The sequence below is a fragment of the Pelobates fuscus genome, chromosome 3, assembly GCF_036172605.1.
Source record: "Pelobates fuscus isolate aPelFus1 chromosome 3, aPelFus1.pri, whole genome shotgun sequence".
NCBI classification, from domain to species: Eukaryota; Metazoa; Chordata; class Amphibia; order Anura; family Pelobatidae; genus Pelobates; species Pelobates fuscus.
The window spans coordinates 63,491,091-63,779,448 of NC_086319.1; the positions used below are offsets into that span (position 1 = coordinate 63,491,091).

A 288,358-nucleotide genomic window follows, 5' to 3' on the forward strand; every position below is an offset into this window, starting at 1 on the left:
AGCTCACTACAAAAAAAATGTTATGAACTGATATTATTGTACTTAGCACAAGAATAAAATAAAAATGCCATGAAATTCTTAGAACAATTACAAACGAGTGTGTGTATTGCATGAGCCAATTAATATGTGCAATCCAAAACTGATCTTTTTAATTTTAACATGCCGTTAATTTTTCTTCAATTATTCAAACACACAGTTCTCCCGCTCTCTGCATTCGAAGTTCCTCGCTCTGTCCTCTCTCTTCCTTTCTCTTTTATCCTAACCCCTGTTTCTTGCAGCTATTTTCACCAGTACTCCCTATTCTTTTCTAATTCCTCCAGTCTGCCCCTCCACCCATATTTCTTCCATTCTGCGTCCTGTCTTGTCTTTTCCATTTTACTCTAGCTAATCTCAACAGACTCTGTGAAATGAGAAGTAAAAAGAGGAACAGAACATTTAAGAGCCTGACGATTTCAGAGTAGGCATTTTTGATAATGAAATTATATGCCGTCAACATATCTCATACTATTATGAAATTTTAGGAATGGCAATTGTCTCTCGATCAGGTAGCTGTTTAACATAGAGTGGGTCTTTATCAAGGCTATCATCACTATCAGACTGAATAGGGTGTTAATATTTAGTTATAGAGTGGAGACCATCTAGAGGATGTGTTTTTTATGACTTTGAGTTGATTGGTATGCCACAGCTATGGTTTGCAGACAAATGGGGCACAGTGCAAATCTACACACCACTCACCTCATATAGAGAAGAGACATGTTCTAAGTAGCCTGGCAATGAGGGCTGAGGCCGGGACCACCTGGATCTTGTCTAGCTTTGCATGCTCTATTCTATGATCTCTTGATTAATATCAAGATGACCTCCACTGGATAATCAGTTTCCTGAAACCGCTTATATTTACAACTACATTTACAGGTGCCCAGCTACGCAGATATTTTGACTTTTGAGAAGATTCTAAACAATTAATAGATCACTAACGTTTATAGCACCTTACAATTGTAGCCACTCACCAAATTATCCTTCCTTATAAATAATCGTAGTAGACCACTGTAACGAATGCTGGTATTTCTATACCTGTTCGTTCATATCCTCACAAACTGCTAGGTACTCAGTGATTATAGCCCGTTGTTCAGAGCGCTGATTTGTACGTTCCCAAGAATCAAAGTACAAAATGCAAGCAAATCCAGCGGTTCGTGAATCAGATACCAATACATCAGCCTAGACTAGATGAAGGGTACAACAGGAATCATTTATTCTGGCCAGATGGCCTGCTTTAATACACATCAGGGATACAGTCAAACATGTCCATAACACTCCCACAACACGCCCATGAATTTCTGAGTCAGAATGACTAAGCATAAAACATAAAAATACCCCAAAACATCATAAAAATATATACTAACCCCACAAAAATTACATCCTTAAATAGCCTGATCTGAGCGCCCAAGTTCTCCAAATAGCACTCAGATCCATGCAATTTCGGGGAAACGCCACTGTGTTAAAGTTCTGACCGGCACATTTGGTCCTATGCCCAAAACAGGTCAACTTTCGGGTGCTCCTGCGGCTGTAATACTGGGTACTCCAGCTGGCTCTTAAGTAGCGTTTGTTCCCCTTATTCTCAGTCACCTTCCCTCCAAAAAGCGCTCTTCTGCTGGCGGATTTCGAAATGTGTTTCAAAACCGCAAACAAAGTTGTCTTGGAACCTCAAGGTTACATCATACCGAAAACTGTTCCATAAGATTTGCAGCTAAGTCCCGCTGCGTTGACCGGGAACCCACAAAGTCCTCATGCTGAAATTAGTTCCATAGCGGTCATGGCTAAGTACCGCTGGGACTATTCGTGGGTTTGGTTCATGCAAACGGCCGCCACAGAGCCAGCTTTTGGTTTCATTCACATGAAGGGAAAGTGCCAAACCAGGGGCACCCAGGGCAAGCTAATGATGGCAGTTGGGGAGATTTAACTCCCGCGCAGAGTCTCTGTATATGGCCCATAGTCTATGGGCATGAGGCTAGCTAGCAGGCTCCTCCAGGGGCGTGTGGCAAACATCAAGGGTAAGGAGCGTTTGTCACAACCACCTTACCATCTCCTTAATTCCTTAGTTGCTTAGAACCCAAACAGTATAGTCTATAACTCCCATTAATAATAAACCATCATCTGTATTTTAATCACTTCAATCCCCATTATCTCATCTAGCAATTGACTACAATTTTCTCATCCGATAAATATCAGCATGTCAATGGCTGCCAAATGAATGATTTGACCCAATCACAGTGACATCCTTCCAATTTTTCAAGAGAATTTAGAGCATTATTTGTTCAGTGAAACCATTAGTATACCTGTTATTAAGTAATAAACAATTGTCTCAAAACTTAGTAAATCACAGAACAAACTTTTTAACTAATTAACTAATTTTCACCACAAAAATTAGAAAATGGTTTTGCTCATTAGTGGAACAAGCACCACAAACTCCTCCCCTGAGTTGATGGCAGCTGTAATTAATGTCACTAAACTTACTCAAAAAAATTGATCAGTTTAAGCAAAAAAGTATAAATAAGTACTTCTCCAGTAATGTAATTTAGCCAAATACATAATACAATATATACACCTGTCTATTGCACTAAAAAATAACACCCTTAAATGAACATACAAACATAAATGTCTCTGTCACCTATTGTTGCTGCAACCCCTGTCGATAACATTCAAACTGTCAGTTAGCTGCTAAATCTCCATTTTATTTGTTGTTAATCATACAGTCCTGGCACATTGCTCTAGAGAACATTAAAGTGTTACTTGTATAATTAGAATATCACTAAAGGAGTAGGAGAACAAACCTGTATTCCTAAATGTTTAGTGCCCCTGTCCCTGGTTTTACAGATCCCCTCCTTTTCCAATAAAGTTTAACAAAATAAAGATTTTTACTCACATTTTTCCAGCGTCAAGGTTCAATTGGCATGTCTCACCTCATCACCATGCGCAATGTTAAAGAGGAGGCATGTCCTTCCTTCTCCGGCATTGGTCAAATTCAATGCTTCTCATACAGGAGCATTGGAGACCAGATGCACATTGAATCTGAATATTCACATTGAATCAGGAAGACATCCACTAGAGGTGGATTTGACCCTGCAATTTCAGAAAATCTGTAATATTTTACATTGCAGACTTAAAGGAACAGGACAACTGCACCCAGACAACTCGTTAAGATTAAGTTGCCTGGGTAACTATGGTGGTCTTTTAATGTAAACTAGATATTTTTTTGTTTTCTCACTTTGGTGGCATTACCAGGAGAAAAGGAGATCCATATATTTTGGATTGTGATCTCTTTGAAAACACTTGCACAATACTGATGGAAGCTGAGAGTTCAGAGTGTTAGCTGAGTGCTCACGTATTGGCACACCTATTGCCCTTATCACTTAGGTCCACCTTGTGTAAAGAAATGAAAGCAATTTAAATTAAAATAAAACAAATTACTCAGTTTTTCTCCAGCACTGAGTCTCACTCAGCGTTCCTGTGTCCTCCTCCTCAGGTTGCGTCATTGTTGAGGCATACCTCCAGAATGATGGGTCAATCCAATGCTCCTCGTAGAGTCCATTCACTCCTCCCCCTTCTTGACTGTAAAAATAAAATGATCCATTTAAACTTCCTGTTCTGTTGAAAGCAGAGTGTGCGCTTATGTTTTCAGCTACTTTATATTCATTATATCAGTGACTAGTGACTTCTAGCAGAGAAATGTGTTCCTCTACAGGTTGGTAATCATAACTAAAGTATAAATGAGGGTGAGTACAACTTTTTGGATTTTATATTGCTAAAATACAAGAAAACATTTATATGATAAGTGGTAAGAGGTACACGTTTTGACTGACAAACATTTTAACAAATTGTTGCAGTGCTAGGTTGAAAGCCAATGTAGTGCCATGTAGTGCAGTGGGGTGTCCTGTTCCTCTAATCATTATTATGACCAGCCCCATGCCAAAAAAGTTCCTCAAACCCTGTAGTTTTCAGTGAATTCTGTTACATATGTTTGATGTTTTGTAAGAAAACAGTTTCACTTTACTTTATTTGTGAACTATAAATTCAATAAATCATGAAAACCAACTGGGAGGCTGTGGAGAGGACCAAATCATATTCCCATTAATCGGGATATTTGGACTTATTTCCAATGTATTGTTTGATTTTTATTATGACTTTTATATTGTAATTATTCTTCTTGAGGTTTTTTTTTTTTCTTAAGCACTACTTTCAGAGAATGACGGAAGATGTATAACTTCAGTAAGGCATCTTCATTACAATCCATTTATTATGCCTTTATGAACTCAACAACTGACTTGCTTTCAAGAAGACTGCGTTCTCACTCATCCAAAGGAGCTTGGAATGTGACAAGGAAAAGGGAGGAGAAGTAAATCAAAGCGGGAGCAATTCTCCAGATGCAACATATTTTTCTTTTCTCATTTTTCCACAAAGATTCTTTGGACATTTTTGACATTTTAATCCCTTCTGTGAAAACCTTCGCAAAATTACCTTATGAGAATGTCGTTTGTTGCAGTGTACATGATATGCAAACACATGTATTCACATCATTGTCATAAGTTAGTGAAATTGTGTGATTTATTATGAATATTTTAATCGCTGTGTTGTTATTGGTAAAATGTTAACATCCTATATAATGATAGAAGGACAAAAAGAGAGACAGAGAAGATAGTACTGTCTTTCCCCAAAAATAAGACTTGGTCTTTTATTAATTTTTCCTCTGAAATATGCACTAGGGCTTATTTTCAGGGGACCTCTTATTTCGGGGACAAACGGTAGCAAGCTTGTGCTAGAAAGCAGAACTTCATTCGGGGGAATTCCCCCGAACATAGACCAGTTCACTAGGGCATTGAATCCTGCAAATCTATGTTTGGGGAAACTTTCCTGAAAATAGATTAGCTTACTCGCAAATAGAATCACACCAATCTATGTTTGGGGAATATCTATGTTCTGGGAAAATAGATTAGCAAACTAGCGACTAGGGCTTATTTTCAGGGTAGGGCTTGGTCTGCTTGGTGCTGTCTCTCGCGAACTTCAGCCAAACTGTGAATAGGATTCAGGCAGCCAGCCAATGAGGTGTAAGCCGCGCAACTTCACTTCCTCCCACTGAGCCAGTTCCCAGAAGCAGAGCTATAGGTAGCCATAGGCTATTGGATCATGCCTTGCTGTACATAATTAAAATGGTACTGCCACTTGGAAATTATTACACATTTTTAACTTATTCTGGTATCTATGTATCCCAACGTGTGGATGTCATGGAAATACGTTTTTTTGTTTGTTTGTTTGTTTGTTTGTTTGTTTGTTTGTTTGTTTATAATGGCACTTTTTTTCTTATTCCTACACATGAGTCAGCGTGGAGCCATTTATTCTGCTGGCAGAGCTTCCCAGTTACCAGCGGAGAAACAGTTTCTGTGGAAAAAAAATGCCTTATGTATTGGCACACCTATTGCCCTTATCACTTAGGTCACCCTTGTGTTCACTGGTATTATTATTATTATTTATAAAGCGCCAACAAATGCAGCGCTGTACAATAGGTGGACCAACATACAAGTAGTTGCAACAAGACAAGTTAGACTACAGGAACAGAAGGTGCCCCGAAGAGACCTGCTGAAACAAACTTACATTCTATCATGAGTCCTTAAGGGAAGGACATCCATGATGGAATAAGTCAGCCATGCATCCTTAAAGGGTTAATCAGTGGGTTCATCCTCAGACCATTAGGCATTTACATCTATGCTTGGAAAAAACCTTAATGTAGATGTGATGGGCTTGATTTTGGCAACTGGAGAATATGAAGGAAAGCTCTCAGAAGCATCCAGTACTGTCCCTCACTAGATAAATGAATAATGCATGTTATCTAGTTTTACATAGTAACATTAAAAAAAAGCGTGAATATTACCTCTATCAGATATTGTTAGACAGAAACCGATCACTGTTTTCAGTAAAAACTGTAACCACACGGACCTTCTATCCAAATCTATTTGTATAACAGTACACCAGTTTTGCAGTTGGAGCTTTCATTACTTGTACTGCGTCAAGTTATATGATACTATCTAATGATTTCTTACAAATCACCTCCCACTCATACAGTTCTCTCACACACTACCAAACAGCCTACACCTCACATAGAGTACTACAAACAAACTACATACACATATTTAACATCACAGACAGCCCTCACACATACATAACACAACAGGCAGTCAAAAAAAAAAAAAAGAAATAGTACAGCCCACTCAAATTGCACACATTTAACATCCCAGGCACAAACCATGATCACTTTATATATTTAAGACCACCGACAGCCACACACATATAAATGCTAAACACATGTACATAACATTACAGGCAGCCCAGAAACACACACTAAACAACAAACAACCCAAACAGACAGTTCCACAAACATTCCAAACTCATATGCCATGCCAGAAACCGCTCCTCACAATACTGACATCCCACACAAGTACATAACATGAATAATACATACAACCCACAGATATACACAACACCGGACATAGCCCACAAATACACGCAGACAACCTCACAAAAGCACATGCAGAATTCATCAACATACGTAAATGTTACGGCTTCTGCACAATGTTAAAGCTTCTGCACTGTGCTACCAAAAGTCTGCCTACCCCAAAACTATAAGATGCACTGCCTGTATGTGCTTATTTATTTGGCAAAATTAATCCCATATTGCAAGAGAGCATTCACAGGCATGGATCTGCCGCAAGGAATGCTTTTACAGATAGATGAAACATTTTGCCAAACATTAAATTGATTATTCTCTCATTCAGTGTTAAACTGCTCAAAATGGTTTATCGCTGAATGGGACAGTGCCAGAGTACTCCAGGCTCCAGGCACTATCACCAATTCCATGAGATGACATGGTTAGAGTGCCTACAGTGTATTTAATAATCAAAAAATTATATCAGGAAGTATTACTTTACTCAGAGGGTAGTGGATGCATGGAATAGCCTTCCAGCTGAAGTGGTAGAGAATAAAACAATGAGGGAGTTTAAGCATGTGTGGGATAGGCATAAGGTTATCCTAGATATAAGATAATGAGAGTATTTAGAAAATTGGGCAAACTCGATGGTTCTTATCTGCCGTCACATTCTATGTAATTTATTTTTTTATTTTTCCATACATTGTCATCAATAAAATTGTTATTTTTGGCCTGCAGTTTATTTCTACCTTTAATCTACAGTATTCATGTACATTACTTTGTATATGTCACCATTATACATATCCCAGCAGGCCAACAATATAGAGTTTGATGAGTTATCCAAATCGGGGTTGCGAATATTTGCAGAGGTAGATCCACTTTGAATTCCTCACAATTCTCTCTTTAGTTACAAATCCTGCTGCTACTTTGTCTACTTCAATTTGCCCCTGAATTTGGCAAAATTCACACAAAAGTCACACAAAATTATATTATGGGAAGTCCTTGCTAACGCAGGCCTCAAATTACTTAATTTGAATCAGAAATGTTTTCATTCCAAATGCTATTTGTAAAATAGCTCATTGTTAGGGGAGCCAAATTGAAATGGGGGGCAGAAAGATTTAAAATATAAAATGGTTTATGTGCTTGTTTGTATATCTTGCATGATATTCTGGGTGTGCTATGGACATTCAGTCTTGGAGAAGAGCTGCTTGACAGACAGACAGAAAGATATTCTAAACTATACTGATAATTAAAATCTACAAATCATGAAGCAATTAAAAAAATAAAACAATGTGCGAATTTTGCAAACAAACATAAGCAGCATTGTCACTGTTTTGAAGTGCTTTTTAAAACCAGCCATGGACTCGGTGTGATGCTGCGTTGATTGATATTTGCCCATTTTGCACTTAGCATCAAACTGACATATATCTATGTGTGTGTTTATATATATATATATATATATATATATATATATATAAATAAATATAGACAAGGTAAATTATTTATTTATTTATATAAATAAATATATATATGAATTTATACATGCATGTTACATATCTACTAACGTCTGTATGTATCAATCTATATGTACAGACATAGAAAAACAGGCATGTTTGTGTATGTGTGTCACTCATTTAAAATTCTTGCTCTCACAAAATATAAAAAAAAAACACGTCTGAAAAAAGCTCACACAATTGAGCATAATTATTGACGACAGGGTAATGACGGAATTTAAATTTCCATGTACACTATCAAATTCTTTCAAATGTACATATTACACATACACACATGCAAACACATACGCACACACACTTACGACTTCACACAAATATTTGTTCTTTAGCACTATTAGTTCTTGAAAGCATAGAACTTCTATTTCACAGAGTTTTGTACTGATGTTTTTTATGCATTTTCTGTACGTTAAATGAATCCTTTGCAAAGTACGTTGCCTTTCAGCATGAACTGTTCCAATATGTTAGTGCTTCTCTTGTGTGCTGTTCCTTTTCCTGGCTACCACTGTTCTTTCTTTTTACAGTGCAAGGAAATTCCATGTGACATAAATTGCTCTCTGCATGTAGTTAGGGAAGAGAGGTTATTTTCTGCGTAATTCCTCTGGACAGTGCTTTATAATCAAACAGAAAATTAAACACAGCAACTGCAACATTTAAAGAAAGTTCTTTCAGAGGGAATACCTGAACACCGTATGGAAAATAATACCATATCATAAAAACTACAAATGTGGTGAAAGCTGTACTTAGACCCTCGACAGCACGAATAGAACACGAGTAAAAGAACGTGTGCTTTTGTCTGTGTTTGTTAGTGTGTATGTGTGTAGCATATAATAAAACATCACAAGGGTTTATAATCATATCCACATATTATGGTAATCACTCATGATACTGTGCAGAGTTGCCCTTCAAAATGTTTTTTCCTTCAACAAATGTCTACCTCTAACAGAGTATTTCATCATATGCTATTTCTTCCCAAAGTAAAACAAACCATCTATATTTTCTAAATTATCTGTTGCCAATATTTTTACTGTGATTTTTTTCCCCCTGTAATTCGCTGGATTTAAAATAAATAATAAAATAATAAAATAATATTGATTATATTTTGGAAATTACAGTTTGCAGATATTTTCTTCTATTTTTCCTCAATAGGAAGGACTGACTTTAAAGTAAATAAGGGTGTGTGTGTGTGTGTGTGTGTGTGTGTGTGTGTGTCATCTCAAAAGGTATGTGCTACTACTTACTGCACTTTAGATTTACATTTAAATGTATCTTCTCATTCTAGAAATTAAATATAAAAAATTACAAATATGAATAGATTTTTTTAGCAATTTGGCATTCTGAAAAAATATTAGTAACTGGGATAGTAAATAAATATTCCAAAAGTATAATTGTTATTTAACTGAAACACATTAGTACTTTTGCAATTTTGAGTGTTTTATAAAATTGTGCTCTTCTCTTTTGTTTAGGTTTGTGAACGCTTTTATTAGAAGTAATTGAGTATCTATATACAAATACCACGTATGACCTTTCTGGACGAATGCAAACACCGCATCTGAGTGATACAGATAAAAACAAATGTCCAAAATAAAGATTGACCAATATGAATATCATAATCACAGACGCTTCTACAGGTGGACTTTGGGAATGAAGCCCCAGATGTTGGACTCTTTGATGCCTAATCTCTATAAATGCCTAATGCCTAAATGCCTAATCTCTATAAATTATGTGGGGAGCTGGAGAATGCAAGTGGATTTCTTCCTTTTTAATTTTACATCAGGCGACTGCTTCTCAAAGTACAATGCTTTGAGTACAATGGTCTGTCAGCCTACTTAGGGGACATGGGTGACTGCCGAGAATGAGTGCTGTTTAACAAAACTTTGCTGCACACCCCTCTATTAGGTAGGCTGCATGGTGGGATCACTTGGGAAACCTGGCAGTGCTACATATGCATGTTTCTTACATTGAGATATCAGACACCATCAGCAGCACACTATCCATGGGTAGAGATGAGGGAACATAATATAGAGAGACCTGAAAATATATGGTGACATATCCCCACCTCTCTGCAAGTGCAGGGATTATCAAGTTTTTCTTTGGTTTCAAGCCCAGATGTTTCTAGAACCAAGCAACACCTTTGATCATAATGAAAATGTTGAATACATTAGAAAATGTATGCTTTCAACTGATTATGTGAACTATTATGAAAGAATAGAATTGGAATGTGGTAACAAAAAAAATAAATAATTAACTCAATAGCAAATTTGATATTAAATTTGATTTCAATACATTTATTTCTTACAAAGGAATTATTTTACAGGGTTTATAAACACAATAATAATGACTTGTCCATTATGAACAGAATCTGAACACTGATATTGTACATAACTTTAAATAGAATGTTTTAGTATCTTATTATAAAAAAATAGCTTATTTTACATAGCCCAGGAAATGTTGGCTGCGTGCTCTTTGGCTTTCATTCGAAGAACTGCAATGCTAGATGACCTTCTCTCAAATTCTGGTTTGGCCTCAAAAGAATGTCCATTTGTTGACCCTGATAATATAGATTCAGTAAAGAAATTGTTAAGAGGCATGTGGCTAAACTGATTTTGGTGATTTGTAAAGCCACTATATGAAGAGTCGCTCCGGGAGGAATGGGAGTAAGGAGTCATACAAGAGGAAGGTTCTCGTGGAAGCATACAAGATGTGACCACAGATCCACCAGCAGGATTTCCTGTCCACAAATTATTCTGAATCTGTAATAGAAACACACCAAAATGTTTGAGAACAGTATCAGAGCTGTATTTCTATCCAGTAATGGACTACACATTCAGATATTTAATTACAGAAATACCACAGTCCACTAGACATACTTAATTATAAGGATTAGTGAACCCAAGTACATTCCAATAAATAAATTAAGGTCTTCAAAAAAAATCAGTAGACATATCAGACTACATTAGGTTAAAACTGTGAGGCTTATTTCTCCATATATGTATTCAAATGTTATCATACATTTATTAAGCACAATATTATATAACAATATGACGTGTTCTCTTATAATCATTGATACATTGGCAATAATATAGGAACACATTGAAACACCGATCTTTTAAGTCAGCTTAGAATATAAGAGCAAGTTCTAGAACCACCCCTTAAAAGTAAAGTTGTTACTAATTATTATTAGTATTAATAATAATAATGTTATTTAATAAATTCATGCCTCCTTAGTGCATCTACTGGTTCATACTTGTTCTACGGGTACAGCCATCTTTAGACTTCTTCAGTCAGAAGCACTATTTATAAGATGCATATTTTGAATGACTGAAACCATCCCAGAGGAAATGTCTTGTGAACACACACACACACATTATTGATTACTTGCAACGTTTTTATTTGGATATTTTGTGATACAGACCAAAAAGTAGTTAAAGAAGAATGCCACCATCGAACAAGGGTAAGTGACGAGATGTACCAACAAGAGAGAGAAAGAGAGAGAGATACGATGACAGGTTTGTAGCTTCTATAGAAAAAAATTATTAATGTTTAAATTGTGTTGTGGGGAAATCTGTAGTTTTTAAAACAAGGTAAGTGAAGTTTTGTTATAAAATCAAATGTTGAAAAAATAGTTATAGTATATTTTTACACTATAGTTTTAAATGCATCGCTTTACAGTACGTCATGGAGCTTCAATCTGCCAATTACCTAATTTGGATAGCAATGACAGCAGTGATTGTTCATAACAAAAACAAGAAAACATTCAATGCTTTCAACATCAGCTCTTTGAAGCATAATAAAAGTTCTCTCTAGAAAAAAGGGGGAGATGAAGCGAAGTCACTCAAAGAGTCAATGAAATGAAAACAGATGTACTGGCTAGAAAAGGTTATTTCAAGCAATCCTTTACCACTGTGGGCCAAGGTTCACCAAAAAATGTCCCCAAAGGTATTATACTATCTTACATCGCGCAGTTTATTTATTCAAGAGTCAACAAAGCTTAGGAACCTACAGTAAAATGCTTTCGTATTGAAAGCATTCAGAGCTGCTATGCTTCAAGACTGGAAAATAAAGATTTGGTTTTATTGTAATGGTACAGATACACTTAGGCCTTTTTTCTCACAGAAGAAAATGATTGAAGGAAAAATAAACGGAAATATAAGCGGAGGCCAAGAAAAACAAAATTCAAAGAAAAGAGACAGTGGAAACTGAAATCATTGCACATTCTTCCAAGATTGCTTTTTTTTTTTACATCATTGTGATATACATATATATTGCTTAATGCTTTATAATTACTACCCACGCAATATCGTATTATTATAAGGTATTTTCTTATTTAAACTGTGTCAAGATATTTCACAGAGCTGTGCAAACTGATACAATTCATCGTTTTAAATTCATAAAAAAAAACAGGTATTACTTTACTGAACAGAAACATCAAAAATGGCAGGACTTTCAAATGGTTACTGCTGACTCTCTCTTACCGGTTCGCAAGTAAAATACCAGTTACGTCGAAACACTATAGTATATGTTTTCAAATATTTATATTTCTTTTCATGTTTGGTCATAAAATATTTATAAAAGAAAATTGCTGCATGCTCGGCCATGTAGGTTGCTTTATTAAAAATAAAACACATAGACGTACGGCTTTGAAAACCTTCTTTCTGTTAAAGGATTGCTAGGAGTTAGTTTATCTAAGCAGCAGCCAACAGCAGAAGATCACATAATATGTTGTTTGGGGATTATAGTTAATTCTTGAATAATATTCTACTGTTTTTGGAAATAAAATTGTATGTATAACTTTTCGAGGAACACTCTCAAGGACTGTTACTATCACAGTCTAACCCAATTCATGTCATTATCACAATAGGATTGCAGAACCTAAGTCAAAATTAATAGTTCTATTTGTTTACCATTATCTGTACGTCTGCGCAATGTTACGCAAAATAAGTAAGACAGGCCAACAGAATATTGTCTGTAAACACAGGATTGTTAGGCAAAATATATGTCACTGGCCTTTAGCAGTTAAATTAAATTAAATGCACAAGGGGACATAGATCAGTTTAGTTTAATACATTTTTTTTAAATACTTTGGCACTGTAAGGAAAGAGAGAATTGCAGGCATTTCGAAAAAGAGTACTGTATAATCAGTAAAAAAAGAAAAATAGACAGCAAGTAAACATTATATGTTCTACAGTATTTGTTTAACAAATAAATATAAAAATAACTGACTTATAGTTATTTATTAAGGAATTGGCGCTGTGTTAACTTAACATTCCAAATTGTATAAAAAAAGACAACATTTTGATGTTTCATTCTGCTATGACACTATATCTTAATCTCCAATCCTTAAAATACCATAAAAATGGATCATATAGAATTTGTTTTAATAGGAAGATAGATCTAAGATAAAGCTTTTGATGCAACCAATGTATTTGTATTTTTTTCTACTATGATAGACTGCTGTGAGGTCTTAAACAAATTCCCTTTAATCTGAACAGATGTTTGTGTTGGGTACTAAGTGATATTAAAACAGCTACGAGTCTAGCAATAGTTATGATGGGATAAAACTGTCTATTCTCCCTTATACATAGAGATCATTGAGGCAGTCATAAATTAATATGTGGTTCACTAAAGCTATCCAAATTAAATATAAGTCTTAAGGAACTTGTGAAAGTTTCCCCAACTGATCACATTATTCTACGTTAGTAAAATGGTGCATGAAGATTAATATATATGTTTCCACTCTGAGTAAGCTGTGTCTGGTTTTCTGACATTTGACTCTGTCTATTGGCAAATCATACTCAAGAATGTCAATACGAATTTTAAAGTGGGCCTTTCTTATTTCTATTACATATACACTATGTTGATATTAAACTCATATATAAAGTAAGAAACATTTTTATATTAATAGAGAATTAAACATGAAAGCATATTTACTACAAAGTGATTTTGATTTGTGCAGACAGAGTTTGGCTGCACAAAAATACATATACGGAATACAGGAGAGTAAATACTATATATAGAGATATATAGTGTTATATATATATATATATATATATATATATATATATATATATATATATATATATATATATATATACTTATCACTGTTATTGTGTTCCTTATTTTTTTATTATACTGTTAAATGTAGCTGTTAAAAATTCAAATATTTTAAATAAAATACTTGTGATCATGTCTAAAACACAAAAACAACAAAAAGAAAGTGATTGTGATGGGTATTTGTAGAGTAATAAAGTCAACTGGTTTGTTCAGCAAAATCATTCTAATCAAGGTTTCTTCATAGCAAATCTATACCCACCGGGCATTGACCATGTCCCCTTAGGTTAAGTAGTGCAAACTGACCAAAAAAAAAATGCTTTTTTTCTAACAAGAACCACAAACTCAAGTCTGCAAAGTATAGTGTCCTTAAATTAAATATTTGAATATTTTCAAACTTAGCACTGTAACGAAATGTAAAATAAATCTATCTTTCAATGCTTACCTGAGGGTAACTGTCAGTTCTCGGTAAAACTGATATGTCATAGGTGGCAGCAAAATGGCTCTTGGCTTGTTGTATTTGTCCATAACGTTCTCTCTTTCTCCACTTAGCTCTGCGGTTTTGGAACCAAACCTACATGCGAAAAATTGGAATATTTCATCAAGTAAAAGCCTGATAAATAAAGAGGATTAACCACTAATGCATAATTCAATCGGTCTGTACTGTTTGCCCCAAGTCTCCAGTGCAATAAGTAAACATTCCTCGAGCAGAACCGGTCGCAAGACATTTCCAAAACATTTTTCAGTTAAATGTAGTGTCTGGCACTTTCACACATGCATCCATGATGATTTCACATGAATGGCACCTTGTCCAATAAAACTAGTTTGACTAGTTGGCTTAAGTGCTAGCCACAGGCTATATTAAGGAAAATATTCCTAATTCAGTTATATATTCACATTAGGGACTTTTTTTTTTATAAAAGTAGAAACCAAAATGGAATTAGAGAGTTGAAAAAAAAACTATATGAAATTTTTATTTTATCGCTCTCTTCTATGTCCTTACATTAGTTCAATTTGCAAAATGATTTCATTTTTATTGTTAAAAAAACAATAGTTAAAAAAACAAGAATTGCACTCAACTAAATATAGACTAATCCCATGAAAATCAAAAGAAATGTAGCATCGGTAAATAAATGAACCTGTTACCACACTTTTGTGTAGAACAATGGTATACTACAGGGCAGCCTTAGGCAATCCAGATGTGATGGACCTCATCTCCCATGATGATTTGCCAGCGTTTTGACTGTAAGAGCATTATGGGTAATGTAGTCCACACTGTCTCTAGTGTCAGAGGTTGCCTACCTCTTCTCTAGGTCTTACAATTTCAAGACTTAAGCTACTAGCCAGGCTTTAAAAGTTATTTGCCACTGCAAGTCTGGGGGGTCCAAGGCACATTGAGCAGGGCAATTTCTACTCTCCAGTGCTAATTTTTACTTGCCAATGGCTAGTGATGAGTAGAAATTTTAAGCCCTACAGTATTGTATATCACATTATGATCATAGCATTTTTATACAATACACGTAATCGACACAGCCCTTAGCCACAAAGGTTTGCACCATGTTTAAAAAACACATTGTCTCTCTCCCTCTCTCATATCATGCTGTAGACCAAAACGGAGGAAATAAACTGTCATGGCAGCAGAATTTGATACATCAGAACCCGTAATCCTTCCCTAACCTTGCTGGCTCACTTTAAAGGATTACTAGCCAAACCACAGGCTGTCAGGAGGAGGCAACATCAGATTTGCTATGTCTCTGTAGATATAAGCTATTTGTCAAAGACACCCACATGTGATCCCGCTCGGAACAATAGGAGTAATAAAGTAATACCAGCTTTTTCTTTGTTAAATCTGGTAATATTTTTTTAACTAAATTCAAAGCCAGAAGGAAAAAAAAAATGAACACATAAATTGCCCTTTTCCTTCACATTAAAATTGCACAGCCTTTACACAGCTGTTACCTGCCTTTCTTTGAATTGTTTAGTCTTACAGTCAATCTTATAGCAATGTCCCTGGGTTAAAACTATTTTGGTATTTTGAAGCAAGTTTCGCTTGAGCAGCAAAGGTGGGTCTACACGGTTAAAAGGATTGAGGAAAACTATGAACATATTGATAACAAATGGAATTTTTATTAGTAAAATGTGTTTGATTTCTGTATTTTTTAGAGCTGCATAAACCCTAGTACATTTTCTAATAAAAAAAAAAGTATTTAGGCTGTAAAACTAACACAACATGATATACATTGATACATGTTTTGCACGTTTACTAAGAGGCAGAAAAATTGTACAGTAAATACTTGTGTTAATTATTCAAATGTATTTATAAGGTTAAAACAAATTTCAAAGTACTCAATAAATTGAATAGATGGCAGATCAAAATGTAGGCTAAACAGACATAAATAAACCAATGCAGTAAATACAAATAATTCAGATACAGTGGTTCTTCAGTCTTCATTCACGGGTCAAAATAGTTCCCATGTCATTTTAAATGTTCATAATTAGAATGAACCGGCATATAATCCAATTGTTCCCAAGAGTTATTTACTGTATCAGCAGAGTTTTCCCATTGTAGGGAAGAGCCCTTTGATACAAGGCAGCTCCCTGTTGAGGTGTTTGATAAAAAAATATATATATTTTAATGCTAATTATATTATACCTGAAGAATGGGTCATTGAACCAATTTTGCAAATTAATAATAGGTCTCGAAGTTTCTTGACAAAAAAAATTAAGAATCGGTGATTTAAACACACAAGCCCAGGTTTTGTTTTGTTTTTTTTCTAAATGAGACCATCCAAGTTTTTTTTAGCTATAGTTTTTTTTCTACTAATAGATATATTATAAATTATACATTAAATTATCACTAGAACTTAACTCACAGCATATTTAATTTAGAATGGACCTATTGTGCAAAATACTATTTGCAATATAAAGGTGTTTTGTTTTTCTTTCTTTGTTTGTTTGTTTGGTTGGTTGGTTGGTTGTTTTTGGTTGTTTGTTTGGTTGTTTGTTTGGGTGTTTGTTTTTAAATACTGTGTTCTTCACAGTGGACAGTGTTGGATGCTTTCACCCTGACATGCTCTAATGAGCCTTCACAGAATCTTAGTAGAAATATATACATTTTATTCTAAAAGAAGGTTCTCTTGGATTTTGCAAACATTGCTTACTCTAGAGCTTTCTCTGTCCTTATGGGATCCAATACAGTTTCTGGATTTCTCTAATTTAAAAAACAAATAAACTTTGTACACCACTGAGCAATAACGTATTTCCCAATAAACACTGTGTCTCTTTAAATGTTGTTGATGGCAATATGGGTAGCACTAATTAAGAACATTGGGTTCTCATTTCTAATAAAGATAGTCAGGTGGCCTCAGCCCATACGTCATTGCACAACACCCATCTCGAAGGGCTGGACAAAAGTCGAAGTCTAAGAATACACAGTAAATGTCAACCAGAGTCTTACTCATTTCCATTGCATTCTTCTGCTCAAATATAATAAGATATTGTTAAAATTATGTTTCTGAGAATTTTGTTCAGTCCCATTTTAAATATTTCTGGCAATACACAAAGTAGAATGACGTGAAAAAAACTGACATTATTAATTAAATGTAAGCTAAAATTATATTAGAAAAAAAAAGAAAATGTTCAGCAGTTTGAAAACTTGCAAAAAAAGTTTTGAAACTAGATCATTTTATCTTTTATTTCTTTAGAATGTGTGCATTTAAAAGCAGCCGGGTATTTTCACTTGTTTATTTTATTTTTTTAATTATGCATTATCAAATATATGACCATAAGGGTTATTTATTAATGTGAGAATTCAAAGTGATTTTCAAATGTAAGTCAAAAGGAGACAAGCCGGAAGCAAAGATGACTTAGTGAATATTCAAAGTTTGGCTATTTTGACCTTAAGTTTAAAATTCACGTTGAATTCTCACTTTAGTGAGTAACCCTGCATATGTTCTGACTGCATAAAACTTCCCATCAGTCAATCAAAATAAAGGATCCATTTTTGTTGTCTTGCTTCCATCCTGACTCCCAATATGTGCTTACTTTAACCCCTTAAGGACCAAACTTCTGGAATAAAAGGGAATTATGACATGTCACACATGTCATGTGTCCCTAAGGATTACAATGAACATCAAGCAAGTCTCCTAGTACAGGTATTCCCATATGTATGTCATCTCGTCTTCTTGTTCTATTTCAAGTAAAATACATTTAAGAGTAATGAATTGCTCAACCTTCTGCATATGATGTATAAAACCCAGTTCTCAACGATCATAAACGTAAAGGGGCCTATTCACTAAGCAATGGATTAGGGTGAGTTGTAAAATGTTGGCTAAAATAGCCAATCTTCAATTATTGCTGAATTCCAAAGGTTTAAATAAAGATTTTTAAACAAAGGTTACTTTACTTAGAAGGTAGTGGATGCATGTAATAGCCTCCCAGCTAAAGTGGTAGCGGTTAACACAGTAAAGGAGTTTAAGCATGCGTGAGATAGGCATAAGGCTATCCTAGCTATACGATAGTGCCAGGGACTAATGAGAGTATTTAGAAAATTGGGCAGACTAGATGGTTCTTATATGTCATCACATTCTATGTTTATATGCTTCTATGTTTCCATGACTGTGCATAATATAATTAGAAATGTGATAGCAGGTACTGACTGTTAGTATAATAAAAACATGAGGACAAATACAAAACATAACAAGTAAACAAAAGCATGCGCAGATGGACACAACTAATGTCTTAACATGTTAATAATGTGGCATGGAAAATGAATTCATTTAACATTTACGGGGCTCTATAAAACTCTATAAAACTCCATGCAGTAAATATAGAATTTCATGTCCATAAGAGCCCTCGAGGGCCAGTTTGTAATAATAACCAGTAAGGTTTGTTTCTAGTACTTACAGGGTTACATTAGGTTAGGTAGGCCTCATTCTTCAAAATGTTCATACATTTATTGATTACCAGTGATGTATCCTTATGTTCGGTGGAATTTCTTCCATTTCTTTCATATATAAAGTATGATAATAATATTAAAGGAACACTACAAACACCATAACCACTATAGCGTGCTCAGGAGCACTAGGCACTGCTAACTACCTCTGCCATTTAGTAACAGAGACAGAACTCCTAAGCAGGAGTTTTCGTTAGCTCTCCTAAGACCAGCAAAGCAGGGCAAGCTCGTTGGCTGAGAGCACCAGCTGATTGTTGTCAGCCAATGAGATAAGCCATATGCCCCCAGGATTCAATTAGTACATAAGGTATCAAGATATCTTTTCTGATCTGGTGCAAGGTTGTTTGTTTTTTATTATTTAGATTTTGTGGTAGAGGTTAAAACACAATATTTGACATAGAAGATTTGAGAGGTAAGAGGTAACTTTTTTCATGGAGACATGTTTGTTTCATCATGCTGTAGGGCAATATATTCAATATGCTTCTCTATGTATAATAAGTACGTATAGTTCTAATGCTGCAGGAAAGGAATTATATAAGTACTGTAACCCATTTAAGAGACTGTGTTGATTAATTAATACATATACCGCAGAGTGGAAGGTAGTGTTTTGTGCACCTTTCAACATTTGTAAAAGTGGCTAGAGTTCCGGAAACTATATTGACCAAAACAACCCTAATTCTATCTTTCATTCAAATTTAATTCAAAAAAATTGAAAGCACCCATTTAAGAGACTTATTGTGGGAAAATGCATTATGTTATCACATATTTCAGTGCAATATGTAGAAGCAAATCCATAATGCATTGCTTCAAATATTGGCACATAATAAGTTAGTAACTAAATGCATTTCATAAGCACAGAATTGTAAAACGAAATCCAAATTCTAAAATGTAGAAATAAATATATAGCTGATCTGGAAAAAAAAAAATCCAACAGGTCGTGTTTGCTATGATAGTCTAAGTCTTCCCATTCGTACCTTTCTTCAATATACTGCAATTCAATGGTTAGTGCATAAACCGCAAAGTCTTACAGAGTTATATGCTCACCTCTAAATTCTATTGGATGCAATCCAAATTGCAAATTGTGGCCAATCTCTAACTATAAAGTATTTTTTGGATTGTTTTTCATTTTCCAACATTTGTTATATTTGCCTTCGTTTTGTAATTTGAATTTAATTCTCTACAGTTTGGACTCTTTTTGAATAAACCTTTTTTCATTTATAAAGCTCTCGAAGCCCCCAAACCTAAGAAAAAAGCTATCTTAGTAAACTAGGAGCTAACTTTCCCCGGTGTTTTAGGGCTATTTTTATAGGTATGATGTATTTACTTGCCATATCTATTAACGTGGAAGCATAGCTGTTTTAAGAGGTTGTAGAAAATAGCTCAATTAAGTTCAAAGTCTTAAACTGCTAACTATAATGAAAAATTCTCCCCTTAAGCTACACATAACTTAGCATGTTACCGTTCTAATTTCATGGGGGGAGAATTCCAGCACCAGCTATAAAAATTTTGATTTTTTTATATTATTTTATTTTATTTATTTTTTTCTTCTACAATGATAATTCCCAATGGGTCAGGCACTCGTTACAATCCTTTATCTTCAAACAGGTTGGTAAACAGATTTATTACTACCCTGAGACAATAAATACGACAATAGTGAAATATAGGCCTAAAGAAATAAAAGAAAGGAAAATATCAACTTGGAAAATTTATTCTTTATGTCTGTGGATGGAAAAAAAAAATATTTCCTGCAGTCTCCCCAGGGGATCCCTAAGAACATGTTAGGAGAATTTAGTAATGAGACTCTTTCACGGAGGGGGGGGGTTGACAATCTCCTTTAAATGGGTGCCAATTACCACACTGATGTGAAGCAGAAAAGAAATGAAGGAGATAAATTAAAGTCAGGTTTGCTGTTTTTGCATGCAATGGCGAGTGCTATTAATTCTAATGATATGTTGTGAGAGAATAGGGGCATTTCTGCAGGTTTATTGGCATGGTGCTTGCAATATCTCTCTCTACGCTATGTTCTGTACTGAAACCAGGCTTGCTTGTGCTGTATGTACAGCATTGCATGACATTAAATTTCCCTAGGTTTGCACAAAGACATTCTTTTCTGATGACTGAACAATTCCAGAATCTATAATATGAAAACACACTACATCATCAATCTAAAAGGAATAAAAAACACATTCCACATGTGGGATTCTCTGCTCTTAATCCAAAAAGCACTGTAAAGGTACCTTGCAGCATTAATTTGTGTACTTTTCTGCTTAATAAAAGTATCTGCCATTATTTATAACAAAGATAGGTAGATAAATGTATACGTACATAAATGTAGCCTGAAAAAGTGGAGATTCTATATATTAGATATAGTGTAGAATCAGATTGGCGGCTGGGGATTCTAGGAGTTATAGAATCCACACAGACACTCTGCCCTCTAACGATGCTATATATATATATATACATATATATATATATATATGTGTGTGTATTCCGTATTCATTTTAGAGCTACACCTATTGACTATCAGTTCTGAAATTGGATTTTATAAGAAAGTCATAATTATGATTTCATTGATTATGCATGTTTATGCTAAACAATAAATTTAATGTAACTGTACCCCAATACCGAGCCAACACAACAGCTCATGCACGCAATATGTTCTTTGATTTTCTGTATAAACTCATTTAGAATAGATGAAGAAATATAGATTATCAAATGTTAGTTCTTAATTCAGACAAAAAAATATATAGATATAGATATAATTTGAAAAATATATTCGATACAAATTCATATTTTTTGACAAAGAATTAGTGGGGGAAATGTTATTTGTTGATCTTACAATAAAATCAAAAGAAAAACGTCACTTGCACCTCTAGACTGTAAGCTCGTACGAGCAGGGCCCTCATCTACCTGTTGTTTCTTTATTATTGTATAATTTTCTCATTTATTGTTAAATTTCTACCTCTTTCATAATATTGTAAAGCGCTGCGGAATTAGTTGGCGCTATATAAATAACATAATAATAATAATAATAATAATAATTATCCCAAATCCCTGTGCACATTTAAATAACTTGAGATTTTTTTAGTATCACTCCAATGGCCATTCAAGGTAAGCTCACCTGCCACGTCAAGGCAAAAAATTTTTAGATAAGTCCTACACTTGCTGTCTCTAATGAGGGGTACTTTTTAAAACCCCTACACTCTTATTAACCCTTAATAGGGAACACATGGGGTGGGCGGCAGCATTGTAGAATGGCTGTGTGATAGAAAAGAAAATACAAACAGTGGTTTAGGAAAATAACTCCTCTCTGTCTCATTGGAGGTTTTACCTATTAGGTCCGGCTTCCTCAAACTCCGGCCCTCCAGATGTTGCTGAACTTCAACTCCCATGATTCTATGAATGAAACAGATAGGCTGAGAATCATGGGAGTTCTAGTTCAGCAACATCTGGAGAGCCGTTTGGGGAAGCCTGTATTAGGTGAAAACAGCAAGGTGAATTGTTAGTGTAGGACTCACCTAAGAGGATTTGTCTTTACTTAGCAAGTGAGCTTACACTTGAATGGCCATTGGAGTGATACAAAAAAAAAAAAAACTCCCGTTACTTAACTGTGCACAGGGAATTGGGCTAGTACAAGTAACTTCTTGTATGTATTAGGGCTGATGTGCACTATAGTCATTGCTGCAGCTCAGGAGTAGTGGGAGTTTGAGAGCAGGACTTAATTGTGTTTGTTTGTATTTGTTGATATTAACTGATCTTCACTGTTGTGCATAATGTATTTTTGCTAATGTAAAGCAGTATGGAACATGTTGTAACTATTACTGTTTAGTAAAAAAAAAAATATTTAGGAGATTACATTAGTTTCCTCTGGTTTCATGTGTAAAAATAGAACTTTATTTTAAGATGTATTTTGGAATAAAATGTTTTTTTATAGAGTCACATTATGTCCTCCCTGGTCTATTTTGTGTGCCAAAGGTATGAGAGCATCTTGAGTTTAATCCATTGTGTATTTCATTAATTAAACTGCATCCTCACAGACAGAGGGCAGAGTGTTAGCAGCTCCTGTAAATCTAACACACAGAACAGATTCTCCTACAGCCACAGGTGTCACTTTGGGAATCAACTCAGCTAAATTTAGCCACACTATGCAACTGCATTGGCTAGCTATCCTAAACCCACTGAAGTTCTTGCAATGCTTTTACCAGTAATCCCCAAGTGGCTAAGCATTATGGGAAATAGAGTTCACAAACATCTGGTGAGAATAGCCATCCTTGCATTATATTATATATATACAGAATTGCTTCATGTATTCTGCAGTAACCAAAGATATGTTTCCATTTCGCTTTTTATGTTTTGCTTTGTGCTTTGTACGTTGTGCTTTCTGTTTTACTTGTTGTTGTTTTTATTTTTTTTACATTTTTTTACGATGATTATGCTGAAGGCAAATTATAAATGAACTCTGACCATATGTTGCACCCTGTTGTCTTTGAAAATATAATATTAAACCCAGGAAAACATAAAGCCAGTTAAGTTCCCAAATCATGACTGTTTGTAGCTTTGTTTAGAGGAGTTTTCACGTTGTGAAGGTAGCTAAGGATTTTTTTTTAATAACTTTAGTTATCCTCTTATTTTAACTTCGGTCCCAAATTTATGTCAATGGGTTTATTTAAACTACAGAAATGAACGAGTTGTCAATTAATCGCATTGAAACCAAAATGTGAAATATATAAATTTTTTGTTATTCAAAAATATATATATATGAATAAAATTCTCGTCTATTGGATTTGAATAAAAATCTAGAAATTGTGTAGATAATATTTATGCTTATGTACTGAATGAGAAATGGTTAAATCGTATAGACAATGAGTCCAAGCTGGATTTAATTGTAGCCAATTGCTTTGAAATCGCCATAAAGTTCGCTTCCCATTTAAAAAAAAAAACAAAAAAAAAAAACCTTTATAATCAGTCAAAGTCTGACTGCTGTGGCTAATGCATCCAAGGTAAATAGAAACACTGAGATAAGCTGGTCACTGTATGAAATCTTGTCAAAGGTAAATATCTTTAATTAACATGACCATTTCATGAAGTCATATATTTAGTGCATCATTTGATTTATTGGAATTCTCTTATGGCATGGCTAAGTGACGTCCACTGGATTACTTTTTTTGGTCTTTTCTGTGAGTGGACAAATGCCATTTAAAATTACATTGTTGTATTTTGTTTTTGTTTTTGTTTTTATTAAGGACTGGAATTGGCAAAATATGGGTTTTAAACAATGAAGATGGTGTAAACCAGGGATGGGCAAAATAGATCCATAGCTATTGAACAAACCCAAGCTTTGTGTGGTTTGACTGCTTTAAGGCTGGCAGAGGATCATGGGAGTTCATTCTACAATAGTTTTGAACGCTCACCTGCACTCTGGCCTCAGTAAGTTCTGTCCTCAGGGCTAGCTGCTCTCTTACATACACATCTGGGTAATGGGTCTTCTGAAAGACTTTCTCCAGCTCTTCCAGCTGTAGGCTGGTGAAGGTTGTTCGGTGCCTTCTCTTCTTGCTGCTTGATACATTGCTGTCACATTTATCTCCAAGTTCATCCAGCTCTCCTTTATCCTGAATTCCTTTTACTGGAGACACTCTCAGGCTGCAACAGGTCTCCATGGGTCTGCTGAGCTCTGTGTGAAGAGACTGGCCTTCTACTTTAGTAACTCCATAATTCACTTTAAAATTAAAAAAAAAGGAACATAATTTATACAAGAAAAACTATATATATATATATATATATATATATATATATATATATATATATACACTATTATTATATAATATATTTCATACTAGGAATTTAATTAACAATTTGTTTGCGTTTATACATGAAAAGTATATATAAATAGTATTATTATTTACATTATATTATATATTATATATTATATTATATAGTATTCTACTAGGATCTTAATTAACCCTTTGCTTGCGTTCACTAGTAGCAACTATTTTTCTGTGTTGTAAAAACGCTATTGGAACGTTTAGCACAGTGATGCCGAACTGTCTGTGCTGTGATTTTAATTAAAAGGAGAAGGGGAGCACTAGGCACGTGTGACCTCGTGATCACACCTATTTGCTCACACGTTTCTCATATTGTCAGCAGCCCATACTGAAAGCGGTCTAAATGTGTTTTTAATATGTAAATCCGGTATTCCATTCACTTACTGCACAGCACACAAGCATGGGAACAGTTAAAGTACAGACATCCCTGAACTGAAAGTATAACTTTTTTAAGATCTCCAGAAAGATAATAAACAATGACCTGCCCTCACTGCTTGGCAGATTGTGCTTGCTCTGTGGTATCTGGACATGTTGATGTCTGTGTGTTCAGTGTTTCAGGAGGTAAGGGGGGAAATAACAAGCCAGTCACGGTTTATTCCTTGGCATGTCAGGCCAATGGTTAACTGATGGAGCATGTTACATAACTTGAAAGATCTCTTGTAGCCTCAGAGAAAATAATCAGCAGGCCAGCTAGTGGAACCTTCCACTGAATCTCATGCTCACTTCTGACAAGGTCCCTATCCAAAACCCTGCGGGAAATTTATAAAAAAAAAAAAAAAAAAAAAAAAGTGGCAAACAGAATGATACTTCAGGATTCTTAAAGTGGAGCAATCACCATGGCAACCAATACGGTATGCTTACTGATTGCGCTGGAATATTTCAGGTTTGGTTTTTCTATTTAGAACTTTATTCCATATTTATTGAAGACACCTAATACTGAATAAATAATTATTTATTATTTTTCTAAAAACCCACTCAAGCAAATTAAATGTGGACATCAATATTTAGCTGAATATATAACTGTATTTCTACCATAATCGTAATATATATTCATCTGATCTACATAAATTGTGTGGACTAATCTAATTTAGTGAAAGACTACTGATCAACCATTTAAATGTATTGTTGATGCAGATAGCATTGTGTTGGTGTTTTTTTATTAAACTGAGACTGATGTATTAGTAATTAATAAGACTTGACAAGTGACATGTCACATAGCACCTGCAACACATTATATTATGGTGTACCTGCTCTGGGCAATTTTAATGTTATTTGACAGGAAAAAAACAATTATCTAAAAAATATATTGGGTTATGGGACTTCCACTTATACAGATAAAACGTAAATTATTTAAAAACATAGGAAAACAATTTCAAGTCTATTTTATTTCTTTTAGAAATGTCAATTTAAGAAGCAAATCAGGTAGAGCACTTTAATGCTGTTAAATAAATTCAGAACGATGCATCACTGTGTGATATTATATAATACGTTCCACAAACTATGAAAATATTTTTATATAGTTATGACTATTTATTTATTCCCTGATTTCGTGTGATAGAAGTGAGTATATGCGTGTTAACATAATAATGGTTAATATGTATTACAATATTTATTTTGGGGACCTATGTTGTATTAATCAAAATAACGTTAAAGCGCCAACACATGCCGCCGTGGTGTGCGTTGAGAACAATTAATATACAAGTAAATGGCATTATATTGTTAATAAACAGTTAATTCATGTAGAACTTATAGGTGACACAAGCTTTGTTTAAACAACGTTGCAGTCTGGAGTACACACACCTATAACTGTATCTTGATAAAGTGTACTGTTTAACACCAAACTGCATTTTACATTCTATCACCTGTGACATACTGTAGTGATCATTGTGATATATTCATATATTAATCTCATTCTAAAAAGAAACCGCTTTAATTATTAAGGCGTCCAAATTCAAGTGAACCTTTTTTTTTTTTTTTTTTACATATAAACACACTTCTCTGTACCTACAAACGCATTATGTATGTTAAGACATTTATATTAAAGTGTACACAATTGGTATGTAAAATTATAAAGCAAGTTTTATATATTATAAAACAAGTTATATACATATTACAATTTTGTATAATATTTGTATTTTACATATCTCCACTCCACTATATATATATATAATTATATATTTTTATTTTTTTATTTTTTTTATATGTCGCCTAAAATATTGAACTTTCCCGTGGCTCTTTAGAAATACTAAAATAAGTGTCAAACATCCTAATCCTTGTTGTTAAATACTAGATATTAAATATAACTGGACTTCTGTTTTGCTGACATTTTGACTTGGCATCTCTCCTGTTTCAACACAAACATATTAATATATAAATATACTTCAGTAAGTCAGCTGGGCCTGATTCCAAAATATATCGAGATTAATCGTAATTTAAATACTGATTAATTGAAAGAACTCCAGATAGAATCACTGTACGTGTCCTCCTGGACATCTTAAACCAGAAGGACATGACGCTTTTAATATATAAATATTTTATATCAGGCAAAGTGTGAGTGATTTTAAACGCATTATTCTTGGGATTAGAAAACCAACAACAACTCTGGGGCAAAGTCCTAAAGTTGAAGCAATCACCATGGAAACCAATAGAATGTCCCTGTTTTTGCTCCAATTTTTCACTTTCCTGCAAAATTGTTCTTTGTACAATACAGACCCCAATGGTCTTCAAATTCTTCAAAATAATACTTTATAAATATTTATTTTGTTATTATTATGTATGGAATTGCAGGAACATATGTCATTTTATAGTGCTCGAATCTGTCTGTCTGTCTGTCTATCTATCTGTCGATACAAAACCACAAACGCCTTTTTCTGAAATGTTTGTTTATGTTTATTGTTTGTTTATGTTTCTATACAAAATGATAGTGTTTATGTTAATAATACTCCAGTTATATATAATAAGTGTTCCTGCACTTCTGAATGTTTTACACGTTTTTTGCCTATGTTTTACACATTTTACCACCTATATTGTACAATTTATTTGCATGTTGTAAATAATTAAGAGTTTGCATTATTTATCAAAGTAAGATTAATGTAACAATCAAAGTAAGATTAATGTAACAATCACCGCTATGTAGGAATCAATTGATATTTTTTTTTATTAATCTTATTTGACTGTGGATACATTCATCTCAGTGATAGCATATCTAATATATTTTATATGTTGTATTAAATAGTTATTTTGTCAACTTGGTTAATTCACAAAATACTGATTTGCAGTATCTGCAAAAATGTAGACAGAAAGTTCTGATTTGGAAACACACTGCATTTTAGATGTAGTTCATTGTTAATTGGATGTTAAAATCATTACAATTCTTGTCAAATTGGGGAAAAACACTACAATTCGCTGTTGAGCTAATAAACCCCACTCAGAAGGCAGGTTTGAATGCATTCAAGGGGTTAAATGAAACATATTCAATGTTAAGGTTAGTAGAATGCAAACACTGAGCTGTCTAACCAGATTGACAGAATTTAACCCTTTGGCTGCCAGAGATCAGTTTTTTTGCCTGACTCACTGGATACAAAGTTTCTTTCTGAAGCAGAGATACAGTGAGATTCTTACCATTGCTGTCTTGGCAGGGAGACGATCTCTCCATTCTCACATGATCATTCCTCTGGATGGCATTGAAGGCCTGGATGCATTTGTTTGCTGGGGTTTTGCTGTAAAACGACTCATTGTCCAGAGTTTCCATAACATGCTCCAAATTGCCCCCTGCTCCCATGTAAAAGCCGCTGTTTTTGTTGGACTGGCTCTTCAGGGCAAACTTTTCGCTCAGAAAATCCATAATCATCTGAGCCTGTTTATTATCTCCTCTTCCGACAGAAGTAACTCTGGGGTCTGTCCTGGGAGCTTTGAATGCAGGTCTGTCCTGGGAGCTTTGAATGCAGGTCTGTCCTGGGAGCTTTGTTTGGGGTCTGTCCTTGGAGCTTTGTTTGGGGTCTGTCCTGGGAGCTTTGTCTCGGGGTCTGTCCTGGGAGCTTTGATTAAGGTCTGTCCTGGGAGCTTTGTTTGGGGTCTGTCCTGGGAGCTTTGAATGCAGGTCTGTCCTTGGAGCTTTGTTTGGGGTCTGTCCTGGGAGCTTTGTCTAGGGGTCTGTCCTGGGAGCTTTGATTAAGGTCTGTCCTGGGAGTTTTGTTTGGGGTCTGTCCTGGGAGCTTTGAATGCAGTTCTGTCTTGGGAGCTTTGTCTGGGGTCTGTCCTTGGAGGGAACTTTGATTGGGGTCTGCCCTGGGAGGGAGCTTTGATTGGGGTCTGTCCTGGGAGGGAGCTTTGATTGGGGTCTGTCCTGAGAGGGAGCCTCGACTGGGGTCTGTCCTGGGAGGGAGCTTTGATTGGGGTCTGTCCTGGGAGCTTTGTCTTGGGGTCTGTTCTTGCAGCTGTGAGAAGCAGAGTCTGAGAGCTGTTGGAGTGGTAAGCCTATTAATTTGGACTTGTCTATAAGGGGGGCTAGAGGGTGGTTTTAAACTGTAGGACTCAGCAGGACCCCCTGAAGCAGCCTCCCATTACTAATGAATAAGGAAGCAGACAGCTCAGATAACTCCTCCCTATACCCCCCTAATCTCAATCCAAACAAGGGGATGATTCAAGGCAGATTTCCCCAAGCAGGCAGATCTTCTTTCAGGAAAAAAAAAGCAGAAAAAAAAAAGCTATTCTACAGAGAGGAAACCTTCCTTATTACCCAAGTCACTCCTATTTTCCAGATTGTCATTTAAACTCTAGAAGCATTTTAGTTAGCAGAATGGATTGCACATATCTCATATTCTTGTAAGGTCAAGGTCAACTGGACAGCAATGTTCATCTGAATTATTTGTGACAAATCTTTCTACTTTTTGTTCTTTATTTTCACTTTTCTTTTACATTTTAGCTTTAGCAGTGCATCGAGTTACAAATATCTAGAACACACGTGTTCTTTACAAAAAGCAATCAGTAGTATTTATTGTCAGAGATCACAGATAATGAATAGGGCAGGTATGACATTATTGTGTGAGATATATAAAAATATTTAAATGATGCCTTGGATAATTACAGATATGTTTTAATTTATTTAAGAAAGCAAAGCAATAATTATTTTTTTTTTTATTTTTTTTTTTATCTGTGTTTCTTAAATAATTATATCAGACATCAAATCTTCTGACCTGATTGTTGCCATTTTTAAAGAAGTTTTTATTGCATATCATAGCATTTCTGTATTTTAACACTTACTGGTGACAGATCACAGGTACCATATATACAGCATGTTAAGGAAGATCTGGAGAACTAGAACGGACAGAGGTGGTAAGAGTTTTATCGCATGGATCATTCTATTTATATCAATCATTATATGTTTTGTTTTTTTCACGAATCCAATGCAGATCCTTAATGATGTAGTATTGCAGTATCTTCTAACGCATCTTTTATCGACTTGACAGAATGTTGGTAACATTCTACCAGTACAATAAAAACAAGATTAAAGAGATATTAAATAATCTGCTATTTAGTTAAATACTTTACGTTCAAAGTATATTTGATGCGGTATAGATGGCCGCAAATATATATATATATATATATATTAAAAAAATATTTCTCAAGGTGGTATACAGTGTATAGGTTTAAAGTATTTTATTACCATTTATGCGCGTGAATATGGAAATAAATGTAGACTAGATAAATGTCAAGGTATGTCCGGTATATATAAGGGATTCTGCAGCCAGAATAGATAGATCGATCGATCGATAGATAGATAGCTAGCACAAAGATGTCCCGTTATGTAATTATTGATTAATTTAATGTTTTAAATTTAGGAGAAATTTTGTATAGTGTGACCGAAACGTTGATGAAACAGTAAAGCTAATCGTATTCATTTGACTGAGCATTTTGAGCGCTACATATAAAACTCAAAGTATTTGTATTTAAGTGTATAGTGGAAACGTTAGCATCTTGAGATCGGTGGTGAATTACTTGCACAGATAATATTAAGTGCTTTATTAGAGGACTGAGCGATCTGGATTATTGGGTCTGAGGACTTGACCCATCATTTATCATCTTTAACATTTACTAAGTAAGTTAGTCTTATTACTTAGAAAGTCCCAAATACTTTAATAACCAGATTTTACAGCTGCAGGGATATGCATAAGGAAGTGATGAAGCTTGTTCTTGATACATATGTTGATTTAACATTTGTGTATCAGCAGTGGGGTATTAAATAGAAACCATTTACTATGACATTACTAAAATAAGGAATTTATTATGACGTTCCTCGATTAAATAAATTACTAGAATAATGTATTATGACATTACCCTTTACCTAATTTATTGTCTTCATGATGGGACTATTGCACTACAGAGGATATTATGGTTAAAACGTAAGTCCCTGCTACTTAATTCTCAGCAGAATATTATATGACAATTGATCAAATAAGTTGGTATTTGAAATAAATCATAAAAGTTATTTAATGATTAATCAATACTTTATCGAAATAGTGACAATATTTCATCATACCTTTCTCACTAGTTATTCTGTATTAAATCCTGTATTACATTGCTATTTATGGCCTGAGCCTATAGACAGGAACCTACTAACCCCCAAACTGTACCTACCTAGTCCTGTGTGCTGCTTACTAATATATTCAGAGCTAGTCTTAAAGGGGCCATTAATACAGTCAAAATCATCTCCATAAATTAACTAATATTGCAATTTACTAAATTGTCAATTCAATTTGAATTTCAAAGTCAATTTCAAATTTAAGGTCAGAGTAGCCGAATTAAAAGCATAGCTGCTATTTGGCCTTCAATGTGAAATTCCCAGTGAATTCTCACCTTAGTGAATATCCCTGTAAATATATTCAAGTTCGCAATGGGTTGTGGACAAGATGCTAATATAGGAGACAATGTACTAAGAAACAAGGTGCTAATTTAGGAGATCGGGTTCATTCATCTTATATACAGGAAATAGGAATATTCGAACGAAACATACTACAGATTCGGATGGTTCTTAATTTTGGCTTTAGAATTAGCTTGCTATATTAGCAGAACGGCAATCATTTTCTCATTATTCCTGGCTGACTTCAAATAGAACACAGGACGCTACATAGCTGTGCAATCACCATGGAAACCAATCAAATGTGCCCGTTGTTTGTTCTACTCTGAAATCATTTCTCCAGAATTCTAAATAATGACATGAAGGTGTGTTGGCTGTATGATAGTTAGTAGATCTGTTAACTCTCCAGTACTAGGTCCATTCATTGCTCCCTCACTCTGCTACTGTTGCCTTGTACGATCACTGAAAGCAATTCATCTGTCATCCTATAGCCTTATTTAGATTGTGCAGCTCCCCACTGCTAGTGTATTTGCAACCTGTTTTTCAATAGCAATTTATCTTCATTTTCTATTGACCAGAACTGAGCTGGCTAATTACATGGTGTCAGTGTGCTTTAGGAAACAAGACAGACATGTACTGCTTTACTTTCACACGTTGTGTCAGCCTTCTAGAACACTAGCAGGGTTATTTACAAAAGGGAGCATTTTAACTGAATCTCAAATGTAAGACCAGAGCAGCCGAGCTGCAGCATAGCTGATTTAAATCATGTTTCCGATTTGACTGCTTTGACCTTAACCCATTGAATTATCACTTTAACGATTAACCCTATAAATGTGATCTCCGTTGTTTACATTTTCTGGAAGTGTTTTCCAATTCATAATATAAAGGCTGTGGGATTTATTCACTAAACAGTGAGATGTACTGTTTCTTTTTTTTTTTTTATTAATTCATTAATTTATTTAGTTATTTATTCACCCCCCAAATCATCTGCTTTTGTGTAAATGTGGTGTTTTGATTTCTAATATCTCTACCTGTGATTAATTAAGCGTGTACCATTAGGTAGTGTACAACTTGTGTACTGCAACAAAGAGACAGCGTGCTTGTTACTGTGTTAATCAGCGTGTGTTGCTTTAAGGACCAGGGATCTCTATTTATGTTGGCTTACACCTTCACATAGTACAGTCTGTGTGCATACTCCTCCCAAAAACATCATAAATATTACTTGTAATGTGTTCAAAATTAGATTTCTGTTATTCTGTAAAGTTTGAAAATATATATATATAGTGTGTGCATATACATCTCACTTAAATAAGAATTTAACTGTATTATTTAACTTAAAAAAAAGTCCTATTACTGCTGGTGAATAGATGAATATAACTTTGCTGTATTTTCTGTGCAGTCCCTATACCTATATATATATTATATTTCTGTATTGTGTTGGTTTGCTAGTTTGTTACGTCACCCGCTTAAGAAATCTCTATTTAAATGAGGGTGGAGTTGAGTTGAGGGTTTATTTACTAAACAGTGCATTAAGGTGAGGTGAACACCATATTGTTAAACGACAGGCCAAAAAGGCCGTATTGTGGAATTTCTCAAGTTTAGGATTTTATGTGTGTTTTTGTTTAACTTGAGTAGCTTACACAACTAACACGCTTATTCACTAGTAAATTGCAAATTAAGGGCTGAACAAGCTGTTAGAACCGTAGCTAACGTGGAGAATTATTAACAATAATTCACATTTTATTGAATAACTCTGCTTAGGATTGTGATTTAGAAGGGAATTGAGAAGAAATTACAGAATTGATCATTGGATAATTTTCGAACACGGCTAATTGTGTAATTTGGTTAACATTTTACACAACCCTAGTGAACTCTCCAGAAATTCTATTTGGGTAAATAACCTGAGACCCACAAAGGCATAATTCGAAGTGAATTTCAGGCACAAGTAGCCGAAACAGAACACAGTTGAGTTAGATAATTTTTCCAATTCGCATATTTTGACCTTAAATTTAAAATTCAATTTCAATTACCACTTTGGTGAATAAACTTGGAAACCACTCACTGTTTGCTTAATAAATCCCAAAATGTATCACAGCCTTTGAGAACACTTGGTGATTTGTATCTGATTGTTGAAATGTGTCTGTCTACATGCATTATACTTTACTGTTTAATTACCTATGTATTGAAGTAAAGCACTAGAATATTGATGTACAAATCCAGTGAGTGCTTTGTTTATATCTAGAGAGAGACACAATTGTTTTCCAGTTATATGCAGAAATTGGGTTCATTTTACTCAAAGTGATTATTCTACTTAATGTGTAAGTTATTTTACTATTCTGAAATACTTGAAGGAAATGGACCTTAAAGGGACAGATATATGGACCTTAAATGGACAGATATATGGACCTTAAATGGACAGATATGTGGACCTTGAATGGTCAGATAAATGGACCTTAAATGGACAGATAAATGGACCTTAAATGGACAGATAAATTGACCTTAAATGGACAGATATGTGGACCTTAAATGGACAGATATATGGACCTTAAATGGACAGATAAATGGACCTTAAATGGACAGATATATGGACCTTAAATGGGCAGATATGTGGACCTTGAATGGTCAGATAAATGGACCTTAAATGGACAGATAAATGGACCTTAAATGGACAGATATATGGACCTTAAATGGACAGATATATGGACCTTAAATGGACAGATATGTGGACCTTGAATATTCAGATAAATGGACCTTAAATGGACAGATAAATGGACCTTAAATGGACAGATATGTGGACCTTGAATATTCAGATAAATGGACCTTAAATGGACAGATAAATGGACCTTTAAGACTTCCACGGCTATACAAGCAAGCAATATTGTTTATGTAAAATATTCCGTAGCGATTCAGTCTCGAAACTACAACATTTGTGGAGATTATGTATGAATAGCTAAGTTGTGCAAAGCAATTACCATGGAAACCAGACTGAATACATTTTAGAACGTCATCGTTCTATGTTGCTGATTCACAATCAGAGAGCTGGTATTCAATATACCCAATATTTTAATATATCTAATTTGCACGTTATTAGATAGTGTTCTTAATAACAACGATCTCTCAGCAGTTCGTTTACCATTAATATATGTGTAAGCAAACTAGTCTTTCAAAAAGTTTAAATAGTCTTATAAAAAAATTAGACATACTTAAAATCTTTTTAATTCTTTTTTCCAATTCTTATAAATATATATTTTACTTAAGTAGCTCAGTCGTTCTGTGATAACGAAATACTATCATGGGATATTGGCTTAACAGCAAAATTCTATTTGGAGTATTTAAGAGAGAACAAAATGGGGAAAAAAAAATCTTTAAAAATTAACCTTAATTTCACAAGTCAGTAGATAACTCATCACAATTGGCTGTTGAATAAACTCCTCAGCTATAAAGTTTGAGCAACGAGTCCTGATCTAATCAGAGTGCAGCGTTAGACAATAAACACTTCAGCTGTTACAGAGTTGAAAAATCATTTCAAAGTGGAACATTATTTACTAAATCGGTATTTACAGTGACACATAGTTTCAAAACATTCAATGTATTTCAGGACAAAAAAAATATTCCTACAGACGTGATTCACCGATCACTATTACATGTTGAAATCTAGTTACATTATTATCATATGAAATGTAACACCTGAAGAATCACCTAAAGGGCAATTTGAGTGAAGTATCTATCTATTCTTTATTTACAGAGCAACACTTTTCTAAAATGCCCAGCACAAAGCCCTCATTGTACAGGGCACTCTACCTACCTATAGAATATGTGTACATGGCACATTGTATAATATTAGAATAAATTATGTTTATTATAGTATATGATGTCTCAGCAAAAATGTACCTTATTATTATTAAATAATCAGAATAAACATTAAAGAAAATAAATAAATGGGTTAATAGCAATCATTATAAATTGCAGAATAGCCACATATTCGTTTATTTTCAAACATATACCGAAACAAAAAATGAAGTTTGGAAAAAAAAAAAAAAAACGTTTTTCATTTCAGCCAAATTTGATAGTTTTTCAAACTTAGAGTCAATTCACTAAACAGCGAGTTGCGAGGAACTGAACATTTTTTACTTAAGGTGATTCAAACAACCGAGATGGCAAAAAAACCAACAACTAATAATTCGATGATCTATGATTTTTAAAATACTTTTTGGCTGTATTTTGAATGCAAGTTCTCATATAAACCCCATATATTGCATCATTTATTTTGTTTTAACACAGGTATCAAAGCTGGATTCATATAAAGATTTGGTCGGTTAATTAGGAGCACCTTTAATTTGATTCACAGAGAGATTTTACTAAACTCTAACATTTAGAGAGAGAAAAAAAAAACAACAGATCTTCAAAATTGCACACAAATATCGCTATTTACTAAGAAATAACTCGGCAAATACAAGTCTCCTGACACAGTATTCTTTCTGTGTTACATGCTGATTCTAAATAAATGTATAACTATTTTCCAAGTCAATGATGCCCGCTAGCCTATAGAGATCTGAATTCCCTAAAGTAAAGCATTATTTAATTCAATGATAGCTATAATCTGAGCAAAATATAACATGCTTGTGGATAGGCTTTCCAAGTGTCTCTAGGCATTAGCAATAAAACGTATATCTAAGTACAGAAGCACTCATTTTCTGGTTAGTTAACCACCAGATGTGTTCATTAATATGTGATTTACTGTGTTCAAACCTACCGTGAATTGCAGACTGGTAAAATACAAGGACAACTCAGACTGTACCCAATATACAGCAGCTGATAGATTGCAAGCTCCCTGGGCTAGAACTTGCATCTTCTGCAACAGACGTGCTGGCCTCTATGTTTCATAAGAAAATAAGAGTCCACAGAATGCCATCAGATAACGTACTACTTCCAAAAATAGGCAAATGAGATGAATGATTCAAGAAAGACTGACTACATACTATAGATAAAAAGTGTAATAGGGGTGACCTGAAAAGTTGTAAGATATATTTTTGTTTCTAGTGCATAACAAGCCGCTGGGCATCATGGGCTATTTACTTCTGAGACATCTGGAGTGCCTGATCTAGTCATTATTAAACTCATACTATGGAGATAATCTGTATTAATATAGATGGATGGTTACTCTACACAGCAATGTATCCACTCCTTCCTTTACAAGAGACATCACAAGTTACATTATGTTTATTGTATCTACATTATGTTTATTATAATGTCCGCAGGAGTAAAGTACTGTATAGTAAATTAAATGATTGGATCCTATGATGCTATAAACAGTGCAACCTATCCACTGACATCATCTGTATGGGTGCCACTTTCTATAGGTGCCACCATGTCACATACTCTGTGCTAAATTGAAAACAGCATAAAATTATGTGGAGAAAAAACAGAAAGCCAATCTTGATCCAGGTCCCACACAAATACAAATTCGCAATAGAAAAGAGAAACACCCAGCACTCAGCAATTCGTGATATTATGGTGTTTTTTATGCAGTCATCAACGTGCAACGTTTCGACACCAAAAGTGTCTTTCTATATAGGTGTACACAAGAAAACACATCCAATCACAATACGGTGTAACAAATTGCATGCAATCTAGGAATTAGAAGTGCAAAAATTATGTCTTAAAGTGATTAGCATAACTTGTGCATCTAAGACATAAGAAAATAAACTAATATATCTATTACATATAGATACACTGTATCATTCATTTCATACACTGTAGTGAACCAATGTCTTATATGCAGTATGATGAACATGTATCTTTTCATGTAATATACAACATGCAACATTACTGTTATAAAGTGATAAACACTCACAACTGTAAATCTAATTACACTGTAACCATCCTCAAACACATAGCATAACAATATTATAATGGAAGATACAGTTTATTGCCAATCGCATACAATACAATATACATGTATATTATTATCATGTAAATACAACATATTCTATGCTTAGTGTAAATTTATAATTTTCAAAATCTTTATTACTTTTCTTAGTATAACAAACCATAATTTGCCTAACTAGTTTGTAAAGCCACCATTTTGTAAACATTAGTGCATATGAATTATTAGCCTGCACAGGCCTTACTCACTAATCAAAAGTACATTACATTTTTTAATGTTTCTATTTAATGCACCTATTATTATTGTTTTATAATGTATCTTTAAGAGACATACATTTTATTTTATATTTTTTTAATTTATTTTTTTAAAATAATTTTTATTTTATATGTTTTTATACTTTAATTTTTTGCTTAGATTTTATGAATAATATTAAACTCTTTAGTTTTACAAATACAGTTTGTTTCCCACATTTATTATTAAAGGGACAGTTTAGGCACCATAAGAACATCATCTAAATTTAGTTGTTATGGTGCTCTATGGTGCCAGGACGCCCTGAGGCACACTCTTACCTCAGGGAGTTTAACTGTTCTCGAATGTTTTAACCCCAAAGTTAAAATCTCCAGTGCTGATCTCAACTCCCCCCAGGCAGAGCATCCGACTTCTTGAATCTCAGTGTCAGGAAGTGTGGAGTGCCATTGGACAGAGACGCCGCTGATTGGCCGAGAGTGGTCAGCTGGCACTATCAGTCAATCAGTAAGTACCCATTCACAAAACTGTCTTGAAAAGAAACGTACCTTTTTCAAGACAGTTTTGTGACTGGGGAGTCACTGATTGGCTGAGAGCCAACAGCATTCTGTGCTTCCTGAAACTATTATTTCATAAATCGGAGCATGGGGGGAGTTGAGATCGGTCCTGGAGGTTCACTTTGGGGTTAAACCATTCAAAAAATGGTTTAACCCCTTCAGGTAAGAGTGCACCCGAGGGCCTCCTGGCACCATAACGCTTCATTTATATGAAGTTGTTATGGTGCCCGGAGTGCCCCTTTAACTCATAGTTCTAATTATTTCTAATTATTCATGTATGATTCATATTTAGTTGATGATCCAATCATTTATAATTTCTATTAATTGCATAGATTTCTTAAGTAAAAGAAAAATGAAAACAAAACAGAACTAGGTGAAACCATACAGAGCGAGCCTCAACCAAATGAAAACAAACAAAATATATAATGAATATTTTCTAGTTCTTCCTTAAAATTGTTCAATTAAAGTAGATGTAAAAAGGGGTCAGAGGACACAGCAAATCGCTTCCTTGCAAATCAAAATCCGAAGAGACTATAAAAAAAACAAAATATTAAAACATGTTACCATACAGTCTAATTTTCATACAAACTCTATATAAAAGGGGAAAAATCCCTTTCTCTACTAAGCCCCTGGGGCCACAAATTATCTAGTTCCCAGATTCTTAAAATTTACTTACATTTTAGAAGGTTCTCATGGTCACCCCCCACGTCACAACTTCACAGTCAATTGCTTGTATTTTTAATTGTGAGACTGAATGTCTTGCCTCTATAAAGTGAATAGGAATAGGTAACTCTATCTTACCTGTTGTAATTGTAGACTTATGCTGGATAAAAGTCTTCTTTAGTTTTTTGGTTGTCTCAGCAATGGTTTTGTCATTCCACATGGACATTTTAACATTGTAGACAACAAAAGTGGAGTGACACGAAAATAGATGTTTAATAGAATATCTAATGCTGGTCAGAGCATGCACAAAAGTATCCCCTTTAATTATTGCAGCGCACACACTGCAGTTTAAATTAATAATTAAATTAATTAAATTACCACGTTTCGGCCTATCAAAGAAAACATGTCACTTCACATTTGGAGAGACAGTCTCGGCTTTAAAAAGACAATCTCTCCGACACCACGTAGACGAACATCCAAATGGTCACTAGGGTAACGACCTCACACAAACACTGTTATTGAAACGCTTTTTTCTTTTGATGTTAGACATTAATTGCAACTGTCCACTAACTAGTAACCAACTGGGATGCAACTAACCCAATAACAATGGAGACATGCGTGTCTCACAAGCTGCTTAAATGTTCACGGAACCTGCGAGTCCCATTGTTTTATGCTTCATTGACACAGACCTGCGTGTTGTATACTTTACCGTTCTATGTTATGCTTGACTAAAAAAAAAAAAAAATGTAAAAAAATGTGTGACGGGAGAACCTCTTGACGAAATAAACAGATATATATATAAAAAAAAAAAGGCAATCTCTCAGAGATCTTCCTCTTGAACACCATCAGTGGCATCTCCCTAGAGGCAGTAACTTGGGGATGAGAGTCTCTAACAATGTGCCAATGTTTTATCAACATATCGCTAATACAGAAACAATGTGTACAAAAATTAGATATGAAAGCCAATCTTTCACTATCTCTAGTTTGTTATACTCTTGGTTGCAACAATGTTTGTTGTAGGATGATTTGGACACCTAGTTTCTCCGTGTAATAAATCAATCATATAACCCATATTCATGAATTTTTGAAATATGTCATCCAATCGCCCATCCACACTGTCCTCTTCAGACACTTTGCACCTGAATCTTAATGATTGGCTCCTAGATAATGCAATCTGTAGATCTCAAATACAAGTCTAACATCCTTAACACAATCGTGTCAAGGAATGGCAATTTAATGTAATCAAATGTTATGATAAACTTGATGGTGTCCGAATTTGTATTCAGATCGTTGAAAAACTCTTCCAGGAGCTCAGAAGGACCCACAACTGAAACACGTCGTCAATATATCTATACCACTGCCTCACATACATGATTTATGATAAAGTATATAAATAACTATATTGTATGAAATGAATGAAACACCATCTATATTCAATATATATTTTAGTTTATTTTCTTATGTTGGTAGATATACTCATCTCTTGAAGACATGTTTATTAACATTGTTTTTGCACTTATGTCGAATTGCTTGATTGCATGCAATTTGTTGCACAGTATTGTGATTGGATCATATTCTTGTGTACACCTATATAATACTTTGGTATGACAAACCTTATTTATGGCTTGACAAAGACACCTTTACTGTTTTAAAAGTTGACATTTGATGACTGAATAAAAGCACCATCTTTTGGATCAACAGCAAAAAACAAATGTGAGGAAGGCTGAACTTGATGGACACGTCTCTTTTCATCCTATGTAACTATGTAATCATTATATCAAGAATTGTCGGTTGCTGGGGTGTTCCTCTTTTCATAAAAGGTTACCCTCATGATTCATTGTTTCTTGTAGAAATATTGCCAATCAATGTGTTGTGCATTCATTGTCAAAATATGGTGAACTGATGTTATGAGTGTAGAGGATTTATAGATTGGGTACCCAATAGAGGTGGTCTTTAATAAAGACCAGTGGAGTGTTTGTCTGTCTGTTTTGGTGAGTGTCAATTCCCATTTATCCATATTTTTATGTGTCTGGGAAGTAATGGTTGAAATCTTGCAGGTGTCTGGAAAATACCTGAAATGATATAGCAATTAAGGCATGTCTGCTTTCATGACTGGTCTCTGAGGTCCAGTAATATTTAATGCTGGACCATATTGTGACGAGACCAATCTCGCCACATTGCATTGGAGGAGCCTGGTTGCCCGCCTGTTGCCTTTGGACTATGGCCCCATGCTAAAAAGCCTTCTTTTCCCCTGCAGAAAAGGCTTGTTCGTGCCTTTCTGCCCGGCGGTCGGTAGATTCAATCTACCGACCTAACGCACAAATGACTGGACAACCTGGGAGCTCGAGTGTGTCGGCAATTTACCTTCCAGAAGCTGCAGTTAACCGCAGCTTAATTGACGAATACGGGGGGGCCTTTGTTCGTTTGCCGATCATGTGGCGGCGGCCATTTTAAAGTCCCGAACGGCCAGCGGTGTTCAGTGCCCAAACTATGGAACTGGAAACGGACACTTATTTGAGCGAACACCGTTGAGCCGCCTTGCTTCTACGGTCGGTCATTTAACTGGATGCCTGTTCATTCGGTAGTTTAAACCGTATGAACAGCATTTCCCCAGATAGGCAACCCGTGGAGTCTATTTGTATGGAGAACAGACTTTGTGAACACTTTAACTCCACGGCGATTGGACTGTGTGCATAGGATCTGAGCGCTATTCGGTACTTTTGTGCGCTCAGATCCCAGCTATCTGGGGATGGGTTACATGTATATATTTTATGTGACAAATTTAATATTATGTATTTTATTGTATTTTAGTGTTTTACTGTAACAATGTGGTTAATGGAGTTTTGCCTCTGTCCTTGGAGATAATTGGATTACTTCCCAATTATCTCCAGGATAGAGGGGAGGGATTGTAATGTACTGTGGGAGTGTTTTAACCCTGTATGCCTGTGATTGGTTATTTTACCATTTGTGTCCCAGTCTTCCATCTGGTCCCCTAGGGGAGTGTCCACCAGGTGGAAGACCTGCATAAATACTGGGCGGGTAGCCCTCAATAAACCAGACCACTGCTTGACCCTCAACACGGAGCTCTGTCTCGTCTTTGGGGGGATTTACTGTATGCTGTTAGAGACTGATTGCCAGGAGTGTAAGCCGCTTGGGTGCTTTTCCTGTTCGTCTGCTAGCAGCTATTTGTGAGGTTCCAGTTCGGGAGTTTGGAGTGCTATTTTGTATTCAGTTCGGGAGGTTGGAGCATTCCCTTGTATCCAGTTCGGTAGTTTGGTGTTCTACAGTAGCTGTGCCTGTGTCTCTGGAAGGGAAGATCTACTAAACGGCTGTTAACCCCCGTTATGCCCGGGGTGTTTTACACATATCACAGAGCCTGCCAGAGAGACCTTGACAAATGGTACCACACTTACCATATATATTGTAAGTTTAGTGAAGAGTCATTCACGAAAAGTTTGGAAGTTATTTTAGATGCTATATTTAGTACATTATGTACACAAACACAATATGTAATGTTTGGTCTCAAATCAATTGTCTGTATTAACCTAGATGATCTAGTAGGTGGCCTAGTTACAAAATGATCAGAAGCATCTGTGTACTATAGTACAGCATTGTAAATTTTCAGCCAGGTTTTGAAATAGAATAAGTGCCGCTCATAAAACTGGAAAATCTGCACCTCCTGTCTCTCCTCAGAGAACTGGCCTAGAACCTGAGATGAGCAGAGAGACATATTTAAAGAACATTTGTAATCCATTTTGAGAGCTAAGTAGAAAATGTAGTAGATTTCTATTTTACTTATCAAAAACTCTCTTGGGACATGGGTCACGTTAGCTATGCTTTCTGGCTGTTGATTGACAGGAGCTAGAGGAGTTATATCTCAGCAAAAAAAGCTAAATATCTCACATGTGACTTATGTTTATATTAGGTCCTTGCACTGTAGCCCCTGAAGCAAGCTTAAGAGTTTATAATGCTTAAAATAGTCATATAAAAATGAATACCTTACATACAGTTTTAAAGTGCAGTCTAAGCACCCTAAGCACTATACTCATTCCTTAAACTAATCAACCACTTATGTTGACCTAGTGGCTACATTGAGGGGAAAAAAGTATTTGATCCCCTGCTGATTTTGAACGTTTGCCCACTGACAAAGAAAGGAGGAAGAATGCTGCCCACTGGATTTTCTTTTTTTTTTTGTTATTCTGTCTCTCACTGTTAAAATACACCTACCATTAAAATTATAGACTGATCATTTCTTTGTAAGTTGGCAAACGTTCAAAATCAGCAGGGAATCAGATACTTTTCCCCTCACTGTATACACTTACACAATAATCGATTTAGATGATTAGATGGAAGGATGAGTTGATTGATTAGATTAAGTCTGGAAGAACCTCCAAATTAATTTAAAATTTCACCACAGCAATTCTGCAAGACAAAGTACTATGTACCTCCAACAGAGTTAGTTTATTAATATAAAATAAGCAACACATGACAATCCAAATGACTTCATAACTGCTTGTAGGAAATACCATTGTTTGTTTATCTGTTTTGGTCATATCATACCCTATTACTCCATATTTTTATAACATGTTTGACAGGAGGTATCATACTTCATGAGTCTTGACTTAAATATTATTCCGTATTTATGTAATTTACATGATTTACAGAAGACAGATGTCTGTAATAATTTGTGTTTGTGGTTGGAAACAAATATAGAAACCAGAAAGGGATAGGGGGCATACAAGAAGGATGCCATGTTGTAATGTATTTAAACTAATGCTTGTATTTAAAATAATAGTATATGAAAATATAAAACACAATATAAAATGGAACAAAGTGCCTATACATATGTAAACTTTGTTCTTTCACCTCTGCCGTGAATTGTAGTTTAATTGAGGGATTTGAATAAAATACCACTGCCACTGGGATCATCATTCTTTTCATGTCTGTTGTGGCGCGAAATTTGTTCAAAGAAATTGGATAATATTGTCCACTGTACATTTGTCAGGGTGGATCCATTGGATTGCTCAGGAAGCTGGAACTGGAAGGACATCAATGGAACCGGACATTGACATTTTCTAGTTCTGATTATTTTCTTATGACTTAAGTGAGTGCTCTTGAAAGACACAAAAGAGCATGTATAGAACAAGTGCCAACTGATGTAAATAGCAGATTAAACAGGTAACAAATACACCACCAAGGGATGACTGACAATTGCAAAGATTCAATAATACAACAAAAAAAAAATAAGGTCAGTTGCTACGCACTATAAAGGGATATTTACGAAATGCATCTTCAGAGTCAAAGATCCAATTCAATGTTCATGTGAACACAAAGTGTTCAAAAAGGATGTATAGGGCGTTATTGTATAGGAAACAAAACACATAGAATACACTCACAAGCATAGAAACAGGGGGACCATAAGTGGGAAAAAGTGCACTCTTTACACTCACAAGCATGGCTCAATGTTCACCTTTGAGGGGCGTAAGGTTTTTTACCCCTCTTTCTGTTTCTGTCTACCCTGCAAATGTTCTCTGTTTCTCTATGATGGACGTTTAACACGGAAAACAAAAATACTTATTTCCCTTGTATTTTGGATATGTGGCTTATATATTTTTTTACTAATGTAATGGTTGTTCTTGGCTTACCTGGTATATTTGTTATATTTCTGGTGATCCTTATGATATTACACTGGGATATTATGGTTTTGTCTACATTTTGGTTTTGTATTGTACTACTCAAAACTCATCAATCAAGATTGTATGGGGAAAAAAATTACACTCACAATAAATAGAGCTATACCAGGGTCTACCTTGAACTGATTGTTTACGGTTTAGCACAACTGCCCATATATTATTTTGTTGTAAGTGCTATCAAACAATTCAGTTGCATCCATCTCAATCATAAGACACCAGTGAAAAACTATCATTTTAATACACTGCACCAGTAATGGTGAACCTTGATACACAATATTTATTTACATATTTAACAACTCTCATCCAAAGCGTTTTACAATTTATGCAAAAGTAAAAATAACCCGATTTGTTTGGGTACCACATTTATTCTGATGTTCAGGCATGCTAATGAAAGTGAGAGACCAGAGGGTAAGAGAGAAGCTGCATTGTGGTTGTTTGTGTATGGCGGTAAGGTTTTGAGCATGCCAGACATCATGATGTTTAAGATGTGGTAATGTTTCCATGGAGACTGGAGTGTTAATTTGAGCCATACATGGTGTGCTTTTTCCAGGACAAAAATATAATTAAAGTTTAAATTTTCCTCTAGTTTCAAACTTATAGTTTACTTATCTACTTCTGGATCTATCACGTTTCCCTATGTAAACAGGGAATAAATATGCAATGTGTTAGCCAACTCTTTGGTTCTAGGTACCTTATCAGAGCATAGCTGCAGATTCCTATTAAATTGCCATCTAAAATACAAGAATGTTTAATTTTTTTTGCTGCTTGATACTGAAGTATTGGTATTAGCACCAGAGATATAAATGCTAGACCATGAAATAAAATCCATTAAAATTATTTGTTTTAGTTTGAGTTGGATTTTATTTGACATTTTCCTTAGATTTTCTCTTACTGAGGCAAAAAAAAAATGTTCTGTTCAGACTGGTTGTCAGATTGTTCGCATTGTGATCTGGCAAAGAGGAATAGAATATTATGACAGTTTTGTAAACATAGCTACAGCTGGGCCATCTTGGGGTATATAAACTCACAAAGAATATATGAATTGTGCATGTATGTCTCAGAAAGTGCATTCTTTAGCTGATTATTTTTATATGCTGAAATAGAGCTGGAATGCCAAATTTATTTATTTTGTACTTGGGCAGTGGAGTGTCCCTTTATCCCCATAAGGACTGCAGACATACTAGGTACGTCCGACAAAAATGGTCCTTAAGGACCGCAGACGTACCTAGCTTCCGGCTGCTCTAAGGGTATTGCAGCGATGCCTCAATGTCAAGGCATCTTGCAATACTTCTCCTGACTGCCGGGCCGCTGGGTGATCGCTCCCCAGGAGCGATCACTTCCGGGTTGCCCCAAGTGGCGCCCATCATTGTAGCAGAGCATCGGAAGCCATCGGGCAGGCTTCCGATGCTCTGCCTGTGTGCTGAGTGCCTCGAGGGGTCGAGGCACTCAGTGAAGACTTAAAAACATACAAAAATACACCCTGGGTTTGCACCTTCTTCAGGGACAGAGGAAGTGGCTGAAACCTCACAGAAATTAAGAACTTGGAAAATCAGACAGTACGTTAAACAAAATTACAGTATTATATAAAAATACACTTCTTTTTTTCTTACAAAGTCATAATTTTACCTGTTCACACACAATGAGTACTTCTAAGTATGCCAACAAGATTAACCCCGTAAGGACCGCAGACATACTAGATTCGTCTGACAAAAAACGATCCTTAAGGACTGCGGATGTACCTAGAATGTCCGCGGCAAATATAACCGCTGGAAGCAATCGTGATAGTTTCCAGCCGCTCTAAGGATATTGTAGCGATGCCGCGATGTCGAGGCGTCCTGCAATACCTCTCCTGACTGCCGGGCCGTCGAGTGATTGCTCCCCAGAAGCGATCACTTCCGGGTTGCTCCACGTGGCGCCCGGCAGTGTAGCAGAGGCTTCCGAAGCTCTGCCTTTGTGCTGAGTGCCTCGAGGGGTCAAGGCACTCAGTGAAGACTTAAATAACATAAATAAAATCAATAAAAACAAAAACAAATAAAACACATTTATTAATCTCTGGTTACGTTTACTGTTCCTGAGTTTTTTACTTTTACTGCGCCAGACAATTTTTATCAAAGCCTGTTCAACCTATGCATGAGGGCATGAGTGTACTCAGGAGGCCTTGCAGAAAACAACCTGGAGTGTTTTCCTGCAATAACCAACAACAGGCTCCCCTAAATCACACACAAATATGTGTGTAAAAATGAAAATGGAAATATTAGCACCACACATTTTCTTCAATTGTTTTGGCTAAAACGGTTGCGTCAAAGGCATCAAAACACTCCTTATACAATACCTTGGGGTGTCAACTTTTCAAATATATGCACGTCCATGGCAAGACAATAAATTGGGATATGTAAAAAGGCACCCAAAAAGATTATAGGCAAAGAAGATATGTCAAATTTGAAAAACACGTCAGAAGTTTGGCATTGCACCCCCCTAAAAACCCAACAAACCTATGGATAGGTGGTATCACTGTACTCAGGAGATGTTGCTGAACACATATTGGGGTGTTCTTTGTCAGTAACACATAACAGGAGCTGATAATCAATGCCTAAAGTACAATGTTTTATCAAATTTATTTTGGGGGGATGAGAGGGGACCCCTCTTCTTATAGATGTGCTGCCTACACTCTCTTCATATTATATTTCCTGTGGCGTGTTAGCGCTGACACTTATCCTGACTTTTCTTTACCTAAAATACAATGTGTGTGAAAAATAACACAAAAAAATGACTACCCAAAAGTTTGACAAAGAATGATGGTAGAATTAGTGCATGGAAAGTGTTAAAATACCACCAATTGAAATATCCTGGTTTGATGGGGGTAAATTACATTGGCCAGCTTCAAAAATGTCCCAAATAGGACATGGGTGCATGAGGACCACGTGAAAATTCCATGTTGGAAAACTGGAATGCGCACCCTCCAAATAAGGTCTTTTACCCCACAGAGAATCAGACACACCTATACATTGGTGGTATCACTGTACTCAGGAGATGTTGCTGAACACATATTGGGGTGTTGTTTGGCAGTGACCCTTAAAGTTCTCAATACATGTATTCTTAAATTGCTATGTGTGTAAAAAAAATCACCAATTATAATTTTTTTTTTTTTTGGCAGATTGGTGGTAAAATGGTTGCATGAAAAGAGTTTAAATACCCCAAATTTAGTACCTTAGATTGTCTTCTTTTAAAAGGTACCGTATTTTTCGCTCCATAAGACACACTTTTTTCCCCCTCAAAAGTGAGGGGAAATGTCTGTGCGTCTTATGGAGCGAATATGAAGCTTTACTTACCTGTCTTGTAGCGTTTCTCAGCAGCACAGGGCGCACCGCGGTACTGGAACTTGAATTTCATGTTCCGGTTTCCGGCGGGACTGAAAGGAAGTGCGCACTCAGCTCAGTGTGCGCACTTCCTTTCAGTCCCGCCGGAAACCGGAACATGAAATTAAAGTTCCAGTACCGCGGTGCGCCCTGTGCTGCCGAGAAATGCTACAAGACAGGTAAGTAATTATGGGACAAGGGGAGGGGGACAGTATGGGAGAGGAGAATATGGGAGAGAAGAGAAGACTATGGGGAGGGGAGGGGAGGGAGGATGAAGACTATGGGGAGGGGAGATGAAGACTATGGGGAGGGGAGGGGAGATGAAGACTATGGGGAGGGGAGGGAGGATGAAGACTATGGGGAGGGGAGGGGGGATGAAGACTATGGGAGGGGGGAGAAGACTATGGGGGGGGGGAGAAGACTATGGGAGGGGGGGAGGGGAGAAGACTATGGGAGGGGGGGACACTATGGGACAGGGGAGAAAAAAAATATTCTGAACAAACTGTCCCATAGTAAGAAACACTATGGGACAGTTTGTTCAGAATATATTGTTTTCTGGGTTTCTTCCTCTAAAAACTAGGTGCGTCTTATGGTGAGGTGCGTCTTATGGAGCGAAAAATACGGTATATACATGTGAAGGGTTATTCAGGGATTCCTGACAGATATTAGTGTTACAATGTAACTTTCATTAATTTTGAAAAACAAATGGTTTGGAAATAGCAAAGTGCCACTTGTACTTATTGCCCTATAACTTGCAAAAAAAAAAAAAGCATAAGAAAATGTTAACATTGGGTATTTCTAAACTCAGGACAAAATTTAGAAACTATTTAGCATGGGTGTTTTTTGGTGGTTGTAGATGCGTAACAGATTTTGGGGGTCAAAGTTAGAAAAAGTGTGTTATTTTAATTGTTTCATCATATTTGAAAATTGTTTTTATAGTAAATTATATGATATGATGAAAATAATGGTATCTTTAGAAAGACCATTTAATGGCGAGAAAAACTGTATATATTATGTGTGGGTACAGTAAATGAGTAAGAGGAAAATTACAGCCAAACAAAAACACTGCAGAAATGTAAAAACAGCCCTGGTCCTTAACGGTAAGAACATTGAAAAACGGTCTGGTCACTAAGGGGTTAAAGGAACACATCAATACCTAAATACAAAAAAAGATAAATCACTGTTTAGTAGATATACCTACAATTTAAACAAGTATGTTTAAAACATAACCTCCTGCCCCTGAAAGTCCTCCCTTCTTCCCCAGTCCAGACTTTCTGTGGCTGTCCAATGCAGCTCAATGAAAAGTCTCTGCAACGCCTCTTGTGTTTAGCTAATCAACCAGGAAGCAATAGAACAGATTGTGTGATTGACAGTTGTGAGGGGGTAACAAGATTAAATTATAAAAGTGTAAATTTACATTGCATTCTGCACCTTTTGTAAAATGAAAAAAAAAAACACTAGTCACGCATAAGACATTTCAAGCTAAAGTTAAATGCCACAGAAAGGCTTTATTTATACTAATGCTGGTCTCTTTTTTTCAACTCTCCTGTATTCCTAACCCAGACCCAGTCACATAAACAAAATAAATGCTTAAACCAATACAATTTGGATATCCATGCTCTATAAAAGAAAACATATATACATAGTGCACACAATTTACAGAGGATTCCCCTTTAATTGTATTAAAGACACGGAGGCTCCTATTATGCATATCTCTTTCTTTATTACTCTCAACAGCAAAGAAATAGAGATAAATAAATAACTGAAATGAAGAAAAAAATACAGTGCTCAAGCAACCAATCACATAACACAGGAAGTGACTATAATATGCTTGAAGCACCCACAATCCCCCTCTTTCTTTGCTGCTCTCAGACCAGTTAAGTACACATTTTCTGCTCTGTGCTTAGTATTGATTTGTGTTATACTGATTTCTTGTGTTTATTCTTTGTTTGCTCCTGATTTTAGCCCTTGGGCTTATTGGGAGCCTACTGCTTTTAATTTGAATTCGTTCTCCTACTGTTCGTTTTGTTTTACTTTGGTCCCCTGTGGTGTGCTCCTCTGGGGGCTGTTATTGCCGCGCACGGCAGTACCGCCGCCCGCCCTTTCACTCTGCTGCATGCCGCGGGTGGCCGTGGGGAACCCCCTGCACCCGACCCTCTTCGGGCACACGCCGGTGAGCCTCCGCTTAGCTCGGCGGCGGCTCCCGAGTGTGTGAAGGTCGGGCCGCGCTGCTACCGTGCGCGCACGCCCCTTCCCCCACTCTCTCCGGCTGTCTCACCTCACTGCCTCGTGCGGTGGCCATCTTCCTCGTCCCGATCTCACTCCGCTGGCGGGTTACATCAACCACCTGGGAGGCACGAAATCGCGCATGCTAGCTCTCATGGCGAAAGATTTCTGGCGGTTCTGCCTTCACAACAACATTTCCGTGCAGGCGGAACATATACCGGGACTAGACAACTCAACGGCCGATTGGAACTCATGCTACTTGAAAGACTCTGGAGATTGGCACTTACACGCTGCGGCCTTCCATGGATTGGATCTAATTTGGGGCCCATTTGAAATGGACCTTTTCGCGTCCCGTCTCAACACGCAAGTGTCCAAGTTCTTCTGTTGGAGACCGGATCCGGCAGCGGTGGCGATGGATGCGTTCCTTCAGGAATGGCCGAATGCTCGACTTTATGCCTTTCTCCCGTTCAAACTGATAGCTCGCACGCTGTCGAAACTGGCTCGACGCGGCTGCTCGTTGGTGTTGATCGCGCCACTGTGGCAGTCTCGACCTTGGTTCCCTCGGTTACTGGAATTGACCGCAGATTACCCACGACTGATACCAATTTTCCCGAATCTCCTGAGGGATCCGGATGGCAACTCGCACGAGTTAGTGGACCGCGGCCTTCTATGTCTGATGGCATGGCCCCTTTCAGGGGACCCTGGACTATCGCGGGAGTTCCGCAATCAACTCTCGACCTCCTCGACAATGCATGGGCACCAGGTACTCGAGTGGCATACCGATCCGCCTGGCGAATCTGGTCTAGTTGGTGCGTGGGACGGTCAGTGGATCCCGTATCTGCCCCTTTGCATATGATCATGGAATTCCTTATTGGGATGTTTGAATCTGGGAAGGCTTATCGCACCATTAATTTATGCCGATCCACTATATCGGCTGGGCATCAAGGTTTGGATGGTTCGCCTGTTGGGCGTCACCCCTTCGTATGCCGGCTACTCAAAGGGATTCGTCTCGCTAGACCACCCTGGGCGAGATTCACTGCCTTTAGGAACGTGAATGTGGTTCTACGATTTTTGTCATCTTGGTATCCAAATCAAGATCTGACACTGAAACAGCTGTCGGCTAAGGTGGTTTGATTTCTTGTAAGAGGGTGTCGGATGTTCGAGCACTTGACTGGAATGCCATTGCGTGTACCCTGGAAGGCATCTCCTTTAACATAACCAGAAGGACGAAGTCGGCTTCAAAAGTGTTCGTCTACCCTAGATTCCAGGATAATCCTGCTCTCTGTCCAGTTGAATGCCTTCAGGCCTATCTGGAGGTTACTCGACCGTTACGATCCCCGGATTTATGCCCCTTGTTCATTTCGAGCCCCAGACCTTCCGGGGTCTACCCTTACGTTGGCAAGATGGGTACGGGAGTTGTTGACTCTGGCCGGGATCGATATGTCCAGATTAACCCTTCATTCAGTCCGTGGAGCTATGGCCTCCAAGGCTTCGGCTATGGGCTGCCGCTTGGAAGATATTCTACGTGCAGCGGATTGGTCACGGGAATCGACTTTTCGTGATTTCTACTTCAAGCCGATTGACCATTTTGCATCTCAAGTGGTTTCTAAGCTTTGAACTTGTATAATAGGAGCCTCCGTGTCTTTAATAAAATTCCCAGATTTTACTATTAATATGACGTAAAGTCATGATTTTATTAAAGACACTGAGGCGAGTATATCTTCCCACCCACCCACCTGGTTGTGGTTGGAAATTGGTTGGTATGGTGGGTAAGTATGGTAAGTTATCTATTGGAAGTTTTGGTTCTAATGTTTCAGTATCTGACATTATATGTATTGGTGAAATACGTTTATGCTACCGCTTGATATATTAACATATTTTGGGTGTGAGGAGTTGGGCTTGACTTAGTGATTTAATTGATTGTCGGTATGCACATACAGTTTGGAGCCCAGATATTACCATATTTTTTCTATGTCTCCTTTAGCCTGAATTTCTCGTGATTTCCATGTTGGAGATGCTGTTGGCTACGTTAGCTGAAGTTGAATTTTTCTACGTTTTGGTCTTCGTTATCCGCAAGAAAGAGGGGGATTGTGGGTGCTTCAAGAATATTATAGTCACTTCCTGTGTTATGTGATTGGTTGCTTGAGCACTGTATTTTTTTGTTCATTTCAGTTATTTATTTATCTCTATTTCTTTGCTGCTGAGAGTAATAAAGAAAGAGATATGCATAATAGGAGCCTCCGTGTCTTTAATAATATCATGACTTTACGTCATGTTAATAGTAAAATCTAGGAATTATCACTCACATGTACCAGAGATTTTTCTGCTCATCTCTGGGATTTTCAGCTTTGTTATGAGAGGGATTCTTACCCCACCTGACCTCTGGCTCTTTCCCAGTAAAGTGCAGTAATACAAAAAGGAAGGAGACCGAGGGGGCAATAAAAAAGGAAAGGTGTTGTGGGGGCTATACAAAAAGAAAGAGGGGATCTTCTTCCTTTTTGTATTGCTGCTGAATAATGGGAAAGAACTGGAAATGGACACATAGGTTACAGACACTACAACCGAGTGTGAATGTAGGCTTTAATTTAACATGCTTTCTATAGTTCATGGGGTGTGCCACTGTATGTCTACCACACCTCTCCCTTTTAATCTATTTTCTCCCCTCCTTTTTAATATTTTTTCATTTTATTTATTTTTTGCTTCTATTTTTCATTTTATATTGTGTCTTTTTTTATTTTTACTCTAATGTAATTTTTAACATAGCATAGTACTTTATTATTTATTTTGGCTTTACGATCCTATTATTTGTTATATCTTAATATATTTTAGAAAAATTATATTCTTAGCTGCAATAAGAAATTTTTCAAAGACATCTATCAGTATAAGGAAAGCTGGGAATAGTATTGTTAAGTAAAATTGTATATTAGGGTTAGAAGTAATAGGTAAATTCGTGGACTTACAAAGAATGGAATCAACCTAGAGTAATTTTGTTTCTGAACAATTTATTAATACATGCTGCTTAGTTTTCCCAAGCACTGCTTGTTTTATAATATAATGAGAGACAAGCATGAAAAATGCTTATTCAATAAGTAAAAACATATTTTACAACTCTGTTCATTAGGAGGAATCTACACAAAACTTGAAAAATTGAATCCGAATGGTACACGTAATGCGTTCGAGGGTCTGACATCTATTTAAATGGTTTTCTTCTTTTTTCCACTTCCCCATCCACCGCTGAGCTGTGTTGGGATGTCGCGAAATGAAATACGTTCCTTTTTCTGGGGTCCTGAAATAGTTTTCTGTGGTGTAAATTGGTCTCTCCCTAAACAACCATAAAAAGAACACCTATTTAGCAAATACATTACAATTCTATAAAAGCTGTAAATAGCTAAGAAGAGATTAAAAGGGAAGGTATACAGAAAAACATATTCTTTTATTAAGCACATAAATACAAATTGTGTTGGGTTGTAAACAAAAATAGAAAACAAGCAAACCCCCCCTCCCCCCCCCCCCCCTGCAAAAAAACCAAAACAGACATTCAACCTGAGTTTTTATTTCAGTTTGATGCCCGCTGATTTTATACAGCTCTCCTAGGTTACTGGCTTACAAATTGTTTGTATGAATATATAAATTTCAATCAATACTGCAACAGATTCAGACAGTAAATAAAACACTCTATAAATGATTAGCTCTGTAAAACGTCAGAGTTCAAATAACAAGTAAAGTTACCAGAATAATTTGGGAAACATTGGATGGATGCTATGTTAATAACGTAAATTGGAATCTTTGTAAGATTCCACAGAACAAACGGTCTTCAGGCAGGCAGAGTATATTCGTAAACCCAAAAAAGAGAATCCTAGGTCAAAGGAATGCAGGAAATCAGGACACCAAATAGGGATATATACAAAGCACTTGAACAATTGGGAGTTATGTTTGAATACACCAGGGCAATTGGTTTACATTTGGAAAGTTGGCCAGAAACACACATGGTCCTCCAGTAATGTTGGCCAACTAACTCCAAGAACTCCACTGTATCATTTTCAAGTGTTTTATTATAATAACGAATAGACCCCAGCCCCCAAAAACAGTGCTTAAAATCTTGATTGCTAGGAATAATCCTTGATTTTTCCATTTGCCCTTCTTCTACCAAAGTAAGGAAGGAACATTATTCAGCATTCGATGATCTTGGGAAAGTATCCTACATTGGATTCAATTTTGAAGAGGTTAATGTCAAATACAGTAATTTTTCCAATTGAATGCTGTCCCACAGAGGGTCACAAACATTTAAAATTCCAAAAGCAGTATAGGCCAATGCACCATTAATTGAACTCTTAATAATCTTAATACATATTTTCTCAATTCTTTAATGATCCATAAATGAATCCATTGTTTACCCAACAATGCTGAAGAGAGTCTTGATCTGTTCTGATTGAAGGTATTTCCAGATTTCACAGAAACGAGTTCCAAATCTTCGGTTTCTTTCTTTGCAGTATTAGCCTGAGAGTAAACAGAATATACAAAATTAGGGCATTTGCATAAAGTTCCAGGTTTATGGCACAGGTTTCCCTCTCCATCACTCTTCAAATTCCTTGGACTAAACATTCAAAATGTGTTAATTTAAAATATCGTATAGCCAGTTCTTATATGGTGTCATAGTGTCACAGAAGGATCTATAGACTCTTTGCAACTAATCATTATTGGGGATATTGTGCAGAACATTAAAGTGTGTAGTATGGAGAGGCATATGGTTCTGTATAGGACAGCAAGCGTTAATAATATCACATGAATACTATCTTAGAAGTATAAAAATGAAATCTAGAACCCACTAGCTATACAGGGGGTGCTACTCATGAGTCGTTTTCTTTGACCCATACTGGATTCCACCAGTTGCTTATTTTAAAGGAAAACTATGAGGGAAAAATTACCCCTTCACCGCATTTGTTAATGCATTGCAAAAACAATGAAGAAAATAAAAGTTAAAAAATAAATAGTTGCCTGCAGACAAAGATGCACTGTAAAAAAACAAGTATTTAATTCTGGTCCACAGGGTCTATTCTAATCCAGAAGTGGTTAATGGGTTAAGTAGTTTATCTCCCAAGTGCAGTTATTCATCATATAAGATGAGCACAATTTATCTGTAAAATTATAGCAGCTACACTGCGGTTGCTATCTATTTATATATGGTTCCTTTCACTGTTTAGAGCATTGGTATGCAACATTCTGCATTCTAAATGTTGTGGACTACATCTCCCCTGATGCTCTGCCGGCATTGGGGGAGATGCAGTCCACAAAATATGGAGTGCCATAGGTTTCCTACCCCTGTGGTAGAGTATCACTAGAGGGATGAGAGAAAGAGCCCAAATCAAGGTGTGTGTGGTGCATGTACATTACATGTACAGCTTGGACAAAATTGGTCATTTGAGATCATGAGCTTAGTTGCCTGATTAGCAGCCAAGGGGAGTGGAGATAAAGACTCCAGAACCATATTCTAGCAATAATATATTACATTTATAACTAACAGTGTCATCTAGTGGCCATTTGTTTTTATGATATATTTAATGAATGGCTGCATGGCTGTCTGAGTCTCATGGGAAATATAGTCAGCAAAAAGTGCCATGCTAAAAGTAAGACTTTACTATTTAAACAATTTAGTTTACTTTCTACATGCAGATTATCTGACATGTCGAATCTGGCTGGGGAACAGTGCTGCCTGGATGGAGAGATCAGTCGCCAGGGGAGAGAGTTAGTAAAGGTAGGACTCAAAGCATAGACTGAGGTTGTCGGACACATTGCATATTGTACAGCCCACACTGCCACTGATATACTGTGAAATTAGCATTTTTTCACACTCTTCCCCCTCTGTGATCATACAGCTACATCCATTTATCCTTTGACTTTTCACACACAATGTTTCAGTGGCAGTAGGGATGTACAGTGTGAAAAGTGAATAGACCGTGTCTGACAGCTCTCCCACAGCTTACACATTGCTGCAGTGTATTCAACCTACTCCACAGAGCAGCAGAAGCAACAGGCTTAAACAATGCAGCAGGCATGGAGTCAAAATGGAGGTTGCAAGGGGAGGTGGAGTTCTGCCAACTCCACCCCTTGGTGCTATCAGCCAATGACAGCGCCGTAAGCAAGCCTGACTTGCAGGGCAGCATTCACGCTGCCCGAAAAGGAGACACTTGGAAGAACAGGTGGTTGTCAGACAGCCAATGAGGGCGATTTGTTTGGGAAATGACAGTAAATTTGGTCATGCTTTTTTTGTACTTTTGTTATCAGCACTAGAGAGGCATACTAAGGGGGGAGGGAAACTGTATAACTAATTAGGACATAAACAACCAGTCTGATCAAACAGATAAATTTCAAAGGTGTAAAATAAAAGGTGGAAAATAAATGAATAATATATATATATATATATATATATATTTTAATTGCAACTAAAACTGGTGGGGTGCTGCCCTTTTTGCCAAGCCTCCGCTGCTGCAAACATTGCTTAATTGCATACCTCACATTATTAATGTAAAAGTGTTGATTTACTAATTGCATTGCCAATAGTTACATTGTATAATGTTCAATAGGTACACAATCACTGAAAAACAGTGGAATCTGCAACAACATTCTAATGGTTTCCATGGCAATTGCATCCTTTGCCACACTTTTCTATAGCTTACACTTTTTTTAATATTCATTGAACAGATAGAAACAAATGGGAGCCTGATTAGCTGGTGAATGCTCAAGACTGGTAAAAGTATTAATAATATATGTCACTACTTGGGACACAAAAGAAAAGTCTATATAAAAGCACAACTTTAATAAATTCACTTCTGTGGCAAAAAGTGTTTTTTTCTAGGGTATTTATATCCCAGTAAGAGTGCTTCAACCACGTGTCATTAAAATGGGATGTTGGTTTGCCTTACTCGGTTGCTTGTGATCCCAGTGTGAATGCATGCTGGGACCACATGCACCTTTCACGCTTGAGAGAGTAAAGCAAGGTTGTGGATTGTTTCAGTGGCACACCACCGTGTCTTCTGAAACTGACCATTATGCAGGAGGGCACAATGATTTTAAACAAGTTTTTAACTAACAGGACAAACGCTGTAATAGCACATTATTATTATTGGTATATTTATATAGCGCCAACGTATCCTGCAGCACTTTACAATGTTATAAAAGGGGAAATTTAACAATAAATTAGAGTACAGTTTGTGATATTACCCAATGGTTAGCAGCAGAAACTGAACTATACCACATGTACTCAATGAGAAATTTAGTTTTCTTTAAATTATCTTACATTGATAGACTAACAATGCATTTAAAATACTGTGAGACTACACTACATCCGCTCTTACTCTAAAAAAAATAGAAATCACTCCAAAATTTGAATGGTTAATAATAAACAAAACCAATTATATGTTGTAAATACAGGAATGTTTATAGTAATATAGTGTTTACGGACTGAGAAGTTATTATTTGTATACCACTGGATGATTGTATTAGTAAAATTGATCCCCCGTTTATTTTTATGTTATTTTCTGTATTAACTATTATTAATATGATTATTGTACCCTATGATATAAACGTATATATAATTTTTTGAAAATTTTAAATAATATTTGAAATAAAAAAAAAAATTATACAAGCATTAAAAAAATAAATAAAATAAAAAACAACTACTACATGTAGCATTTTTATACTTTTTTTGTATGTTGTTACATGGTAATCCATTTCCTACATATTAACTGATAAAGTTACACAAACAAAAAAATAAAAATGGAGCAAAAGAAATCAGTTTATAACATGATCTTTTTTAAGACACCGACATTAAAATTTTCTTTTTTTTTCTTTTAAGACAAAAACAGGCTTTGCCCAAACGCTAAGTAAAAGTTAAGCAATTTTACTGATTCCAACATAATGTACATGTGGCTTTGCTGTAGGATTTTTTTGAGTTATTATTTTAACTTAATCAGCTAAAAAAAACATTAATATCCTAAACTTTTATTGTGCAAGGTTTAAAAATGTTTAATAAGGTAAAATAAGTTAATCACAAAATCAAGTACAACAATATTACAACAATTTAAGCTTAATCAGCATGTAACCGGTTTCCAAAAGGGATTTATTTTGGCATTTTATATTTAATTGCACATATAAATATTTAGTTTTATTAGAATGTCAACCAATGACAAGCTATCACAACACCACATCATACTTGGCTTATTAAGTTAAATTAAATAGGCATCATCTTGTTAACCTTAATGTGCTCAAATTCATTGTATGTTTTTCATAGGAAATAGCCTAGGGAAAAATCCATAATATACTTATGACTAAAATACACAGTTTTATTTAGGCGACTGGATTATGATAACACCAGATATACATATTACAGGATTATAGCGAAAGGAAAATATATTTCAAAATTATCTATAATCTATATGCATGCATACACACATTAGATAGGTAGATAGATATTCATAATAATTCTCATACTGGACAAAGATATGGCTTTTTTTTTTTTTGCAAAGGATCTGTGCATGGATAGTTCTACTACTGTGGAGCACATAATATGTTGGTTTAACGGATGCGGATGTTGCAACGTGTGACAACATATATCCTTGCAAATTGAATATCTGTGACCTGTGCTGCATGAAGCTAAATTCTTAGAGGTCTGTGTTTTCAATGACTCCACTGCCACAATTGACAACTGGCATGTTTTATTAATGTCATTCTCTGTGGTTACTTGTTAAGACCCCTAGGTACATGATATATATATATATATATATATATATATATATATATATATAAATACAAATACACATACACACACACACTCATCGAAGTTTGGCAGGCTGATCAGCTCTAGATACTGCCTGAAGAGTACTAGGATTGTATACCACTAGCTAATGTACAACCAGGTGCATTGGTAGCTGCAGCCTGACCTGAGCTTGAGCCCCGAGTGGGCTCTTGAAAAGCTCCAAGCCTCATTTCAGCTGATATAAATGTGTGTAGTGCATGAAATCATTATAGTTCCAGAATGGCACAAAGCTGCAGGTGCTTTGATGATTTAATGCTCAACATACTGAAGGACAGTTTGCGCTTGGAGACTGTGGAGAGTACGCCCTGACTGGTCACAGGGAGCACCGGGCAAATGCCTGGTTGTCTGTGGAATGGTGGGCAAGAAAGTTCTGATGCAATCTGTCAGAGATGGTCTGTGGGTTACACTTTTCTCTTTCTGCAAATAGCAGGGATATATTAAATCATTCAGGGCCAGCAGTTCACTGCCTCTTCTCCTATTCAGCATATGTGTAATTCAGGTAGAGGCTTGCATTAAAAGGCTGTGGGCCAGCAACATTTAAACAAATGCAGTGTGTGGCACATGGTACAGGCCCTAGTCACTCCTCATTATGGTTGTGATGTAACAGGACATCAGGACCGCATGTGAGCGTGATGCTATATTAAACAAAAAAAAAACGTTAATTATTTAAACTACTTTACCTGCAGTATAGCTACTAAGATTTGTGATGAAGTGCTATGGCCTACGAAAACAGGTCAGTGTCACCAGAACTGAGGGGTTGTTAACGGTCTTTCCTAGTGAAAAGGAAAAGTCCACTAGTAAATCAACATATATGGCATCTGTCAATATGCCTGTGTGTGTCTATCTCTGAAAGGGAGTATGTGTCTAAATTTATGACTGAGTGTGCATATGTGTGTGTTTACCTGTGATTCTGGATAGAGGAATGGCTGTGAAAATGTCTTGTGTGTCTGTGAGTGCATATGTGTATCTGTGTCACAGAAAGTGTGTGTATGTATGAGTGACTTTGAATGTATGTCTGTGTGACTGCATGTCTGTGAGTTTATGTCTACATATATGACATATGTGTTTATCTGTGCGTGTGTTTGTATATGTATATGTGTGTATCTGTCACTGCTTTTACACATGTACCTGTTTGTGTGTGTATCTTTGAAGGCTTCTTTGTATGCATGTATCCATAGCTCTCTCTATGTATAATGTATATGTTTGTACAGTGGCATATGAAGTGATTAGTTTTGTATGTGTGTATCTATGTGTGTGTTTTATGTCTGTGTTTATCACAATTGTATCATCATGTATCATGAGTATATGTATGTTTTCTATAAGGTTGCACTTGTGTGTGTATTTGTGCATAAGTGTTGCTGTGTGACAATCTCACATTGTGCACTGAGTAGAGGTAGTTCTCAAACATTGTGTTGGGTTCGAGCACCAGGTATTTTCCAAACCTAGCATTTCCGCGGTGTACAACCCACACAGTGCTGAGAGCTAGCAACAGCACAAATTCTCCTGCCGTAACAGTATTTTGCATTCTAACACACTATACTTTATTCAATTAAAAGAAAAATTGTAGGGGCGGGGCTTACCAAGCAGTCTGACCAGACGCCATTTCTCTAAGCTCCCAAAAAACAAAACATAATCCAGCGGATATCAACCGAACCGAGCCCAATCCAATTACCAAAATAGCACAACCGGTGCCAGAAGACGGCACGACGGAAATATAAAACTGGGGCCTACCACACGTTGCAAGACCTCGGGAGTTTCCTGGGAGGCATCGCAACTACCAGCGCTGCGACACCCCACAGCCTAGCCTCACCTGCTTCGCCGACTTACACTCCGAGCATGGGCAGGCGCTGCCAGAAACCGCACACCCCAGCGGAGGGCAGAGATATAGGAGCTATGCTCCAGCGGCCGGCGCAACCTAGGCCCATCCCCGTCGAACATCCAGACACGGGGCAGAATCAACCGCTCCAATACCAGGAGCCCGAGAGCCCGCAACACTCACCAACACCCGTGACTGAGTCCTCCGATGCCGCCGACGACGCTGCACCGACCACCAAAAAGGATGACAATAGAAAGCGTTTAACGCCTCCCAAACCCTGCACCTCACCGAATCATCACAGGAAGAGATGTCATCCTACGCTGCAGTTCCCTACCTGACAAGATGCAGATACTGACAGGGCTGAAAGGTAAAACGCCACTCACCTTTGAAAACTCGACCCTGACCTTCTACCAGGATTTGTCAAGGTCCACACTGCTGTACCGCAAAACATATACCCCAGTTACGACACTGCTGCGAAACGCGGGACTGAGCTACCGTTGGGGAGGGAATGGTTCACTAGCGGCTACAAAAGACGGGACTATATATACTTTGCCATCAATGTCAGAAGCGGCAACCTTCCTGGAAACGCTGGGACTGTCTGACACAGCAGCCGCACAAGTAGAGCGGAGGTGGGATCCGGCTTCCATAACACCTTTCGTACCTAGAATGTCGACCCAGCAAGAATCGGCCACACCAGAATGAGGATCACAGATTGGACTCTTGTTACCCCTATTATTGCACCTCACTACACCTTATCCGCTAACCCCACATGCAACATACGCCTACCAACCCGGGCTCCGTAAGACTCCGGTTCAGCACGAACATGCCGTTTAGACGGCAGAATAGAGACCACAGTAAATGGTAAATTATCCCCCCCCCCCCGCGGCCCCCTTGGTCAGGAGCCGAAAGCCTGCATGCATAGGTTGACACAACACATAAGTTGGGCCTTATCCTCGCCCCCTATGCCAATACCCCCACGACTCATTGTAAACACGTTACAAATGTACCCCTGTAACACTCAAATTCCGGGGAGGAAACTGATCAGGTGTCCTAATCACAATACTCATCGAGCACACAACCCACACCTGCTCACTCCGCCCCCGGAAGGTAACTGTGCTTTAACTCTCTCACACAGTTCCCAGCCTAGGAACTCAGAAGCCTACACAACCACCTATCACACCTAGGCAGACTGAAAACCACCGTACAATAGTACACCTGATACAGCATGTTTTATTGAAAAATTTGTGCTTTTGTTGATATGCCACATCCATATGTATCCAATGTTCTTGCTGCGGCTATTGTGGCTAAGCAAGATGTTTATTAAGATTTGCACACAGAAATAAAGAATTTATAAAAGAAAAATTGTGTAAAACTTCAGCATACAACCCATTTGCTAGTGACCCAGGGGGAAATTGCCCCCTCCCAACTCTTACTCTCTTGCCCTCTCTTGTACACAACACATTCAATTTTAAAGTCAGAGTTTCTGCTAGATGTCAACATGTTACAAGCTACCTTTTCACGAACTGCGATTGGTGAGAACATTTTTATTGATGGCTGTCTCATACAGACTGGAAATGGTGTCGCATACATATCTCTCACCTTGCAAGTCTACTGCTTTCACACACTTCCACATTGCTGTTCTTGTTGTGTATATATAATACAGGTATTAACATAGTAAATGACTATATGCTGATTTATAAATAGTTATAGTCCTATTGTACTTCATAACAACCAAGAAGCAGTTACTAATTTAATTGCGCTCCCTCCCCTCTTTGCATGAAAAAAGTAGTAGTTAAAATAACCAAATGTTCCAAAGTAAATGGGCTGTCAACGTTTCTGCCAATAACCATTATCCACAGTGATCTAATAACTATTTTTTTCCAGTGAGATATGAAACGCTAACATTGCATTTTTTTCTCCTTATTTCACATTTATTTTTGAACTTCAAAAAACAGATATTAAAGAACTACGGGTGACAATTTAGAAAAGTGGTGCAAATGAAAACAGTGCCAGAGTAATGAAAGAGGGGAAATCACCATGGATACCAGTAGACTCACTAGAAACACTCCATTGGTCTCTTTGTAGATTTCTCAACTTTCGCCAGTTTAAAAAAAAAAAAAAAAAAAAACGCCCTTGCTGCCCCTCTTTTCCTTCTACAATAAATGTTGCCATGGAAACTATGGATATTTTTACCATCTATACCATTTTTTTGCTGATGTGAAAACTGGTTCTATAAATTCCCAGATCTGTGCATATTCACAGATTATGATGTGGTTTAAACTTTATTGGTAATTCGCTAAGAGCACTATGAAAAAGAGCTATAGGCAAGTTTTAGGTCACCTGGTCATTTAACTACATAACGATACTACTAACTTTATTATTCTATATAACGTTGTATATGCAAATTTTAAATATGAAAAAATAATAGTCATATAGTATACCCAGGGTTTAAATATGAAAATCCTAACCATACATAACATGTAAGCATTGTTAAATGTTAACTGACATTTAAAAAAAAAAAGAATAATTAGTAAAAATAAAAATTAAAATAAACTTGACATGCTACTTTATGTTTTGTAACTTATATGGTGACCAAGATGGAAACTAAACTAATGACATTAAAGCTGGTTTATTTGAATATCAAAACATTTAGTTTCCATTTTCCATATATAACAACCAATAATACATACCCAACCATGGCTAAAAAGCATGCAAATTGCACATTGGAGTTCCAGTACTTGATATAAACCGTGTGACCTTGAGTACTTAGAGTTTCATAGCTCACTATATGAAACACCTTGATACAATTACTGCCGTATTATTTATGGTTTGGCATATATTATCTGTTACATCGCAGCTGCCAGTTTTGTGGTGTGCTAAACACATGGCCACTTATTGTATCTTTAGACAGATCAATATGTAAATTTATGCAGAATCTTTGGCAGTTGAGATAAAAATCAGATAATAGTCCTTAAGGGCAAACAGGGAATAATATCTTACCACAAGTTGAACACGTCCACCGTTCAAAACGTCGTGATTCAATTCAGGCAAGAAACGCTTACTGCAATGAAAAGGGATTCAATGTAAGCTTGTTTAACTCACACATGCTAAAGAGAGTAAACAAAACAGAAATTCTTCTTTATTCTGAGCTACAGTTATGTTGCATGCATTTAGATAAAATTAGACTATTGATTATGTTTATAATGACACAATTAAATTTTTTGAGAATAATTAAAACAGAGTTTTACATCTACTTTACTTTACAAATGAATACATTTCAATTTACTTGGATCAACTCTAAATGCCAGAGAGTTACGACACATAAAAATATTAGTGCTGGTACCCACACCACGTGGCATCAACTTCTACATTTTCCTCAATTAGGAAATCCAATTGTGCCAACAAATGAAATGTTAGTTCCAATTGTTGGATATTCAGGAATCCAGCTGTTTTTTTTTAGATATGTGTTATTATTATTTTAATTAATTATACAGCACCAACAAATTCCACATCACTGTACAATGGGTGAATTAACAGACAAGTATTTGCAACAAGGCAAGTTGGACGCACCAGAAGAGAAGGTGTTGATGGTCCTGCTCAAACGAGCAATGCTACTGACGAATGTACAGAACCATCTAGCATCATGCATAGGACATTTTAGAACATTTAGGATAATGAAAATTCAATACAAGCATCGCCATATGTCGAAAAAGGTCAGATTCTATTGCACATAGGTTTTATTAGCAATATTATTATATGCTTTTTTCCCCAATTGTTCTCTAAATTTTGGAGTTTACAACTTTATCACAACAGCATGTTGGCATAATATTAAATATAGCAATGATGTGTCTTATAATATGTATTTGTGTGCCTTGGATAGATGGGCAACTGACTCAAACATAATCAAATATAACTTTAAAGGCAGAGGCATATTTTTTATATGACACAGTGTGCTTGTATTTATGAGATTTTTAGACCAAAAAAAAAAAAAACAATAAGAGTAATACACAGCTTTCATGTTATATATCAGATTGAATTGACTGCTTGAAATAGATCTAATCTGATATCAAAGTAATTGGTGATTTGTATCCAAATTTATGGTAATTTAATATCCAAAATGTTTCAGTTCTTCTAAAATAATATTTAAGAATTGTAACATTATTTTATGCATCTTCTTACTGTTTTGTGATTCTAGAATTTGTGGCCTCAAAATCTCCACATTGTGTGTGAAGCCACTGGTATGTCAGCTCCCGGCTTCTTGCTAAGGTTTCTGCTGAGATGTCACGTAAATGGTTGGACTCTTCTACACCTGAAAAGAAACACTTCATGAAATGTCACGTTTTACTACATGTAAAAAAATACACAAAAATACTAAAATAAAAATCTCTACCAAAACAATCTGAAAGTTTATTTTGGTAACTAATCATGCACCATCAATACATTTTTCTTGAAATTGATATTAGTTGTAAATAAGTATACTATATTTGAATTCGGACATGGTGTCTTTATATTATTTATAACAATATAGGATACACCAGAGCTAAAATATTTAATGAAAAAGTGACTGCAATATTTTGATTCTTAATTATGTAATGCCTATCAAATTCAGTGAAGGGTGAAATGTCAATACCGATTTAAAATAAACACCATGAGATAAAATTCTTGAGAGTTGCTATGTCTATTCTAGGGTGAATGTGAATTTTGAAGGTGAGAGGACTTATAATTTCATTATGTTATGTTGTATATTGAAAGGGTGACTTAATAATTTGTGTTTTAATGAAGCAGAAGAGTTTGAAGAAGAGAGAATGTGGATAATATATTGAGGTGGTTGGAAGAAAACAAAAAAGAATACACAGAAAGATGGATTATGAAAATAGAGAGAATCAAAAAGAAAATTGTAAAAAGTTAAACCAAGCCAGAGAAGGTAAACATGTGGCATCAGTTTACCGTAAAATTTGAAATCAGTCTCCAGCTTTGGAGTATGCAATAAGAAACAGTCAGATATTAGATGTACAAGAAGGATTGCAATACAAAAAATAGGGAAAAAAGATATGCAATGAGCTGGGTAACATAAAATTAACAGATTGAACACACACAAAGTCTAAAAGATAACAGGAACACAAAGAGAAGAAACCTGAGAACGGTCATTGATGGTTAGTCGTTCCTATGAAAAAAATTATTACCCTACAACATATTACCCATACTAGGGCACAGTATTTCAACTACTAGAGAACCCTAAATGTTACTTGCCACTGTAAGCCTGGAGGGTCCATGGTACACTCAATATGGGTTAATTTCTACTTGACAAGCCTGAATTTTCACTTGCCAATGGCTAGTGGGCAGGTGAAATTTTTTAGCCCTGACCTATACTGTATCATGCCTACCAACTGTCTCAATTTCGGTCGAACTGTCCCAATTTTCAGGTCCTGTTCCGCCATTCCACCTTAGTGCCCTGGTTCTCCGAAACGCTTGCTAGAACCCTGCAGGGCGCACTGAAACAGTACTCTCTGCAGGGTCTGCCCTCAATGGGCCATCTAAAATGATTGGCAGATAGCTTGGTGTGTATTTACACTAGGCTGATCTACTAGTAATGTGGGTGGACACGCCCCCTACATGGGAGGGTCCGCCCCTTTCAGGCAGAGCCACTGACGTGCGCCCTTTACTCCTTCCCTCCCCCGATTCTTATCCTGCCGATGTTTGTAGGTAACCACCTCAATATGTTATATATGCATTCTTCTATAATTTAATACATTAGGTAGGATTATTTGAATTTTTTTTTTTTTTTACATTTTCAAAATATCTATCCAATTACAGTCTCAATCATGGAACATTAATATGCATTGCCAGTAAATATAAAGTAATATATTATTCTGATTATAATATTCTAATTCAAGAACACACATTCTGATAGTAAAAAATGAAAAATGATTATACCAATGGCACATACATAGTTACATAGTTACATAGTTAGATAGCTGAAAAGAGACTTGCGTCCATCAAGTTCAGCCTTCCTCACACCTGTTTTTTGCTGTTGATCCAAAAGAAAAGAAAAAAAAAAAAAAAAAAAAAAAAAAGAAAAAAACCCAGTTTGAAGCACAATTTTGCAACAAGCTAGGACAAAAAATTCCTTCTTGACCCCAGAATGGCAGTCAGATTTATCCTTGAATCAAGCAGTTATTACCCTACATTGAAAGATTATATCCTTGAATATTCTGTCTTTGCAAGTATGCATCTAGTAGCTGTTTGAACATCTGTATGGACTCTGATAAAACCACTTCTTCAGGCAGAGAATTCCACATCCTGATTGTTCTTACAGTAAAAAAACCTTTCCTTTGCCTTAGACGAAATCTTCTTTCTTCCAGTCTAAACGCATGGCCTCGTGTCCTATGTAAAGTCCGGTTTGTGAATAGATTTCCACACAATGGTTTGTATTGGCCCCGAATATATTTGTATAATGTTATCATATCCCCTCTCAGGCGACGTTTTTCTAAACTAAATAGGTTTAAATTTGTTAACCTTTCTTCATAGCTGATATGTTCCATTCCTTTTATTAATTTTGTAGCCCGCCTCTGCACTTTTTCTAGTGCCATGATATCCTTCTTTAGAACAGGTGCCCAAAATTGCACAGCATATTCAATATGTGGTCTTACCAGTGATTTATAGAGAGGCAAAATGATATTCTCGTCCCGAGAATGAATGCCCTTTTTCATGCATGACAATACCTTACTGGCCTTGGCCACTGCTGATTGACATTGCACATTGTTGCATAGTTTGTTGTCTATAACAATTCCCAAGTCCTTTTCGTGTGTTGTTATCCCTAATTCGCTTCCATTAAGGGTATACGTTGCTTGTGTATATGTATAAGCATGTCATTTACTGTGCTTTATATCTTTATTGAAATAGTGTGCAATAAACAATTACTTATGTGAAATACTTTAATGGCTAAGGAATTTGGGATACTGATTCTAGTGTAAAGATTAATACAAAACTATGTGTTGAGAAAAATTTTGAGGATAATCACTGAAATGTATTTCAGACAATTCTTTACTGTGCAAATGTTTTACAATGTGTGTGTGTAGTTGTATTAATAAAGATCAATACGAATACAATTACAATTACATTGTTTAAATTAAAGATATATTGCACTTCATGTTCAACAAAAGGAAAAAAGAGTTTACACTGCAAATATCATGGGTTTATAGCCATCTCTAGAAAGGAGGGGAGAGCCTAGAAAGGAAGTAGTCTCTGTGCCACATCTGATTCAGACTTCTGTAGTGTGCTCTGGTATAGACCTCATGTAGATTCATGATAAAAGAGCTTTTATATGAAGTTACAAAGTGCCAAATTTCTTCATTAAGATAATCTGCAGAATTCTACAAACCAAGAAAACAAATACAGCTCATGAGAATTCTGCCCTAACATAAAAGAAGATTATTTATTTAGAGACTTCCGCTTCGGATGGTGATGGTTCAGATTTATGGAATGGGGGAGAGTAGACCAATGATTAGATCATAACAATGAGCAAGTTAATGTTATCTCCTTAAAGGGACACTATAGTCACCAGAACAACTACAGCTGAATGTAGTTGTTCTGGTGATCAGACTCATTACCTTCAGTTATTTCAGTGAAAAGGCAGTGTTTACATTCCCCCTAGGGACACCTCCAAGTGGCCACTCCTGAGATGGCCACTGGAGGTGCTTCCTGGGGCAGTGCTGCACCCTAGACAGCAATGCCGTTCAGCGTCTTCACACTCTGCATGGGGATGCTGAGCATTTCTCATAGAGATGCATTTATTCAATGCATCTCTATGAGGAGGTACCGATTGGCAAAAATGGCATTTGGCCCCGCCCCCATCCCAACTCCTTGCCAATTTCAGCCAATCCAATGCTTTCCAAATGATCCCGGTGCACACACATCCAGTGGCAAAATACCCTATCTTATGGCATTGACAATTAATGGGGAAAAAACAGGGATATTCACTAAAGCGTGAATTTAAATGGAATTCATTACATTTCAGCTGTAAAGTTGAAAAAAGCCGAACTGAAAACATACAGAGACGTTTTGATGTAGAGTTGAGTATGAGGAAGAGAAACTATACAAAGTTAAAGATTCGGTTCTGAGTTTCAGATATATAGGTTTGCTTGGAAAAGTCTTCTTAATGGGAAGAAGAAATGTCATTATTAAAGTACAGAGTCTTAGACATTTTGATGAGTGCAGGACCTGAAAAGGTTACTAAGTAACAAAGGTAGAGATGTAAGAGGCAGGAGAGTCGTGGAAGACTTTGTAAGATGCTTAAATTGTCTTCTTGATGTGATGGGAAGTCGATGAATGGTTTTGCAAACGAAAACTGGAAAAGATTAACAAAGTCTGAGGAAGATGAGCAGCATTTTGTATAACTGAAATTCAACTCTACATAGCAAAATGCAGAAGTGCCTAAGTGGCTGTTTGGCTGTTTCTTGCTTGATGTATTGTCAACATTACCAACCAAAGGCTCAACATATAAGTTGCTACATGCTGATGCCAGTTACACCCTTTAACAAACCCTTTTGTAGGCCACTAGTTGCTTTCACCAACATGTTGAGTTAATAGGAGTATTCTGAGAATAAAAATCATAAGGCACTTTCTGATAAAGCAAAATAATAATATACAGTATATTTTTCGTTTTTATAAAAAAAATCATTACAAAAAAAAACTGTATTTGTAGTCCTTTATCAACTAAAATAACATGTCTCATTTGGGAGGGATCCTTTCTAACAATGCTTAGTGTGAAATCTAAAACTACCCTCTTAAAAATATATTACTAGTCATAAAACCTTGAAATGCTTTAAAATGTATTTTGAAACTTAAAATACATTGTACCTTGCTATATGGATTACAGATGTTGCAATATGTTCATATTTTAAACTATAAACAATGAAGCCACATTGAAATATTTTATATATCCCACACATATACATAGCGATATACTCACACGCAAACACACACACACTTATTTTTTTTTACAAAAATACACACACCTATTAAATAACACTTGTGAATGTACATTTGCTGCTTGTGTCTGTCACTTCAATGAAAACTCACAAACATGTATATTTCATTTGTCATTTTTAAGCTGCATTACATAAAACAATCCAGCAGCCATACCGTCTATCCATTTCTGAATTAAAACATTAGTAATTGAGGAAAGACTGAGAAGTGGAATAGTTAAATGCCAGGAAAAGAAACCCACAAAGGAAAAAGTCGTTTTTTGCATTAATTTCAGTATACAAATGCTAGAGATTTGAATCAAGTTATTTGAAAGGTTCAGTCGGAAAAACAAACTCCTGTATGATAGGGAAACCGCTTCCCAAGACTTGTAAATGCATTTGTCCTGTGGGCAAATAGTAACTAAAAACCAGCTGCCATGACAAAATCTTTAATCCTGTGCAAAAAAATAAGCTATTGTTTACTGATCAGTTGGCTGATAAACAAAGAGAGAGATATTCATCTTGCCTGTGCTAGAACCCAATGCCAATCGCGCAGATCACTCCTCAGAATCATAGGGAATTGGAGAGTGCACATTTGTGTAAATACACACAAAATAAGTTCTCATTTGGGTGCATTGCTATTTCTAGAAATATTAATCTCCTGTTCTATCAAGAGTCTAATTCACTGAAATCTAGTGGCTTGTTCAGTACAGTGTGCAGTGAAGTTACGCCTAAGAAATAAATTATATATATCTGTGTTTTAGTCATCTAGAATACATGGTCCTATTATTAACTTTCTGACTAATAACATTCATTGAGTTAAGTAAGCGTACCACACAAATGACTGAGACTTCAACAGGCGTAACATACCATCCAAATGCATACCCTTGGCTTGTTTGTGTGATAGCATGGCAAAGAATAGTCTGCGTAAGAAGTGTGGCAAATTGGCCTGAGCGATGTTTTCAGACAGGCCTCCTATTTTCAGGTGTTTCCACTGTCTTTTATCTTCGAAAGCTGATATTTGGTGTTCCGGATGGGCAGAAGTTGAGGTCAAGTGACAAACCTGTTTCTTCAGGTCAGCTATTTGAGCACTGTGGATAACTACCATTTCCTTCACTCCGGTAAGCAGTCTGGTTGTAAACCCTCTAACGTCCTCCCTCACTTGCCATCAGCCAATATACTATGGCAGAAAGCCAGCAAGAGGCTTGGTATTATAGTGGCAGTCACCGGAGAGGACCCTTGCTTGTCTGCCCCATAAGACTCGGGTAGGTTTGTACTTTTTGGTTGTTAAAGGGACACTATAGTAACCTGAACTACTTTAGCTTAATGAAGCAGTTTTGGTGTATAGAACATGCCCCATGCAGCCTCACTGCTCAATCCTCTGCCATTTAGGAGTTATATCCCTTTGTTTATGAACCCTAGTCACACCTCCCTGCATGTGACTTGCACAGCCTTCCATAAACACTTCCTGTAAAGAGAGCCCTATTTAGGCTTTCTTTATTGCAAGTTCTGTTTAATTAAGATTTTCTTATCCCCTGCTATGTTAATAGCTTGCTAGACCCTGCAAGAGCCTCCTGTATGTGATTAAAGTTCAATTTAGAGATTGAGATACAATTATTTAAGGTAAATTACATCTGTTTGAAAGTGAAACCAATCATAGCCAGGGGAGGTGTGGCTAGGGCTGCATAAACAGAAACAAAGTGATCTAACTCCTAAATGACAGTGAATTGAGCAGTGAAATTGCAGGGGAATGATCTATACACTAAAACTGCTTTATTTAGCTAAAGTAATTTAGGTGACTATAGTGTTCCTTTAATTTATCATAACTGCTCTTTGCAGTGACCAGACTTTGAATATAAATCATTTGGTTAGACAGCGCTCTGCAGTCATGTGTCTTTTCAGGTTGATAGCTAGCTCTACCCCCCAGGAGTTTCACTTTTAGTACAAAGTCATGACATCATGCACAGCTGTATTTTTGGAGCAAAGGACAACATTATTTGTAGATTAATGACACATTACTGTGTGTATTATTGCTATGGAACTCTATTATACACCCAGACACACTGTTTACATTGAAAATAGGTACATTAGGAAAAAGAGACAGAGGGATTTGGGCCAAAATAGGGCTGTCCCTTCTAAATAGGGACACTTGCATGCAGGTCCAACAAGGTCTGAAGTGGAATTCCATTGAAATAAAACTACCATCTTATCTACATTTCATCATCAACAAGTAAGTCGTTCAAGAAAAAGCTACACACTTTAAATATGTCAGACATTTAACAACATCAGAACTTCAATATTTTGGATCTCTGTCCTTCAAATATTTAGAAATGTAAACCCAATGATGTTATAGCGGACAATATCCCATTATGTTATGGACAAGCTCTGTTCATTCAGTGTATTTAATTCACTCTAATTGTAATACAGAATCCCCCTTAAGACAATTATAATTTCTCATGTTTCTTACAATTACAATCACATGGTACATGTAACTACCAAATGTATATATACACACATGTATTTAAAAAAGTATACGTTTGTAGAACGTGTGTTGTATCAGGCCTTTATGGGGTTTTTTGGCTCACTTTTGGAGCATATTTCCATGAACAGAATGGGGATTCCAATGCTTAGGGTTAATACATCATTTTATTTTAGAATTTGTTTTTATGGTCAGGGTAGACACCCCATATCCTAATAATAACTGGACCTGGCAAACAGAGCAGGGACAAAGATTTGTATTTTAATATCAGTGTCTTGGTTGAGGACAGGAAGAAATGGAAATTTTTTTATGAGCTTAAAGATCTGATGAAGTGCTTGTAAGCATGGATGTCCATTGTGGCATCCTCTTCCCACTTTGTATAACTGACTACGGTATTGTATTGTGTGGTTGGTTACACCTTGGTACAGTTATCCTGTTGCATGGGGTTATCAGATATAATTATATATATATATATATTCTTGTTTATTTAATGTTTAGTGATATTATAGACACCTGAGCCTGCCAGTGCAGGCTGGGAATTGTAAATGCTACATTATCTGATAAAAGGCAGTGTTTACATTAGTGCTTATGACCACCTCTATAGGCTGTGTGAAGCAGCACAACGATCTACTGTGCATGTGCACTAAACCCCCAAGGTTCCCTATGTGGAAGCATTGGATTGACTGAGATCATCAAGATTGATGACCTCAGACCAGGAGATAGGTTGACATCATGGAGACTGACACGGAGGGAGATATAAGGGGAGTAAAAATTGATTCTTATTTTTTTTTGTTTCTTTTTATTGCTCACGTGGGGTGTCTGATAATCTAAATAGTGACTAGAACACTAAATTGTTAGGAATGCAAGTTTGTGTTCCTAACTCTATAGTGCTACTTTAAAGATAAATATTTATCTCTCTATATAGATTTACTTAAATGTTTTGAAAATATTTAATACATTAGAGATAAAACAGGGTTTCTTCCAGCGTATTGTGTCTCTTTAATGTAAAGAAACCAAAAACGTGGTTTTGCTATATTAATAAATGATGTAGTCATTTAAATGGAATGAATGTGCATTTTGACTCGAACAAATGAAAGTTGCTGAATTTGTCTATTCTAAATCCAGCTGCAGTTCAACTTTCTTGAAATCCGTGTTTAAAAAAATAAATAAAAAAATAAATAAATAGATTTTCTTAATTTTTACCAATGCTACAGTGAGATTTCTCACAGGATCTAAAACTATATATATTTCACAATATATGAATAATAATAATATTACTATATAATTATTAATATTAACAAATTATAATAAGTATTTAGTATTACGTCTTTAGTAAGTAATTTAAGGCTTTAAAAGCAATAATAATGGTAAGTGTCTCCTTGATGTCACATATACAACTGTTCTCTAACAATATTTTAATTGGGGTCATAATAGCTCCCAGGATAGAATTTATTCAGAAAGAGCTAGATCAGGCATAGGCAACCTTCGGCTCTGCAGATGTTTTGGACTACACCTCCCATGATGCTTTGCCAGCATTATTTGTGTAAGAGCATTATGGGGGATGTAGTCCACAACATCTGGAGAGCCGAAGGTTGCCTATCCCTGAGCTAGATGGATGGAATGACAAATGTTCTAAACCTACACAAGACAGCTAAAAGAATTAAAGAAAATGAATATTCAGTCATTTGTATCTATCTATACATATTCATATGCAAAAAAACACTATAGAATTTGGAGAGAAAAATAAACGGTCAACACTTAGATATTCAATCATCACGGATTTATTCAAATGTTAAAATTAAGATTGCAGTTCAAAACCTGGACATTTGAATTATTTTCTTTTTTTCTGCTCAATCCAAACAATGGAAGAAATAATTATGGAGAAATAACCTTTATAGGTAAATATTTTTTTTAAATTAAATTTAATATTTCAAAACAAAATAATGAATCACTAAGTTCACTTTACACATGTTATCCTAATTTGGGTCTGTTTAGAAAGTATACAAAGAATAGATTAATTAAAACAAAAAAATAAAAGATCCATAAACAATGCATTTTTATTTAAAGGAATATACACCACATGCAAAGTCTGTTGACAATACCTATAGAGGTTAAGTAACAATTTTAGTTAAGAAGCAGGAGTTACGCCTATTATCTGAATCTCTCAAGGGTATCATAATCTGAGGTCACAATCGAGGCAACAGAAGCAATGTCACAATATCACAGAATGGGCCAATTCAGTGCTCCCCTGGACAGACAGAAAGGTCAGGTCTTATGGCATATAATTGTATTAAAAAGAAGAATTCAGTGTACACTTTTAGAAATGTCATCTGAACAAATAAGACAAGGTCATTTGCAGGTTAAATCAAATCAACCTTTTCCTTGTAAACTTGCCCAGCTATCAGTTAAATCTTTCCATATACATTTAATATTGCACAGTGAACCACAAATTAGACTATAATTTAGCATATACCAGTCATTTAGTTTAGAATGGTAGGTTGTTTTTTGTAGCTATGTTGATGCTATTATTTTATAAATACATTGTAGAAAGCATTGCATCAACTAAGAAGGGCAGGAGAGTAAACAAAATTAAATGCATGACAATTATTATATTGTCAATTACAATTTCTAATCTCAAACTTAATTATTTACATCACACAATTAAAGTATTCGTTTTCAATTTATATAAAAAAAAATAATCATTACAATTTATAGAGTAGAAAAAAAAAGATCAAATACAGAAAAACAAAGGCAGTGCTTTCAGATGCAAATAGTGCACACAACTGTGCTATTAATGTTGATGGACAAAACAAAAGTACAGACATTTCAGTTTGCCCCTTTACCAATGCATACTATCCTTCTCCTTGCGAAAGACAATACATATTGATAAAGTGGGATCATGAAAAATGTGTGTACTTTTGTTTTGACTTTTATTAGTTTTGTGCACTATTTGCATCTGGTAGCATTGTCCCAATTTTTCTATATTTCATCCAGATATAACGTTTTTCTTTGAGAATTGATGTGTGTGAATTGCTATCTATACAGAGTTATAGGTTTTTTAATCATTGTTTGGGTATTGCAGTAACTTGTTCACTTTTTTTGCATGTTGTATAAAAGAAACCTAAAATTATAAAAAAAATATAAAATAATTATTATGGTCTATAAATCTATATAGGCTCAAATTCACTGCATTTTTAATATTGTCTTACATAGGTCTCAATTGAAGATTTTTTTGCATACTTTGTGAAAAGCTTAACCAAAAATATTAAATCAATATGATAAAAAAATAAAAATAAACCATTTATACAAAAAAATATTTTATATAAAATACAAAAAAGAAAACAAGGAATATGCATTTTTATCTCGCTTTCTATTTTACCCAAGAATGCAAAATAAATATTGGTATGAAATAGTTTTGTGCATGACCTTTATTTTCTATATTGCATTAGATAACATCATTTCTACAAAATATAAAAATAGGCATTCAGGTAAAAACACCATCACAAATTACATTTCAAGATTAAGGATAATGGAAAACATATGCACATTTTAAAGCTTATCAAAATTTAATACATCATTAAGAGGTGCATAAATATTTACATTAAAGGCATCTTTTGTATTTGTCTGCCAAATAGCCACATGACATCTGCTTAGAAGAGGAGGAGGAGAATAGCAGGTAAACAGGAAAAGAGTTGATGTACATGCACACACCTTGTATTAGAGCAAGAAGAAAATAAAAGACAAAACAAACAGCGGAGGAGCCAAACTAAAAGCTTAGCAGGGCCTCTGAAATATATTTCTAAAAGGACGCCATGTGTTATGTTCTAGTACTGTTAATGCCACAGAAACAAATGCCTACAGAAACTCGTGTATCAAACAAGTTAAAATTGACCCATAGGAAAGAGCCTTCATCGGAGGCCTGTCTCTGACGAAGGTGCGTGTAAACTGCACCGAAACACGCGTCAGGCTCTTTCCTATGGGTCAATTTTAACTTACACACAGGCACTTCACTGAACGGTGTGATACACGTTTTTGTTATGATTTACGTTTTTCCTTTCAATTTTTTTTTCTTCTATGCCTATTTAGTAAGTTTAACAGGGAGAGAGGATTTCTTTACTTTACTTTATCTGTCCTACTTTTGATTATTAGTGCTGCTGATCCTCTAGAGTCTAGACAGTAACCTTTCTCCCTTTAGCATTTTTACCAGTGCTCAGGAATTAAGGAGAAATCTACTAACACCCTATGCATTAAAAGGCCAGGACTAATTAAGCCTATATGCATATTGCAGATTTAGGTGTTTAGCACTTCATCTCCTCACTTACTTAGGCATGGGAGTTTGTTATAATTTACAATTTGTTCTTCTATGCCTATCTAGTAAGTCTCACAAGGAGAGAGTCTTTCTTTATTTTATTTTACTTTATCCGTCTGTCTACTTTTGACTAGAGCTGCCAATCTTTTAGACAGTGACCTTTCTCCCTTTGGCACTTTTTCTGGTGCTTAGGTACTAAGTGGAGATTCACTAACACCCTATGCATTAAAGGGCCAGGACTAATAAAGCCTATATGAATATTGCAGACTTAGGTGTTTAGTAACTTAATCTCCTCACTTACTTAGGCATGGGAGTAGCCTTATAAGGCTAGTTCGGTATTTATTACTTTTGGGAGTCAGTTTATTTTTGTGTTGATACTTTGTTACTTCAGATATTTAGTGGTCTCCCACTGGTTACATTGTTCCATACACTGGATGCTTTGGTGCCTGCGTCTTTATCTCCAGTTAGCATTATATTCAGTTTGTGAATTTTTGCTTCTTTGTTTCTGTTGCTAGTATCTAGGGTTAAGCCCTTGGGCATTGCTGGAGTGCCCTCCTGGTGCATGGGATCAGTGTGGAGGTGGTGTTTATTCCCTTTTACACCCATCTTTACATGGATCCCATTTCTTTCTATTTTTACTGTTAATGCCTACCCTTAGTCACTATAGTCAACCAGACCACTTCAGCTCAATGAAGTGGTCTGGGTGCCAGGTCCCTCAGGTTTAAACCCTTCAGATGTAAACATAGCAGTTTCATAGAAACTGCTATGTTTACATTGCAGGGTTAATCCAGCCTCTAGTGGCTGTCTTCCTGACAACCGCTAGAGGCGCTTTCCTGACGCTCAATGCGAAAATCGCATTGAGCACGCAGAACGTCCATAGGAAAGCATTGAGAAATGCTTTCCTATGGGCGTTTTTAATGCGCGCGCAGCTCTTGCCACGCATGCGCATTCAGCGCCACTCGGGAGCCGACGTCTGAGGGGAAGGAGAGGTCACCAGCGCCGAGGTAGTCCAGCGCTGGATAAAGGTAAGTGGCCCTGAGTAAGAGGGGGGACCTAAGGATTATATAGTGTCAGAAAAACTAGTTTGTTTTCCTAACACTATAGTGATCCTTTAAGATAAATACCTAGAGTTTCGAAGGGAAACTCAGGACCCCAAAAGCATTACAGTTTGCTGAAATGCGTTACATTTGAAGAGTGTGTCCTCTTTATCATTGTAAAAAAAGTGCAGATTTCAATAGAAATTGTCACTTATGAATTAATCTTAATACATCCTCTGGCAACCGTCAGACAAACAATCCGGTTACTTCCTGGTAGTTTAGCTCAGTGGAGCTAAACTCAAGAGGCAAGTAAATGTCAAGATCACTTGCCTCGCAATGACTTCTCATATAGCTGCATTGGTAACTCTGTGATTGGTCAGCAACATAATGTCTGGGCATGGGAAGAAGAGGGTGGGGTGAGGGAGTGGGAACAAAACATATATGGGAAACGACTGTATATTCTAAAAAGAGAACATAAAACAAGAATAGTTATATACAGTTTAAAGTGATATAAATGCGCTGGAGATGTAAAACATGCTCATAGGGTGCCTCCCCCGATGGTGATGGGGGCTATTAACCCACGTCTCGGTCCAAGTGTGTTGCTTAAAAGCAGGACTCCAGATGGAAGGTAAAATAATTGCGGCTTTATTATAAATAAAAGGTGAACAATCACCTTAAAATATTGAGTTTTTGGACGAAACGCGTAGGACAGTACCTTGTACTTTGTTTTTTATTATATTGGTGATTGTTCACCTTTTATTTATAATAATGCTGCAATTATTTTACCATCCATCTGGAGTCCTGCTTTCAAGCAACACACTCGGACCAAGATGTGGGTTAATTGCCCCCCCATCAGTATAAGGGGAGGCACCCTTTGAGCGTGTTTTACATCTCCATCCTGTGAGTGCTTTGATTAACAGCGCATTTACATCAATCTAAACTGTATCAAACTATTCTTGTTTTATGCTCTCTTTTTAGAATATACAGCCATTTCCCATATATGTTTTGTTGTTTCTATTCTGTACATGAATCTCAACTAGTAAAGTATTTGTGGGATTGTGGATGACACGGCATGGTTTAAAAAACAAGAATAGCAAAAAAATGTCCACTGTTTTCAAAGCCATACAGTTTCCAACTAACAAATGCTCTTTCACAGTCACCTCTACTTCTAGAGATTTAAAGTTTCCCATGTGGACATCTCTCTATATGCATTCATGCAGAACTAATTAATCCTATTACTGAGCAAGGTTCCATGATCTTGTTCTCTTTGTGTATTCCAGCATGGTACACTTGTAAGCCCTATGGCAAGGTAATTTTCACTCAATTATGTCTTACCACCATATTGTTACTAAATGGATCACAGAGTTTCCACGCGCAGTCAATATTACTAGAAAAGTAACTGAACAAAGTATGGCCTTTATAATGGCATGTTCTACTGGTCATATATAAAAAGAATTTCCTGTACTGGCCATTCTCACAGATTATTAGGTCTAACAGAGAGCAGAATAAGAGAAAAGTTAGAGTCAGTGAGTTATATTATCAGTCCTTACAGTGACAGAAAAATCTCAAAAGAAGCAGAGAAAAGAACAAAGAACAAAGAGCTGGGCAAGTTTCGGCTGATTCACCGTTTGTCCTACCCATTCGGGGGTTCGGTGAATAGTGACATCGATGATGAGCTGTGTAGGGTGTCGAACGCGTCATTTGACGCGGCGGTTCGGATGGCAGGTCCAGGGGCTCTGATAGCAAAAGCGGATATAACTTTTTGGTTGCTTCTAGTCCACCCGGACTGCCATCATCTGTTGGGTTGTTTCTTCCAGGGCAGTTATTCCGTGGACCTATGTTTGCCCATGGGTTGTTCTATTTCCTGCTTCTATTAAGAATGTTTTCGTACATTTCTGGAATGGGTGGTGCGGGAAGAGGCAGTGTGCAACTCGCTTTTGCATTATTTGGATGACTTCTTGTCTGTTGGTCCGGCTGGTTCGAATGTCGTTCACACCCTTCTCCGACCTGGAAGCGGTCTCTCGGTTCTTCAGGGTCCTGCTTGCCCCTGATAAGACGGTGGGTTCCTCTACCTGTCTGAGCTTCTTGGGCATTGAGCTTGATTCGGTTGCTGGGAAATGGTGGATAAGGTTTTGGAACTGCGCGGCTTGGTCTTTGCTGCCATGTCTATCAGGAAGATTCAGTTGCGACACCTGCAGTCGCTCCTGGGTAAGCTGCAATTTGCATGCTGGATTATTCCTATGGGAAGGGTGTTTAATTGGTGATTCGCAGCGGCGACCGCTGGGGTGGATCGCCGCCATCATTATGTGCATATCACTTGTCCATTGCGCAATGTCTTGGTGGTTTGGTCCGTCTTAATGGTCGTTCATACTGGCAGGTGCCTGAGGTGTCCAATTCCAAGCTCCATCTGTTCACAGATGCCGCAGGTGCGTTGGGTTTTGGGGTCGTCTTTGGGGCCCATTAGTGTGCTGAAGCTTGGACTTCGGCGGTGTTGACCTGGAGCTTTTTCCTATCGTGGTGGCAGTGGAGATCTGGGGTGATCTCCTCAAGGATCGCAGGGTGGTCTTCCACTGTAAAAATATGGGGGCAGTGCACGCCATCAACAATTTGTCTGCTTCCTTTCCTCTGGTGGTTCGGCTGCTGCGGCACCTGTGGGGCCTTGGGCTGACCGAATCAGGTGTTGGATTCGGGGTTCGGTCTCGGAGGCTACTTGGCAGCGTTATGGCAAGGCATGGAGCGAATAGGTGGAATTCGAGAGGCAGCTCGGGGGTTTCCGGTCCGATGCTGAGTGGAGTGTGCAGGGTTTGTTACAGCTAATTTGTTTCTGGGAGGCCTCAGGCTGCTCCACCTCGGCGGTGTCTGGGAAGTTGTCTGGACAGAGCTTTTGGTTTAAGCTCACCAAGGTTTTAGACATCACTGGGTAGGTGAGCTTGTGAGTCCTTCCAAATCGGTTATTTGGGGATGTCTTTGGAGAAGCGGATGCAATGAGATTTTTGAATAGGAAGTCCAAGATGGACGTTCTTGGACAAGGGACGTGGGTCACGTTACGTAGCATCCCTAGCTCTAAGGTCTGTCCTTTGGCTTGTCTTCATGCCTTTTTGGAGGTTCACCCAGCGGGCGGGGGTCCTTAGCTGGTTCACAGGGATGCCAGTTTCCTCCCAGGTTTTTCTGCATGGCTTTGGAGGTTTTGGGGCTGCCTAGTGCAGAGTTTGGGGGGCACTCCTTTAGGATAGGGGCTGCCACAGAAGCATCTCACCTGGAGTTGGCAGGGGAAGTTATCCAGAGGCTTGGGAGATGGGAATCTGGGAGGTTACCCCGATGTTCGTAAACTGGGCTGATTCCATTTCCCCATTTGTCGTTATAGATGCCAGAAAGCGAGTATGGGTCATCGGCCATTCATATATTCATTGGGCGCAACAGAGGGCTGCAGTTTGTCCCGAGGGACTACTACTGAGCCTGTTGCCAGCGGTGGCAGAAGTCTGTTGGTTCGGTACCCGGGAGATGCGGTGGGTGCACCTGTTGCCTCAATTGGTCCGTTTCTCCAGCCTGTTCGGTGCTCCTGATGTTATCCTGATTCATGCTGGGGGGAACGATCTTGGCACTATTGGGATCTGGGGGAGATGATCCAGAAAGAATTGGTTGAGCTCTGGCTCAGATTCTCAAGAGTATGCCTGTGGTCTGAGGTGCTCTCACGGAACTATTGTAGGGAGCAAGAGACCCCAGGGATCTGGAACTGGGTAGAATTAAGCTTAACAAGCAGGTTTCAAAGTTTGAGAGGGGAATGTGGGGGGTGCTCATGGTGCGTCATCACATCTTTGAGCGTAAAGCGGCTATGTATTTTAGGAGTGATGGGGTCCACCTGACAGAGGTAGGACTGAATCTGTTTAACTTAGCATTGCAGGATGCATTGGAGGAGGCCATGGCTTTGGTGTGGTGGAATTTTGGAAATAAATGGTTGGGTATCAATGGTAAAGGTTTATGCCCATACACAGTTACCCTCTACCTACACTCAAGACCATGAGGAGCCAGGCAAGGCCTAGGCAGAACAGAGACATGTGAGTGTGAGGGTAGTGTATACAGAGGAATGTGGTAAAGTGGTCCTGGGACTGTGGGTGGAGTAGTAGGGGGTAGATGGGTGGGGTAGTATTAATAGGTTGCCATACTACGGGATAGTAGCCATCTTAATTATCAGTTGGGAACAGTTTCCCACCCTCCATCCCCTTATGTGTTTCATGTTTGTTCGTCTGTGTTTTTTGTCTATCACAGCTTGGTTGCCCAGTGAGCATGTGTTGGACCAGCGGGCGTGGAGGGAGCAGTGTGGGCTTGTGGACACACAGTGGGTCTGTGGTGGTATATGGCCATTGTCAACCGGGGGTTGGACCTCCCCTAACCTCATATACAGTTATGGATTACGGACGTGCCCACTGAGCCAATAAAGGGCTAGTGGTTAGCATTATGTCATAAAAGGCCCAACAAAAGGCTTTGTACTAGTTGGAACAAGGGGGGGGAAGGGGCAGCTTCCCTAAGTCATTTTTGGTTGGCATGATGGTACTCAGTGACGTATCTATTTACACAGTAATGATGTATATAATGTTTGTTAAAGTTGAAGTTTTAATATTTATATATTTATAATAAAGCTGTGGCCTATTTACTCCAAAGCAAGTCTGATGTGTTTCATTTTGGTAATAAATGGTTGCGTATCAATGGTAAAGGTTTATGTCCATATACAGTTACCCTCTACCTACACACAAGGCAATGTATAACATGCATGTTGGGAGACAGTCAAAGATGAGAGAAAGTGATAAAGTTCACAGAACTGGGTAAGTATATTGACAAACAAGGAAAATTAACAAAATATAGATGGAGACAGAGACCATAAGGTTTGAGCAGGACCACGAGAGAAAGATGCGGATAAGAGATAAAGTCTTCACGATCGTAAAACATTCTGAATGACCGTGATTTACAAAGGAAACATAAAATAAAAGAAAAAAAACCAAAACAGATAAAATGGAAAAATGAAATACAATGGGGGAAACCCAATGTTAAATCTAATCTTGCCCCTAAATCCAACCTACAATGCAACAACTAATCCAACCCACACTCCTAAAACCCATAATCTCACCTCCTAGTGGACAGATGAAATGGGAAAAAAAAGACTGAGCAATATCCAGGAAGACAAACTTTAATTTGGGAGTGTATGGTTAAGAAAGTGTTGCGGGGATGGGATTTGTGTCTTGTGCAGACACAACCCACAAACCCACATTCACATAGCTAATAAAAAAAAAAATTAGAAAAGAAAGTTAGGTATTCTGCTATTTTTTTAGTGAAAAGAAAACACAATACTGGCACACTTCTAAAACTCGTTAAATAGCAGTGAGGAGTAGCAGTAGTTTCGAATTCTGAGAAAATGACTAAGCCACTCAGTCAGCTCTTCAGAACCCTGTCAAGCAACTTAACATCAAGTTCAATCCACTTATATGTCCAATGTGAAAGTGACTGCTCATTTCTTTCCTGTTTATTGTGACTACTTAAAGCCAGAGCTGCCATCCACAGACAGAACAAAGATAAATCACTGATTTTCCAAAGTGTTTATAGAATTGCAAAGCAAATGCTGTCAGATTTTAACCTAAAAAGCCAAGGAAGAAGACGGCTCTGATAACCATCTGAATGACAGTGTATTTTGTTTCCTCTTCTGGCAGTCCGCCAGGGCACATGTATACATTTTTGCTTACATTACATTTTCTTCTATCAGATTAAAACTATAAACCATTAAGAAAAAATGAAAAAGCACATATTTAAACAGCATGTGTAACAGAAACATCACACATATTCTTACCTTTTTAAACTGGTTACATATGAAACCATAAAGGCTGCACTCACCTAAACATGCATACATCATACATTATACAGAATCCAGCACACTCACTCACTAAAAAACAGAAACACCAGCTTCAAAGATCAAATAACTTAATAGATTTAAAACCACCTGACTGCAAAATAAAACAAAAATCAACCAAAAAAACGAAAAATAAAATAAAATTAAATTAAATTAAAATAAATTAAAATAAAATTTTGAGATGAGACACGTTTGTGACCAGGGACTTTTTGGCACTTGACTTGCATTCATTCTACCATAATTCACCCCTTTCGGTATAAAAGGACACTCCAAACTCCTAAAGCACTTTAGCTTGCTGAAAAGCTTTCTGCGTGAAGTGTGTGCACTCTTTTTAATTTTGCAAAAAGTACAGATATCAATAGAAATTGGCACTTTTATAAGCAACACCCACTTGGCTTTCAAGTAGACAACTGGTCCTGTTACTTCCTGGTTTTGTTGGCTCAGTGGAGCTAAACTCAAGAGGCAGAAATTGCCCAGAGCACCTGCCTTGCATAGACTGCTCATTGGGAGCTGCATTGGGAAGTCTGTGATTGGACAGCCATAGAAAGTTTGGGTGGGGTTAGAAGGCGAGGGTTTGCAAAGGCGACTGACAGGAGAACAGTGGTTTTCCAAGCTATTTTTAGATTTACCCCAATTAGAAAATGCATAATTAAATGCATGCAAGTTTTAATTTAGGGTATATCTCTAATTAGTGATTTTTATTTATTTTTTATTTGGGCAGTGGAGTGTCCCTTTAAATGCCCCCATACACATTATACATTTTTTAAAGGAGAAATAGCTTTTTCTATTGATTCCCAATGTGTATACATTATTATTATTATTATTATTATTTTTATACCACCCTTAAATTCCGTAGCGTTGTGCAATGGGTGGACTAACAGACATGTAATTGTAACCAGACAAATGGACGCACAGGAACAGAGGGGTTGAGGGCCCTGCTCAATGAGCTTACATAATAAAATATTAAATGTGATTTGTTAAAATGCCCAAATGTCTGGGATCCCAATACATTTTTAGAAGTTATAAAACAAATACTGAAGGTAGTGAATTACGATTTTAAAGCTACAACTTTGCAAAAATTTGGCATGCAATTTGGCAGGAGATTACAACTTTTATAGTAGTCACAGACTCCAAAATCACTACACAAAAGCATATATTTGTAGAAAGTACATCTCTCCGGGTATGTAACAAAGTAAATTTTTACATATTTCATGTAATTCTTTTAGCACACACCTAAATCAAAATATTTAATATTTTGTGTTTTTTTCCCACCCACACATTTGGGGGAAATTCACAGACTAAGTGTAACCAACTACTGCATACACACCATATTTGTATTCTGCTACTGTTGTTGTTTAAAATGATACCCTACATGTATACATACGCCCTAATCTTGCCCCTAAATCCAAACCTTAATCCAGCCTACAATGCAACAATTAATCCAAACCATTTTCCAACCCATACTCCTAAAACATAACCATAATCCCACCTCAGGGATTCCCTCTGCTGACGTCACTACTGACATCAGCAGCATGAGAGGGACATCTCCATCTCATGCTGCAGTTTCTACACACAGTGACCTGTGCTGGGCAGCTGGCAAAGCCCTGCTAATCAAGGAGCAGGGGGCAAGCATGGAGACCTCACCAGGGTTTTTTCAGTGGGGGCACCCTCAGGGCACTCTAGTGCCAGGAAAACGAGTATGTTTTCCTGGCACTAGAGTGGTCCTTTACACAAACCAGTGCACTCACTTATCAACTAAACAATGATTTCAAATCCTAAATAGTACTACTTAAAAACACCTCACCTAGGTAAAAAATAATGGGGGTTTGGTTACATTATATGATCATACATTGCATAACCCTGCCAACTGCATCAAAGTACCCCATTCTTGGCAGGTCCTACACTACCACCTAATGCTTGCTCTTATGAGATTAATCCACTTACTTGGGAAATGCTTCCTTACTGGGACTCTCTGCAAGTCAAGGCTAAATAGGATCCTGGAACGAGACACCTGTGACAGGGAGGGATGCAAAACGCGGGGGGTTGGCCTAGAATCCCATAATTATAAACAAAGTCAGAAGGGCTGCACTCACCTAAACATGCATACATTACAGGGTACTGGTTTGTGTATTTTGTATTGTGGTCCCAGTAGCACCCAGTAGCATGATCTTGATAAAGACCCAGGAAGGTCGAAACGTTGATTTCTGTTAACCACAGTTTATATATTCTTTTGGAATTATTATTATTATTTTATTATTTATATAGCGCCAACAAATTCCGTAGCGCTGTACAATGGGTGGACTAACAGACACATGATTGAGATCAGACCACTGGACGCACAGGAACAGAGGGGGTTGAGGGCCCTGCTCAATGAGCTTACATGCTAGAGGGAGTGGCGTATAGTGACACAAAGGGTTAAAGTAGGGGGATTAAATAGTTTGTTAGAGAAGGGTTCATTGAGTGCTTGGTAGGTCATTTTTGACAGTTGCAGGAAAGGAGTCATGGGGTGGGGGATGAGAAACCTGCTGACAGTGTAATTGATACGCTTTAATGAAGAAGTGAGTTTTCAAAGATTTTTTGAAGGAGTGGAGGCTGGGTGAAAGTCTGATTGAGGAGGGAAGGGAGTTCCACAGAATAGGTGCAGCCCTGGAGAAGTCTTGAAGGTGAGCGTCAGAGGTGGGGATCAGGGCAGAGGATAGGCGTAGGTCTTGGGATGAGCGCAGGGGTCTCGACGGGACATACTTGTGTATGAGGGAGGATAGGTATGTTGGAGCAGCATTATGTAGGGATTTGTAAGCAAGCACCAGAATTTTGAATTGGGCCCTATATCTAACTGGAAGCCAATGCAGGGACTGACAGAGCGTGGAGGCGTGGGAGGTGCGACTGGACAGGAAAATAAGCCTTGCAGCCGCATTCATTATAGATTGCAGCGGTGCAAGCTGGGAACATGTAAGACCGGTGAGAAGGGGATTGCAGTAGTCGAGGGGAGAGAGAACAACAGCATGAACCAGTATCTTAGCTGCGTCTGGCGTTAGATATGGGCGGATGCGCGCTATGTTCTTGAGTTGGAAGCGACAGGATTTGACTATCGATTGGACATGGGGAGTAAAAGAGAGGTCAGAATGCAGTAAATACTTTTGTTTCACTTGAATGAAGTGTGCTCCCTTTATTGCTTTTTATATATATATATATATATATATATATATATATATATATATATATATATATATATATATATATATATATATATATATATATATAAAAGCAATAAATATATATATAGTTATTATTGTCTAGTATTCTGTACAGATGATTAAGACTTAAAACCAAAACATTGTATATGATTTTGCCCTTCTGACCCTCAATAACCTACCACTAATTGCCCCACATTCTGAAGCCTTTGATTTCTAAGGGACTGTGGATCCCTTCAATGGTGCACCAGGAGTGGCAGCTGTCATCATTTGGTCTCCTGAGTGCAACACTATCTTTGGAATTGATTAAATTAACTTCATTATTATTATGTCCCTAGTAAAGGGGTGGAGTTGGGCTGCCAGGAAACCCCTCTTTATGTCAAAGCAATTAGAACTGTTTCACGAACCAGTAACCTAGAGGCTTTAAGTATAAAGGTGTTACATGCTTGTATGGTCTATTTAATTAGTTTTGTTTTGCTCACATGTAGGGTGAAAGACTATGGAGAGAGGCAGAGTATCTCCCCAGCCCATTGCAAGGTTTATATATATATATATATACCTTGCAATGGGCTGGGGAGATACTCTGCCTACATGTGAGCAAAACAAAACTCCCTCTCTACCTACCTATATATATAGGTAGAGAGGGAGAAAATGAATGGTGGTTTTCAGGCAGATGCCATAAGTAAAGACTAAAAAGGGGTTCCAACAAGTGTGCCTGAAAATCATGTAATACAAAACAAAAGTAATGGTGAAACTTGTGTTATGGTGAAAATATGCCATCGAGGGGGTCTGGAGATATACATAAACTACTCAACCTCCAATCACTTGGATAACATGTCTCCAAAACCACTCATGACAATATTTTTTTTTGTAATGCATAATTTTATTTTGTCTGTCTTCTGTAGGTCTATGTAAACTGTAAAATATATTTCTGTAAATACATATAGCAAAAAATTCATAAAAAATATTTATCACAAAATGGTTTCTGATACTATTGGTTTATGGACAGCTTGCAAAGCGTGCACTAGTATTTATATACATTTTTTTTTTAAATTAATAAATAAATAAATAAAAATAAAACACAACCACCCATTTTCCTCTATGGCAAATGTAAAATACACATATCCTACTTTAATCTACTTTAATTTATTGTAAAGCGCTACGGAATCTGTTGGCGCTATATAAATGGCAATAATAATAATAATAATAATAATAATAATCCAGGCATTTATAATCCCAATTATTTAAGTTATATCTAAAATGAACACTTCCAATAGGTTTTATTTATTCTAAACACATTTTAGTTATAGACCTATCTAACTCACTGCAAGGACACTGCATCGTTAAGTCTATAAGGTATAGTTAACAAGATTACAAATCTTTGACTGAAATATAGACATCATATTGGCACAATTTTAGTACGGAGTACTAATAAGGAGTACTGATAGCATTCCGTTATATGTACAAATAGGAACATTCAGAAAATAGTGAAAATGCAAGCCAGTTGTCAATCTATTATAATCTATAGTTCTACCTGCTGACTATATCTGCCACCATTATCTGTTGGAGACTAAAAATACTTATTTTCTTATCAGCTATATGTTGTCTCTATCAACACTACTATCAAATGTTGCATCACCCATGTCATACCAGCAAATGCGGATATTTTTCACAGACACTTGATCGTTTAATTACCTTTGAAAGATTACTATGGAGCACTACCTGGCAATTCTCTGAAAAAAGCTTGCAGGGATACGTTAGTGCCTGTTTGGTTACCTTTATTTGTTAGGTGGATGTGGCGATTAGAGATGTCGCGAACATAAAATTTTCCGTTCGCGAATGGCGAACGCGAATTTCCGCAAATATTCGCGAACGGGCGAACCGGGCGAACCGCCATAGACTTCAATAGGCAGGCGAATATTAAAACCCACACGGACTCTTTTTGGCCACAATAGTGATGGAAAATTTGTTTCAAGGGGACTAACACCTGGACTGTGGCATGCCGGAGGGGGATCCATGGCAAAACTCCCATGGAAAATTACATAGTTGATGCAGAGTCTGGTTTTAATCCATAAAGGGCATAAATCACCTAACATTCCTAAATTGCTTGGAATAACGTGCTTTAAAACATCAGGTATGATGTTGTATCGATCAGGTAGTGTAAGGGTTACACCCGCTCCACAGTGACAGACCAAACTCCCCGTTTAACGCACCGCAAACAGTCCATTTGCACAACCGCAAACTCCCCATTTGCACAAGGTTGGATACCAAGCTAGCCATGTCCTGTTCCTTGTCCTCACTGATGTCATTGAAGGTCTCTTCCTTCACCCAGCCACGTACAAAGCCAATTTCCTCGGACTCTTCTTCAGACTCCTCTCTCTGCGTTGCCTCTCTCTGCGTTATTATAGGGTGTGTTAAGTAGTACTATTTCTATCAGTTTAATCCCTGTTACGTCCCCTATCAGGGGACGTGTATATGGCATCGATTTTAGGAACCGGGAGATGGAAAAAGATGCTTGGTTGGTCCTCCTACTTCAAATTTGGGGCACTGCGCGTGCAATCTAATGTGCCACCAGATAAGAGTGGTGTGTTAAGTAGTACTATTCTTATCAGTTTAATCCCTGTTACGTCCCCCTCATCAGGCCTTTTTTAGTCGAATGTATCGCCCACTGTCAGTCCCTTCGGGATCCATCCCTCATTCATCTTAATAAAGGTGAGATAATCTAGACTTTTTTGACCTAGGCGACTTCTCTTCTCAGTGACAATACCTCCTGCTGCACTGAAGGTCCTTTCATACAGGACACTTGAAGCGGGGCAGGCCAGAAGTTCTATCGCAAATTGGGATAGCTCAGGCCACAGGTCAAGCCTGCACAGCCAGTAGTCAAGGGGTTCATCGCTCCTCAGAGTGTCGATATCTGCAGTTAAGGCGAGGTAGTCTGCTACCTGTCGGTCGAGTCGTTCTCTGAGGGTGGACCCCGAAGGGCTGTGGTGATGCGTAGAACTTAAAAAGCTCTGCATGTCCTCCATCAACAACACGTCTGTAAAGCGTCCTGTCCTTGCCGGCGTGGTCGTGGGAGGAGGAGGATTACTTTCACCTCTTCCCCTGTTAGATTCCAGTTGTGCTGTGACATCACCCTTATACGCTGTGTAAAGCATACTTTTTAATTTATTTTGGAACTGCTGCATCCTTTCCGACTTGCGGTAATTCGGTAACATTTCAGGCACTTTCTGCTTATACCGGGGGTCTAGTAGCGTGGACACCCAGTACAGGTCGTTCTCCTTCAGCCTTTTTATAAGAGGGTCCCTCAACAGGCACGACAGCATGAAAGACCCCATTTGCACAAGGTTGGATGCCGAGCTACTCATGTCCCGTTCCTCGTCCTCAGTGATCTCACTGAAGGTATGTTCTTCCCCCCAGCCACGTACAACACCACGGGTACCAGATAGGTGACAACGAGCACCCTGGGATGCCTGTTGTGGTTGGTCTTCCTCCTCCTCCTCAAAGTCACATTCCTCCTCTGACTCCTCTTCCTCACAATCCTCTTCCAGCGTTGCCGCAGGTCCAGCAAGCGATGCTGATAAGGCTGTTTCTGGTGGTGATAGTGACCACAACTCTTCCTCTTCACGCTCATCTACGGCCTGATCCAGCACTTTTCGCAGGGCACGCTCCAGGAAGAAAACAAATGGTATGAGATCGCTGATGGTGCCTTCGGTGTGACTGACTAGGTTTGTCACTTCCTCAAAAGGACGCATGAGCCTACAGGCATTGCGCATGAGCGTCCAGTAACGTGGCAAAAAAATTCCCAGCTCCGCAGAGGCTGTCATACAAATAGTAGTTAACGGCTTTTTCTTGTTGGAGCAGGTGGTCGAACATTAGGAGTGTTGAATTCCAATGTGTCGGGCTGTTGCAAATCAAGCGCCTCACTGGCATGTTGTTTCGCCGCTGGATATCTGAAAAGTGCGCCATGGCCGTGTAGGAACGCCTGAAATGGCCATACACCTTCCTGGCCTGCTTCAGGACGTCCTGTAAGCCTGGGTACTTATGCACAAAGTGTTTTACGATCAGATTACACACATGTGCCATGCACGGCACATGTGTCAGCTTGCCCAAATTCAATGCCGCCAACAAATTTCTTCCGTTGTCACAAACCACTTTGCTGATCTCCAGTTGCTGCGGAGTCAGCCACTGATCCACCTGTGCGTTCAGGGCGGACAGGAGTGGTGGTCCGGTGTGACTCTCTGCTTTCAGGCAAGTCAACCCCAAGACGGCGTGACACTGCCGTATCCGGGATGTGGAATAGTACCTGGGGAGCTGGGGGGGTGCCGTTGATGTGGAGCAAGACGCAGCAGTAGGAGAGGACTCAGCCGAGGAGGTTATGGAAGAGGATGGATTAGGAGTAGAGTAGGTCGCAGCAGGCCTGCCTGCAAGTCGTGGCGGTGTCACCAACTCCTCTGCAGAGCCACGCATTCCATGCTTGGCAGCAGTCAGCAGGTTTACCCAATGCGCAGTGTAGGTAATATAAGTGCCCTGACCATGCTTTGCAGACCAGGCATCAGTGGTCAGATGGACCCTTTCCCCAACACTGTGTGCCAGACATGCCATTGCTTCCTTTTTCACAATCGAGTACAGGTTGGGGATTGCCTTTTGTGCAAAGAAATTTCGTCTGGGTACCTTCCACTGCGGTGTCCCAATAGCTACAAATTTTTGGAATGCCTCAGACTCCACCAGCTTGTATGGTAAAAGCTGGCGGGCTAAGAGTTCAGACAAGCCAGCTGCCAGCTGTGACATTGGCTTCCTACGCTCAAACATGTCCTTGACAGACACCTGACTGTGGGCAGATGAGCAGGAACTGCTCAAGGCGAGAGACGGAGTGGCGGATGGTTGAGAGGGGCAAGGAGGACAGCAGTGGTTGACGTGGCTGAAGATGCTGGACCAGGAGGAGGATGGCGGTTTTGAGTTTGTGTGCTGCTTGTACTCATGTGTTGATCCCATAGGTGTTTGTCATGTGCGATCATGTGCCTTCGCAAAGCAGTTGTACCTAGGTGGGTGTTGGACTTTCCACGACTCCGTTTCTTTTGGCACAGGTTGCAAATGGCATCGCTGTTATCAGAGGCAGACACACAAAAGAAATGCCACACTGAGCTCTGCAATGACGGCATTCTGGTGGTGGCAACAGCATGCGTTGATTGGCGTGCTGTCTGGCTGACCCCGGGTGCCAATGCATGCTGTCTGACTGTGCCACTAGCTCCTTGCGACGACCTCCCCCTGCTTCCAACTCATCTCCTCCTCCTCTCTGTCTCCCCATCTGAACTTTCCCCCTGTTCTTCTTCTCTTCTAGCGGGCACCCACGTGACATCCACGGATGCATCGTCATCATCAACCGCTTCACTTGTATCTGACCACTCAGCAAAGGAAGCAGCAGCGGGTACAACATTATCATCATCACACCGTACGTCCATGTGTGTAATGCTGCCTGACTGAGACATATCCCTGTTATCTACATCCTCTGGCAATAATGGTTGCGCATCACTCATTTCTTCCAACTGATGTGTAAATAACTCCACTAACAGATCAAGTGAAGCGGCTGTGGTGCTAGTGTTGGTGGTGGCGTCAGGCGGGCGAGTGGTAACTTGAGAGGTGCCCGAAGCTAAGCTGGAGGAGGATGGTGCATCAAGGTTCCGAGCGGAAGCTGTACAAGATTGGGTGGCCTGTGTTAGCCAGTCAACTATGTCCTCAGAACTTTTCGAGTTCAGGGTACGTGGCCTCTGAACACTGGGCATTATTCTAGGGCCAAAGGGAATCACAGCACCACGACCACGACGGCCCCTGTGGGGTGGCCTGCCTCTGCCTGTAATTTTTTTTTCGATTAGTGGTACTATGTGTGCAAGCTACTGTGACAACAGATATGAGTGGCACTGTACACTGGCAGAAGTTGGCAGAGTAGACGCTGTAGGCCTGACACACACGCTTGCAGACAACTAACTGCTATTCAATCTATTACAGTCAAAATTGTATTTATTGTTTAAATGTACACTACTGTTACACCAGATATGAGTTGCACTGGTGTGACACTGTGTCCTGGCAGGCCCTGAAACGCACACGTGTGAAGGAAACTGACTGCTATTATTTCACAGTCAAATTTCTAGTTTTTCTTTTTTGTAAATATATTTTTATAGAATTTTTCAGTTTTCAGTGGTAAACGATGCAATCGGGACTCGCAGGTCCCACATTTTCGCTTGGTTACCATCGATTGGTCTCGTGAGCAGAATTGGCGACTCGCAGGTCACATTACAACATTAAAAGTTTCGAACTGTGGGACGCGCAGGTCCCCTGAGTGAAGATGAGCTTGTAATAGAAATACGTTATTTTCGCATGCTTCGATAATTAGTAGGGTGGACACGCAGGTCCATACATGTTTAGACTGACATGCTTCGTAAAATTGCAGCATAGTGGTGAGTCGGGATGGTCAGATCCCATGTCTAGGTCACGTCCTAAGGCGTATGTGCCCAAGTCAGATTCGTGTACTGTGTATCGCAGACCTATGTCTCGATGTCCCGTAGGTCATCTGGGTGTCTTGTTTCATGTGTCCTGTGGTAGTGAGCGTGTGTAGTGTGAGGGGGTTGGGTAGGGGTCCAGTCCGTGTGGGGTCGGTCTCCGTCAGGGGGGGGTGTCACCGTCTACCTCTGCTTGGGTCTCGTATTGTAGTCTTTGTGTGAAGTCTGGTTTGGTGGTCGTTAATAGCCAATGGGCCCAAATTTCTAGGTATTTGTCGGAAGCGTTAGCGGCGCTCATGTTGAGTTCTTCTATTGCCCTGAGTTCTTCCATTTGGGAGAACCAGGCCGTCAGTGGTGGGGTGGCTGTCTGCTTCCAGAATTGTGGAAGCACCTGTTTGGCTACGTTTAGGATTCGTATGGTTAAGGATTTTTTGTACCGTGATCTGGGAGTCTGCGTATGGTGTAGGAGCATGGCTTCGGGTGTGAAGGGTGGTGGTGCATCGGAGAACGTGTGGAGGAGACTGTGTATGCCATTCCAGAAGGGTCGGATGGCCCTACAGTCCCACCAAAGGTGAAGTGTGGTGCCTATCTCTGTGTTGCATCTCCAACAGAGTTCTGAGTGTTCTGGGTTCATAGCGTGGAGAGCGGCTGGGGTGCAGTACCAATTTGTAAGTAGCTTAAAGGCTGTCTCTTGCGTCTTGCTAAAGACTGAGCAGTGATGCACTAGATAGCACATATCCTCCCAGTCTCCGTCTGTGAATGTCTTACCTAGCGCCTGTTCCCATTTCCCCATGAATTTCGGTTTTTCTGTCGGGGTTTCCCTTTGAAGTGAGGAATAGATGAGTGAGATCCCGTGCGGTTGAGGGTTTGGGTCTAGGCACAGTCGTTCGAACGTAGTGGGTTCCCTTGTCAAGGCTATGCCTCCCGGGAGGGTTCGTATGTAGCTACGTAGTTGTCTGTATTTAAAGTGGTGTAGTAGTGTGGGGGTGGCTCCCTCCAATAGGTTTGGTAGCGTCTTGCAGTCAGGCCCGTCGAGTAAGTGGTGTAGTTTGGGGGCTTTGTGGTGTATCAAGTCTCTGAATGAGTTAGGGTCCGAGCCAGGTGGGAAGCTGTCGTTGTGGGTCAGGGGAAGGAGAGGGGACGGGTGGGGCGCAAGTCTGCATCTTTTTGCCACCCTCTTCCAGACCTGCAGTGTCGCGGCTGTGTAGGGTGAGTATTGTCCCCCCGCCCCCCCCCCCACCTGCCAAGGCAGAGTGGATAGCGGTCTCCCCGCCTCCACCTCTTCCACGGTCTTCCAGCTCTTGAGTACCTTTCCCTTTGTCCACTCCATGACTCTTTGGAGGTGGCAGGACTCGTAGTACAGGGCGAGATCCGGCATAGCCAAGCCTCCCCTGTCCTTGGGCAGAGTCAGTGTGTTCATCCTAACTCTCGGCCTTCTTCGGTTCCAGATGTATCTACCCATCGCTTGTCTCAGGGTGGTAAAGAAAGATCTGGGGATAGTGATTGGGAGGGCTTGCATAAGGTACAGTAGGCGCGGGAGAAAATTCATTTTAATAACTTGGATCCTGCCTAACCAGGATATGTGCGGGTATGCCCAATCTGACAGGTCCCGTCTAAATTTATCTAATAGGGGGGCAAAGTTTGCCCCATACAGGGCTTTGGTGTTCTTGGTCAGCCATGTACCTAGGTATTGGATCTTCTGGTCTGCCCATTGGAACGTGTGGCTCTGTCTCAGTGGGGCGGCCCTGGTTTCGGGTATGTTAATATTCAGGGCGTAGGACTTTGAGTAGTTAATTTTAAGATTGGATATTGCCCCGTATTCCCGGAATGCTTTCAGGATGTTCGGGAGCGAGACCTCTGGGTGGGTGACAAAGAACAGCCACCGCCACCTTATGCTGTGTGTCACCTTTCGTGATACCCCTTATGTCCGCATCATGCCGCACATGAGTAAGGAAGGGTTCGAGCGCCAGTACGAATAAAAGGGGGGACAGGGGACACCCCTGTCTTGTGCCGTTATGGATCGTCAGCTCCCTCGTCACTGCCCCGTTAACGATAACATGTGCCGTGGGTCCGTCATATAGCGCCTCAATCCAGCCCCTGAAGTGCGGTCCCAGCCCCAAGTGCGTCAGTGTCTGGAACATGTATTGCCAGTTAACTCTGTCGAAGGCCTTCTCTGCGTCCGTGGATAGCAAGGGAAGGCCATCGTTGTGCTTGCCCTGGCTATGAATAAGGGTCAGTGCCCTGACTGTGTTGTCCCTAGCCTCGCGGCCCGTGACAAATCCCACCTGGTCTGAATGTATCAGGTGGGGGATGTGGGTTTGGAGGCGCGTGGCTAGGATTTTCGCTAGCAGTTTAACGTCACAGTTGATGAGTGAAATCGGTCTGAAATTACCGCATTGGTCTCTGTCTTTGTCGCCTTTCGGGATGAGGGTGATATGTGCAGTCAATGATTGTTTGGGGAGGTGGTGTCCCTCTCGTACGGCATTTAATGCGTCTAGTAGGGGGGCGTATAGGTGGTCAGCAAACGTCTTGTAATACTTCAGTGGTAACCCGTCTGGTCCCGGGCTTTTGCCCTGTTTCGTCCCTTTGATGGCCCGAGTTAGCTCGTCCATTGTGATGGGTTCGTCTAGTCTGTTGGATGCATCTGTATCGATTGTCGGGAGGGTGTGTGCTGTCAAGTAGTTATTGATTTTCTCTCGTAGGCCGGCTTTCGCCGTATCCGAGTGGGGCTGTGGGAGGGCATATAGGTCGGAGTAGTATCCCCTTATTATGTCTGAGATTTTGGAGGGTAGGCGCTGCAGGGTGCCTTTCGCGTCTCTCATTTTGTCAATGTATGTCATCTGTCTCCGTTTGGCGAGCATTCTCGCCAGCAGTTTTCCACTCTTGTTACCATGGAGTAGGAAAAAGGCTTTATGTCTGACCGCGTCTCTGTGGTGTTTCCTGTGGAGGAGGCCGGTCAATTCGCGTCGTAATTGTAGCAGTGTCGTCTGGTGTGTTTGATGTTGTGCTTTTTTATTGAGGGAGTCTAGTCTTTGTATCTCTGTCACCACCTCTTTCATTTGGTGGTCAGTCTGTTTTTTAAGGGTGGCACTCTGTCTGATGAAGTGTCCGCGGACCACGCTTTTATGTGCCTCCCACCTAATGGTCGGTGACGTCTGTTCGGTCGGGTTTGTCCTGAAGTAGTCTTTTAGTTGTGCCCCTATGTCTGTTGTTAGGTCCGGTCTGGTGAGCAAGTAGTCGTTGAGTCTCCACTTAGAGAGCCTCGGTCTATAGAGGGGGGATGCAAGTGTCAGGGTCACGGGTGCGTGGTCCGACCATGTCGCCGTTCCATGCTCCGCGCCGCGTGTCAGTGGTAGGTGGTAATGTGAGGTGAAGAAATAATCCAGCCTGGAGTATGCGTTGTGTGGGTGTGAGAAGAAGGTGTAGTCCTTCTCGTCGGGGTGGTGGGCTCTCCAGCAGTCTATCCGTCTGTGGCGTGTTAAAAGGGATTTAATTTGGTTGAGGTGTTGTGTCGGTACGCGGGATGTGCCAGTGGATGAGTCCCAGTGTGGATGGAGTGCTACGTTTAGGTCGCCCCCAATTATGAGGATTCCCTCTGTGAAAGTCTGTAGTTTTTTGAGAGTATTCGCTAGGAATTTGTGTTGCCCGTGGTTAGGAGCATAGATGTTTGCGATGGTGTAGGCCTGGCCTGCGATCGTGCCCCTTATGAATAAATATCTGCCCTCCCTGTCTGTCATCTGGCCTCCCTCTTCAAATGGGACCCGCTTGCTAATCAGGATAGCCGTGCCCCTAGATTTTCCTGCGTGGTAATCACTATAGTATCCCGTCGGGAAGTGGTGGTCGGTCAGTTTCGGCCTACTTCCTTCCCTGAAATGTGTCTCCTGTATCAGAACAATAGAGGCTCTGTTAGTATGGAAGTCCCTAAGTGCCCCCGAGCGCCTCTCTGGTTTGTTGAGGCCTCTGGCATTGATGGAGAGGATGGTGAGGTCTTCCGGTGTGAGGGCCTTTTGTGTCATGGTGTAGCGGGGTAGGTATCAGTCAGGTCTTAGTGTCCGGGAGGGTGTTCCGTCAGTCGGGATCGTCTGGGCGGGGCTAGTGGGTAGGGGAAGGGAGAATGTGTGTGTGTATGTTCTTGTCCCTTTTGGGCGACAAGGAGGTGTCAGCGACGGGGAGTGGTAGGACCGCGGGCTCCTACGGTCCGCGGATTCCACTCACCTTTTGAATGTCGCTGTGTCCTACGGGGTTGTAGGAGGAGGTAAGGGGACTCCGGGTGTGTCCAGCCCTCCCCGTGTCCACGTGGTTAGCGAGTACCTGTGAGTAGTGTTTCGGTCTCTACTCGTCGGGTCCCTGTGAGTTCCTAGTTCGGCTCTGTCTGCCGGAGTCGTGTCCTTGGTATGATCCTCGTCAATGTGTTTCCGGGTCGGGTGTCCGTGGGCCGGACATGAGTGCCTGTCGTGTAATGAAGCAAGTTTAGCATAACGTAACATAACAACCATGCATGAGAACTTATGCAATAACAAATTAAACAGTACATAAATCAGCATCATATTCCATAATACATGTTCCCCTTTCAGAGTTTTCGGGCTGCACCTCCCCACTCCCCTTTCCCCCCCTCCAGGTGAGCATGCCCTTGTCTCTGATCGGGTCCCCTCTGTATCCCCCCGCGGGGCAATCCCCTCATCTCTAGGCCTCTTCGGGCGTTCCCTCGTGTGTTGTTGCCAGGTTGAGTCAATGAGTGGGGCAAGTGTCGTGTGTGTCGGGTTAGCTAATGGAGAATGGCTTCAGGGGTGTGAGTTAGGTCCACCGTACCTGGCTGCCTAGAGTGTCTACAGTTCCCTCTCAGCAGTTGTGTGCGTGTCTGGGCTGTGTAGGGATGAGTGAGCCCCGCCGGCGGGGCCCCCCCCGCCTGCTCGCCAGGGTCATCACAGGCGTACCGGGGCCCCCGCGGCGGGGCCCAGTCAGGCGGAACCACTCTCTCTCCCCCCCTGGTGTCGGGGTGGGGCATGTCCCCCAAGCGTCTCATGGCATTCGTGCCTGGCACTGGGCTGAGGGTTAAATGTATCTCCCCGTTGGGTCCCCATTCCCAACCTCCCCCAGCGGGGCCCGGATTGACCATAGGTGTCACCCCCTCACGAGGGGCCTCTCTTTTCTTCCCCCCCAGTCTGAGAGGAATAAGCCGGGGCAAACGGACCCCTACCGGTACAGTGACCCAACAGTCCCCCCTCCCCCCACCCCCCTCCGACATCTTGAGTTACCACATGTTGGCCTATGTAGGCCTCAAAGCGTCCGTATAGAGTTCGTACGAGGCTGCTGCCCCGAGTGAGGTGAGAGTCCCACGGGATGTTACTTGCGGTTATGTGCTGTGATCGTCTCTAGTGCTTTTATGGTGCAGTCCCCGAAAGCCTGGTGGCTTGCTGGCGGGAGCCCCTGCTTCTGCGAGGTAGGGGTGGAGGTCCCCGCGTGTTGGAGTTCATGGTGTAAAAAGCGGCGGGGTCCGGCCAGGCCATGTGGATGGGGGGGGAGTTGCAGCTCCACGGTTAAATCAGCAAGATCTTCGGGTTGTCGGACTGTAAATGTGCCCTCCGCGGTGATGGCCTGTAACCCAGTTGGAAAGTTCCATCGGTACCTAATCTTTTGAGCCTGAAGAGCTCTAGTGAGGGGCTTCATTGCCCTCCGGTAGGCCAGAGTGGCCGGGGAGAGGTCTGGGTAGAGCTGTACCCCTGCTCCGTGTAGGGTGATCCCCTCCATTCCTCGTGCCTTGCGCAATATGTCTTCCTTGAGTTGGAAGTCTGCCAGGCAGCAAATCGTGTCTCTGGGGGGGGGGCCTCCGGGGGACCCCTCGGTCTTAGCGCCCTGTGAGCTCTGACAAAGTCAATGTTAGTTGTAGTCGGGCGGCCTAGTATTCTGTTGAATAGTTCCCTGAGAGTATCACGGATAGGTGTGTTTTGGTCGGTCTCTTCGGGGATACCCCTCACCCTGATGTTCTGTCTGCGGCCACGGTTATCCAAGTCCTCTATGTGTAAGGCCATCTGCTGCATCTGAGCAGTGTGGTTCCGCAGGGTGTTTGCAGAGGCAGATTGGGTGGACGTCAGGTGGTCGCAGTCCGCCTCCAGCTGCGCCACCTTGGTGTGTAGGCCCTGAATGTCCTCTCTGAGGGAGTGCAGCTCCGCCGTAATGGAGGACCGCAGTCCTGAGTTGGCCTCCTTCAGGTCTTGTTTGGTCGGGAGTGCCCGGATTAGTTGCACCCACTCAGGTTGGGAGTCTGGGGGTGTCTGGGTTTGCGGTCCCTGAAGTTCGCCGCGTGGCGATGCTGGGCTGGAGACGGCTGGCTCCTCCGAATCGTTGGAGGCCTGAGAGGCCGTTTCGGCTTGGGACGTCAGGTAGTGCCGCATGGAGGAGGGATTGGCACCCTTCGGCGTGTCGGCGGGCTTGGCAGAGTGTGATGCCCGGTGTGTTTTACCCATGGTTGCTCAGTATTAGTGCTGTGACGAGGATCGTTAGCTGAGCCGGCTGAGGAGCTCCGGGTTTACGCCGCCATCTTCCTCGGCCTCCAAGCCACGCCCCCTAGTTTTTCTTTTTTAATGTACACTACTGTTACACCAGATATGAGTTGCACTGGTGTGACACTGTGCCCTGGAAGGCCCTGAAATGCACACGTGTGAAGGAAACTGACTGCTATTATTTCACAGTCAAATTTCTAGTTTTTTTTTAAATGTACACTACTGTTACACCAGATATGAGTTGCACTGGTGTGACACTGTGCCCTGGCAGGCCCTGAAATGCACACGTGTGAAGGAAACTGACTGCTATTATTTCACAGTCAAATTTCTAGTTTTTTTTTATGTACACTACTGTTACACCAGATATGAGTTGCACTGGTGTGACACTGTGCCCTGGCAAGCCCTGAAATGCACACGTGTGAAGGAAACTGACTGCTATTATTTCACAGTCAAATTTCTAGTTTTTTTTTAATGTACATTACTGTTACACCAGATATGAGTTGCACTGGTGTGACACTGTGCCCTGGCAAGCCCTGAAATGCACACGTGTGAAGGAAACTGACTGCTATTATTTCAGTCAAATTTCTATTTTTTTTTTAAATGTACACTACCGTTACACCAGATATGAGTTGCACTGGTGTGACACTGTGCCCTGGCAGGCCCTGAAACGCACACGTGTGAAGAAAACTGACTGCTATTATATTACAGTCAAAAAAGTGTTTTTTTTAAATGCAAGCTATTGTGACACCAGATATGAGTGGTGGCACTGGGCAAGTGGGCACAGTATACGCTGTAAGCCTGACACACACGCTGGCAGGCAGGCAACTGCAATTAGATTACACAGGAAAAAAAAAAGCAGACTGATGTTCTAGCCCTAAAAAGGGCTTTTTGGGGTGCTGTCCTTACAGCAGAGATCAAATGAGTCCTTCAGGACTGTAGTGGACACTGAATACACTAGCCTAGCTATCGATTTCCCTATTAAAATCAGCAGCAGCTACACTGTCCCTCCTCTCACTAAGAATGCAGCTTCCGAATGAATCTAAAATGGATGCTGTCCATGAGGTGGGAGGGTCTGGGAGGGAGGGGCTGCTGCTGATTGGCTGGAATGTGTCTGCTGACTGTGAGGTACAGGGTCAAAGTTTACTCAATGATGACAAATAGGGGGCGGACCGAACATCGCATATGTTCGCTCGCCGTGGCGAACGCGAACAAGCTATGTTCGCCAGGAACTATTCGCCAGCGAACTATTCGGGACATCACTAGTGGCGATAAGTGTTACTTGATTCTGTAGGTTGGTCCCATAAAACATACTGCTGTATTGGATATTAATCAAAGTGGCCTTAACAAATTTAGTTTGCAATATCAGACTATCATATTAAACTTTTCATGTGACCGGTTGGTTCTCCATATTCTCACTTTTTAATATGGAAACAAGGCCACATTTAAACATAATTTTTAGGTAAATTACAACCCCGGACACTTCGTACACCTAAAACTCTTGATATCTACTGTATGTCTGTGTAAAGGTTTCATTGTATAGAGGATACAAACAGTTCTAGACATACACTGATCACATCTGAAATAAATATGTAAAGATGTTGACCAAAATAACTAGAATGTGACAAATTACATATTTAACAAGATTTATTAGCAGTGGAATGCTAGCTACGCAACATCTGAAAGTGTAACTGGGTTAGTGTAGTTTAAATCGGATCATGCTTTTGAAGGCACTATACAACTTCACAGACACAGAACTAGAATATGAGATGTGTGTCAACTCCATGTCCTTTCCACTACCATGAATGCACAGTTATCAAACTTGCAACTGAGATATTTTAGAGTTCTTCTATTGTTTCTATCCCTTTTTTTTGTAGTGTAGACTTTTATTTGGAATAATCCTTCAATACTAGAGCAAAAAAAAAAACACTAAACCCAAAAGTAGTATTAAAAGGTTATATGCTTTTATTTATTCTAATTTCAATTTATGTTACGCATCTTTAATTGTGCCTAATACTGGAAACAAAATTACCCCCTCCTATACACTGATATTGTGTTCTACCTATACTATTTATACACATAATGATATTTAGTAAAATCATTTTTTTTTTAACAATATAGCATCATAATGATGAATGGACGAATTGCCTTAATTCTTGCAAGATCCCAATGTTAGCACAATATGAATTTGTTGTGCTATAAACAAGTTACATAAGCATGTGCTCTAACTCTGAATAGGCTACAGAGCAAACACTCTACAACACATTGAACTGGGGTCATCAATAATAAATGCAATAAAAGAAATGGCAAAACACAAGAACATTTACTGTAGTAGGTTACTTTAATTTATACTAAGCTGGGTATACAACTTTCATCACTTTATCCAGTAGTTGAATGTTGAAATGGTAAATGTAGCACGTCTCTTTAATCTAGCGGAAACAGTCGTTTTCTTAGCCATTTAAATTATTTTTATTTGTAAACCGGTAATAAACTTTTTCCTGAACAGTATTTCTCTTTTTAATCAGAGTCTAAACAGGAAGAGAGTATCCAATGTGAATTAAATATGCCTTCTAATCTGACAATAATCATTAGTAAAACAGAGTCCTTCCATTTTGTGTTATTTTATTTAAAACCAGCTTGAACCTTTGGCACTTGAGCACATGGCAGCAAGCATTGTGTTTATTTTTAACCATTCTTAGTTAAATGCAAGTGTTGAACCACTTCATTCATTAAAGGATTAATCCAGACGTTGTACTCCCCGTACTCCCCCGGTAAAAATTCATTCAGCTTTAAACGGTTTCTAAAATTATCTGTATCTTGCTCTCCCCGACCCAGGTCGCAACCTTTTCTAGGCACAGGAAATAGTTATCAGGTCATATACTGGTCAGATGCAAAGAATGTGAAGGTTTCTGCCCCTGTCTTGCTTGAAGTGTGTGTATGGGTGTTTTTTTTTCTTCCAAGTTCCTCCTGAGACATAATCTGGTCAATAATATTTCTTACAATATGTATTATGGTATTTTCCATTAACCTGACTTTTTTTTCTTTTAAAATAAATGTGTGTCACTTCACATGTGGCTGTAGAATGCTCTGTTTTGATAGACGCACACATGGAATCGAAATTAGATACATATTTTAGTTCATGTTCTTTATTCATAGGGAAAAACTAAACAAAAAAAGGGCTAGAATAGAGATGCAAGTGAAGCCCAAGAGCGAAAACTAAAAGACCACGGCCATAGATTTCAGAGGGTCTTTCTTGTGAACTAGGTTTGCACTCTGCCAGCAGAGCACATCTGACCCATGGAGAGCACTCCTTCAGATCAACAGTGCCTCGGGCTTACTACTTTCTCCGAGAAGTCTAACATTTCAAGCATCAAGTTGAATTTCTTCTGGAGATGATTAACCCAAACCCATGACAGATTTTTTCCAAGATATCCAACTCCTCATGTTTATTTTATCCTGGCTCTTTTGTGGATGTATTGGACATAACTAACCTACTCATTTTACATGTTACAGGGCTGATCGAGAGCCATTCATTCCTTAAGATGAGAAAATATTTCAATGTGCAGGCCTCTATTGTTGTGTGAGCTCACACTAGATAATATGAAACAAAGCTACACGGCTCTTATTTTAAAACTCAAACTTCCTCTGTTTCATCACATTGCCAGATAAAGATCTTACAAGTTTTTGGAAATGTATATGTTTAAGTTTTACTTGCTACATACGGAGCAAGAGTTGAACTGCTTTAATTAAAAAATGACTGATCAAAAAAGCACACACACACAAAATAAAATAGAAAAAACCTCCTGCTGTTCCTATTCTTAAACAGATACTTATGCTTTTGTTTTCAGGATGATTCTTAAATAAATATAAGCTTTTTTTTATCCTGGAGCCTTGCGTAGTAATAGTTTGGTCTACATATCTCTGTATACCATGTCCAATGAAAAATGTGGATAGGGTGACAAATGTGAAGCTAACGCATGGACAACCTTTATGGGAGATCTCAAGAACGCAACGCAAAACTATTTATAATTCTTTCGAGTAGACAGCGTTTTGTTGTCTCTGTTTAAAAAAAATCAACTTGATCAACTTGTTTATGAACTTATACTGGTTCAGTATATTTCCAAACAGTGTGAATTAAAAAAATCTATTTTTCCAACAAAACTAAAGCAATGTATTCAATAAAAAAGGACAGCACATGCGTCAAGAGTCATGTACCTCAAGGATACTGCTCAAAAAGTTTCAAAAATGCTGATGTTGTAATTTGCAATAATATGAGGTCTTTAGATCTTATAAACAAATGAGCAATAAACTGGCCACAAGAGTCCAAGAGTGATGGACAAAAAATGAACTACGTATAAGTCTTTATTTTTTAACAATTACCCCCAGCACAAAATAAAAATATAAAAAAAAAAATCATAATGCTATAAAATAACAAACATGGTGAATGTACAGCTTATACTAATTTTATTACTATAATTAGATCACTAGATGTTATAGAAAAATATTTAGATTACAAACAAGCAATTCATTTAGTTCTAACATGTTAAAGCACAGTTTGATTTTCAAGGTAATACTTGGGACTTTAATATGAGAGTACTCTGCCCAGTACTGTAAACAAGGTCTGCTATTTATTTTTGTGTTTGTGTGTGTATAATTAACATAACAGAAAGGTTAAAGCATTTCCCTATACAACTAGACAACAAACACAAAAATACAGTGGAGTTACTTAAACCAACACACATTTTTTTTTAGTGTTTGCAAAAATGATTAAATAATTTTCCAAAAACAGATAGCAAAGTTCACTAATTCAAACCTGTCTATATATAATTTAATCCACTGGATCTAACAATTACCAGTGCTAACCGCAAAGGTTCAATCCTAGACACATGAGGACAACAGGCATACACACTGCCAAGAATGATATCATTTCTTAACACTATTAAAACACGCCTGAAGGTGGCCAACTCCTAGTTACCGGAGTACTCACAGCAATAAATAGCCTAACAATTCACACTTCTAATTGCAAATTATGTTTAAATAACAAAATTCTTTTGAGATAAAGTGATTATATACATACACACATACATACACACACACACACACACAAACAACACGGGCCTCACATTCACTTCTCCCATGAACTTGCTTGCCTGGATGCTAAAACTCAGACCGGATAGATTAAAAAGATTTGCAGTGCATTCACTAGGCTTCAATATGATGCTAAAATATCTGATTTTATTACAGCAGTCAAGAGCAAAAATGTATTACAGTGTCTTTAAGCATCATAAGCCGTGTGAGTGAGCTCTTTCCATCGCGTCTGTACACACTATGTACAGAGATGAAGACACAATTTAAAACCAATCCTATTGGAAATTCTGTATGCCTTGTGATTTTTTTTCTATAGTCTTCATTAATGTGTATGTAGTGGATATCAGTTTGCACATACAGCTGTTATGTTTTTTGTGTTTGCATGCTGAAGATGTAAAACGCTGGCAAGTAAAAGGAATTTTTAAATATATTATATTGTAAAATAACAAACATTCAGGCCTCAAAGTTAGTTTCCTATAGTAAAAACTATATCTTACAGGCAATTATCATTATCCTGATCAAAAATACAACAACTTTATTTGAAATTATTTAAGATATTAGATTCAATGAAGTTAAAGGGTCAACATATGGTCAGCTGATTTCTTAATATCATAGGTACCCCGTTAGAAAAATACTATCAGTAGGTTACTTGTTATATGGTATACTTCTTATTTTTAGAAAGAGAGGGTAAAAGAAAATCATCAATTTAAAGAGGAACTGTCATTTCCCATAATTTCTCATTTTATGCTTACTTAACTCGCATATTTAGGAAACTTTAATTTGTGAGGTGTGAAAATGAAAATTAAATATAGACATTTACACCTCTTTACTTCGCAATTAGGCACCTCCATCCTAGCTCCTGGGCAATCACTGATTTTAGTTTTGTCCTCTGCACGTGGCAGTCAGTGCAAACAATACATTAATTAACTGATTTTGGAGTAAAAACATTTCTGTACTATAAAGTGACAGGGATAGAAAGAGATACATCTGTAGTTTTAGTCATTAATTGTCAGAATTCAAAGTAAATTTAAAATTTTAGGCCACAATATTGCAATTGCAAACATTAGATTATTCTACTGTATGTTGTAAAGCTACTTTGGCCTAAAATTTTAAATCTACTTTAAATTACTGACCATTTACACTTTAGTGAATGCACTTTTCTGTGTTCGCTCTGTAGTCTCCAGGCGTTAGTTTGGCTGCCCTACGTTCATTACATTGGTTAAAAATACAACAAAATTACCATGATTAGTTTCTGTTAAAATATTATAGTTTTCTTTTTTTCTTTTTTATATACCCCGCAAAGGCTAAACTAACAGTAGTTGCTAAAATTCCCAATAATAGTTTTTTTTTTTTTTACATTTTTCTTGTTTTGCATGTTTTAGGAGGGTTTGATTAATGTTTTGTACAATGTCCAGATTTTAGCACAATTTGTGCAAACTGTTGGGATAACACACACACGCACGCACGCACAAAAATATTTTACCAGGAAGGATACATTGAGATTTCTCTCGTTTTCAAATATATACATATAAATATATACATATACATACACACACACACGCACACACACACACACACACACACACATAGATAAGCACATAAAACCACAAATCTACACACATATAATTAGAAAATTCAAAAAGTTCTAACCTACTACTAATAGAAAAACAAAAGAAAACGGCATTTTACAACCAAAGCAGTAAATTTCCATGTGCAACATTAAACTATGCCTTCCAGACATGATTACAGGCAAAAAGATGTTTGCTCACAAATTTCCACAATATTTTTTTACCTTATTTTGTTACATACCACCTTCTACCATGCCTTAAAGCAAGAGAAAATCCTTTCGTTAATATTGCATGATTCAGGAGAGCTGACCTCCTTTAAATATCTATTAAGAAAGTATGTTTTATCTTTAAGAGTAAACGTGCTCCAATTGACTCCCTCCAAGTGTGCTTTGCCATTTAACAGGGAACATATGTGATGTTAATATTTCTACTAATACTTGACTAATGCTTAATGAAAAATGAAAATGTTAGAAGAATTTGCACTTTACCAATTGAAGAAAAAAAAAATACATTTTATCACTTAGCTTGTTTCTGCTTTTCATTTTTCATCCATTAAATGAGAAAAACAACACACACAACATATATAAAAATAGTTTATAGAAATATATATATATATATATATATATATATATAAAAACATGGTTTATAAAAATATAATAAATATTTAAGGTTTAAAGTTATACTGCTTCTTAAATACATAAATATGTAAACTTCACTTTCTGTATATATTTGAATCAATGTATAATTTTTAATAAAAAAAAAAAAAAAAAAAGTTCAAATATATTTATGCAAGTACCACTTTGTGCATTTCATACATTTTGGAAACTAAAAGAACTGAATATATATCTTCTTTAAAAAAAATCATGGATGCTTGTAGTCAAAATGAATTATTTTAAAATACGAATAAAAAAAACATTCAAGACTATGTAAGGGAACTTTTTGGTGTTTTGTGCTTGCCGTCACAACCTATTTTACATCTTTATTTTGGTGGACATCAATGTGGCTTTGCTGTACAACAATATGCAATATTTGTGTAGAAGACAAACACGTGCTTTTAAAATATCTACTTCTGACTGTTTGTTTAAAGCTTGTCAACATAGCAGGTCAACTTTGAAAAATGTAGCGTGTGGTTGAAATTTGCATGGATTAAAAAAAATGCTACTCTTGGCACATCCAGTAGTAATTATGCATTTATCTTGCATGCTCAACATAGGGAGAAACAATGATCAAACAGAGCATGTTGGCAAACCTCAATTTTATGAGTAACATCTTGTTTATGGGGCCAGTGATAGGGTCAAAAATGAGAAAATTGTATGATCTTCCCTGTCCTATGACTGTGTGAATATACGACATATCAGTACAATCTAGAAAATCTTAATAATTTCATAAAAAGCTATTTACTTTTGCTTTACTGGAGTATTATGAACATTTGCTTTCTACTAATTTAGCAGACTGCTTCCATTTCTGAAACACAGATTAGTCTTATTTAACACATGATGATAATAGTCTTTGTATTTTTCTCCAAATGGTTAACATAAATGTTTTTTTTTTTTTTTTAGTAAAAAAAAAACCTAAAACAAAACTATACCAAATCAAGTTTGCTTAAAGTCTTTTTTTTTTATTTTGATGCAGAATATGGTGTAATATCTATGAGAATAAGGATCAAAATGACTTTTTAAAGAAATTATGTGGACTTTTGAAAGCGTTCCAAACCAGGTGCTTTCTATTGCAGCAACAAATTAACTATTATCCACATCAATAATATAAATTACACTTATTTAAAACATAACTCCAAATTTAAAACACATAAATCCATTAGTGAAAATTTAAATAGTGACCGTTGCCAGCTTAACACACTGGTAGATTAATTATATGATGCAGTGACAAACGGAAATCATTTTAGTAATTAAAAATGAAAATGAGAACTCTAGAGAAGACATATATAAAGTACAGTGATTTTAGAGTTTTTCCCAAAGATTCTCTACATTGCCTCTTTAAGACATAAGACCGTAACGTACAATAAAAATCTAATATTAATCACAGAAATAATAATAATAAAAAAAAAACAACAACAACTAAATTATGTTCAAAAGAATTTACAACTGCATCAGAAATAACAAACATTCAATGTAAGTACTCACCTTGAAAATATTCTACTTTCATCTGCGGCTTCTTTGGTGGTTTCACAGGAAGATGTTTATTTTCATTGTTTTTGAACAATGCCAAGCGCACAGTTGGGTCTAAATGAAAAAGGTTCATGTTAAAATTAAAAGGCCAAGATCCTTTTTTTTCTATTTGTTTTGCTCTCTTTAACCTTACTGCACTCATAGTATCGGATCGTAAATCAGGTAGAGTTTGTGTCTGAACAATGACCAACTTCATAAAAATAAAATAAATTATTCCATCTATATAAAAAACAACCTAAACACTAATATATACACTAAGATTTAATGATTTCACTAATTCACATCATTATTTGCTGTGGACAAGATTGCAATGCAAGTATAATCTTCTCATCGGAGGTATGCTATTACATAAATCATTAAAATGGTTTTCCCAACATACAATCATTGTGATTGTATATACATAGAATGATGTATGCATGCATAAGTACCAGTACATTTGCATCCAATTCTCAACACTTTCTAAGCGAACTGATTCTAAGGTCTCCAGCTTAATCATTTGCATATGCATGAGGATACCCTACAGCTCACTGTGGTACACACTCATTGGAAGATATGTCTAAAAAGGAACATTAAGTAGTATACAACTAAGGATCAGAACTTTTCTAATCAAGAAACAGCCAAGTAGATCAAAATAGTGAAAGCCTAGACTGCCATTCTTCAAAAACCTTGAACCAATTTTTCTAATACAGTTTCAACTTCAAAGGATGTCTGTGTCATCACGCGTCTCATATGTTTGAGAAGTGCCTCTTCAACATGGGATGCTTCAGAGAGATTATTTCAAAACCGCAAACACTGAAATGCAAACCTTTAGATCTTAATTTTATAAACTTACTGAAATTATGACAACAATACGCAGCCATACCTTCACTATGTCTGGAGCACAACACAGAAATTAAATAAATAAATTCCTTGTTTACTGTCTCTCCTGATTCTAAGGATATCCTTTGCACATTGTAAGAAAACAGGAGTTCCTTTTTCCATAGGGTAAATATTTTAATATATTGGGTCTTTCAATTACAGCTGTACAGACCGTATCTGTAATGGATTAGTGGAGAATGAATGATATACGAAAACTGCTCGATTGGTATTACAGTTCTCTACATATGAAAATAGGATTAGATGATTGCTCGGTTTATCGTACATTTTGAAAAACAATGTATATTTACAATGAAAGGCTTTCACGTCTGTGGTTTATGCAGGTCTATGGTCCACAGTTTATCACTAGAACGCACGCTTTAAAAAGAAGATGCCCTTCTACTAATGTTACCATTGAAAACAGTTAAAAGATGGAACACTGTCATGTTCTTTGGTTTTCAGGAACAATTATTCAGTATACACTAGCTGTAACGTGTGCAGTTACACAAAATGTACTCAAATAACCGATATCTGTTTCAGAGGATGCCATAAATTATGAACCTTTCTGCTCTTGGAGGTCCTAGTCATAAGCAGAACCCATTTGTAAAAAATGAAAGGACTGTCTCTTTGAAGCTGCATGCTTGTAGGGATGATTTTGTCTCTAAATTAAATCAAGCATTACATTAAATTTCAGCATCAGGATATCCCCTTCTTAAGAGAATAGCCACCTCATGGAGGTATTATGCCAAATGGCAGTTAAGCAGCTCAATTCAGATTATCATGTCACAGTGGTTTTCAGCATTACAGATAAGAATCATAAACAACAAGTGGCACACTATATTGTTTTGTCTGTTATCAGGTGAGGAGGGACACAAGGAGTGTTTAGTAGGTTAAAGGCATTGTTCATCTTATTTTGAGCATATTCTTTAACATGAATTTACATATACACTGAAGCGCCTTATTACACATTTCATTTGATATTTTTTTTATCACATTATTACAGATACGTTCAGTATTTTACTGCAAGATAAAACCTATTTAATTCTGTCTTTTGCCACCCTCCTCAAACCACCATCCATTTAACCTGTCTAGAAAATGAGTCTAATGCTCTGCTAAGTCTAGCCTAACAGTTCTGACTCCAGTGAAACATTCAGGTCTCTTCTTGCATTGTGGATCCACCTCCCAGACCTCAACATCTAGCATCAACACACTGAGCCCCTCCAACTCTGCTGCATGTAGATCAATACACTAAAGCAGTGATGGAGATAATAATGGTCATTATTTTGGTTATATATTAATGTGATATTTAGGGAGATCAGAAAAAAACAACAACAACATTCTTAACCACTGATAGTGTAAAAGGTGGCAAAATAAAAGGGTATGTATGTATGTATGTATAAGACTGGGTTGTGTCAGTTAATGTTGTTCTTAATATAGATAGGGTTATACATTAAACTAAATCAGATGGGAAAACAGAGGCAAAAATAGCCCATCTGGAAAAAGTATCCAAAGTCTCAGCTTTCTTTCCACTCTTTTTTGCAATTCTAATAAAAAAAAAAAGTAAAAAAAAAAAAAGTATAGTGAATAACCGCAAGTATATACAAATATTATATTTCCCTCATTATATTTCCTTCATTATATTTGACCAAGAGGGAAATATAATGATTTTTCAGGTCAGATGGAAAGAGAATTGCAAACAGTCACACAGAGAGGCAAATCATCTAAATATTGCCTTTACTTTAGGCATCCAACATGGGCCGTAAAGAGTCACCATATACCCATCCCTACAACCAAGATCAGCCTGCAACATTGACAAACTGTGTGCTGGATGTATCTGTGAACGCTTTCATTTTAACTAGTCTTCAGATCAGCATGAAGTAGAAGTAAGTATAGTAAAAAAGTAGTTTTTTTCCAATACCTACACATCATTTTTGTTGTTGCTCAACTTAATACAATAATTTCTTGTGTTTTTTTTCTCTCTAAAAATGTGATAAGTAAGTTGTTGGATATCATATCTCATTCATGTTACGTAACAATAAGTTCCTTCATTAATCTTCCTACACCACACATTTACTATGCAGTCAGTAATTGGCTGTAAATTGTTTGCTGAACCACACAATTTGTGTTAGCATCTTTAAACAATGGGCAGTTTTTGAACCTTTTCTGTTGTTGCTGCTACCCACAAAAAAGGCCATGGTACAAAAATAAATTAGATGAAATAGGGCAGGACTGGAAGTGGTCAGAGGAAGGGAATCGACTGGACATAATCAAAGCTAGATAGTAAACTTGACAGGACAAGATTTTATGAAAAAAATAAAATAAAGGACTGATCTAGACTTCACTTGATGGACTGACAAGAGATGAACAGGTGTTGACTGGCAACGCAAGGGGACATTGCATGAATTTCTAGTGTACTGTAGCACAGTTGTTGATCGTGGCTTTGAATTTAAAGAAATATAGTGTAGTGACAAATGCAATGCCTTGAAAACCAACCAAGAGACTGAAAAGATCATCTTAAAATTAAATAATTGTGGCCCTGCACAAATGGTTGACTTCACAGAGACTGCTCCTTGAAATTAAAAACAGATATGGTGAAATCCAGGTTTAAAACTCTGAGAAATGTAAAAGTAATTGTCTATGCCAATGTAAGTAGGATGTGACGCCAACGGGATGGATATATATATATATATATATATATATATATATTGGATCCTCCTTGGATCACTGATGTGACTTGGCAGAGCTTCTTCAAATGCTGCACATAGGTACAAGGACAAAAACATACCACAAAAAAAATTGATATATGTAAAGGTATAAAATGTAACATATTTTGTCAGTATGATTAATACATCTGGTAAAATTCTATGTGATCTAAACACAACATAGAATTGCACAAAATATCAAGTCCAACTTCTGGATAATTCCGGGACAAAAAGCTTACTGCACACCTTGCTTCTGAGGGACTTGAATAAATATGTTTGCATCCATGTCCTGAAAAAGGCTGGCTGGAGCATGTTATTATTGTGGGATAAGCCTATGTCATAATGGGGAGTATATTTCCTTCTTTGACATCCCTTAGATTTTTCTTGATTGTATCTACCACCACTACCAGTCCAAAAAGTCTCTTAATCATTCTGGAGACCTTACTTTGGCTTCAGGGAGTTGGTCAGTGGATTTTGCCACTGATGATGTCATAACAGCATAAGCTGCACATTACTTGGATAGAACTTAAGCAGGGTTAACGGTCTTTGGTGAATCTTGTTTTTCTTTTCTTTTTTCAAACTCAAATTTTATTTATTATCATGTGGTCTCCTGCATGTTACTTTTCCAAGACTCAAGCCTTAACGGAATGGAAAATGAGATGAGATTTAATCCCTTCTTGATAAACTCAACCAGCTTCCAGTTGCATCCACATCGAGGTGTGTGCCAGTTTGTCATTGGGCATTTTACTTTTTTTTTTTTTTTTTATGGTCATTCTTTCTTTATTAACAGTTGGCAAAAAAAACAACAACAATACTTTGAGCATAAAATAGCAGGTATGGCAGCCGCAGTGATACAATATTGCATATAAAACAGGCATATGTTGGAGAATGGAGACTGTGGTATTTTAAATAATTAACGTAAGATAGTACAGTAAACTGAACAGTGTGCATCCTATGCCAACGGTGTGTGTCATAAGTGGCAGATAAGGCATGTAAGGGCAAGGAGCAAGTAGTCATTGGGATAAGGATTTTAATGTCGGTGAGAAAGCATTAAAAGTGGAGCGAAATAAGGCATGATCGAAAGCAGTGCGCATACCCAGATAGTGACAATGAGATTCAACAAAATTTAATAAACTTAAATTAAACGCAAGTGACAATAAGAGATGATACATGTAAACGAATAATTAATGGCATAATGGTGCGTGAGAGAGTCAAGGCACTGGTGCTTATGAGCGATCTCCTCAGCGGTAAAACCTTCTCAGGATCCCAGGGTGCAGTCTTCAGAGGCAAAGGGGTAGGCAGCTCATTGGCCTGTGTAGCCAAACCAAGTTGTTGTAGGATAGCAGCTGACTCCAACGCTTCACTGACCTTCAGTGAACCAGAATCTCTATGGATGATCAGACAGTAAGGTGGGATCCATTTATACGGACCTGATTAGCAGCCAGAGCCTGTGTCAGAGGTCTCATGGACCATCTCCACTCCATGGTAGCCTTAGAAAGTCAGGAAAAAAAGCTGAGAGCGTGCTCCTCAAACCAAAGAGGTGTTCTAATGCACACAGCCACCATAAAAGCCGTTCGGTCTTTGTTGGAAATGGAAGAATATATATCTGCTCACCCCTGGTAGACTGGTGGTAGGTCTGAAAATACGGTACCAGCCATCCAAGTTCATGGATTTTGCTAGCTTAGTGAATCATAATTAACCGTAGTGAACAATCTGCAAAATAAGTGCCGAAGCTCAGCAGCTGTAATGTTTTTCCAGCGCCGCTTATCCTCTAGAACTGCCATGCGTTCCTGGATTTGCGCTTTTGCCCGCTGTATAGTGGACAGATGCTGCTCCAGGGCAGCAATGCAGGTCTCATGAGTGGCTTTGTTCAGCTCTGAACTGTAGAGACAAGCAGAGGCCCTGTTGATCTCCTTCCTGAACTGGCCAAAGTCGGCCTCGATATTGTGGAGTAGTAGACTTTTTACTTTTGATATCTGGCATTTCTTATTTTATTTCAAATTGCCAAACCCTTTGTTGTGTGGTAACCTGAGCATACCCCAGTAGTTTTAGTTCTTATTTATTTCAATATATTCCAATGACAACGGGGTAAACAAAATGCCAAAATAAAACAAAAAACACCATGTAAAATATTGCACCCACTTCGAATATTTACTGGTTAATTGCCAAGATATAATTTGCCAATGTAATAACTAAATATTTTATGCAAAACCAATTATATTATTGGTATTTATAGCTCACTATAGAGCTATCACTCACAAATTTTGACTTTATTTTATTAAATAAGTATTTTACTGGAAATACAAAATTGCAATGTTTTGCTCAAGTACACACGTCAAAATAAAAAAGGGGACTCTGGCAGAACACAACATCTCCAAACCTAGAGTTCCATGCATTTCACTGGAAGCCTGATTAAACCAGGAGACACTGAGGCAAAGTTCCCAGCTATGGCTAGTTGATACAAAAATTAAACTTCAAAATTGTGTGCTGAAATTACTAAATAATTTAGGCTAAAGACATTTTTAAATCATTAAATAAACTTTTCTAAACAAATATTCTTGATCTTGAAAGTATTTGCTCATATTTGTTTCCATTATAAGTGTCTAATCTCAATGAGGAACAGACTGTTACAATGCCTTCAGACATTGACTATTGACAATGTCTCATTTTTTCAATATTTTGGGGGTATTAAACAGGGAGGAATGTTCAATGAACATGTATTTATTCTAGTATGAGATAGATGATGGAAGTATAAAGCATGAGTGAGGTCATTTTTAGACTAGAGCAATATTTTGATCCTTTCCATCTGCTTTTTGAAGGTACTAAATACATCTTGAAAGACCAAAAGCGAATATAATTATGATTTTATGGTTATTTTCCACTTTAATATTTGTACCTCCAGGACAGAACCATTTGGTGGCAACACGTTGTTGAAGAGTAAATGAACTGCCATCTTTGCACAGTTTATAAGTATTTCAGTAAATCTACGGAACTTGTCAAAAATAAATCTTAAAATACAATACCCTAAAACATTACATTTTCAGGTCTATAATTCTCATATATCTCAGCAGGTATGGTGCAAAATAAGGTAATACTGAATAACTAGCTAAAACTGTGTTGGTGTAAACAATGTATATACATATACTTTAGATAAATATGTGTGTGTGCGCTTACTACATATTTTTAATTTATCATCTCTATTGTGGCATATATCTTAATTTTACCATTATTTGTATAAACCTACTACTATGGGTTTTTTTTATTAAAGAGGGATAAAAAAGAGAAATAGTTAAAAGATCAGGATACAACTAAAAGGAGTGTGTGTGTCTTGACCTTTAAGAAGGATTCAAATCCTTTCATGTGGGGTCAAGCAAGGATTAGTTCTATTTGGTATTCATAAGACTGTTTTAATCCTGTACCCTGAATTTAAGAAAACACCAGAGGATGAAATATAATAGAACAGGAATGTTTTGTATTATTTAGTGGTGAAATAACACATGACTATAATGCTTGACATCAAAAAGTTGAAACTGCTCTCAGAAGGCTGAATTCAGTATATTAGAGAATTGATAATAAGTCCACGTGAGAAATACAAAATGTTGCACAAAACCAAGAGATAGCATGAACAATCCAATGATTGTGTATACTACATATAAATAAAATAGTAGTTGTACTAATGGATATATTCACACCAAATGTTCTGGAGACGAATTTGGTTTGTAAACATTACACTGCAAAATTAATTGGCAGTGCGATATAGTTCATAATAACAGGTCAGATGGATTTTATTTTAATGTACAAAAGTTAGATTTGTATCACATGTATTCATGAAAAAATAGAACAACCAGCAGAGTATGTCATCTTATATATCTTTACATTGGACTAATCTAGATAATTTATATAAACAGCATGTTAAAACGGGTAGTAATTAGATCATTCCTCCCCAGTGTCTATTTTGGAAAAAACATTTAATTTTCAGACCCAAATCTCATGCAAGCCCTTAAGCTATGTGACTATACTGAAGATCGAAAAAGTTAAATTTACACGTAACTTTGAGAAATACACAGTTAATCTAATAGAGTTGTAGGTGCACGGAACAGCTTTTCAGCAGAGCTAGTAGATATTAATTAAGTGTAAACATTAAAGAAGTCTTGAAATAGACACCCTATGTCCTAAGCAGGAACAAATAAGAAGTTGGTACTCTTAAGACAAGGAATTAGGCAGATTTGATGGGATAGTTCACTTTTATCTTGTCACCATCAGACTTTGCTAACCCTGTGTTCCACGCTTGTGGAAACTAAGAACATTTGGTTTGTGTATGTGTATCACGGCTATCCATATCAATAAAGCTCAAAATAGCATGTGGTTAAACGGCAGTCCATGTGCTTATAAAATGAGTTTGTATGAATTAAATGGATTGGTCTAGTTATAAATGACTTGCCTAATTACATTACTATCATTAGGTCACAGTCACCTAAATATCCTATGTAATGAAACAAGCCATACTCACTTACCATAAATTGCCCTATTTTGGTCATTTGAAATAGTGGGAGATGTGCATTATATACACTTACCATGAAAACAACTAAAATACTTTCTATTGACCTTATAACCTTGAAATTGATGATCTACATAATCCACGTGATTAACAAAATCCTAAAAAGAATTACCATGTTTATAAAATATGTATCATGTGATACCTTCACAGAAGAATTACTTACCCAACATTTTTTTATTCCTGATTTGTTTAGATTTCATTTTTTGAGCCCTCTTCAGCATGAGATGGGCTGTGGCAGAATCCTTAAAGCCCCTGCATGAAAGAATACTTAGTTACATACATGTTCTGTTTGCACTCCAATTTCACACGGACACATTCGGACAGCAAAGAAAGCCCTTTACATACCACTCATGGGAAATTTTCTCTTCTTTCTCAGACATGAACGAAATGTCAATCTGAGATTTCACGTTCGATGCATGTGACAGATTTTGTTTCTCCAACCTGACATTGGATGAAATAGTAGGCACAATCAGTTAAAAAGCAAATGTACTACGGCTTTGTAGTCTAGAGCTATTTTAGCCAACTGTTTATTCATTCCAAAATCTGAAATAAAATCTAGTTTAAATAGAGGTAGAAGGCTTTATCGTGAAAGGTCCTAAAAGTCTGTTAACATATTGAAATGTTTACATTTCAATTACTTAAAGAACATTTCAAAAATTACCATCAGCACACAAATCCTGCCACACACAGAAAAACATCTATATCTATATCAAGATATGCACTGACATTTTCTTCCACTAACTACAAAAGCTTAAATATATTTACGTGATTTATAAGTCAAGCACACTAATTCTTTTAACCAATATGTTGTTTTTCTGGAGACAAATTAAAGACACTGATAGCACAATTATACAGAAAAGATTACTTAATAACATTGTTACTGCGTAAGATTTTTGTATGTAAACTTTAACGTTTGTGGGGAAGTGAAGAAGGGGATTTGTTAAACTAAGTCAAGTCAAGGCTTTCATTTCTAAAAAGAATACATGTAAAAAAAAATATATATGCCTGTTTAGGAAACAACTCTTCATACCATTTTTCATTTTTGATCAGATAAAGAATTAGGAAAAAATATTAAAACTAAAACTAAATATTAAAACTTTGCTTAATTTATTTAAAACATATGGATTTGGGGTGCCATTATTTTAAGGTTTAGAAATATGTATTTCAGGGATTTTTACATTTATGTGTGTTACATGGATAAATAAAGCTTGTACTTAAATGTAATGACATTAAGCAATACAAATGTAAATGTATCAATAAATTTCACTTTCATTTTTTAAAACATAGGTGAAAGATTAATTGGCTTTCAGGTGAAGACATAAATCATCAATGGGTTGTTTTTCTTTTCGTAATTAGGGTTCATATAGATGCCAACACAAATAATATATCTATATACTAGATTATAATGGTTTGTAAATAAAAAAAAAAACATGTGGCAGAGGACCCTTGTAAACAAACTGTTGTTTTGGTTTAAAGTTAACAAAATCTGGTCAAGCCACTGTACATATGAAATATGGAAAAGGAAAGCCCTCACTTGACCAAAAGGTATACACTCATACAAGACAAGTTAAAGAAAATTGCCATCTGAGAGAAATGTGTTTTTCATTTTTTTTTAAGGCTGTGAGATTCTTAGCCTGCCACACATATATTAAGTACAACATACTTGAACTTCACAAAACAATCTTAAATTCCAGATCCATGGTTGGCAAATGTAGGTTTTGGTTGTGATAGCTGTGCTACTGATTTCCGTTAGGACGTCAATCCCATGAACTTACTCTCACTACACGGCCCTCAGTTCTTTATTTACCGTCTTTGGAACACAGCTAATGTTATTATAGAATGTGCTGAGATAATCTCATCCTGTGGGATATCACCAGCAATTTTCTGCCAAAGATACTCCATGATGTCTTAATTTCTCATGACCCTAAAATATTTCTCAATGAATTCTGTGTAAATTTATTTGGGCCTCTCATGATTTTCCTTCAAACATTGATTATACAAAATAGTGCTTGTCACGTACTTTATCTCCTGGTAGAGGAAGATATATATCTTTTTAGTGCAAAGATAATTTCAAGTTATCACTCCAAGCACCACAACTCACTACTGAGAGTGTGAACTGCTCTCAGCCAATGAGCTTAGCCCTGCAATGTAGGGCTTAGCTCAGGAGAGCCAATGGAAATTCCTACTTAGGAACTTATGGCTCTAAGGTAGACAAGGCGGGGAACAGCACCCAGGTGACAAGTAAAACTGTCAAAAGTATTTTTACTCCTTACAATAAGGTTAGTCAGGGCACTCCTGGCACCATAAACACTAAAGCAGTTTGCTGATGTGGTTATGGTGCTTGGAGTATTCCTTACATTTTTCATTTAACTTTTCCATCTATAATACACAAAAAATATATATATTGGAGTCTGAGACGTGTTAAACTGCTGGCAGTCACTTTATCATGTAACAAGGCTGCAAGAAAGTTGTTTTTTTCAGTCATTTCAATATATTACCCATGACCTTAAATACTATTTGCAGGTCTATAAAGTGAAACTCAGTGACACTAAAAGGCTTAATGCCATGGCAAGAACCCAACATGAATTTTACTTGAATTTGTAATGTTTATTTCTTTTTGTTGGCATTTAAGTCAAAAATATTTCCTGACTAAGCTGAATTATGTCCTGTAATAGACCTGAACTGGACAATCTCACCATGGATTTCCTTGCTTACAATTAAAGAAACACTCTGGGCACCAGCACAACTTTAAGTGCAATTGATTGGTTTTGACTTCATATAAATAAACAAATGAAGGAATGAATAAATAAAAACAAACAAAAAATAAACCCATATATTTTGCAGTTCTCTGCTGCAAAACCTTGTCACATTTATAATTTTCATAAAACGTCTTCCTGATCGGAAGGTATGCCGTGTAGCTCAGCCAATGAGAAATCAGTTTGAGCCGGGTTACTGACAAGACTCTGCCCCACAGCCGATCACTGTTTTCTTATCATCTGTATAGGAAGCTGCAGTGTGAAAAGATGAGTTATGGCTAAGGGGCAAGGTTCATCTGCAATATATATATATATATATCTCTATATATAGGTATATATATATATATCTATATATAGGTATATATATATATATATATATATATATACTTATATATAGATATATATCTCTATATATATATCTATATATATTTTTTTTTACAATTTTTTTTTTTTTTTTGCAAAATTAAAGCGTTTTGAATGTGAAGAAAAACACGACATGAATATGAGTCCAAAGGCATTTAGGTTGTGTTGGTGACTGGAGCGTCCATGCAGAATCTTTTAAATGACTTGAGAGGAACTAATTTTAACAGCTATGGCAGATTCACAGTTCCACTAAAAACTAAGCTGCTGGAATCACTGATATAATTATCCAGAATACAGTATTAGATATGCTCTATTTTGATTCAGTAGAAACAATTCCCCCAGGCTCTGCTAAAGAATGAGCAACATTTTACCTGCTGTCATTGCTAGTTCGGTCATATATAACACTGTCTGCTTCGGAACTTCCAGGTGTCTGCCAGGCTTCTACTGGACGCCATGGTAGAGAATGTGCTTTGTCTTCTGCAACAGGAATTCTTTTGGGAAACTAATAAGATGAAAAAATATGCGCCAATCAGATGTTTCAAAATCCTTATAGATTAGGTCTTTCAGTAAGTACACATATGTGCAGTAGAAAAAATGAATTGGAACATGCAGATAGAAATTATACTGAGCCTTAGAATGGTCAATGGACTTAGTGCAACAAAAGACCTTTCAGAGGTAAAAGGCAATAGCGTAGACAGGGAATAGCCATAGGCAAGAGACCCAGAGGTACACAAGTAATGAGAAAACTATCCAGGTCAGTGATCACAAAAAGATAGAGAAACAAAGGTCAAGATGGGTCTAACACCAACAAACAATCTGAAAGAGTACAACACTTTACACGACTAAACACCACAATAAAACAATGAACAACAGGAACATTGAGCTTTTATAGTGATCTACTTGGCTGGGATACAGTCGTCATTCAGCTGAGCTGAAAAAGCCAACATATATCAGTGTATCCGGCAGATAGTGCTCAGAGAAGCAATCAGTAGTCATTAGAATTTAGCTAAAAGTTTGGACACTGAAGGAGCAAACAGTGTTTGGGCTACTGTGACCAGGACATATCCCCCATATAAGCTGTTTTAGAACTACACATGTTAAGTGTAAGTAGGTGAACAGGGATTAATAACTTCTCACAATGCCTGCCAGTGGTGTATTCTGGATTTGTGCTGCCCTAGGCACGACTAAATTCGGCACCCCCTTATCTAAATTTGCCCCACTGATTCGTGTCAAGGCCTTTTTTTTGACTGACAGTCACACACACACACACTCACAATGACATGCTCAAATACACACTCACTGCCAGACACACACACACTGACAGTCACAAACATACTCACTGCCAGACACACACACATTTTCTCATACATTCAACAATTATTAATATATTTTTTTTTTATCTAAAGGGACATACCTCACTCATTGCCTGGCTAGAATATTATTACGTTTACACCTAGGTGGCAGCCAGATCTTGGGCCCACCGTACACAAGGCAAACAAGGCATTTACCCGGGCACTCGGGGCAGCATTTTTTGCCGCCCTAGGCAAATGCCTTGTTTGCCTTGTGGTAAATACAGCCCTGCTGCCTTCATACACCAACACATATCATGTTGTAGTGCTGCAGATCTAAAAAAATATGCATAACTGCTGAAATGTAATAAAATTAATTAAAAGTGTAAATAAAAAAAAAAAATCTATTTATAAAAAAAATGATAATGCATTACAATGTTCCTGGAGTTTTATACTTAACAGATATGTCTACATGGTTTTAAATAAAGTCTTTAGAGAGGATTTACTTTTTTTTCTTACTAAAATTAGTCTGCAGAGTGAATAAATAAAGAATTATAAAAACAACATTGCAATGTAACAGTCCATAGACAAAGCTCAGCTGTTGACATGGAGGATTTTCAGTATTTGTAAGTACTCCATCAATTTGAAATATTTCATCCATTGCCAAAAATGCAGCTGGTGCATATCAGAACATGTGCTAATTTTATGTAATTTGCACCCCTCCACCTTTTTAACTTTGCTACTGTGAAACAGGGCATTGGAATAAGTCCAAAATAAAGATCCCAAATTTTATAAAACAGAAAAAGAAATGCGGAAGAAACAATAAAGCACCATACAAAAGAGGTCAGTAAATCAAGATTAATCAACATGGTGAAGAAAAGTCTTGTGCATGATAAAATGCTAAAACATCTCTGTGAAATGTTACCTTTAGATGTTCTGGTCTATTTGAGCAATGAAGTGCTGCAGATGAGAAGTCAGTGGAATTTAAAGTCCATCCCTTATCCAAAGCATGCTGTACAAAAATATGAAACAAAGGACAGAACTGTAAAAACAAGACAGTATCTAACCTACAGAATATACAGTATCCAAGCTAGTTCACATACGTTTTCATCTCTCACAAATGTGTTTAAATATGACATTTAAATAAACTGATAACTACAACTTGAAGTATCAAAAACACAAAACAAAAACAGAATATATATTTATATATAAATCCAAATAGGTTATGGTGGTGAAAAATTGTGATTAGAAACCCCTTCCACCTGAAGTCTGTGGATAATTAATACAATGTTAAACAAAAATCTGCACACCAGTCAAGCCATAAGACTTGCTTTTCCCACAGAAATCCCATAACTGCAGCGATGTTACAACCGCAAAGGATTCTGGGTGGGCATATGCAAATTAGTTTAACAAAGAATCACATTTTTGCCTCATTCCATTTTAAACATGGATTCCTTTTAATCTGTGTTTGCTGTATACAACAGCTTGAAACGCAATATAGGAAAAGATGCAAAAACAGTGAACCACTCCTGGACAGCTGTTTCGTTGTTAATGCAACTTGTCAGCATTTTTTCCCCACCATAACCTAGTTGGATTTTTCTTCCCAAGCACTACCAAGCCTCAATAAGCAAACCAGTAACCAACCTCGTGCTGACGAGTTGCATTAACATCGAAACAGCTGTCCATGAGTGGTTCACTGGTTTTGCATCTTTTCCTATATTGTGTTTCAAGCTGTTGTATACAGCAAACAAAGATTAAAAGGAATCCATGTTTAAAATGGAATGAGGCAAAAATGTGATTCTTTGTTAAACTAATTTGCATATGCCCACCCAGAATCCTTTGCGGTTGTAATATCGCTGCACTTATGGGATTTCTGTGGAAAAAGCAAGTCTTATGGCTTGACAGGTGTGCAGATTTTTGTTTAACATTGTAGTAATGATATATATATATATTAAACAATGCTGCCTTATCAGCATTTGTGTAAGTGCCATAGGTACTACAGTCCTCTGTACCGGTTATAGAGTTAGGGGTTCTCTGGTTCTGTCCCATGGCAAGTATTCAAATGGTATGACATTTACCTGGGTCTCTTGTGCTTCCATGTTTCTTTTAGTCTTTATGATACAACTAAAGCCAAACTTCCCATTTCACTTCAGCAATATAATTTTTAGCACTATTTGGAAACTACTAATTGCCTGAGACTGGCTACTAGTTTTGTGGTGACTACTGGATCATAAACAAATGTTAATCCCCATGGAACCCAATAATGTTTTGACACATGATAGTGTCTTCCAATGTAGATGCTTATGAATTTGACAGGAGCTCCATAAAAAATTGACACATGTCAATTTTGACACGTCATTAAAGGAAAACTCCAGTGCCAGGAAAACAATCCGTTTTCCTGGCACTGGAGGTTCCCTCTCCCTCCCACCCCCCAATTCCCAGTTGCTGAAGCGGTGAAAACCCCTTCAATAACTTACTTGAGGCAGCGATGATGTCCCTCGTCGCTGCCTCCTCCTCCGCGCCGCTCCTCCTACTATCTCTGTCGGCCGGTGGGCGAGACTGATCCCGCCCACCGGCCGAGGAGACCTAATGTCGCGCATGCGCATTAGCGCTCCCCATAGGAAAGCATTGAAAAATATTTTCAATGCTTTCCTATGAGGAAATGAGTGACGCTGGAGGTCCTCACATAGCGTGAGGACGTCCAGCGACGCTCTAGCGCAGATAATCTGTGCTATGAGTCAGGAAGTGACCTCTAGTGGCTGTCTAGTAGACAGCCACTAGAGGTGGAGTTAACCCTGCAAGGTAATTATTGCAGTTTATAAAAAACTGCAATAATTACACTTGCAGGGTTAAAGGGACACTCCAGGCACCCAGACGACTTCTGCTCATTGGAGTGGTCTGGGTGCCAACTCCCACTACCCTTAACCCTGCAAGTGTAATTATTGCAGTTTTTCATAAACTGCAATATTTACATTGCAGGGTTAACTCCACCTCTAGTGGCTGTCTATTAGACAGCCACTAGAGGTCACTTCCTGGGTTCTAGCACAGGTTTCCTGTGCTAGAGCGTCGCTGGACGTCCTCACGCTGTGTGAGGACCTCCAGCGTCGCTCAAAACCCCATAGGAAAGCATTGAAATTATTTTTCAATGCTTTCCTATGGGGAGACGTAATGCGCATGCGCGGAATTTCCGCGCATGCGCATTAGGTCTCCTCAGCCGGTGAGCGAGATTAGTCTCGCCCACCGGCCGACGTAATCACTAGGAGGAGCGTCGCGGAGGCGGAGACAGCGGCGAGGGACATCGCCGCTGCCCCAGGTAAGTGACTGAAGGGGTTTTCACCCCTTCAGTAACCGGGGATTGGTGGGTGGGAGGGAGAGGGACCCTCCAGTGCCAGAAAAACGGATCGTTTTCCTGGCACTGGAGTTTCCCTTTAAGAGTAGTGGGAGTTGGCACCCAGACCACTCCAATGGGCAGAAGAGGTCTGGGTGCCAGGAGTGTCCCTTTAAGAAAGGCATAAAATCATGTTTAGAATAAAAAAAGCTCATTTAGATGGTGTACTCATCCACATTTAAAGGACACTGCCAGCAGATTTGAAAGAATATGAACAATAAAATTAAGCACTAAACATACATGTTTTTTCAAACAATAGTCACATAGAATTCTTCAAATTAAATAACAATTACGGTACTTAAACTTTCCCAGCAGCCATCTTTGTATGCATTTTATATATTGTGTCTCTAATGTTTTTAGTGTTTAGAGCTTAAGCCATAGCTACAGTCCACATGTGAGCCATCCCCCAACCACTTCTAAAGAAAGTTATACTCTTTAATATTAGGAGGATCTACCTCAACAATGAAGAGGAATTTCATTTTAACCTATTCAAATGTTTGGACAGTGTAACTGTATGCTCACGCAGTGCAATTGTGTTTTACTGTCCCTTTAAGCACTACAAATGCTTTCAATTAGAAAATCAGTACAGAGTTTCTGTATATTGGAAGGAATGATTTACCATACATCATATGAAAAACATCTCAAACAGTTCCAGTGACAGTTTTTTCTACTGATAACAGGGAAATATTAAATAGGACGTACAACTGGGGAACTGTAACATAGAGCAGGCTAGCTAATACTGTATTAGAATTAATGCAAATCTGGAGGTTATCACAAGTCAGGAATGTGAAACAGTCAAAAATGTCAAGATCTGCTTTGCTCCTGATACATAACAAGGCAAAAAAGAACCCTTGTATTAAATATTATCAGTTATAAAGAAAGTATATCATTTGTAAATCATCTACCAGCTTTTTATAAGAAAAGGAAAGTACTGTTAAGGCATGGGTTATCAACGTCATCACTAGGACCAATTGCCTGTTCAGAGCTTTAAGCAAGGCTCACACAAGCACAGGTGTTAATATCAGATTACCTCATACAACTGGTGTGGCCTGTACTATGCAAATAAAAGAGAATCAATATGGACGTGGTGATTAATTACTATATAACTCACTTTGTACTTGTTTAAAACTACTATAAAAATATAAATGAAAAAAAACAAAAAAAACTAATTTATAATGCCTGCAAAAGGACATTTAATATGCTTTAAAAATATTTGTACTACTTTTCTTTTGTGATTTTCCATTTTATTTTACTTTTTTACTATTCTTATGCATCTATTAGCGTTGTGCACAGTGGGAAAGTTTTGTTTAATTGAATACTTTTTTTTCCTGATATAGAAAGCTTGTTCGGGACGTCCAACTCTTGTTCATGTGAAGGTTCGGTTCAGCCGAATATTGTCCATGGAAAAATATTTGGGGAAACATTTGGACAAACCAAAAAAGGGAGAGAAAATGGACCAGTCAGGGTACTGCAAAATATATACAAAATTTTTATATTATGTACATATTTAGCAGTATGCATTTTCTCACCATTTGGTTCACAGATCAAGTGAGAAAGAGTAAACAATAGAGGGCAAGATAGGAAGAACATTTAAAAAAAATATCTATATTTATATATAATCAGGACTAGAAATTTGTAGTCCTATGCTACAGGCCAGGCCTTACATTCTACCTGTAAATGCAAGCCATAGCATATCCTCCAATTTCTACTCATCAGGGCTACATTTTTACTCAACAATTTTTTTACTGGGCAAGAACTAATTTTTATTCCTGATATAATATATTATACTATATATAAATTAATATATAGCTCTTTTTTTCTGCTCCTCTTTTTCCCCACTTTCTACTAGTCACTTCTCACTTGATCTGTAAATAAGGTCAACATTTAGTCACTGTCCCCTAAACCTCTATCATTATTTTTCCCATCAGCCATTTAAAATGTTCTTTTTTTTATGCAACCATGGACGGAACTCTGAATATAGAATCAAACAAAGATATTGGCCATTGCACTAGTCGTTTGTTAAGTTATACGTCTATTTGGTGCTTTGGAGATGGTGTTCAGATAAACAGCTGATTGGTCCAAATTTGGCTGGATTACAATTCATGTGCACAGAGCCTTCGCACGCACTGCTGAAACTTAATGAATAGGCAGGAAAAATATAAATATTTGTGTTTTATGGGGGTCCTTTGTATCCCTCTGGCTTATTTTTTAATCACAGTTCTTTTCAATACTGCTGGGGGAAATAATTTACAATTAAAAGCTTTGTGTTGTTTTGGGATGCTTAACAAGTTATTTGAATGTGTAGGAGATTTCCTTAACAATTCATGGGGCTTTTATTATGGATGTCTATTATCAAAGACTGTAGACATGGTCTACCAAGTACCTTCACCAAGCTTTAGAGGAGGACACTGGGTACTTATATAATAACTCAGGTTGGCAAAAAAAAGACTTCTGTCCATCAAGTACCACTTATCTATTACCTGTCCTTATTACTGCTGTCAAAAAAGTAAATAAATAAAAGAAGAATAAAGTGATTGATATCTTTCGTTTTCTTTTTGAGTGGTCAGTGATTAAACTAAGAGGTGTTAGTGTTTGCTAATAATGTTTTTTTAATAGAAAATGTGCACTTCTAACTACAACCCGCATTTCATTTTTCACTTCTTGTCATAGTCTTTATTTTAAGAAGAAACCTAAAAAAAAAATGCAATATTTCTTACTTCATCAAATGTAAAGTCATCCAAATTCACTTCTTCAAAGTCATCTTCCGGTTCTTCTCTTTCAATAGCTGCAAAAGCAGCAGCCAGTTTTTTTCTCAAGTGGAATCCCTTCCAAATTGCCTAAATAAAAAGAAAATGTTAAAAAGTTTGTTATTAGAAAAAGCCATAGATCATCTCCGAATACAGATTCACAATGTTATCCCATTAGGAAGATAAAACATCTCTAAGCTTGGTTTAATAGCTCAATGATCTGTTTTTTGAACTTTATGTGACATCTAAAACTACATGACAAATTAAATGCCTGCATGTGTCTGAAGCTCGGAATACCCAGGAGGGTCTTCTCAAGTAAGCAGAATGGAATTCTTAAACTCCCTCCACTGCACACAGCCTGGGTCAACTAATTAATGATTTGACAATTCCTTCAGGGTGTTTTAGAGCCCGAGGGAAAAGAAGATACAAAGAGAAAGCAAAGTATGTACTTCCAACCTTTAACTTTCGAATTTGTGCGACTCAAACAATCTCTTGTGTGAAACTCCCAAGGTTTGTGTGTCCTGCTATTTATAGGAAAGAAAAAGCAAAAAGACACAGTTAAGCTATTCTTAGTCTGTGCTTTATTGCGTGTATCCTATTGATAATTTAAAATATACCTTGAAGATAAATTGGTGTCTGTTCTAAATTATCTATTTGTTATGCTGCAAGACAAGTACCTTTTTAGAGCAGCACTATGCAGATGGTAAAAGAAAAGGACATCCCTTCGAGTAGATGTTTTATACTTTGACAACCCAATAATAATAATTTATGAATAATGAATAAGTGTTTTTATTGAATATGTTGTGAATATTCTAAAAACATTATGTAGGTACATACTGTGCTTTTTTTCTTTTTCTTTAAGCATTTAATTAAGTATTGTTAGGGCTTTGTAACTCCTTAATTTCACATGCATGTCTGAACTAATTTAAGCATCTTTCTTAATAGTCCCACGTTAGGCGGAGCAGTTCTGTTGTTTCCAGGTACCAAACACAGCGCGAGTACATCATCATATATGCTTGTGTTAATCATAGTGCTCTTGGGGCGTTAATGGGACACTATAGACACCCAGACAATTTAATCTCATTGAAGTGGTCTGGATGCAGTATCCCCACTATCAGACTATCAGACAGCCACTAAAGGTGCTTCTGGGATTCTAAAGGACTCTGAGTCCCTTAAACGACATTGGACATCCTCATGAACACATCCCGCGTCAGTGAAAACGCCATAGGAAAGCATTGATGTAATGCTTTCTTATAGGGAGAGCTTAATGCGCTCACAGTGCTCACCATGTATGTGTATTAGATTCCCCCTGTCGGATGACATACAGATTTGTATTCCTAACACTATAGACTCCCTTTAAGCTTAGGAGCAGAGAACTTCAGAAGCACTCTGCACATGTGTAGTCCTGAGTGGGGTTTGCCAAAGTTGCTCTCAGTCAGCCCGGTGTGCATGCATTTCAGGCTTACACACATTCCCTATCCCGTTAGCGCTTTAATCATGAGTTAATAACTCCAAAGGATGACTCTCTGCCATTAAAGGGACACTCTAGATCCCTAATGCACTTCAGCTTTATGAAGTGCTTTATATATGAATAGTGTGTCCTCTTATTCCTTTTACAGAAAGTGCAGATTTCAATAAAAATTGGCACTTTTATACATTAACTTGGTTACATCCCCTGGATGTCAATCAGACAACCGGTCCACTTACTTCTGAGTTGCTTAGCTCAGCAGAACTAAGCTCAAGAAGCAGGCAATTGCTCAGAGCACCTGTCTTGAGATGACTTCTCATTGAGCTGCATTGGGAAGTCTGTAATTGAACTGCCATAGAAAGTCTGGGAGGGGGCTAGAAGGTGAGAACTTGCATAGGATTTAGACAAGATAATTGCAGCTTTTGCAAGCTGTTTTAGATATGGATATACTACATACTTCAATTGCATTCTTTCAAACTTGCAAGACAAAATATGTACAATGGAATATAAAACATATCTTATTACACTTGTCTTACAATACAGTTGATAGTTTAGGTAATATCTTACAGGAGTATATGACATATAGTGCATGTGCAGTGCCTGTTGCTCATATAATTTTTAACTGATATGAAAATTTGAAATCAAAGATGGAACGGAGGGGAAGGGGAAAAAAAAAGGAAAGAGGAATATCCACTCCGATAAAAACATTATGATAGGAAAGTACGCAAGTGGTATATTCTTGCCATGGGGCTCAAACGTTTTCCAATGAAGGGACAATATTGTACGACAATGCAGTCAAGTGGTCCAGTAAGTAATGTTCTTGTAACTTAGCTTTTACTTTCAAAAATTGATGGAACCGATGTTCCCAGCCAAGCAGCAACCAGGGGTCTTCTAAGGCCAATGTTATCTTATTAAAAAGCTTTTGGTCTCCTCTCTGGAAGGCTTTCAACAGTCATGGGTCCAAGTTAAAGGGTCTTTAAAAAAAAAAAAAACTGCTAATAGGTCCCCCATCTCTCTCCAAAAGGGAACCACCACCGGCCACGTCCACCACATGTCGAAGTAAGTACCTCTACGGTGAACCATAATTTTTAATTTGTTTGTATTTGGGATGTGGAGTGTCCTTTTAAAATACAAGAAGGCAAATGATGCAGCAGTGTACTAAATACACATTTTATTTATTTTGTTATCTGGATATCATAGTTTTTGTTTTATTTTAAACATAAGATGTACTTTTTTTCTCAAAAATAGCAAAAAGCAAACTTTAAAAACACAACTGCCAAAAAAAGAAACAATAGAGAAGATTCTTAAAATAAAAAGGTTGTGGTGAGAAGAGAGAACTGTAAATGATTCCTCGAGAATCAGTAGGAGAGAAACAGATTTTTAAACATAAAGTATTAATCCCAGAAGTGTCTACAGATGCACATTTCATTTCAAAATTAAGAAATATATTGTACTGTTCTACAAACAGGCAGAGGGCATTGTCCAATAATATCTCTCTAGAATGGTTACAATATTTGTTTGAAAATATTTAAAGGGACACTGTAGGCAGCCAGACCACTCCAGCTAATTGAAGTAGTCTGGGTGCACTGTCCCTTTTGCACTTGGTGCTGCTCCATAGAAACTGCAATGATTACATTGCAGCACTAAGTCTGCCATCAGTGGCTGTCTCGAATTGAAACAGACGTTTGGTCCGTTTCAAATACCGAATCGAAACAGACTTTTGGTCCGGTATCTAATGCTGGAGGACCTCCAGCATCAGGTTTTTTCCTCATAGGAATGCATTGATTCAATGCTTTCCTATTGGGAGGTCTAATGGGCGCACGGCATTTACTGCGCATGCGCATGTCAAGGGAAGGAGATGGGGGGGGTGGAGGGTCGACCCTGCACCGAGAGACATCTGCGCTGGGAAAAGGTACGTAATTAAAGGGTGTGAGGGATGGGGGAGGCAGTGGGAGCGGTAGTGCTAAGAATACAGCTTTGTATTCCAGGCACTACAGTATCCCTTTAAATTTTAAAATATATTATATCTAAACATATATATAAAATATTACAATATTAAAATATTTTTAACATTTTTAAATCATTTGAAAAGCTTATCTAAAAATATTAAATCAGGGCTATAATTTGTACACATACAATAATTGCTCCAGAAGTTGATATATGTAAAAAGTTGCCAATGTGCCACACAGTTAATTTAAAACTTTGGAAACAGGCAAGCACAGTGACCACAACTGAAAAACAAACTTGTCCTTCTACAGACATTTGACCTATTGGGAGGTATGACATGTGGAGAAGGGCAGAAGGGAGGAAAGAGCACAGACAGAACAAAGAGAAAATTATGTCAACAAAAAGGAGAACTTGAAAGACAAATCTTAAACCAGTACTACGGTAGTGAAAAGTCAAGATTGTAAGCTCTTTCGAGCTGGGTCCTCATCAACCTATTGACCCTGTAACATTTTGCAATTGTCTCATTTATTGTTAAATTTCCCCCTCTGTAAAGTGCTGCAGAATATGTTGGGGATATTTAAATGATGATAATAAATATGATGGGAATATGCAGATGAATTGGAAGAGGATATTGGACAGAAAACAAAAAAACAGTTGCCATGGAAACCAATGGAATTAGCGGCAAATCCACTGGTTTCTAAGTGACTGCTCATCTAATAAAATGTTGCCTCACTACTTATTTGGGTTTCTTTGTGGACCTAAATAAATCTAATGTTATAAAAGTTGGACAAACAGGACATAGCTTAGCATGATATTCATCAGAATTAAAAAGACAAAAGGAGTGAACTCACCTGTATTACTGTAGCTGCATGATTTTTCACATCCAAACATTTAGGGTTTCTATCTGCTTTATTTTGCCAGCCACGTTTCCTAATTGAATAACTCCTCCAAGCAGACTGTATGACAGAAGCAGCCTCATGGAGTCTTGCATAGTAATCAATATCTCTGCGTACCACATACCCTCTCCAATGTGATTGGATGATAACAGCGGCACAGCTGATAAAGAAAAACATAGAAAACAAGTGATCAATACAAATGTATACAGTGCTTAAAAATACCAATCATCAATTTGTGTACCAGACTTATGTCACAAATAACACGATCAACACGAACTAAAACAGTAAAATGGAATCTCCAAAAACCCTAACAATTTATGTTCCTTGTAGAGCAGTGTTAATTTGGGCGGCAAATTTCAATTTAGTTTTAGTCATAGTCTTTTGACTAAAAAGTAATTTTCATTTTAGTCATATTTTAGTCATCTGAATTGTTTTAGTTGACTAAATCTAAAAAATTATAGGTGACACAACTAAAATCTAATGGGTTTAATTAAAGCCTCTATCGGTATCTCTGTGTCCTGCCAGCCACCCATGTGTCTCATTCCCTCAGCTCCTCATGTGTCTCATTTCTTCTACTCCCTCCCCCCGTGTCTTACCCGGCAGTGTTAATTTTGGCGGCAAATTTCAATTTAGTTTTAGTCATAGTCTTTTGATTAAAAAGTAATTTTAGTTCTAGTTTTCTGAATTGTTTTAGTCTAGTTTTAGTTGACTAAAATGGTTAGTTGACAAAATTAACACGGTTGTAGAGATTATGGTGGAAATTTATGTTTCGGTCAAACGCAGTATGTGATATAGAATATTAGAAACTATTTTGTATTACTTGCTTCTATTTTATATAATATGCATTTGGTTCATCTTGTAACAGCTGTGTCTTACTAGTGTCCCTTTAACTGGTCAACTCTTTATCATATACAAATAAATTATATAATAAAACTATGCAATCTAGCCACGACTATAGAATTAATATTGTTATAAAAGTAGGCGCCTCATTATTATTATATGATGTCAATTATGTAACAATCGTAATTAACATTTTAAAACATAAGGTATTTAAAAACACAAAGGATGCTTATCCATAAAATCAAGGAGTCGTTAAAATATGAGCGCAGCTGCAAATTCACACAAATCAAACAAAGTAGAGCAATGTCAATTTTACTCCCATTGCTTCATTAAATGTAGCTTGTTAACACTTAACCTTTGTGTAAATTATGGAAAACCTTACTGCTTTTTGTTTCCCACAGGTGCTGAACATTTTGACATTTTCATGAGTTCACAATCATTTATGTCCTTTTTTGCATTGCAAGCGTTGTTGCGATTCTCTATCACTTTATTTTTTGTACTAGTTTTTCCCAGAAGTTCCACTTGATCTCTCCCCTTAGGAGCTGCAGAGGAGTTTGTAAGCTGTCTGGAAGTGATCTGTCTTGTGGGATCTTCATGTTTACTATCATCTCCACCACTGATAACAAGGCCATTATGTTGACTGCTGTCAATGCCCGATTGCTCCACATCATTTTCCAGTATTTCTGGATCTTCTCTCTGGATATCTTCTATGTCACCATACTCATGTGCATATCGGTGTTCATTGGAAACTTTCAGTAATCCTTTAAAAGTATTACAGTAATTTTCCAGACCTTTAAAAGACATACATGAGCTTGAGGGGGGGAAAAAGAAGGAAACATGTAAGTATAAAAATTTCCATCATAAAGAGGATGCATAGCAAGACTTGTTCTCATTTAATAGACTGATGCCAAGAGAGTACAAGATCTAAATCAGGGGTGTCCAAAAGGTAAATCCACAGATGTTGTAGAACTACAACTCCCATCCATGATTGCCTATGGAATGCCTTTAGAATAGCAAACCATCAAGCAAGCTGTAGTTTTAAAACATATGGGGAACTACCTTTAGGGCACCCCTGATCTAGATGATAATATTTACACAGAGGAAATGTGGGGCTGCATTTCAGAAGAGAGGAAGGGGGGGGGGGGGGGAGGGAGGGTAAATCACCAACGAAGCAAAAGGCATGTTGATTGCCCCACCTTTAGAACTCAGCGGGATTGGGGCCACGAGGGTGGGGGGGGGGGGGATCTAATATGTAGTGCCAGGAAAACAAGTTTGTTATAGCCTGACATTTAACAGAAGATCTCACAAAATATTATACTGATCTCATGGAACTCTAGAGTTCCCAAATTAGGTTACTAAGGCACATCAATAAACCAGTATTCAGGCAATTTTTAATCATGTTTAAATGGAGACACTGACAAAGCCTGGGCTGTTGGTGAATCTTGAGGACTGGGCTGACAATCACTTCCCTAGGCACAAGATAAGCAGGATCACCGTCTTGCTTAATACGAGAGTACACCATCTAAAAGAGTTCAAGAATTAACATGTGCTTGTAACGCATATAAAACAAACATAAATATTTACCCTTTATCTTGGTTTATAACCTTCCATAATTGGCGAACAATCCGAATTTGAGATTGACAAAATGCCCTGAATGACCTTGTGTGTGACTCTTGCCTTCTTTCATTACAATCAATACGATCAGCATTCAATTGTCTTAATCCAGGCAACAGGTTTAACAGAAAGCTCCTACACAAAAAAAAAATACACATTTAAAAGATCAAAATATGCTATCCGTGACATAATTCACATACTAATATTCAAGATATGCAAACTTATAGAAAGGCTTTTGTATAGCTACAATCAACCACAAATACAAAAGACATTTAGTGTTGCACAGATATTTCTTAAGTGAAAATGGAACCACTGGATAAAACATCAAAACTATTTAAGACTTGTATTAACTTTTTAAAATGTAATATCAAAGGGACACTATAGGAACCCAGGCCACTTTATCTAAATTAAGTGGTCTGAATGCAGTGCCTCTGGAGTTTTGGTCCCACAATGTAAAACACTGCTGTTTTAGAGATAAGGAAATGTTTACATTGGAGGGGTAAAAACATCTCTATTGGCGGTTACACTGGCAGCCACTAGATGGTGTTTCCGAAATAAGAACAGAGTCCAACTCTGTTCATAACACTTGATGGCCGCATGCATTGCATGTGGACTTTAACCCCTTAAGGACCAAACTTCTGGAATAAAAGGGAATCAAGACGTGTCACACATGCCATGTGTCCTTAAGGGGTTAAACATTCAATTAATGCTTCTCATAGAGAAGTATTAGATTCAGTGTTTCTAAATGACAAGCATTTGATTGAAGGAATGTGACATTTGCTGCGCACTTTTCATTTACAATGCTTTTATAAGAGAAGCATTTGATTGGACATGAAGTAGAAGAGGAGTCGGCATGTATGAAGATGAAACAGGAGGCGGAGCAGGTGTCTGCAAGCAAATGAAAGGAATGGAAAAAAATAAGTAAGAAAATGGTCATTTACTGTAAAAAAAATAAAAATAAATAAAAGCACATTATTTTAAAAAAAAAAATTGTTTCCCTTTAAGGTTTGGATGGGAGTGAGGGCATATATCACTTTTGTATCACACAGCTAGGTTACAATGCTGCCGCCCATCCCGTGTGTTCCCTATTAAGGGTTAATAAGTATATAGGGGTGTATATATAAAAAAATAAACCCTGTCTCATTTGAGATATTTTTGCCAGAAGCTCAAGGAAGCAAGGTGAAGGGTCAGTGTAGGACCCGTCTAGGGGGGTCTGCCTTGACGTTGGCAGGCGGGCATTCCCTCCAGTGGTCATTGGAGTAACTAAATGACCTCAATTTGTTTATATATACATAGGGATTAAGGGGAGAGCGCAGGTAACTTTTTTTCTTTCTTTGGTTTTTACTATATGTATTAGCTGATGTGTACTGTAGTCATTGCTGCCGCCCAGGAGTGATGGGAGTGAGCACAGGACTTTTCTTTTTGTATTTTGTGGCAAAACTAGCCACTTAAGACTGTATTTGCATTAATGTGCTGCTGTAGCTTTAAGGCTGTTAGAACCAAGTGTATACATGTATCTGTATTTTATGCGAACTAGAGCATTTGTATGCTGGCGGCATGAAAGCCACCAGCTTTCATACAGTAGTTTCACGAACAGTGAATTTCAACACAGTTCGTGAAATGAACAAACTATTGAATGGGAGACTACACACAGGAGGTCGTGTGGCTCCCATTAAACATTGCAACATTGTATCTTTTGGTAGTTATATTAGATTCAGGGTGGACGCCGTTCGGCTATCGACCACGCGGCGGTCGACCATCTTGGATCCTTTGTTAGCCCAGCGATATTTTGTCGTAGAGTGCCTGGAACTAAAATCGGCTACTCAACAGCACGAATACCACTAGACTTCCAGGCCGTTCAGGAGTACCGGGCTTTCGATATTTTATCCCTACGGGTGTATTCGTGTATTTTATGCAAAGTGTATATTGGATTGCAATTCATGCGGCGTTCGGCTAGATGTGCTGGGATCTGAGCGGTACTTTCACGAAATGTGCGCTCAGACCCCAGCTATCTACCGAATGGTCATTCGGTAAAATAGTATGAATAATGTTAAAGTTATATATTTTATGTGAAATGCCAGTTCTGCTGCACGGAGGGATAATCCACTTAACTAGATATTCTAGTGGGAGTATCCCTCTCGTACAGCAGTGCATGGTGGGAGAAATGTCTTGGTATGGCTGAGCAGATATACTTTTCCATTTTTATAAAGAAATGAGCGTAAGCCATAGGAAGCAATGAAGGGCAAACGGAGGTATTACCTCTCGAGGTGACATTCCCTGCCAGACAGTCAGCAGTTTTTGTGGTGGTGGGTCGATGTTTTTTTTTTTTTTATTGAAACAGAGCAAACTTTGATAAATTATTGGAATTATTATTTTTTTTTGTTTTCCTTTTTAACATTTTTTTTATCATTAACATAACTTATCTAGTTTTTTTTAAATCAATATATATATATATGTATATATATATATACATATATATATAATTATGATCCTGTGGGTTTATAAAGTAAAAATAATAAAGATACAACCCCCCCCCCCCCCAAAAAAAAAAACACATTTTTTTTGTAGGTAAATCATTGGAAACCTTTAATAATTGAATAATTAGAATTTTCACTGCATTACTGCTTTGATGTAGGCGAACACATGCGCCGTGTCATAAAAGCAGGCAAATTCTGAGCGACCAGATGTCAGGATTCCGCCATGTTGTTTCGGAATTCCTCCATATTGTTTTTAAACCGATCGGCATTACCAGTGTAACGGATCACCTGGCACCCCGACTGGGTACCTCCGTTGAAGGATGCTCCTCGGGCTCCAAGCACTCAACCAGAGACCACAACCACCGCAGACCCCTCAAACTACCGCAGCTTGGTAGGGGTCTCACCGTCTCCTACCCACCCTGGACCTATGACAAGGCTCCAGGTTCCAGTGGTTGAACCTTTCTCTCCCCAGAGAGTGAAGCAGGAACAAGCTCTTAAAAGAGCTTAGTGATTATCCAAGGGAGTATGAAGAGCATAGCAATCCCTTGTAGATGTTTCCCCCAATACGAGACAGGACTCTAAATTGAGGGTGAAGTAGAACTGGTTTAATGAGCACAAAGGCATTTCTTATATACAGTTTTCCCCACAAGGTTACTACCCACGTGGACCTTGTGTAGCACAGGACACAAAGTCACAACAGCCAATCAACACAGTATTGTACAGTAAGACACTCCCAGCTAATGTACACAAACTCTCCCCTCTGCCTGTGATACAATTGCCAAACACAGTGGAGTAACTCAATTACCACAGGCAGAAAATATAAATTTTTACCCAAAGTCCAGAAACACCCAAAAACAACAACATATCCTACATCCCTGGATAGCCCTGATCTGGGTGAACAACATATCTAAAAATCACCCAGATCAGAGCAGGTGTTCAAAAGTTTTATGGAAGTCACATTTGACTGACCGCAAGCATGGCTTCCATGCCCAAAACAGTTCCACAGATTTAGGCTGTGTGGCCGGTATATCTTCTCCTCTATCCTGGAGATTATTATTATTATTATTATTAAATTATCAATAGAGCGCCATCAAATTCTGCAGCGCTTTACAATGGGTGGACGAACAGACATGTAGTTGCAACCAGACAAATTGGACACACAGGAACAGAGGGGTTGAGGGCCCTGCTCAATGAGCTTACATGCTAGAGAGAGTGGGGTAAAATGGAGATAATTGACTTAAGTGGCTGTGGTAACTTAATTATCTCCAGGCACAGGAAATATCTCTAAGTCAAAACTGTTACAAAAAACACATAAAAATACATAACTCTTATAATACAATGTTTAACCTATATGTCCAACATATCCCCAGATAGCTTGGATCTGAGCGATCAATATGTCCAATGTTAAAAGTGCCCTATAGTACAAGGAAGGGTGGAAGCAGAGTTCCAGCAAGGGATGATGGGAGATTGAGGAGGGACAAAGCAGCCAGTTTAAACTGGCCTTGCAGTGTACATGGGACAACGCCCTGCTGGGGCAACAATAGGACAAGAAAAAGGGGGAGGGGAAGAGGCACATTTTCCCATGCAAGTCATTTTTTAACATGTCTTTTTGCAGGGCCCATAGTCTTTGGGCAAGAGGCTGGCAAGCAGGCCTCTACAAATTAAAGTGACGAAAGTGCCTTCGTCACAACCCGTATGACTTCCAGGTTTCCGCCTATGTGACTAACGTCACGCGCTTCCCTTTAAAAGGAAGCCGCGACCGCATGCAAATCGCTCAATCAATGTGTTATTCATCTTTGATGTGCTCACGCTACGTGCTACATTGTTGCCGCTTCCCGACGGAGCTCTGCTAACTGATTTCCTGTATACCGAACCTCTCTGGCTTTAATCCTGGCTACACTTTCCTCTCAACTTCCTCCATGGGGACGTGCGGGAGCAAGGTAAGGTATCGTGACAACTACTGCTCTAACCAGCCGATAGAACACAGACTATTTAAGTACTTGGAGTGGCATGGGGAAGCATAAAGAACAACTATGTCATAACTGGTAGTGAGAAGTAGGCTTGTTTTGCAGTAAGTTTTAAAACTGCTGTAATTATTTGCAGTTAAAAAAAACAAACAGATTTTAAAACGCATTTTTCTAAATACAGAGGATAAGTAAACATATTAACAAAAATGGAAGACTATCATGACTGCATAAATATAATGCAAGCTGGAGGAGTTAGGTCAGGATACATACTAAGGGTGAAATCCAAATGGGGACAAGGAATGAAAAATGTATATGTGCATGTATTAACCTAAAATGTATGTTTATACAACTGTTGAAAACGAAAAGCTTAGCAATTTAATATTTTCTAATTAAACTGTAATAAATCTTGGACTTTGATTTTGCCAAAAACAAGTCTGCACTTGAGAGTTTTTAATCTGGGTAGAAAGGTTAAACCATATGTCATTTGGTGAGACTGTTCCAGAGATTTCAAACTCAGTTAAGAGTTAACAGGACATTAAGGAAGAACTGCTAAACTGTTTAAAGTGTAACATTGCATAGAATGGTTAAAAACTGAAATCAATGCAGGTTGCCAACAGCATGTATTTTTTGTGTACACACCCACCCATACATACCCATACCCTACATCATTGTCCTAAACGCAGGCCAGTGATGTGAATCGCTTCACTACTACCATCCAAAAGGGATGGTCCTCTAACCAAAGAATGGTTAGGTCGGCCTGGCGTGATTGTATGATAAGCTGCCTGCTAATTAGACAGGCCAGTCCATCACGGGCAGACCATTCAAGAGGCACTGTTTCCCTTAGCTTTGCACCAGATGTGGGGCAGGACACTGAAATTGGGACTGTTTGGGGGCCTGAAGTAGGACCTAATAAAATTGATGTTCCATTAGTAGTGGCAGACCAATGCTTATGCTCAAGATTACTGAATTCCATGAACCCGACATAAGCTGTAAAGTGAAAAAGGGAGCAAACCATGACATGGCAAAGAGGGGTTGACATATTAACTATTGTTTCAAAAAGTGTTAAACTTGTGATAAAGATGATCATCAGGATTAACAGAAGTCATTAACGAGTTCTTTTTCGAGGAAACATAATAGATATTTGCATTAAGATAAGAATACTGAAAGTCACCCTTTTAAGGGTTAAATCAGAAGAGAGAACATGAATATCAAAAGTTATCGATGAGTGAGGAAGTTGGTTTAACGGTGAACAATCGTACAAGTCCCCACTAGATTGTAATAAATACAAAAAAATGCCAAACAAAGTGATTAATGGGGTAAGAAATATATCTGTACCTTTCGAAGATCTCAACAGTAGTTTTTTTCCAGCTGTGCTTCACATGTTGAAGGGCTGAATCAATATTTAATTTAGTGAAAACTTCCTAGTGAATATTCTGACACTTACGAGGTTGCATTAATCATGATGGCAATGAAATGCACTCCCCAAGGAACGCAGGACCTGATCCCGATGTTTAATTTGAAAACACAAACTTCTTAGTATTTCAGCTTTGACAATGTTATCCCTGGCTACACATGAAAGTAGGCAGCCCATCGGAGAAGTTAACAGCTAATTCCTTAATTGGTATCAAGAGGTTATGTAAAGTTCATCGAGACATTTTGCCAATAAAGTAAAAAAAAGTCCACCTTGAATTTAACAGGTTCATATTTTATAGTACCTGATTATTTTAAATGCTTTCGGTAACACAATCCTTGTCCCAGTTTTATAATAAAGTGGATGAGTTTGTATTGGAATGTCTTGTGTGCTTAGGTATAATCAATTATAATTGAATAATTGTAGATTATGCCAACGTAGTGTACCTATAATCTTAATTTTACTAATGACAGGAGGCGAGTATTTTGCATAAACTTTGTTTACTTTTACTCCAGCAGCAAATCTCAATATAAATTATTAGTCTAGTCCGCTCACACACTTCCTCTTTCTTTGGTGCAAAATGTACGGATCAAACAACTCCAAACGTAAGAATGGAAAACAAGAACTTGGAACCACCGTCGATCCCCATCCACTGCTTTGCATTCTGGATCTGGAAGCCAGCTGAAGAGCCTGGGAAGTTGGTGGTTGGTCCGGGAAGCGAATAGGTCGAGTTGAATCGAGCCCCTGCGGTCAACTAGTCTGTGGAAGATTGTCTCGTGGAGACGCCAATCGCTGTTGTCCCTCCAATGTCGTGAATACCAATCCGCCGTGCAGTTGGATATACTTGTAAGGTATAGGTTTTGAGTAAGCGTGCGGCAAAGTCCGTCTGAGATTGTGGTCATGACACAGAATCTCAGAAAATCAGCAAAACGTCTAGATAAATGATGCATCTTACCCCCATAGATAGTAGACGAGCCGTGATTAGTTTCAGTAGTTTGTGAAACACCATGAAGCCGGGCTGAGTCCGAATGGGAGACAAGTGAACTGGCACGGTCGACCTCTCCAATGGAAACGGAGGAACCTGCGGCATGAGGGGTCCACTGGCACTGACAGGTAGGCGTATTTGAGGTCCAGTTGGGTGACCTTTTATCAGGAGGTCTCACAGTAGATGAGTTCTTTCCATTTTCAAATGGCGGAAAACTACGAAGGAATTGAGCTGTCTCAAGTTAATGACCAGATGGAAGTCTCCAGTCTTTTTCTGAACCAGGAAATTGTTGCTGAAGAAGCCGCCGTCGTCGTATTGCACAGTGCCTTTGGAAAACAGCGAGCAGATTTCTTCATCTATAAGGGTCTTGTGATCCCTGGAAACAAAGTTGTGGTGGGGGGTATTGTTGATGAGGAGGAGTGCATAATTCGATGAGATAGCCCCGTACCGTCTGCAGAAACCATCTGTGGAGATCTCTTACCAGTTCTGCAAGAAAAGGGACAGTCTGCCTGCAGTGATAGTATCAGTCTGAGAGAATACAAAGGGACCCACCTGTGATAAAACGTTCTCGGCCTCTGCCCCGTAATCCTCTGGATCTGGAAGCACCCCTATATAAGGACGTTGTCCGCGGTGCTGAGGAAGGGTAGAAGGAGGATGATGGTGGGTTGTGTCTGGAACCGGTGCACCAGATTGGGCCCAATTTCTTGGAAGCCATATTCATCAATATCAATGCGTAGGAGAGCAGCCCTGCGTCTTTCAGTGCATAATGCGGCATAAGTGTTGGCAAGCATGCAAATGCCCCTCTGGGCCCATTCACGGATTGCACCTGGGTCAAGTTGAGTGCCTTGAGATACTGCAAGTTCTGCAAAGTACAGTATCTTGCCTAGTGGATCTAGTAGGTCTAGCAACTTATCTTGTGTCGCTTTGAGCCCTCTTTCGATACCCTTGTGAGGGTCGCGTGCCGTCCGGGACATGAACACCACCATCGTCTCGTCAAATACCTGAAGTCACAGCCCCCCGCAAAGTATAGATTGGGGCTTGCCAAAGAGGCTGTATGCTTTTATATATACATAGATATATAGAGGCCTTGGCTGCGGTGCCGGTCGAAAGAGCGGCAAATAAACAAAAGGGGTTGATACCCTTGTAAATATGGGGAGGCGTTGAGAGTCTCCAATAGCCAGAGGGGTAGAGAGCCACTAAGTCCCCATCAAGTCTGGTAGGTACCGATAGTGGGGGCTTACCCCAAACAATATGTCCGAATTAGGTACTGCTAGCAGGGTAAACTCTTAATAAAGACACTTTTTGTTGGCACTAAGGCCAGGGTACAGGCATCAGAGGGAGGGCATTTGGGGACTCACACCAACAGCATTGCATGGGGCTCACCCCAGCGCACAGCTGAATCAGACAGACTGCACTAACAGGCACAATATCAGTCCATACAAGGTACCAGCACAATACACTGCAGTTGACATTGTACAAACAAAAAACATTTATAACAGACAAAAATACACACACTTAAACAGTCACTTCTGTATTTGTGCATTAGTGAGTTCTGAAAGATACAATTGAAGGAACACTACAGTGTTAAAGGGACACTATAGTCAACAGAATAACTACAGCTTATTGAATTTGTTCTGGTGAGTAGAATCATTACCTTCAGGCTTTTTGCTGTAAACACTATCTTTTCAGAAAAAATGCAGTGTTTACATTACAGCCTAGTGAGAACTTCACTGACCACTCCTCAGATAGCAGAGATCCTTCCTGGGTCATGGTTGCCTAAAATGCATCCAAACATTCAGTGTCTCCTCTCTCTGCATGCAGACACTGAACTTTCCTCATAGAGCTTAATTGATTCAAATCATCTCTATGAGGAGATGCTGATTGGCCAGGGCTGTGTTTGAATCATGCTGGCTCTGCCCCTGATCTGCCTCTTTGTCAGTCTCAATCAATCCTATGGGGAAACACTGTGATTGGATCAGGCTACCACTTCTGATGATGTCAGCAGACTGCTTGTTTTTCTGAGTCTAACAGCATGCAGATCTACAGCTTCTGGCTTGAATACAGTAAGATTTTGCTATATTTATGGAGGCATGAGGGGCCCAGGGGGCTAGATGGTGGGTTAAACACTATAGGGTCAGGAATACATGTTTGTGTTCCTGACCATATAGTGATCCTTTAAGAATTCAAACTTATTTTACTTACCTTTACACCATTGCTGCGCTGGTCTTGCTGCAGTTGCTCTGCCTCCTTGGCTGAAATCATCAAGACTGATGATCTCAGTCAATCCAATGTTTCCACAAAGGCTAGTGCTCATGCATAGCAAAAATCCATGCTGCCCCAATAAGGTGCTCCCTTTGAAAACATCTGATTGGATAGCCACATTTAAATCGGCTGTGGTGCTACTAGTGGCGGTCAGGAAGATAGCTACTAGAGGTGCATTAAGCCCTGGAATGTAAACATTGCGGTTTCTACAAAACTGCAAAGTTTTACATGGAAGGGTTAAAACGTACCCAGCCAGACCACTTCACTAAAATGAAGTGGTCTGGTTAACTTTAGTGGTCATTTAAATGTAGAAACCAACAAATCTGTTTTCTGCAACAGGGTGCCTCCATATTAACTCCCTGTCAATCATTGTTATAAGTTCCGATCTTTGCAACTGGCAGTCAGCCTAGAAAAAACATTCTTAGATGAGGGGACATGAAACAATGTTTTCATTTTTACTCTTTATTTGCAATGTTTGCCCTGGTGTTGCCTGCTCTTTACTGTATTATGATGTTATTTGCTAAATTTTAATCCAAATATAAAAAAAATGCTTGAATAAAGCATTGCACATTCTGGTAATGTGCAATGCTTTATTCAATGGTGTGCATTCCTTTAAGTCATTATAACATATCCATATGCTGTACGTGGGTAAATGAGAAAAATAAGTCTTTCAAATAGCTATAAGTCTTCCTTTAAAATGATATCAAAGAAAAAATAGTGGCTGATTTGGTGATTTTCAAAGTTTTTTCCCAAGGTAAAAATTCCAGAAAAGCAACAGTTCCTCTTTAAATTCTAAATCAAATGAAATCTGTCTTATAGCATTCACACATTCAACTGCATCTATTTATTACTGCAATATATATATATATATATATATATATATATATATATTTATACCGTATATACTCGAGTATAAGTCGAGTTTTTCAGCACATTTTTTGTGCTGAAAAACCCCAACTCGACTTCTACTCGAGTCAATGTTTGTATTATGGCAATTTACATTGCCATAATACAGACAATGGGGCTGTGTAGGAGGGAGGCTGGCAGGAAGCGTTTACTTACCTCTCCTGCTGCTCCTGTCAGCTCCCTTCTCCTCTGCGCCGGTCCGGTCAGCTCCCCTGTCAGCTCAGAGTGTAAGTCTTGCGAGAGCCGTGGGGTTATAGCATGGGCGCGAGTCTTACACTGGGACTTGCAGAGGGAGCTGACCGGACCGGCGCGGAGGAGGAGGGAGCCAGCCCCCCTCCACTGAACTGCCAATGCCACTGGACAACCAGGGAGTGAGAGCCCCCCACCCTGCCATGTATCAAGCAGGGAGGGGGGACAAAAAAAATAAAAATAATAATAAAATAAAATAAAATAGTAAAAATAATAATAAAAAAAAACTGCACTCATATACACACACTGCATACACACACACACTGCATTCATTATATACACACACTGTAAATAAATATTCAATTAATATAATTTTTTTAGGATCTAATTTTATTTAGAAATTTACCAGTAGCTGCTGCATTTCCCACCCTAGTCTTATACTCGAATCAATAAGTTTTCCCATTTTTGGGGGGTAAAATTAGGGGCCTCGGCTTATATTGGGGTCGGCTTATACTCGAGTATATACGGTATATAGATTTAAACCTGTGCTGTGTTTGCAATTGTTTGATATCCATGAGAGCACAGTATTGTTGTGTATTTTTTGAACAAACGATAAAATGGTTAAAAATAAAAACAACATTTTCACAGCCTTTTTTGCTCAGATTTATCAAGGGTACACACACACACACAGCAAGGCATCGTTATGGATGGAGTGTATATTTCTCCAAAAGTATTGGAATATGTGAATTAATAGCCCCACAGAAATTTTGTAATTTAATATGGGTTCCTGAGGTGGAGCATTTGGAGTGAAGGGATGGTCAGTGCTCCATTCCACAGTTTACATGCAGCACAGCAGGTGAGCAATCCAGTCCAGGAGTTCTGGATCACCCAGATAGTTGCTCACCTATTGGCAATGATTAGCACACAGGACTGCTATAAAATTTCCCTGTCAGGTATTCACAGGAAGAAGGACAAGCAGTGTGTGAGACTGCATTTCTCTGTGCAAGAGTCTTCATGTTCTGAAGGAGAAAGGAAACATTTATTTAAAAAAAGTCTGTGCTAAAATTTGTGCTTTGTATTGCTGAAAAAAAACAACCTGTCAGAAGAACAAGGCTTTTCTTTTTGTTTTATTTTTGTTTAAATTGCCAGAGCTCTTAATAAAGAAAAAAAAAAAAAAGACTGCATTTACAAGAAATACGATTTGTGTGGTGTTCCCATCATTAACCCCTTAAGGACACATGACATGTGTGACATGTCATGATTCCCTTTTATTTCAGAAGTTTGGTCCTTGACCACTATAGGCACCCAGACCACTTCAGCTTAATGAAGTGGTCTGGGTGCCTGGTCCAGCTAGGGTTAACCCCTTTTTTTATATAAACATAGCAGTTTCAGAGAAACTGCTATGTTTATATTAGGGTTAAGCCAGCCTCTAGTGGCTGTCTCATTGTCAGATGCTAGAGGGCTTGCGTGCTTGTCACTGTGAAAATCAGTGAGAAGACGCAAGCGTCCATAGGAAAGCATTTTAAATGCTTTCCTATGAGACCGGCTGAATGCGCGCGCGGCTCCTGCCGTGCATTCGCATTCAGCCGAGGAGGAGGAGAGCTCCCTGTCCGGCGCTGGAAAAAGAGGTAAGTTTAACCCCTTCCACTCCACCCAGCCCGGCAGGAGGGGGTCCCTGAGGGTGGGGGCACCCTCAGGGCACTATAGTGCCAGGAAAGTGAGTATGTTTTCCTGGCACTATAGTGGTCCTTTAAGACTGTGTGGTTATATGGTCCCAGGTCACAACACACACACACACTGGATATATATTAATACAATTTATTTTGAAATGATAAATATCTACTTTAACAGAAAATGTATATTTTTGATAATATTTTCTCCATAGATTACGGATGAAATACATCGCTCTTTGCATTTGCCTTAAAGCCTTTCCAGTAGCCCAAACATGTCTTGTTTTTAAATCATTCAAACTATAGCATGGAGAAAAGGAACGGATAATTTGGCATCAGAAACTGATTTCCATACATGCAGTGCCTGGATACAGATGTGCTATAATTCAATTTAGAAGCATTTACATAAATAAATATTTCAACAAATAAATATGCATGTGATGATTTGGAAAATATCCAAACTCTTCTAGAAGTCCGGTAAATTAGAAAATGTAAAACAAGAAAAGGAAAGAAAGAAATTGCAAAAGGAAAAAGAATGAAACGGGTGAAATATAAGGTATCGCAGTATTTTTTTTATTTATTTTTTTGGTAGGTTTTTAATTTTTATAGCACATTGCTAGAATACTGCACCAGTGGGACTATGATATAAGTTCTCTTCACTCAGAAGTAGAGTATCATTAGCATCTTACATTAACACGAATGCTGTATGATTCAGCAATCGAATTTAAACAGGCTCCTAAGTCTAAAAATTGCTCTCCAGGGAACTCCATGTAATGTAAAATGTGAACAGTAACAAACATCTGGGCAGGTGTGAATATTGCATATTAACTACAACTATTAATCTGGGAGGTATTAAAGGGATTAACAATATAATGCAAAGCAGCAGGTGCAAATAAAGGAAGCTATTAAACGGGTATCTGTGATGATGAGCTTTTGCTATGCCCATTAATCAATATCGTTAAAGAAAATAAAAACATACTTGGTTACTCACAAAAATTAGGCATGTAAACATTCATCCATGAGGAGACTTTATTTATTTTTATTGCATGTGTATAAAATAACCTATATGCAGTCTGGTGTGCTCTAATCTTGAGCGGAACCAGGGCGTCCACATTCCGTGTCTGTCTGAGATTAGTCAGAGTGCGGATTTGTTCTTATGTGTGGATCGGCTGATTGTTATCAGAAGCTGCAGTAAACCCTGACATTAAACTGGTCCCTCTATATATGAAGTCATGGGAACAAATGTATAATTGCATGAAAAAAAAATCAAATTCTATAAATCCAATATGGTTATATATAATTTTTTTTTTTTTAGTTAAACAATTATCCTAAATACTGCCAGTAATTCCCACTAACATTCATTGTAACATATGGAAAACCCACTATGAATTTCAATGAGACTTTTTTTTCCTTAAATGTTGACTGTAAAATAGTTAACAATGTTATTGATTTATGATACCTACAACATCAGTGTTGTTAGTGAAAGCAAAAATAAAGTAAACTGTGTGATAGAGTCTTTATACTGAATTTATTGCATGTGCGATTTGTGGTTTCCATGACTATAGGGGTCACTCACAGAGCTCTTCTAGCTAAAGATGAAAAAAATATAAAGAAAATAGGGGCTCCCCTTTTCTTAACTATCCAGAACCTTGATGTGGGTGACGTTTAACTATACATACATAACCCACGATTAAGCCCTATTATGGAGGTGAAATGCTTGTTATCGATTTTGCACACGTTTTTCTGACCAATTTTAAGCTAAAGTTTGTTGGAAGAAAACAAAAAACAAGACCCATTATGTTTGCTGCCCTGCTATGCCCCCTACCGAAATCTAGAATTTATTGCTCACATACCTGTATAAATAACTAATTCATCCATCACATTATCCCAGTTACCCTCTGTATTGAGGTTGACATGGATAATTTTATTTTCAATTATGGTATTTAAATAAATATATGCCAATAAATAACTGGTACTCTATAACTTTAGAACAGGATTATACAAAAGAGAACTAAATGCAATCACTTGCATTTACTGTGAGCTTTAATATGGACATGCGTCAGTGGAACATGCTCAACGATGAACAGTAATATAGCTAGATAGAGATAACAGTGACATCTGCTGGTGAAATGATAAAGTATAATAAATCCATAGAAACCAACTGAGCACTTGCAGTGACATCTGCTGGTACAAACCGCAAACAAGTGATTATATTCAATATGGTTGAAACAAAAGTTTATGCACATTTGTTTGCTTTCAGACAATAAGTCTAAATAAATATTTATGTCATTTTTATGGCGAAGTCAATGAGCTTCATATATAAATTATGTAGTCAGATTTGACATGAATACCAGAACCCAAGGTTTTCCAGCAGAACATTGACCAGAGCATGACACTGCCTCTACTGGCCTGCCTACGTCTCTTAGTGCATCCTACTGCCATCTCTTCCCCATGTAAATGATGCACACACACCTGGCCATCCATGTTCTAAAAGAAAACATAATTCATCAGACCAGGCAACCTTCATCTATTGCTCTGTGGTCCAGTTCTGACATTCACATCCCCATTGAAGGTGCTTTTGGCCCTGGGCTAAGTTCATCATGGGCACTCTGACCAGTCTGTGGCTATGCTGCCCCATACACCATGCAGACTGGGATGCACGGTTTGTTCTGACACTTTTCTATCATTGCCGGCATTACGTATTTCAGCAATTTGAGCTACAGTAACTCTTCTGTGTTATCAGACCAGACAGGCTAGTCTTTGCTCCCCATGTGCATCAATAAGATTTGGTCACCCATGACCTTGACTCTGGTTACCCTTTCGTGCACCACTTTTGGTAGGTACTAACCACTGCATACCGGGAAGCTCCCACAAGACTTGCCGTTTTGGAGAAACTTTAACCTAGTTGTCTAGCCATCACTATTTGGCCATTAAAAAAACAAATCCAGAAGTGGAGCGATGTTTAGATAATAATCCCCATACCACATGCACATAAAATTAGGAAAAATGGTAAGTATACTTATGTTCCCAGTTTTTGGCACTCACAAAGCACCAAATTCTGGGAACATAAGTATACTTACCATTTTTCCTCATTTTATGTGCATGTGGTATGGGGCTTATTATCTAATCATCGCTCCACTTCTGGATTTGTTTTTTTAATTTGTATTTTAAGTGTGTATGGTACACTTTGAAGTGTTTGTAGCAACAGTAACAAAATAAATAGTTTCCAATATTGAGTGTTGAGTAATTAAATACATTAGAATTTTATTTAGCGCTCCGATATATTCTAACTCTCTACACTATTTGGCCACTCAGATCTTTTCTCTTGCCCATTTTTCCTGCTTCCAACACGTGTAATGTCAAGACTTGTCTGTTCAATTGGTGCCTCATAACGCCCACGCCTTCATAGGTGCCATTGGAAATGTTATTCGCTTCACATTTCAGTGGTTTTTATCTTGTGGCTGATCAGTGTAAAGGCTATTGAAATCCGAAAGTTTGAATTGAAGGCTTTCATTGTAATTATTGGTGCCACAATGTTCTATGTTTCTTTTGATTCTATGAGTATGCACATGGATTTGAATCAGATTCAAGACTGTGCCATAGCAAACTTTGCCTTTAAAACAATTAAACAAAAATATTAAAAAAATTAATAAAATGAGGAGTAGAGCGACTGGCAAGTAGAGCAGACATGCATTCTTCACTGTCTGTGCCTGTGGTCCTAAATATTGAACAATTCAGCTGACATATGCTGATTCTCTCTGCTATTTTTACATTTTAGGAAAGTAGAATATTATTGGAAAGAGATCCTTCCAACAGCGACCCTTACCGAGCGATGGTTTTCAAACTATCAGAGCATTATTATCCAAACAGTATGCACACAAGAAGTAGGTCCATCCTACACATGAACCTCAGCCTCATGTAGAACTTGTCTGACCATAGGCAGCCCCTGCTTGATCCCCCAGCCCAGATAGACATGGGTGACAGGGATATTCCAGCTACAAAACATTCGCAAGTTAGTTTTTGCAAACATTGAGGTAATGAAAGAAGAACTCCAAAAACCACAACAAGCCGTGTTAAAGCTACTGAAGATGACATGGCTAATTCCCACCATACTGTGACTAGTGTGGAAATGGCTCTCACGTCTACCGAAGTCCCATGCGGACTTGACATTCCAAATTATGGAAAAACATTTTTTAACATGAGATGCATTGATGAAACCATTACATTAAAGGAACTTCATCACTTTCTTAGACAGCTCTACCTATTTAATGTTGCCTAAATAGGCAAAACACAACTCTCCTCCTCCAACCCCCCCCCCCCCAAAAAACAAACAAACAAACAAACAAACCAGTATTGGATAGTGAATTCAACATTATCCAGATGCAGAGATCCAGACTCAGCACCTAAAGATGTGAATGTTTGATGCAAATCCTGTGTTGAAAAAAAAGTTGGATTATCTGATACAACTTAAAGATTAGTTTGAAATTCCTCATAAAGATAATTCGGAATCAAACATTATTTAAATGCACATCTATATAAAAATACTAGTTAAAACAAAATAAAGGATCAGTTGGTAAACTGCTAGATACAAAACTTAGAGCTTGGTATGATCTTCTTGACGAAGGTACACTGTACCTGTAAAATATAGAGCTTTGGAAAATTGTGGTAGAGCACTAGCTAATCCTATAAGCAAGAAACAATGGTGGGATAATTGGTTTAAAATTAAAAGGGCCACTTGTTGTCTCTCCATTCAGGAACTTAATTTTAGAATTGCTAATAAATGGCACTACTCCCCTGAGAAACTTTTCAAATTTAAGGCTATTGACAGTCCTCTATGTTGGAGGTGTAATAAAGATCAGGGCAATTTATTAGATATGTGGTGGTCCTGTGAGAAACCTGAATGGATGTGGTTAAGGGCTTTTGTTCTAATATCTGACTGAATTCTTAAATCACCACACAACCGGAAATAGCATTGTTCCATTTTGGCTTAGATTATTTACCTCTTTCCGACAGATCTTTGTCTATTCAGATATTGATGGCGGTGAAATTGATACTTGGAGATAGACATTGGAAGCATAAAGGTGAACCTGAATGACCCAGAATTAAAAATCAAATAGCCTTTCAATGACTGATGGAAAAGGGAAACTATGTTGTAAGACACAAACTGTCTTTATTACAAAATCTGGGATAAATGGTTAGCTAGATATACCGTTGGAGAAAGTTATGTCCTGAATAATTGATTAATCAATTGACCTTTTCTTTTCCCCTGATAAATAGATTAATAATTGGTCTCCATGCCAATATGTCCACAATATTTTATGTGTTGACTTAATTGTATTTACTGTTGGTTTACTCAATATCTCTAGTTCTCCATTACTTGGAAGCAGACTCTATTAAGTAGACTCTTTCAAGTAGGAGTTAGAAAACCAGGAGTTAAAACTAACTAGGGGTTTAAACTATCAAGGTAAATTTTTATTTTTTTATTTGTATTTATTTATATATTTTTATTTTTATTGTTCTGTATCTGGGGAAATCAGTGTTAGCAAGATTGCTGGTTTAACTCAATGCACATCTTGTTTCATGTATGGATGCCTGGATGTACCCGTCCAGGGTCCATACCTCTGTGATGGTTGTGTGCGAGTGGCTTCTCTGGAAGCTCAGATTGGAGATCTCGAGAAGCAAATCGCAACTTTGAGGGAGATCGACAATCTTGAGAGGAGTCTGCTGCTGACTGAGCAGAGTTTAGTGGGGACAGGTAGTGGAGAGGGAGGAGATAAGACAGATGGGGAACAGGCATGTAGCTGGGTGACAGTGGGGCGAGGAAGCAGGGGGGGAGGGAAGAGGAAAGGGCTAGCTAGTCCTGATTTGGTGCAACCTAGCAGATTTGCCCTTTGAGGGAAGATGTTGGGAGCATCAGCTCAGGAGTAGCTGTATTAGAGGAAGCTGTTACTTCTAACAGCCGAGCTAACAGCCCCCCTAGTACGGGTGGGAATCAAAATGTAAGGAAGGCAAGACAGGTTGTGGTGGTAGGGGACTCTATCATTAGGAGAGCAGATAGGGCAATCTGCCGCTCTGATCGGCTCAACCGGATGCTCGGGTCCGGCATGTTGCTGACAGAGTGGATGGATTATTGGGAGGGGCTGGGGATGACCCAGCGGTCATGGTCCATGTTGGTACCAATGACAAAGTAAGAGGAAGATGGAAGGTCCTAAATAATGATTTCAGGGAATTAGGTAGCAAACTTAAGAAAAGGACCTCCAAGGTGGTATTCTCTAAGATATTACCTGTGCCACGCGCTACAGTGGAAAGGCAGCGGGAGATTAGAGAGGTTAATGCGTGGCTGAAGTCTTGGTGCAGGAAGCAGGGTTTTGGGTTTTTAGAGCACTGGGCCGACTTTGCGATTGGGTACAACCTTTATAGTAGTGATGGATTGCAGCTAAACGGGAGAGGGTCTGCAGTGCTGGGGGATAGGATGGCTAGAAGATTGGAGGAGATTTTAAACTAGTAGTAGGGGGGGAGGGTCATAGCAATTTACAAAATGGAGATATGACAGAAAGGAGATGGGCTTTAGCACAATATAAGGAGGGGGAGACGGGGGGAGGGGCAAGCTCAGAACAGAGAAGCTATGTAATGTTGATAATTCACAAAATATACAAGTGATGCATGATATTAAATGTATGCTTACTAATGCAAGGAGCCTAAATAACAAAATGGGGGAACTAGAGGCATTAGCATACACTAAACAATATGATATAATAGGCATAACTGAAACATGGTGGGATGAGACACATGACTGGGCAGTTAACTTAAATGGGTACATGTTATTTAGGAAGGATAGGAAAAACAAGAAGGGTGGTGGGGTATGTTTGTATGTCAACCATGATTTAAAGCCAAATCTTAAGCAAATGGAATGCGATGAGGAAAATGTGGAGGCTTTATGGGTAAATATCTGCTTGGGGGAAAAGAAGGGAAACCAACTATTGGTTGGGATATGTTATAAACCACCTAATGTTAATATTGACGAGGAACAACAGCTGTATGACCAAATTGAGAAAGCTGCAAATCTGGGTAACACTTTAATTATTGGAGATTTTAATTACCCGGACATAAATTGGGACAGAGGGACTAGTAGCTCAGCAAAGGGAATTAGGTTTTTAAACTTGTTAAATGACACCTTCATATCACAACTAGTACAAGCACCAACTAGAATGGACGCTTGTCTGGACCTGGTTTTAACAAACAACGTTGATCTTTTGACCAACATTCAAGAAGGTGAGCACTTGGGAAATAGTGATCACAATATAGTGTCCTTTGAAATAAACTCAAAAAAACAAAAGCACATGGGGTATACTAAAACATATAATTTTAAAAAGGCCAATTTCAATAAGTTAAGGTAAGCTTTACAATATATTGACTGGCATAAACTCTTTAGTGAAAAGAACACTGAGGATACCAACACCAACACCAACACCAACAAATATTAGAAAGGTACATTTCTCAGTATGTACCATTGGGAAATAAATATAAAAGAAACAAATTAAAACCAATGTGGCTTAGTAGAAAAGTAAAACAATAGATTAAAAATAAGAAAAGGGCATTTAAAGCATTTAAATCGGACAAATCAGATGCATCTTATAAAAGATATAAGGAAGCAAATAATGCGTGCAAAAAGGCAATTAGGCTTGCTAAACTTAAAAATGAAAAAATGATCGCTAAAGAGAGCAAAACCAACCCCAAAGCATTTTTTAAGTACATTAATTCTAAAAAACCCAAAAATGAAAGTGTAGGTACACTAAAAACTGAAACAGGGGTGTTAGTCAATGAAGACCAGGAAAAGGCAGGAATTTTGAATAACTATTTCTCCTCTGTATATATTAAGGAAGAACCCATGGCAATAGATTGCTACTAAAAACTTGCAGAATAAATGTAATTGGTTAACTCAAGACAAGGTGCTGCAGCAACTAAAGAAAGTTAATATAAACAAAGCTCCAGGGCCTGACGGTATCCATCCACGTGTACTTAAGGAACTATGTGTAGAAATAAGTGAACCTCTGTTTTTAATCTTTCAAGATTCTTTTATTTCAGGAAGTGTTCCGGAGGATTGGAGGAAGACAGATGTGGTTCCTATATTCAAAAAGGTTTCAAAATCCTTGCCTGGAAATTATAGACCTGTGAGCTTAACTTCTGTGGCTGGTAAAATATTTGAAAGGTTATTAAGGGATAATATTCAAGAATTCCTTGAGAAGAACATGGTTATCAACAAAAATCAGCACGGTTTTATGAAGCACAGGTCGTGTCAAACTAACTTGATTGCATTCTACGAAGAAGTAAGTAGAAGTATAGATCAGCTGTTGCAGTGGATGTGATCTATTTGGACTTTGCCAAGGCATTTGATACAGTTCCACACAGAAGATTAGTGTTCAAACTCAAGGAAATCGGTCTAGATGAAAATGCTTATTCTTGGGTAGAACACTGGCTTAAAAACAGAGTACAAAGAGTTGTCGTTAATGGTAAATTTTCAAGCTGGACAGAGGTGGCAAGTGGTGTCCCTCAGGGGTCTGTTCTGGGACCCCTTCTATTTAACATGCTTATAAATGATCTTGAAGACAGCATTGAAAGTCATGTTTCAGTGTTTGCAGATGACACAAAACTTTGTAAAATAATACAATGTGAGCAAGATATTACTTTGCTGCAGAGGGATTTAGATAGACTGGAGGACTGGGCACTCAAATGGCAGATGAAATTTAATTCAATTTAATGTTGAAAAATGCAAAGTTATGCACTTCGGCGTAAAGAATACACAAGCAACGTATACCCTTAATGGAAGCGAATTAGGGATAACAACACACGAAAAGGACTTGGGAATTGTTATAGACAACAAACTATGCAACAATGTGCAATGTCAATCAGCAGTGGCCAAGGCCAGTAGGGTATTGTCATGCATGAAAAAGGGCATTCATTCTCGGGACGAGAATATCATTTTGCCTCTTTATAAATCACTGGTAAGACCACACATTGAATATGCTGTGCAATTTTGGGCACCTGTTCTAAAGAAGGATATTATGGCACTAGAAAAAGTGCAGAGGCGGGCTACAAAATTAATAAAAGGAATGGAACATATCAGCTATGAAGAAAGGTTAACAAATTTAAACCTATTTAGTTTAGAAAAACGGCACCTGAGTGGGGATGTGATAACATTATACAAATATATTCGAGGCCAATACAAACCATTGTGTGGAAATCTATTCACAAACCGGACTTTACATAGGACACGAGGTCATGCGTTTAGACTAGAAGAAAGAAGATTTCGTCTAAGGCAAAGGAAAGGTTTTTTTACTGTAAGAACAATCAGGATGTGGAATTCTATGCCTGAAGAAGTGGTTTTATCAGAGTCCATACAGATGTTCAAACAGCTACTAGATGCATACTTGCAAAAACAGAATATTCAAGGATATAATCTTTCAATGTAGGGTAATAACTGCTTGATCCAAGGATAAATCTGACTGCCATTCTGGGGTCAAGAAGGAATTTTTTTCCTAGCTTGTTGCAAAATTGGAAGTGCTTCAAACTGGGTTTTTTTGCCTTCTTTTGGATCAACAGCAAAAAACATATGTGAGGAAGGCTGAACTTGATGGACGCAAGTCTCTTTTCAGCTATGTAACTATGATGGTCCTAAGCGATGTATTTAAAAGTTAATTATCGAGACTAAGAGACACAAATTTGCTTATATTTTTTTGTAATGTGTATAGTCTTGTTTAGTCTAATTTTTATTGTGTGTGTGTAGGTTTATATATATATATATATATATACACACACACACATTGTAATACATGTGGGATTGTTTATTAGATTTAAAAAAAATAAAGAATATTTAAAAAAACAAAAAAAACAACAACTTTGCATTATGAATGCAGGGAAGGTAAGGTCACCTTACCTCGAAGCTTAGCTTCAAATGGCCTGAAGAACTTAAGCAGTACTGCCAGTCTATGATACCCATTACCAAATACCTTAGAGTAGCTGAAATATCCCATCATTGGGGTCTACCACAGTCCCTCATGATGGAAAGAGAGGACAATCATTTTTTTTACAACCATTGTGCTACTACAATGCTGGACATTCTCGATCATGAGATGCCAAGAACATTGCTTCTTTTGTTACTCACACCAGACTGAAGCAGTCCTCACCAACCTTTCCATATCATGCCTAGTTGTCGTGGTTGACTCAATGATGCTCAGTTTTGGCCTCTCATAAAATGCTTATGTTAAATTTATTTTCATTTCTTTCTTTAACATAAATCTAGCCTTAAGTGTTCTAGGTAGACTTATTTGTCAAAGCTTTTAATACGTTGCCAATTGTATAGCAGACACTGTTTGGGTATACCACCCTCTCCCCCTCCCCCCCCCCCCCCGCCTTCCCCTCACGCAATCCCTGGGCATAGGATCAATAAAAAAAAAAAAAGAGAGAAGCAAAACCAATTGTCAGTTTTTAATTAATTATTAGAACTTGTCAAGGCCACAGGGATCTGACACTTTTCTCTCATCTCATGAAAAAAAAAGGTTAACACATATTATAGGTGATTTTTTTATGTTTTACTTAATGATGTAAATTCCAGAGAAGTGACAATTTCCCTTTAAGGCATTGTAACATTACCATATGTTGGTAAATGAGACAATATAGTCTTTCACATGGATAATTTACAGTCTTTCTTTAAAATTATGTAAAAGAAAAGTAGTGGTTTACGTACCTCCAATTTGCTTCTTGCACAAGGGGATTCTTGGTAATTGTTAGATGTCTTAGACTTACGCAACCTTCAAGCCACAAGCTTGTGCTCTGCAAGTCTTAAAAATTGAGATTCATTGAGAAATCGCTGTTACTTTAATTAGCTCTAACCAGTGAAAAATTCAATAGGTAACAAATGAGAGGTAACAAATGCTAATTTCAAGAATATTAAAGTATGACAAATGAAGAAACTGAGCTAGTAGTATGGAGAAATGTATGCTCCCTGCCATAGTGTACAAAAAATAAATCTCTCTGCAGGGATTTGCGGGATTGTACCATATATACTTACACGTATTACTATAAGAATTTTAAAAACATATACGGTACAAAAAAAAAAAAGGGAAAACAACTACTTACCTTTGAATGTATTAGTTCGATATAAAAATGAAAATAATAAAAGATACTTTCGTTTAAATGTAGAATTCAATGGGTCTGTAGACACCATCCTTTCCCCTTCTGTGGCTGGATTCTGTCTCCGACAAGAGATAGCTCTGTCTAAGTTGTGTATATGGCACATACAAAGCATGCCAAAAACTGTTAGTCAGGCAGCATTCTTGCTGTGTGATTGACAGCTCTAAGAGGCTGGAGTTCTAAGCCCCCTCAGAGCAGAAAGTGGGTCCAGGGTAATCTCTGCCCTATTAGCTTTGCAAGTAAGGAAAGTTGTGTTGGTGCTTAGACAGACTTAACTCACTATATATCTTTTTTTATTATCTTCACATTCCACAATCAACTTCACCTTCCATATTGACGTTTTTGTTTGGGCACATTATGTTCTAAGTTGTCTATGATCGCAGTTCGAGATTTGGGGAATAATCTTGTAGAGGTCCTTTGGAGACAGTTAGTTCACATCATTTACCTATATAATAGATGACCTGTTTGCTGTCATATACATTTTTAGTAGCATTCACTGCTTTATATTGATTTGCAAGGTAACGATAAGAGGAGACTGTGTCTCTAACATTCACTGTATGTTAGACTGTCTAATCTCCCCCTACTTGGCATTTTTGGTCTCCTGTATGTGCACTCAAACCAGTAACTCACTAGACAAGTGGAAATGTAAAAGTTAGTTAATTTCTTTATCATTAGGGACTTGCCTAAGAAAATCTTCAATTATTCAGTATGTGCATTACGTTTAGGTTTTACAGTAGCACGGCCACAAGTCCTCCTAGTGGAGACTTTTTATTCTGATCTTGGTACTTAAACAGACCTGACACAATGTATATATTTTTATCTCCGTAAGTGTGTTATCCTTTTCTACAAAGTTCTGCAACTATTACCTGACTGACATACCTCACCCAATTTCTTGGTGTTTTCATTCATTCCTTTAGAGAACTAATTCATCACATACTTATATAACATGCTTATACACAGTGATGCTTTAGGAACGAATAATACACATACGCATGTTTTCCCATTCATTATTAATTCAGCTTACCTAAACAATGCATATGCATTGAGGAAAATCACTTATATCAGTTCTTAGAATGTTTTGGTTGACTTTGCATGTTTTAACACAGTTCCTAGAATTACTATAAAACTCACACAACAGGCTTATTTACTAATGTGGAAATTGTCAGGAATTCAAACTAAATTTCAAAGTTAAAGGATCACTATAGTGTCAGGAAAACAAACCCGTTTTCCTGACAAAATGTCATCCTTGGGGGACCCTCACCCTCAGGGTCCCCCTCCTGTGGCGCTGAAGGGGTTAAAACGCCTTCAGCCGCTTACCTTAATCCAGCTCTGAAACTGCTATGTTTACAGCTGCAGGGTTAAAACCTGGGGGATCTTCATTGAGCTGAAGTGGTCTGGGTGACTATAGTGGTCCTTTGATTTTGATAAGCTAGAGCTGGTGACCTCTCCTCCCCCGCCGACGTCAGCTCCTGAGTGGAGCGGAATGCGCATGCGCGGCAAGAGCCGCGCGCGCATTCTAACAGTCCATAGGAAAGCATTTCTTAATGCTTTCCTATGGACGTTCTGCACGCTGGATGCGAATTTCACATTGCGTCATAGAAGCACCTCTAGCGGCTGTCAGGAAGACAGCCACTAAAGGTTGAATTAACCCTGCTATGTAAACATAGCAGTTTCAGAGAAACTGCTATGTTTAACTGTGAAGGGTTTAAATCTGAGGGACCTGGCACCTAGACCACTTCATTGAGCTGAAGTGGTCTGGGTGACTATAGTGTCCCTTTAAGGCCAAAATAGCTGATCTGCAAAAATTCTACAAGTCAAGTATGCCACCAGTTCAGCTACTTTGGCCTTAACTTTAAAATTCACTTCAAATTCCCATCAATTCTTTAGTAAATAACCCTGACAAGTAGTCTTTTTTAGAACATGGAGTTCACAATAATTCCCAAACTTACCTGATAAGCAGTTGCTATTTAAGTCCAGTTCTTCCAATGAAACAAAAGTATATAATGGTTCAAGCTGAACTAGGCTGAAAATATAAGAAAAACAATTAAGCCAAGTGGTTATTATAGAAGTAACATCATGGTAACTGTGCTTTATATCATCACAATAGGCAATGGGCTGGACTATGAAAATCAAAATTGTATTTTCCACAAAATAAAGTAAGAATTCTAAATTAATTTCACATTTTCTAGTAACATAGCTGAACTAGAAGCCGTTGCCGATTTGAATCTTTCTTTCCCCAATGTAGCCATTTTGGCCTTACATTTAAAATTATTTTTGAATTTTCAATTTAGTAAAGAACGCTATTAGGGTTTGCTTTAACAAGATACAAAAGTATGAAGGTGGTAGCCACATATGCAATAAAATTCCAGCCATTTGGAATTTTTGAACCTTGCAAGATTCTGCAGGGATGAACCAATTGTTTTATCTGGTTTGCACAACTATTATTAGTATTTTTAAACACGACTAGTATTTACACTGAACAAAATTATAATTGCAACACTTTTGTTTTTGCCCCCATTTTTCATGAGCTGAACTCAAAGATTTAAGACTTTTTCTATAAACACAAAAGGCCTATTGCTCTCAAATATTGTTCACAAATCTGTCTAAATCTGTGTTAGTAAGCACTTCTCCTTTGCCGAGACAATCCATCCACCTCACAGGTGTGGCATATCAATGATTATTGCACAGGTGTGCCTTAGGCTGGCCACAATAAAAGGTCATTCTAAAATGTACAGTTTTACTTTATTAGGGGAATCCGGGGGAGTACAAAAACAGTCAGTATCTGGTGTGACCACCATTTGCCTCACACAGTGAAACACATTTCCTTTGCATAGAGTTGATCTGGTTGTTGATTGTGGAATTGTGGAATGTTGGTCCACTCCTCTTCAATGGCTGTGCGAAGTTGCTGGATATTGGCAGGACCTAGAACACGCTGTCATATACGCCGATACAGAGCATCCCAAACATGCTCAATGGGTGACATGTCCGGTGAGTATGCTGGCCATGCAAGAACTGGGATGTTTTCAGCTTCCAGGAATTGTGTACAGATCCTTGCAACATGGGGCCGTGCATAATCATGCTGCAACATGAGGTGATGGTCGTGGATGAATGGCACAACAATGGGCCTCAGGATCTTGTCACTGTATCTCATGAAGATGAGCTTCCCTTAGACGGTTTCTGACAGTTTGTGCAGAAATTCTTTGGTTATGCAAACAGATTGTTGCAGCAGCTGTCTAGGTGGCTGGTCTCAGACAATCTTGGAGGTGAAGATGCTGGATGTGTAGGTCCTGGGCTGGTGTAGTGGTCTGCGGTTGTGAGGCCGGTTGGATGTACTGCCAAGTTCTCTGAAACACCTTTGGTGATGGCTTATAGTAGAGAAATGAACATTCAATTCACAGGCAACTGCTATGGTTCACATTCCTGCAGTCTGCATGCAAATTGCACGCTCCCTCAAAACTTGCAACGTGTGACATTGTGCTGTGTGATAAAACTGCACATTTTAGAGTGGCCTTTTATAGTGGCCAGCCTAAGGCACATCTTTGCAATATTCATACTGTCTAATCAGATTATCTCTGCAAAAGAGAAGTGCTCACTAACACAGATTTGTGAACAATATTTGAGAGAAATAGGCCTTTTGTGTACATAGAAAAAGTCTTAGATCTTTGTGTACAGCTCATAATAAATGGTGGCAAAAACAAAAATGTTGTGTTTATAATTTTGTTCAGTGTATTTAGTTTACTTTTAGAAAACTCAGGTAAATGTTTGGATTGTGAGGCAAGCATTGCTGAGTGAATTCGATACATGTAGAACAGTCTCCAGTTTGAGTTGAGCAACTAACAGACACTCTCACAAATTATAAGACACTCAAGAGGTTTTACGTAAAAATGACAGGTTAAAAGAACAGAATTGGGACTCCATCTCAATGAAGTGATCTGGGTGCCATGTGGCCCCTGGTTTAACCCTGCAGCTAAAAACATTGTGCTTCCGCACAAAAGTGGTGTAAAACTCCACTATTTCAATTAGGTGGTCCCAGAGGTGCAATCTGATTGGCGCAGCATGGCATTTTGCCCTGCATCTACACTAGCCTCCCAATGCTTTCCTATGGTGAAGCAAGTGATTGGCACATGATCATTGATCTCAATTACCTCACACAAAGAGGCAATGCTTCGTCGAGGAGTCCAGTGCAAAAAGGGAGAAAAAGTAACTCATCTTGCCTTTTTAACCGTGACAGCAGGGCCCAGTCAGTCACCTAAACAGTGACTAGGGCACTATACCATTAGCAGTACACACTTGCATTCCTAACGCTAAAGCGTTCCTTAAACACCTTCCCTCAGTGTACAGAACACAGCAATACTATTAAAGTTAGAATATAATCGAACTGTTTCCAATACAACATTTTACTGTGGATGGTAAACTACGCACAACAAATATTGGTTAAAGAACGCTCCACACAAGACATTCAATCAGACTGTTACCTGTTCTGAGATATTGAAAGAACCTGTAGTAGAGGTAACCAATATAATGAAAGCCCTTTCACTGCTGATATGTTGTTATCATCAACGTATAGCTCTCTCAAGAGGACATGATTATCCAGTTTAGGGATCTGTGACATTAGAGCATTAGTTCATTAGAAAGAAAAGTAGACAGTTTTATCATAAATTGTAAACGGCATCAACGGAGAAGAACACCACAAAACAAAACACATCAATCAAAAACAAAAATATCTATCTGCACTGCATTGTTGTGACATGGTTAAAAACGCAGCTGATATTTTACAGTCAAGCACGTCATTTCTACCCATGAGAAGAGTACTCTAATGGCACTGTGACATGCCAAATTGGCATTTAAAAACAAATATTAGTCTAAGAGAATTACGTTGTTAATCTTACAGAATTAAGTTATTGTTAGCATTTGTATTTATCAGTGTTATTAATAAACTCATAATTTTCGCAAATTCGTTCTAAATGGTAAAACAAATGGGAAAAATAGCAGATCTAGAAAAATTCTCCAACTCTGCTAAAGTCACAGGCTGGCAATATTGCTTCAGTTTTACAATTAGGATTGTAAATTAGTCATAAAAAGTCACACAGTTTAGGAAATAACCCTCTATGTGCTTACAGTCAATAAATAAATAAATCATCGACAAGGTTTCTAAGATAGACATTTGTCTGTAATGTCTTTGAAAAATTCACGCCCACTTCCACTTGTGTCATTTTCCAAACTGGAAGCATATTGTACAATTTCAAAATACAAGGAAAGCTGTGCTTTCTATTTAATTAGTTTAGCAACTCCATTTGGACACTAGCACGCCTTTGCGCAGTATATGTGCCTTTTAGGAGCAACTCCTGAGCAAGTTACTAACAAGGATACATTCACTAAATAGTAAATAAAGTAGCCTATGTAAAACATTTGAAGCAGCAAATAAAATCTTGACAATGGTTAACATATGAAGTCTATTCGGTCATAGAACACATTGTTTATGAAGAATTTTAAGGCAGAAATTAAAGGGAACGCTCCAGACCTATAAAGCACGTCAGCTTGCTTTTATATTTGTGATCGTTTATACAAGTGCCAATTTCAATAAAAATAGCACTTTGAGTAATAGCCAGGGAGATGTTTCTGCCCCCAATTATAAGACAGCTAGGGAGGTTTTCTTCGGCTTCCCTTAGCTCCTCAGAGGTAACAGAAGATGTACTTCAGCTCACTGAGAAGCATAGGGAAGCAATGATTATGTTTGTGGCTCCAGCACAGAGGTTTCTCAATGACAAGCCTCGGTTGGTGTACTGAATGAGAGTCTGTGCTGGAGGAGGTAGATGTGTTTTTATATACCCCCAAAGAAAAAAAACAATATAGACACAAGTCAGTGGAGTGTTCCTTTAAGAACACCTGAACCATTAAACACTTCTGTGGGTATTTTGTGCGTGGTCTGTTGCCATCTTGTTGGTTTCACTGAAACACACTAATCAGTGTATCGCTTATCAGGAAATATACAGTATTTACTCAAATCTAATGCACACTCACAAATTCAAACTAACAAATTCAAACTAACAAATTCAAACTAACAAATTCAAACCGGCGAATTCAAACCGGCGAATTCAAACCAGCGAATTCAAACCAGCAAATTGCATTCCTGAAAGAGGATTTAAGAAAGAATAGACTTAACATGCCATGTCAAATTTAATTACCATCAATATTACTATAGGATATGGCAATAAACATTTTCATTGCAGCACAATGCTGTATAGTAGTATCTCCTTGTATAAATGCGCATTACATTCGCCACCAAAAACATGTTTCAGCTTTCAAAAATGGAGGTGCGCATTAGATTCGATGGTGCATTAGATTAGAGTAAATACGGTATATGTAAACCAACCAAATGAATAATTGTGAACAATGAACAAAAACAATGAATATCTATTTTGTACAACTCTATATCTTCACAAAAAAAATAATTAAATAAAGAGATTACAATTAAAGACAAATAAGAAGAATAACATGTATGTACCTCACACAAGTTGTTTCCTTGTAATTTCAGAATTTGCATTAGGCCACAATTCTGAATTCCTTCCAGCTCAGTAAGAAAGTTGTATGAGCAATCTAAATACATAAGAGTAGGGACAGCCTCAAGACGGCTTGTGGAAATTAATTGATTGTGATCCAAAACTAGACGCTGAAGGTTTCTCAAAGTTTCCAACCCACCTAAGCAAAAATAGAAAACAAAATTTAAACATTGTTTAAAGTATTAGAAGAATTCAAAATCAAGATTTTTATGGAATATAGTTCAAAGAAGTTATTATGGTGCCAAGAGTTCCCTGGTGCTGGCTCACCGCTAGGGGTTAAACCGTTCACAAATGGTTTAGCTCAAAAGTCTGTGCTCCAGCGCCGGATGGCTTTGCCTCCTTGTCCTTCTGCTTTCTAAAACCCTAGATAACAGTAGGCTTGGGCTGCATTGGGCAGGGACACCACTGATTGGCTTAGAGCAGTCAGATGATGCTCTAAGCTTTTCAGTAGCTTCCCATTCATTAAAATGGTACATATTGGCAAGACATCAGGGAAGATGTAGCAAACAACATCTGGAGTGCCAAAGGTTGCCTAACTCTGCACTAAATGTAGGAACTGAGGGTGGACCCAAGCCCAAATGAGCTCAGGGGCACCAGGAAAGATTCTATGAGTCTACTCTTTATGGACTAAAATAAAAAACACCTTTGAAAACTACCTTTGAAAAAGGCGCTTGCATAGCGCCGAAACGTGCGTTAGGTTATGCTTTTTTAAACTATCACCAGCACTTTGTGTGTGTTCACTAGGTGGAGGGAGCTGGATGAGAATATAGGAGACTGATGTCGATATCAGATTAGAGCATTTGGTGCTTCTCATAGCTAATGGCCGTGATGTTTCAATTTAGTAACTCTTCAATAGGAGTAATAGCGTGAATACTTGCTTCTTAAGGCTATGTTACAGGATCCTTTTGGAGAGATCATAAGTTCTACATTTCTGCACAAGCTTTCCAGTGTCTGCAAAGCAGTATACTAAACAATTTGGGGCATTTAGCTCCTTATATGGACAGCTCATCTTAGACACTCGGGTGAAGCTTAGTAACTCTTCAATAGGAGCAATAGCGTGAATATCAGTTTCCTAAGGCTATGCTACAGAACCACTTGGAGAGTTTACAAGTTCTAAAGCTCTGCACAAGCTTACTATATACTTTTTTGTAAAGCAATATACTAAGCAATTTGGGGCACTTAACCCCTTACATAGACAAGCTCATCTTAGGCACTTTGGTGAAGCTCAGTAATTAGAAGTAATAGCAATATATCACATAAGACTTGCAAGTTCTGGATATAATTGAAACTATGTTTAAGGCTTCAATGTCTAACTGTATCAATCCTACAATTGACTAAGTTAATAGCTCTACTCATAAGAGATACTATTTTTTCTTATCTCTTTCAAGGGCTTTTAGTCCTCTACAGGGAGTGCAGAATTATTAGGCAAGTTGTATTTTTGAGGATTAATTTTATTATTGAACAACAACCATGTTCTCAATGAACCCAAAAAACTCATTAATATCAAAGCTGAATATTTTTGGAAGTAGTTTTTAGTTATAGCTATTTTAGGGGGATATCTGTGTGTGCAGGTGACTATTACTGTGCATAATTATTAGGCAACTTAACAAAAAACAAATATATACCCATTTCAATTATTTATATTTACCAGTGAAACCAATATAACATCTCAACATTCACAAATATACATTTCTGACATTCAAAAACATAACAAAAACAAATCAGTGACCAATATAGCCACCTTTCTTTGCAAGGACACTCAAAAGCCTGCCATCCGTGGATTCTGTCAGTGTTTTGATCTGTTCACCATCAACATTGCGTGCAGCAGCAACCACAGCCTCCCAGACACTGTTCAGAGAGGTGTACTGTTTTCCCTCCTTGTAAATCTCACATTTGATGATGGACCACAGGTTCTCAATGGGGTTCAGATCAGGTGAACAAGGAGGCCATGTCATTAGATTTTCTTCTTTTATACCCTTTCTTGCCAGCCACGCTGTGGAGTACTTGGACGCGTGTGATGGAGCATTGTCCTGCATGAAAATCATGTTTTTCTTGAAGGATGCAGACTTCTTCATGTACCACTGCTTGAAGAAGGTGTCTTCCAGAAACTGGCAGTAGGACTGGGAGTTGAGCTTGACTCCATCCTCAACCTGAAAAGGCCCCACAAGCTCATCTTTGATGATACCAACCCAAACCAGTACTCCACCTCCACCTTGCTGGCGTCTGAGTCGGACTGGAGCTCTCTGCCCTTTACCAATCCAGCCACGGGCCCATCCATCTGGCCCATCAAGACTCACTCTCATTTCATCAGTCCATAAAACCTTAGAAAAATCAGTCTTGGCCCTGTCTTGACGTTTCAGCTTGTGTGTCTTGTTCAGTGGTGGTCGTCTTTCAGCCTTTCTTACCTTGGCCATGTCTCTGAGTATTGCACACCTTGTGCTTTTGGGCACTCCAGTGATGTTGCAGCTCTGAAATATGGCCAAACTGGTGGCAAGTGGCATCTTGGCAGCTGCACGCTTGACTTTTCTCAGTTCATGGGCAGTTATTTTGCGCCTTGGTTTCTCCACACGCTTCTTGCGACCCTGTTGACTATTTTGAATGAAACGCTTGATTGTTCGATGATCACGCTTCAGAAGCTTTGCAATTTTAAGAGTGCTGCATCCCTCTGCAATATATCTCACTATTTTTGACTTTTCTGAGCCTGTCAAGTCCTTCTTTTGACCCATTTTGCCAAAGGAAAGGAAGTTGCCTAATAATTATGCACACCTGATATAGGGTGTTGATGTTATTAGACCACACCCCTTCTCATTACAGAGATGCACATCACCTAATATGCTTAATTGGTAGTAGGCTTTCAAGCCTATACAGCTTGGAGTAAGACAACATGCATAAAGAGGATGATGTGGTCAAAATACTAATTTGCCTAATAATTCTGCCCTCCCTGTACAAGCAGTGAATATTGTCTATCTCCTACACTAACTACATAGATACTTAAAGGAACCCCTGATTATATGGTTTCAAGTAGTGGACTATGTAAGATTCAATTGCTCACTCCTTTCTCTGATGTATATATTACTACCTCCCACAATTTATTAGATGTGTTAGCATTATTTCTACGTTTCCTTTACTTTTCTGGGGAATTTATACCCTACAATAAAGGTGTTTTTTATTTTAGTCCATAAAGAGTAGACTCATAGAATCTTTCCTGGTGCCCCTGAGCTCATTTGGGCTTGGGTCCACCCTCAGTTCCTACATTTATTATATATTCAAGGGTTATCCCCTATTTAAGATTCTGTGGACACACTATAGATCCTGTTTAACAGGAGTCTCACTACTTTACAACTAACTCTGCACTATCCTATCATCACGGTTCAACGGGCACTGGTTAAGGTAACCCCCATCAGACATCACGGGAGTCTTACTGAGGTCCAATCAAAAGTTTCTCATTTAGAAGCCCTAGATTAGAGGATTTAATGGGCTCAGAGTGCTTGTGGGCTCTCTGAGACAGGAAAAGGAAGGTAAAAGAGAGGGAGAGAGGGGAAAGAGGAGGTGGGAGGTCAGGTGAAAAATTATATTATGGGAAGGGTTTCTATCAGTGTCGGAGGGAGGGGAGACAAGAGCTTTCCCTTGCAGGCTCTGCTGACAACAGATGTAAAATATACACAGAATGTACATTAGGCAGTCTGTAACAGAGTTCTGGGCTACTAAAGTCGTGTGTGGGGGTGCAACTAATCAGTGGAACACAATTAGCAATAACTTAGTATGTGCTGTGTAGTAAGCTGAAACACGGCACATACATACTCCTACCACATGACTACTTCAAAAAGCAAAAATGGTAAAGGTGGTTGGAGTAACCCTTTAATAAAACAAACAATTCTAAATATGAAAAAAAAACAAAAACATTCAGCTATCTCTTCATGTGATGGAAAATCAGTAGACAACAAATTGAAATAAAATCCTTACCAACTCTGGTTATTACGTTATATGACAACTCGAGATTCCGAAGGTTGATACAGTTTTCTAACCCATGAATAGATGTTATTTGATTTTTGTTCAGGAGAAGAACATTTAGGTTTTCCAGACCTTCACAATTTACTACACAGATGGAATTTTCCTAAAAAAAAAAAAAAAAATGATGAAAAAAATATAGAAAATATGTTTAAAAGATGTGTTTACGAGCAAGAATATACAACAAATAATGCCCCAGATATTGATGAATCATAAATCACATGACTGTAGGACTTTCCATAGTGTGTATCCCTTTCTTAGAGGGATACTGTAGGCACTACACTGGATTAAAATGGTTATGGTGCCTGGGGTAGTGATGTGGAACCTGGTGCCTGCAAAATCCAGGCACCATAACTACTTCAATATATTTAAGTGGTTATGGTGCCTATAGTGTATTTTTAGAAAATGTGGCTGTAAAGCAGATTGCACGATGGCTGGCAGTCATAATCACACAATCATAAATAAGATTGACATTACTAAAATTCTGGAAACTGCTTACATTTACAATATCTTCATAATGTTATCTTCAAAACGTCTCATCTAAAATGTGTTTTTATATACCTTCATAATACTCTGCATCTTACTTTAGTGAATATAAAATATGTCCCAAAGTGAATCTCAACTTTAATGGCAAAATAACTGACCTGGAAAAAGTCTCTAATTTAGCTATGCTTCCAGTTTGGCTACTTTGGTCTTAAATATGAAATTCACTTTTAATCCTCCCTTTAGTGAACAGCCCTGATTGTTGTCCTTCATGACAACAAAATAGGAATCATAACTATAATTGGAAAATTACAAAATTCATAACTAGAATTTAACATTTACAGAAAGCCTATAAACTAACTCAACAGCAGTGTATCCAGTCTCACAGCTTATCTTTAGAGTCTATTTTCGAACCCCACTAAGTGTTCTATTTTTACAGTCACTTTATACACAGAAGAATTTATAAAAAAAAATAGCTTAAGTAGCTTTGTACAAACCTTCACTTCTAGATCCATTGTTTGTTAAATTTAGTAGGTAACCCACACTAGCATTAGAATACAAGTAATTTGAGTTGGGCCATTTCCAGGTCCCTGACCTGAACCCCCACTCCCACTCCCAAGCTCCCTGGCATGCAATCACGTCAACCTAGTGATGGAACGAATGTAGAGAGGGCCTAGTGCAAGAATTATTTTGGGTCTCCCCTCTAGCGCAAGAGGTGAGAAAAGATAGATACCCATCTGTCGTACAACTCTCACAATGCTATTTTTGTATAGCGTATGTGTGTGCATGTAGGGGTGTATTTGTATGTACTGTAACCATTGGAATGAAGTGGTGTACTGGTGTGTTGTGTTTGCGTTTGAATGCAGGGGTGTGTGTTTTTATGTAGTGTTGGCTTTTAAATGCAGGTTTGCTTTTGTATGTAGAGTTGGTGTTTGTATATAATTTTAACGATTAATAAAGAGGTGTGATTGAATGTAACGTTTGTAATCACATGAAGGGTGTATTTGGATGTAGTGTTGTCTTTTAAATGCAGATGTACATTTGTGTGCAGTATTAGTGAGAGTGAAGGATGTGTTTGTATACAATTTTAGAGTTTAACCCCTTAACACCGCAGCCAAATGTACAAGTTGTGAATGAAACAAAATGTAAACAAAACCTGGCATTTGCGCTATATGTCTGTCAAACCGTAATTCACCTCTTTCATATTAAATGCACTTATTATATATAATTATATATATCATGTTATTCAGGGGAAACAGGGCTTTCATTTAATATCAAATATTTAGCTATGAAACATAATTTAATATGAAAAACATGGGAGAAAATAAGATTTTTTTTTATTTTTTTAGTTCTACATGACATTTTAACTGTCAATGTCATAATACTGTTTGCTTTTACTGCAATAAAATACACATATTTGTATTCAGCAAAGTCTCACGTGTAAAACAGTACCCCCTATGTACAGGTTTTATGGTGTTTTGGGAAGTTACAGGGTCAAATATAGCGTGTTACATTTGAAATTGAAATTTGTCAGATTGGTTACGTTGCCTTTGAGACTGTATAGTAGCCCAGGAAATAAATTTACACCCATAATGGCATACCATTTGCAATAGTAGACGACCCAAGGTATTGCAAATGGGGTATGTCCAGTCTTTTTTAGTAGCCATTTGGTCACAAACACTGGCCAAAGTTAGCGTTAGTATTTGTTTGTGTGTGAAAAATGCAAAAACCGCCAATTTTGGCCAGTGTTTGTGACTAAGTGGCTACTAAAAAAGACTGGACATACCCCATTTGCAATACCTTGGGTTGTCTACTATTGCAAATAGTATGTCATCATAGGGGTAATCTTCATTCTTGGGCTACCATAGGGTCATAAAGGCAACGTAAGCAATCTGGCGAATTTTAATGTGAAAAAAATGAAACACAAGCCTTATATTTGACGCTGTAATTTTTGAAAACACCATAAAACCTGCACATGAGGGGTACTGTTGTACTCGGGAGACTTCGCTGAACACAAATATTTGTGTTTCAAAACAGTAAAAAGTATTGCAGCAGTAATATCGTCCGTGTAAGTGCTGTTTGTGCGTGAAAAATGCAAAAAACGTCACTTTTACTGGCGATATCATCGTTGTAATACATTTTACTGTTTTGAAACACTAATATTTGTGTTCAGCGAAGTCTCCCGAGTAAAACAGTACCCCCCATGTACAGGTTTTATGGTGTCTTGGAAAGTTATAGGGTTAAATATAGTGCTAGCAAATTAAATTCCCTATACTTTCGGCATGGGTTGTCAGGCAGGTCCCGCTAATTGTAATTAATTAGGATACCTAATTATGTAAAATGATTACATAAATATATGTGTAGAATTAATATATGTATATATATACATATGTGTATATATATATATATATATATTTTTTTAAAATATTTTTATTTATATATAGGTATATATATAGTGATATATACGTATATATTTATGTATATAGATATATATATTTCGTTCTACGTGTATTTTGATATAAATATATATATATTAATATCACAATACAGTTAGAACGAAATAAAACACATCTATATATTTTTTAATATTTTATTTTTAATTATTTTTTTTATTTAATTTTTTTACGTATTTACATATTTTTTTTTTATATTATTTATAAATATATATAACAATAATTATATATATATTTAATCAGTATCAGTCTACGTGTAATTTGATATTAATATATATATATATATTAATATTAAAATACACCTAGACGGTGTATGTGTATGTGTGTATATGTGTATATATATACTTAGATCATATATATATAATATATATATATGATCTAAGTATATATATATATATTTTTTTTTTACACTTTTAACTTTATTTTATTTTATTTTCAGCCAGCAGGGGGACCAACTGTCATTACAGTTGGTCCCCCTGCTGGCAATGCCTGAGCCAGCTATACCGGCCATGTGATTGTGAGGTCCTCGCAAGGACCTCACTCTCACATGACCGGGAGGGACCGGAGGAGGCAGATCTGCCGCGGGGGGGCTCCCTGGGAGTCCCCCCAACCGCGATCGCCGGCGTGGGACCACCGGCGACCGGGTAAGTTAAAAAAAAATGGCGGGTGTATATTTACGTCCTGCGGCGTTTAGAGCCGCTTTTAAAAGGACGTAAATATACGTCCGCCGGACTTAAGGGGTTAAATTCAGGGATGTGTTTGTATATAATGATTGTGTGTGCAGCGGTGTGTTTGATTGCCAGGATGTATGCACATACATCTCAACACAGACATACCTACACATTGACATGCAGATACACACATAAACACACTGGCATAAACACACACTTAGATACACTCTTTGATACACAGATATGCACACTTTGATATACATATATGTACACACGCTGACAAACAGGTACACATGTAGGGGTGTATTTGTGTGCAGTGTCGGAGTTGGAAAGCTAGGATGAATGCATTGTCACATGCACAGATACACACACTGATATATATATATATATATATATATACACACACACACACACACACACACACGCAGGTACACATACATATTGACACACAAGTACACATACACAGGTATACATTCACACAGATATACATAGACAGACACACAGATACACATATAGCCAGATACACTGACACAAACACAGCCAGAGACACAGCCAGATACACACACACACACAGATGCACTGACTCAGACCCAATTACACACACACATATATACATTTACATAATATTTTAGCCACCCTCCTGTCACCTTACCTTTTGAGTACAGAAGGGTGGCTTCCCTGGGGTCCCGTGAGAGCTGTATGGCCAAGGCTGATGGGAGTCTGACTTCCTCGGTCCCTCTTCTCCTCCTGTTGATGTCTCACCACCTCCCCCTCCTCCCCAGCGGCGTTCTGCTACTTGGGATGAAGTGATCTCACCTCACTTCCTCCCAGCAGGCAACACGCAGGTTGGTTCCCGGCAAGGGACTCACAGGGCTGCTGTTTGGGCCCTCTTGGAGTAACAGAGCCTGGGGCAGTTGCCCCGTTTGTACCCCCTTTAAAGCCGGTCCTGGTAATTTCATATGAATTAACAATGGGTGGGCCTATGTGGGGTCTTGTGAGGGATACAATTTGTGTCACTGTTGACATATTAAATATTTTACATGTAATATTTTATTAGTTGACTGAGAGAACTGTATAAAAAAACAGCTTTCATAAGACACACACAGGAACCCCCTTCCCTTAAAGGCTGACTTCCTAAAAACTTTTCTTTCCAGAATTCCACCCAAAATGTTTAATAAAATAATAAATAAATAAATAAATAAAGGGGGGGGGGGGACGGACGACTGGTGGAGGGGGGAATTGGGGACACACTGTGAGCATGCATTTCTCAGCAGTGGACTACTTTGTCTTATGTATTTTTCCTACGCTTGACCAGCTTTGACCCACTTCCTGTGGCTGCTTACGGTTGTAAAATAAAACAATTACAAAATATATCCCCCTGAGTGGGAGCTATTTACCTAAACGTAGGACTTAGGGTCCCCCCCTGCCCCCACCCATGAGCAGCGGATGGGGGCTCTAAATGACAGACAATAGAGACAGATTGGTCTCTCAGATTGGTAGATTTATCTATCAGAGCACTCTTATTGGTTGGCTTAAACCAATCAATCAGAGCGCTCTGAGTCAAATTGCAGGGCGTGGAAAGGCTTTATAAGGTAGTTTTATTGTTCCCCTCTCACTATTTTAAGGGTGAGGGGGGTATTTATTTATTTTTTTTGGGGGGGAAGGGGGTTGACTAGGGGCTTGGGGACCCGTAGTCACCTGTGGGGGTAGGGTATTTTTACAATTAGCCCCCACCTGTAACCTATGCCTGGGGCCGAGGTGGACAATAGGTCCCCCCTTTTGTCATTTAGGGCCCCCACCAAGGACTGCCATCAGAAATTGCGGGGCCTCTGACACAGCTTAAGGTCTGGGCCTCCAGGGGGCCTGCCCCAGAGACCGCCCAAAGGATTGTGCTGTGTGTATTGTGGATGTAGAATGTGTATAGTGTATGCAGAGGGCGTGTGTAAAGTGGATGCGGTGTGTGTGTGTAATGGATGCGGTGTGTATAGTGGATGCAGATTGTACATTTGTGTAATGTATGAGGTGTATATTAGATGCAGAGTGTGTGTTTGTGTAGTGTGTTACAAACTGCCATTTGTAACTTATTTTATTTAACAAATTGCCCTGCTTCCCTGTGTTATGGAGAAGCCTAATTGCCAGCCTTCTGCCCCATGACTATGGACCTAGTGTGTATGGCGATTTGACTGTATTTGTTCGATCTGGGCGCTGTTTGGATATATTGAGCGCTCACATCCAAGCCATGTGGGGATAGGTTGAATGTGGGGGTTCTGTTCAGTATGATAGGAGTTATGTATTTTTGCTGTTGTTGTTTGCTGTTTTGCTGTTGTTGTGAATGGAGATATTTTCTGTACCTGGAGATAGCTGGCTTACCACACCTAGTTAAGCCAATTATCTCCAGGATAGAGGACTCTGTGGAACTGGTTTGGGCTGGAAAGCAATGCTTCAGTTGGCCACAAAGGATTTCGACCTAACTTTTAAACCACTGGAGGGAATTGTCTGATTTGGATATGTTTGTATTTTAAGTATGCAGAGTTCGAATATGTAATTTTTATGGAGATTGGATGTATGGTTTTAAAGTCACAGGGTATGTGTAAAAACTGTATTTTTACTGTCTGTGATAATTATGTTAATCCCTTGTGAGGGGAGGATTTTGTGTGTAATTGCTGGGAATGTACGTGTGTGTTTTCTGTAATGTACGTGTATGATTGGTTGTTTTGTAACACCCTGTGGGTGGTCCTATCTAAGGGGATCCTGCATAACAGAAGGTTCTTTTGGTGCCAATAAACAGAATGACTTGTCCCTCTAACTTGCAGCCTCGACTCATGTTTGTAGGGAACAGCTATAATCACTTCAGGGATTGCTATGCTCTGCATGCTCCTTTTGCTACTGAGCTCTGGTAAGAGCTTTTGTTCCTGATCCTGCTTCACTCTGCAGAAGGAAGAGAGATCACCCACTGGAGCCTGGAGCCTAGTCATAGGTCCAGGGTGGATAGCAGACAGCGAGATACCAGCCCAGCAGCGGTGGTTTGTGGAGTCTGCAGTACTTATGGTGTCTACGCAGTAGTTATGTAGTTATGGTGTGTGTGTGTGTGTGTCCCCCCGCCCCCCGCTTCTTAACTGGCCAGGGAGGTGGGAGACGCGTTCCCTGGTGGTCCGGTGGCATGGAGAGTGGGCCCGCAGCACACTCTTACTAACCTTCCCAGCGACTCCCCTGTCTAACTCTCGCGGCCTGCGTGCCCATGGCAACACTCTGACGGCCGCTCGACTCGCAAGATTTAGACAGGGGAGCTGTGCAACAAACAGGTAGCCAGGGGCCCGCAAGTACATAGATACACAAACCCCACAAACCTCATCACAATACCCTGCCCTTTACCCTCACACCAAAATTCATTGTGCACTCTGGAATGCCCGCTCCATCTGCAGTAATTTAAAATCAACAACCATACACTACTTTTTCCATCTCAAACTCACTCACACTGCTTGCACTTACAGAGACCTGGCTGTCCCCCTCTGAGAGCGCTACCCCTGCCTCTTTATGTTTTGGTGGGCTACAGTTCTCTCACACTCCCAGACTCAACTGTAAAGGAGGCGGCGTAGGCATCCTTCTCTCCCCTCAATGTACCTTTCAACCAATCATAACTCCCCCTGCCCTATCCTTTTCTTCTTTTGAAGTTCACACTGTCCGCCTATTTAAACCCACTCCTTTAAAAATTGCTATCATCTACTGCCCCCCGGTTATCCTAGACTATTCATTGAGCACTTTTCTTCCTGGCTTCCCCACTTCCTCTCATCTAGCACTCCTTCCCTTATACTTGGGGATTTCAATATCCCAATCAATAACCCCAATTGCACTGATGCCTCTCGTCTGCTCTCTGTAACCTCCTCCTTTGGCCTTACGCAATGGTCCAATTTAGCAACCCATACAGCAGGAAACACACTTGCCTTCACCAACCTCTGTACTGCCTCTAATCTCTCCAATATTCCTTTTCCTCTATCTGATCACCATCTGCTGACTTTTGACATTGGCATACCTAAGACCCAATTGACACCACCGTCCGAACTCTCACAGAAACCTCCAATGTCTTGACCTAGAGCATTTCTCCACTAATCTCTAAACTCTCCTTTTACCTATCTCTAACCTCACCTGTCCTAGTTCTGCAACCTCCTTCTACAATTCCACCCTCTCCTCTCAACTAGACATCATGGCACCTTGTACATTTAAATGCCGCAGACCCCTCTCCCCCCCCCCCCCCCCCCCACAACAACCCTGGCACACCAAGCTCACTCGATACCTCCAAAATTGCTCCAGAACTGCTGAACGCTGTTGGAGAAAGTCTCACTGTGCATCTGACTTTCTCCACTATAAATTTATGCTGAGCTCATACAGCTTGGCTCTTTCCTCTGCAAAAGTTAATTACTTCAACACCCTCATAACCACACTCTCCCGCGGACCCAAACGACTATTTCACACATTTAACGCTCTTCTTCGCTCTGCTGTTCCTCCTCCACCTACTAACTTGACCGCCTCAGACTTTGCAACTCACTTCACTGACAAGATCTCTACAATCAGAGAAGAGATCTCTCATCTTTCTTCTTCCCCTTACTTCACTCCCTCTGCTGTTCTATGTTCATTCGTACCTGCTGCATTGGAAGAGGTTTCTGCTCTGCTCCAGTCCTCCCGCCCCACCACCTGCTCCCTAGATCCAATTCCCTTGCATCTCATCCATACTCTGTCTTCTTCTCTTTCTCCACCTCTCACTAAAATTCTCAATCTCTCTCTCTCCTCTGGTATATTTCCATCGCCCTTCAAACATGCAACTGTAACCCCAATTCTAAAGAAGCCCAATCTTGACCCCAACTCCCCATCAACTATCGTCCTATCTCGCTACTGCCTTTTGCATCCAAGATCCTTGAAAGAATTGTGTATGCGAGATTGACAGACTTCCTCGAGTCCAACTCTCTGCTAGACCCGCTTCAGTCTGGTTTCCGTGCTAAGCACTCTGTGGAAACGGCACTGACCAAAGTATCCAATGATCTACTCGCTGCAAAATCTCGTGGTCACTACTCTATCCTAATTCTCCTTGACCTGTCTGCGGCTTTTGACACTGTTGATCATCAACAGCTTCTTCTCATCCTCCGCAATATCGGTCTACAAGATATTGCTCTCTCCTGGTGCTCCTCCTACCTCTCCCAGCGCTCTTTCAGTGTTTCTTTCTCTGGATCTGCTTCTTCTCCCCAACTCCTCTCTGTTGGTGTCCCCCAAGGTTCAGTCCTTGATCCCCTACTGTTCTCCATCTATACTGCCTCCCTTGGTAAACTCATTAGCTACTTTGGCTTCCAATATCATTTCTATGCAGATGACACGCAAATCTACCTGTCCTCTCCTGATCTCTCCCCGTCCCTCTTGACTAGTGTCTCTGACTGCCTCTCTGCTATTTCTAACTGGATGGCTGCCCACTTCCTTAAACTAAACTTGACCAAAACTGAAATTCTGGTCTTTCCTCCCTCAAGTGTTGTTACTCCTGTGTCTGTCTCCCTCCAAGTCAACGGTGCTACCATCAGCTCCACCACACAGGCTCGCTGCCTAGGTGTTCTCTTTGACTCCGACCTCTCCTTCAAGCCTCATGTTCAATCTATCGCCAAATCCTGTCATTTCCATCTCAAAAACTTTGCGCGCATCCGCCCCTACTTAACGCCAGATGCGACTAAGGTGTTGGTCCATTCCACTGTCCTTTCTCGCCTTGACTACTGTAATCCGCTTCTCAGAGGTCTTACGTGCTCCCAACTTGCGCCGTTACAGTCCATAATGAATGCGGCGGTGAGGCTCATGTTCCTGTCCGCCCGCACCTCCCATGCCTCACCCTTCTGTCAGTCCCTACATTTGCTTCCTATAAAATATAGAGTTCAATTTAAAATTCTGGTTCTTGCTTTCAAATCTCTACATAATGGGGCACTTTATTGGAGGGGAGTTTATTTTTATTTCTTTTTTTTATTTTTTTTATTATTTTTACAACAGTGAGCAGCCAAAGCCAGTAGTGGCATTCGGGAGATTTCAATCTCCCTTTTGCTACTATGTGGGTCAATATGACTCCCATAGAGTTAGCGAGGACACGGGTAGCACTGCTCCCTGCCGCTTCTATTTTTACTTATTACAAGGAGGGAGCTGCAAGCCGGTAGCTCCCTCCTTGTAATAAACCGAACAAAACGAACGAACAAACGAACACTGATATTCAGTGTTTGCTTGTTATTTTGAAATTTATATTTATTCATTCGTCTTTCTGACGAATAATTAGACAAAATTATGATCCGAATTTTGGACAATAGCAAATGCCAAAGTGTTTAACTGGGCGTGCATGGGAATTTCACCGCGCTATCTAGTGTGGACAGATAATATGTCCCACAGGACCTTTCCCTGCCCCACACAAAGACCTGTGGGGCATTTGGGTGACTAGGGGGCAATTATATGTAGTGGAGTAAGGAGGGGGTAAAAAAACAAAAACAACACAATGAATGCGGAATGCCATGACAGTGCCGCTTTAATTAATTAAAATTGCACAATAAGCTAAATGAATGTGATAAAAAAACAGTAAAAAAAATATAGTGTCAAAACTAAACTATTAAAGTGAAAGGGCTTTGATGTATATACTCACAATGCATATCATACATCGTGGAGGTTTGTCCATAAGGGCACTTGGGTCAGCGCTCCAGCAGTTTTTATGAGGGGAAAATAAATTGGGATTCCAACTATTTTAGAAACATAAGGTTATTTTTCTGGAGGGAAACACATTTCAGTTTTAGAGAAACTTCAATGATTACCTTGCTGGACTAAGACTACCTCTAGTGGCTGTCAGTCAGATAGCCACTAGAGACACTTCCTGGATGTTAACTGACTCCAGATAGCCTAAACGAGGCTGGATGACGTCACACTCTGCATGAGGACATCCAGTGGCCTAATGTGTGCATGTGCATTGCCCCCTCTCCTTGTAGGATGGTGTTGGAGGAGGCGGATCAGCAACCTAGCATGGAGGGACATCGGCTCTGGAATCGGGTAAGTGAATAAAGGTTGTTTTTTTGTTTTAACCCTTTACATGCTGGAGGGGGTGGGAGACCAGAAGACACTTTAGTGTTAGGAATACAACTTTGTATTCCTAACACTATAGAATCCTTTTAAGAAGGAATTTTAATTAAGTTACCATTCAGGAAGTAGAGCCAGCTGCCCATTAGAGAGCCAGGGAAGCCAAGGGCTGACAAGGGGATGGGACATTTCTGACACAAAGCACTGTGCTGTCTGTCACTAATAGTTTTATCCTACTGCACATACCCACCATCTTTCTTAAAGTGTCCATTTGAAAAAGCTTGTGTGAAGGTGAAACGCGTTAGTGTTTATACTATACTTTTAGTTTTATTATTTTGGTTATAAATAAAACTAGCTTTTATCGAATTAGAACCTTCCTGGTTTTACCTTTGAAGATATTTTACCTGAAGGATTTATACCTCAGTTTCCTAGGTGGGGAAGACACCACCTAAGCTATATAGGATTGAGCATAACTTTACTGTGCTCTTCGTTTGTGAGTATACCTCCTTTTATGATTTTTTTTTTTTTTTAGCTATACAAAGAGCACTTCTGTTTTTATTTTCATTTTATATGCTGGTGAGCTCTCACTGTGATAAATGGCATATTGAAAGTGACCACTTCTTTGAAGCTGACCACAACTCGCTGTTGACTGGCCTAAGGATACCTTTCCATATAAGATCGAGATCAAGATCAGCATATCCACAGAAGGGAATTGTACCATCCAAGTGCATATACCTGGAGATAATTTCAAGCTCCAGAAGATTGTAAGCGCTTTTCCTTTCCTTTCTTTTATTTGTAATCATCAGCATCAAAAATACTATACCATATTTAGTTTTATTTGTCCTCGTTTTACATACCGCTCCATCTCTAAAAACAACGACTAAACAAAACAAGCCTAAATTAATTACCTGCACATCAATGTACTGCAAAGCTTTGCAATCCGTTATATCTTCAAGTGCAATTAATCCACAACGTCTCATTGATAAAAATCGAAGTTTAGCACAACTGGACAAGGTAGCAAGACTGCAGCCTGGCAAGTCCTGTAGCGTAACTGTTGTAATCTAATGGGGAAGAAAAAGATAATTAAATCATCATTAAAGTTTTCAACATTGGACAAAGAGCGTCACTATGTTTGCTCAGACTGGATGTGAAACCGGGCAGCAGCTAATCTAGGCAACTCCTATGATTTACTGAAAGACAAAAAAGTATGGGCAATCGTTTGTCAGAAGACAGATGCACTTAAAGGGTACCTGTCATGGTGCTACCAATTATAAGAAAGAGTTCTTTATTCTATCTATACGCTGTGTAAGCAAAATGTCTAGCAAATATAGAGATTTGGAAATAAATAAATCTATATATATATAGCTGTGGTTGCTATGATAACTCCCTAGTCAACTCTGGTATTGCTGGCTGGGGAGAATAGGAACCGAATGACTGATGTCACTCCATTAAGATGCCGGCATGTTGGCAATTAACTCAGTGTGTCAGCATGGTGAAGGGGGTTTGGCCTGGTTGGGGTAGAAGGCAAACTGGAGGTGGGTAGCAGAATACCCACAAAGGTGAGGACATGACAGTCATGGATCAAAGTTAAATTAACATTGCAAAATTCTTCAATTAATTTATCAGGTATCGGTTATAAAACATGTATTGAATGCATTGGGATGGTAATTATGTTAAAACGAAACCGGTTTCACTTTAAAAATCTGCAACAATTTATATTGGCTTTGTGGTATTTTGGTAATTCTGAACAGACCAACACACTGCGTAGGTTACAATAATCATGCAACCATATCCGTGTGTGGTTGTTTGGTAATAACATAAACTCCAGTACATAAATATAAGATAACAAAAGAAAATGATAGTGCTAGAATTTCAGTAGAGTATGCAATTGATGTGGGAAAAGAGTACATACACCATCGTGCTAGGTCGCTCCCCTGCCTTCCGCCCACCACTAATGAAATTAAGGGAATCTTGCTCTGTATTTGTCACCAGTCAGGCCACCCTGATGTCAAGGGAGATTAGGAAGAACATGACCTCTCACTCTACTCTATTAGAGAGTTGGCAGGGGTTACCTTGGCTATAACTATTTCCAACCCCTTTCTTACGTGATTGGCCCTGCTTACGAGGCTTCTTCATGGCCAGTTTTGTAACAGGTGTGTCGGGGTTGCTGTGTGAGAGGGAGGAGAGACCCAAGAACTGATTGACAGGTGAGGAGAGAGACTCAAAATAAAATATGTAAACTTTTTAAATTTGCTAGCAACTCAGCCAGCACAACGTGTAAATTAAATTTTATGCTCTTTAACATGTGCATACCTGTACAAGTATACTATAATAATGCTTACCTGCAATCATACGTACTGCATTTATAAAATTCTCGAGCCTAGACTATATGAAGCTGATATTTTAATACATCGGTAAAACACAAGCAGATTTACTTATTTGGACTACAAAATTCCTGTTTTTCTGCAATCACAAGTTTATGTTTGTAACAACCTTATACTTTGCATTAGCTAGCACTATTCAAGAGAATTGCTAAGTGAACAGTATGGTTTAGTTTTTGTATTTTCTTGGATGTTACACAAGCAGTCAGCCACTCGTGGTTTATATTATAATCACACCTCAAGTGTTTTTCAATTCAATTTAAGTTACATCTGCCCCCCAAAAAAAGTCAATAGTGATTACCCAGAAAGTCAACTTTATGGTGTATATTCTCATGTAATACCTGGTGGAAAATCCTGTTTGCAGATGACTGCTGCAATATACATCACAATTAGGGCACAGTGCAAGAACTGGAAACAATTTCGAAGACTTATCTGAGCAAGAGCAAAAAGTGCCAATTGGTGTTTTTTTTTACAATGTGTCTCCATATGTGTTTTTAATACATTATGTTGCTAAATTATATGCACTTAGGATATTACTCGCTGCAAAACCACAAGACTTTCAATTTCCTGTGCTTTTTACCTTGTAGAACAAAGCATGAAAACATGTTTAGAACATTACATTTTCCAATTATTTTCAGGCTCAATCAGTAAACATTTACCATTTCATCTAACCAAATACAATCTGTAATAAATACAACACAGTTACAGTTTAAACGTAGGAACAAGAGCCGGAACGAGTGGAAACACTGTGAGCACTTTCCAAGACATAACTATATACATATGTGTACTATGCAGTGCAAAGAAACTATCGCTGAGGAATATCGGATGTTGTCCGATTCATGGGCCACAAACCCATAAACAGGTCATATTTTTTAGCCTGGGCTTTGAAAAGCCACAAACAGATTAAGTGTTTCATGCACCTACAGCACTACTTCAACATTATATCCAATGAAATTAGGTTTGATTTACTGCAAAATAACCAAACGCTGCTTTCTTAAAGCCATTTAAAACACCTTTTCATACATATGAAATTTATTTAAAGTATACAGCAATATAAAAATGGATTACTCGGACATAATTTTTTTTATCAATGACTAATTTCAATATTTAGGGGATACTGTAAAAAAACAGGCATACTGTTACATTAAAACCATCAGCCTGGGTAAAGAATACTGACTAAAGGAACATTGAAGAACAGCAATAGTGTGAAACAAAGGCAGGATGAGCCCTAACCTCAGTAGGTTGTATAATGGCAATGATAATAATAATAATAATAATAATAATAATAGGTTTGCTGTAAGTGAAATATTTGGCTTAGTGTCTTAAGGAGCACAGTGCAGTGCTTACTATACTGGAATAGAATTTAAGACTGCAGTATTTTTGCCTTGGACATTGATCAATAATAAACTATGGGTGAATATTGGCATATATCCGTGGTCACATCTACTTTTGCTCTTTTAGTTTGTCATAATTAGTGTAGACTTTTTGTGTGTAGGGGCTGTTAGAACTTTGTGAAGTGGGTGCAGGGTTTTTAGGTGTATGGGGTGTATGAACTTTATGTAATGTGGTGCAGGGTTTTTATATGAAGGGGGGGGGGTATGCATTTGATGTGTGTTGCGGGTACACAGTTTTTATGTGCAATAAATATTCTTGAAAACATTGAAAACATTATTTTTTTTTTACATTTTTAAGGGAGGTGTGCCAAACACAGGGTCCGCCCCAGGTGCCAAATGCTCTAGGTACGTCCCTGGGACTGAGCCCTATATGCATAATATGTATTGTGGCAAGGTCAGAGAGGCTTTCTATGTGAGTAATAGATTGGAGCGATCTCTATTCCCAGCATGATGGGGTTAATTGGGGGGAGTCACCCCTTGAATGTTATCAACCAGGTGAATGTAATTAACCAGCCCTAGGGTTTTAAAAGGTTAGCCTCTGAAGACATCAGAGAGTCTAACAGCTGGGAGAGAGGAGGCAGTTAAGCCTGAGACTCTGAGAAAAAGGTACTGTGTGAAACCTGCTAAAGTGCTGTATTTCATTTTGTTTAAAACTGGGAACTAGCTTAGCTGGCCAGTTGGATAGTTAGTAATACTGTTGTTTAGTAAGTCTCCAAGTTGGAGTAGGATTTATTTTCTTTTTGTTTTATTTTGTGGGAGAGCACAACCTTGTATAAATTGTGGAAAGTGACAATAAACTGCAGTACTATTTTATCCTGACTGTTGCACTTGAAGTTTATTGTGAAGAGCCTGGCCATCCTGCCACAGTATATTTACTTGGGTGTTTGCACAGAGTGTGCTGGTGGTGCCCAGGCACACCTTAGTACCTCATAAGTGCTTGGATGCTGTACAAGCAGGCAAGGAGATTTTTTTGAATGGCCCTGCACTGCCTCATTATTTCCAGAATGGTGCTGAATGTTTTGACCGGCACCCTGTTGCTATTGATTGCTGTAGGCCACCTGGAATGCACTGCTGCCTAAAGTTGGTGTTCTAAGAGGCCCATAAAATTAGGGCAGTGTGCCTGCCTGCTCACACTGCTCTCCCCGCATGGTATTTTCCTGAGCAGTGAAGCTTTAATGGACAGGGCATGTAAAATCATATCCCTTACACATTTGGCTCTGCAAGAAGAATTCTGAGCAGGGAGAGCAGTGTAAGTTGTGCAGAAGGGCCCCGCAAGTGCCTGCTCTGTACTACCCTTTGCTAGACCGGGGAACATCAGAAAGAAGTGAAGATATGTAAAAAAGGGTAATGGTAAGGAAGGATGTCTGTTTGAATGAGTGGAGAGAGATGAAAGGAGGCCAGTTGGAGAAGGAGAGAGAATCACAGGGATAAATTAGTCTGTTGATGGATGGAGACTCAGGTTTGGGAAGAGAAGAAGGCTGATGAGCAGAGGATTAGAAAATTGTTAAGAGGAAACTATAGTGAGCATAACAACTACAGCTTATTGAATTTGTTCTGGTGAGTGGAATCATTACCTTCAGGCTTTTTGCTGTAAACACGGTCTTTTCAGAGAAAATGCAGTGTTTACATTACAGCCTAGTGATAACTTCACTGGCCACTCCTCAGATAGCTGTTAGAGATCCTTCCTGTGTCATGGCTGCCTAAAATGCATCCAAACATTCAGTATCTCCTCCCTCTGCATGCAGACACTGAACTTTCCTCATAGAGATTCATTGATTCAATTCATCTCTATGAGGAGATGCTGATTGGCCAGGGTGGTGTTTGAATCATGCTGGCTCTGCCCCTGATCTGCCTCCTTGTCAGTCTTAGCCAATCCTATGGGGAAGCATTGTGATTGCATCAGGCTACCACTTCTGCTGATGTCAGTAGGCAATGGGCTGGTCAAAAACAAACGGGGACAAAGCCAGAAGCTCCAGACTTGAATACAAGTAAAGATTTTACTATATTTAGGGAGGCATGAGGGGACCAGGGTGGCTAGATGGTGGTTTTAACCCTATTGGGTCAGGAATACATGTTTGTGTTCCTGACCCTACAGAGCTCCTTTAAAGGTGAACTAGTCACAAAAACAAGTTTATAATGAAGCAGTTTAAGTGTATAGTTCATGCCCCTGCAGTCTCACTGCTCAGTTCTGCCATTTAGAAATCACCTTTGATTCTGTCCCTACATCCCTAGCCACAGTTCACATGCCTGTGACTGCTAGCCTGCATGAAAAAAAATATTTTCATTTTTAAATCAGATGTTAACTAACTTTAAACGTTTTTATCTCCTGCTCTGTAAGTCGAACTTTATTCACACACAGGGAGTTCCTGTAGGGTCTAGGAGGCATTAACAGAGCAGGATATAAGAAATTCTAAATTAAACATAAGGAGCAATAATGAAAGCGCAAATATAACATCTCAATTTACAGGAAGTGTTTAGGAAGGTTTTGCAAGTGACATACAGGGAGGTGGGGCTAGAGCTGCATAAACAAACTGATTTAGCTCCTGAATGGCAGAGAACTGACCAATGAGACTGCAGGGGCATTATCGATACACAAAAACGGTTTTATTAAGTCAAAATTGTTTTTGTGACTAAAGTGTACCTTTAATGTAGATAGATCGCAAAGGTAATGTGTGAGGGAGGAGGATGTGTATTAAAATGGTGACGTCTTGCAATACATGGGATGGAGAAATGTAATGCAAGGATAGGGATGTGGATTGGGAGGATTAGACAAAGAGGTCAAGTAGTATAATGGAGAAGGCGAGGGACTATTAATGAGGAGAGTATGAATGTGGGTGAAAGCCTGTGGCAACAGAACAAAGAGGATCATTGTAATGAAGAGGACCGGGAAAATAGATAACCTCTCACCCGAATATCACTTCTCTTTTCATTCACTTATTTCCATCCTTCCCTCCCTCTCTCTCTCTGCATCACTCCCCACCATGCCTCTTTATCTCTTCACACTCATATTAACCTAGCCCATCCTTCCCTTTTTGCTCTCCTATTATGCCCAATAATCCTTTCTTCTCCACAACCTCCTATCACTCCCTATACACATCCCTCACTGCTAGTTACACACAGCCACACACATCAATCACACCTATCCATGCCTGATGGCAGCCCTATCCCAGCCGTCATCAATGATGGCTGCAAGAAATTGGCTTTGTCTATGGAGGATCCAACGATCTCAATGCTGTACTCTCGTGCATGTGCACATGAAGGACAGACTAAGATAAGTAAAAGTCACCTTTGCCGGCTCCCCCTGACCATCAAATCCCCAGCGGTGATGTCACCGTAAGGGGTCTTTGCAAATTATGCAAAGTCCCCAGACAGTGACAGTTCTGCTTAAAATGCAGTTAAGTTTTTTGTTTAAACAAAGATGATAAAATTGATTGCCTTTCCTTAGCATATGCAGGAGGCACTGTATGTCTATGCTGATCTTTATTTCCAGAGTTATGACTATTACAACACACAATCAGCATTAATTTAAAAAGAGCCATACCTGTCGCAAGTCCCGCCAAGTATTATTTTGAAATATTAGATTTTCATTTAATGGAGGTAACCTCTTCGCTGCAGAAATTTTTCTTTGCTTTGTTTTCTTATCCACCCTTTTCCCTTGGCTGTCCCTTAGAATCCTTGCCCAGGGTTTGCAGGATTTCATCCAGGCAAGTCTCTTTTCTTCAGTGTGATCTGGAAGAACTAGAGATCGGGCTACAATAGAAACAGCTGAATCTTCATTTCGCTCTTTTTGTGCCACTGTTTTGACACCGACATCCATGCCAGCAACAGGCTGCAGAGGTTTGGAATCTTGAACAGGTAACGGAGGCTTGCTGTTATTTTCAGAAACTATGTTTTTATGCGCACAAGTGCTTTGATCGAATGGGCATACATGTTTATCCTCTGTGAGAGAAGGATTCCTACTTGGGTCTGACAATTGTACTGAATCAGTAGCAGAATACTGGCTGGCATCACAAATCTCTGCATTTAAATCGATCTCTTCTGGTTTATTTACAGTTCTGCTTTCATTATTTTCTAGGCTCTCCATCACTTCTGTTGGTTTAAACTCTTTTTCTGATTTTCCAGTTTGTTCTTTAATCATTTCCTCGATCTTCTCTTTTCCAGGATGAACGTACTCTTCATTCTGTTTATTCAGGTCACCCATACTATCTTTTGTACATGTAATGTTGTCATTATTTTTTTCCAACATGGTATTGGTCTTCTCGGTCTTTTCACAAATATGTTTATTGTTCAGGTCTTTTATGTGTTTTTGTCTCTCTAGTCTCTGACGTTCTTCTGACTTTTTCTTCTCGTATTCTCTCTGGCGCATTTCTTGGAGCAACCGTTCCTGAATTTTTGCCTCTTCCAAAGCTTGTGTCTCCAACTCTTCCTTTTGTTTTTTCTCTTCCTCCCTTCGTTTTTTGTCCTCAAGCTTCCGTTTTATTTTTTCTTCCATTTCCTTTTTTTCCTGTTCCAGTTTGAGCTTCAACTCTTTTTTTCTCTGAGCCTCCTTTTTTCTTTCCATTAAAATAGGTGAATACTTTTTGTATGTAGAGAAAGCTCTAAATTGTGCCTGGATTTTAATTGCAGATTTGAACTGAAGTTCCTCCAACAGTTTTTTGGCCTTTGCCTTTTCCTCTGCAAAGTTGTTCTTTTCATTTTTCATCTCTGTTTCCAATTTGTAAATCATCTCCTGAAATAATAATAATAATAATAATCTGATGTATTAATACTTATGTTGTGTATGTATACATACAATAAAAAGGCATGACATAAACACCTATTGAAATGCACCATTCAGATAGTAGTACTCACTTTAATGACTAGCCATTAGATTAGATGCAAAATAGCTAAAGGACAAAGCTAGAGATGCACAAGTTGTACACATAAGGCACATATTTAAGGATTTATATAGTTTGTTTTTTTGATTTCTCTGTTCCTTCCCAGTGTCAGCAGAGTATACTAGGGAAGGTTGTGCTGCTACAGTAATTGGTTTTTATAATTATTTATTGTGAACATTTGCGTGGGATAGAAGTTATGCTCCTGATAATTTATTTTTTTACATTTGGGAGTCCAGGCCAGGGAGTCAAAGACAACCGATCTTAACACTACATTAAAATAAAGTCCCTTTTTAAAATTTTGCAAATCAACTAACATTAGACATGTGCATTTGTTTTAGGACGAATACGATTACCGTACGTCTGAATTTTCTGACTTTTTCGTATAAACGAAAGTCCTACATACAAATTATATACGAAACGAAAGGGCAAATGCCGAATGCATTATCTTTTTGTTTCAGTTCGTTTAATTTATTACGAGGAGGGAGCTACCAACTCGCGGCTCCCTCCTTGTAATATGTGAATATAGAAGCGGCAGGGAGCCTTAAATAGACTATGATAGATCAAAGAAACTATATACAACACACGTGCTCCCCAGTGGATAAAAAAAAAAATATATAAAATAGATTTACCACATGTCTGATTGTAAGAAGAACCTTCAAATCTTCTTGATACAAATATAGAAAAAATACAATTTACAAAACGAAATGAACATGGAAGAACACAGTGTATTAAATTAAAACACCAGAAATGCGCCGATATAAATTGCACTTACAAAATAGAAGTGCAGTAAAGGTGTGTAACAGTCTTGATGACTTGACGGATAGCAGTTATCTTCTTTTAGGACCTTATCAGAAATGGAGAGACACACAGGACATAGTGCACCAGTATAATATAAAACAGTAATATGTATTTGAGTGCACTTACAAGAAAATAGTAGAAATCCAGCATATCAATCACTTTTAGGAATCTCAGTGTCGACTTCCTTCCTCCCAAAAAATGAATGTAGAAAAGATAGCCAGATAAAAACCATAAAAACCAACAAAAAATGACAAAAAATAAAACAAAATAATTTAAACAGTGAATAAAATAAATGTTCAAATGAATATGGTCGTGGTCCCTCCGCCCTATGCGTTTCCTCCGAAACCGGACTTCCTCAGGGGAAAAAAATAAGGTCTGTAGTTTGAAATGTTTTCCGTCCGTCTTTTAAACCGGGTGTTGGATATCCCGCCTTCCGGATAGCCAATCACGTCGGCGCTGCCAATAGATTACGTTGTCCTTACACCTGCGTTCCAATTAAGTGTTCCAAGTCTCTTTTTCATGTTGATGACATGTATCAACACTTCCGGTATCTTGTGGAACGCAAATATGCGTTTCACGATCGCAAACCCGGAAGTGCTCGCAATATATACATAATGTCAGTAAAGAAGGAAAAAAGGAGTCAAATCTTATTCAAAACCAAAAATAAAAATATAAATATGATATAAATCTAATAAAAACAATCAAATAATGTAAAAGATCAATCAAAATTCATAGATACATATTACAAATTATTTTAGACTTTTAAATCATAAAAACTATGGTGATTCAGTATAAAACATTCTAGATGGTAAAAAATTGCATACAAAAAACTAATAAAAGATTACAAAGGTAAAAAAAGTTTTTTTTCTAAATCATGTTAAGATTATTATAATAAAACAGAAACAACTTTATAAAAAATTATAAAAAAGGACATTGGGTGACATGAGCAGATATTGGAGATTCAATATAGTGGGCATTGGAGATATGAAAAAATTATTATAAAAAGCATATCATATCAAAATCTACATTAAGTCCCGTAGGACTCAGGGTTTTTAAATTAAAAATCCAATACCCTTCCCTTTGTCGCAATCTTTTAACTAAATCTCCCCCTCTGTCATCCAAAGCCACTTTTTCCAAACCCGTGCATAAAAATGTTTCTAATTTAAAATCTGGACAATTTTTACAATGAACGGGAACTGAATGAGTGGTAATTTTTTTCTTTATATTATTACAATGTTCCATAAACCTAACTTTTAAAGCTCTACTGGTTCTCCCTACGTACTGGATACCACATCCACAGGTTAAGAGATAAACTACATTAGTAGTATTACAGTCAATATGTTCATTAATTTTAACCCCTTAAGGACCGGACTGTTTTTGCGATGTTGTACATTTGCGACCAGGCATCTTTTTACACTTTTGTGGTGTTTGTGTTTAGCTGTAATTTTCCGCTCTCTCATTTACTGTTCCCATACAAATTATATATTTTTCAGGACAAAAGTGGCTTTCTTTACATACCATTATTTATATAATCTCATGTAATTTAATTTAAAAAAAATGAAAAAATATGATGAAAAATTGAAAGAAATACATGTTTTTTGACTTTTATGTGAAAAATCTTTTACTCATCTACAAAAGCGAATAAAAATAAACCTGCTAAATAGCTTCAAAATGTTGTCCTGAGTTTAAAAATACCCAGTGTTTACATGCTTTTTGCTATATTTTTGCATGTTATAGGGCTATAAGTACAAGTAGGATATTGCGGGTTCAAAACATACATTTTTAAAATGTATCAATAGTGACATTGTAACGTTATTATCTGTCATAAATCTCTGAATAACACCCCACATGTACATATTTTTTTTAAAGTAGACAACCCAGGGTATTCAATATGGGGTATGTCCAGACTTTTTTAGTAGTCACTTAGTCGCAAACACTGGCCAAAGTTAGCGTTCATATTTGTTTGTGTGTGAAAAACTAAATTGAACGCTAATTTTGGCCAGTGTTTGTGACTAAGTGGTTACTAAAAAAGACTGGACATACCCCATTTGCAATACCTTGGGTTGTCTTCTTTTGCAAATGGTATGCCATCATGGGGGTAATTCTCATTCTTGGGCTACCATACGCTCTCAAAGGCAACGTAACCAAGCTGGCCATTTTCAATGTAAAAATATTTGACCTATATATTTGACCCTGTAACTTTCAAAAACGCTATAAAACCTGTACATGGGGGGTACTGTTATACTCAGGAGACTTTGCTGAACACAAATATTAGTGTTTCAAAACTGGAAAATGTATCACAACAATATCATCAGTAAAAGTGCTGTTTGTGTGTGAAAAATGCAAAAAAAAAGTCACTTTCACTGACAATATCATCGCTGTGATATGTTTTACTGTTTTGAATCACTAATATTTGTATTCAGCAAAGTCTCCCAAGTAAAACAGTACCCCCCATGAACAGGTTTTAGGGTGTCGTAGAACGTTACAGGGTAAAATACAGTGCTAGCAAATTAAATTCTCTGGACTTTCGACCTGGGTTTGCAGGCAGGTCCCTCAAATTGCAATCAATAAAATTACTTAATTATGTAAAAATATTACATAAATACACACGTAGAATTTAAATATATATGCATATTTATATATTTGAAGTCTACATGTATATTTATATAATTATTTATGTAATTTTGTATATGGACATATATATATTTCGCATTCTTTTTATTTATTTATATATACATAGATATATATACACAATTTCATTCTAAGTGTATCTTGATATAAATATATATATATTAATATCAAAATACAGTTAGAATAAAATTTCATATAGATATAATTTTTTTAATTTTTTTTATTATTTTTACATTTTTTTATTTAATTTAAATTACTTATTATTTGTATTTTATAATAATATATATATATATATATATATACACACACAATATATATAATTATATATATGATATATATACACGTGTGTAATTTAATTATAAGGTTATTTTTATATTAATATATGTACATATTAATATAAAAATACACTTAGCATGACATTATATATATATATATATATATATATGATATATAGACATATATTATATAGGTATAATATATGTCTTTATATCATATATATATATATATATATATATATATATATATATATATATATATATATATATATACACATATATAATATTTTTTTTTTATTAACATTAACTTTATTTTTTTTAATGATTTTACACTAGCAGGGAGACTGCCTGTCAGCACAGACAGTCCCCCTGCAGGCAGACACATGGACACCTATTGTGACCATGTGGTCGCTCTGTTGAGCGATCACATGGCCCCAGGGGTCCTAATCCGCCATGGGGAGACTGTCTGGGCTGCAGGCAGTCTCCCCACACCGGGAGATCCGCGGATTGCCGCCGGGGGAACGACGGCGATCGGGTAAGTAACTAAGACCGTTAGGACGGTTCAGGACCGTCACCGGTCGGCAATGCAAAAATGCCGATGACGGTCCTGAACCGTCCTCGGTCCTTAAGGGGTTAAACGACTCTCCTGTTATATAACTACTAAAAGATTGTGTCTTTCTAGGTAAAAATCTACATCCTTTACATCTCCCACATTTATAAAAACCTGAAATTATTATTAGGATTCTTATCTTTATTTATTAAAAGATCATTCCTAGTAGTATTTTTACACCTATTTATTTCTTGATCCAGAAAGTTAGGGGACTACCCTTTTTCTATAAATTTCTCTTTAAGAGACTTTGATTGATCTAAAAAACATATTTCTTCTGTGCAATTTCTTTTTATTCTGGTGAATTGGCTCCTTGGAACTCCTCTGAGCCAATTAGGGTGATGTGCACTTTTAATATTTATAAAAGAATTAGCATCTGTGGGTTTAAAAAACTGTAAAAGGTTTTTATAAATGTGGGAGATGTAAAGGATGTAGATTTTTACATAGAAAGACACAATCTTTTAGTAGTTATATAACAGGAGAGTCGTTTAAAATTAATAAACATATTGACTGTAATACTACTAATGTAGTTTATCTCTTAACCTGCGGATGTGGTATCCAGTACGTAGGAAGAACCAGTAGAGCTTTAAAAGTTAGGTTTATGGAACATTGTAATAATATAAAGAAAAAATTGACCACTCATTCAGTTCCCGTTCATTGTAACAATTGCACGGGTTTGGAAAAAGTGACTTTGGATGACAGAGGGGGAGATTTAGTTAAAAGATTGCGACAAAGGGAAGGGTATTGGATTTTTAATTTAAAAACCCTGAGTCCTACGGGACTTAATGTAGATTTTGATATATGCTTTTTATAATATTTTTTTCATATCTCCAATGCCCACTATATTGATATTGAATCTCCAATATCTGCTCATGTCACCCAATGTCCTTTTTTATAATTTTTTATAAAGTTGTTTCTGTTTTATTATAATAATCTTAACATGATTTAGAAAAAAAACTTTTTTTACCTTTGTAATCTTTTATTAGTTTTTTGTATGCAATTTTTTACCATCTAGAATGTTTTATACTGAATCACCATCGTTTTTATGATTTAAATGTCTAAAATAATTTGTAATATGTATCTATGAATTTTGATTGATCTTTTACATTATTTGATTGTTTTTATTAGATTTATATCATATTTATATTTTTATTTTTGGTTTTGAATAAGATTTGACTCCTTTTTTCCTGACATTATGTATATATTGCGAACACTTCCGGGTTTGTGATCATGAAACGCATATTTGCGTTCCACAAGATACTGGAAGTGTTGATACATGTCATCAACATAAAAAAAGAGACTTGGAACGCAGGTGTAAGGACAACGTAATCTATTGGCAGCGCCGACGTGATTGGCTATCCAAAAGATGGACGGAAAACATTTCAAACTACAGACCTTATTTTTTGCCCCTGAGGAAGTCCGGTTTCGCACGAAAGGCGTAGGGCGGAGGGACCACGACCATATTCATTTGAACATTTATTTTCTTCACTGTTTAAATTATTTTGTTTTATTTTTTGTTGTTTTTTGTTGGTTTTTATGGTTTTTATCTGGCTATCTTTTCTACATTCATTTTTTGGGAGGAAGGAAGTCGATACTGAGATTCCTAAAAGTGATTGATATGCTGGATTTCTACTATTTTCTTGTAAGTGCAATCAAATAAATATTACTGTTTTATATTATACTGGTGCACTATGTCCTGTGTGTCTCTCCATTTCTGATAAGGTCCTAAAAGAAGATAACTGCTATCCGTCAAGTCATCAAGACTGTTACACACCTTTACTGCACTTCTATTTTGTAAGTGCAATTTATATCAGCGCATTAGCCTTAAATAGACTACCTAATATAGGCTACAGACGCCCTGCAATTTGACTCAGAGCACTCTGACTGGTTGATTCCAAGCCAACCAGTCAGAGTGCTGTGACAGGTAAATGTAGAGACTTACCGGTCAGTCTCTTCACTAACCTGTCAGAGCACTTTTATTGGCTGGCTTAAACCAACCAATCAGAGCGCTCTGAGTCAAATTGCAGGGCTTGGGAAGGCTTTATAAGCCTTTCCCCGCCCTGCGGAGCTCAGCTCAGTCTGCGTGGTGCCCTTGCTGGGTGAAGATGGATTATTTTTTCTTATTCAGGCGTGTTTTTTTGCGCAGTTTTTTTTTTTTTTATTCAATGGGAATTATGACTTCATTTCGCATTTTTTGGTTTAAGAAAAAAGAAGACATCTAATGGTAGGTAGAATTTTTTTTTTTTTTACAGGTATTTACTATTTAATTTTATTGGGGAAGGGAGTGATTAGGGGTTTGAGGACCCCTAGTCACTTGTGGGGGGTATTTTTTATATTTAGCCTCCACCCGCCGTTCGTGGGTGGGGAGGAAAATAGGTTTTCCCTGCTAGAGTCCCCACCCGCCGCTCATGGGTGGGGACCTGGGGGGAGACAATAGGCCCCCTTGCATTGATACTAATGGCCCCCACCTGCCGATCATGGGTGGGATCCGGGGGGGACAATAGGTGTTCCCCCATTGTCTGTTAGGGTCCCCACCTGAGGCTCATGGGTGGGGCCATTTATATTAATAGCCCCCCCACCTGCGTGTCACGGGTGGGGGCACTATGTCCCCTCCATTTGAGTTATTTGGGTTCCCCATCATGGGTGAATGAGGGGACTTGTGTCAGGTCCCCCCGTGTATTAGGGGCATGTCGCCTAAACAGCCAGTGGCTGCTCGCGGTCATTTAAAACTGGATATAAATCAGTATCTTATATAGAAGTAATAGAGAGCTATGGTAAGAGTACGTGTAACCAATAGTTATAGCAAAAACAATAACAAAGTTGCAATATGAAAAAGTAGCTTTTTAGATTAGCAACACAGTTAATGCAGGGACGTGGGTAGGAATTGTTATTATTACAAAGAGGGAGCTGGTAGTGCTGCCGGCTCAATCTTTTTTTTTTTTGCATGCGCAGTGTTATTTTCATCCATATGGACGAAAGCGAATAATGTTTTACCGAATTTTGTCTGAAAAAAATAATGTTTTATGGACGAAATTTGGAATAGACAAATAAAATTTTTATTTAGTACGAATTCATTCATACGAAATGAAAAATGTCACTGGTGCACATGTCCCCAGTCATTACTATTAGAATAGGCTCATTCTAGCAGTATGTAATTTTGCTTGTTCTTATAAATGTATAAAACGTCACAATATGAGTGGATCTGCCTGACCCCTTGGTTCGAAAGCTGTAATATAGGTTTACCTTGTGCTTTTTCAAATCTTTTGCCAATGCTTCATTATGTTTCTGCAAGTCTTCTTCAAGCTTCTTCTGTTGCTCCTACAAAATAGATATTTTTTGTATATTTTTATAGACCATCTAATGCCAAACTTCAATTTATACAAATTTGTTGTATTATGGTAGTGTATTAGAACAATCAAAACTACAAAACAGCAAGCATGTGTTGACCACCAGTAACCTTATAAAAAAATATTTAGACTTTAAGCTCTTACGTGCGACAGCCTCCTGTATGTTTGTAACTACGTGTTGTCAAAATGGGGATTGTAGGGAACCGCAGATTTTAAGACAAGATAGCCAAACTAGATGAATTCTCCCCTTAAGTTATTTTCCAGCACAGCTATTTGGCATACTATTAATGAATAACCCTGACAATTTTATATATTTCCTCATTGACACCCTTAGAATCATACATCAATCTGCAAACATGGTTATGGATGGCTTTAAGATAGTCCCTGCATGCTAAGTGATGGAACTTAACCAACAAAACATCTCTGAAGCAGCCCTTTCATTCACCCAGCTCTCCTCTTATGTCCCATATGATTTGCCCTTTCTACTGACGCATCACCGTGCACGCTCCTCTATAGTGACTATTAGTACTTAATTACCATAAAAATTTAAAGTTACGTATTTTTCAGTTAGAAGTTCTTGAAAACAAAATGCTGAATAACTATACTTATTATGAAGTAACCGTGGAGTAATAGACTCCAAAGTAAATTGGAAACTGCGCAACAAATATAGTGTTTAAAAGTGACAATTTTGTGTATTTTAAAATAAATAATATATGTGAGCATAATGAATACGTTGCTCATAGTACAACTAAAATAAAGTAATTGTTTACACAAGAAGGATTTGGGAATTGTTATAGACAACAAATTAGGCAGCACTATGCAATGTCAATCTGCAGTTGCTAAGTCCAGTAAGGTTTTGTCATGTATAAATAGGGGCATAAATTCTCAGGATGAAAATAGATATTTGCGTCTTTATAAATCGCTGGTAAGACCACACCTTGAATATGCCGTGCAATTTTGGGCGCCTGTTTTAAAGAAGGATATCATGGCACTAGGAAAGGTGCAGAGACGAGCTACAAAATTGATAAAAGGAAGGAGCATTTTAGTTAAGGTTTAACTAAAGAAAGGTTAAAAAAAGTTAAGGTTTAACCTTTAGAAAGGTTAAAAAATTTAAATCTCTTCAGTTTGGAAAAACTGCGCCTCAGAGGGGATTTGATAACATTATACAAATATATTCGGGACCAGTACAAACCATTATCTGGAAATCTATTCATAAACAGGGCTATACATTGGACACGAGGTCACACATTTAGGCTGGAAGAAAAGAGATTTAATCTAAGGCAAACATTTTTTTTTTTTTTTTTACAGTAAAAGCAATAAGGATATAGAATTCTCTGCCTGGAGAGGTGGTTTTATCAGAGTCCATACATATGTTTAAAGAGCACTTGGATAAATACTTGCAAAAACATAACATACAGGGATACAATTTCTAATTAGTGGGGTAATAGCTGCTTGATCAAAGGAGACATCTGACTGCTATTTTGGGGTCAAGAATGAATGTTTTCCTACTTTGTTGCAAAATTGGAAGCGCTTCAGACTGGGTTTTTTGCCTTCTTTTGGATCAACAGCAAAAACATATGTGAGGAAGGCGGTACTTGATGGACGCAAGTCTCTTATCAGCTATGTAAATATGTTTACTACACAGGTGCTGCTCTCTTATCAGATGGTATCCTTATCCCTCTTTATACACAATATATTCCAAAATAAAAGAAAGCGCAAAAGGGAAGAACATATGCATAATGCTTAGTCTAAAATATAGTCTAAAATATACAGAATTTTATTTAAGTCTTGTTACGATCATATAACATCTAATAAAGTGATATAAAATATTATTATTGCATTTAAGGCTGCTCTAAAACATATCTTAGGTACAATTGCTAACCAAAACAAAAAGTTCAAGGATTAAAAACTGAAAGTCCAAAAACTAGACAAAAGAGGAAAAAATGTAAATAATAAAAAAAAATAAAAAAAACCTTAAAAGTCCGACCTGGCTATGAAGATGTGGGCTAAATGCATATGTATGTAACACAGTAAAGGAGAAGACTATATTTAAAAGAAAAAAAAATCTTCCACAACAAGAGTAAATAGTCTTGAATTAGAGGGGCAAAGGTTTAAAAATAATATCAGAAAGTATTACTTTACTGAGAGGGTAGTGGATGCATGGAATAGCCTTCCAGCTGAAGTGGTAGAGGTTAACACAGTGAATGAGTTTAAGCATGCATGGGATAGGCATAAGGCCAGAGACTAATGAAAGTATTTAGAAAATTGAGCAGACTAGATGGGCCGAATGGTTCTTATCTGCCGTCACATTCTATGTTTCTATATGGTGTTGATTTGAGACTCAACTAAAGCCTCATTTGTGTATTATTACTACAGTGTATGGTTTGGGCCGACATCTCTGGGAGTTCCTGTATATGTTGTTTTTCATACCTTAGTGAATCTCCATATACGAATATGGAAATACTAGCTTTTTAAAAAGTGTGTATTCTCATATCTGTATGTTGATATGCGTGTAATTATAGGTCTCTCTCTTAAATATTAAAAAGCCACCAAGTCGAGATATTTGTTGAGTCCTCCATTGAAAAGTGTGCCCATCTTGAAGATCCAGTAAGATTCCCACTGTCTAAGGGTTGTAAGTCGATCTCGACCTCTCTTAGTTGGGTTAATGGTTTCTATTCCTTTTACAAAAAGGCCCCGATGGTCTCCATTGTGGGCTTCTAGAAAATGTAGTGGGACTCAATGATTGGTGGATTTTCTCTTTATTGCGCTTATATGTTCACTTATGCTAGTTTTGAGTTTTCGACATGTTCGGCCTATATATTTTTTGCCACAGGGACATTCCATGAGATAAACAAGGTATGAGGTGTTGCAATTGATGAATCCTTCTGATACTGTTTTTTTTCATTATTGTGATTAGATGAAAAATATTTGTTATTCTTCTGTTTAATAAATGAGCAAGTAATGCAATGTTTTCTTCAACATCTATATGTTCCCCTTTAGTGACAGGTTTCTCTGTGGATTATTGGTATTTTTTCTTGTGTGTCATACTTGGATAATACATAAAAAATTCTAAATATCTGAACCCATAGTTTATTTTTTATTTTTTCACAGTTCCACCATACATGCAGATAACTTCCTACTCTGTTCTTACATCTCCAACACATATCTGACTCGCTGGCATTTATTCTTTTTAGTCTTGTTGGCACTAGATACCATCTGTTATGTTATACACTTTAAGGTGAATCTCAAACAGTATAATATTTTTCCTTTCAGATTAGAGGCAGTGCTTATACCACAGGGATTTCCAATCTGGAGGGAAAAAACAGGCAGGCAAATCTCCAAACATTTTAAACCCTCCCCTAATTACCTCCTTTCCAATAAGTAGCAGCTCCTCCTGATCATACCCAGTTCTTTGCCTGCCTTCGGCAGGGGAGGTTAGACAGGAGGTTCTCCAGGAAACAGGTGAGAAGGGCTGAGGCTCGGGAGGCTCTGTTTCCTTTATGTCCGGGTAAGTAGCGTTTTACACGCCGGACGGCGTGGTCCCTGTATTTTTATTATGCCGTCTCTTCCGTGCCAGGTGCCGGTCTGACGAAGGACGCAGGCGTGCGTCGGCTGGGAGGTCCTGTCGGTGGAACGCACGCACAGGTTGCGTTGCGTTCCACCAGGGAGTCGCAGAGCGCTATGCACATGCGCAATGCGAACCTTGATTCAGGCGCCAAATTTGAACTTGGCGTTTTGGTTTGGTTACAGGACTTAAAAGGAGCATTTACCAGCAGCAACCTCTGTTTGCCAGGAGCTCTCAGAACGGTTGCAAAGTGTGTTTCTCACCTGCCCTCCAACACACTCTCAGGCCATTTAAGGTAAGACTGATTAAGTTTTTATTTTAAATGGTTTTAGCCTGAATCTTTAAGGAGAAAATTTTGATTATTTTCCCTTTCTTATTTTCTGTTCCCAGTATGTCTAATCCTGAAAATTTGGATAAAGTTGCTGAGAAGGGGAAATGTACATCTAAAGCCAAGCATTTAATGTGCTCTGTGTGTGGCCAACCTATGCCAGTTGGTTGTAAAAAAACTTTGCTCATTGTGTTCAAAAGAAGCTTCAGAGGAAGCAAAATGAACAGAAATGTCCACTTTTCTCAGCTGGTTGCAACAAAGTATGCAGCAAACATTTGTGGATATGCAGTCGGCAGCATTGCAGTCAGTCCAGGCTTCGGTTGCCCAGGATTCACAGATTGTAAAACATGCTAAGAAAAGACTGATCTTGGGAAGTTTCCGATACTAGTTCAGGAACTAGTGGTTCTGATTATGGCGAAAATTCAGGTAGTGACTCATCAGATGAGGAATTTGCATTCCCAGAAGAAGCCATTTGGGAAATTGATTAAAGAAGTGCAGTGCATTTTTGAATTTGAGGAAACAGGGAAAAAGTCCAAAATGTTTCCTTTTCACCCACAGATTAAGGAGTTGATTTTAAAAGAATGGAAATTCCCAAGTCACAAGCCGTTTATTTCTAAACATTTTAAAACTCTCTTTTCCATAGAAGCGGAACAAGGCTGTAAGCTGGATACAGTCCCTGTAGTGGACGTTCCTATTGTTCAAATAGGTAAGAAGACTACATTACCGATTGGAGACTCAAGCGGGCTGAAGGATGTCATGGAAAAACGCATGGACTCCTCCTTAAAAAAGTTGTTCATCTCTTCTGCAGCCCAAGCTAAAGCTTTGATTGCGGGGGCATCCGTTGCCAAGGCCCAAAAACTTTGGATACGGGAGATGCAAAGGAAGACCCGGTAAAACTATTAAAAAATATCAAGATGGCAGCTGATTTTTTAGTAGATGCTTCTGCAGAAAGCCTGGAATTGTCGGCCAAGAATATGGGTATTTCAACAGTCACCAGAAGAGCGCTTTGGCTTAGAAATTGGTCAGCAGATGCGGCATCTAAAAATTCACTGTGTGAACTAGCTTTTGAACCAGGAAGACTGTTCGGCTCGAAATTGGATGAGTTGTTAAAACAGATGAAGGAAGGAAGGAAAGCTTTACCAGAGTCATATAGGAAGCAGTTTCGAAGCCGGAAATCGGAGACGCTTCCCTCATTTAGAAGTTCCTTTCATAGAACTTATTTCAGGGGTCAACATAAAAGAGCCTTTGATTATAGGAAGAAGGAAAGTGGTTGAGTCACTTTCTAGATCACTGGAAAAAGACAACATCAGATCACTGGGTCCTCGGAGTGATAAAGCTGGGATACGCTCTAGAATTATCACAAACTCCAAAGAAAATGTTTCTATGTTCCGAGGTTCATTCTCTAGATATGGAACTCTCTCTGATGCGAGAAGTATCAAGTCTGTTACAAAAAAGAGTGGTGGAAGAAGTTCCTCTAAAGGAAAGACATCAAGGCACCTATTCAAGACTTTTCTTGGTGCCAAAACCAGATGGATCGTTCAGACCCATTTTTAGACCTAAAAGCCGTAAACAGGCGGATTATCAAAAAGAAATTCCTCAGGGAAACAATAAAATCAGCTACTCTGCTTATTCATCCAGAAAGTTGGTTTGCGTCCCTGGATTTAAAAGATGCCTATCTTCATGTACCCATAGCAGAATCCAGCAAAAGTCTTCTAAGGTTTGCTGTGTGCTGCCAATCGGTAACCAGACATTACCAATTCAGAGCACTGCCTTTCGGCCTGTCATCAGCGCCCAGGGTATTCACAAAGCTTCTAGTAGTCGTCTCAGCTTTTCTAAGAGGTATGGGTATCGCGGTCATTCCTTATTTGGACGACTGGCTGTTGATTGCAGAGTCCCAAGATCAGCTACAGTTAGACCTGGGGACAGCTATAAAATCGCTGGAAAATCATGGCTGGCTAATAAATGTCAACAAATCGGAACTAGTGCCAGTTCAAAGGATCCAGTTCTTGGGTCTAATTTTGGATTCTATCGCTATGTAGTTATTCCTGCCAGAAGAGAAGAAACTAAAGATCAAGAGTTTAATCCAGAATCTCAGAGAAAAAGGTGTGTTTTCGATCAGAGAAGCCATGTGCCTACTGGGTCTGTTTACAGCCTCAATCCCGGCAGTCGGTTGGGCAAAAGCCAGAATGAGACCTCTACAGAGAAACATTCTGCAAGTCTGGAATCGACAGGAACTCGGCCTAGAGGGGCTTAAGAGATTCAACAATCTAACTTTGAGAAGTCGGCAGTGGTGGACCTCTTCTCGATTCCTGCACGCAGGTCTTTCATTCCGGATGAAGTCCTTCACTATAATAACAACAGACGCCTCTGCACTGGGCTGGGGGGCCCATCTGGGAGACATAAAGAGGCATGGGTGTTGGCAAGAGAAGGATATGAGAAATTCCTCGAACTTCAGGGAATTAAAGGCCGTATGGATGGCGCTCTTGGCATTTCAGTTTCTCATCAAAGATCAACATATTCAAATTAGTTCAGACAATCGAACGACAGTGGCATTTTTGAACAAACAGGGAGGTACAAGATCAACAAAATTAGAAAGCCTTTGTTCAATGATCAGGCTGTGGTCAGAAGTTCACCTTATGTCGATCTCAGCAGTTCACATTTTAGGAAATTCAATGTGGTGGCAGATGCCCTGAGCCGGCATCATTTGAAACAAGCAGATTGGTCCCTGTCATGCAGAATTTTCAAGCTCATTACAGACCGCTTCGGTGTTCCGGAGATAGACCTGATGGCCTCCGGAATAAACAGGAAGACAAGACGTTTTGCATCCCTAAATCCAGCAGACCAGCCAGATATCATAGATGCCCTGTCAGTACCACGGAAGTTCAACCTGGCATATATCTTCCCGCCAGCAGTTCTTATTCCCAGAATACTTCAAAAAGTAGGCTGGAAATTGTAAGGATTATCCTAATCCTTCCCTGGTGGCCAAGAAGACGTTAGTTCTCGGTTCTTCTGAACTTTCCAGGGGCCACCTTTTGGAAGCTTCCTCTTTCAGGAGAAATACTAGAGGACGCCATGGTGCCTCTTCCGACCCTTCGGAGATTCCGACTGACGGCCTAGTTTCTGAACTCCAGATTTTAGAGAGTAAAGGTCTGGATCCTGAAGTTATAAAAAATTTTGTTGGCAACTAACAAGGAATCTACTTCAAGGATCTACGCTAGGATTTGGAAGATATTTTGTCAGTGGTGTTGTAGGTTTAAAGTCAACCCTGTTTCCGCGTCCATCCAGAAGATTCTAAGTTTCCTTCAGATGGGATTTGCAAAAAGGTCTTAAACCTGCTTCATTGAAATTACAAGTTTCTGCTATCAGTTTCTTTTCCCTCAGATGCTTAGCCTCAAATATTCTGATTTCAAGGTTCTTCAGTGCTCTGACACGTGTGGTGTCCTATGTTAGGGAAACCTGTCCTCCCTGGGATCTAAACTTGGTCCTTTCCGCGCTTTGTGAGCCGCCCTTTGAACCATTGGAGGAAGCTTCCCTGAAGATTATTTCGTTAAAAACAGTTTTTTTGGTGGCTATTACATCAGCTAAAAGAGTATGTGAGATCCAAGCTCTTCGGGCGAATTTTCCTTTTTTGGTTTTTCATCAGGACAAGGTGGTTCTAAAGCTCGATCCTTCATTTATCCCTAAAGTTTTATCTGTTTCGAATGTCAACCAAGAAGTGGTTTTGCCGACCTTTTGTCAGAATCCGTCTAATGCCTTGGAAAGTAAATTTCACTGCCTAGACGTAAAGAGATGTCTTTTGCAATATCTAAAAGCTACGGAATCCTTCCGGAAGGATAACAGTCTTTTTGTCTTGTTCGAGGGCACAAGAAAAGGTATGAAGGTTTCGAAGAGTTCTCTGGCTAGATGGCTGAAGGATGGTATTCTGTTGGCTTATTCCAAGAGTGGCACGGAAATTGCAGGCCCTATAAAGGCACATTCTACTAGAGCTGTTTCTATGTCATGGGCTCTGCGAGCAGCTGCTTCTCCTTCTCAGATTTGTTCAGCTGCTACTTGGTCCTCTCTCCATACGTTCTCAAGACACTACAAGTTGGACATACTGGCCTCGGAGGATGCAGCTTTTGGGCGCAAGGTGCTTCACGCAGTAGTGAAATGAAACCCGCCCTCAGGATCTGCTTTATTATATCCCTGTGGTATAAGCACTGCCTCTAATCTGAAAGGAAAAACATAAATTTTACTTACCGTAAATTTCTTTTTCCTGAAGATTAGAGGCAGTGCTACAATTCCCGCCCCTTTTTCTAATAAACTCAGTAATTTTGCAGCTATTTGGCTTATGTATTTTCTGGGTATGATCAGGAGGAGCTGCTACTTATTGGAAAGGAGGTAATTAGGGGAGGGTTTAAAATGTTTGGAGATTTGCCTGCCTGTTTTTTCCCTCCAGATTGGAAATCCCTGTGGTATAAGCACTGCCTCTAATCTTCAGGAAAAAGAAATTTACGGTAAGTAAAATTTATGTTTTGTATATTTTTCTTAACTCTAACTAAATTTTCACCCCAGACATATCATTTTCAATATTACATTCGTTTTCCCATTTTTTAAGCTGTTTTGGCAAAACATCTTATTAACGCATAACATTTAGATAATATTTTTATTGATTTTCTTTTTTCAAATATTTGTTTTATATATATTGAACTTTGACTTCTACCTTCATCTAAACTTTTTGACAACATTGATTTAACTCTCAGGTAGTGGAACACTTCGTCTGTGGGCAGACTATATTCCTGAACTAATGCCGCAAAAGTTTTCATATTTACCTCCGTTATTATATCGTTTACAAAATTGATGTTCTTCTCTTTCCAAAGATCTAGTTTTAGGGTAAAAATTTTATTTTTTATTTTCTTTCATTGCCAAAGGTATTTTTATCACTAATAAATTTAGACATTAAAATATTTTCAAATATTTGGGCTGAAAGATTAAAAAAATATAATAGCAGAAATAATTTAGCCGGATCAATCCGGATTTATTCAAGAAAGAACACGGGAAGATAATACTCGCAAACTAATAGACTTAATCTCAGAAGTACAAGCAAAAACTGTCCCATCGGTCTTCTCGGCGTTAGATGCGGAGAAGGCCTTTGATAGGGTAAGCTGGAATTTTTTGTTTGAGACTTTGTACTCCTTTGGGATTCAAGGTCTATTTAAGGCTAGCTCTATGGCTTTAAATAGTAATCCCAGTGCTAAGGTTACAGGACCAGCTCTCAATTAGCTTACACAATGGAATTTTTTTTGCTTCATTTTCCATATATTTTTGTATACATATATATTTTTTACCCATTATTCCTTTTAATATCTATCTACACATTCTTTATTTCCACATCATCCAAGGCATCTTTCCATTCCCCGTATCCAATCTTTAATGCAACTACTGTCCTTTGGGTTCATATACCGTATCAAGCCTCTAGTAATAAACTCTCTCCCATTTTTCTTTACGAAATTAGCAACATTCAGATACTCTAAAACTCACATGTAAACGACCTAACAGTAACTATAAAGAGACACAGAGTATCATTCAAGTAGAAAAGTGTAACTCAAACACTAAGAAATTAGAAACGTGCAAAAATTAATCAGAAGCCGATTTTGCACGATATAGATTATGCATATTTTTATTGTCTGTTCTCTATTTGCATACTATTTTCGAATATAAATGTTTAATTGCAACTTCACCATTTTTTACTCTTTATGTATCTTGCTAATTTTTTTTCCGTCTTTATAATTCCCTGTGTGAAATGTGCACTTTAAGAAATATGTATCGATCATAGATCACCTCTACAGATGAAACCTATTAAAATAATCCCACAGATATAATCAAAGGTTGAATCTATAAAAATAAACCTTGTTCTTCACTCTGTATTCACTATCATTCCCTGAAGAAGTAAGCGCAAGACTTACAAAGCTTGCAGGATTTTGGCGAATACTGATCAGCATCTACAACGGGTGAATCCAGAGGGCACTCGTACTTTCTACTCCGGCATTTTTTGCGTGCTTTACCGGAGAGACGTGAAGGTGGAGGAAATGTTTTTTCGTGGACCCAATACTTCTATTTTCTACAGACATAAGATTGTCTATTCCATCTAAGAGTTTACACACACACCCAATGCACCTCTTTTTAAATAGACCGACGGACTTATTTGGCATCTAAGCCCATATCTTCATATCCAGGCCGGACTTTTACTTTCCTTTACATTTTTTTTTTCACCTTTTGTCTCGTTGTTAAGTTTCAGGACTTTCAGTTTTTAATGCTTGAACTTTTTGGTTTGGTTAGCACTTTATTATATATTATATGATCGTAACAAGACTTAAATAAATAAAATTCTGTATATTTTAGACTGTGTAAGCATTATGTATATGTTCTTCCCTTTTGCACTCGCTTTTATTTTGTAATATATTAACTATACTTATTACCAGAACAATAATGATGTGCGTGTGTGACGGGGCATTGAAATATACACAATAATTCACTAATATAACGATAAGCTACTAACAGGTAGAATTTTGTGTACAGTAATAATATATATATATATATATAATCTACCAGCATACTGAAAATATGTGAAAATGTAGGGATTATTTAATAAAGGTTAGTGAGAGTAGACTACTGCCATTGACTGGCTGCGACAGAATATACTCCTGCAGCCCAATCATGTGTCAGGTAACCAAAGATATTTAGATCCATTGAATTCTGCACTGACAGCTAACATATTGTAACCATTGCTTCTATTACAGACTTGAAAAGGGTAAAATGAAGTTAAATTGCATTTCAGAACAGAACACACAAGTAAAAGGCATTTTACTAGACGTTCATCTTGCTGCGGGGCCACTTGCTGGAAATTAGGTTTCACACTTCCAACCACCTCCCCCAGTGGCCCTATTAATAGGTATTTTAAAGTGCTTTTATAAGTAAATAAACACATGCCTAAATAAAAAGGAAATATATAAACTGGGTGCAAGAAACAAAACACATGAATACTCACTTTATGAATTGTATCCAGCACAGAAATTTCCTTCTCAAATTGCTTCCTCCAGTCTCCCTTCCATTCACCTTCTTCATCTTGTTTATTGGCAATTTCAGTTTGAGAATTCAGTATATGGCTCCCAATTTCACTGTGTTTTTCCTGCTCATCCTCCCACTGTTGTAATTTTCGTTTACAACTTTCTTCCACTTCAATATAATCGAACTTTAGAACTGAATCATTGTCATCTGAAACAGCATAGAGAGGTACCCTTTTTAAATACAAAGATGAAATCTCTTGTTTGTAAGTGGTTGATAAAAGCTTTGGAGAAAAAAAAAAAAAGAACTAACAGAGTCCAGTATGACAAAGCTGTTTTGCCATAGTGGTTATGGTGCCAGACATGCTTTGGCACATCCCCTGGTAAAAAGTTAAATAGCTTTAGTACAGTTTAACAACTAAGCGGGGTCTCCTGGGTGCCAACGACACATCAGATCTCTTCCTGCAGGAAAAGTCAGATATTTCTATACAAAAAAAAGCATAGATTTCAGCCATTGGGCACAGTCCTGCCTGGCACTGATAGCTGATAGCTCTGTAGCGATAACCGGATTTTCCTGCTGGAGAAGATCGGAAGCAGGCACAGCAACTCTGGACACTCAGCGGGACCCTTGTTATTTGTCAAATTGTACTAAACATATACTATTATTGTTTTATTATTTATATAGCGCCAGCAAATTCCGTAGCGCTGGGTGGACTAACAGACACGTAATATATGACGTTTTGTTATATAGCAGCATATGTGTCAGTTTCCTGACATTTTTAAGACAACACAACCCCCCTCCCCCAATCTCGACCTTATATTGTATGTCAAATATCAAGATCTACAGAAGAATATTCTTATGATGTATTTTTTTCTGCAGAGTACAGATTAATGTCATAAAAGGGACAATAAGAATGTTGTTATTTTGTTTTTTGTACATCATCATCTATGGCAATAGTTTTTCTAAAATGATTCTATTGCTTTTCGAAATGCTGCTGCAGTAATCATTTATGCAAGTTGTACTGCAATACAGTTATTTTATTTTGTTTTAAACAAAAACGCATGGCTGAACCTCTAAGCCAATCTAAAGTGCAGAGCATAGACCATAAACCTCTGCTCAGCAAGGATTATAGGGACTATAAACTATAAGGACACCCGAAGGACATAACTACTACTAGATGAGAGATGAAGAGTAACCAGGGGCCATGTCCTCCTTTTATGATAACCACTACATTAACCCCTTAAGGACCAAACTTCTGGAATAAAAGGGAATCATGACATGTCACGTGTCCTTAAGGGGTTAAGCTGCCTCTTTAAAAGAGATATATTCAGCAGATGTCCTATTCACAAAACCACATAATGAGCACTGGTTGTAATGTCGCTTAGTGTATCTCTTTAAAATTCTCAATTGAATTCTTTAGTTTAACAGACTTTTTGAAAATACATTCTATTTAACTGTATGTAATGCCTACATAATCACAGGCTACCACTATTGAGTATATGAAATTATTATTGTTTTTTTTTTTTTTTTAACATGTTCTACATAAATCATATCCTTTTTATGGTCTTTTATTGGGGTTATTCATTAAAGTGAGGGCATTTTCAAGGTGAATTACAAATTTAAGGTGAAAATAGCTGAACTGGAAGAATTGTCCATTTAATTGTATATATATTTTCTTTTTTAAATCACTTCTTCCACTATACTTATATTTGCCCTATGTATATATACACATACTGTACAATATATTTTTCGATAATCTCATATGTTTAAGGTGTTTTGTTTTTATTCTCTTGCTCTGCCCACTCAACCACTCTGCACTTTTCACTGAGGCCCAACTCACCCCCTCAATTCTCTAACAGCTTCTCTAACCCCACTCACCCCCTCTCTAACAGCATCAGTTGTTTTTAATGTTGATCTGTATTGCTTCAGACTTGTGAAAGATAAGAAATCTCTCGAAAGCTTGCCTTTTAAATATTAATATAGTCCAGTCAGGGCCGGCGCCACCTGTAAGGCGACCTAGGCAGCCGCCTAGGGCGCAACTTATCAGGGGGCGCCGGATCCCTGTCCCCGGTGCGCCTCCTCATGCTGCGCCGCCTGAGCGCTTTAACAAGCCCCAGGCGGCGCAGCACTGCTGCATGGAGGGCGGCCGGGTTTCAGTGACCGGCAGGAGGGAAGCGCAGAGCGCTCCCTCCTGCCGGTCTCTCCATGTAGCGTGGCTGGGCGGCGTGGAACCAGGGACAGGAACCTCTGTTTCCTGTACCCGGCCGCCGGCGGACTGAAGGGAAGCGCTCACTGAGTGAGCACTTCCTGTCAGTCCGCCGGCGGCCGGGTACAGGAAACAGAGGTTCCTGTCCCTGGTTCCGCGCCGCCCGGCCACACTACATGGGCAGGAGGAGAGGGTAAGGACCATTATGGGAGGGGGGTAATAACGGACCACTATGGGAGGGGGGGAATAACGGACCACTATGGGAGGGGGGTGAGGGGGGGCGAATAACGGACCACTAGGGGTGGGGGAATAACGGAGCACTAGGGGGGTGGGGGGAGGGAATAACGGACCATTAGGGGAGGGGGGTGGGGGGGGGAATAACGGACCACTAGGGGAGGGGGCTTGGGGGGGAATAACGGACCACTAGGGGAGGGGGGGGAATAACGGACCACCAGGGGAGGGAGGGAGAGGGGGGGATAAGGACCATGAGGGGGGGAAAGGACCACTAGGGGAGGGGAGGGAGGATATGGACCACTAGGGGAGGGAGAGGGGGGATAAGGACCACTAGGGGTGGGTAAGGACCAGGGGGGGGGGCTAAGGACCAGGGGGGTAAGGACCACTGGGGGGGGTAAGGACCATGAGGGGGAGAAAGGACCACTAGGGGAGGGGAGGGAGGATAAGGACCACTAGGGGAGGGAGAGGGGGGGATAAGGACCACTGGGGGTGGGTAAGGACCATGAGGGGGGGAAAGGACCACTAGGGGAGGGGAGGGAGGTAAGGACCACTGGGGGTGGGTAAGGACCGGGGGGGGGCTAAGGACCAGGGGGGTAAGGACCACTGGGGGGGGGGGTAAGGACCATGATGGGGGGAAAGGACCACTAGGGGAGGGGAGGGAGGATAAGGACCACTAGGGGAGGGAGGGAGAGGGGGGATAAGGACCACTGGGGGTGGGTAAGGACCAGGGGGGGATAAGGACCATGAGGGGGGGAAAGGACCACTAGGGGAGGGGAGGGAGGTAAGGACCACTGGGGGTGGGTAAGGACCGGGGGGGCTAAGGACCAGGGGGGTAAGGACCACTAGGGGAGGGGTGAGTCAGGACCACTGGGGGAGGGGGGTGGGAAGGTAAGGACCACTGAGGGAGGAGGAGGGGAGGTCCACTAGGTGTTTGGGAGAGGGAGGACCACTAAGGGGGGAAGGACCACCAAAGGGGGGTAAGGAGGGAGGACTACTAAGGAGAGGGAAGGAGGGTAAGGACCACTAAGGGGGGGGGGGGAGATTACCACTAAGGGGATGGTGGGAGTAGGGGAAGGTCTACTAAGGGGTTTGAGAGAGGGAGGACCACTAAGGGGTTTGGGAGAGGGAGGACCAGTAAGGGGGGGAGAGGGGAGTGAGAAGACCACCAAGGGGGGACTGCAGAGGGACAGGGGGCCAAGGGAGAGCACTAAGTGACACACACACACACAGAAACATACAATGCATTCCTACTCACACACAATACATCCCTTACGTTCTCTTACATAATTAATGCACCCCTTACAGACACACACTGCATTCAATTACATACACAGAAACAAACCTTGCACCCCTTACACACACACACACACACACACACAGAAACATACAATGCATTCCTTACACGCAAACACACACTACATCCCATATAAACACACTACATCCCTTACACAAATTGCACACATAAAAAATCCCCAACTCATGGATGGGCCATGTAGGTGGATTTATGGGTGGGCATTGTAGGCGTATGCCCCCTGGGGGCCCAGACCTTGAGCTGTGTAAGGGGCCCTAAAAAATGGAGCTGCTTCCTGTTCGTTAATTGTTGTGAGCACTGTTAAAAACAGTCTCCAGAGAGCCTCTTCTACACCAGACCTGTGGAGCCAGACTGAGCCCATCATCAGCCTCTTGTCCTCATCTGGTGGTAAGTAGGCAATCCAATATATTATTAGTGACACTAATCTCTAATTTACCTCACATTAAATGGATACTATAGTCACCAGAAGCACTACAGCATAATGTAGTGGTTCTGGTGTCTATAGCCTGTGCCTGTAGGCTTTTTTTTTTTTTCAATGTCTCATATTTATTGGTTTTGATCAAGGAAATGTAAACAAAGGGGTACAGAAATAAGATGGGGTGAGGGTAAATGGTTACACACAATCAGACCACATTGTCGGGTACAAACATATTGGTTAATTTTATACATGTTGTGTAAGACACATGGCATGGTTACTTTATTGTTCAAACAAGTTTTGGGTTAGAGTGATCACAGACAGAGTAGCCACTACGACACTACTTTTTGAGGCTTGAAGGTTACATAAAATTTTCCCATTGGTACCAATGCTGTTGTGGCAGACACAACAAGATTTTACCCTGAGCAGCGCTGTGGAACAACAGCGCTACACAGGTGTGACACCAGATTCACAGCTAGAGATAGTGGGCTTGTACAGACAGCCCCTGAGCACAGTCGTCGCTCTCATTGAGGGTCGCAGTATAACTCCTACTGTGTCACGCAGGCCTCCGACTTAGTATGAGAAGGGGGGTATAATAGTGGCCGGTGTGCGGCGCTAACAGTGGGGTCGTCTGCCAGACAGATATATAACTACAACATTGTCTGCGTGGGTGGTGGGGGAGGGGGGAGCAACAACCGGGTAAAGGTAAGGATAGGGGGAAAGGCTGAGATGTCTCTACACCATGTTAAGTTTTGTGATGGTCCGCTGAGCCACAAGTCTCCAGCTACCGCTGCTCATGCGGGGGCTAGTTTAAGCGGGCTCTCCTGTATGTCATTTTCCTCGGACAACTGGGGTGGGGTGGTCCCCTATCTCTATTTGTACTCCACAATCCTAGATCATCATGGGCCTCTGTCTCATTGCCCAGACCAGGTAGACCAGATCAGGTTGTACCGTGCCAGGGTGCCCTGAATCGTATGCGCTATTTTCTCAAGGTGCTGCGTGTGGTTTATTCTGTTAACTACCACTGTTATTTCCGGAGCTGAGGTTGATTTCCAGAGGGAAGCTATACAGTGTTTGGCTGCCAGGGTGATGTGGGTGGTCAACACCGCCTCCGGATGGGTCAGTGAGTTGGGAAGCATGTGTAGGAGGTAGGCTTCTGGAGTGAATGGTATCCCTTTCTGTACATTATCTTGGAGTAACGTTTGTACCTGTCTCCAAAAAGTGTGTAATACTGGACAATGCCAGAATATATGACTCAAAGTGCCCGTCTGTGCGCAGCAGCGTCAGCATACTTGTTGTGCCCCTGGGTATATAAGTGCCAGTCTCCGCGGGGTGAGATACCACCTCATCCAGAGTTTATAAGCCGCTTCAACATGATCTAAGCAGCGTGTGGCTCGTTTTACCAATGCCATTGCTGCAAACCATGTACTACTCTCTATTGTGCTATTGAGCTCAGATTCCCAGTGTACCATGTAGCTTAATTTATCATTCTTGCCTATCTCCAAGAGATTTCGGTAACATAGGGAGAGTGTTTTCGCTCGGGTCTTTCGACTGAGACATAGTGAGTCGAACGGGCCTGACTCTCTGGTATCTGGCGCTGCCTGGGTAATTCCCTGCATTATGTGCTTAATACGCAGGTAGGTGAAGAGTTCCCTACTTGGGAGGAGGAAGGTCCGCTGGAGTATCGGGAATTGTCTGATCTCATTGCCCTCCATAATTTGGGACACCCTCTCTATCCCCTTTGCCGTCCAACCGTCTAGAGTCAAGTCTTGTGTGAGATACTTCAGGCTAGTCATGGGGGCGTATAGCATCAGAGGATGGGCGAGCATTTTCGGGGCCCACCTGTGCCATATGCGGAGAGAGTGTTTTGTGGTCACTAACATGTTTGCGTTGCGCGGATGCGATTTGGGCGGGACCCAAAGTAAGTCTAATAGTGCGTGGGGCGTAGCACTTGCCGTTTCTAAGTGGTACCACAGGGGGCGGTTTGGGGTCATCAGCAGTCTTGCTGTTTGGGATATGTTTGTGGCTATATAGTATTTGAAGATATGGGGTACACCCAATCCTCCACCCCCCATGGCCAGGGTTGTGCTTGCTATAGATACCCTAGGTGGTTTCTTCTTCCATATGTGGGCGTTTAACAGACGCTGGAATCGTTGCAGCAGCGTCTTTGGTATCTCAATGGGGAGGGCCCTAAAGAGGAATAATATTTGAGGAAGTATGATCATTTTTAAGGAGTTTATACGTCCCAGCCACGAAGTGTTTTTTGCCCCCCAGCTCTCCAGCAGCGACTCAGTTTTAGTCAGTAAAACGTCATGGTTGTGTCGGAGAAGGTTGCGTCTTAAGGGTGCCAATTTTGTGCCTAAGTAGGAGAGAGTGTCTTTCCGCCAGTCAAAAGGATGTTAGTCTCGCAGGGCGGTAAGAGTAGAGTGGGTCACGTTAAAAGGTAGCACCTGAGTTTTTGCCTCATTGTTTTTGTAATAAGACACTTGGCCATAGTCATGGAGCAGGAGTAGGAGATGCTTCAGTGATTCTGTCGGGTTAGTTAGAAATATTAGAATGTCGTCAGCAAAGGCGGCTATTTTTTGGGGGCCCAGCTGCGAGGGGACACCGGCGACACGGTGTTCCTGTTTAATAGTGTGCAATAGTGGTTCTAGTGACAGTATAAAGATGAGGGGCGACAGCGGGCACCCCTGTCTTGTGCCATTCGTCAGGGCAAAGCGTCGGGAGGTAAAGCCGGAGCTCACAACCACGGCTGTCGGGGAGGAATACAATGATAGGAGGCCATTGAGAAATTTGTCGGGGAATTTAAATCTACGGAGGACTTCTGTCATGTAGCCCCAGTGTAGCCGATCAAAGGCTTTCTCCGCATCAAGGGCCATTAGCAGTCCCTGTGTTTTGTGTACCGTCAGGAGTTCCATTATGTCCAGCGCACGCCTTGTGTTGTCCTCTACCTGGCGCTCCGGGACAAATCCCGATTGTTCCTGGGAGACAAGTGTACCCAGGAGGGGGCGTATTCTATTAGCTAGGACTTTGGCAAAAAGCTTTGTGTCTGCGTTAAGCAGGGAGATAGGACGGTAATTTGCGCAAAATTCCGTGGGTTTGCCCGGCTTGGGGATAGTAATGATGGTGGCCTCTAACATTTCAGGGGGTATGGAGCCTGACTCCATGATGTTGTTGAACAGGGAGGTCATGTGAGGAAGGAGTTGGTCCTCAAAGACTTTGTAATAGTGGGCGGAGAAGCCGTCAGGTCCTGGGGCTTTATGTCGGGGGGTTTCCCTAAGTGCTTTGGAGATTTCCTCTGGAGTGATTGTGCTACTAAGTAGTGAGGCTTGGACGCTGGAGAGCTGGGGAAGTTCCACTCTGTCTAAGTAGGCGGCTATCTCCACCGGGGTCGGCTGGTGTTGTAGGGGGTCCTCCGCTAGGTTATAAAGGGCACCGTAAAATGTCGCAAATTCATCCACTATCAGTTTGGGGTTCATCAGTTTTGTCCCAGTATCAGCCACTAAGCATGGTATGCGCATCTGAGCGTGTTTGTCTTTTAGTTGGGCGGCCAGCAGTTTCCCCGCCCTGTTCCCCTGTCTGTAATACTCGCTTTTACGTTTGCGGAGAGCCCTCTCTACTCGCTGGAGTTGGTGAACTTCTAAGTCATCTCTGATCTTATTAACAGCCCGTCTGTTCGCGTCGGATGGTGAGGATTTGTGGAGGTCCTCTGCAAGTTTCAGCTCCCTAAGCTTTGCGCAGCTGGTTTCCTCTAGTTTGCGTCTTAGTGTCGCTCCTGCCCTAATTAGTACTCCCCGTACCACGGCCTTATGGGCCAGCCATGTCGCGGCTACGGTTGTGTCTTGGGGCTTGTTGTCCGTGAAGTAGTTCACTATGGTTTTCCTTATTTCAGCAACTCGTTCAGCACTGTCTATGAGGGACTCATTGAGGCGCCACGAACCTCGGCCTCTCACCGGGTGTAAGGTGGTGAAGGAGGAGAGCAAAGGGGCATGGTCTGACCAGGTGATTGGGTCGATGGTAACCCTAGCCAGAGTGTCTAGGGACTTCCCATCCACCAGACACATGTCTATGCGGGAATATTGGTTGTGGACTTTCGAGTAAAAAGTATAATCTCTCGTGGCCGGGTATAAGGAGCGCCATGTGTCGTGAAGGCCATGGGAGTGGAAGAGAGCTGAGAGCTTGTCACCAATAGATATAGAGCGAGGGTGGGATCCTGGAGTGCCTGATCTGTCCAGGTCAGGGTCAAGTACACAGTTAAAGTCTCCGCAGACATAAGTTTGGCCCTGCTTTAGCCTATCAAGCGTTTTCAGGGATTTCCTAATAAAGTCATATTGGTTGGAGTTAGGGGCGTATAGATTTGCTAAGGTTACTGGGACATCATTTAGTCTACCCACCAGGATCAACAGCCTGCCGTCAGTAGTTTTATACTCTGTCGTGCACGTGAAGGCCCAATCCGAGTGGATTAAAATACTGACTCCCCTAGTTTTATTAGGCGCTAGGGCATGGTAGGAGGCGGGGTATCTGGCTGAGAGGAATTTCGGGGGGTTTGTAGCCGAGAAGTGTGTCTCTTGTAGGCAGGCTACTGAAGCATGCGTGGAGCGAAGCTGGGAAAAGGCAAGCCTGCGCTTTTGCGGGGTGTTCAGGCCTCGTGCATTTAGGGACAGAACATTAAACTGGTGTTGGGAAGACATCAGCTGAGACCGGGGGGGACCTTGGTGTTTCCGAGGTAGCATTTACCAAACTGGTACACTGACTCAGGTAGTAATCTCTGGTAAAGGGGGGTTACAACCCTAATCTCCCAGCGCCTCCGAGGTTCAGGGTGAGCGACATCTCTAGTGGGGTACATATTCGAGGGTAGAATGCAACATGGGAACAAAAAACAGTAAACATAACAAAAGTATATACAATACAATAAGCTTGACAGCATTATGTGGAGACTGGTCCACGGGTGCTCTTTCCCCATTGCGTTGGGGGGAGGCAACACCGCAGAGGGTTGTCTCGATAGTGGGGGCGGGGCTTAATTGGAAAGGGTCCATGACCGGTGGTGGACTAGATGAATAGAGGGAAGTAAAAGTCCTATTACGGGTACAACATGGGCATTAGGTGGCACCCCATTCGCCACCATAAGTGTAGGGGCCGCTGGTGTCATGCGGGGGTAAATCTTGCAAACTTGGTGAGATGAGCTGTGCCGCTAGGCTTGCCATCTGGGTGCCTCGGGTTATATAGGGGTTTATTTGGTCTGGACATGCAGGGGCTGTGGCCAACTTTATTGCCGGCGGGAGCTGCGTGTAGCAAAGATCTTTAAGTGCAGCATATGGGGTAGCAGTGTGTCAGCAATGGGGGGGGTCTTGTGGGCCACCTCCTGTCATATGTACTCACGTGGGGGTTCATTACCCAGACACCAAATAGGCTTTTCCCCCAGGTAAAGGATAAGGGGGTGAGTCCAGCTAGAGTCTCTACCGCTACAGAAGCGGAGATGTCTTCACCTTACGAGGCACTAGTCGACCTGGCAGCCCAGCCTGGACATTCCGCTGCGGCAGTGGGGGCAGAGCAAAACAGTCACTTCTTTCTTCGGACTTTGGTCCACTCCTGGGCCACATGTCCCGGGGATGCTGGGCTGCCAGGCGGTACTCGGTCCGGGAAGAGCCCCCAGGCTTTCAGCTTGTGCATACCCTGGTCTGGGTCATCTAGTTTTGTTAGGGATCCATTTCTCCAGATCAGCAATTTCGTGGGGAAGCCCCAGCGGTAGGGAATCTTGTGGTTCCTGAGGCATTTAGTGACATTTATAAAGTCTCTTCTTCTCGCCATTGTCATAGGGGACAGATCAGCATATAGGGAGATCTTTTCATAGCCAGACGGCATAGCCGTAGCTTTCCGTTGCGCCGTGAGTATGGCGTCTTTGGCGCTGAAATAATGTAGCCTCGTGACAATGTCTCTTGGTATGTCCTGTGCTAGCGAAGCGGGCTTGGGTACTCTGTGCGCCCTGTCTAAGCGCAGTTCTGCCAGTTCCAGAGTTGGTTGGATGGCTGTGAAGAGTTGCTGGAGGTACCCTGGGATATCCGCCCCCGAGACTGACTCCGGGACACCGCGCACGCGGATATTGTTGCGGCGCGAGCGGTCCTCCAGGTCCGCCATTTTGGCTGTTAGGCGCGCCTGCTCCGTCTCCATTAGGCGGATTTTTTCTAAGATGCCGTCATTTGCCTGGCATAAGTCATCTGTTTTTTCCTCAAGGACGTTTAGGCGTGTCCCCACCTCGTGCACCTCTCTGCGGATGTCATTAACCGCCAGTTGTAAGTCCTCTTTCATAGAGGAGCGGAGCTCCTGCAGCATTGCCGCCATTTTTGCCTCCGAGAGAGAGATATCCCCAGGGGGAGGCTGAAGTGCCTCAGTGTCGGATCCCTGATCTGAGGTAGGTGTTGGGGAGTGTGAGCCGCCGCCATCTTGTCCCGGCCGCATTTTATCTTTCCTACCTTGTCGGAAAAAATCCGACGCCCGCTGTGCTTTTGGGGGCGCCATCTGACAGGTTTGGGACTCAGGTAAGGGCAGTTGATCTTCCGTTAGCCGGTGTATTATGTAGCTTCAGTCCGGTCCGGTCTCGGAGCTCTCACTACATGCGTCCGCTCCGCGAGACCGGAAGTCCCGCCGCCTGTAGGCTTTTTAATGTAAACACACTGTCTTTTCAGATAAAAGACACTTTGTGAAGACTGGCGTTGGCCCATATGGCAGAGCATATGGGCGGGGCATTGTGATGTCACATGGTGGGCAGGACATATGGGGGGGCGGCAAAATTGTTTTTGCCTAGGGCGGCAAAAATCCTTGCACCGGCCCTGAGTCCAGTAGAAAAAATAAATGTATAATTGCATACTACAGTACTCTGTTTTTTTGTGGCATTATACATAAACATTCATACCCAATGTTTCTACAACCACTGTTCCTTGAATGCTGTTGTGGTCATCGTTATTGCCTATAATGTTATCACTCCTTGATTGCTGTCTTCTTTCATCTTCTTCTATTTCAGCCAATACCTGCAAAAGTTAACAAAAAACAAACACAAGCAGCTCTTATATCATAATCATGTAAGCTTTACTATTGCATTGAGCTAATTAGTTGTTATGAAATAACATTAATATACTGTCCTCTATGAGCACTGAAAATGTAGGTAGATTACAGGATCACTGAGAAGTAGGTGCATTATGATATTTGCATATATTAACATGAATGTGTTTATGAAGTGTATCATAATGTAGGCAAAGACTTGTTCCGTTGCATACCTTTGTAAGGACATCAGGGTCTTGAAGCTCTGAAGGCAAATTACAACTTGTTCCACTTTCAGAACAATCACCTTTATGAAATAAAATAATATCCATATTAATAGGAGATGATTGGGGATCTGGGGAGGAATAAAGAAAAACACACACGAGCTGGGGGGGGGATGAGAGACATGGGGCTGGGGGACAAGGTGTTGGGGAGAAGGAGAAAGACACACAGAGGGGCTGGTGGAGAGAAACACACAGAGGGGCGGGCAAGACACACAAAGATGCGGGGGGTGTGACACACAAAGGTGCTGAGGAGTTGTAAGAGCCACACAAGGGGAGGAGGGGTTGTAAGAGCCACATAAGGGGAGTATGGGTTTGTAAGAGCCACAAAAGGGAAGAATAAGGGAAAAGATACACTAAATGGGGTAAGGAATTCAAAATAGGGGTTAGGAGACACACAGGTAAAGATGCACTTTGTTAGGGGAGGAGGGAGGAGGGGGCAAAATGCATCCTTGCCTGTGTAACCAAAAATCTTTGCACCAGACCAAGGGAGGGGTAGTAAGTACTTACTTAAACAAGGATCACCAGATTCTAAATCTTGTAGAAAGAGCTCTGTATTTTCACTTCTTCTCTTAACAGCTTGCAAACACAAGAGAACAGATTCAGGTAGATCATCAGACACCTGTAAACCACCCAAAGAATTCAGTAAGAACTAGGAAGTGTATGCAGTGACTTTAAGGCTAGCCCTGCACAATGTACAGTTTGTTCTTAATCAGTATTCTGTTGTAACCCAGCTATGATCAGAGATGACAAAACACTATACACTAGCTTAGTTGACCAACACTGGTATAGTAGGCTATAGCACTTATCTCTACAGAGACCTAAGAATGCTTAAAGATGAGATGATTCAAGTCAGGAAAAGGCTGCTGAGGACATGCTTGTTATCCACAAATACCTTGTTTTCCTACAATAACCAGGAACACCAATCAATTGCACAAATATTATATTAAATATGGAAGCAATACTGATCAGTCTGATAGAGTTTAACACTTAAAACAACGGACGTTAGAAATGGGGAGGGAGTGGGGTGTCATGAATAGCAGAAGATGTGCCTGAAAATGAAAGGTGCAGGTTGGCTAAGAATAGCCAGAAAAAAGTAAATAAACAGAGGAGAGTCAATAAACTAGTTGAAAAGAAAAAGAAAAGAAAAAAACACAAAAGAGAAAAAAAGAGTCTGTCTTTCTCACACACTACCAAATCTTTATATAAACACACATCTTAATGTCTTGTATAGTTCTTTCTATATTATTGCTTCACCTTTATTGGATCAATTAATATACATACATATATGCAGTTATTTACTTGCATGCCCTGCTCTGCTGTTTTCTTGTTTTTTTTCCCCACTAACTTATTGACTCTCCCCTGTTTATTTACTTTTTCTGGCTATTCTCAGCCAACCTGCACATCTTCTGCTATTTATGACACCCCACTCACCCCCTCCTTCCCCTTCTCTAACATCAGTTGTTTTAAGTGTTAAACTTTATCAGATTGATCAGTATTGCTTCACTAAATAACACCTATTAACTGCAGGTGGGGGCCCTAAAAGACAATGGAGGGGAAGACGCATTGTCCTCCCCCCAGCACCCATCCATAAACAGCTGGTCGGGACCCTAAATGACAATGTGTGGGAGAACTATTGTCTTCCCCTGACCCCCACCCATGAGCGGTGGGTGAGGACCCTAAAAGACAATGGGGGGCAGGGCCTAATGTCCTCCCATCCACCCCCACCCACCCTAAAAGACAACGGGGGGAGACCTAATGTCCTCCCCCCTGGCCCCCACCCATGACAGGGGAGTGGGGGCCCTAAATGACAATAAGGGGGAGGACTTATTGTCCCCCCAGGCCCCACCCATGAGCCTTGGGTGGGGGCTCTAAATTACAATAAGGTGGAAGACCTATAGTCCTCCCTCAGCCCCCACCCATGAGCGGCGGTTGGGGGCCCTAAATTACAATGGGGGGAGGACTTATTGTCTTTTAGGGTCCCCACCTCCTGCTCATGGGTGAGGGCCAGTGGGGACCCCCCTTATTGTAGGTTCCCCCCTTATTGTAATTTAGGGTCCCCACCTTCCGATAATGGGGAAGACAATAGGTATTTCCCCCCCCAATTGTTTTTTAGGGCACCCACCCGCCGCTCATGGGTGAGGGGACGGGGTGGGGGGGACGGGACAAAAGGTCCGCCCCATATTGTCATTTCCCTGACCCACAGGAAGTTGGTCAGAGTGGGTCAATGGCTGAAAAAAATACACAAGACAAATAGTCCCTATTTTGTCTTATGTTTTAAATAAAACTAGAGCAGATAGGAAGAAATGAAGAACAGATCTTGAGAGAGGGATTGAAGAGGAAGTGATTAGGGAAAGATAAGTTTGGCATGACAGTGCTGCTTTAAAATCGATACTGGTGTAATAATTATCAACACACAGCTTGTAACCCTCATTTAACAAGGGAAGGATCAGATCCCAGACAATCGTGCCATTGTAATCACAGAATCAAGGCATCCAAGTGGTCAAGATGGCTATCCTTCTCTTAATAAATTCAAAACTCCCATGCATACCCACTAGTGTATTCTCATCATTTGTAAAATTCGACACCATATTGTGACTGCTTAGATTGAATACACTGCTTAAAAAAGCAGTCTACCTTTAAATTTCATTAGGGATTCATCAACACAAATGTTTTCGTCTGGGACATAATTTTGTGAAAATTTGTCAGAAAAGAGTTGGATAAGGGGACGAATTTTGTAGAACCTGTCAAACAATGGGTCATTTCTAGAGGACATAGTGTGTTGTTAAAATTGAGGAAACGCAGCAACTGCTCATAGCAATCCCTCTTCATAACCCTTGGCAGTGGCGTACCTACCACCGTCACTCCAGGGCCCGGGCAAGCACCGGTGCTGACAGGAAGTGCTCAATGAGAGAGCACTTCCTGTCAGACTGTGTACCGCTCGGCCACGCAGCACACAGACATAAGGCACGGGGAAGAGTGGGGACAGAGGGATTGAGTGCTGGATGGGGGAGTGAGGGGGCTTAATGAGGGCTGGAATGGGTGGTGACAAAGTGAGGGCTGCATAAGGGGCTGAGAGAGGGATTAACCCCTTAAGGACCAAACTTCTGGAATAAAAGGGAATCATGACATGTCACACATGTCATATGTCCTTAAGGGGTTAAGGGCTGGATGGGGGTGAGAGAGAGCGCTGGATGGGGGGTGAAGGGGGCTAATTAGGGTTAGATTGGGGGAATAGGAGGTTAATGAGGGCTGGAGATGGGGTGAGGTTGGTTAATGAGGACTGGAAGGAGGATGAGGGAGTTAATAATGGCTGAATGTGAGGTAAGGGGGGTTAATGAGGGCTGGATGTGGGGTGAGTGGGGTCAATGAGGGCTGGATGTGGGGTGAGGGGGGTTAATGAGGGCTGGAAGGAGGGTGAGGGGGGTTAATGAGGGCTGGAAGGAGGATGAGGGGGGTTAATGAGGACTGGAAGGAGGGTTAATGAGGACTGGAAGGAGGAGGAGGGAGGTTAATGATGGCTGGATGTGGGGTGAGGGAGTTTAATGAAGGCTCAATTGGGGGTGAGAGGGAATGAGGCAAATGGAGAGGTGGAAAAAATTAGACAAATGGGCTGGGGGAGGAGCGGGGAAATGAACCATGAAGTATCTGAGAGGGAGAGAATGAGACTCGTGGAGGGGCTGGGGGGAGGAAAGAAGACACCTGGAAGGGTGGGGGAAGGAAATTAGACCTATGGAGGAGCTGGGGGAGGGAATGAAACACATGTGTAGTGAAAGGGGCTGGGGGAGGAGCGGGGAAATGAACCATGAAGTAGCTGAGAGGGAGAGAATGAGACTCGTGGAGGGGCTGGGGGGAGGAAAGAAGACACCTGGAAGGGTGGGGGAAGGAAATTAGACCCATGGAGGAGCTGGGGGAGGGAATGAAACACATGTGTAGCGAAAGTAACCTTGCCATGGGCTGCTGGAGGGGCCTACTGACCAGCCTCTTGTCAAAAGACCATGGGCCCTTTAAAAACATATGTGATTTATGTACTTTTGTACTCCAGAAAGAGAGACCGACCGTTAGCCCTAATTCCATGCAACTGTTTTGGGCACAGGACCATGTGCACGGTCAAAACTATGACTCCATGGAAATCTCGAACCCCTGAACCAATCTGGGTGATTCTTGGATATGTTGGTCCCCACGATCAGGGCTATCAGGGTGTAACGGAACCGCTGGCACCCCGACTGGGTACCTTCCGTTGATGGATGCTCCTAGTGCTTCCCGAGGACGCCAAGCACTCCGCCAGACACTATAACCACTGCAGACCCCACAAACCGCCGCAGCTTGGTTGGGGTCTCGCCGCCTCCACCCACTCTGGACCAAAGACCAGGGTCCAGCTTCCAGTAGGTGGACCTCTCCGAATTCCAGAGAGCAGGGACAGGAACAAGCTCTTAGCAGAGCTTAGTGATTATACCCTGGGGAGTATAGTGATTATAGCAATCCCCAGAGTATAGTTCTCCAATCCCCCAAACATGAGCTAAAACTTCATGAAGGTCCAAGATGATCTGAACTTTTAATGACCACACACTGGATTTTATGCAAGTCCCCATGCAAGGGGACAACCCACAGGGCACAACCAATCATTTACAGGAAAACCGTAAAACACACCCAGCACACACATACAATCCCTCCCCTCTGCCTGTGATATAATTACTGCACAAAATGGGTTAATGTAATTTATCAAAGGCAGGAAAAACACTTTTTATACATACACTGTAACTTTAAAAATATGCATCATATTCACATAAATACATATTCAGAATTAGCATACTTTAAATATAAACATAACCAAAAATCATACAAATCCCTCCAGTACATAAAAAGTTAGGTGGAAGTCCTTTATGACCGACCGCCAGCACATTTTCCTGCCCAAAACAGTTCCATAGATTTGGGCTGTGCGGACGGTCAATTTTATGCAGAAAAATGACTAAGTCCCATTCGAACATGCGTTCGAATTGCCGAACGGGATTTAGTCTCTGCAGCTTAAAATTCAGTGTAGGAGAAGTTAAGGGTCAGCGGTGTTCGGTGAAATGTGTAGCCGATTTCAGTTCCATGAATTTGGCTACACACACCGCTGACCTCGTTCGAATGAACAAAGATGGCTGCCACCACGTGTTGGTTTGCACGAACTGCGGCCACCCAGCGGTCGGCAATTTACCTACAGCAGGCTCCCAGCCTGGGAGGTAAATTGCCTGCACACTTCCACTTCTGGGTGGTCCGCCTGTGTGGTATTTGGTTCAGTAAGCCCCATTTACTGAACCAAGTGGAAAATAGCCAGGAACAAAATCTTTTAACTAAGTCTGGGAACACTGGGGACACCGTCTTAAAGGGGCATTGTCACACAAAGTCTCAATATGTCCCCAGATGGTTCTTAAAGGGCCAGCATGGTCCAATACAAGTCCATAAGCCACAATGCAGTTCTTAAAGGGCCAGCAGCAGCACAATATAAATCCATTAGCCCAAATAATGCTTGTAAAGGGCCATACAACCCAGGGCCATAGTCATGAGGCAGGAGGCTGGCAATCAGGCTCCTCCAACAGCCAGGGGCAAAGGGCAGCTTGTCACCTAAAAATCCAGTGACAAAAGGCATTTCGTCACACAGGGGTTGGGGGTTTCCATGTGTTTTAGAGGTACTTTTGGGTGTTTGGGAAAAAGTATGTTTTTTAGTGCTTGGAGATAATTGGATTAGTACAGTCCCTGATCCAATTATCTCCCAGGCACAGAGGAGGGATTATCTGATAATGTATGGGAGTATCCTGGATCTGAGAGCCAATATTATTGTGTATTTGTTTATACTCTCAGGTCCAGAAGGGAGTGCCCCTTGCATGGGGACATGCATGTAAGGCCAGTTGTGGCTACCATTAAACAAGTTCCTGCTTACCCTCAATATAGAGTCTATTCTCACGTGTGGGGAGAACAGCTGTATCTGCTCTGGGGAATGCTATATCACTATACTCCTCTGGGTTATAATCACTTGCTCTTGTAAGAGCAGCCGGCTACACTCTCTGGAGTAGGAGAAGTCTGCCCACTGAAAGCTGGATCCTGGTTTTGGATGCAAGGTTGGTTGAGGATGGCGAGACCCCAGCCAAGCTGTTATGTTGGAAGTGGGGACTACGGTGCTGATGGTGTGTGGTGCGGTGCTTGTGGTACTCGGTAAGCACTAAGGAAGCAGCAATGGGTCGGAGGCAGACGGTCAGGGTGCCAGGCGGTCCGCCGTTTCTAGTTACGCCTCTGCCCCTTGGGTAGCCAGGATGGGGTGCTTTTACCAATAGGACTTGATACTCAGCTTTTTGACAATACTCATAACTAGTGTTAGAGCTCCAAATTTTTGCATTTCTGCAACATCTGTGGGGTTCCACATATTTTTTTTCTATTATAATGTGACCCGGGATTTGCAGCAAGACACTGGCTGGCAAACAAGTTGGTTTGCTCAACAATTAGCTCAAATACATTGCTCGACATAAAGAGCTCAAAGTATTTTAGTGGCTTACAAACATCCACCATTACTGTGATGTTGCCGTGAATGAGGGTATTTCTGGGGCCGTCAGGTTTGGGGGTACCCAGTTTTCCTCTGGCACTGAGTTCTAAGCATCCTCTTGTAGGTGGTGGTGGAGCACCAACACTTAAAGGACTCACTCATGGGCTCACTGTCAGAGGCAGTGATAGAGTCACTGTCTTGCAGAGTGTCACTATCACTATCTGCCAGAATGGCATATGATTGCTCCACTGTATAATGATGTGCCATTCTAGGGAGACTAATTCAAGGTTAATCAATAGGGAGGTTATTTACTTTATTGCCTACTTGTCTAACACTCACTACCCACACTTACCTCTCAATTCACACTTCCGCCCACAAAAACTCAAACACCCAACCCAAAAATGTTAATAAAATGACTGGTCGCAGTAAAGAAAGCTGTAACCAGTACTAAAAGTTTTTTGTTTTGTTTTTTAAATAAAGAGAACCCCCTAAAAATGTCAGCCCGATCAGAGAGCCCTCTGATCACTGTTATGGTACTGTACAGTGATCACAGCAACAGAAAAGGGGTTAAAAAAAATTAAAATTGCTGCGGCTAAAAACAAGGGTCAAACCTAAAAACTTTTTTTTTTTAAACATATTACCAAAGTACTAAACACTCTAGGTTGATTACAGGGTTAGTGCTGATCACTGGAAGGGTTAAAAAAACAAAACAACAACAAAAAGTTAGCACTTTTTTTTTTCTTTTACTTTTAAAAGTTTACACACACTAGCTAACAATGATCTCTCTGCCTCTCTCAGCTCAGATCACAGTGAGGTGAAGAGACGGGCATAGACAATGTGTCACCCAATGTTTCAAATCATTGGCTGACATATTGTAACAGTGCTTGCAGTGATTGTCTGTCACGGAGATCACAAGCCGCAGATTGCCACTGATTGGCCACAGGGGGACTGCCTGGGTTGCAAGCTAGGTCCCCCGAACGTAATCTGCAGCTTGGGAGGGAGTGGATACATGTGGGAGGGCTGGCATAGCATAATGTAACAGTAATATGAGGGTAATGTAGTTGTTCTCGTGTATGCTGCCTGCTCCTGCAGGCTTTTAAATGTAAACACTGCCTTTTCTCTTAAACCGGCCACTAGAGGTGCTTCCTGGGTCAGTGCTGCATGGAGGCGCTTAATGTACCTCATAGAGATGCACTGATTCAATGCAATCTTTATGAGGAGATGCTGATTAGCGCAGTGCAGCGTTTTCCTACACATGCGCAATATCCTCCCAATGCTTTCTTAGATCATCAATTTTGAAGAACGCGGGTGGAGACAGCCACAACAAATCTGTACAGTGCTGGAAAAAGATAACAAAATTTAAAGCGAGCCAAGGGGGTGGGGGCGCGGGGTCCAAAAATATATATTTTAACACTATAGTGACAGTAATACACGTTTGCATTTCTGTCACTATAGTGCTTCTTTAAGTGTGATTTTTTGGGATATCAAATGGCTAGGGCTACTTACACAGAAACAAAATGGATCTAACTCCTAATTAGCAGAGAATTGAGCAGTGAGACTACAGGGGCAAAGTAGCTTTGGTGACTACAGTGTCCCTTTAAGGCTGTTTAATAATTTTTGCCTAATTTTTTTTTATTTATTTGGAGTTTAGTGAGAATAAACCCTCTGGTAGTTTTTATTTTCATGTAACAAGCTAATCAGTACTGTAATGTCTTAATGGTAATGGTCGGGATATATCGCTCGCACAGCTGGCACGGTGTAATGTTAGACCACCAGCACCAAGTGCAGCGTGCGCTCCGTCGCCTAGCAACAGCAGTAACAGTAACAGCGCACCGCCCCGAGCTCGGGAACGGATTCCGCAACATTCAAACCTCGTCTTCGCTGTCATCCATAATAACGGCCTCGTAGTCCTCCTCATCATCTTCATCTTCCGACGGCTCCTCGTCCTCCGCATCTCCGGGCAGGTCAACCCCTCTAAGTTCCAATTCCATCACCTCCATATGCCCACACAGTAACGTCCTGGCCGATCACGTGATCGGCATAGCCTGGCATTCGGTAGGCTCCACAGACACGCCCCACACAACCAGTACCTGCCGTCACGTGAGGCACTTCGCATGACGTAAAGCAATCCGTGCCGCCATGATTGTGTAGGGCAAGTGCCCAAACTCTCATTTTATTGCAGAAACACGCAATATAGGTTAGCGCAGGTGTAAAACAGCATGATTTCATTTTAATATTCTAGAATTAAAAAATGAAGTCTATTCATGGAGTGTGAGGTAGGGTGGGCATCTCTCTGCCAGTCTATGGTGCTGGCAGTGTAAGAATTACTGGGCAATAGTCCTTTGACAAACTCCTTGTAGTGTTGATTGATTTGTAACAAGTAGCAGGTGGTCATTTAAATCAACATATGTGGCAATAAACAAACAAACTTGCCTATAGCACCATAGCATGGAGGTATCACAATAGTGAAAAGAAAGAAGATCAAACTAGTCATTTCAGCATGATATTCATACAATATAATCATTGGCAACAAGTGGGAAAAAAAATCCAAGGACATTTTGAAGCAGGGGAGGGTTTGCAAATTTGACATGAGGGACTCATTCAGACTATTGGCCTTTTTACAGGTGAAAATCACAGATCCCATGTTCCAGGATACGATAGTGGCCTTGAGGTTATTACAATTTTACACAGCTACCAATATTTCAGATGGAAAAAGAGGGGTACTTTAATTTTAGGGGTGTGTGTGGAGTTGTGGTCAAGGGCAGAGCTGTTTTGAGATATTTTAGGGGACTTACTTCAATTTATGCAGGGCTGTCATTAAAGTGAACCTATTGTGAAAAAGTGAATTTCCCTGAATTTGCTTCCATATACATTGAATACATCCTATATCACAAAGATAGGCGGTATATTAAATGTAAAATATAAAGATGAAATCACTTTTCCTCTGTTCCAGTGCCGCTTCCTGGGTGTGTTGCCCTTCATGTAACACCCACCTTCTGGCTGTCCTTTCTGCATGCACTTTTCCCAAAGCGGGCAAATCACGTCAGGGACGTGAGAGAGGTGGCTTCAATGCCAGCGTGCTGGTGTCTGAACAGATTGATGTCATGTCACTCTGTTCCTATACTCCCTAGTATCGGCTATGGAGTTTGCATAGCAACCACAGCACATGCGCTGTGGTTGCAATGGGTGGATAGCAGAGGTCCTTTTGTGGGAGGTCTTTTTTGCTTTCCCTTGTCAGTCAATGCCTTGCTGGGAGAAAAAAAAACTTTTATATAGTTTTTCTTCTCTTCTAATCTTTTCATTTGCTAGCAAAATTGCTAGTATAATGTATAGATACAATCTTATGCTCAATGCAATGAGCAGAGTTTTTTTGGGGGCATGACAGGTGCCCTTTAATATTAATTGGGCCCTTGGCAAGAGTCTGGTGATTGGCCTCTCCTGCTTAAATCACCCCTCACTTCACTTATGGAGCCCAGGACAGTTGCCACTTTTGCAAAGACGACCCTAAATGTATGCAAGTAAAATGTAATTTAGAACAAAAACAATGTATTTTATTTACTCAGAGTGATTTCTAAAGTAGTTTAAACACACATTACTGTTGAGCAGTGTTACAAACTTCGACAATATGGCTATCAGCATAGAAAAGAGGGGCCGTTCCTGTGGGTTGCGACAGCTATTTTTTCAGCACGGTTTTCGCACACTTTGTGTGGGAACCACCCTTACACCTCCCCTCTGGGGTGCTGCCCGGGTGCCATTTCCCTTAGCTTGTTTTGGCACCCGGACAGCTACTTGCTCCTCTGATTAACTGTGAGTTTAATTTGCGAGTTTTTCTAACGTTTCTAGTCTTTTTTTCCCTGAGGGTCTTTGGGTTACTTAACCCTGGGCCCTGTCTCTATTAGTAGTGTCTCTGCTCACTATTTTGCCCTTGCACATCAGGGTTTACTATTAAATTATACCTTGCAGCATCAGGGTTTCTTCCAACTTTATACCCCTTGAGTTGCCTGTGAAGGTGCTTTATTTGTCAAGTTTGAATACCATGCAAAGCGCTACCACGCCTTCACCTAAGGTGGATCAGGATGCTACCAGAGCTCCTGCAAGCATCTCCCCATCAGCCTCGGACGAGTCAAGTCAGATTGTTGGGCTCAGACAAGTTCCAAGCAATTCTGGACTCCTCTATGTCCAAATCTATGGACAAGGCTTTGGTTTTAGCTAAGGGCTTTATGTCCAGTTCCCTGCCCACCACTATTTCCCAAGCATTAATTCAGGCGCAGCGTTCCGTCCGGAAGGCCCTGTTAAAATCCAAACACTCCTCCAAACACATTGTAATGAACTGTATTACACCTATCTCAGATGGCGCGCAACTAGCACAACCGCGCAAAAAAAAAACACTATCCAGGCAAAAGCGGCTAGGATGTGGAAAAGGGCTAAGGCCAACACTGATGCGTCTGAGTCTGAGCTCAGCGATTCTGTGGAGGAGTTAAGTGAGTCCTATCTGGACCTAGATAGGGGGGTCTGACATTGATTCAGAGGATGACGGGGGATGATATCCCGGCTCCCTCACTAAAGGAACATTGGCGCCTACACCACGCCCCCCTCCAGATGTAGATGGCAAGGTTCTGGACCCAGAGGGTGAACTCCTGTTTGACCCAGACAAATTGAGACACCCTCGTTCAGCCGAATGGACCCCAGCGGAACATGTGGCGCAATATCTGGCTTTGCGGGACTACAAGCCCATAGAAAAAGCAACACGCAATAAGCTGCGTGCTGAATGCCCATTCCCAATTGTTCCCAATAAGATGTGTCAAACGCCGGTCGTGGACCTCAAAATTGTCCAGTTTCTGGGGAAAACCGGGTGGAAACCCAAAAAGGTCCTGGATTATTCACTACGCAATTGCTAGGATAAAATCCTGGATATTCTGGGACCGACCACTAAGATATTTGAGGCAGTTGAGGATGCATTGTATAACAACCTGCAACTGGATCTGTTACCTGTCAAGGGATGGATTCAGAGATTGGTATGGAATGCTGAAAATCCATTCTTTTAAAAATTGAGCCTAAACTGATTAATTTGGCCATAAATGAACCAGGGGCACAAGCCCAAGGATTCCTCTTCAGAGATTCCTTTGTAAAAGATCTGGGGGCATACGTGCAGACCTTTACTGCGCTAGATAAGGCGAAATCAAACATGCGCGGGGTCTTCCCCCCCCAGGCTTTTCGCTGGGGCCGGAAGAGCCAGGAGCCATCTGTCTGGCCATCCCCCTAGAGGTTCGTCCCGTACGAGCCGAGATTCCTATCCAGGTAGATCATCCATGCCTAAGTACAAGCCCAATCAACCATTCGTCCCGCATGGGAGCAGACCATGGTCCACGAGAGGACCACGGGGAACTCCTTTGGACGCCCTCTCGGTAAGCTTGCTCATTCTCCATACTTCCCTATGGTCTGTGGGAGGATGACTCACATGTTTTTTCCATGTATAGGCTCTAATAACCCAGTATACGTGGGTACTTCAAGCTGTACGGGGATATGCTATAGAGTTTGTGTCTCTGCCTCTCCAATTGTTCCCTCCCAAAGGGATTGTTTTTTTTCCCACAGGATACCGATCTGGTCTCCCAGGAAATTCGGGAAATGGCACACAAAAATGCCATCCAAGAAATCGATCCACTGTCTTCGCGATTTACTTTTGCCGTCAGATTGGATGGCCAAATTGGACCTCAAGGATGCATATCTCATGGTGCCGATATCTGTAAGAAACCGCAACTTCCTTCAATTAATTTGGTAAGGAAAGAAATGGAGATTCACATGCCTCCCATTCGGACTCTCTTCGGCCCCGTGGTGCTTTACCAAAATCCGGAAGTCGCCTTTCTGAGTAGTCGAGACGTATGTCTCATCATTTACCATGATGACATCCTGCAAATATCGTCTTCCCAAAACACACTGCATGTGCACCTGGCCTGGACCATGACCCTCCTCCAAAATCTGGGATTCCTAATCAACGAGGAGAAATCCATTCTCTCGCCCACGCAACACATAGAATTTCCAGGGTTGCGGAAAGATTCAACAACATAGACTCTTCAACTACTCATGTGCAAAGTGCAAAGTCTTTCAAAAACAAAATCTTTCACTTGCTGATCACCCCGCAGATCTCTCTCAAACAACTGGCTCGTATGGTCAGCCTTCTAGCAGCTTCTATCCAAGCAATTTTTCCAGGATCGCTCCACTACAGGGCACTACAACGCCTTCAAGCAGCCTACCTCCGAACAGGTACTTCCTATGAAGATGCTGTGACCTTAGATATGGACACCAAAGAGGAACTCAAATGGTGGCTCTGTCACATGGAGATGTGGCACGGCTCCAGATGTGATTGTATAATCCAACACAAGTCTACATGGCTGGGGAGATATCTCCACGGGCAGAAGGTGGTCCGAGGAAGAGAAAGGATACCACATAAATTGTCTGGAACTCCTGGCCAGCTCGTTTGCAGTCAGATGCTTTTCCCAAACAAGCTCTCAATATTCTATTCTATTGAGGATGGACAATGTATCGGCAGTCCAGTACATCAACCGTCTAGGCGGTACACGCTCCAGGATCCTAGCAAACCTGGTCCGCGATTTTTGCCATTATTGCCTACAACTCAGAATGTCAGTGACAGGGGAATACATTCCCGGCCTCCCCAACATGACTTGGGGGCCACTCGAGATCAACCTTTTTCATCTCGATTGAACACTCAACCCAAATTTTGCAGCTGTAGACCGGACCGGGAGGCTTTAGCAACAGATGCATTTTTACAAGATTGCTCATTCACCAACGGCTACGCCTTCCCTCCCTTTGCTCTAATTTCTTGTTGTCTGCTACATCTCAGACATCATCGCGGGACTCTGGTCATCGTGACACCATTTTGGCCATCCCAACCATGGTTCCCTCAACTCCTGGAGATCACCATTGACTTCCTAATATTACTAGCGGATCCGGACAGGAGACTTCCCCTGTTGGCCCTGCAGGAGCTGTTATGACTTCTGGTTTGGCAGATTTCCGGGGACCTTGGCATATCGAGGGAGTTTCACCGAAAACTCTACAACTTCTCGCGATTGCATGGGCACCCGGAACACGACATGCCTTTTAATCTGCTTGGAATGCATGGTCTGGTTGGTGCCTCTACAAACATCTGGATCCCGTTTTGACACCTGTAACCATGGTTCTTCCATTTTTAACCAACCTTTTTGATTCGGGTAAAGCACATCTTACCATTAACCTATATTGGCCGGCTATCTCAGTGGGCCACAAGGTTTTTGAGAGTACTGCTGTCGGATGACATCTGTACATATATTGACTCCTCCGCGGCATCCGTCTCTCTAGACCACCCAAACCTCATTACTCTACATTGTAGGATGTTAATGTTGTCTTATCCTTTCTTGAGATTTGGCATAACGACAAGTTGTCACTTAAGCAACTGTCTGTGAAATTATTAATTCTTTTCTGCTTAATCTCATGTAAAAGGATTTCAGATGTGAGAGCGTTGGATATCGATGCCCGCTCATTTACTCCTGAAGGCGTCCTTTTCTATATTTCTCGTAGGACTAAGACATTTTCTAGTTCTACTGCCTACCCGTCATTTCCTGTAAGACTGAACCTATGCCCTGTACGATGTTTACGCGAATATGAAACGAGAGCCACGACTCTTCGACACCCAGATATGCATTAATTGTTTATCTCTTTTTACAAACCTTACCTAATGGTATCATCCACCACTTTGGGCCGTTGGGTAAAATGGGTGATGGCATTAGCAGGCATTGATGTTTCCATGTTTTCCCCGCACTCTGTTCGGGGGCTATGGCCTCTAAAGCCTCATCTGTAGGTTTTAGATTGGAAGACATTCTGAAAGCAGCAGACTGGTCTTCAAAATCTACTTTTAGGGACTTCTATTTTAAACCCATCAGCCATTTTTCAGAACAAGTTATTGACCAGCTTTGAACACGCATAATATGAGCCTCCGTGTCTTTAATAAAATACCCAGATTTTACTAATATCATGACGTAAAGTCATGATTTTATTAAAGACACGACGTGAGTAGTATTCCCCCCACACTCCCATTGAACTATCTCTACTGGGATACGGTAAGTGGATTGTTTGTTTCCATGGCTATGATGTGTTTCATTAAGGGTGAGGGGATTACGTTTGACACTTAGTGCATGGTTTCTAATATTTATGTTGCTTACTAACCTATTTGATTTCCAATTTCATATACTTACCTATTGACTGCCATAATTGTGGGTGATGATGATTGCGCACACTTGGTACTCCCAGTTATTACCATATTGTTTATTTTCTTTTAGCCTAACTTGCTTCACAGACAACTTCCCTGAAAGTTCAAAACTTCGATATATGGTTCTACAGTTTGTCCTGCTCTTTGGATTATATTGTTCCGCCAAGTTTGAATTGATTTAGCTTCGGGAAGTGGAGAGATAGGTCCTGCCTTATATAAGACTGTGCCTGTATTTCATTGGATGATGTGTTGTTATGCATATGATGTATGTACAGGATGTTATTTGTTCATTTTCCATAGTTTTTTCATTTATGTTAATGTTTTCTTGCTTTGCTGCTGAGGGAATTAAAGAAAGAGTGCAGCATAATACTCGTCTCTGTGTCTTTAATAAAATCATGACTTTACATCATAATATTAGTCAAATCTGGGTATTGTCCCTCCTAAATAGGTATGAAATCATGAAAGGGATGTGAAGGGCTACAGAGAGACAATTGCTCCTTGGGCCAGCCAATAGCATTCAGGAGGTGTGAGCTGCAGCTTTACATCATTTTTCTACTGGTAAAATGAAGCAAGACGTGTGTCTATTGGCACTGAGGGTGTGAGCCCAGGGGCAGTTTTTGTGTAGGGCCTTTACTAGCTCAATGGGTGTGGCAATGCATCAGTGTATGTAGTTCTGCTAGTCTGGGAGTATGTTAATGGAATGGACCAAGACTGACCGCTTTTGTAGGGGGGCTCAGACATTGAATGGCATCCCTACTTCTATACAGCTTCAATAAAAATTGTTGCTCCTATTTTTTAATTATTTTGGATGAACATCACATCAAATCTCTGTACAGTGGAACCTCTGTTCTGGAACTCAAACAATTTGGTATTCAAACAAAATATTTGAGAAAACAATGTTTCGGTATTAGAACAAAACTCGGTATTAGAACAAAATCACACAGCATTAACCTCGATTGTACCACTTTGGAACCTCGTTGACAGGATGCATCGACCTCCTAGGACTAGACAAAGCGAACAGAGCTCCATTCTGTCTGCGAACAGAGCTCCATTCTGTCAGCAAACAGCTTCAATCTGTCAGCAAACCTTACAGGATGGGGCTGTAGCCCAACACTCAGAATTAAGTCAAAGTGATAAATGTGTTACCGGGCCCTAGAATGGTCAGATTTATCGTAGCAAGAATAGCCAGAAACAAGCCGAAGTCAGGGACACAGACAGGAGCATAAACGAGAAGACAAAGCCAAAGGGTCAGGGATACCAGAAATATGGATAGTCAGAACAAGCCAAGGTTAAAAACAAGGGTAACAATTTACCAAATGTGCTCTAGGATAACCAAAGTAGTGGAAACCAAGACAGGGTAAAGAAGTAATACAGAAATGGGCTTTGATAGCCGTCCTAACATTTATTGGTGGGCAGGGATCATCGGACTCCAGAATGTGTGTGCGCGCAGATTACGTGGCCACGCACGCAAGTCCGCGTAACTCCCGAGTCCGCTGGAGGCGTGGCTATTTAAGTGTCATTGCAGCTGATGGCGTCCATAGGAATGGATGCGCCGTGTGACTAAGGTAAGTCCCTGACTTTGTTTAAGTGACCGCACCGATTGGGTGTGGTCATGTGTGGTCACAGGCGGGGGTCCGTGACAGTACCCCAATGATTTTGGAGTCATGTCCTGCCATCCCGACCATGTCCCACCATCAAGGAACAGTCCTCAGTAGGCACAGCTGTGCAGTGCATGGGCACTAGGACCCTTCAGCAATGCTGGGGGCTGGTCAGACAGGCACCTTATTTCCTTCAGTTTTTGTTTTGTTTTAGCAATTTTAAAAAATCTTTGAATTGGTTTTCTTACTCTCTTGCAGATGTAAAATGCTGTTCCCAGAAGATACAATGAAAGTAAAAGACAGAATAAGGGTCTTAACATATTGCTTTTTCATCTTTAATCTTGTGCTACTGGTAAGTACTTTCACTGATAACACTTCAGCAGCACAGTAATAGAGTTAAAGGGGAACTGTCAGTTCTCTGGAATTTACACCAATAAAATCCCAATAAAAGTGAAAAGTCAGTTTGGCTATAAGTATTGCAACAAAAACAGAGAATGTGAGAAGTCTAAGAATGGGCAGAAGCTCAGAGAGACCTTAATAGCTTGCCCTTTGGTTAGTCCCAACTCAGTCCTTAAAATTGTTCTTGCTAACTTGTTCCATTACAGAGTGAACCTGTACAATTTGCATATCAGACTGATCCCACCTACATGGATATTCCAGAATGATTGTTTCTATCTTATTTGAAACGTAGAGCTTATACTCCTCTAGGCACACTGAGCATGGGGTCCACATTTGGATTACCTTTGTAACTTAAATAAGCTTAAATAAATCCATTGGAACAAAAACAGAGAATATGAAAACTGTAAGAATGGATAAAAGCTAAGAGAAACCTCAATAGCTTGCAGTTAGTCCCTGCTCAGGTCTCAAAATTGTTTATGTTCACTTGTGCCATTACAGAGAGAACTTATAACATTTACATATCAGACTGATATCGCCTACAACTTCAGTCCAGATCCAAAATGCTGTAATAATTCACAAACGGAGGATACCACACTCACACTTAGGAATCCAGGTGCTTATCAAGATCAGGGTTGGCAAAATCCAGTGTAGTAGATAAAATACATTAGGTCCAGGCACTCAGGATTGCTACAGAAAGGCAGGTTTATTGTAAAAAAAAAACTGCAAAGTTTTGGCCTACACAGAGGCATTTATTAACCTAATTTATCAGATCCAAAATGCTGGACAACAGATACAGCGACTCTGGACAATCATTTCTGCCTTCTTTCAGCCTCGTCAGCAAAGTGCAGCTGATACCTCTCCCCACTCAATTCACAAAAAAGATTTTGCTCACTGGTGCCAATACAGTGCTGGAACGATCGTTGGGGTTGTTCTGGTAATCCAGACGTGAACCTCGTCCTCACTGTGCCTGGAAGGGTATCTATATTTCACTGATAAAATCTAACAAGGCTGAAACGATCATCTAAGTTTGCTGTATCGTGCAGAGGTAGCTTTCCTGCATTTTGCATCTGGACCGTTCTTTTGGATTGGATCAGTCTGATATACAAATGATTTAGGTTATCTCTGTAATAGCACAAGAGGAACTAAAACCAGTTTAAAATTTGAATGGGGACCCATCGAAGGGAAAGCTATTTAACTATTGTCAGTTCTCAATAAGCTTTTGCAACCTGTTTTTTTGTTTGGGGGGGGGGGGGGGGGGGTTATAAGCTACAATGTAATGTGACATTTTAAAAAGTCTGAAATAGGTAAAACAAAATACAAATAAAGCTGTGCATTACTCTAACTGAACTTTCTCACACTGTTTGCGTTGGCCCCAAAATAGTTGGAAACATTGATCAATACAATTAATACCAGAATGGATTAGTTGCAGTCTAGATTGCCTCTTTAAGATAGTTTGTTAACGGTTTGTTATTGGGCAATATATCCATGCCTCTCCAACCATTGTAAGAATTCAGTCGATCATCACATGGAAATGTTCTCTCTTTTCCTTGTTGAGGCAGCTTATTTTTTTTTTATTTCATGGCTAGGTTAGGACTTAATTCTTTAGACTGAGCCACCTTGCCTTATTTCAGGGTCAATGCACATTTTGATCATTTTCAGAGATTCTCTTCTTTACATTTTGCATTTATTTCCCTGCAAAAGTTAATTTTAAATACTGTGGAATCTATTACTCCCAATCTCATATTAGGCATTTTCAATTTCTTGTTTGTTTCAGGTTAAGAGCTATATATTTTTTATTTACTCTGACCTTTACTTTTTAGACATGGCATTTGATATTGCTATAATCTATGTTTTTGTATATTCTCATTTATATATATATATATATATATATATATATATAAGTCCTATAAGTTAAGATTTTCCTACGTTATTATTTCTCTGCATTATAAATATCAGCTGACGCTCTCAGTCAACCAGTGACTCCCCTTTCACAAAATTTGCTTTGAAATGGTATGTTTTTTCCAAGCCAGTTTTGTGAATGGAAAGTCACTGATTGGGTAAGATCATCAGCTGACTTCTCTCAGCCAATCAGCCACTGCCTGGCATCACTCCGCTAAAATTTCAGAAGCCTTAGGACTAATAACACCATAAGGCACCATAACAATTTTATTTAGATGAAGTTGTTATGGTGCCTAAACGGTCCCTTTAAATAGGAGCAATAGAAAAATATACCTAACATTCATTGTCAAGCTTTATTACGTAAGTGAATTTGTTATTAATTCATTTTTTTTTTCAATGTATTACTGATTTCTGTTTTTTACTTCTTAAATTTTATTCATTTTTCTAGATTTTGGGACTTTTCAGTATGGGTTGTGGTATTTGGCTAATGTTTGATCAGAGACACTTGTTTAACCTACTAGGTGAGTGTTTTTAGTATATTATTTATTATATGAGTTTATTTTTTGTTTATTTTTAAACTAAATAAATAAACATACATTAATGGGTTCATGGAAATAAAAGACCCCTAAAGCACTTTAGCTTGCTGACATGCTTTATGTGTGAAGAGTGTGCCCTGTTTTTTAATTTTACAAAAAGTGCAGGTGTTAATATAAATAGGCACATTTATAAATTAACCTGGTTACACCCCTCTGGATGTCAATCAGACAATCGGTCCTGTTACTTCCTGTTTTGGTTAGCTCAGTGGAACTAAACGCAAGATACATGCAATTGCCCAGAGCACCAGTCTTGCAAAGACTTCTCACTGAGCTGTATTGGGAAGTCTGTGACTGGACATCCACAGAAAGTTTGGACTGGAGAAGAAGTGGAAGTCTTGCAGAGGTAGCGGAAAAGAGATCTACAGCTATTGCACATTGCTTTTTTTTATATATCCTCAAATGAAAAAATGCATAATTAAATGCATGCAAGTTTTCATTAGGGTATATCTGCTAAACAGTGATTTTTAAACATTTTTTTTAATTTAGGAGTGTCCCTTTAACCCTTTAAGACCGGAGGGCGTACAATTACACCCTATTTTAAGCGGCTCTAAACGCCGCCCGGCGTAATTGTACGCCCTCCGTTTTTTCTTACTTACCCGGTCGCCGGCGATCCCACGCCGGCGATCACGGTTGGGGGGACTCCCAGGGAGCCCCCCGCGGCACATCCATCCTCCTTCAGCCCCACCCGGGCCATGTGAGAGTGAGGTCCTTGCGAGGACCTCACAATCACATGGCCGGGTTAGCTGAATCAGGCATTGCCAGCAGGGGGACTAACTGTAATGACAGTTAGTCCCCCTGCTGGCTGGAAATCAAATAAAAAGAATTAAAATAAATTAAAATAAATTAATATTAAATTACACCTAGACTGATACTGATTAAATATATATATATATAATTATTGTTATATATATATATATATATATATTTATATACAATATAAAAAAATATGTAAATACGTAAAAAAATAAAATGTTAAAAATAATTACAAATAAATAATTAAAAAATATATAGATGTGTGTTATTTCGTTCTAAATGTATTGTGATATTAATATATATATATATTTATATCAAAATACATGTAGAACGAAATAATATATCTATATACATAAATATATACGTATATATCACTATATTTATACATATATATAAATAAAAATATAAAAAAAAATTATATATATATATATACATATATATACACATATGTATATATATACATATATTAATTCTACACATATATTTATGTAATATTTTTACATAATTAGGTATCCTAATTAATTACAATTAGCGGGACCTGCCTGACAGCCCATGCCGAAAGTATAGGGAATTTAATTTGCTAGCACTATATTTAACCCTATAACTTTCCAAGACACCATAAAACCTGTACATGGGGGGTACTGTTTTACTCGGGAGACTTCTCTGATTACAAATATTAGTGTTTCAAAACAGTAAAATATATTACAATGATGATATCGTCAGTAAAAGTGAAGTTTTTTGCATTTTTCACGCACAAACAGCACTTACACAGACGATATTATTGCTATGATACTTTTTACTGTTTTGAAATATTTGTGTTCAGTGAAGTCTCCCGAATACAACAGTACCCCTCATGTACAGGTTTTATGGTGTTTTCAAAAGTTACAACGTCAAATATAAGGCTTGTGTTTCATTTTTTTCACATTAAAATTCGCCAGATTGCTTACGTTGCCTTTGTGACCCTATGGTAGCCCAAGAATAAAATTTACCCCTATGATGGCATACCATTTGCAATAGTAGACAACCCAAAGTCTTGCAAATGGGGTATGTCCAGTCTTTTTTAGTAGCCACTTAGTCACAAACACTGGCCAAAATTGGCGTTTTTTGCATTTTTCACACACAAACAAATACTAACGCTAACTTTGGCCAGTGTTTGTGAACAAATGGCTACTAAAAAAGACTGGACATACCCCATTTGCAATACATTGGGTTGTCTACTATTGCAATTGTTATGCCATTATGGGTGTAAATTTATTTCCTGGGCTACTATACAGTCTCAAAGGCAACGTAACCAATCTGGCGAATTTCAATTTCAAATGTAACATGCTATATTTGACCCTGTAACTTCCCAAAACACCATAAAACCTGTACATAGGGGGTACTGTTTTACACGTGAGACATTGCTGAATACAAATATGTGTATTTTATTGCAGTAAAAGCCAACAGTATTATGACATTGACAGTTAAAATGTCATGTAGAACTAAAAAAATAACAACATTTCTTATTTTCTTCCATTTTTTTCATATTAAATTATGTTTCATAGCTAAATATTTGATATTAAATGAAATCCCTGTTTCCCCTGAATAAAATGATATATAATAAGGGGGCGGGGGGTGCATTTAATATGAAAGAGGTGAATTACGGTTGGACAGACATATAGCACAAATGCCAGGTTTTGTTTACGTTTTGTTCTGTTCACAACGTGTACATTTGGCTCAGTCCTTAAGGGGTTAAGCATATAATAAACAACAAATAAACATCAGTAGAAAAAAATTAATGTGAATTACATTTAGAAATTACAGATCATTTACAGTGGTGAGCAAGAGGCCAAAAGGCTAAATGTAGTGCACCCATTTAAGCAAAATAATTAAGTAATCTGTGGGGAGAGAAGAGGGGAAAAGGATAACATACAGAGAGCTTTCCTATGTGCATATTGTTGTGCACTGTCTCCACTTGTGAGTGGTCTACGCCTGAATATCAGAAGGAGGCATATACTGGGTATTAGAAGATCAGCAAAAAGGATTAGTTGTTATCAGAATTACATTTTTGGTCATTAGAATCTAGCGAGTCAAAGTCTCCAGTTTGTCTATAGAGCTTTTTTTGCTACTTTAAAAAAAAACTCCCAAAGTCTGAAAGTGACTCTGTCATGGCCGCATTCATGGCTTTTATAACTTCCCTCCCGACTTTACATTTTATTGTCCCCCTAGTCACCCCCAAATGCTTATAAGTCCTCCATTTCACCTTTTTTTTTGTTAGCCTTTTTTGGGGTTGAGAAAATGGAAGAAAAATAAGAAGACATCTATTGGTGAGTATTTTTTTCCCCAGTTATTTAGTTTATTTGCCCCTCCCCCCCATCAGTATTATTAGAGTGAGTGGAGTAGGTAGGGTAAATTGCTTTTGGGGGGGGGGGGGGGGGAGGTGACTAGGGGCTTGGGGAACCCTATTCATGGAGATTTATTTTTACAATTAGCTTTCACCCACTGCCAAATGGTGTAGGGTCAGGGGGAGAATAGGTCCTTTCATTTTTTTTTTCACTTATGGCCCCCACTCACCTCTAATGGGTGTACTGGGGAGGGTGACAATAGGTGCCCCCATTATCACTTATGACCCCAAACCGCCACTAATGAGTGGGGCCTGGGGGACCACCATTTTATTTTAGGGCCTTCACCCACCATTAACGGCTGGAGGCTGGGGGGGTAGACTAGGTCCCATGGGTGGTCACGGGACCTCCGATAATTATTTTAATAGGTGCCCAACCATGGGTGCATGCTGGAACTGTACCAGGTTCCCTTCTATTGGATTTGGGGTGTCTTTTTTTAGCCACTGGCTGCTCACTGTTTAGTAGACATGCCCCTACTTGCAGCACAGCGAGGAGAATTTAACCTCCCTTGTTTACTAATACTAAGCATTTTTTTTTACATAGTATTAGTAACATTGGCTGAAAGACTAATTTCAGCTTTTTAGTAAATAGGGTACCAATTTAGGGGGGTATCTACTTAAGGGCTGAAAGATGCAGCTCTGACCCGGACCAGAATTTTATTCTTCCGATTGAATTTCCGAACCAAAAATAATGACCAAATTTCATCCGAATATGAATGGACAAACTGTCGACATTCGGTTTTGACAAAATTCAGTCATTTGCCAGCTCCCTAGTCTACATGACAGGGCGAAAGCAGGCAAAGCGAGAATATGGAGAAGGGGTGAATATTGTGGGAAAGCGTCTAATAGACACAGGAAGTTCAGCTTACTTGAGCTTCTTCTTGTGTCAAAGAAAGTCAAGCATCGGAAAAATACATAAGACAAAGTTGTCTCTACTTTGTCTTATGTTTTTTGATAGAAAGAGCTGGAGGAGAAGAGCAAAAATGAACATATCTAGGTCCAATTTGGTCCAATTAGTTCTCCAGTAGAATGTGTCTGGACAAGCCTGGCACTATACATTATGCCTATGGCACTGTTTATATTACACAATCTTTTAAAATTATGTTAAGGTTACAGTTTGGGCTTGCGTAGGGACATGATTTAGGCAAGGCACATGTCTCAACATTCCTTAAAATTATACTTATTGGCAGCAGCTACTGTTTGTGTCTGCTGTCCTTAAAAGAACATTCCAAGCACCATAACTACCAGAAACCTAGTTCCAATCCAGAATATCTAATTAAACCATTAAAGGAATGGTTTGACAACTTACTTGGGTCCCCCAGACACCCACCACCACCTTCTTGCAGCCCGATGCTCCTTCACTGAGCTAAATCCGGCTGTTCAGATGACACTCTCAGCCAATAAGCCACCCCTGCACGGCAAGACGTACCTCAGTGGAGTTAACTGAAGCTATTAAATGGGGGTTCCTAAACAGTTTGAATACTTACTGCTCAAGGGCAACCGGGTACTCAGCTCTACAGTGGGCTGTTGTGGTTATTGTGCTTGGATGGTTCCTTTAATTCAGATCCATCTCCCCTTAGTGGTATGGGTTAAACCCAATATATTCTTTTCAATTATTTATATCTTATATTTTCTAAATTAAGTGGTAGGGCTAGAGCCACACAACAATTTTATGTCATAGCAATTTTAAAATAAAATGCAATTTTCATTGTGTGTCTAAAAAATGTGCTATTCACTTTTATTCACACATTTCCAGCAATTCATAAATTTTCAAAAGCCCTGAAAATAATACATTCTAGTGTTCTTTTTGTATTGGAACAGCAATAACCGTCTTTTCACATAATTTTTTTTTCTAGTTTCGGAGAACAGATTTTACCCATTCATATTGCTCTTTACAAATGTTCTAATAAGTGAGGGAGCCATTATTGCTATTTTATGCTGCCTTGCCTTTTTGGCAGTAGTAAAGGCTATCAAGGTGGTTCTTATAATGGTAAGTAATTGCAAGTAAATTATTTGTTATTTTAAAGTGTATTTTATTGTACAGATCAGATCCATTATTTACATTTATATATAAATTTGTATGTTTTACTAAATATTTTCATAGATATTTTGGTGTATATTTCACACTCTTTGACTATTTTGTGGCACCGATTCAGCAAGGTGCTTGAAACATACCTTAGATATTCTGGTTCATGTTGGCTTTATAACATCAATATTTTGTACAGAAAAAGATGAGATCTTACTTCACAATATGAACCTTCAGTCTCGCCAAACTAGCCACAATTTCCAAAATAAAGAAAAGTTCAAATATTAAAAATTCTCAGAAGTTTAGCATGTTTTCTATTGGTGCATTTCAAGGAACACAATAGCTGTCCGAATTTGTGCCAGTTTGGATAATTGGTCTAATTCCCGCACTCTGAGTTGAGATGTAGCAGAATCACGAACCAAACAAAATGCACAATGGCCAAGCAGGTTTGTTTTGCTTTGTGGCTCTGAATTCCCCCCAGGTTACCAAAAAAGTAAAAGAGATGATTGATGGGAAAAAAGATGATTGATAGCTAGTCACTAAATGCTGCTTTTATACAGATCAAGTAAGAAGCAAACAAAAGAGGCAAAACAAGGAGGAGCAGTAAAAATAAATTTAATACATACATTGTGGCGGACCATGTCATTATGCTATACACTAGTTTATGTCCCAACACACAACAGATGGACTTTACACCATTGGGGAGTTATCTTGCCTGTATCACCCTTGTCCGGCTGCCGATTGTGGACTTGTTTCCCTTTTTATATGTACCGAACATAGACCACCCCCTGGCTAGTTAACTTCAAAGGAATTGATTTATTCAAGTGCTTTCCCTGGGTGGCCGCCATTCGTATAACCGAACCCACATGTTCTAATGAATGGCCATTTTGTCTCTCGAACACAGGCAGCAGTACCTCTTCGTCGAGTGCCTGCAACTCGTGTTTCACCACCTTGTAATTGTACATGAAAGTACACAAAGCTCATTGTCATGCTCCTCGAATTAGTTTATGATATGTTTTGTTTACAAACATAGAAAGTAGGGCCCACACTCATCCATTTCCAAAAGCCTTGCTGCCTGCTGTGCTTTGTGAAATGACTTTTGTCATGGTGATCCCTGGTAGGAGATGCAACACATCCTGTCCAATAAGGTTGTGATTTCTCCTCTTGCATCATACATAGTCACTTGGGGCATCACAATTGGTCATTGACTCCATCTAATGATTCATGGAATTATTCTACATGTTCAGTTTCCATAATTGACACACATTGTCATTCCATATGCATAAAAAAGCACTGCATCAAGGAGAGTCACAAACCTCATTGGATTACAGAAAAATGGCTCACACAAATGGTGTAGTCTGGATTGGTATAATATAATCCCCAGAAATCCATCCAGACTGCCCATGAGTTGCTTTAAGTGCCTTATTGTAGTGTTTAAGCTTTCTGTTTTGCCCGATCCTGTTGCTGAACCCTGGACTGTGTATCTGGTTTATTATCCTTTGCTGCCTGGACCAGCCTTTGGTCTGTTTCATTGACCTTAAATCATCATTTTACTATTGTATACTTTGATATCGGCCTTGTGATGGACCACCTGGCACCCCGACTGGGTACCTCCGTCAAACTTGCTTCCTAGCTATCACCGGGACACCAGTAGTGCTTTAGCCCCTAGCCGCCGCAGCTTGGCTGGGGTCTCTCCGTCGCAGACTAAGTGAAGGATGAAAACAAACTGATTTATTATGGCCAAGTTGCCTGCTTATATACACAACCCCTAGCAAGGGTCTCCACACAATACAATGCAAGCCCCTCCTAAAGATCTCTGTGCCCGGGAGATAGTTGAGTTAGAGACTGGTAAGCTCATTGAGAGGCAAACACAAAAACATAAAACAAAAATACCCCAAAACATCATAAAAATATACAATAACCCCACATAACATACATCGCCAATTAGCCCTGATCTGAGGGCTTAAGTTCTCCAAATAACGCTCTGATCCATGCAGTGTAGGGGAAACGCCACCGTGTGAAAGTTCTCACCGGCTGCACATGTGGTCCTATGCCCAAAATAGTTCCAGGGTGTTTGGTGCTTTTGCCGGTCAGGAGCTCCTCCGGCTGCAATACAGAGTGCTCCGCCCGGCTCTCAGGTAGCATTTGTTCCTCTTAGTCTCAGGCACCTTCCTTTTAAAAAGTGCTCCTCTGGCAGGTTGCAAACCCCGGGAACCTAATGGTCACCTCATGCTGAAAACAGTTCCAAAACATTTCGGCTAAGTACTGCTGAGGTCACCGGGGTCCCACGAAGTCCTCATTCCGAAATTAGTTCCATAGCGGTCGCGGCTTAATACCACTAAAGACTTGTCAGGATTACAAGTTGATCCAGCACGCCGTACTGTGTCACACCTAGGACTAAGGATAATGTATAACCGAACCTTAGAATGGCCGGACTTAACGTCTCCAAGAATAGTCAAAATACTTGCAGAGGTCAGGGACACAGAATCAGACACAAAGATGAGGGTGTCAGGATCGGGTCAGGGATCCAACACGCAGAGTACAAAGAGTAGCAGATACGTATACCGGACCTTAGAATGGCCGGACTTAACGTAATACTACGTATAGAATGGTCAGGGACAAGCCGAGGTCGAGGGTACGAGAAGACAGGTAAGCGAGAGACAAGCCGGGTCAAGGATAACAGAAAGACAGGTAAGTAATAACAAAGCCGGGTCAGAACCAAAAGACAAGAGAATACAAGAGCACTGTGTGACTAGGCTGACTAAAACCACGACAGGGCAATGAGTGAATGGGAGAAACAGCGTTAAATACCATGGATCAGTGAGTAGACCCGCCTCCGACGAGTCCTGACTGGCTTCCAGTCAATTGAGTGACAGGTCGGTCCGGACTGACGTCATGACGTCGAGCACTGTGCGTGACGTTATAAAAGGGGACGGATCCCTCGCGGCCGGCGTGTGAGTGACTAGGAGAGCCGCGAGGGATGGGAGAAGCAGCCCTGCCGGAAGGACAAACTACTAAGTCTCTACCTCTTTCGGAGGTAGAGACCTCAGGTACCCTGACAGAGGGAAAGCCAAAAGTCAAGGATACCAGATATCAGGGAAGTCAAAACAAAGTCAAAGTCAAATACCAGAATATCAAGATCAAGAACGTACTCTCGGATAACCATAGGCATGAAACCACAGCAGGGCAATGAGCAAGAGGAGAGTTGAGCTTAAATACCCCTCCTCTGGATCCGATTGGCTGTAAGGGCCTTTGACCCCAAAGGCAATTACCAAGTGTGCATGATTGCTGCTCAGCTAAACTCTCCTGTGGATTTGATTGGCCATGGCCGGCCTTTGACCCCAAAAGTTATTACCAGGTTTCCATGTGCATGATTGCTGCTTGGCACAACTTTTCCTGTCAGTACGGTAATGTTGCTCAGCACAACTTTTCCTGTCAGGACAGTAAATGCCATTAACCACACTTTTATGTGTGGATGAATACAGGACCATTTGTGGGTATGGTTCATGCGAACGGTCACCAGGGAGCTAGCATTAGGTTCCATTCTAATGAAGGGAAAGTGCCGAACCAGGGGCACCCAGGGAGAGCTGCTAATGGTGGCTGGGCAGGGTAACTCCCGAATGGGATCTCAGACCTGGACCATAGTTGGTGTGCAGGATGCCAGCTTCCACACCCCTCCAGGAGTTCGTGACAAACGTCCGAGGAAAAGAGCATTTGTCACAAGCCTTGTTCCAGAATTTCACTTCCCATTAAGTCCCTTTTAGCCATTATTACTTTATTAATAACTTCCCTAATCCAGTGGCTCAGACTACTCAGTCGTGTAATTTGTAATCTCCAGTCTGTGACACCAATATTGTCCCCAATTTTAATTTATTTTAAAATGGTGATTGGTCATTTGTTGACTTTTCTAACCCTCACAATCTCACATGTGGTGTTAGGGTAGAGTAAGTTCAATAATGGTGGTTTAATGGGGGTCTAAAGATATAATTTTTAAATTTACTATGTGCCTGATGATTGCATGTCCAGATAGTGTGCATTTAGGTAGCTAATTATCTTACAGGTAGATTATTTTCCCTTAATCCTCTCCAGACCCATTCACCTGGGACATACTCTTTATTGAATAATGGTTAATAGTGATGTCGCGAACATGACATTTTCCGTTCGCGAATGGCGAATGCGAACTTCCACAAGTGTTCGCGAATGGGCGAACCTGGCGAACCGCCATAGACTTCAATAGGCAGGCGAATTTTAAAACCTAAGCGGTGGGTGGGGGCCCTAAACAAGAATAAGGGGGGGGGACCTAATGTCCTTCCCCCTGGCCCCCACCCCTGAGCGGTGGGTGGGGGTCCTAAACACAAATTGGGGGGACCTAATGTCCTCCCCCTGGCCCCCAGCCCTGAGCGGCGGGCGGGGGCCCTAAATACCAATAGGGGGGTGGACCTAATGTCCTCCCCCCGGCCCCCACCCCTGAGCGGCGGGTGGGGGCCCTAAATACCAATGGGGGGACCTATTGTCCTCCCCCGGCCCCCACCCCTGAGCCGCAGATGGGGGCCCTAAATACCAATAGGGGGGTGACCTATTGTCCTCCCCCCCGGCCCCCACCCCTGAGCGCCGGTTGGGGGCCCTAAATACCAATGGGGGGACTTATTGTGCTCCCCCCCGGCCCCCACCCCTCAGCGGCAGGTGGGGGCCCTAAATACCAATAGGGGGGGGAACCTAATGCCCTCCCCCCAGCCCCCACCCATGAATGGCAGGTGGGGGCCCTAAATACCAATTAGGGGGGGGACCTAATGTCCTCCTCCCCGGCCCCCACCACTGAGAGGCAGGTGGGGGCCCTAAAAAAAATGCCCCCCCAGGTGACTAGGGGTCCCCAAACCCCTAGTCACCCCCTCCCCCCCAAAAAAAAATGGTCCCCCTACCTACCCCCCTCACCCTAAAAATAATAATAAAAATAAACTTACCATTAGATGTCTTCTTTTTTCTAAAATCTTATTTCTTCAGCCCCCAAAAAGGCCAAATAAAAAGCCAATATAACCGTCGCAAAAAAATGAGCGCAAAAAAAAATTAATCCTTCTTCACCCTTCGAGGGCACGCCACGTACTGAGCTCCGCAGGGCGGGTCAAGGCTTATAACACCCTGATTGGTTGGTTTAAGTCAATCAGAGTGCTCTGTGTCATTTTACACAGCGTGGGAAAGTTCTGTGGAATTTTCCCAAGCTGTGTAAATTGACTCATAATACTCTGATTGGTGGATTAAGTAACCAATCAGAGAGTTATGAGTCAAATTACACAGCGTGGGAAAATTCCACAGAACTTTCCCACGCTGTGTAAAATGACACAGAGCACTCTGATTGGGTGGCTTGAAATCCACCCAATCAGAGTGCTCTGTGTCATTTTACACAGCGTGGGAAAGTTCTTTGGCTTAAACCAACCAATCAGAGTGTTCTAAGCCTAATTGCCGGGCGTGGCAAGGCTTTATAAGCCTTGACCGGCCCTGCGGAGCTCAGTACCTGGCGTGCCCTCGAAGGGTGAAGAAGGATTATTTTTTTTTGCGCTTTTTTTTTTTTTCTTCAAAGTGCGACAGTTATATTGGCTTTTTATTTGGCCTTTTTGGGGGCTGAAGAAAGAAGATTTTAGAAAAAAGAAGACATCTAATGGTAAGTTTATTTTTATTTATTTACAGGTTTTTAGCTTTATTGACCCCCCCCTCATTATTTTTAGGGTGAGGGGGTAGGTTGGGGGACCATTTTTTTTGGGGGGGGAGGGGGTGACTAGGGGTTTGGGGACCCCTAGTCACCTGGGGGGGTAAATTTTTTTTAGGGCCCCCACCCGCCGCTCAGGGGTGGCGGCCGGGGAGGAGGACAATAGGTCCCCCCCTATTGGTATTTAGGGCCCCCACCCGCCGCTCAGGGGTGGGGGCCAGGGGGGAGGACAATAGGTCCCCCCCATTGGTATTTAGGGCCCCCACCCACCGCTCAGGGGTGGGGGCCGGGGGGGAGGACAATAGGTCCCCCCCTATTGGTATTTAGGGCCCCCACCCTCCGCTCAGGGGTGGGAGGGGGGGAGGACAATAGGTCCCCCCATTGGTATTTAGGGCCCCCACCCGCCGCTCAGGGTTGGGTGCCGGGGGGGAGGACAATAGGTCTCCCCCCTATTGGTATTTAGGGTCCCTACCCGCCGCTCATGGGTGGGGGCCGGGGGGGAAGACATTAGGTCCCCCCTATTGGTATTTAGGGCCCCCACCCGCCGCTCAGGGGTGGGGGCTGGGGGGGAGGACAATAGGTCCCCCCTTCTATTGGTATTTAGGGTCCCCACCCACCGCTCAGGGGTGGGGGCCAGGGGGGAGGACAATAAGTCCTCCCCCTTTTTTTTACTTTTGGGCCCCCACCCGCTCAGTGAGCAGCCACAGGCTGTTTAATTGACATGCCCCTACTCGCGGTATTGCAAGTAGGGACACAATTTACTAATTTACTAATACTAAGACCAAAAAAATTAATAAATAGGGGGCGGATCGAACATCGCATATGTTCGCCATCCGTGGCGAACGCGAACACACTATGTTCGCCAGGAACTATTCGCCAGCGAACCATTCGGGACATCACTAATGGTTAATTGCATATAAAAAAATTTAACTGAAAATTTATTGCGTAATTTTAAAATTTGATATTTTTGAAAGAGGAAAATTGGATACATTAAATTGATTTGACATTTTTTTTATGCATGTGGTAACACTTTTTGTCATGAAATAAACTCGAAGGTTAATATTGTTATCGCTTTGCCTATTTTAAAGTAAATTACACCTAATGAAATGAACACTCCTAAATTTTGTGCAGATGTTATGTTATTCATAATCATATTTTATATTATGTACCTTTACAATTTTAGAGAAATAATCCAGATACATATGTAATTATATAACTTGCAGAACAAAATATTTCCGTATTTGCAGTTTAGTATAATATAATTTCTATTTGGTTATGTGTTTATTATCCAGGTATGTGATTAACAGAATAAACACTAGAGGGCAGACTTGTAATGCATCTTGTGAATTAAAAAAACTTCACTGGTAATGGCAATATTTTATGATAAACATCTATTTTCATTTTATCTTAACCCATTATAATGTGCTGCTTGTTCTTAAAGGGACCTGATAGGCAAGCGTTGACCTTCATATTTTATTGAATTATTGGAGTATTGGAAAGAATTGCAAAAAAAAAAAGAGAGAAAAAAAATCATCTCTTTTTCACTTTCTTTGTGTATATTAGTCGTAGATGATGTGTCATGTGATGTTTCTTTTCTCAGGTGCTGTTGGAAGGATTATTGATGATAGAAAATGTGGTTATTTTTTTTTATTTTTTATGTAATTTTCCAACAATTATATTATATAACATAGATAACTCTACCATCTATGCCTAAAAGAATAGAAGGATGTTCTTCTTAAAGACCCACATAAAGGTTTACTAACCCAAATTTAAAGGGGAACTGATTCTCCTCTGGAAATGACATTATTGAATAAAGCACTGAAAATCTCCTATAACGTATGTTAACTTTTTCATTTGATGCTTCATTTTCTATTAAATTTCTATTAAATATTTATCAAATGACACGACAGTCTAGTTCAGTCCAGGCAAAGCTAGAGCAAGCATTGCAAATGATCAGAAGAAAAAGAAACATTGTTTTATTATCTGGTTCTCTTTTTTTTATTTGTATTGCTGTGCTTTCACTAATGCTGACGTCCAGCTTAAAAGGGCAGAGTTAATAACTATGATTGGCAAGGAGCCAAGATGGAGATGCCCAGTTGTAGGATAGAAAAGTGTGGAGTTCCACATTTAATTTGATTTTTCACAATTCAAAAATCATTTATTTTCTTTTTACAAATTTGGGAATACGTAAACATAATAAGAAAATCCTTCGAAGTTATACTTTCCCTTTAAGAGCTTGTGTGACAGCTGTCAAAAACTTTATTTCAGATGTTATGAAGACAAATGGTATCTTTACAAGCGTTATGATTTTACTATAACCATATGTGTGTCTGTTATTTTGTCTACCACCATATAAGTACACAAAATGCCTTTGTCATTTATTTACCTCACTTTATATGAAATAGTGTGATTAATTTGTAAAACATCAAATGCAAACAGTAGAGAAAATTTTTAGGCAAACATGGCATGCTTCGGAATTTTTTTCCAACTGCTATAGAGCATTGCTTTTGTATCCTAAATGTTGCAGTTTGGTTTTCAATTCACTAAATTTCGATGCTTAAAGGACCACTATAGTGCCAGGAAAACATACTCGTTTTTCTGGCACTAAGGTCTCTAGCCCCCCCCCCCCCTGCTCTGGGCCCCCCTCCCGCTCCCTTGGTGCAGGGAACTCTCCTCCTCCTTTTCGCCGTCAGCGGCTGAATGCGCGCACATTCAGCCAGTCCATAGGAAAGCAGTCTTAATGCTTTCCTAATGACGCTGGCGTCTTCTCACTGTGAAAATCACAGTGAGAAGCACGGAAGCACCTCTAGTGGCTGTCAACGAGACAGCCACTAGAGGCTGGATTAACCCTAAAGTAAACATAGCAGTTTCTCTGAAACTGCTATGTTTACAGCAGGCAGGGTTAAACCTAGATGGACCTGGCACCCAGACCACTTCATTAAGCTAAGGTGGTCTGGGTGCCTATAGTGGTCCTTTAATGAAAATACTGCTTGTGTTGCAGACAGTTTTTTTTGTTTTTTCATATTACTATCCTATTTGCTTGTGGTTATTATCCATGTTATATTATTTTCTATTTTCATAGTATTCTGGATTCTTAGTCCTTCTTTTTCCCGTGGGATGTGCAGTTGAAATATTGGTGCTGATGATCTTTCAGGATGGACTGGTATGTAAATTCAGTTATTGCTTACATAAAATAAGATGTAAGCACTGTGCAGTTCTTCTCAAAACAGCGGATTTTAGAACTTGTATTTTCAGATATTCTACTTTTTGAAAGCTGTTTATTGATCTCCGACTCTTGGAAATCATTACTGTTATTCCTGATGACATGTACTATGTTAGTGGACACTTCAGGTTAGGATTGAGGGACAGAGTGTGCTGTACTCAAACACAGGATCTAACAAGGGTGTGATATTTTATAACTGGGGAGGTGGGGCAGCGGCTGAAAATGAATTCTGCAGAAATACTGAAAACCATTTTATTTTTTCAAATGAAAACAAACAAATAAATTAAAGCATAAATTATGGCACCCAGTGGTTCATGTATCTGTACATGGGTGAAATGCTTGCTTTCTTTAGTTTGGGATTTCTAAGAAGCTGTGATTATTTAATGCCAACAAAGTTGTGATTTCAATTCCTCCGATAGGCAGTGGGGAAACAACATGAGGCATTAAAAAAGTGTATACAAACCCCACGCAAACTAATAACACTAGCGTATCTTCAGTTTGACAGCCCGCAATGTTATGCATGGCTCCTCACAACTGTTAGTAGTTCATACTTATGTTATGTCTATTCCACCATAACCAAAAATGATCAAGTACTTGAAACCACATCTGTGTCAATTGCTGTGACTGTATTAGACCTGTATCTGCTATTGTGGCTATACAGATATGACTGTTAACTCATGCACAACAAAAATTAAAAATTAAAAAAAAAAAAAAAATGCGTATACAAACATTTTATGGCCCAAAAAGGGTTGTTATGGATCCTGCAGGCTTGCAGAGGCCAGTAACTTTTCAGGCCTGGCTAGCAGCATAGGACATGGAATTCTAAGCCCTGAAAAACATAGGAGTTGAATTGTGCAAGTTAAATATTATTATTAATACTATTGTATTTAAAATATCAAGTTTTCTTTTTTTGTATTTGTTGCCATATTAGCTTTATATACAGAAAGAATAATACATCTATTTGGTATGCTGGATGGTAATATGTTTAACACTATTAACAGGTTTTAGACGTTCTAATTGGAAAAATTCAGGAAATGATTTTTCAATATGGAAAACAAGGTTTCCCAGAAAATAAGGTTGACTGGAGCATCTTGAATTCTGTTCAGAGCCAGGTAAGTGTAACTAATGTGCATTTCAGATTCCAATTTTAGAATCCACGCAGTATAGAAGGTTAATGAGGATGCCACCCTTATAAAAGTGCAGTCAGAACTGAGAAAGGTTATGGTTATGGCAAATAAAAGCACTCTTAGAAACAAAACTTATACTTATGATTCTAAATATGTACAATTTATAAAGATGTGATAAAAGGATGAAAATATTTTCATTTCCATTATTGAACACCTCAAGAAAAAGGGGGTTCAAATTATATCAACTTGACACGTGCAGCTAGGAACAGGTGTAATTGATACATTTTTTTAATGCTAAATCCTTCTTAACATTTCATTTTTTTTTTTTATGTACACTGATCAGCCAAAACTTTAAAACGACTGACAGGTGAATTGAATAACATTGAATATATTGTTATAATGGCACATGTCAAGGGGTGGGATATGTTAGGCAGCAAGTGAACAGTCAGTTCTTGAATTTCATGTGTTGGAAGCAGGAAAAATGGGCAAGCAATAAAATCTGAGTGACTTTGACAAGGGCCGCATAGTGATGACCAGACAACTGGGTCATAGCAGTCTTGTGAGGTGTTCCCGGTTTGCAGTGGTTAGTACCTATCAAAAGTGGTGCAAGGAAGGACAATCAGTGAATTGGTGCCAGGGTCATAGGCGCCCAAAGCTCATTGACGCACATGGGGAGCAAAGATTATCCTGTCTGGTTCTATCACACAGAAGACCTATTGTAGCTAAAATTGCTGAAAAACCTACTGGCCATTATTGAAAGGTGTCAGAATGCACAGTGCATAACAGTTTGATGAGTATAGGACAGCCTAACCGCACACCGGAGAGAGTCCATGATGACCCCTGCCCACCTCCTAAAGTGCCTTCAATGGGGACATGAGCATCAGGACTGGACCATGGAAAAATGGAAGAAGGTTGCCTGGTCTGGTGAATCATATTTTGTTTTAGATCAGGTGGAGGGCCAAATGCGTGTGCGTCATTGATAAGGGAAGAGATGGCAGCAGGATGTGAAGGCAATTTTATTCTCTGGACTATATTCTTCTGTGCTGCCTTGGGTCCTGGCACTCATGTGAATGTTAATTTGACACATACCACCTACCTATAGATCGTTGCAGACTACATACACCACTTCATAGCAATAGTGTTCTCTGATGGCAATGGCCGCTTTCAGCAGAATAATGCACCCTGCCACACTGCAAAAAATGTTCAAAATTGGTCTGACAGAGAGTTCAAGGTGTTGTCTTGGCCTCCTAATTCACCAGATCTCAATCCGATTGAGCATCTGTGAAATGTGCTGGAACATCATATTCGATCCATGGAGGCCCCCGAATTGCAACTTGCAGGACTTAAAGGTTCTACTGCAAAATGTAGAGGGTGCCAGGTGCCATAGGACACGTTCCGAGGTCTTGTGGAAATTATGAATCTCGAGGCATCAGTGCTTTGTTGATATTAGGCAGGTGGTTTACATGTCGTGGCTAATCAGTGTAGATCTCTTCCAAGATGATCCATAAAGATATTGCATGATGGGTAAATTCAGACCTAGAGAGAGAAGAAACAATTGGGCATTTTATGTCACTGCTGTATTTTGATTATTATGTCATTATTATGAATAAAGAATACAACTTCCATCGTTGTACACAATATTACATTTATGATTGCCGTGATAACTGACCAAGCTACAGAGAGGAGACTAATGCTCCGTTTTCACTGAGCGGTACGGTTTGGGTCGGTACGGTCTGGTACGCTATTTTGAGTGTTTCCATTATGAAAGTGGCCCATGCAACCGAACCAAACCGCACCATTCCTGGGCCCCCTTCATGTGTAGGTCCATAGGAAATGGTACGATACGGTTAGGGTGGCGCTACTGGCGTCACACTATACAATACATTGATTGGCGGACAAGAAAACGACAAATAACACGCTAGGCATTTGAACTAAACCCCACATGCCCCCTGGCGGTCCAACTTGCAGTGGAAACGCTCACCTGAATAGGCTGGACCATTTTAACCCTTCTGAACCGTACCGACCCGAACCATACCGCTCAGTGGAAACGAGGCATAAATGAATATCTCACAGAGTGCTATAACAACTAGAATTCCTAAGCAGTGCTGTAAAAGTTCCATAGCTTTAACATACGTTTTTAATTTTAATCTGTTAGGTTTAAACATTACTGCCTGTTTTTTTGTCATTTTGTCTGTCTGTCTCTTTCTCTCTCAAGCTCTTAGCCAGCAAACAAATGTACCTTATTATTTGACAGGTTTTTTTTACTCCAATATATTTATTAATACAATGTATTTGTTTATTGATATACACTTTTATTTCAGTCTAGTTGTTGTGGGATATATAACTACACCGACTGGCTAGAAAACAGGAACCAAACAGGTCCACTCATTCTGCCTTGTTCCTGCAGTAATTCTACAAGGAATTCGTTATACTGTGAACTCAATCAACCTGCAATCTTTAATGTTGTATGTAATATTTTATTGTCTTGTTACTATGTAAATTGCAATCATTTTATTATTACATGAAAAGCTGGGCCCTGATTTATTAATAGAAAATACGTAACTAAAAATCATCACTGCCTTGAAAGAAAGGCACTGAAATGTTTTCAGATTTTCTTTCTTTTTTTTTTAGCAGTTTAAAGATAATGCAAGGCTAAGAATTGAAATTCTAATATGTAAGGGCTCATCCTTCTTTTTGCTCTTCACTATATAAACTTGACTGTTGGCTGTCCCAAGTCATTAAGCAAGTTGCAGAGTAAACAAATCCAATTATCAAAAATCAGTGAAAGGGTATCCATACACCAGTTAATACAAACTGTAAAACCAGTTTGTAAAACTGTATAAAAAAACAAACAAACCTGTATAAACCATACACTTATGACCACCCGGTGGGTATTGCTCTACAGGGGCCCGATCGGGTGTTGTGGCTCTTTTGGAGTGTGACCAATTCCCTGTAGTATTCCTCACAGCTTCATTAAGAGTGAGCTGCTGCAGACCCTCACACTCGCTCCCATCAGCCTTAGCCAGCAGCAGCGGACCCCAAGCAGGCCACCCTCCTAGCAGGAGAGTGGCTGCACATACAAAAATCTATATGTCAGATTGTGAGTGTGTGTCAAGGTGTGTGTGTGTACCAGGGTGTGTATCTGTGTCAAGGTGTGTATATGTCAGTGTGTGTATCTGTTTGTCAAGTTGTGTGCATGTGTCAGTGTGTGTGTGTCTGGGTGTGTATATCTGTGTGTTTATGTCAGTGTGTGTCATGGTGTGTGCATGTGTCAAGGTGTGTGCATGTGTCAGTGTGTGTATCTCTGTGTCAGTATAGGTATTTGTCAGTGTGTATATGAATTTGTGTATGTGTCAGTGTGTTTATATTTGTGCTAATGTGTATGTTTCTGTGTAAATATATATGTATGTGGCAGTGTAGGTGCATACATCCAAACACAACATGCTAACACACTCCTGCAATCGAACACAAATATTACATACAAACACACCTCTGCATTCAAACTCCAAAATTATATACAAGCACATCGTTTAACTCAAACACCAATACAACACATAAATGTACATTTAAAAGCCAACATTACATCCAAACACCCCCTGCAATCAAACGGAAACATTACATACAAATACACCCCTGTATTAAGACACTAAAATTATATACAAACACCACTGCATTCAAACACAAACACTACACACAAGTACACCACTGCATTCCACTAGCAGCAGTTCATACAAATACACCCCTACATGCACACATATACTCTATACCAGGGCTGCCCAACAGGTAGATCCCCAGATGTTGTTGAACTACAACTCCCATGATGCTTTGCGTGCCTTTAGAATGCTTTTAGAATGACAAAGCATCATGGGAGTTGTAGTTCGACAACATCTGGGGATCTACCTGTTGGGCACCACTGCTCTTACATTCACAGACACTGCTCACAAATACAATCCTGCAAGGATGGGCAAATGGTAGATCTGCAGCTGGCATAGCATCGTTGGAATTGTACCTTTTGGCCACTTTTGCACTGACAACAGGGTCTTTCTATAATAGTTTTGCCACTGCCTCTTGGCTAGGCATGCTTATAGATTGCATGTGGTTGAATGCATGTTCTGAAGAAAACCCAAGTAATAGATAAAAAGCTCAAATGTAGGTATTCTCTCTAGAGTACTAGCCTGTAGAGAAAAAATTGTAAGGCAACAGGCAGCTCAAAGACAGTGTTGTCACATTGCCACTCCATATGTTGTCTTATTACTCTTTAAATTGCCTCCTCATTTTCAAGAGCTGCTTAAGTGATTCAAAGAGACACTCCACAAACAATTGGAAACGCACGTACACACTGGGAGACATACAAACAGCTAGTCATACAGAGAGTCACAATCAGAGGAAGAAGCACATATCTAAACAATATACAAACAAACGGTGACACAGCCAAACTGCAAGTTGCGCCATAAAAAAACATTACCCTTCTTAAATCTTAAAGGGACACTATAGTCACCCAGACCACTTCAGCTCCATGAAGTGGTCTGGGTGCCAGGTCCCTCAGGTTTTAACCCTTCAGAAACTGCTATGCTTACATTGCAGAGTTAATCCAATCTGTAGTGGCTGTCTTCGTGACAGCTGCTAGAGGCGGTTCCCCGACGCTCAATGTGAAAATTGCATCCTGCGTGCAGAATGTTCATAGGAAAGCATTAAGAAATGCTTTCCTACGGACTGTTTGAAGGTGCACACGGCTCTTGACTCGCATGCACATTCCGCTCCACTCGGGAGCTGACGTCAGCGGGGGAGGAGAGGTCACCAGCGCAGAGGAGCCCGGCGCTGGATTAAGGTAAGTGACTGAAGGGGTTTTAACCCCTTCAGCGCCAAGGGAGGGGGACCCTGAGGGTGGGGGGACCTAAGGATGATATAGTGTCAGGAAAACAAGTTATAGTGATCCTAAAAGTGCCAGTTAAAGTCCTCCTTAAATCAGCATGCCATTACTAAAACCCATATTAACTATTACAGACTTGAAAAACCTTTTTTGCAAACTTTTCCTTTGATCAAGTCTTTTAGGATGGCTTTTTATCCTTTATGCACGTATGTTAGTAAGCAGGTCACTGGAAGTTCTTTATATTGATATTGGGCTTGCAACAGCAGTACAGTACATTTTTAAACAAGTCAACCCTTCGTTATATGTGAATGCTTTTCTATTTCTCTTGTCACTGACTAATATAATCCAGTCTACTGATGCTTAATGTAGAATACATGCTCACATTATGAATTAAATAAGAGTTATAGCATATATTATATTTCAAATTACATACTTTGGCTATTTTTTTTGTCTATATGATCTATTAGACTTTTTATGTGGTGCATTTAGATGCAAATTTTTATTGGTGTTTTATATATTTTAAATAGGGGTGTGAAGCTGAAATTACCAACTGGTACTATAACAATGTTTTTGCCATGACTGGTTTAACAGTTGGCCTGTTGATATTTGAGGTAAGCTATTTCGTAAATGTTTATTTATGAGAAATAAGGTAAACATAAAAAAAAAATGTGTCCAATAATATATGACGTATAAAGATATACCGTGTTCACATTTATACTATCGGTCCGATTTACCAAAGCCCAACATTTAATATCTGCTGCTGAGGCACAGTTACATCAAAAATGCTATTTACTAATATGTTTTCTATGAATCCAAGTAGTAAAAATGTCCAACCAAAGTGAAATCACTCCATAGGAAACCACAGAAAGTGAAACACCATTTCCTCATTACAGTTTCATGGGTGTAAAAATTTAGATTTTTGGTGTAAATCCTAAAGGGATTCCAGTCCAGCTAACTCTTTTAATGCCACAGCAGAGGACAGTGCAATTTGCTGCTCTCCTCTGTTGGACTGAAAGAAAAAATAATCTATTTATTAATAAACAGAAAGGTTGGTTAATAGGAACGGAGATGGCGTCTCAATTCTCTATGATAGGGGTTCCCAACCCAGTCATTAAGTACGCCCTAACAGTCCAGGACTTAGGGATTACCCTGTTGTGTCTAAAGTGTTTTTATTTCTTTCTAAAAACAACTGGGTAATCCCTAAATCCTGGACTGGTAGGGGGTACTTGAGTACTGGGTTGGGAACCCCTGCTCTTTGAAATATGGCCATGGAATTCCCAATATTAAAGAAGAACTGTCAATTCCTATGATTTTAATCACCTACATTTATCAAGAAATGTATGAGCTCTGAGGTAAAATGAAATATAGAAATCCACACCATGTTATCCTCTGTCCTGGAACTAGGTGATTCCATTTTAGCTGCAGATTATCTTTATAAATGTGGCCCTTTTCTTTCTCTGAATTAGTTTAGTAAGTGGAAGATGAAAAACAGAAACATGTTTCAGTTCTCCTCCTCATTTGCATTGTATGCCCTAGCTGATTGTGCTATCAATTGCTAAACATTTAATGCAAATTTTAAAGAAAAAAATAGCACAGGTTATACGTGATTTTCAATGTTTTATTTGATGGTACAATTTCCAGAGATGTGATAGCTCCCCTTTAATGTGACAATACACATTATCGTGCAAACGTTTTGTGATGCAAGACTTGCCCTATGGTGCAATACCACTAGCTGGTTTCCAAGCCAACCAATCACAGTACTCTGACACAAGATGGCAGGGGAAGGTAAAAAAAAAAATGGAAAAAAAAAATGGAAAAAAAAAATAATCTGATGCCTTTTTTTTTTAGATCTGCAATTTTTTGTGTCAAGTTATATTATGATTCTACAGCAATTTTGAATAGGGAAAAACTTCAAACATCGTATTTTTACTATTTTTCAGAGCAATGCAAATTTTGTATAAATTTCAAACCATATCAAAATCAAGAGGGCAGCTGCAAGCCAATTATCTTTAAGGCAGGGGTGTCAAAATGACATGTTCTACAGAGCCAAATTGTCTACTGAAATAAATATGGAGGGCCGAATGGATGAAATTAATGCATATATGGACTTTATATATACACGGGAACACATACAAACTGACGCACACAGATGCAACACATAACTATAGTTTTTAGATCACTTCCTCCAAGCAGTTACACATAAACACACACTGCTGCACATTTACATAGATACACACACACACACACACACAGATCACAATGAATCAAATTTTCTATTAGATCAGGTGGATGACCGGGTGTGTGTGCATTGTTTACCCGGGGAAGAGATGGTACCAGGATGCACTATGGGAAAAAGGAAGGCTAGTAGTGGCAGTTTTATGCTCTGGGCACTGTTCTGCTGGGAAGCATTGGGTCCTGGCATTCATGTGGGTATTATTTTGACACCTATCACCTATTTAGGGATTGTTGCAGACCACATACACCAATTCATGGCAATGCTGTTCCCTAATGGCCCGAGTGGCCTATTTCAGCAGAATAATGCACCCTGCCATACTGCAAAAAAATGTTCAAGAATGGTTTGAGGAACGTGACAAAGAGTTTAAATTGTTGCCTTGGCCTCCGAATTCCCCAGATCTCAATTTGATTGAGCATCTGTGGGATGTGCTGGGACAAAAATCCGATTCATGGATGTCCCACCTCGCAACTTGCAGAACCTCAAGGATCTGCTGCTAATGTGTTGGTGCCAGATGCTACAGGAAACAGAGGTCTTGTAGAGTCCATGCCTCAATGCAGCAGAGCTGTTGTCAGCACAAGGGGGGCCTACACAATATTGGGCAGGTGGTTTCAATGTTGTAGCTGATCAGTGTATGGCAGCTCAGAAGAGTTCTGCTATTTATAGTAATTTAAGCTTTATTGAAATAATAACTTACATGTATTTTTTTTTCTTTTAGGCTTTGCAAGTTGTAGTGTCTGTAGCCCTTATTAAAAGAATTCATATTATCAAGCATTGCCTAAAACCATAAAAAATGATATGCATACTTATCGTTGAAATGGAGTGGATATCAAGTTTCTGAGTCCAATGCATCCGGGTAGAACAATTGTAGTTGTTTATTGAACTGTTCTGTTCTGTTATTATTATTTAATAAATTAATAGTTTGATTTACTGACATTTTTCTCTGGCTCTGGTTTTTGCTACATATTAAAGCTTATTGGAACGTATCAAGCTTTACTACAGTAGGACCTCAATATTTTGAAGTGGTAATATACTAGTAAGAAATTCAACAGTAACACCAATCTCGCATTGGACATTGCTGGCTCATATTTGTTTTTGGATCTGTTGCAACAAACCTTGTAAATCTTGTAAAATTGTTAGTTCATTATTTATTGTTTATTTTTTATTTTTTTTATTTTACTCATATTATCTGGAAAATATCATCATTGTGATTAATACAATGCATTGTTCACAAAAATAAATAGCACGTTTTGGATTGTGCTATTATTGCTTCTTCTGTGTAGTCTCTGTTTTTTATAATGTTTCTGTAGACTATTTTAGTTTGTTTCTTGGCTGTTAGAAAATCCTGATTTTGCTTGTATTTTGGAGTTGTCTTTATATTTTAGATTGTTTTCTGTCTTTGAACGTTTCTCACCTCTTTCTTATACCGTCTCACCCCATGTTGTTAAATGTAGATTCTGCATTTTAGTGTGTATCCCTCTTTTGGTGCATATCAAGTATTCTATTTTTCCCCTTTTTTATCCTGTCTTGTAGACCCTAACAGGTTTATATATTCACTAAAGTGAAAATTCAAAGTGAATTTCAAATTTAACGCCAGAGTAACAGAACTGAAAGGAAAGTTGACTTAGAGAATTTTTCCAGTTCAACTATTTTGACCTTAAATTTGAAATTCACTTTGAAGTCTCACTTTGGTAAAAAAAAACCCTATAAAGCTTAGAAAATTATTCTTTTTTTTTTGTTTTCTGTATGTGTGCTGTCTAACAGATAGCGAGAGAGATAGGCTATTTGTTCATGCATTGTTGATATCACTCCTTATATAACACACTCTATGGTTAAGTTGTTATAGCTACATTTTTGGCAAATGTAAGCTTTGTTGATGTTTGTTGATAAGATAATGCAGCAATGAATCATCTTTTATATAAATTGGTACATCATTTAAATTGTCTTTTATTAAGCCCAATAAATATTTTCATTTTATCAAGTGCTTAAAACCCATCCATCAGCAAACTGTGTCCACTCTGATTAGCTACAACCAATGCGTCTGGGCTACTGTGAGTGAGAAAGGTGTTAAGATCTATTGTTGAAGCTGAGTGGATCCAGACAAGGTCCAGACAGAATCAACAAGCTGATTTGTATTAAAGCTTAAGTGCTCAATGGCAAATCCATTCTAAAATGACACATATTTGGATAACATCTCTGTTTATATTACCAATATTCATCCACTTTCTCTTTTTTTTACTCTGTTAAAATGGCTCAAGGCACATGTTTCACATCTAACAAGAAAACTAATGTCTTCCTACCACAAATAAGCAAACGAATATGGTGCAGTCATAATGATCATAAATGTAACACAGAAGCAATTGTCATTTTGATATTTTATCTCCAGATTAAAATAGCTTTCAATTTTACACTGAGTTGAACTTGTTTGTCTCCAAGTTCTAACTGCTATTTTTCTTTAAATGTGAGTTGTAGCTACATTGGGGAAAGATAAACTTTTATTTTTTAATGAAAATAATGATACTAATTTATGTTTTTTTATTTTTTTTTTATTTTTTTTTATTTCAAGGTTTCCTTAACAAGGGGACAAACATTATTTTAAAGCTTACTCCATACACCATGATCACTTCAATGATTTCTCACATTCAGTTGCATCTAGTTCTCTTGTCACCAAATTAGTCATTCCTCTACATCATCTACATTGTTCATCTCTATCCTTCATACCTCCAGACTGGTAAGTTTAGCAAACTTCTTGCTAATGCTTACCAGCTGTCCTAAATTATGCATATGGCGTTATATTTATTTATTGAAGCACATATCAAACCATATAGAGAAACCGTTCAAATGAAGGAAACATTAAGCACACTGGAAAGTAATATCAGTATGACAGCCACTAGAGGTGAATTTAAACCTGCAATGCAAACACTGCAGGGTTAAAATGACAGGGCTACTTCACCCAGACCAGCTTTTTTGAGTTTAAGTGGTCTGTACCGAACATTAAGTTTTTTGGACCCCGGACCCGAGCACGGACATATCACTGTATGTTCGGGTTGGAGTTCAGTGTTCGGCGATTTAATGGCGCGTTTTGAAAGGCTGCAGGGCAGCCAATCAACAAGCGTTTGACTTGTGTGCCCTTAGAAGCCATCACAGCCATGCCTACTAATGGCATGGCTGTGATTGGCCAGTGCAGCATGTGACCCAGCCTCTATATATAAGCTGGAGTCGCATAGCGCTGCACGCACATGAGGTCTTAATAGTGTAGGGAGAGGATGCTGCCGCTGTGAGGGACAGCTTAGGAAAGAATTCTGCAAACTAGTACATTAGTGGGATGCACTTCATTTCTGAGAGTCAAATAGAAGCGTCAAATACTGCTGTCACATTGCAGTTTTAAAATGTAAAATTTTTTGGGTGCTAAAAAGTACATTAGTTGGGTGCTCTTCATATCTGAGAGTCTAACAGAAGCGTCAAATAGTGCGCTTACAGCGCAGTTGTAAAACTTCTAATTGTTTTGCTGCTAAACTGCTAAATAGTACATTTTGGGGCCTTCTCTTTATATCTGAGAGCCAAATAGAAGCGGCAAATAGTGCGCTTACAGCGCAGTTGTAAAAATTCTTATTTTCTGGCTGCTAAACTGCTAAATAGTACATTTTGGGGCGTGCTCTTCTTATCTGAGAGTCAAATTGAAGCGTCAAATAGTGTGGTTACAGCACAGTTGTAAACATTCTAATTGTTTTGCTGCTAAACAGTGCATTAAACAATACAATAAAGATCCAGCGCACTCTCCTATCTACTAAACAGCAACTTCAATGTTGACAGATTTTATTAGTTTTTGTAAAAGTTTTTTCTAATGTCTGCTCTTATGTGAATAACTCACTTACTTGGGGGGAAAATTCCATCTGAGGCTCTCTGCAGTACAAGGCTAAATAGGGACCTGAGATGAGGCACCTGTAACAGCGAGGGGTGCAAAACCAAGGAGTTGGCTAGACTCCCAAATATATATATATGAAAAATGTGGGGGTCGTTGCACTCACCTGAACATGCTTAAATGGGGTGCTGCTGGGGGCCATATTATACAATAAACAATACACAAGATCCAGCGCACTCTCATATCTACTAAACAGCAACTTCAATGTTGACAGATTTTATTAGTTTTTTTTTTAAGTTTAAAAAAAAAAAAAACACACCTAATCTAGGCAAAAAATAATGGGGGTTTAGTTACATTATATAATCATACATTGCATGAGCCTGCCACAACGTCAATGTACCCCATCTTTGGCAGGTCCTACTCTCACAGTCTAATGTCTCCTCTTATGTGAATAACTCACTTACTTGGGGATTATTTTCTGGGTGCTAATCTGCTAAATAGTACATTAGTGGGGTGCTCTTTATATCTGAGAGTCAAATCGAAGCGTCAAATAGTGCACTTACAGCGCAGTTGTAAACATTCGAATAGTTTTGCTGCTAAACTGCTAAATAGTACATTTTGGGGCCTGCTTTTCATATCTGAGAGTCAAATAGAAGCGTCAAATACTGTGGTTACATCGTACTTTCAAAAATTATAATTATTTTGGTGCTAAATAGTACATTTGCGGCCTGCGGTGCATTTCTTGCAGTCCAATAAACAAACAAAAAAACAAAAAAAATGTTGACTGTTGGCGGTTACATTGTCGCCTGACATAAAACATCTGTTAGTTTGGTGGGTGAACGCAAAGAATGAGGAGAGCGTCAAATAAGGGACGTGGCCCTGGTTGTGGTGCTGCTGGTGTTGATGGAATCCCTGTTACAAGGAGAGGACGTGGTCGATCTGTGCCAGCTATACGCACAAGTGAAACACCTTCCTCATGTGCGAGTATGCGACAGAACCTTCATCGTTATTTGGTAGGCCCGAATGCCGCTCTACGAATGGTGAGGCCAGAACAAGTACAGGCGATAGTAGATTGGATGGCTGACAGTGCCTCTAGTTCATGCACGTTGTCTCCCACCCGGTGCCCTGCTGAAGCTCAGAGGTGAGACCTGCAGCCCATGGCCATATGTCTATCACCTCACCCCCTTGCAAATTACCCAAGCAGTCTGAGCCACAAGTCATGCAGCAGTCTCTTATGCTTTTTTGATGACTCTGCTGACGGGGTTTCTGTGGGCCATCCACCTAGCCCTGCCCCAGAAGTGGAAGGGATTGAGTGCACTGATGCACAACCACTTATGTGTACATGCAAGGACCACCGCAGCACGTCTCTGATGATGATGAAACACAGGTGCCAACTGCTGTGGCTTTCGGCAGTGTGCAGACCGGCAAGGAGGGCAGGGTTGAGGAGTGGGTGGAAGATGATGTGGAGGATGATGAGGTCCTAGACCCCACATGGAATGAAGGTCATGCGAGTGACGTGTCCAGTTTGGAGGAAGAGGCGGTGGTCGCACAGAGGCACCAGCACAGCATAAGAGGGAGCAGGGTGCAAAAGCAGAGCGGCCGTCCCCTAGACGGTACGCCTGCTACTGCCCACTGTACCCAGGGACTGAGCACACCAAAGCCAGCACCAAGGAGTTCCCTGGCGTGACAGTTTTTCAGACAATATGCTGACGAAAAGACACAAGTGGTTTGCACGCTGTGCAATCAGAGCCTGAAGCGAGGCATAAACGTGCTAAACCAGAGCACAACCTGCATGACCAGGCATCTACATGCAAAACATGAGCTGCAGTGGAGTAAGCACCTCAAAAACCAAGAAAGGTCTCAGGCTCCTCCTGCTTCCTCTTCTGCTGCTGTCTCGGCCTCTTCCTCCACCTCTGGAGTCACAGTGGCACCTACCACCCTGCAAACAGAGGATGTGGCAGCAACGCCACCACATCCGCCACTGTCCCCAAGCATCTCCACACTATCCCATGGAAGCGTTCAGCTGTCCATCTCCCAAACACTGGAGAGAAAGAGGAAGTACCCCCCTAGCCAACCGCGATCCCTGGCCCTGAATGCCAGCATTTCAAAATTCATGGCCTTTAAAATGCTGTCATTCCGTCTGGTGGAGACGGACAGTTTTAAAAACCTGATGGCGGTTGCTGTCCCACAGTACGTGGTTCCCAGCCGCCACTACTTTTCCAGGTAAGCCATCCCTTCCCTGCACTGCGCAACTCCATCTGTGGCAAGGTCCACATAACCACAGATACGTGGATCAGTAAGCACGGGCAGAGACGCTATATCTCCCTAACTGCACACTGGGCAAATGTAGTGGCGGCTGGGCCTGAGGCGGATAGCAGTTTGGCGCATGTCCTTCCGCCACCGAGGAATGGATGGCATTTCTCTTTGCCTCCTGTTGCCTCCTCCGTCTACTCCGCTTCCTCCTTCTCTACCACCACCTCATCCAGGCAGCGTAACATTCCACAGTCATTTCCACGGTTATCAGGCCAGTCATTCACAAGTGGCTTGGAGGGTAGGTTCCTGCACCAGCATAGGCCAGGTACACAATTGTCCAGCCAGGGCACAGTTCTGGAGGATGAGGAGGAGGATGATGAGGATGAGAAGGAGGAACCGTGTTCACAGCAGGGTGGCACCCAACACAGCTCGTGGGCATCACTGGAGCGTGGCTGGGGGGATACGGAGGACACAGACGATACACCTCCCACAGAGGACAGCTTGTCCTTGCCTCTGGGCAGCCTGGCACACATGAGCGACTACATGCTGCAGTGCCTGCGCAACGACTGCCGAGTGGCCCACATTCTAACTTGTGCTGATTACTGGGTGGCCACCCTGCTGGATCCCCGTTACAAGGACATCGTGCCTGTAACGGATGGACAGGCACCCCGACTGGGTACCTCCGTTAAAGGATGCTCCTAGCACTTCCTGAGGACTCCAAGCACTGCAGCAGACACCACAACCACCGAACCAGAGAAGCATACAAATGCTCTCAAGCATATGAATGCTGTAAACAGCTGAACAGGAAAAGCATACAATCAGCTTACACTCTGGGCAATCAGCATACAATCCAATTCCCCCAATAACGAGACAACACTTCATTTTGAGGTCAAGCAGAACTAACTGTACTGGCACATACAGCCTCTTTTATTCCCAATCTACAAACCTAGTGCTGCCCACAGGGTTTTGAAATACAACCAATCAATCCGTACAATACACACAGACACTCCCACACAAAATCCTCCCCTCTGCCTGTGATATGATTACTGAACACACTGGTTAATATAATTATCACAGGCAGAGAAATACAGTATTATAAAACATATCACAGGGAACCAAAAACATGCAATAACCCCATAAATATATCCTCGGAACCGGGGGATCTGGGTGAACCACATATCCAAAATTCACCAAGATCCGTTCAGTAGTTTGGAAGATACGGTTTAATGCAGATTCCGCAGAACATATACAGGCTATATGAAAAATAATTACTGTTAAATGTGTCCCCTGTTCTGTAGTTTAAAACTACTGAACGATGTCTTTGTCCACCAAATACCGGCGAGATGGCACCGTGTAGAAAAGTCAAAACAGTGTCTGTGAGTTAAAATGGCTGCCATCCATTGTTCTCACCATGTGCTTCATCCATTGTTCTCACCATGTGCCTCTGATAAATGAAATGGTGGCCACCCAGTAACTCCACAGTACGTCCCCAGATGGTTCTTAAAGGGCCAGTAGCAGCATAATAAAATGCAACATGCCCAAATCAGTTCCTAGAAGGGCAATACATCCCAGGGCCATAGTCGCAGGGCAAGAGGCTGGCAAGCAGTCCTCTCCAGGCACAAGTGGCGGGGCTGGTTCCGCCACAGTGCCGTCCTTAATTCGCTCACTGGAGCGTGATCGGAAGATGCACGACTACAAGGGCACGCTGGTAGACGCACTGCTGAGGGCATTCCCAACTGACACCGGGGGCTCAGTGGAAGCAGAAGGCAAAGGCAGAGGAGGAGGAAGAGGTCGTCAATGCAGCTGGGGCACCGCCAGCACCTCAGAAAGCAGGGTTAGCATGGCCAAAATGTGGAAAAGCTTTGTCAGCACACCACAACAACCAGCACCACCAGCTGATATGGAACGTCTTAGCAGGAGGCAGCATTTCAGCAACATGGTGGAACAATAAGTGTGCACACGCCTACACGTACTGACTGATGGGTCTGCCCCATTCATCTTCTGGGTCTCCAAATTGGGCACATGGCCTGAGCTTGCCCTTTATGCCTTGGAGGTGCTGGCCTGCTCTGCAGCCAGTGTATTGTCTGAATGTGTGTTTAGCACGGCAGGGGGCGTTATCACAGACAAGCACAGCCACCTGTCCACAGACAACGTGGACAAGCTCACGTTTATTAAAATGAACCAGGCATGGATCCCACCAGGCTTGTCTGTACCTTGTGCAGAATAGACATTTACACCAGCCTCTCCCAGCCATTGTTATACTCAAGTGCACTTATTCTTTGTTTTCTTTTTTTATTTGTCCCAATTAAAAAAAACGATATAAAGAACAAACAAACAAACAAATAAAAAACAGTGTTGGCTACCTCCTCCTCCACCGCCGCTTCCACCTACACCGCCACGGTGTATACCCAGATATTTCAGAGCTGCTGCAGAAAGTGCGCGCTTTCTGCGTTCTCACCCTGCTGCTGCTAGCCTGTCTGCGCTGCAGCGTAACTTCGACCTTCCCACTCACCGCCTCATGAGACTGTGCGAGCAGCAGCAGGTGATAGTGGAGTTTCAGCTGCAGCACGCACGGGTCAGTCGCTCTGCGGAACAGAGTTTTCTTTTTTTCTATGTCCCAATATTTTGGGGGCTACCCCAATTAAAAAAAAAAAATATATATATATATATATATATAAAAAACAGTGTTGGCTACCTCCTCTTGCTCCACTGCCACTTCCACCTACCCTGCCACGGTCACCGCCTCCTCAACCTATGGGTCACTTAGTATAAACTATGTACACTATAGCAGAGGCTTGTGAAGGACTTTTCTCCATGCATCAGGAGTTGAGCATTTCTCCATGCATCAGGACTGCAAGAAATGCACCGCAGGCCACAAATGTTTCTTTTTTTCTATTTCCCAATATTTTGGGGGCTACCCCAATTAAAAAAAAAAATAATAATAATAAATAAAAAAAACAAACAAATAAAAAACAGTGTTGGCTACCTCCTCCTCCACCACCGCTTCCATCTACACCGCCACGGTCACCGCCTCCTCAACCTATGGGTCACTTAGTATAAACTATGTACACAATAGCAGAGGCTTGTGAAGGCCTTTTCTCCATGCATCAGGAGTTGAGCTCAGTTTGATCAATGAAAGAGAATACCCTACACCAGGGCTTCCCAAACTTTTATGGGTCGAGACCCACTTTTCAAAACGGTAATTTTTCGAGACCCACTTGCTTTTAATGCATATTTTACAAAGTGAACACCATGGCAATCCGCTTTAGAGGCACACAATTGGCACAACATGACAATTACTTTTAGAGGCATAAAACTGGCACACCATGGCAAACCACTTGGCATACAATTGGCACACTATAGCAATCCGCTTTAGATGCATACAATTGGCACACTGTGGCAATCAGCTTTACAGGCATACAATTGGCACGCCATAGCAATCAGCTTTACAGGCATACAATTGGAACATTATGTCAGCTTTAGATGCATACAATTGGCACACTATAGCAATCCGCTCTAGATGCATAAAATTGGTACATCATGGCAATCAGTTTTAGATGTATAAACTTGGCACATCATGGCAACTTTAGGTGCATACAATTGGCACACCATGGCAATCAGTTTTAGAGGCTTACAATTGGCACACCATGGCAACCAGCTTTAGAGGCATAAATTCAGAACATTGTGGCAATCAGTTTTAGAGGCATAAAATTGGAACATCATGGCAGCTTTAAATACATAAACTTGGCACAGCATGGCAATAAGCTTTAGGTTACATCATGGTAATCATGGAGTGAAGGGGTTACATTGGGGGGAGGGCAGGGAGTGAAGGGGTTACATTGGGGGAGGGCAGGGAGTGAAGGGGTTACATTGGGGGGGAGGGCAGGGAGTGAAAGGGTGACATGGGGGAGGGCAGGAAGTGAAGGAGTTACATTGGAGGAGGGGGCAGGGAGTGAAGGGGTTACATTGGGGGGAGGGCAGGGAGTGAAGGGGTTACATGGGGAGGGCAGGGGGTGAAGGGGTTACATGGGGTAGAGGGCAGGGGTGAAGGGGTTACATTGTGGGGAGGGGGCAGGGAGTGAAGGGGTTACATTGGGGGGCAGGAAGTGAAGGGGTTACATTGGGGGGAGGGCAGGGATTGAAAGGGTGACATGGGGGAGGGCAGGGAGTGAAGGGGTTACATTGGAAGAGGGGGCAGGGAGTGAAGGGGTTACATTGGGGGGAGGGCAGGGAGTGAAGGGGTTACACGGGGAGGGGGTGAAAGGGTTACATTGTGGGGAGGGGGCAGGGAGTGAAGGGGTTACATTGGGGGAGCAGGAAGTGAAGGGGTTACATGGGGGGGAGGGCAGGGGGTGAAGGGGTTACATGGGGGGACAGGGAGTGAAGGGGTTACATGGGGGGAGGGCAGGGAGTGAAGGGGTTACATGGGGGGGAGGGCAGGGAGTGAAGGGGTTACATGGGGGGAGGGCAGGGAGTGAAGGGGATACATGGGGGGCAGGGAGTGAAGGGGTTACATTGGGGGGAGGGCAGGGAGTGAATGGGGTTACATGGGGAGGGCAGGGGGTGAAGGGGTTACATGGGGAGGAGGGCAGGGGTGAAGGGGTTACATTGGGGGGAGGGGGCAGGGAGTGAAGGGGTTACATTGGGGGGAGGGCAGGGAGTGAAAGGGTGACATGGGGGAGGGCAGGGAGTAAAGGGGTTACATTGGAGGAGAGGGCAGGGAGTGAAGGGGTTACACGGGGAGGAGGTGAAGGGGTTACATTGTGGGGAGGGGGCAGGGAGTGAAGGGGTTACATTGGGGGGCAGGAAGTGAAGGGGTTACATTGTGGGGAGGGGGCAGGGAGTGAAGGGGTTACATTGGGGGGCAGGAAGTGAAGGGGTTACATTGGGGGGAGGGCAGGGGGTGAAGGGGTTACATGGGGGGAGGGCAGGGAGTGAAGGGGTTACATGGGGGAGGGCAGGGAGTGAAGGGGTTACATGGGGGGAGGGCAGGGAGTGAAGGGGTTACATGGGGGGACAGGGAGTGAAGGGGTTACATGGGGGGAGGGCAGGGAGTGAAGGGGTTACATGGGGGGGAGGGCAGGGAGTGAAGGGGTTACATGGGGGGGCAGGGGGTGAAGGGGTTACATTGGGGGGGGCATTGTTTTGGCTGTGTGCCCTACCTCCATTAGACATCCCTGGTGGTCCAGTGTCTCCCTGGTGGTCCGGTGGGTTAACACTCCGGTCTGCAGCTCCGCCGGGTGCTGAGCTGCAGACAGTGTAATAAAAGTCTCGCGAGCTCCCAGAGTGTTGCCATGGTAACGCTCTGGGAGCTCGCGAGACTTCTATCACATGGTCTGCAGCTCTGCACCCGGCGGAGCTGCAGACCGGAGCTGCTGGGCAGACTGACTGGATGGAGCCCGGCGGCATACAGGGCAAGCCGCCGGGCTCCCTCCTGGTGTCAGTCTGCCTGACTAGCCGGCGGCCCTGGATGTGTGGGTCAGCGCGACCCACTGGGACTCGCCCTGCGACCCACCAGTGGGTCGCGACCCACACTTTGGGAACCGCTTCCCTACACTCCAACCATCTCTCAAATGGATAATTCTGGTGATCCTGACAGCCATGCTTTAGATTTTTATTTATGTTCTTCCAAGCTAAAATCAAAGATTCCATCTAGTGCTATTTTATAGCTCAGCTGTATTTTTAATTTTTATGTTATTTTAAGTGATTTCCCTATCCACATTTGTTTGACACTTGTCCTTCTCTTCCCCCCATTTTACTTCATTTTGCAGCCCTCTAGCCCTTTCCAGGACTTTTTTAGAGGTATTTTTGTGCCCAAAAGTTTGGGTCCCCATTGACTTCAATGGGGTTCGGGGTCAAGTTCGGGGTCAAGTTCGAGCACGAACCCGGACTTTTTTTTCAAAGTTCGGCCGAACCCGCCGTACCCGAACATCCAGGTGTCCGCTCAACTCTAGGCTGAATGTCTTGTGTCCCTTTAAGCAATATGAGTAAGATTTATAAGTAGAAGCCACTTGTCTGCTCCTGTCTAGTGATGTAGCATAAATGTGTTATGAGGAGGCATTGGGCCTGTTGCTGACAATTATGATGGCCTAATTTCAGAATCTTCTCAACATAAAACATAAGAAGCATTGATAAGAATACACATACCCTATGCTAATCTCTAACTTTCATTTCTCATCCAACATTAGCATGCTGAGAAGCAGGACATTGGTGTGTGGAGTTAAAGGAGGTGGGCCACTGATGCAAAACATGGGGTGCAGGTGTGCCCAAAGAATTGAAATGTCAACCTAGTGTGAATGCATGCCAGGCTGTCTGCCCATCACGCAGGCCTGCCAACTAAGGGCAGAAAATGCAGACCATTGAGCTTGGAATGAGCACTTCTAATGAAGTGCTCATTCTACACTTTCTGGGAACAATTACCTTGTGTCCCCCAGCAGTTATTAATGCACCTTTCTCCTTCCCTTCTTACTAGCAGGCAGAAGCAGGGCTGGTGCAAGGATTTTTGCACCCACTAGGCAAAAATATTTGTGCCCCATAAGCACACCCACTCAAGTGACATCACTTGAATTGTGCCCCTGTGTGCTCCACCTTGGTGGAGAAAATTATGGTTATACTGAGTCTAGAAGAAAGGGGACATGCCACACGGTTAGAGATACCAATGCGGGGGCGTGTCTTGGCCACCATCTTAGATGGCCACGTTTTAGAGAGGCTCCTGGACAAGGGGGGCAATTTAATTCATAAAATGACAATTTAATTGAAATGGAGAAACTTTATTTTTAAATCATAACAGTTAATACAAGTCCTAACATGGAGAGGACGAAGAAAGCTGAAAAATCTGTACCTGCAATGAAGAAATCGGGAGCAGGAGCTGCTGGGGTGAGTAAGGGTTCCCAGGCTCACTCCCCTGCCTCCAAGCCTGGCTCGCGGCTGGTTTCGCCGCTTAAAATCTCGTTGGTGGCGCCGGGGAAATCCCTCCCCACCTCCCTCCCGGTCTCCCATGCCAAATCGTATGCCTGTGCGGTCGCGACCCGCTCGCGGCATCCAGAGAGCGGCGGGACCGCGGCCGCACTAGCCGACACCTCTGTGTGCGGCTCAGAGTGCTCCGAGCACTCTGCATGCTCGGAGCACAGAGCTGTGTCTCCCACGAGCGGCAAGGACCACCCAGCAAGCCGCTCGCGGTCTCAGCATAGAGCAGCCCGGTCACTCACTTACAAAAGTGACCGGGCTGCAAGTAAAGGGGAGGGTAGTGTGAGGTCTCGCTCCCCATCGGGATCCTCGGCCTCCAGGTTGTCGGTCCCGGTGGGGGGGGGCTCTGCTATCCGACCCACAATTCTTAAAGGCACAGTAAGGGCTATGGAAAGCCCAGAGGACCAAAATATGGAAATAGGAGCTGAAATGCTCCAAACAAGTACTTTCTCTGCACTACCACAGAGAAAAGGTCATGATGCATTAACAAAGATGGCTGCCAGACCAGACATTGCATATTCCACTCCCAAGATGGCCACTGCCACCTCCAATATGGCTACCACCACATTTATGGCTGCGACTTACAATCCTAATATGCCACCTGAATTGGCGGATGATCTGCCACCATCAGCTGGCATGATAATACAACTCATTAAAGATTTGAGAGTCGATCTGAAAAACGACTTTAAGAAGGACTTTGACACTTTGTATGGAGCCATGGAGGGCATTAATCAGCGGACGGAGATAATAGAGAATAGATTGCACTCTCAAGAGCAATCTCACCTGGATTTGGTTGAAACTGTAAAAGAGCTTCAGAAGCAAGTACACCAACAGGCGGAAAAATTAGCGGACGCCGAGGATAGAAGTAGGTGTAATAACCTAAGGATCAGGGGGATCCCTGAAAATATAGACTCTCTGGAATTACAAAGTTATTTCCAGGCAATGGTGAAGGCAGCTCTACCAACTGCTAAAAATACGGATCTGCTACTGGACCGCATCCATAGATTGCCTAAACCTGGTAATGCGCCTGCGGCTGCACCCAAAGATGTGATAGTGAGATTTCACTATTACCACATTAAAGAGGAATTTCTGGGTGCAGTACGCACGTCAGGTCTCACGGGGGACTACAGCGGCATGAAGGTCTTCCTAGACTTCTCTGCCCAAACAATGAGGCGACGCAGAGAATTTCAACTTTTTACCGCGGAACTAAGACGAAGAGGGATAAGATATAGATGGGGATTCCCGGTTAAAGTCCTTTTCCGCATGGATGGCAGGAATTTTATAATCACGTCGCCTGAGGAAGGAATGGAACTCATCCAATCCATGAATAGGAGTCAGGTATCGCCTCATAGACTATCGCCATCTACTCCTCTGCAGGCCAGCAAGAGAAGCAAATCGGACGCTTCCTGAGTTTCCAGTTCATAGAGCTACAGTCTTCATTTTCCACGGTCGTAAATCGTTCGACACTTCAAGTTCAGATGTTCTTCCTATTTTCACTAAGGATTTTTTTAATTTTTATTTTTATATATACACGTTTATCTTCATGATTTTTCTCTATTCTCTATTGATTTTTATGGCCTGGTTCTGAGAAAACTTTATCTCTGCAACAGGCTTTTGGGTTCTGCTCTAGTCTGGAGTTTTAGCGGGATTACTTTGGATTTTGACTTGTTTCTCCTGGTTATGACTGTCCTTAGAGTTTGCACACCAAAGACTATTTGACATGAGACTTAACGGTTTATTTCAGAAACCGATTTGACCACTTAAACCTTTCCAAACTTTTACAATCAATATTATTCTATGGTCCCTTGTTTTTTTTGTATATCATTACATATTTAATTTTATTATTATTTTTTTTTTTTTCCGTGATTTTTGTCCTTTCAAAATGTCATATTTTACAGCTGCCTCTTTGTTTTATTTTTTTTTATTTTTATTTATATATATTTTTTTTTTTTTTTGTTCATTAATATTGCTCCCCTTGTATCCAGCAGCCTTCTCTCCCCCCAACCTGGGCCTAATACCCTGAGATGGAGAAACTTTTTTTGCTCTCCCTCATGGCCCTTTTTCACTGTTTGTTTATTTCCCCTGATAGGGGTGTATACCCAAGTTTTTTGTACCCCGTTGATATTTTTATTTTTATATTTTCTTTGACCATCCATCCTTTAAAATTTGGTAGAAATGTTTACAGACCACGAATCACAGAAATACCTCACACAAAAATGCATATTATGTGGCATCAGCGACTTGCACAAATTCGTTCATTTATTCCCGTACACACATGTACACATCTTGAGTTTGGTGTGACGGTATTGTTGGATGTTTCTTTATTGGAAGGCGGTTGTTCGGACTCTCACAAAGTTGAATCTCCTTTTACTCTTTATCAAGCATTGCTGTTCCATAAATTATGGTTTTAAAATATATGTCATTTAATGTGAGAGGCCTGAACACCGCCCACAAAAGACGCTTACTATTCAAAGAAGCAAAATCCAACAAATCAGATGTCATCTGTGTACAGGAAACGCATTTTAAAAATGATAGAACACATAAGATTATGTCAAAGCTTTTCCCAGTCCAATATCATAGCACTTATAAATCCAAGTCTAGAGGTACATCAATTTTCTTCCACAGGAATGTAGCATGTTCGACGAACAAAGTAATGACGGATGATGAAGGGAGGTATTTAATATGGATAGGTTCACTTAACACTATTGATTATACCATAGTGAACGTGTATTTTCCCAACACCGGTCAGTTGCAGTTCTTTAGGAAATTGATGGACCTAGTGAATGAGAATGTGAGAGGCAGCTTGGTAATGTGTGGCGATACGAATTTTGTTATGGACGGTGAATTGGATAACGCTAGAGAAGACAATGATCAACAACATAGAGGGGACAGCGACAGATTAGCAAACAAATGTTCCAGATACATGATTGAATGTGGTTTATATGATTCCTGGAGACTGATGCATGAGAATGAAAGAGATTTTACGTATTATTCTGTTTCTAAAAATATGTATTCCAGGCTAGACAGGTTTATGGTCCAGAACGCTTTAATTCCGCACATCTTGAAATCTGATATCTTAGACATTAACTGGTCTGACCATGCTCCAATCATAATGCATATTGACGAAATTGCTTCTTTAGCCCCGAATAGATCCTGGAAATTAGGCGATTATTTATTAAACGATGTTGTGAATAGATCATTGACGGAGAAAGCTTTGAGCGATTATTTTTTGGAAAATGCCTCACCCGAGGTTCCTGGCGAGGTGTCTTGGAATGCGCATAAGGCTGTGTTAAGAGGTCATTTTATTTCTAGAGCGTCTCACCTGAAGAAACTTAATAGTAATAATTTAAGAACATTGGAAAAAGAACTGTACAATTTGAACCAGGCCAATAAATGTGGTCCCTCGTCTTCCCTATCAGCAATGATAGGGGAAATTAAGGCTAAAATTAACAAAATTAATTTAGATCGTACATCTCTTATGGTGAGACGTCTCAGGAAAACGTTTTACTTAAAAGGCAACAGGGCCTCTACTCTTCTGGCATCCAAACTCCGGCATGTGAATGCACAATCAAAAATAGCATATTTACTTGATGATCAGGGGCGAAAAGTGTTTCATCCTACTAAAATAAGTGACATGTTTGCAGAGTATTATGGTAAACTTTATAATTTGGAACGCGATTCGAACCTTACCCAGCCTTCTGCAACAACCATTGATAAATTCTTAGACAGAGTGACGTTGCCTCGGTTGTCTCCAGAACACTTGGAGAGTTTAGAATGTGAAATATCAGCAAAAGAGATAGCTGAGGCGATTAAACTTATGCCATCCGGAAAAGCCCCTGGCCCCGATGGATTCACTATTTTATATTATAAAACTTTTCAAGAAATTTTGATTCCCCACATGACCAAATTATTCAATTCCTATAAGTCCGGGGGAACGATGCCAGAGGAGTCCTTGAGCGCACGAATAGTCACCTTACCAAAACCAGGTAAAACTCCTGATAGATGCCACAATTTTAGACCCATTTCCCTAATCAATAATGATTCAAAGATTTATTCTAAAGTTCTCGCAAATAGATTAACCAAATTAATCCCATTGCTAATAAATAAGGATCAAGTGGGTTTTGTAAAGGATAGACAGGCGCCCGATGGGACTAGAAGATTCATAAACTTGATTCAGCACATCAATATGACCAAAACGCCTTCATTGCTTCTATCTCTAGATGCAGAGAAGGCGTTTGACAGGATACATTGGGGATATTTATGGAGAACGTTAGAAAGATTCAACATACCACTATCCTTTATCACAGCAGTTAAGGCGCTATACTGTGCACCTTCCGCCCATGTCTCGGCTTCCGGTTTTTCGTCTAAAACGTTCTCTCTAACCAATGGGACGAGACAGGGGTGCCCTTTATCCCCAATTCTATTTGTTTTAGCAATAGAACCCCTGGCTGAACTAATTAGAATAACCCCACAAATTGCAGGAATTGTTGTTAAAGAATCCGCTCACAAAATTGGCCTGTTTGCAGACGACATAATTCTAGCTGTCAAAAACCCAAAAGAATCTTTGAGCCACCTCAAAGACATTTTAACTCAATTTGGCGAAATATCGTACTACAAATTAAACGAGTCTAAGTCTCAGGCCCTTCCATTTCATTTAAAAAATTCGGAAACTATTGCCCTTAAGAAATTATATTTATTTGATTGGAGAGCTGACTACATGGAATATCTTGGCATTAATTTATGTAAAAATTTGGTAAATATGCATAATCACAACTTGAGGAAAGCATGGTCGGACCTACAAAAGGAGATGGAGAGATGGGGCGGAATGGAACTTTCATGGCTGGGGAGGGTCGCATCTGTTAAGATGACGATACTTCCAAAAATTCTATATTTTTTTAGGACCATCCCTTTGTCCATCCCATTATCATTTTTTAATAAAGTTCATTCGACAATTATGAAGTTCATCTGGGGGAATAGGCCTGCTCGAGTGAAGCTCACTTCCCTGCAGCACCACAAATCGAATGGCGGTATCGGTGTTCCCGATTTCCGCAAATATTATTTCGCCACTAACGCTGCAGTGGCTGTGAGCTTTGGCAATCAGGTTGATAAACCCATATGGATGGAAATAGAAGAATCCAGAATTTTACCGGTTAGACTGTCGGAATTACCCTGGTTAAACTCTAAGAAAAGACCTGGAATTACAAAGTTATTTTTATCCACCAAGACTACACTTAAGGCCTGGGATATTGTTTTTAAAAATGATCATTCTCCCAGCCTATATAGAGCAATGCCTATTGAATTATTGAAAGATTATATTCCAACCTTAAAAATAGAACTGTTGAAGGAATGCTCTATAACTAATCTTGACAATTTTTTCCACGGCAATGCTATTCTTTCTTTGGAAAAATTGAAACTTAAGTATGGATTAACGAATGTATGTGAGTTGGATTGTAAGGTAATCATTGACAAATTGAAAGAACAATATAAAGTACCTGAAACGGATAAAAACTATAAAACGCTTGAGATGTCTCCATTAGAGAAAGCTTTTTTATGCAGCCCCACTAGTAAAGGCACGATATCCTTATGCTACTCGTTTTATAACGCCAAGCCCCTAGTTAAATTAAAACACATGTTGTCATGGGAGACGGAGTTGGGTGCCCAGTACGATCTAGAAGAATGGTTCGGTTTTTTTAAAGCTTTAAAAGGTATTTCGTATTGCACCGACCACTTTGAAAATCATTATAAAATTTTATATCGTTGGTACCTGGCCCCGTCTAGATTGCACAACATGAACAATATGTATTCTGACCGGTGTTGGAGGGATTGTGGGGGTGTGGGCAATATGGCCCATATTTGGTGGTTCTGTCCTAAATTAACTAAATATTGGAAATTGATTCACGACCTAATTATTAAAGTGAACAGGACCATTAGCATTTTAACCTCGGAACTAGCCTTATTTAAAAAACTCCCGGAATCCATTAATAGAACAGACAAAATAATCATAGGTCACATTTTGATCGCTGCTACATCCTGTTTACCTAGACATTGGAAGTCCCAAGATGTGCCATCTCTCAGGGAAGTTTTTAATTTGATTCTAGAAAACAAGGCACACGAATTATCACATAGAGCTCATATGCGTGGTTTCCCAATATTAAAATATAATTGGGACAAGTGGGAAGAAAAAATCAAAACAGCATATGGTCTTTGACATATTTGTTATTAAAGTGCATTGATGTAAAAACATATTATTTTTATTTTTGCCATATACACTGTCATGCCTATTGTAATACTGGATGGTCATTCTTTTCCATTTCCAAGTTTCCCTTCCCTTCCTACCCCCAAATACAATGTTTATATTCCTGTTGTTATACAAATATGTAAAACTTTAATAAAAATTATTTGAAAAGAGATACCAATGCAGCAAGAGCATATGCACAGTGCTAATTTATAGTCTGTTAGCATACCTTTTGTTGCCCAGTCTTGGACACAGGCTGGGAACATTCTGCAAGTGAAGGGAGACCTTTCCCATGGTCCCTCTCCTCTCCATAGCAGTTCTGACACGGCCTCTGTAGCTGTGCCTCTTTTATGACGTGGTACGTGTGCGCTGATATCATGACGCTAATGATGTCACTGCCTGCAAAAAAAACATTTGAATTCAAATTATCTTAAAGAGTAAAACTATAGAAAGGTTGTCAGGGCATATGTCATTGCCCTGTATTGGTTCTAATTTTGATCCTTGTATTATATTTCTGGTTCTGATCTTGGCATTAGCTGGCAATTATACATTGACTTGGCTCTTGTTATTCACTATTCCTGATTTCTTGGATAAGCCTAGCCACTCTAAGGTACGGTATAATATATCCATGCTATATTATTACACTCTCGTGTTGGGGTTCTGTATTCCTGACATAGTCAGTCAGTCCACACAAGTTTTCTATGGTGTTGAATCACAAGTAATAGAGAAATCCATAATTAGAAAAAGAAATACTACAATTCAACAAAACATCAAAAAGGCCATGGTTTCTCTGGTCTTGTGCTAGGAACCTGCTTGCATCCTCTGGCATGAGAATACAGGATATGTATCCATGTTTCTGGGGAGGTTCAGCTAGCTGCTCTGCACCTGCCTTGACTGTTCTGATGTGAACTTCGATGGTACAGTTATTAACTGACTACTAAATTCAATCATTCAATTTCACTATTTTATTGTTTATTTGTATTTTAAGCATGTGCACATGTTAGGCGAAATACATATTTAGCAAGGAGTCCTTGTTGGAAACACAACAAGAGTTATTTATAAAACACAATTCTGGGGCAAAATTCTAAAATTGGAGCAACCACTATGGAGACAAATGCAATATATATGCTGAATGATCCACTTTTGCAATTGCGTTTGCCTAATTAAGCAGAATAGTTCTTCGTAAATAACCCGTGGTGACATATATGTACGAGGTTATTAATGCATTAAATGAATATTTGTCAGTTTAACGTGTTGACTGAGATACTTGTGTAAATGCGTATGAGTATCTTGCCTTTCCACGTGACCCGACAACAATTAAGAATTTTATTGGTATTTATAGAGATTTTCATGTCTGTGTATTTCACCAAAATATTTTTCTCTACAGTTTTACAGCAAGTAATTAGTCAAAATTTTTGCAAGACATAACATGTTATAAATTGAATTCCCAGAAACAACGTAAGAAAAATGCGCAAATAGACGCCACTAACGAACTAAGGATTAAAAAAGTGTTTGTTTTTTTGATTACTTATAGCAATAAGGTAACTGAGAAAAACATGTCATGTTGTGGATCTGAAACAGGCAATGTACAATGGAGTTTTCATGTAAAAAGGTATTTACGGTCCGAATGTAGGAGGCAAATGGTTCACCTTTGAAAATGTCTGTCTTGTTCCTACTGCTACATTTAAAGATCACAGTTCTGCACTGAAATGTTCTATGCTATGTGACTATATAGTATAAATAGTGATGTACCGAACTGTCCGCCGGCGAACAGTTCCCGGCGAAATTAGCGTGTTCGCGTTCGCCGCAGCGGGCGGACACATGCGCAGTTCGATCCGCCCCCTATTCGTCATCATTGGGCAAACTTTGACCCTGTGCCTCTCGGTCAGCAGACACATTCCAGCCAATCAGCAGCACTCCCTCCCTTCCACACCCTCCAACCTCCCTCCCAGCATCCATTTTCGATTCATTTGGAAGATGCATGCTTAGTGAGAGGAGGGAAAGTTTAGCTGCTGCTGATTAGATAGGGAAATTGATAGCTAGGCTAGGGTATTCAGTGTCCACTACAATCCTGAAGGACTCATCTGATCTCTGCTGTAAGGACAGCACCCCAAAAAGCCCTTTTTAGGGCTATAATATCAGGCTGCTTTTTTTTTTTTTTTTTCCTGTGTAATGTAATTGCAGGTGCCTGCCTGCCAGCTTCTGTGTGAGGTTCACATTGGATACTGTGCCTATTTGCCCAGTGCCACCACTCATATCTGTTTTAACAATAGGTTAAGCTTTACATTTAAAATAAATATTTTTTTTTCACTGTAATAGAAGAGCAGTTGCCTGCCTGCCAGCTTCTGTGTGAGGTTCACATTGGATACTGTGCCCACTAGCCCAGTGCCACCACTCATATCTGTTTTAACAATTGGTTAAGCTTTAGATTTAAAATAAAACATTTTTTTTCACTGTAATAGAAGAGCAGTTGCCTGCCTGCCAGCTTCTGTGTCAGGTTGGATGCCTTGCCCATTTGCACAGTCAGTGCCACCACTCATATCTGTTTTAACAATAGCTTAAGCTTTAGATTTTAAAGAAATCATTTTTTTTCACTGTAATAGAAGATCAGTTAGTTGTCTGCAAGCGTCTGGGTGTCAGGCCTACTTCAGCGTGTGCTCTGCAGACCTGTGCCAGCGTGCTTTGACAGTTGCCAATCATATCTGGTGTCTCTATAGCGTGCTTTTACAACCAAAATTTTGTTTCCACTGTAATAGAAGAGCAGTTGCCTGCCTGCCAGCTTCTGTGTGAGGTTCACATTGGATACTGTGCCTACTTGCCCAGTGCCACCACTCATATCTGTTTTAACAATTGGTTAAGCTTTAGATTTTAAAGAAATCATTTTTTTTCACTGTAATAGAAGATCAGTTAGTTGTCTGCAAGCGTCTGGGTGTCAGGCCTACTTCAGCGTGTGCTCTGCAGACCTGTGCCAGCGTGCTTTGACAGTTGCCAATCATATCTGGTGTCTCTTTAGCGTGCTTTTACAAAGAAAAAAGGTTTCCAGTGTAAGCTAATAGCAGACAGTCAGTGTCCTTCAAGCGGCTCTGTCAGGCCTTCCTTCAGCGTGTGCCCTGCACAACCCTGCCAGCGTGCTTTGACAGTTGCCACTCATATCTTGTGTCTCTATAGCGTGCTTTTACAACCAAAATTTTGTTTCCACTGTAATAGAAGAGCAGTTGCCTGCCTGCCAGCTTCTGTGTGAGGTTCACATTGGATACTGTGCCCACTAGCCCAGTGCCACCACTCATATCTGTTTTAACAATTGGTTAAGCTTTAGATTTAAAATAAAAAAAAAATTCACTGTAATAGAAGAGCAGTTGCCTGCCTGCCAGCTTCTGTGTGAGGTTCACATTGGATACTGTGCCAACTAGCCCAGTGCCACCACTCATATCTGTTTTAACAATTGGTTAAGCTTTACATTTAAAATAAATAATTTTTTTTCACTGTAATAGAAGAGCAGTTAGTTGTCTGCAAGCGTCTGTGTTTCAGGCCTACTTCAGCGTGTGCTCTGCAGACCTGTGCCAGCGTGCTTTGACAGTTGCCACTCATATCTTGTGTCTCTATAGCGTGCTTTTACAACCAAAATTTTGTTTCCACTGTAATAGAAGAGCAGTTGCCTGCCTGCCAGCTTCTGTGTGAGGTTCACATTGGATACTGTGCCTTCATGCCCAGTGCCACCACTCATATCTGTTTTAACAATTGGTTAAGCTTTACATTTAAAATAAATAATTTGTTTTCACTGTAATAGAAGAGCAGTTGCCTGCCTGCCAGCTTCTGTGTCAGGTTGGATGCCTTGCCCATTTGCACAGTCAGTGCCACCACTCATATCTGTTTTAACAATAGCTTAAGCTTTAGATTTTAAAGAAATCATTTTTTTTCACTGTAATAGAAGATCAGTTAGTTGTCTGCAAGCGTCTGGGTGTCAGGCCTACTTTAGCGTGTGCTCTGTAGACCTGTTCCAGCGTGCTTTGACAGTTGCCAATCATATTTGGTGTCTCTATAGCGTGCTTTTAAAACCAAAATTTGTTTTTCACTGTTATAGATTGAATAGCAGTTACTTGTCTTCAAGCGGGTGTCTCAGGCCTACAGTGTGTGCTCTGCAGAACTGTTCCAGTGCACATTGCCAATCATATCTGGTCTCACAGTAGCTTGCACGCATAGTACCACTAATCCCAAAAAAAATGACAGGCAGAGGCAGGCCACCCCGCAGGGGCCGTCGTGGTCGTGGTGCTGTGATTCCCTTTTGCCCTAGAATAATGCCCAGTTTTCAGAAGCCACGTACCCTGAACTTGAAAAGTTCTGAGGACTTAGTTGACTGGCTAACACAGGACACCCAATCTTGTACAGCCTCCGCTCAGAACCTTGACGCACCATCCTCCTCCAGCTTAGCTTCAGGCACCTCTCAAGATAGCACTCACCCGCCTGCCGCCACCACCAAAACTAGCACCACAGCCGCTTTACTTGGTATGTCAGAGGAGTTATTCACACACCCGTTTGAAGAAATGAGTGATGCGCAACCATTATTGCTAGAGGATGTAGATAACAGGGATATGTCTCAGGCAGGCAGCATTAAACACATGGAGGTACGGTGTGATGATGATGATGTTGTACCCGCTGCTGCTTCCTTTTCTGAGTTGTCAGATACAAGCGAAGCGGTTGATGATGACGATGCGTCCATGGATGTCACGTGGGTGCCCGCTCGGCAATAAGAAGAACAGGGCGAAAGTTCAGATGGGGAGACAGAGAGGAGGAGGAGGAGACGAGTTGGAAGCAGGGGGGGGTCGTCGCAAGGAGCTAGTGGCACAGTTAGACAGCATGCATCGGCACCCGGGGTCAGCCCGACAGCACGCCAATCAACGCATGCTGTGTCCACCACCAGAATGCCGTCATTGCAGAGCTCAGCAGTGTGGCATTTTTTTTGTGTGTCTGCCTCTGACAACAGCGATGCCATTTGCAACCTGTGCCAAAGGAAACTGAGTCGTGGGAGGTCCAACACCCACCTAGGTACAACTGCTTTGCGTAGGCACATAATCTCACATCACAAACGCCTATGGGATCAACACATGAGTACAAGCAGCACGCCTACTCTAAGCTGCCATCCTCCTCCTGGTCCAGCATCTTCAGCCACGTCAACCACTGCTGTCCTTCTTGCCCCCTCTCAACCATCCGCCACTCCGTCTCCCGCCTTGAGCAGTTCCCGCTCATCTGCCCACAGTCATGTGTTTCTGTCAAGGACATGTTTGAGCGTAAGAAGCCAATGTCACCAAGTCACCCCCTTGCCCAGCGTCTGACAGCTGGCTTGTCCGAACTATTAGCCCGCCAGCTTTTACCATACAATCTGGTTGAGTCTGAGGCGTTCAAAAAATTTGTAGCTATTGGGACACCGCAGTGGAAGGTACCCGGCCGGAATTTCTTTTCACAAAAGGCAATCCCCAACTTGTACTCGATTGTGCAAAAGGAAGTCATGGCATGTCTGGCACACAGTGTTGGGGCAAGGGTCCATCTGACCACTGATACCTGGTCTGCAAAGCATGGTCAGGGCAGGTATATCACCTACACTGCGCATTGGGTAAACCTGCTGACGGCTGACAAGCAAGGAATGCGTGGCATTGCAGAGGAGTTGGTGACACCGCCACGAATTGCAGGCAGTCCTGCTGCCACCTCCTCTACTCCTCCTACTCCATCCTCTTCCATAACCTCCTCGGCTGAGTCCTCTTGTGCCGCTGCTTCTTGCTCCACATCAACGGCACCCCCCCAGCTCCCCAGGTACTATTCCACATCCCGGATACGGCAGTGTCACGCCGTCTTGGGTTTGACTTGCTTGAAAGCAGAGAGTCACACCGGACAAGCACTCCTGTCCGCCCTGAACGCACAGGTGGAAAAGTGGCTGACTCCACAGCAACTGGATATCGGCAAAGTGGTGTGTGACAACGGAAAAAATTTGATAGCGGCATTGAAGTTGGGCAAGTTGACACATGTGCCGTGCATGGCACATGTGTGTAATCTGATCGTACAACGCTTTGTGCATAAGTACACAGGCTTACAGGATGTCCTGAAGCAGGCCAGGAAGGTGTGTGGCCATTTCAGGCGTTCCTACACGGCCATGGCTCACTTTGACGATATCCAGCGGCGAAACAACATGCCAGTGAGGCGCTTGATTTGCGACAGCCCTACACGTTGGAATTCAACACTCCTAATGTTCGACCGCCTGCTCCAACAAGAAAAAGCTGTTAATGAATATTTGTATGACCGGGGTGCTAGGACAGCCTCTGGGGAGCTGGGAATTTTTTTGCCACGTTACTGGACGCTCATGCGCAATGCTTGTAGGCTCATGCGTCCTTTTGAGGAGGTGACAAACCTAGTCAGTCGCAGTTGTGTGTGTGCGTGTGTATGGCTGTCTGCCTGTGTGTGTGTGTGTGTGACAGGGTGAAGATTTCTTGCACATGGGTGTGACAGGGTGAAGATTTCTTGCACAGGGCGCCCAAAGGCCTAAGGCTGGCCCTGCGCATGGGTCAGTGGCTCTGCACCAGACTTCCCTCCAATTGATCAAAGTTAAAGGATTTCAAGTGGACTGATTACAATTACAGGGCCTCTAAAGAGTCCTGTATTGTTATTTGTCGTCACTACCTTCCCGCGTCGGGAGTGGGTCATTTGCGCCCCTGCTGCCTTCCTTGCATGTGGTAGCTGTTTGTCAGGGATTTGTCAATCCATATCTGCCAAGTGACCCTATGTAGGGGTAACAGTCCCAATTCTGCTCTGTGTCAGTGTGTATCATGGTCTCTGTGGACAGGGAACAGTCTCTATTCTGCTCTGTGTCAGTGTGTATCAGGGGTTTTGAGGACAGGTGTCAATCCATATCTGCCAAGTGACCCTATGTATATCTGCTGTCAGTACACAGGAAAAGTTTAAATATTTCTTGTTCTACGTTCTCTGCAACTCCACGCACCGACTCATCCAATACGTGAAGATCTGGGGTTTCTCTGACTCTCCTCAGTAGTGTATCAAACAGAGTCTGCACTGTGGTAACACGGACATCTTCAGGACATAACTCAACTATTTGCAGATAGGCAGTCTGCAGCTTCTCTTTTTCACCTGTTCTCTTCTTTCTCTTATGCGTATTCTTGTCTATATGCAGGTGGTCTCTTGCCTTTCTTTTAACCAATTCGTTCCTTCCATATGGTTTCAAAAGATCTCTGGCATCATTACTTTCAACGCAAATAACGTCATCATAGTTAGTCTCCTCATTATTCACCCGTAAGAGAGTGTTTGCACTGACTACCCACAGCATGCTCTTGCCATTGCCTACTCCACCTTCAACGACAGGGTGCAAGTCCCAAGGAGAAGGATCATTCACTTTATTATCTGTCTTTATTTCACAAGTAGTGCCTGGAACATCCTCATGGGTCACAAGATGTAAATCTGGACTAATGTCAACCCCAGGGTCTGGAAAATCATCAATTTGAAATTTTTCGAATAATCCCAGTGGGCTGCCACATTCTTCCTCCTCTGATGGTATTAAAGTTTGCAGAGATTCACTATAGGGTGGTGTCAAGCATTTTGGAGAACAATTAAGCATCTCCATCCCAATACGTTTCAGATGTCCTATCAGCTCTTCCACCCTATGCGATACTATGGGCAGGCTACCCGTGACGTCATTACTCACGGCCCTATTTCACGCGGACACTCTGTGTCAGTGTGTATCATGGTGTCTGTGGACAGGGAACAGTCTCTATTCTGCTCTGTGTCAGTGTGTATCATGGTCTCTGTGGACGGTGAACAGTCTCTATTCTGCTCTGTGTCAGTGTGTATCATGGTCTCTGTGGACGGTGAACAGTCTCTATTCTGCTCTGTGTCAGTGTGTATCAGGGGTTTTGAGGACAGGTGTCAATCCATATCTGCCAAGTGACCCTATGTAGGGGGAACAGTCCCTATTCTGCTCTGTGTCAGTGTGTATCATGGTCTCTGTGGACGGTGAACAGTCTCTATTCTGCTCTGTGTCAGTGTGTATCATGGTCTCTGTGGACAGGGAACAGTCTCTATTCTGCTCTGTGTCAGTGTGTATCAGGGGTTTTGAGGACAGGTGTCAATCCATATCTGCCAAGTGACCCTATGTAGGGGGAACAGTCTCTATTCTGCTCTGTGTCAGTGTGTATCAGGGATCATTAGGATAGGTGTCAATCCATATCTGCCAAGTGACCCTATGTAGGGGGAACAGTCCCTATTCTGCTCTGTGTCAGTGTGTATCAGGGGTTTTGAGGACAGGTGTCAATCCATATCTGCCAAGTGACCCTATGTAGGGGGAACAGTCTCTATTCTGCTCTGTGTCAGTGTGTATCAGGGATCATTAGGATAGGTGTCAATCCATATCTGCCAAGTGACCCTATGTAGGGGGAACAGTCCCTATTCTGCTCTGTGTCAGTGTGTATCATGGTCTCTGTGGACGGTGAACAGTCTCTATTCTGCTCTGTGTCAGTGTGTATCATGGTCTCTGTGGACAGGGAACAGTCTATATTCTGCTCTGTGTCAGTGTGTATCAGGGGTTTTGAGGACAGGTGTCAATCCATATCTGCCAAGTGACCCTATGTAGGGGGAACAGTCCCTATTCTGCTCTGTGTCAGTGTGTATCAGGGGTTTTGAGGACAGGTGTCAATCCATATCTGCCAAGTGACCCTATGTAGGGGGAACAGTCCCTATTCTGCTCTGTGTCAGTGTGTATCAGGGGTTTTGAGGACAGGTGTCAATCCATATCTGCCAAGTGACCCTATGTAGGAGGAACAGTCCCTATTCTGCTCTGTGTCAGTGTGTATCAGGGGTTTTGAGGACAGGTGTCAATCCATATCTGCCAAGTGACCATATGTAGGGGTAACAGTCCCTATTCTGCTCTGTGTCAGTGTGTATCATGGTCTCTGTGGACGGTGAACAGTCTCTATTCTGCTCTGTGTCAGTGTGTATCATGGTCTCTGTGGACAGGGAACAGTCTCTATTTTGCTCTGTGTCAGTGTGTATCAGGGGTTTTGAGGACAGGTGTCAATCCATATCTGCCAAGTGACCCTATGTAGGGGGAACAGTCCCTATTCTGCTCTGTGTCAGTGTGTATCAGGGGTTTTGAGGGCAGGTGTCAATCCATATCTGCCAAGTGACCCTATGTAGGGGGAACAGTCCCTATTCTGCTCTGTGTCAGTGTGTATCAGGGGTTTTGAGGACAGGTGTCAATCCATATCTGCCAAGTGACCCTATGTAGGAGGAACAGTCCCTATTCTGCTCTGTGTCAGTGTGTATCAGGGGTTTTGAGGACAGGTGTCAATCCATATCTGCCAAGTGACCATATGTAGGGGTAACAGTCCCTATTCTGCTCTGTGTCAGTGTGTATCATGGTCTCTGTGGACAGGGAACAGTCTCTATTCTGCTCTGTGTCAGTGTGTATCAGGGCTGGGCTTTGAGGACAGGTGTCAATGTTAGGTGATTTCTGCCCTTTATGGATTAAAAGCAGACTCTGCATCAACTGTGCAATTTTCCATGGGAGTTTTGCCATGGATCCCCCTCTGGCATGCCACAGTCCAGGTGTTAGTCCCCTTGAAACAACTTTTCCATCACTATTGTGGCCAGAAAGAGTCCCAGTTGTTTTTAAAATTTGCCTGCCCATTGAAATCAATGGCGGTTCGCGCGGTTCGCCGTTTTGCGAACATTTGCGGAAGTTCGCGTTCGCCGTTCGCGAACCGAAAATTCCGGGTTCGCGACAACACTAAGTATAAATTTGTAAGTACTTTTAGACAATATTTTTCCCACCAGAATTCCAAAAATATATAACAGTTATTTATGTACATTTTCATTATAGACACAGTTAAATACATTTGTGTTTGTGTCTGCATGTGTATGTTTGTGTTCATATGAATGTGTAGTTCTCCTAAACTTCTAATGTAGCTTGCACCAAAAATCATAGTGGATTTATTGTGTATATAGTGGATGTAGTGTGTGTGTATAGTGGATGCAGTGATTATATATCTTTTCTACCCCCTACATTCGATTTCGAGTAATGTGTGGAGAAAATCTATAATCACTGCTTTACAGGAGATGAGCTCTCTTTAGGAGAGATAGCTAGAACTGCTGCAGCCTAGTCTGCTGAAAGTAGTCCTCATTAACCCATGTCATGCTTCGGCAACTGGGTCTGAAGCACTCCATAGTCTGCTGATAGCATCAAGGAAGATGACCTGTTGGAGGTACTCAGAAGGAGTACATGTCACATGTATTATTAATAATTTCACATTATATATCTGTATTATTTTAGGTTTATTTTTCAATGCCACGAGATATATTGTTTTCTTTTAA

The 288,358-nt window shown here is 39.8% G+C and overlaps 2 protein-coding genes across 2 annotated transcripts; both read right to left on the reverse strand.

Moving 5' to 3' along the window:
* Positions 1 to 10,303: 10,303 nt before the first annotated feature.
* On the reverse strand, positions 10,304 to 29,284 carry ALX1 (ALX homeobox 1). Its single transcript, XM_063445169.1, has 5 exons — positions 29,037 to 29,284; positions 28,432 to 28,883; positions 24,400 to 24,704; positions 14,480 to 14,608; positions 10,304 to 10,736 (listed from the first exon to the last, which is right to left on the reverse strand). The coding sequence occupies exons 2-5, from the start codon at positions 28,658 to 28,660 to the stop codon at positions 10,416 to 10,418; spliced, it is 984 nt and encodes a 327-aa protein (XP_063301239.1). The 5' UTR covers positions 28,661 to 28,883; positions 29,037 to 29,284; the 3' UTR covers positions 10,304 to 10,415.
* Positions 29,285 to 53,312: 24,028 nt separating this feature from the next.
* LRRIQ1 (leucine rich repeats and IQ motif containing 1) lies at positions 53,313 to 225,656 on the reverse strand. Its single transcript, XM_063447131.1, has 26 exons — positions 225,484 to 225,656; positions 217,603 to 217,714; positions 217,048 to 217,118; positions 216,687 to 216,801; positions 205,593 to 205,819; positions 194,569 to 194,643; positions 185,679 to 186,866; positions 179,271 to 179,423; positions 167,637 to 167,787; positions 163,619 to 163,812; positions 161,589 to 161,716; positions 159,063 to 159,136; positions 156,668 to 156,761; positions 134,027 to 134,191; positions 132,825 to 133,253; positions 131,558 to 131,762; positions 127,262 to 127,381; positions 122,082 to 122,168; positions 120,239 to 120,369; positions 117,094 to 117,189; positions 116,912 to 117,000; positions 108,589 to 108,687; positions 65,102 to 65,231; positions 63,923 to 63,983; positions 54,689 to 54,791; positions 53,313 to 53,616 (listed from the first exon to the last, which is right to left on the reverse strand). The coding sequence occupies exons 1-26, from the start codon at positions 225,610 to 225,612 to the stop codon at positions 53,489 to 53,491; spliced, it is 4,554 nt and encodes a 1,517-aa protein (XP_063303201.1). The 5' UTR covers positions 225,613 to 225,656; the 3' UTR covers positions 53,313 to 53,488.
* Positions 225,657 to 288,358: the final 62,702 nt, after the last annotated feature.

What these genes read in the sequence shown, in the direction of transcription:
- ALX1 (XM_063445169.1), bottom strand. Translation starts at nt 28,660, where the DNA reads ATGATTATGGATTTTCTGAGCGAAAAGTTTGCCCTGAAGAGCCAGTCC. An exon ending in TTACTGAGGCCAGAGTGCAG is followed by an intron (nt 14,609 to 24,399) that starts GTGAGCGTTCAA and finishes TTTCGCATGTAG; the next exon opens with GTTTGGTTCCAAAACCGCAG. An exon ending in GAACTGACAGTTACCCTCAG is followed by an intron (nt 10,737 to 14,479) that starts GTAAGCATTGAA and finishes TTTCTATTACAG; the next exon opens with ATTCAGAATAATTTGTGGAC.
- LRRIQ1 (XM_063447131.1), bottom strand. Translation starts at nt 225,612, where the DNA reads ATGGAGGTGATGGAATTGGAACTTAGAGGGGTTGACCTGCCCGGAGAT. An exon ending in TGCTGGATACAATTCATAAA is followed by an intron (nt 194,644 to 205,592) that starts GTGAGTATTCAT and finishes TCTATTTTGTAG; the next exon opens with GAGCAACAGAAGAAGCTTGA. An exon ending in AATTCTAGAATCACAAAACA is followed by an intron (nt 63,984 to 65,101) that starts GTAAGAAGATGC and finishes TTTTCATTGCAG; the next exon opens with TAAGCGTTTCTTGCCTGAAT.